This window comes from Prionailurus bengalensis, chromosome A1 (genome assembly GCF_016509475.1).
Source record: "Prionailurus bengalensis isolate Pbe53 chromosome A1, Fcat_Pben_1.1_paternal_pri, whole genome shotgun sequence".
In the NCBI taxonomy this organism is placed as follows: Eukaryota; Metazoa; Chordata; class Mammalia; order Carnivora; family Felidae; genus Prionailurus; species Prionailurus bengalensis.
Genome location: NC_057343.1, coordinates 55,892,694 through 56,181,051, shown reverse-complemented (window position 1 = coordinate 56,181,051; position 288,358 = coordinate 55,892,694).

Genomic DNA, 288,358 nt, shown 5'->3' with positions numbered 1-288,358 from the left:
AAATTTGAATTAAAGGACAAGCATTAGAGGACACTGAATTAGAGAGCAAGTATTTCAGACAGAGAGAAAAGCAATGTAAAGGCATGAGGCAAAATGATCTTGACATTGTCAAAAAGAAGTAAGAAAGTAGTGATGCATCCCTTATTTAAATCAAGTGTTGTTCAAGTATAATTGCAGTCCTTATGGTTTCTAAAGAGGCTTACAATAGCAATGGGACATGATACTGGATATTAGAGGGAAATCACATGTGTCTGCACTTGACAGACTTTAGATTGTGCTTGTTGGAGTAGGAGAAGACAGGTTTTCTGTCTTGTTTCTGAGTCAAAGAAGACAGAACTGAAACAAACAGTCAGCACAAGACCAAATTTGACCTCATCAAGATAGGAATCGTGCTAGAACATCTAAAAAAAGTACAGAATATATTTTATTTTATACATAATCCAGTTATTTTATTCATTTGTTCTTGTCTGCCCTCTGTATCTACATGACTGCTTTTCTATATGAGTGGAATTTCTTTTTTTCCCTTGCTTATATTATAAATTTATCTTATCCAATGAGAAATATGCAATTACCCTTCAGAGTTCACAATTTGGTAGTTTATGAATATATCAAAATTCTTTTTGAAATCTTTTAGACATACTCTGGTGTATGAATGCACTTCCTAAAATTATTACACTGCGAACTGAGAAGAATACATGTATAGATTGATCTAAACAGAGAACCGTGAGACTAACTTCTCTGCTCCTGAAATTATAATTCAACTAATATAGCAGCCTAAAATGTAACTACATTTTATTTTTTAAGTTTTGGTGAATCATGTAAGTTTTTTTTTTTTTTTAGCAAATTAAGAGTATATGGAAGAAAATTAATCTCTGTCATATAATGTACCATTTAAAATCATACAACGAATTATAAAATTACTATAGCAAATATATTTAGATACCTCTCTCTAAACTTCATGGCATGACATCTTAGCCTCACTTCCCAAATGTATTTTATGGACATCTAACCTACAGCTTCTCACCTTTTCCAACTGACTATGATAGATCAGTCAATTAGCTAGATAGGAACAGGGAACAGAAATGTCCAACCGCTGAAAAAGATAGAAACCACAAACCATCTCTGTAGCTTAAATAGCAGGGAAAACCCCATGGAACATGCATGTAATCTTCCTGATAAGTACTGCTCTAAAGCAACCTATAGTTTCACAATAATACATTTACACTGATGTTCTGACCTCCCTTTGTGGTGGATGATTGCCATGACAGTTCCCACAAAGGGTATATAGAGCCAAAAACTCCTCCTCCCAACTAGTCCGTTAGATGACTGGAGCCAAACTTAGTCAGAAAGCACCCTAGCAATGACCCATAACCCATACAAATATAAAAAACAAGACAACCCTGACCCCAGGCACAGTTGCCACCTCTGGGCCTGCTTGCTCTTCCCCTTGAGAGTGTACTTTCACTTTGACCATCATTAAATGCTTGCTGGCTTGCTTAAGAATTTGGCTCTGAATTCTTTGTTGGCTGAACCCCAGAACTGGGGCCAGGCAAAAGGACCCATCACTACCAGAAGCCCAGTATTTCTCACATCCTGCAAATGTTCAGTTCATGGTACAAGCAGCCCATTTATCAAGTGGCCAGCAACAAGAGAAACATTCAGTCCTCCTTCCACAAGCAGAAAAATGGAAGCACTGAACAACTCCTGAGTGTAATTTTATGTTACTAGAGAACATACTGAACAGAATTCTTGAAAGGAAGGTGTTAGCTATGTTGAGTCTTAAAAGGTAGACCAAAAGAAAGGTGGGTTTTCTCTGATTATCTCACATGTTAACAAGAGTGAGAACTCTGTTCACTGCCCATGCAAATCACACTCCTAAACCAGACCAAAGAGAAAGTTTCAAAGGAAAAATGGGAGTTCTATCAAACCCCCATCAGCCTGCCTTATTATTGTTATTGTTAGTACTTTCTATAGTTTGTGACATGAAATTTTTTCAAACTCCACATTAAGATTTTAACTTTCATGGTGGAATGTATAGAAGAAGAGTGACCACTTTAGGTCTTAGTGTCATAAAATTCTTGACCAACACCAGCAGCAATAACAGGCAGCATGCTGGGACATATGGGATAATGGGCCTACGTGTAGGTATCTAATGTTCCCTAGATATCTTGTGGAGAAATATATTTTTTTCCTAGGGACAGCTACAGCACTCTGGGTTGTGCCATCAGTGGAGGAAACACACACAACATTACAGATGATCATATCATCTCCATAAAAGATATTATAAAGTAAAGAAATTATAACTTTTAGCACTTTTATTTTTTTTTTATCTTTTTTTTCAACGTTTACTTATTTTTGGGACAGAGAGAGACAGAGCATGAACGGGGGAGGGGCAGAGAGAGAAGAAGACACAGACTCGGAAACAGGCTCCAGGCTCTGAGCCATCAGCCCAGAGCCTGATGCGGGGCTCGAACTCACGGACCATCAGATCGTGACCTGGCTGAAGTCCGGCGCTTAACCGACTGTGCCACCCAGGCGCCCCAACTTTTAGCACTTTTAATATAGACATGTCTCTTGAATTGATAAGTTTAAAATGGCCACGAATCAATACTTGGGAAAGTAAACGCAGATGGTTTTATTTATAAATACTCTTTTATCTCCAACTTCTTATCTTTTCAGTTCAAATTAATAGAAGTAAGAAAATAAACTCATTTTATCGGCTGCCAAATAGTCATTGCTACTTAGTGTTTCATTACCTAACAGAAGAAAGTTTTTGTATCAAAGTTTTCTTAAAAATAAAGTACTCCCAGATATCCAAATATTTATGAATTAGAATGGGATAATTTCTGATAACATTCATTTATTTTGCTCCTTAAAGTTAAAATATTCAGTTAAATCTATTTTCCATAAAATGTAAAAATATCCCTGATTTATAATTTCATTGATTTAGTGCAAAATTTGAAACTTCACAGACTGAACATTAGTTTTAAAGAGTTTATTTAATAAAACGGACAGCTAATATTCTATTATGAGAAAGTACTTTATCAGTAGAAATTTCAAATTCAAATAACTTCTCTCAGTTCATTAAAATACATTCTATATTTTGACAATAAATTGAGGTTTTCATAGTACAAGGCAAGCATGGTCATTAATTCAGCTGGATTTTGCTAAGTAGTCTGCATTTCATAATCTCTCTTATAAATTGCAATAAATATGAAAACCCTTGACTGTCACGTACAAGTTTTGCTCTTGGTGAGTCAACAATGGATGGTTAACAGAAACAAAACTGCAGAGAAAAATTTATAATAGGAACAGTTTTCCCACATTTAGTATTCCATAGTTTTACCCATTTTGTAATATTAGGGGCAGTTTAAGTACCATGCAACTGCAAAGGCTCACCAACCCAAGCTTACTTGCCAAGTAGGATGCCATTTTCTAAATTAATCTCCTCAAGGAAGATGTCATTTTGTCTTTTTGTTTTTTCCCTATTTTTACATCCAGAAGTTGTTACTTTTGCTACTTCACCAAGAGGAATTCTATACATTAATATAACAATGCTTTATTACTGTAACAAATTTTTAAGTCTATATACTATATATACAGTGTGTATAAATATATATATATACATATATATACACACACATATATATATATATCATAGTAAGATTCACATACTGTTTTCCTTCTCAGCATTTTCTTTTGAGTGTTGCGTGAATATTGACATTCATTGCTCAATATATCACAGTGGCATTTTATGTGCTGGGGAGGCCTGAGAAATAATAGTGACAAAAAAAGCAAGACATCACCGTGGGGAATATAATTTGTATTAACATACTTCAAGCTTGATTTGTCCAGAGTTATATCAATATGTCAAGAATGTCACTCCAATTGCCTCTGGATCCTATTTAATGGCTCCTAAATTTAGATGAGGCATGGCCACAAAGGGAAGGAATTTTACAGTTACTTTCCATAATGCTGTTAACATATTAACAGCATTCCATTACTACTAAATGCCTTTAGAGCTTTGTTGAGCATTTATTTTTAAAAATACAATAGCACCAAGAACAATGAAAAACTTCAGAAATTTTACTGTTTAAGTGAAAAGACAATGTTGGCTATATAGCAGGCAAAGAATCTGGAAAACTAAATTATTTTAGTGTATATGGTGTGTTTTTGATCCAAGCAGAAAGTTTCTTCTCCTGGTGCACAATGATAGCATTTTTCCTAAGCTCTTTATTATCAGCACTTGAACAACTATAAGGTCACAGAAAATATTACTTGATACAGCAAGTTCTGTTTAAAATTAACATAAGGTAACTATACTTAGAGATGATTCTTGTCTTCTGTTGAGGGAGTTCAAGGTTTCCTTCCTATTGCTTCCTAGATTCTTCACTATTGAGAAAGAACAGAGACCAAATAAAGACAATTCATCCAAATTTCTGGCAGGTGATTTAACTGGATTGGTATGTGACAAAGGTGTGTTGGGGCAACTATTATCTTTTCTTTGAGGACTCATTTGTTTAATTTTTTTTGGTTGTTTTCTCTTTCTAATGCTAATTTTAGAGGAAGGTTTACACTGTGGAATTGGAGAAAGAGTCCAAAAAAGTCACACAGCTAGCTTGTCTTATAAGAAATAGAGCAGAGGTGTTAAATCCTTGAGTGTCACCTATAGCAGTGCATATCTGTTAGGACTAAGTGCCCGGTGAAAGAATTTTGGGCTAAAGCTTTACATCCTCATCAACATGCCTCAGTATGCAAGTCTCTGTGTTCTGTACAACTTCTTTAGAAATATCCCAGTTTGGGTTACAGCTTCTCAACAAATTCAGGATTCAATATCTCTATAATGCAAAACAAAATGGCAAAAACTATACACACACACACACACACACACACACACACACACACACACACACTTTTAATGTTTATCCCAAAGCAGGATAAGGTCTTACACATAATTGTTGTGTGCCTGCTCTTTAATACCTTCAACACTCAGACTCCTTTTGACATAACCAACAGCATATAAAGGATTTCTGAATCTAGCTTGTAATATGCTCACTAAGCAGCAAGTGACACAACTGGCTGTGGTTTCCTTTCTGAACCATTCTTTTCTTGGAGTCTTTCATACCATATTCTTCTTGTTTACCCCTGCCCCCAACTTTCTGGTCCACAGCATAACTCATCAACTGCCACTGCTTTCGGTGCCTCTCCAATGTTTCCATTTAACAATGGACTCCAAGATCAGCCATCAAATTCCACCAGCCCTAAATAGAGAAGGCTCTCCTTCTCTCACACAGACAATATACAGGTCTGTCTCGCTGATTTTATCTTTTATGATAACCTAATCCAAGCTACCATCATGTCATACCTGGGAAACTGAAATAATTTCGTAACTAATCTTCCTCATCCATACTTTATTTAATCCAGTAAGTGTTAAAATTGAAGAAGGTAAATTCATTTTAAAGAACAAATTAGATGATGTTGATCCCCTATTTATTATTCCTAAATGAACAGAAAACATAGCAAACTGTGACCCTTGGAAAATACTGCATCCTTATTTATCATCATTCCATGTCTTAGACACAGAGGACTTTTTAGATGTCTCTAATATTCCATGTTCCTTGATGCTTTAGTAACTCTGTCCACACTGTCAGTACCAGATTTCGGCCTCTTTTTCACCCATCACTTTCATTCTTCCTTTATAGCTCAAGATGTATTTACTTGGTAAGGTTGTCTATGCATCTTTGAAAAATTGTATTTCCTTGCTTGTATGACTATGTAAGATGTTGACATTCATACTTTTTGGAAGAATTTGGCCCATATGTGGAAAAGGAAATAAAACGTAAAGAACTCCATAACATAATGATAAAATATAACAAAAAGCTAAACTTAAAAGTGCGCAAGATATCTGAACACACTTCTCACCAAATAAGACAAACAGTTGGCAAATAAGCATAAGAAAGGGTGCTCAGCTCATTTGTGACTAGGAAACTGTCGATTAAAGCATAAGAGACTCTTAAAAACTGAGAACAAACTGAGGGTTGATGGGGGGTGGGAGGGAGGGGAGAGTTGGTGATGGGTATCGAGGAGGGCAGCTTTTGGGATGTGCACTGGGGGTTGTATGGAAAGCAATTTGACAATACATTTCATATATTGAAAAAAAACACAAAAACAACATATTCATGAAATTAGAATGAGATAATACTACAAAAGAAATAAAAAATAAATAAAACAGCTATGAGATGCAACTACACACATATTAGAATGGCTAAAATTTTTTTTTTATTTTTTTTTCAACGTTTATTTATTTTGGGGACAGAGAGAGACAGAGCATGAATGGGGGAGGGGCAGAGAGAGAGGGAGACACAGACTCGGAAACAGGCTCCAGGCTCTGAGCCATCAGCCCAGAGCCTGACGCGGGGCTCGAACTCCCGGACCGCGAGATCGTGACCTGGCTGAAGTCGGACGCTTAACCGACTGCGCCACCCAGGCGCCCAAGAATGGCTAAAATTTTAAAACAAACAAGATAAAACCTCTGAGACTCTAACTTCTGGAGACCATGTAGAGCAAGAGGAACTCTCAACAATTGCTAGTGGGAATATAAAAAGTTCAAAAACTTTGGAAGACAGTTTGAAAGTTTCTAACAAAGCTAAACATAGTCTTGCCATGTGATCTGACAATCACACTCCTAGTGGCCTGGCAGGCATCTTTCCCTACACTCCCAATTGTATGTTTTAATTTAATTGTTCTTTAAATATTTAAATTATTCCTCTAAATGAATACAGATCCTATTTCCTGATATATTTTTTCAAGTCTCCAATATATTCAATCCAACTTTTTTATTTTCCGATTTAATAAAACAGCGTATTATTTTATGCACATGCACACCAAGAAATCACCATAAATATTAATAAACAGATTTTAACCATGTGTTGGAATAAAATTATTTACTAGAGTGTTTCAATCTTGGAATGTAATTAGCACCCATTATCAATGAACACTCGATGTGAATTAATATGCTTAATAAATTTTAAATGATCAGGAAGTTTTGTGAGGAGGAAAAGGAAGAGGAGGAGAGGTAAGAGAAGCAAAACCTGGTAGGGCTGAAAGGAGAAATAAATAAATCTACAATTATAAATTGATTAACATGCATCTCTCAATAATTGCTAGCACAATTAATTATAACCAGTTGATTACATAACATAATCAACAAGAATGTATCAGAACTCAACAAAAGTATCAACCAACAGGATCTAATTGACATGTATAGCATACTCCATCCAACACCAACAAAATATACACTTTTTTAAGCCTCCCCATAATATGCACCAAGATAGACGCCCTAAACCATAAAACAAACCTGAACAAATGTAAAGGAACCAAAAACATAAAATGTATTCTCCAAGCAACTGAATCATAGTAGGAATCAGTAACAGATGATATGATAATCTCCAAAGACTTGAAAACTAAATAGCACAATTATAAATAATCCATGGATCAGAATGAAAATAAGAACACAAGATACTAAAATCTGGGGAACACACTGCACAATTAAAGCAATGATGATATGGACATTTATAGCATTTAATACATACATTAAATCAAAGTTAAAAAACAAACCTCAAACAAATTATTTAAGCTGCCAAATCAAGAAAGAGCAATATAAAAGCAATGTAAGCAAAAGAAAGAAAATGGTAAATTGTTTAAGAGTTGTGGAGGTTAGGAATGCCATAAATCCTAAGGGAGAGACTGTACAAGAGAAGGCAGGCAGAGCCTCCAAACCACAATTTTGCGCTGATATATGTGAAAGGAGAGGTAGGAGGAAGGAGGATTGGACAGAGTCTCAGGTTGAAAGGCAGTTATGAGAAAATCCCAGCCAGGACTATGGGAGGCCAGGAGAAAATAACCTCTTAGAAGATTCCCACATCATAGTATATACTGAGTCATCCACGTGATCAGCCTAGGGAGATATGGCCAAGGCACAAACACTAAAGTAGATGCTGAGAGGAGAGATACTAGCTATTGTCAGCTAACTGCAGTCCTTCTCAGCAGATTCTCTCCTTAAGAGATAAAAGGTCAGTACATCTCCATGGCTCTTGGGTATGCGTGTGTGTGTGTGTGTTGTATATATATGTATACACACATGCACACTTGGGACTACTGTTATTTCTTGATTTAAAAGTAGGTTATATTTTATATATTTCTCTTTATTTTGATTCAGTTTCTTAAAAATACATCATGGGAAAATAAGTGTGCCCAAAATATACATAGTAGCAAATCACCAAATGCCTGATTGTTAAATTTCAGCAGAGGCTGAGGCATAAATCAGAGAACTGCTGAGAGAGATGACTAAATCTGAATTTCATAAAAAATATTAATTATGTTTAAATGTTTTTTTAATTTGGGGCATTATGTCACAGGAATATTAATTTCTTAGCACTGTTACTTCCTACACTGATGCAGAAGTCATCAGTACTTGGTAGATAAGTATCAGTTTATGGTGGATTGGAAAGATATTTTTGGATAATTTTGCTATAAGGGGATCCTGCAGCTGCGGTTGATAGTACTTTAAGTTAAAGACACATTTCATACAACTTCTGAATTAAAAATTATGTTGAAAAATTCCATATAATTTTGATCATGAAATTTCAAAAATGAAGTTTATTTTACTGTGTACATTAAAAAGATTTAAAATTTTTACCCTCCTGTGTATTTATGTTTCTAATGTTATATTTAAATATGTATAATTTTTCACTTGAGTGAAAATTTTCCTTTAATTTCAGTTGAAAGAGAGAGACAGAGAGACAGAGTGTGAGTGTGGGAAGGGTAGAGAGAGAGAGGGAGCACAAGAATCTGAAGCAGGCTCCAGGCTCTGAGCCCGATGCAGGGACTGAACCCGTGAACCACATGATCATGACCTGAGTCAGGATGCTTAACCAACTGAGCCACCCACGGGCCCTGAAAATTTCCCTTTAAACCTGAGAGTTAGAAATGTAGCAATATCAATATAACTGGATTTCAGGATAAAATAATTTCTTTTGTAGTCCTGGGTTTGCAAAATTAATGTTCAAGTTGGAAATTTGTTGACTATTCCATTTTCAAAACAACGAAAATACTTTTTGCCTTAAGTTGAAAATCCTCCATTTTCCCTAACTTCAGAGTTCATACCCACAATTCCTCAAGAACCAATAACCAATATGATTTAGCACTATGGCCCTGTCATTATTGGGGCCATTTCTGCATGTAATATTAAATACTTTTAATATCACAACTGAATAGCTGCATACCAGTTACAGCATTCTATCCAGAGTAGAATGATGAGAGGGCCTTATAGCAAATATAACTCAGGAATTATTGTATTTTCAAGGTAATGTGCTTGGTTAATTTTCTGCAGCTACCGGACAGCAGACTCTTGTTGAAAGCGACCACTGGTTGTTAGTAAGTCTCACTATATTGGTATTGTTAATCAAGGAACTCAGTATTAAAGTTTTTGTTGTTGTTGAAGACTTTTGAAATGTATACCGGTTGTTCTCTTACCTTGCTGGAACATCTTGTAAAATCATTATGTAGTCTGAAAATGTGTGTATCTTATGTCCTAATTTTGGCTAAAGAAAATCAATTCCAAAAATCAATTTCTTTATTCTTAATACCAAGAATTCCACTACATTCCTTTGTAGTAAACTTACTTTCGAATGTAAATAATAGGGTAAATGAGTAACGATAAAATGTTCAGATTCCCAAATCACATTTAACTTCAACTGTGCTCCTGGAATTGTTGTTTACTAACTTTGCATTCTATAAATATTTCTTTAGGTAGATTCACTACACTGTGTGAGAGACTCAAACTACATAGCAACAAATAGAGTCAAGTTTTAATACATTATTTTGTCCACCGTGAGGTAAATATTTAAATGTTTGGATGTCTTAATATCTGACTTATTTATTTAGAAGTAGCATTTATCAATATAACTAATCATTATAATATAAAATATATTCTTGAAAAATAATTTTTCCATACAGTCTTTTATTCCCAATATTCATGGATTGGGCATAAAACTCTTCTATAACTATTAAAAAATTAGCAGTTTACAGTAATCCTTTTGGGAAGCTTTTTGTGTAAATTTTTAGATTAACTCTATAAAAAATACATTATGGGCCACATTTTAAACAGTTCTTTCTTGGCTTTGGATTTTCTTTTATAATGTTTATTTATTTTTGAGAGAGAGACAGAGAGTGAGCAATGGATGAGCAGAGAGGGAGGGAGACACAGAATCCCAAGCAGGCTCTAGGCTCTGAGCTGTCAGCACAGAGCCCAACACAGGGCTCAAACTCAAGAACTGTGAGGTCATGACCTAAGCCAAAGTCGGACACTTAACCAGTGAGCCACTCAGGCGCCCCATCTTCGGATTTTTTTTAGCTTCACGTTTAGACTGTTATTTTTAGGGACAAAATTTCTTTTGGGCAGCTTAATTTTCCCAATATTTTCTTGTTTCTTTACACTCTAAATAATGATTTTAGGTTACAGGTGTCTTACAAGGGATGCTGTAACACATGATTTTAGTTTTTCCCCTTATGACATTTTAACATGACAAATTTGAAATTTTCGTTTCAAATCATCCTCAGAGAACGTGCAGAATTCCAAAACATGTCTTCTTTAAGTATTCATGTGCTACATGTAGTCAAATAATTAATACCTAATGAGATTATGCAAATTTGATAGAATAGTTTACACTAAATACACTTATATACAAATGTTTTTATAATTAAGAAATAAAATACAAGACAAAGATGCCAAATTATATGTTTTAATAGTCATTTCCAGATGATTTTCTAAAAAGCTTATTACTATTCTTATTTCTAGTAGGAGTCTATAAGAATACATTTTCAAAAAAAAAAAAAGAATACATTTTCCACTTCTCCATATTCATTAGCATTAGAGACTGCCTAAAAATTGGGCGGATGGACAGGCAGATACGAGACAGAAAGAGAGATTTTTTTAACTACCAATATCTTATGTAAAATGTGTTGTCTTTACTGCCACTACTGAGAACAACTTTTCATATATGTATTAATCATGTTTTTTACATTACTCATTTTTCTTTAGTTTGTCTTTTTCTTAATGATCATAGACTTTTCATGTTAAAGGCAGTGTATTACAGAGAATTTAATTAATGCATGCACAAATGTATTCTGTCAATCTTTGTTTATAGTATAAATTTACAATACATTTTAATATTTATATAAATAACCTTAAAATAATATTCTATATATTTAGTGTTTTCTTGTAAATAAGTGTTTTATTAATGGCTAGCTTCTATATTGTTTTACATGATCAATTATAAAATGTATAATATTGGAAATTGCCTCTTCACTAAAAACTGAGAGTTTTTAATACTACTGAGGGCTGTTAAGCAATCATGCAAAATATACTCTTTTTTTAAGGATATATTTTGAGGATATTTAATTTTCTCACTTTGTTTTGTATTTTGTATTAAAATACATCAATTAACTTTACTCTGTTTGGTTTTCTTAGAAAGACTTTATTGGGGCATATATGTGACTCAGCTATTCTTCATAATTACCAAGCAGCTCTACTAACTATATCAAGTACAGTGGAGAATTGTTCAACTTTTTTTCTTTTCTTTAAAAAGGCTCTCTTCATTCAAATCAAGGAAATTATAAGTTAAAATATGTGTGGTTTAGGAACAGGGTATCCACCTGTTATTGAGTGTTTTCTCTAAGTAATGAAAGTCATCTTGTCACATGGCATATTATAAACTCAAAGTGAATATCATGTTATTTACTTAATAATGAACTATAATATAAAGGATTTAAAATATATTAATCAATCTAGGGGCACCTAGGTGGCTCAATGGGTTGAGTACCTGACTTTGGATCAGGTCATGATCCTGTGGCTTGTGAGCTTGAGCCCCGCATTGGGCTCTGTGCTGACAGTTTGGAGCCTGAAGCCTGGAGCCTGCTGTGGATTCTGTGTCTCCCTCTCTCTCTCTGCCCCTCCCCTTCTCTCTCTCTCTCTCTCTCTCTCTCTCTCTCTCTCTCTCTCTCTGTCTCTCCTTCAAAAATAAGTAAACATTAAAAATTGTTTAAAAGGTATTAATCATCTGTATGAGTCAATTTTACTTGTTCACTGAATTTCACTAAATGCATTTTTAGAATCAGTTTTTCTTAAACCTAGTAGTTTTTGGTGTGTAATTGTACACTTTGTAAAACCTTTCAAGGTGACCACTGTTTTTCAAAAGCTCAGTTTTATTTTGCTCATTATAGATATTAGATAGTGGATTCTACTGAGAAAAGGAAATATTTCTTTCATAAAAACTTGCTCAAAATCTGTATCAGTAAAGAGAGCAGAAGTAATGGCTTATCTTTTTAAAAATTTGACCACAGTTGCTTTTTACTGTATATTAATAGTGATAGAAAACATCTATTCTAATAAGAACCAAAAATAACAAGTTATTGATTGTTCCCATTATTCCAAGCTCCAGATTTGAGAATATTCACCATGAAGACCTCAACCAATCTGCCAATGAACTCCTAAATTACAGGTTCAAGGAAGTTAAATTTAAGGCCCAAATCCTAGCTCCTAGTAAAAGAGTTAAAAGCCACTGAATTGTGATGAGCTTCTCCATTCTGGCTGGTTTCCTCTATATTATTAAAAATGACTTGCTTTTTTTATTTTGAACTTCATTTGTCCTACTGAAATAGAGTCTCAATTGATGTAATTTTATTACTAGACCTCCTTATGTAAATAGCATTTTCATTTACTATATTTTCTAAAATATTCATTTTAGAATATGTAAAATCCCATCTTCTAACTCCAAATACCAATTCTTTTGAGAATTTGGGGCAAGTTAATTCCAATTTAAACTTTAACTTAGTAGTATTTTGTGTAACTCATAGCTGATGCTAAGCTAAGTAATATATTATATTATAATAAAATAATATCTCTTCTAACTTCCATTAATATTAGTAAAATTGCTGTTACCCATAACAATACATAACATTTTTGACAAGAATACTTATTTTTAGTTATTTTATATGTCCTTTATTTTATTTATTTATAAGCCACTCTTTTAAAATTCTCTTTAAAACCATAATTAAGGGGCGCCTGGGTGGCGCAGTCGGTTGAGCGTCCGACTTCAGCCAGGTCACGATCTCGAGGTCCGTGAGTTCGAGCCCCGCGTCGGGCTCTGGGCTGATGGCTCGGAGCCTGGAGCCTGTTTCCGATTCTGTGTCTCCCTCTCTCTCTGCCCCTCCCCCATTCATGCTCTGTCTCTCTCTGTCCCACAAATAATTAAACGTTGAAAAAAAAAAAAAAGAAAAAAAAACCATAATTAAAAGTTTCAACATATTACCTATTTTATTTACACATTTATTTTTAGACAACAAATTGGGCAAATAAATTATGATACAAGTCTTTATTTTAATATAACTTCATAAAAATAGAATTCACTACTCATGATTTGTGGCCAATAGCTTGCAAACTTTCCTCTGCTAGTTCAGAAACCAGGGATGGTACTTTTCCCATTAATAAAAGATCATGTGTTCCTCATGCATGTACATGCAAGCACAGATATTTATTTATGCATAGCAATTAATTATTGGAATAATTCTAACTACAATGAAAAATTTTGTTAGGAAAATGGTAACATAAAAAGTAAAGAACGTTTAAAGTATATCTAGCAATGCCATAAGCCAAAGAAGGACTGACTATAAGTAAGTGCACTGATATTGCCAAAGTATTAACTAGTTATGTTTAAAAAAAGGATTATTGAGATATGATAAGCCTATATAAAAAGCTAATAAAATATGCCACCCATAAAAGGCTCATTCTTTCTAGGAGAACAATTTTTTGTAACTTTAAAATATAAACATTACCTTAAATAACGTATTTTAATAAAGGAATTTATCTGATTTTATTCTAGCAGTGTCTCCAGACTATGTATTACTGTGTATTTCTAATACTATTTCAGATCAATTTTGTGATGAGACTTTTAGCAATGCAGAGAATCTTCTCTGTCTTATTTGCCAAGTCATCTAACTTGAGTGAAGATGGAAGAATTAAAAATTTGCAGCATCGTTTTTATTTTTTTTCTTTGCATGTTAGATGTCCTGCTGGAGAGTCAGTCTGCTTTATTAGTTATTAACCTGTCCACTACAATGGTGGAATATTGGGTATTTATGAAGCTAGGCTACTGATTATTTCCACAGTCTTCAACAGAAAATAAACTAGTTTGCACATGCTACAAGGCATCTACCTCTCAGCCTCACCCAAGGGCATCAGCCCTTGAATGGTCTCCAGAATGTCCTCATCTGTCAACTATAGCTGTCAAACAAGAACACCAATATGTGTCATGCTGAAAGCATAATGCATTCATAGATGTAAGTGACCAGGATATTGGAACAGAAAGCATAATGAGGAAAAAATTTATAGTCAACACCTTTTGCTTAGGGAACTGTAAATTTTATACGCTATGGGTGAAGATTTCATTCTCAATCTCCACTAAGGAAAAAAAAAGTAGACGAATTAAATTCCACAAGGTGAAAATAGTTCATGTCAGCAATCCTTCCACTACACTCAGCATTAAGCATTAGTCAAGCTTTTATAAAGTATGGCTACTGGCAGCATATTTGTTCTTTCTATCTCAAATTTGTTCAAATTGAATGCATTGCTCATGCAGGATGACAGGATGACAGGCTTCTTAGATAAGAGGAAAGAGAAAAAATCTAACAAATCTGTATTTTACTAAGAACTTTTGGCACCATCTCACATAGTATTCTCATCAATATGCTTGATAAATTGTAGAATGTGTAGAGGAGGGTCACACCCAAAGAGTGGTGATCAATGACCCTATCAACCTCAAGCAATATATTTAAAGGTATCAAAATAGTTGGACTGAGAAATGTTATTGATATATTTTACCAGAAGTCTGATGGAAAAAAATAATATTAGCTTATTCATTAAATGAGCAGATTATATTAAGCCAAGTGAAGTGGCTACTACTTAAGAAATCAACAATATAATTTTGATGATTGTAATTAACTGGATAAATTCTATTGTAACTTCATGGAAATATGCTTTATTACTTAGTAAATAGTACAATCACACAATTGAACTCACCATGGTAGAAACTGTTTAGTTTACTTCAAACACATAGAATTCAATTAGTAGTTTACCCATGCATTTCCTCCTGGCTTTATTTCTAGTATATAATAGGCCTATCTAAACAGAATTTGGCCAGTAATCACTAATGTAAGCTCTACTTACTTCTCTATAAAATACCAATGAATATACATAAATATACATGAAATTAATGATTTTGCAACTGTGAGGCTTCCCAATGTCAAAATATTTGATGGATTTCTTTATCCTATAAATTTTCTATATTTTGCAATTGATAAATAGTGACATAATTTTACTTGATTAACTAAACAAAGAATAAATTTGTTTTGTATATATAATAGCTAAACAAATACTGTTTCTCTTTCGCTGACTCCTGATGTAAGAAGTATCTGTATGATCTGAAATTTCTTTTTGTTATAAGCAGCTTCTAAAATAGCCCCCAGTGATTTCTATCTACTGATATTCACAACATCATTTAATCCTGTCCCCTTGAGTACTGACTGGATTTAGTGACTTGCTTCTAATGAATATAATATGGCAGGAGTAATGGGGTGTTACTACCAAGATTAGGTTATAAAAGGCTGCAGTTTTGTTTTGATTGTGCTCACTCTCTCCATCTCTCTTCAATTACCCACCCTGAGGGATACTGTGTTGTAAACTAGCACTTTGGAGAGAGTCACTTGGCAAAGGAACAAAGTGTGTCAATGACTATGTGAATGAGCTTGTTTATCTCTCAACAATCAAACTTTCCGATAAACCTGCAGTTGACAGCTTGATTTCTACTTCACGGTAGCTCTTGAATCAGAGACACCCAACTAAGTCACTTCTGTATCTTTGATCCAAAGAAACTGTGAGATAATATTTGTTGTTAAAAATCACTGTGCATACGGGTGCCTGGGTGGTTCAGCTGGTTGAGCATCCAACTTTGGCTCCTGTCATGATCTTGCAGTTTGTGAGTTTGAGTCCTGCAATGGGCTCTGTGCTGACAGCTCAGAGCCTGGAGCCTACTTCCTATTCTGTCTCCTTCTCTCTCTGCCCCTCCCCACTTGTGCTCTGTCTCTCTGAACTCTCAAAAATAAATGTTAAAAAAAAGTTAAATCACTGGGCATCAATACGTAACAATGCAGGTAACAGATGCAAATTTTATTACCATGAAGCAGGTTGCTGCCCAAAATAAGGGAGTGGCTTTGGTAAAAGGCAGTGAGTGGGGGCTGAACTTTGAGAGGAAGCAGTGGTAAAGCTGTACTTGCCTTAAACAGACTGTCAGTAGAACTGTAGACACTGGAACACTGCAGTTGAGAGCTTACGTGAAACTGAAGAAAATATTATATTAAATGGGATTATGGGAAATGCTTGTTATGTACTGGCATAAATTTTAGCAATGCTCCTACCTGCAAATATATAGAAATTAGAAAATCTGTGTCATGAACTAGATAATCAACCTAGAGAGACACAGAGACAGAGGACATATCACTTGCATCCAAATAAGAATTATATATTGCATTAAGGTAGAATAGCAAGTAAGTAGAATTGAGATAGAACTCGATGAAAGAAAATCTCAAAATAATAAATACTCAAAATTCAATGAAAATTAACATAAAATAAGCATATTGTAAAAGAAATGGCTTTTAAATTAGAAGATGTAAATCCTAAAATTAGATACCAAATATCAATATGATTTATGAAGAAATAAACATAATTTTTGCCTCAAAATTTACTAAAAAAAGAAGGCAACACTTTAATAAAGGGCTTTTGATATAAAAAACAGTTGGTCCCTAAATTTATATTGAATCAGGTTGTCAATCATGTTAAAAGCAACAAAAATGCATGCTCAAATAGTCACTCTCAAACTTTAAATATAAAGATATATACAAATATAAATGCATATATATATACACACACACATATGAGACAACAATATATAATTATAATAAGTGTAGCTCTTGAGTAAAATAATTATTAATACAGTCAACTAATATGTGAAAAACATTCAAAAATAAAGATCAAAAAATAAGGATCTCTTCTTTCATCTCTTCTTTCTCTTCCTACTTTATAGAACCATAAAGTTCTCATGAGTTAGTATAAAGAACAGAGTAAATTAAGCTTCCAAACATTTTGAGAAGACCATATAGATAGATAGATATAGATAGACAGACAGAGAGGGATATATACAATTACTCTTTAAAGTGGTATTAAAGATTATATAAGAGATTGTTTACCAAGCAGTGTGATGAATTACCTAAAAGCTATATTTTTCATCTTATATATGTCAAAACAAATGGATTTAGTTATGATATTGATAATCACAAGTATGTAAGAAATGTAAAATATAAGAATAAATCAATAATAAGTAAAATAAAGTATAATTTAAAAATCATTGCAAAAGGTATAGGAAACCACTCATCAATGCAAACTACAGTTCATAAATTTTTCATAAAGCAAAGCAAAAAAAGCAGAAAGAAAAGACAGAAAGACAAAAAAAATAAAATAAATGACAGCTATAAACTTAAACATAAATTACTGGAACAAAATCATGATTACTTTTCAAAAAAGTAGTGTAATTTTCCAACTCTACTACTTTTTACTTGGGCAAAGTAATTTGGGCAAAGAAATTCAAATCTCGAGGTATGTGTACAAAGAATATAGGAAGATACGCAATTACAAAAAAATTCACTCAATAATTTTCTTATGCAAGTAAGTTTACATGTATACACATATATATAACATGTAAGTTCATGTGTACACATGTAAATACATATACATGTGTGTCGATGTGTGTAAATTCACACACACAAGTGTGATATAAATATAATGCACATATACACAGAAATATAAATATACATATATATTCACTAGTGTCTAATATATGTAATGACAGAGAGTGATAAAAAATTGAATTTCTCACCTTCTTTTTCTTACTTCATTTTGCTTATTCCTTTATCTCTGAAACTATTTTCTTTAAGGTAACTAATGCCCTCTATTTTATAAAATTCAAGCGATATATTTAATCATTACTCTTTTGACATTTTCAGTAAAATGTAAAGTTGGTGGCTTCTCCCCCTTCCTAAAATAGTCTCTGTTCTCAACGTCTAGACCAACAAAATATACTCTAATCTTCATTATCTTCTTACTGGATACCTTTTGCCTTTATCTCTTGGTTCTTAAATATTTGAAGATCCTGCCTGTTGTCTTTCTAAACTTTAATTAGGCAACATCCATTATTCCCATGGTATTAAATATCTTCTACATGTGGATGGATGATTCTCTAATTTATTTCCAACTCATGCCTCCACTCTAATCTTTGCCTTCAGTTATCCAACTGCAAGATAGATATTTCTGTAACTCAAAGTTACAATGTTCAAATCTAAACTATTGACTTTTCCCCTTGACAAGTCACCATAGATTAGGTTATGCTATTACAGGGGGAAACATCATTAATCTCAGTAGCTTAAAATGACAACCTCTGATTTCTTTCTCACAGTACTTGTACACTGAGGGCCAGTAGACAGTGCTGTAAATCACAGTTATTCTGGAATCTACATTCAGAGAGCAGCCACAATCTTAAACTTGACTAACAGCAAATCCAATGAAAAGAGAGGTCTGAGTGTTTCCCATTGGCAATTAAATACCTGGTCTAGAAGTATCACCTCTAATTGGCTTTAACCATCCACAAGATTAGAAAAATCAATTTTGGCATGCCTGGGAGGCTCAGTCGGTTAAGCATCCCACTTCAGCTCAGGTCATGACCTCATGATTTTGTGGGTCTGAGCCCTGAATCAGGCTCTATGCTGACAGCTCAGAGCCTGGAGCCTGTTTCAGATTCTGTGTCTCCCTCTCTCTCTGCCCCTCCTCTGCTGACACGCTGTCTCTCTTTCTCTCAAAAATAAATAGAAGTATTTTAAAAAAAGAAAAATAGAATTATATATTCTGTTTGGGATCAATTTACCCAAAATATTTAGTTAAAAAAGCTAATTATATCTTATATCCCCAAACTAATTCTCCAGTGTTACTATCTTAGCAGATACTACCATTTTAGGCACAGAAAACTGTGAGAACTCTTTATCATCCCATTCTCCTTCCCCGTCCATTGGCAATCTACCAGAAATGTTTTTTAATTATGTTCCCAAAATATATCACAAATCTTTTCAATACACACTTACTACTCCAAGAATACTCTTTTCACTATTATTCCCTATACCACCACTAACATCTCTTAACCTGACTATTGTAATTCTTATATAAACTTTTGAAGTCTATAATTGACGCACTCAAATACCTTTACATGCCGCATCTAGAGACATGTTTGAAAAACACAAACATGATCATCATGACACTAAGTTGATAAAAGATTTTTGGGAACCTCTAATTGGTCTTTTTTGATAAAGTCATTAATTCTTCATTGAGTAAAAAGTCTAACTTCTGGTTTCAACCTGAAGAAATAGAAAGCTAGAAAGATGTTTCTCTTATTCTAAACACCAAAAGAAAAAAAAAAAACAATTGGTTAATTAATAAATCAGTGATTTGCTTCGACCCATAAAAAAAAATGATGTCACAGAAAGTACTGCCCTCCCAGAATTTAGACATATGTACATGCAGGCAAAAATAGGGCCCAAGCATTCCCTCACTGAGAGATACCCAACCAAAAGCCCTGGAAGCCAGCAAAGGAGATTAAACTAGATTTTTTTTTAATTTTTTGGTGTGAATTGCTTATAGGTGATTATGAGTGTTAGCTATTGTAAGAGTGTGAAGCTCTTGGGACCAGAGTCATAGGACAGTTGTTATCATCTTGTAAACTTTTCCCCCAGAAACAGGTTGTCAAAGGGGAGGCTCAGAAGGAATCCAGAGAAAGCCACTCCTATGATGATGTCTGGGAGAGCAGAAAAAAGGTCACATATGAATGTGGTCTATTTTCTCTATCTCTCATAAAAGAAAAGATTTAATATACAGGGGATATTCACCAAAGCCTGTATCTAGAGAAAACTGGTTGCGAGGAACAACTGAATTTCAGCCTAGACCACATACCTCAATCTCCTAAGTAACAAATACCCTTAATTATTTGGGTAAATGAGGGAGGTATACAAAACCTTAGCACAACACTGATGAATACACGAAGCAGCAAGGAGAAAAATCAGGCAAGGGATAAAGGAAGTCTACCAACGGAGTAGGAGAATTCTTTTGAAAGCAACAATGTTAAAACATGTTGCACTACATGTCTGTGAAAGCTAAGGAGAAAATCAGAGAAGCTTCTCCTCTGCTACTCCAGTTTAATGATACTAACAAGTCTTGTTTAAAAATAGCAGGGGACACAGTAGGAGGTGTTCAAGGGATTGATTCTCATGGAGAAGAAACACAAAGGGAAGATACAGAGCCAAGTGGGAGATGAAAACAACGTTTTACTAAAGAAACTTCAATCCTCTGGTGCCCATTTTAACAATAAACTTTACCTCTGATAACCATATCAATGATAATATTTAAACACATACAATATCCTGAATAGATTAACAAGAATCCTAACACTAAAAGTCAAGAAAAATACCCATGAGGAAAACTCATGCTCTTCTCTTAGCAGTCCATATGTTGACCTCAATATTTCCTGTGTCATAAACATTCACAGCTTTCTAAAAATAATAATAATAAAGTAAAATATGAGGCTTATCATATGGCAAAGCAAAAAACAAAACAAAAAAAGTCTAAAGGCAGGAATTATTCATCAGAACCAGAATAAAAAATGACTCACATGTTGGAATTATCAGGGAAAAAAGTGAAGGTTTGCCTGGGTCACTGAAGTTGGTTAAGTGCCTGGCTACTGATTTCAATTCAGGTAATGATTTCATGGTCATGAGAGTAAGCTCCATGTCAGGCTCTATGCTCGGCATGGAGCCTGCTTAACATTCTCTCTCTCCCTTTTTCTCTGCCTCTCCCCCATTCATCTGCACATGTGTGCTCCCTCTCTCAAAAATATTAATTAAAAAAAGAAACTAAAAATAACAATGGATTATATTTTAATGGATTTAATAGAAAACGAACATTAAATATAAGATCAGATGGATATCAGGTGAAAATGGATATTTTAAGAAAGAATCAAATGGAATGTTACAAATCAAAGTAACATAAATGAAAAGTGTGTTTTATGGGTCTATTAGTAGACCAGACACAATCAAGAAAAAAATCAGTGAACTTAGTGATACATGAAGAGAAATTACTCTTCCAAAACAGAAAACACACACACACACACACACACACACACACACACACACACACACAAACATAACCTAACAGAGCAGTCAAAAGCTATGAGAAAATATCAAACACTGCAGAATGCATATAACTGGAATTCAAGAAAGAGAAGACAGAAAGAATGGTGCAAAAGACTTTTGTGAAGTGATAACAATTGATACCTTCCAAATTTCATGGCAAAGACCAAGCCACAAATCCAAGAAAGGTCAGAAAACACAAAGGATGAAGTCCAACACACACACACACACACACACACACACACACACACTTAGGCATATCATACCCAAACTGCTAAAATCACAGATAAAAAGAAAAATCTCAAAGATAAAAATCCTACTTACGGAAAAACAAAGATTAGAATTACAGTCAACTTCTCGTCAGAAATCACATAAACAAGTATAGAGGAAAGTGGCATCTTCAAAGTGTTAAGAGGAAAAACTATGCCTACTTGGAATTCCATCGCCAGTGAAAATATTCTTCAAAAGTAAAGGAAAAATAAATACTTTCTTAGATGAACAAAATGCAGGAGTTAAATGCCAGGATACCTGCTCGGCAAATGTTAAAAAGTTCTGCAGACAACAGGATTATTTTAAAGGTCAGAAACTGGAATCTAAAGAAAGAAATGCACAGAATTAGAACAAACAATCCTAAAATTTGTATGGAAACACAGAACACCAGAATAGCCAAACCAACCTTGAAAAATAAAAGCAAAGCTGGAGGCATCACAATTCCAGACTTCAAGATATATTACCAAGCTGTAGTGATCAAGTGATCAAAACAGTATGCTACTGGCACAAAAATAGACACATGGATTAATAGAACAGGGTAGAAAGTCCAGAAATGAACCTACAACTATATGGTCAATTAATCTTCGACAACACAGGAAAGAATATTCAATGGAAACAAAGAAAGTTTCTTCAACAAATGGTGTTGGGAAAACTGGCCAGCAACATGAAGAAGGATGAAATTGGGCCACATTCTTATAGCATAAACAAAATAAATTCAAAGTGGTTGAAAGACCTAAATTTGATACAGGAAACCATCAAAATCCTAGAGGAGATCACAGGCAACAATTTCTATGACATTGGCTGGAGCAACTTCTTACTACACATGTTTCCAGAGGCAAGGGAAACAAAAGCAAAAATAAATTATTGGGATTTCATCAAAATAAAAAGCTTCTGTCCAGCAAAGGAAACAACAAAACTAAAAGGCAACCCAAAAAATGGGAGAAGATATTTACAAACGACATGTCTGATAAGGGTTAGTATCTAAAATACATAAATTTATAAAACTAAACACCCCAAAAATGAATAATCCAAATAAAAGTGGTCAGAAGCTATGAACTGACATTTTTCCAAAGAAGACATCCAGATGGCCAACAGACACATGAAGACATGCTCAGCATCACTCATCATCAGGGAAATACAAATCAAAACTACAATGAGATATCACCTCACAAGAGTCAGAAAGGCTAAAATCAATAATACAAGAAACAACAGGTGTTGGCAAGGATTAAAGACAGGGGAACACTCTTGCACTGTTGGTGGGAATACAAACTGGTGCAGCAACTGTGGAAAACAGCAAAAAGTTAGAATAGAACTATCCTACCAACAAGCAATTGCATTACTAGGAATTTACTCAAAGAATACAAAAATAATAATTCAAAGGGACACATGCACTCCAATTTATACCAGCATTATCTGCAATAGCCAAACTATGGAAACAGCCAAAGTATCCACTGACTGATGAATAAACAAACACACACACACATACACATATAATGCACACACAGCCAATGGAATATTGTCAGCCATTTGCAACGACATGGATGGAGCTATGAGTATTATGCTAAGTGCAATAAGTCAGTCAGAGAAAGACAAATACCATATGATTTCATTCAGATATGGAATTTAAGAAACAAAACAAACAAGCAAAGGGAAAAAGAAGAGAGAGAGAGAGGCAAACCAAGAAACGGACTCTTAACTACAGAGAACAAATTGATGATACCAGAGGGAAGGTGGGTTGAGGAATGGGTTAAATAGGTGATGGGAATTAAGGAGTGAATTTGCTGTGATGAGCACCAGGTATTGTATGGCAATGTTGAATCACTATATTGTATACGTGAAACTGATATTACACATATGCTAACTGAAACTTAAAATAAAAGCTTAAAAAAAAGAATGAAATGAACAAAATAGAAATGGCATAAAAGAAGGGGATATTCTTCTTACTTTCTTGTTCTAAAAGATAACTGGATATTTAAAACAATAATAGTACAAATGTATTGGGTGTTTATGGTGTATGGAAAAGCAAAAATGACATGGGATTATAGGGAAAAATAGGAATATACTATTATAAGGACCTTAAGTATGAAGTAGGAAGAAATCAATTTAAACTGATTATTTTTACTCAGTATTGTAAAAATTCTTTAAAAGGCAATGATGATAAATAGACAAGAAAATGTAGAATCCTAAAAAAAATTCAATTAAAATGAGAAAAGGCAGAATAAGAAGAAAAATGTCACCAAAAACAAATGGAAAAGAAAACTGATAACAACGTGGCAGATTACAATCTAACCATACCTGTAATTATTTTAAATGTAAGCAATCTAAATATACCATATAAAAGACAATAATTGTCCCAATGGATAAAAATGCAGGACCTTCCTTAAAGCAACCCATTTAAATAGCAGGACATAAGGTGAGTGACAACAAAGATATGAAAAGAGATATAGCATGCAAACTCTTAACTAAAAACTAGGATGACTATACCAATTTGAGACAAAACAGACCTCAAAACAAGGAAGATCATTGGCCTAAAGAGGGACATCCCATTATAAGTAAGCAGCCAATTCTCCAAAAAGACAAAGTAATCCCAAAAGAATACAAATTTAGCAACATAGCTTCAAAGCATAGGAGGCAAAAACTGATATCTGAGAGGAAACTTAAACAAATACACAATTATAGTTGGAAATTTTAATACTCTCAATTGATGTTGAACATCTTTTCATGTGTCTATTAGCCATCTGTTTGTCTTCTTTGGAAAAATTTTCATGTCTTCCGCCCATTTCTTTTAAATGTTTTTAATGTTTATTCATTTTTGAGAGAGAGAGGGAGAGAGAGAACAAGCGAGCATGAGTGGGGTGGGGGTGGGGGGGCAGAGAGAGAGACAGGAGACACAGAATCTGAAGAGACTCCAGGCTCTGAGCTATCAGCACAAAGTCTGATGCAGGGCTCAAACCCACAAATGGTGAGATCATGACCTGAGCAGAAAGCAAACATTTAATCGACTGAGCCACTCAGGCACCCTGTCTTCTGCCAATTTCTTCACTGGATTATTTTTTGGGTACTGAATTTGCTAAGTGCTTTATACATTTTGGATATTAACCCTTTATCAGATATATCATTTGCAAATATCTTCTCTCATTCCATTGGTTGTCTTTTAGTTTTTTTTTATTGTTTCCTTCCTGCACAGAAGCTTTTTATCTTGATAAAGTCCCAATAGCTCATGTTTGCTTTTGTTTCCCTTGCCTCAGGAGACATGTCTAGTAAGAATTTGCTCTGGCCAAGGTCAAAGAGGTTGCTGCCTGTATTCTCTAGGATTTTGATGGTTTCCTATCTCACATTTAGGTTTTTCATCCATTTTGAATTTATTTCTGTGATTAGTAAAGAAAATGGTCCAATTTCATTCTTCTGCATGTTGCTGTCCAGTTTTCCCAAAACCATTTGTTGAAGAGACTGTCTTTCACACTGGATGTTCTTTCCTGCGTTGCTGAAGATTTGATGTCCATATACGTGTGGGTCCATTTCTGGGTTTTCTACTCTGTTCCATTGATCTGTGGATCTGTTTTTGTGCCAGGACCATACTGTCTTGAAGACTACAGCTTTGTCATATAACTTGGAAGTCTGGAACTGTGATGCCTCCAGGTTTGCTTTTCTTTTTCAAGGCTGGTATGGCTATTCTGGTCTTTTGTGGTTCCATACAAATTTTAGGATCTTTTGTTGTATCTCTGTGAAGAACGCTGGTGTTATTTTGATGGGGGTTGCATTAAATGCATAGATTGATTTGGGCAGTATAGACATTTGAAAAATATCTGTTCTTCCAACTGATGAGCATGGAATGTTTTTCCATTTCTTTGTGCCCTCTTCAATTTCTTTCATAAGTGATCTATAGATCTTTTACCTCTTTGGTTAAGTTTATTCCTAGGTATCTTATGGTTTTTGGTGCAATTGTAAATGGGATTGACTCCTTGATTTCTATTTCTTCTTCTTCATTATTGGTGTATAGAAATGCAACAGATTTCTGTACATTGATTTTAAATCCTGTAACCTTGCTGAATTTGTGTACCAGTTCTAGTAATTTTTGGAGTATGTATGTTTACATAACATATGTTTATGCCTGTATGTATATGTTATATATGCCTATGTAAAATATATATGATTGACTGATTTCATAATCAATGAAAACAAGCTGGTTCTTGAAAAAGTTCAATAAAAATTAATAAATCTCTAAGGTAAACCAAGAAAAAAGAGATAAGGAAAAATATCAACATCAAAAATGGACATCACTACTGTCTTACAAAACTAAAAGTATAATAAATGAATATTACAAAGGTCTATGTCCATAACTGGTAGCTTAGAAGAAAATGACTCTTTGAAAGACACAAACTAAAAGAGCACACTCAAAGAGAAATAGATAACCTGAATATCTCTATGTGTAATAAACAAATGATATTTGTAGTTTAAAATATTCCAAGAAACTTTTGACCCAAATTAGTTTCACTGATACATTTTGCCAAATATTTAAGGAATAAATAGTAATGATTCTACCCAATTTTTTCTAAATATTAAGAGGAGAAAATACTTTCCAAAAGTTTATGAAGCCACCTTTATGCTAATACCAAAACTAGAAAAAAATGATAAGCAAATAAATTATACATCCATATTTTTTGTAAATGTGAACATACAAATCCTTTCAAATCTATTTCAAAGAGAAATATATTATTTTATATTAAATTATCATAGGCATACAAAGCTATTTCAACATTTGGAAATCAGTGTAATTTACCACTTAACAGATTAAAAGAAAAAATATGAGTAAATTAATATGTGAAGAAAAATAATTAGACAAAGTTCAATATCCTTTCATGATAAAAACTTCAACAAATTAGGGAATAAAATATAAATTTATTAATTCTAATAAATCTATAGGAAAAATCTACACTCTAATATCATACTTAAGAGTAAGAGATTAAATCTTTTCTCACTATGACTAGAAACATGGCAAATATTTCACCTCAAATTATTTCTATTTGATGTCATACTGGAATTACTAGGAAATGCCACAAAGCAAAGAACAGAATAAAGACATGTACATACATTGGAAAGAAAAAAAATAGAATAGTCTTAATTTGCAGAAACATGATTGCCAATGGAGAAAATTTCAGAGAATCAATAACAACAACAAAACCCAAAAAGCTAGAATAACACGTGAGCTTAACTTGCCACAGTGTATAAATCTAAATTGCTTTCCCATATAAAAGTAATAAATAATTGGAATCTGAATATTAAATAATATATTTTAGAATCCCTCACTGGAAGATTTATTATACATAACTCTAATATATTCAGAACATCCATGTGGAAAACTATACAAAAGTTATAAAATAAAGGAGGATCTATATTAATGGGTACAAATAGTCCTTCCAATGAATATCTTAGATGTTTTGTATTTTTAAAAATTACATACTTAATTCCAATTCAAGCTGATTCCTAAGTTGCTGCTGCTTCTGCTGCTGCTGCTTCTCATTCTCTTTCTGATAATCCTTTATTCTATCTTTTCTGTTTTAAGTCACCTTTGGTTCAAAGTCTGTGCTGACGTACAGCAGGTTGGAGACATTTTGGAGAAGCAGTGGGACTGCTTCAGAATTCAGACACCATGACCTCTCTGCATCTGTGTCTAGGCTTCTACTTTAAACAAAACCTGCCTTTCCTAGACATCTGTCCTAAAGAAGCCGCCAAGGCTTATGGCATCTCAGCTACACATACGTGAGCTGAAATGGCAATGACAGGAAAGGAAATGTAAATCTGCCATGACAGTCGAGTCTTGAACAGTGGCTGATTTATAGAAGTGAAGGCATCTTTAGGACCCTTGCCTTACAAATATGACGTAGGTCTTACTTGGAACTCCAAATATTGCAAACACTTTCTTTCCAACTATACCATGTATAATATTTAGGATTGTACTTCTTTTGTGGAATTCATGATTTCACTCTTTCCCTCTCCAAATTAGAGTGACTTACATTTAAGAAGTAATGATAAAAGAACTGAATGTGTTTAAATAAAACCACCTCATCCTGGAAGGCATTCAAATCAGCCTCAATTTACTGGCCAGAGTCGTTATACATGATGGAAGCACCCTACACTTACTCTCTGTGGTCAAGGTGAAGTCTGTGTAATTACTAATACTTAACACCATACCTGGATCATAGGCTTGTGGCAAATGGAAAAATTCATACAGAAACTTAAGGAGAAACCACCTAGCCTATTAAGGTAGGTCTTTATCATTTATGGGATTTTTTTCATCTGGGATTCTAAGGAGCACAGCTAAGATCAAAACTGGACTCCATCTGCTGTGTTTAGACTTACTGACAATTGACTTAATTAAATTGTGCATAACACAAATCAAAAGGTTTTGTTTTGTTTTGTTTTGTTTTAATTAAAGCTCAGATCATGTTGGTCAGGTTAACTGGAATGGTTGATAAGTGGTATGGGCACATATATTAGATTAGATTGGATTAGATTGGATTAGATAGATGTAGATATAGATATATTCAATACAGTGAAGAACCAAGGATTAAGTATTATAAAGAGTCAATCTTCCTTGGGTCTCTCCCATTTCTGCATACTTTCTAAGCAAAACTATTGGTGATGCTTTGTTCTATACTATCTTTTCTAAGATATTTGCATAGCAAACAGTCTTGGACAACAGAGATAATATCTCTCTCCAGAGAAGGGAGTAGATTTGTTTTCTGTCCAGCATAATAACAAACTATCTGTGGCACACACTGGCAAAACTTTACTAGCAGTCCCTTCAAAGTCTGAGGTTTCCTTAGTTTAGGGTTTCTCTCATTGTGTGGGCAAGAGTCACCTAGCCTTCAATGTCCTTCCACTTGGGAATTTGTGTTCAGGGAACAAGTGCAAATAATGTTACTCTGGATATTGGTATTACTCTGAGTAATAAACAGTTATTTTTTTCTAAATAACGAGTTTCATGTTTTTTACTAGCATCTGCTAAACCCGTGGTCCTGAAACTAGGATAAAATATGAGACCTTTGACAGGCTTTGACACATAGGTACATGCATTAGTCAAAGCACAGTACATTTAATTACATACAAATATTACAATGAACATCAAAACCTAAGTTTTAGCAAACTGTATCTATAATGAAAAATTTGTTAAAAATGTACTTATGAATGCAATTCACTTTTGAATGTATCAAAAAGTAAGTTATGTTGATAGAAAGATGATAAAACAAATCATTGATAAATAGATGATTGATAAACACTAAAACAAGTGTTGTAACATGCTAATAATAGAATCTAGGTGGTTACAAAGTGGTGTTCACTGTAAAATTTCTTTCCATTTTGGAATATTTACTGTGATAAGGAATTTAAAATGTATTTATATTTATGTAAATAAGAATTTATCATAATTTTGGCCTTCTTTCTAAATGTTTCATAGAAACATAGCAGGGATTATGGATTACACAGCTATTTAATGCTACATCTTGGTGATGGAGGGAGACTGGGGAACTACATTTGAGTTACACAAAATTTCCAATGTATGCCTTTATTGCCTTTGGGGAAATAATCAAAAGTGGGAAAGGAATCTGGAAAATAATTACATTAGCTTAGAGAAAAGACCACCTATACATGTTGACACAGTAATATTTCAGCTGAAATAGTCAAGATAGTAGTGAATAAATATCTTGATCATGACTATTCAGACTGTGAAAAAGAGTAAAAAAATTAAAAAATCCCTCAATGCTCCCAAAAACAATCTGCATACTTATTCCCTTGGAGGCAAAATTATTTTTATTGCATCAAATTTGTGAGTTGCTCATTTCTGAGTGGCAAATTAAAAAAAATTGTATTTTAGTCTCTATGAATATAATTTCATATGTCTTCCCTTCAGTGTTCTGATGGACCTGGTTGATGTAACTTCCCTTTTCTTGCACTAATATCCAGCAGTGCCAGGTTGCCTCTCTGGCACTAAAAGAATCTTACTCCATCATATACTAATAGCTGGACCAGTTTAAGATGTATAGAGCCACTGAATACCAACAACCACACTTGCTTTTAAATTTATAACTCTCTGAGGCTATTTTTTTATTGCTAATAGGATAGATCTTCTTATCTCCAGAGTTATTCATCCTATATGAGCAGTGCTTTCAAGGTGAATTGATTTCAGCCTGTGAAAACAAATACACTGCTCCACCGCATGCGTTATTAATGCTTCTGAGTGTGCTGCCTTAAGAACCTGGTAATAAATAAAATGACACATGTTAAGTGAAAGCACTTCTATGCCATTAAGTCGGCCCAATCAGAAGACACCACATGTACAAAGAATTTTAAGACTAAAAACTTACATTATTTTTATAAATGGTTAAGATTTAAATTTAATTATATAAACTTACTAATTTATTTTCAAGTTAAAAACAATACATATAACAAGCAAAAATGATGCTATATACACAGTATTGAACAGTCTTGAAAAAAATTAGATAACAGATTCTAAAGCAATTAAAATCAGTAATGAAATAGCACAAGCTCAGTTATTTATCAGGTGGTATCTGCATATATATGCATTAAAATTAATTAAACACAGTGTTTTAACATCACTTGAAATCAAATGTATTATTTTTGAGGAACAAAAATTGCATTTATCAATTTAGCATTTAGTAACAATATTCTAAGGATAGATATATTTTGGAAAACAAGGTACTTTAAATTAATTCTCATCAATTCGTAGGGGAACATAAATTGATGCTTTCAAAAATACCACCTACACAAATATTTCCCAAGTCATATTACTGACATACTATGCAAGGCAAATGATTTATTCCCATTCAGGCGTTTTTTCTTATGGATAAATATCAAATACTAGTAATAAATAAGAGGAACTGAATTGGTCAAAGTAACATATGGGAGATATTACGAATACACCTAAGAAAATAAATTTGACAATTTAGATAAGTAGACATTTTCTTATAAAAACATAACATGATAACATAAGCACAAAAAAGACTATCTGTGTACCAATTTGAAACTCTACTGTTTCCTTTGTCTTCTCATTTAATGAAAGTACACTTACTTTTCATAATGACTTTTTTCTTTCTATTCTGAAGACTTTAGTCAATAACCAAAGCTTCTCAGCTCTGTATTTTTCTAGCATCAAATGCCAGTCTTTCTTGTTCCCCAAATCCAAAAGACACATGTCAAGTACTGTGGACTTTTCTTAAAAATAATAAGTTCTTGACACACAGTTGTAATGCACTAGTCAAATCAGTGTTTTTTAAAGCACTTTGACAATTATCTCCAGAGAAACTCCCTAGTGACTTCTTCCAGCTCAATACTTCTATTCTTGTCATGTGGGTTTTAAGCTAAGGTTCAAGTGGCAGAAACATGTACTGTTCATATAATGTATATTTGTTCCTCTGCATTTCTCCTTATCTTGAAATGGTTGGCCATACAACTAATTGTACCCAAAAAACTCAGTGCAAGTGGAGTGTATGATTTCCTGCAAATGCATTTCAGAACTTGTTCCAGAAACAATTATGTAGCTTGTTCAATTGTCATAGTGATGGTAGAGAAATTATTTTCAATGTGATATAGCTACATAATTTTAGAGGCCCTATTAGCCAGAGTACTTAAGCAACTATATAAGCAAAAGGCTGTTTGAAATATGAAGCACATAAGAAATGAGTTAAAAATAAACCCTGCAGTAAATCATTTAGAGTTCACCCCCCAAATTCTCTACTAAATCCTAAATAATGCAGGAAGATATCACTGGTGAGTACTTTTATAGGAAATACTTAAAATATTGGTCAATAGTCAGATGATAGGGAAAAACTGAATACTTTTTAAAAAATGAATACTTTAAGCTAGAAAGTAAGTTTTTAATTGTATACACTGGCAAAACTCTTGGTAAACAATCAACTGTAATGATTTTGGAAGCACACCACACAGATACTAAGCAATCCTAGAAGAAAACGTTTATAGTGGCTATTGGTTTGCATTGGTTGTAGTTTGTGGGGGATAAGCTTAGGAATCCCCTGGGCCTACACCAATGGGTTAACAAGGTATAAAGAAATACAGAATCATAAAATGCTCACACCCGAGTTTGGGTAACCAGATTGGCAATCCAAGAATAGGGAGGCACAAAGGTGCCAAGAATAGGGAGGTGCAAAGGCACCCCAAAATAGAGAGGGTGTGCTGAAACCCCAAACAGAGAGAGAGAGGCAAAGGCCTGAAATAGAATTGGCACAAAGGTGCCCAATACTTAGGAATAACAAGATTAGTTATTCAGGGTGAAAGCACCACAAATTTAATACTATAGCAGAAAGCTGCTTTCATAGGAGAATAGAGCCAGGTCAGGTAAAAAAAAAAAAAAAAAAATTGGTGAATTGGACTTTGGACCTCTGCACTGCAGACAGAAGCAGCCCTGAGCTGAGATGGTTAACAAAAGAAAAGGTGTCTTGTTCACCCCGAGGGTATTCCTCCTATCTGTCTCACCCTCTAGGCTGGCAAAGATAAACAGGCACGGCTCCTCCTGTCTGCCATTAACAACCATCTACCCATCTGCCTGGCGCCTGGATTTTGTTTTATATTGACCCAAACCCCAAACACTGTATATCTTCTAAATACCCTTTTCCCCCTCACATCCACAAGTTAATGTTCCTAGTTTCTTTGTCTCTTTGTACACACCCATCACGTTTGCAAGCCTTCTGATCGGAATAAGCATGGGGCAAGGACCCTTATTTGGGGCTCTTGTCTTTTTCCCTGGACATTAGCCATCTCTCCTTTTAATCCTGTGTTCACTCTTTTGCTAGATAAAAGAGAATTTTAGACTTAGAGTCTACGACAGTAGTTAGCAAAGTGCTAAAAAAGAATGCAGTAAAAACAAAAATAAGCAGGTTTTTAAGCAAATATGTGAAAGAAGAATTAGAAAATTAGGTAAAACTTGGAGTAAAAGCTGATTCCTGACACAATCCAAACAGCAAGTATACAGGATAATGCATATCCAATTATCTCATTCTTTTATCAGATCTCTAACATATTTCTTTGCATCATCCAAAATTCCATACAAGAAACTCCAAACAAAACTCCCTACAAGAAAAATAATTAATATTGATAAAGTGACTAAAATCTTCCCTAGGAATAGAAAAAGCTAGTGAATCTATGCTATAGTTTCATGACCAATAAGGTAAGGTAAAATGGCAATGAACAGGAATAATGGATATTTTAATATTAAATAATTTCACATTCTTGAGGCCATAAGATAGTATGCAGAAATGCATAAATCATATCATCCCGCATGAGATTACATATATATATATGGTCTTATTTAGCAAGTGATAGGCATAGTTTCATTTCACAAGAATAGTATTTATTGATGTTTCATTTCTAGGCATTTTTTTCAAAAGTATTTATAACTTAAAGTAATGCATTTCACACTTAAATTGAAACTACAACAGATTGGAATTGTAGATTTCACCTTTAACTGATTTTATTTAAGTCAAATTCTAGAAACTTTCTAGAAACATTATTAACAGATATTTTAAGGCAACTTATATTCTTTCTGATATTTGGCACATTAAAATGCTTAAAAAATGTAAATCATAATGAGAAATCAAAACTAGTTGTCTTTATAAATGACACAGAATAACAACTTCATGCATTAGAAGTTACTTGCACTTAACAAATGCAGTATTTGGTAATTTAATTAACTTATTAATTAACAGATTTAAACCAAGTCTTTAACGTAAAATAACATTATATGGATATCTGTTGCTACTATTATTATGAAAAAAATGCAAAATATTACTTGTCCTGCACAGTTGTTTGAACAAAAGAAAGTGACTAAATAGCAATTCTTTTCAAGTAAACTAAAGTTGGGTGAAGAAAACAGTTGTTCCCTGAATTTTTATTGTTATATTGTACATCATTATGCTAACTGCTAATTTAGATTTTGTTTTAATATTCATTAAATTTTAATAAATGTAATGAACTTGACCTTTTAACCTAAAGAATGTCATACACTTGATAGTTTACTATCAATTTAATGTTGATAATTAATAAAATGAATTGTTAATAACATTGGTGACTTTAGGACAATATTTAATTTTCATTTGTCTTTTCATATTTAAACATTTTGAAATATTGTTTAAAATACCCACATTATGCAAATGGAAGGTTTAGGTGAACTTTTCTATAAAATATAAAATGTAATATTTTAGCACATAATTTGAAATTTAAAAATTGGCATTTTAAAAACTGGCATCTCTACATTCAAATGGGTAGGTAGGTAGTTGAGAGAGATAAATAGATTAGATATGCTTTTTTTAGAGAAAATATTCTTCAGAATTTCTGAAAGAGCTTTCATGTTTATGGTGGTAATGCATTTTTTGCATTATCTACGTATTTAAGATATTTGTATATCTAAATATTTAAGAAAGAAAGTATTGTTAATAACATTTGAATATTGCCAAAATTAAAATAAAATGCAAGGGGTGCCTGGGTGGCTCAGTTGGTTAAATATCCAACTCATGGTTTCAGCTCAGGTCATGAGTTCTCACAGTTGGTGAGTTTGAGCCCCTCATGGGGCTCTGTGGTGACAGTGTGAATCCTGCTTGAGATTCTCTCTCTCTTTCCTTAACATAAAAAAAAAATGCAATTGTTCCTTCCTTATCACTTTTGTTCTACTCCACAAAGATATATTTTTTTAAGTTCCTAATGTAATCTTTTAGAAAATATTACAAGTGTCTTCTACCTCCTATTTTGTATTTTGGTTGTAGCTTAGTAATTGAGACTATAGATTTTCTGTATCTTACACATAAATCTACCTGTGTTTTTTTTTAACATCATTTTATTTATGACACATACTATATTTATTCCACTCCTTCTTAAAAACTACCTTAGGATACTTTCAATTAATATAAGGGCTATATTAAATTATTTGTGCATTTTTATTTTGAAAGTTATTATGAAGACTTTTTACCAAATAGGTATCCTAACAATGCGATATTTGTGTCCTTAATCTTACATTTCACTCAAGTCATATATACAAACATTTCACTTAATATATTTTTAAATGTTTACTCATTTATTTTTGACAGAGAGAGAGAGAGAGAGAGAGACTGAATCACAAGCAGGCTCCATACTGTCAGCACAGAGCCCGATGCAGGGCTAGAAACCACAAACCGTGAGATCATGACCCTAGCTGAAACCAAGAGTCAGATGCTCAACCGACTAAGCCACCAGGTGCCCTGTACATATTTTTATTATAGTCCTTTAAGTGTCAGTGATGTCGAAGCAACTTTCAATTATTTAATTGCCAAGTGTGTCTTTTGAATAACTACTTGCTTGTATATTGTACGTAATATTTTACTGGGTTGTCATTCTTTCCCTTGTCATATTTTTGTAATCATATACTTATTTTCTCTTTTGACTTTGGATTTTGATTATGGTATATTAGATATATGATATTTTAATTTTGAGGTCAATTTTTAAAGCATTTTTCTCTCATGGTATCTGAATTTTACGTAATAATGGGAAATACATTCTGGTATTAAGAATATAATCATAAAAATTATCCATGCATTTTATATTTATTTATTTATTTATTTGTTTATTATTTTAGAGAGAGAATGTGTGCAATCAAGAGAGAGTAGGAGGGGGAGAGAGAGAGAGAGAGAGAGAGAGAGAGAGAGAATCTTAAGCAGACTCCATGCTCAGCGCAGAACCTGACACAGGGCTTGATCCCATGACCCTGGGATCATGACCTGAGCTGAAATCAAGAATTGGACACTGACTGAGCCACCCAAGCACCCCTATCTATGCATTTTAAAGATGATATTAACGTCATACGTAGATATCTAAATCTAGATTCATCAGGATTTTACTCTAATAAACGTTAGTTATGTTCCAGTTTTTTTCTTTTATTTTTGCCTCCTGCCAAAGCCTAACTTTTAGCTTCCCAGTTACATATTCTATCTTTACTTTGGATATACCACATATGTAATGTAGTAAAACAATTATATCACTCATTTATTTTTTTTAATAAATTTATTCCTTTAGTGCTTTAAAAATACATGATCAAAAAATCTATACCTGATTTATTATATACCTGTGGGATAAAACCCACATTATTTAATCTCATAGCTGCATTTGTTACATAACAACAATAAAATGTCCTGCCTCATGGAGAAATTATAATAATGATATACTATTTTATAAAATTGTGTGTATACATACATATATACTCAAAATTTCAAAAAGGCTTATATCAACTTTCTTCAAATAAGATGCATACACAAGAAGCACATAAAGACACATTCTCCACTTTCGTGAGCACAGTTTAGGGATATATAGTGAAGTCAAGCAAGTAACTTTCAGTGACATTTCTTTATACCCACCCTAACATATGCTGCTACAGTGTCATTTGTTTCATGTTTGCACTTATCATAGCTATTTGTATCAGAACCAACCACAGACAAAAAAAAAAAAAACTTTTTGAGAATTGATTGAAGAAGACTCTTGAAATTAACAAAAACAGGGAATAAAAGATAATGTCAAAAGACAGAACAATAGCATTTCTCTCTTGGTGGGTTATGGGTATATATTTCGATTTTTGTAAAGGACAAAGGAAGCATCCTGGATTCAGCTGAAAGCTGTAGCAGAGCCTGGGACTTCCAAGAGATGAACACTTGAATCCTTAGGTGACATGAGTTAAAATTTGTCACCTAGTGAGCAGCAAGAAAAGGTAGAAATTCAAATTCCTGAAACTACCTCAGCTATCTATAATGAAGAAAAGCACATCTTCATGTGGAGAGAAGCAAGAAATCTTCACTATTTTTACATCCAGTCCTTGATAGAAACCCAAGTCCAGATTAAATGTGTTGAAAATTTTAACTCTATGAAAGCTTTTAAGAATGGTGTTATGTGCAAACTAACAAGGGATTTATCAGTGTCTAAGAAAAATTAAATATTATTAATATTATTAATGCCATAGTTAACTGTTTGAGTATTCACTGTGTATTAAGCTTTGGATATACACAAACTGCATTAGACACAGCATGTATAAAGTACTAGAGAGAACAATGAAAATGACTTGACTGCATTGTGTACTCATCAACTTAATGACAGTGGTGAGTGTATCTTTATATGATTTTTGGTCTTTATGCATCTTATTTAAAGAAAGGTACACATAAGTTTTTTAAAAATTTGAGCGTAGTTTACTTCCTTAGGCAGTCAGTACCTAGTCTGACACATATATACTGATACATTTACCTACCTGACTTTTAATTTTATAATTTTCAGTGGAAAGTATTGTTTAAGTTTTATGAAGACAACTCTAGAGCTCTATTCCACTGGCATGGCTTTATCTACTGTAATCTAAATATGACTTCTTTCCTAATATTAAAAAGAACAACTTTGATTTTCTTCAAGGTGTTTATTAATCTTATGTGTTTTAAGTTTTTAATTCCATTTGCATTTATAAACATGATATTACCTCCCATCTAAGTTCCTTAGGCAACATCTGAGAACCTCATGGGTCAAAATATAGTTAGGAGGAGATCAACCTGGGCATAGCAGAGGAAGGAGCTCCACTGACCCACTGCTAGTGATCTAGTGATATTGGTAAAAGGTTTTTTTTTTCTTTTTAAACTCTGGAAATGTCCTAAGCATGAACAGAAAGTGAAAAAACCTTTAAACAAAAACATCTCCAAAAATCAACAAGGATGAGAGATTGTGGCACGTATTTGCCAAGCAAAGCCATTGTAATTACCAATGGTTGGGCCCAAAAGAGAACTCCCCAGTTGGTGACAGTTTTTATAAAGAACAAGTATTGAGTATGACAAAAATTTTCTTTCTTTTATTTTATTACTTTTAGACATTCATTTTAGAGCAGTTTTAAATTCACAGAAAAAATGACAGGATGGTACAGAACTTTCTCATACATACTCTGTCTCCACACATGTGTAGCCTCCCCTGTATTCAACATCCCCCACCAGAAAAGTACATTTATTGCATTGTAAAACCAACATTAACACACCATAATCACCCAAAGTTCATGGTTTACCTGAGAGTTCCCCTTTGGTTGCACATTTAATGGGTATAAATAAACTTATAATGTCATGTATCCATCATTAGAGTATTCTCATAGCCCTAAAATCCTCAAGTCCCCTGACTATTCAGCCAATCCTGGCCCCCACAATGGTTGGCAACCACTGTTTATTTTAGATTTCCACAGTTTGCCTTTTCTAAAATTCCACAGAGTTGGGATCATATAGTATTTGGCTTTTTTATATGAGCTTCTTTCACTTACAAATATGCTTATGTCTTTTCATAGCTTGATAGCTCATTTCTATTTAGTTCTCTAAGCCTGAAGTCAGACAGAGTCATTCTTTCAACTTCACCTTCCATAAAAGTGAGTTATTCAGTTTCTTTTGCCCTTCCATATAAACTTAAGAATTTATAAGAAATGGTAAAAAAAATGGTTGATATCTATATAATAACCTATTGAAATTTTTATTGGGGCTGTGTGGAATCTATAGATCAAGTTCAGAACAACTGAATCTTGACAATATTGAGTCTTATTTTCCATGAACATTTATTTAGTTCTCTGATATCCTTAACCAGAGTTGTGTAGCTTTTCTCATATAGGTCATATACATACTCTATTAGATTTAAACCTAAGTATTTAACTTTGGGGTGATGATATAAATGGTAATATGTTTTTAATTTAAAATTCCATTCATTCATTGCTAATACATAGAAAAGCAATTAACTTCTGTATATTAACCTTGCACCCTGAAATCATGCTATAATCACTTGTTAGTTATAAGAGAAGTCTTTTTTGGTGTTGATTTTTTTTTAATTTTCTACATGATGATAATGTGCTCTGCTGACAAAGTTTTATTTCTTCCTTTGTAATCTGTATAACTTGGTTTCTTTTCTTGTCTTATTGCACTAGCAAGGACTTATAATACAATGCAGAAACATAGTAATGAGAGGGTAAATCTTTCCCCCAACTCCCCCAGTCTTATCCAGAAAGAAGAGTTTTTCACCATTATATATAAAGTTAACTGTAGGGTTTTGTACATGTTCTTTTTGAGTTGAATTAGTTCCCCTCTATTCCTACTTTGCTGAGAGTTTCTAATCATGAATGGGTACTGGATTTTGACAAATGCTTTTTCGATCTATTTATATAATTATGGGAGTTTTCATGATGTGATATATTATATTAATTGATTTTCAAATACTGAATGAGCTTTGCATATCTCAAATAGATGCCACTTGGTCATGGTACATAATTCTTTTTACACATTGTTGAATTTGGTAATATTTTATGAGAATTTTTGCATTTACATTCATGAGATACATTAGTCTTTATTTTCTTTTATTGTAGTGTCTTTGTTTTTGGTATCGAAGTAATGCTGACTTTATTAGGAATATGAATTATGAGGGTTCCCTTCTGCGTCAATCCTCCTGAAAGAAACTGTAGAGAGTTAGTATAATTTCTTTCTTAAATGTTTAGCAGCATGCACTAGTGAACCTACCTGGGCCTGGTGCATTCTGTTTTGAAAGGTTATTATTATTTTATTCAATATATTTAATGGATATAAGCCTATTCAGATGATTCCTCCTCTTTTGGAGAATTTTGATAGTTTGTGTCTTTCAAGGTTTTGGTCCATTTCATGTAAGTTTTTAAATTTGTGAACATAAAGTTGTTCAAATTATTCCTTTACTATACTTCAAAGTCATGGATATCCATAACAATGACTTCTTTCATATTGGTAATATGTGTCCCTCTATTTTTCATGATTAACCTAGTCAGGGGTTATTTTTATTGATATTTTTCAAATAAGCATTTTAGATTTGGATGATTTTCTTTACTGTTTCCTGTTTTCTATTCCATTCTGTGTGAAATTTTATTATTTCATTTTATTGCTTGTTTTAGAGCTAGATTGTTCTTCTATCCCTTGCTTCTTGAGATGGTAGCTTGGTTTAGATTTAGTCTTTCTTATTTTCCCAAATATTTATTAAATACTATAAATATTCCCCTAAATATGTTTTACTGCATTCCACAATATTTGATTAGTGTATTTTCTTTTTGTTTAGTTTAAAATATCTTAATTCCTCTTGATACTCCTTCTTTGATCCATGTATTATTCTCAAAGGTTTTGTGTAATCCCCAAATACTTTGGAATTCTCCTAGAATCTTTCTATTATTGACTTCTAGTTTAAATATGTTGGGTCTGAGAACATATTTTGTATGATTTTTATCATGTTAAATTTGTGAAGGTGCATTTTTTGATCCAGAACATGGTCATTCTTGGTGAACACTTCAATGAAACCTTGAGATAAATGTGGATTCTACTGTTGTTAGATGCTGTATTCTAGAATTATAAATAAAATGAGGTTGATTGATGGTGCTGTTTAGGTCAATTATATCCTAATGATTTCCTGGCTGATTGATGTATCTGTTATTGAAATAGGAGTAATAAAGTCTCCATATAGAATAGTATATTTTTGCATTAATTGTTGCAGAACTATCAGGTTGACCTTATGTATATTAATGGTTTGTTGCTGGGCATATAAGGTTAATGATCACTATGTCTTGCTGATGAATTGACTCCTTTATTGTTAGCAATGACCCTTTATATTGCTGATAAATTTTTCTTGTCCTGAAGTCTGTTTTGTCTGAAGTTAAAATAGTCATACCATCTTTCTCTTAATTAGTGTAAAATTGTATACTTTGCTGCATTCTATTATTTTTAATCTATGTGTGACTTTACATTTAAAGTGGATTTGCTGTAGGCAGTATGTAGTAGGGCCATTTCCTTTTTTTTCACACTGGTAATCTCTCTTTTATTTCATGTACTTATACCATTTACATTTAATACAATTATTAATATGTTTAGATTGGTTTTTACTATAATTGTAAATGCTTTCCATTATTTGCACTTTTTCTTTGGTTATACTCTTTTTCTTCAACTGTTTTAATTGATTTCAACAGCTTAATTTCTATGATTATGTTATTTCTACTTTCTTAACATATTATATTTATTCCAAATGTTTTAGTGGTTGCCAGAGATCTTGCAATATATAATTATGACTAATCTATATCCATTTTCAAAGAAGACTATACCATTTCACATGTAACACAGACAGTTTATGAAAGACTATTCCCAATATTACCATGACCTCCAGCATTGGTATTATTCACTTCATTTATCCATATGCTGCAGTCACCAAACATGTTGTTACTATTATTACTTTGAACAATTGCTTATTAGATTAATTAAGAATAATAAAGTAAATGCTTTATTTTACTTTCATTTATTCACGTGTTAAAACTTTCTTTTTCTACGTGGATCAAGTTTCTGATGTATATTATTTTCCTTCACTTTGTAGGTGAATTTTAGCATTTCCTTGGAGTAGATGTGCCAGCAATAAATGTCCTCAGTTTTGACTAAGGGAGTCTTTATATTTCCTTTGCCATTAAAGAATCAATTAATTGGATACATAATTCTACATTTTTTTTTATTCTTTGATATATTTTATTCCACTTCTTGACTGCATTGGTTTCTAACAAGAATTCTGATGTAACTCTCATTATTTTTATTTTAGGCTAGTTTTTCCTCTCTGGCTTTTTTCCCCCAAGATTTTCTACATCCATTCATGACTAAAGCTCTCCATAAAATACGTATATAAAGAATTTTTGTGAAGATGGCAGCGTAGGAGGACGCTGGGCTCACCGCATCCTGTGGATCACTTAGATTCCACCCACACCTGCCTAAATAACCCAGAACATTGCCAGAAGACTAGCAGAACAGATTCTCCAGAGACAAGTGTAGACAAGAGGTCCACGGAAGAGGGTAGGAAGGGCAGCGAGGCTGTGCGCGCTCCAGGGACTGGTGGGAGGGAGCTGGGGCGGAGGGGCAGCCCCCCGGCAAAGCAGAGCCCCCGAGTCTGGCTTACAAAAACGGAGGGACTGGACGGAGTGTGTTCTGACAGCAAGCGGGACTTAACATCTGGAAGGTTATAAGTTAACAGATCTGCTCAGAGAACGGGAGGGCTGGAGGACAACAGAAAGGAAAGTTGTTGAGCCCCGGACAACAGAGCGCAGCTTGGTGGGGAACAAAGGTGCTCACCAGAGCCATCTCCCTCGCCTATCCCCCAGCCAAAATCCCAAAGGGAACCAGTTCCTGTCAGGGAACTTGCTTGCACGGGGCAAACACCCAACACTGTGCTTCTGTGGATCCATCCCTCTGGCGGGTATGACTCCCTCCCAGTGCGGCAGGGCCCCTCCGAAGCAGACCTCTGAAGGAAAAGCAAGCTAGGCCTGCCCCTCCCGCCCCTGTGCAAATTGCTGATCCACCTGAGCTAATACGCCAGATCCCCAGCACCACAAGCCTGGCAGTGTGCAAGTAACCCAGACAAGCCACGCCATCCCACAGTGAATCCTGCCCCTAGGAGAGGGGAAGAGAAGGTACACACCAGTCTGACTGTGGCCCTGACCACCAACGCAAGTTATTCAAGACAGCACAGGGGAAGTGCACTGCAGTTCCACAACACTCCAGGGACTATCCAAAATGACCAAACAGAAGAATTCCTCTCAAAAATACCTCCAGGAAATAACGACAGCTAATAAACTGATCAAAAATGATTGAAACAATTTAACAGGAAGTGAATTTAGAATAATAGTCATAAAATTAATCGCTGGGCTTGAAACAGTATAAAGGACAACAGAGAATCTATTGCTACAGAGATCAAGGGACTAATGAACAGGCAGGAGGAGCTAAAAAATGCTATCAATGAGCTGCAAAATAAAATGGAGATGACCACAGCTTGGATTGAAGAGACAGAGGAGAGAATAGGTAAACTACAAGATAAAATTATGGAAAAAGAAGAAGCTGAGAAAAAGAGAGATAAAAAATCCAGGAGTATGAGGGGAAAATTAGAGAACTAAGTGAAGCACTAAAGAGAAATAATCTACACTTAATTGGTATTCCAGAGGAGGAAGAGAGAGGGAAAGGTGCTGAGGTGTACTTGAAATCATAGCTGAGAACTTCCCTGATCTGGGGAAGGAAAAAGGCATTGAAATCCAAGAGGCACAGAGAACTCCCTTCAGACATAACTTGAATCCATCTTCTGCACAATATATCATAGTGAAACTGGCAAAATACAAGGATAAAGAGAAAATTCTGAAAGCACTAGGGATAAACATGCTCTAACATATAAAGGGAGACCCATAAGACTAGTGATGGATCTCTCTACTGAAACTTGGCAGGTCAGAAAGGAATGGCAGGGAATCTTCAACGTAATGAACAGAAAAAATATGCAGCCGAGAATCCTCTATCCAGCAAATCTGTCATTTAGAATGGGGGGGGGGGGGGGGGGTAAAGGTCTCCCAAACAAACAAAAACTGAAGGAATTCATCACCACTAAAACAGCCCTACAAGAGATCCTAAGGGGATCCTGTGAGACAAAGTACCAGAGACATCACTACAAGCATAAAACCGAAAGACATCACAATGACTCTAAATCCATATCTTTCCATAATAACACTGAATGTAAATGGACTAAATGTGCCAGCCAAAAGACATAGGGTATCAGAATGGATAAAAAAACAAGACCCATCTATTTGCTGTCTACAAGAGACTCATTTTAGACCTGAGGACACTTTCAGACTGAAAGTGAAGGGAGGGAGAACTATTTATCATGCTACTGGAAGTCAAAAGAAAGCTGGAGTAGCCATACTTATATCAGACAAACTAGACTTTCAATTAAAGGCTGTAACAAGAGATAAAGAAGGGCATTATATAATAATTACAGGGTCTATCCATCAAGAAGAACTAACAATTATAAATGTCTATGTGCCGAATATGGGAGCCCCCAAATATATAAAACAATTACTCACAAACATAAGCAACTTTATTGACAAGAATGTAGTAACTGCAGGGGATTTTAATACCCCACTTACAACAATGGATAGAACATCTAGACACATGGTCAATAAAGAAACAAGGGCCCTGAATGATACATTGGATCAGATGGACTTGACAGATATATTTAGAACTCTGCATCCCAAAGCAACAGAAGACACTTTCTTCTCGAGTGCACATGGAACATTCTCCAAGATAGATCACATACTGGGTCACAAAACATCCCTTCATAAGTATACAAGAATTGAGATCATACCATGCATACTTTCAGACCACAGTGCTATGAAGCTTGAAATCAACCACAGGAAAAAGTCTGGAAAACCTCCAAAAGCATGGAGGTTAAAGAACACCCTACTAAAGAATGAATGGGTCAACCAGGCAATTAGAGAAGAAATTTAAAAATATATGGAAACAAATGAAAATGAAAATACAACAATCCAAAGGCTTTGGGATGCAGCGAAGGCAGTCCTGAGAGGAAAATACATTGCAATCCAGGCCTATCTCAAGAAACAAGAAAAATCCCAAATACAAAATCTAACAGCACACCGAAAGGAAATAGAAGCAGAACAGCAAAGACCCCAAACCCAGCAGAAGAAGAGAAATAATAAAGATCAGAGCAGAAATAAACAATATAGAATCTAAAAAAACTGTCGAGCAGATCAATGAAACCAAGAGTTGGTTTTTTGAAAAAATAAACAAAATTGATAAACCTCTAGCCAGGCTTCTCAAAAAGAAAAGGGATATCACCCAAAGAGATAAAATCATGAATGAAAATGGAATTATTACAACCAATCCCTGAGATACAAGCAATTATCAGGGAATACTATGAAAAATTACATGGTAACAAACTGGACAACCTGGAAGAAGTGGACAAATTCCTAAACACCCACACACTTCCAAAACTCAAACAGGAAGAAATAGAAAGGTTGAATAGACCCATAACCAGTGAAGAAATTGAATCAGTTATCAAAAATCTCCCAACAAATAAGAGTCCAGGACCAGATGGCTTCCCAGAGGAGTTCTACCAGACTTTTAAAGCAGAGATAGTACCTATCCTTCTCAAGCTATTCCAAAAAATAGACAGGGAGGGAAAACTTTGAGATTCATTCTATGAAGCCAGTATTACTTTGATTCCTAAACCAGACAGAGACCCAGTAAAAAAAGAGAACTACAGGCCAATATCCCTGATGAATATGGATGCAAAAATTCTCAACAAGATACTAGCAAATCAAATTCAACAGCATATAAAAAGAATTATTCATCATGATCAAGTGGGATTCATTCCTGGGATGCAGGGCTGGTTCAACATTTGCAAATCAATCAACGTGATACGTCACATTAATTCAAGAAAAGATAAGAACCATATGATCCTGTCAATCGATGCAGAAAAGGCCTTTGACAAAATTCAGCATCCTTTCTTAATAAAAACCCTCCAGAAAGTCGGGATAGAAGGAACATACTTAAAGATCATAAAAGCCATTTATGAAAAGCCCACAGCTAATATCATCCTCAATGGGGAAAACCTGAGACTTTCCAGCTGAGATCAGGAACATGACAGGGATGTCCACTCTCACTGCCGTTGTTTAACATAGTGTTGGAAGTTCTAGCATCAGCAATCAGACAACAAAAGGAAATCAAAGGCATCAAAATTGGCAAAGATGAAGTCAAGCTTTCACTTTTTGCAGATGACATATTATACATGGAAAATCCGACAGACTCCACCAAAAGTCTGCTAGAACTGATACGTTTATTCAGCAAAGTTGCAGGATACAAAATCAATGTACAGAAATCAGTTGCATTCTTATACACTAATAATGAAGCAACAGAAAGACAAATAAAGAAACTGATCCCATTCACAATTGCACCAAGAAGCATAAAATACCTAGGAATAAATCTAACCAAAAATGTACAAGATCTGTATGCTGAAAACTATAGAAAAGCTTATGAAGGAAATTGAACAAGATATAAAGAAATGGAAAAACATTCCGTGCTCATGGGTTGGAAGAATAAATATTGTTAAAATGTCAATACTACCCAAAGCTATCTACACATTCAATGCAATCCCAATCAAAATTGCACCAGGATTCTTCTTGACTCTAGAACAAGCAATCCTAAAATTCATATGGAACCACAAAAGGCCCCGAATAGCCAAAGTAATTTTGAAGAAGACCAAAGAAGGCAGCATCACAATCCCAGACTTTAGCCTCTACTACAAAGCTGTCATCATCAAGACAGCATGGTATTGGCACAAAAACAGACACATAGACCAATGGAATAGAATAGAAACCCCAGAACTAGACCCACAAACGTATGGCCAACTCATCTTTGACAAAGCAGGAAAGAATATCCAATGGAAAAAAGACAGTCTCTTTAACAAATGGTGCTGGGAGAATTGGACAGCAACATGCAGAAGTATGAAACTAGACCACTTTCTCACACCATTCACAAAAATAAACTCAAAATGGATAAAGGACCCGAATGTGAGACAGGAAACCATCAAAACCCTAGAGGAGAAAGCAGGAAAAGACCTCTCTGACCTCAGCCGTAGCAATTTCTTACTTGACACATCTCCAAAGGCAAGGGAATTAAAAGCAAAAATGAACTACTGGGACCTCATGAAGATAAAAAGCTTCTGCACAGCAAAGGAAACAACCAACAAAACTAAAAGGCAACCAATGGAATGGGAAAAGATATTTGCAAATGACATATCGGACAAAGGGCTAGTATCCAAAATCTGTAAAGAGCTCACCAAACTCCACACCCAAAAAACAAATAATCCAGTGAAGAAATGGGCAGAAAACATGAATAGACACTTCTCTAAAGAAGACATCCAGATGGCCAACAGGCACATGAAAAGATGCTCAACATCGCTCCTCATCAGGGAAATACAAATCAAAACCACACTCAGATATCACCTCACGCCGGTCAGAGTGGCCAAAATGAACAAATCAGGAGACTATAGATGCTGGACAGGATGTGGAGAAACGGGAACCCTCTTGCACTGTTGGTGGGAATGCAAACTGGTGCAGCCACTCTGGAAAACAGTGTGGAGGTTCCTCAAAAAATTAAAAATAGACCTACTCTATGACCCAGCAGTAGCACTGCTAGGAATTTACCCAAAGGATACAGGAGTACTGATGCATAGGGGCACTTGTACCCCAATGTTTGTAGCAGCACTCTCAACAATAGCCAAATTGTGGAAAAAGCCTAAATGTCCATCAACTGATGAATGTATAAAGAAATTGTGGTTTATATACACAATGGAGTACTACGTGGCAATGAGAAATAATGAAATATGGCCCTTTGTAGCAACGTGGATGGAACTGGAGAGTGTGATGCTAAGTGAAATAAGCCATACAGAGAAAGACAGATACCATATGGTTTCACTCTTATGTGGATCCTGAGAAACTTAACAGAAACCCATGGGGGAGGGGAAGGAAAAAAAAAAGAGGTTAGAGTGGGAGAGAGCCAAAGCATAAGAGACTCTTAAAAACTGAGAACAAACTGAAGGTTGATGGGGGGTGGAAGGGAGGGGAGGGAGGGTAGATGATGGGCATTGAAGAGGACATCTTTTGGGATGAGCACTGGGTGTTGTATGGAAACCAATTTGACAATAAATTTCATATATTAAAAAAAATAAAAATTTTTAAAAAAATTTTTAAAAAAGAAATTTTTGTAACACAATAAAGGCCATTTATACCTACTCTGACCACTTTTATTCTATATAGTAGTGGAAATCTTAGCCAGAGCAATTAGGAAAGAAAGAAATAAAAGTTATCCTAATTGTATAGGAAGAAGTGTAATCATGTCTATTTGCAGATGATATCATTATATGCATACAACCCTAAAGATTTGACAATAAAATACTACTAGAACTAATAGAATAATTCAGTACTGTTTCAGGATACAAAATCAATGTACAAAGAATCAATGATATATCTATACACTAACAATTAATTATACAAAAAGGAAATTAGAAAGACAATCCCATTTATAATAGCATTAAGAATAGTAAAGTAGTTAGGGATAAACTTAACCAAAGTGGAAAGCTGAACACTAAAAATCATAAAACACTGATGAAGGAAATTAAAGACAACATAGGCTAATGGAAAGATACATAATGTTCATGGAATGGAAGAATTAATATTGTTAAAATGGCCATTGTACTTAATCTACAGTTTCAATGAAATCCTTATCAAAATCTAAAAGTCATTCTTTACCAAAATAGAAAAAAAAATCTTAAAATTCATATGGAACAAAAGACCAGAGAGAGCCAAAACAATCTTGACAAGAATAAAGCTGGAAGCATCACACTTCATGATTTCAAATATTATGAAGCTATAATAATTAAAACAGTGTGGTACTAGCATAAGGATTGTCACATATACCAATAGAAAAGAATAGAGAGCCCAGAAATAAACCTATGCATATAAATTCCACCTATTTTTTGACAAGGGTGTCAAGAATATGCTATAGGGAAAGGACAGTCGCTTCAAAAAATGGTGTAAGAAGGCAAGCTGGATATACACATGCAAAAGAGTGAACCTGGACCCTTATCTTAAACTCTATACAAAAAAATCAACTAAAAATGGAGTAGATACTTAAATATAAGGTCTAAAACCATAAAACTACTGAAATAGAACATAAAAAAAATTATTGACATTGCTTTGCCAATGATTTCAAGGATATGACACCAAAAACACAGGAAACAAAATTGTAAATATATAACTTGAACTATAACAAACTAAAAAGCTTCTGCAAAGGAAACAATCAACAAAAAGATAAGACAACTACAGAAAAAGAGAAAATATTTGCAAACTATCTGTTTGATTAAAGGTTAATATCCAAAATATATAAGGAACCCATACAACTCAATTGCCAACAAAACAACCCAATTTAAAGATGGGAAGAGGACCTGAATAGACATTTCTCCAAAGAATGCATACATTGTACAATGTGTATATGAAAAGTTGCTCAACATCAGTAATCATCAGACAATTGAAAATCTTAAGGATAATGAGGTATCACTTCATGACTCTTAGGATGGCTATTATCAAAAAGAAAAAGAGATAACAATTGTTTGTGAGGATATGAAGAAAAAGGAACCCTGGTGAACTGTGGATGGGAGTGCAAATTGGTGGAGTCACTGGGAAAACAGTATGGAGGTTCCTCAAAAAATTAGAAATAGAACCAGCATATGATCCAGCAATCCCACTTTGGGTATTTATCCAAAGGAAATGAAATCAGAATCTTGAAAGCATATCCGGACTTCCATTTTTATTGCTGCAATCATTAGCCATGATATGGTAAAAATGTTTTTCACCAGAAAACTGAATAAAGAAAATGTGGTGTCTGTCTGGAATATTATTCAGCTATAAAAATGGAGAAAATGTTGTCATTTGCTACAATGTAGATGAACCTAAAGGACATTATGCTGAGTGAAATAAGCCAAACATGCAAAGACAAACATTGCATGATCTCACATTACGTGGAATCTAAAACAGTCTTAAAGAATAAGAAAGTAGAATGCTATTTGCCAGGGACTGAGGGAAGAAAAAATGGTGAGATATTGGTCAAAGTGTACAAAGTTTGAGTTATACAAGATGCATAAATTCCGAAGATCTAATGTACTGCATTGAAATTTGCCACAAGGGTAGTTTGTGCGCATTCTCACCACAGAAGGAAGGAAGGGAGGAAGGAAGGAAGGAAGGAAGGAAGGAAGGAAGGAAGGAAGGAAGTTTGGAAGGAGGAAGGAAGGAAGGAAGGAAGGAAGGAAGGAAGGAAGGAAGGAAGGAAGGAAAAGGAAAAAAGAGAGGAAGAGAGAGAGAAAGAAGAAAGAGAACAAAAGAGGGAGAAAAAAAGAAAGAAAATGTAATTATGTGAGGTGATGGATATGTTAATTAACTTGACTTTGGTGGTCATTACATAATGTATACATATTTGACAACATCAGGTTGGGGCGCCTGGGTTAGCATCCGACTTCAGCTCAGGTCATGATCTCATGGCTCATGAGTTCGAGCCCCATGTTGGCTCTGTGCAGACAGCTGGAGCTGGAGCCTACTTCAGATTCTCCCTCTCTTTCCACCCCTCCCTGGCTCGCTCGCTCTCTCTCTCTCTCTCTCTCTCAAAAATAAACATTAAAGAAAATTTAAAACCAAAATAAAATACCAGTTTATACACTTTAAATATACACATTTTGGGGGGTCAATTTTAAGTAAAGCTGAAGAAAATGATGCTTCCTCATTTGAAATGAAATTACAAACTTACCCCACCTATTACATCTAAATGTGAAAAAGGTATAGAAAATTATAGAGTATTTCTATGGTTGTAAAGTAAAAAAATAAGGTAACACATCTTTCCTATAAAAGAAAAGATTGTTAAATTGGATCCATTCAAATTTAAAATGGTTTTACTTTTAAGAAAATGAGATTGTAAACCATCTTAACATTATTTCACATAATGGCAAATTAATTCAAGATTTTCCTGGAGAAGAAGGCAAGTTCAAAATATTCAGGGATTAACTAATACATCTGCTTATGCATTGTGACAATGGAAAAAAAATAGCTGTGTAAAAATAACTGCAGCTTTTGGCATGTATTTATTCATTTATTTATTTATTGATCTACCTATTTATCCATTTATTTTTATAATTGTCTAAAGTAATTGATTTGATATAGTGCCAGCAGTCTTGGTAATAACACCAGGTAGTTTTCAAATCTCTTGACTGTGGAATTTGTTCCTGTATACTAATCTCTGCATTTCTAAAACTATGGCATTCTTTCTTTAAACATTTTTTAAGTTTACTTATTTATTTTAGAGAGACAGAAACAGCACAAGTGGCAGAGGACAGAGAAAGGGAGAGAGAAAGAGTCCCAAGCAAGCTCCACGCTGCTAGCACCAGAGCCCTATGTGGGGCTCAAACTCATGAAGCTGTGAGATCATGACCTGTGTTGAAACCAATAGTCGGAGGCTTAATTGATGAAGTCACCCAGGTACCCTAAAACTATGGCATTCTGAAGGAATTTTTATATAAAGCATTCTAGATAAGTAATGTTTACCCAATTCCATAAGCCAAATGAAATTTGTACTTAGATTTTAAGCTAAAGTATATTCCCATTCCCCAAAATTGATCATATTAATAGTGGTCTGGGGCGCCTGGGTGGTGCAGTCGGTTAAGCGTCCGACTTCAGCCAGGTCACGATCTCGCGGTCAGTGAGTTCGAGCCCCGCGTCAGGCTCTGGGCTGATGGCTCGGAGCCTGGAGCCTGTTTCCGATTCTGTGTCTCCCTCTCTCTCTGCCCCTCCCCCGTTCATGCTCTGTCTCTCTCTGTCCCAAAAATAAATTAAAAAACGTTGAAAAAAAAAATAGTGGTCTAACTTTTCCTTTTGACTACTTCCAAACATTCCTTTAGATTTTCTAAAGAAAAATATACTACATTTTCAAAATCAAGAAAATCATGTTTTTATTCAATGTATTTATATTTTCTTAGCACTTACAGTATACCATGCTACTGTTATTTTATGATTTTTCTGTCGTTTGGGACTCATTATGAAAATTCTTATGTACCTATATGGATACCAAACAATATTAAACATGTGGGTTACTATACAACATATACCCAAAGTGTTTCCTTGAATTTTTTCCCAAGCCTTTCCCTTTGATTCTCCTGCTGATCTGATCTTCCAGACCCTATTAATGTTTGAGCTTCCCACTCAGGAAAGTGCCCTATCTTTATGAAGAGAAACTCCTGCTGAAATTTTATAGCTTATTCCAAATGCTGTGAAACCCCTGTAATCTCTGTTCATATATTTGACTCTTGCTGGACTCCTGAGTTTAGAATGGAGTACATGTGAATTGTGATTTTTAGTGTGTCAACCATACTTAAAAAAAAATAAAATAAAATTTTGATTTTTAGTTTTCCTGACATCTATTGATGTTTTTACTTGTCCTCATATCTCTATATCTTGTTAGGAAGAGAAAAGAAGAGATTTGGACCTAGGAAGCCATTATGCTCTAGAATTGATTTCACACCTGAACCCTGGAAAGGATCCATTCCTAGACAAGTCAAATGGTGTGAGGGAGGCTGCGAGCAGCTAAGCTGGTGTGCTGGTGATGACAAATAGAACAGAAGATGGTACTTAAAATAAGTTTTGCTAGCCTGTTACTCACCCTTTTGAGTTGAAGGAATGCTAGCGGTAAGGGGGAAGGAGGCAGCTGAACATAAGGGTCTATTACTGAGCTACTTCTTGCTCATCAAGTGTCTACACGGGCCTTACATTGCTCACTCCCTGTGAAAGTAGAACCCTGTAACTAACTCTAAGGAGAAGTGAACATACATGAACATTTAAGAAAACAGTGACAGAGGTGAGCATTTAAGAGGAAATGGTAATTAAATAGCATAGAACATTTTTTAAAGAAATCTTTTACCTATGTACTCATAGCTCAATTCTTAATTACTATAATACAGGTCTTCATAAATGCTGGGATATGGTCTCTGTATCAGTGGGATTTATCCCAAAAATGTAGGCATTATTTAATATTGGAAATCATATGTGTTATACAGTTGACCTTTGGACAACACAGGTTTCAACTGCATTTTCCATGTATTTATTTATTTTCAATAAATGTAGTACTGTACTATAAAGGTATTTTCTCTTCCTTATGATTTTTATTAGTACCATTTTGTTTTCTTTAGCTTACCTAGTTGTAAGGATACAGTATAGAATACATATTATATGCAAAATATGTATTAATTGACTATGCTATCATTAAACCTCCCCATTGACAGTAGGCCATTAGTAGTTAAGTTCTGGGGGAGGAAGAAGTTATATGTGGATTTTTGACTGCACAGGGTTGGGTGTCCCTGTTGTTCAAGAGTCAACTGTACAAACAGAGCCAAAGAAAAGTGGCATATTCCTATTAATAAATCCTCAATAAAGCCTTTGGCCATATTCAAATCTATTTCGGAGGAAACTTGTCAATGAATTAAATTGAATGATTATTTAAAATTCTCCAAAGCAAAATCTCACTAAATTGGATAATATTTTTTCCACTGTTTAAAAAACAAAAACAAAACATCTGTAAGTTATGATTCCTATTATTAAACATTATATTGGAAGCATTAGCCAATGCAATGAGATAAAATCAGCTATTGGAGGTGTATGTATTAACAAAGCAAACAAGGAAGCAAAGCGATCTGTATTTGTAGATGACAAAATAGTATAAAGAATCACTTGAAGAGTAAATAAGAAGCAATATAATTTTATGCATTTGGGGAAGGCTTGGGAAGTTGGGTAGAGGAGACAGAACAACTAGAAAAGTCTTCTAAAGTATAGATAGCTTCTTACATGAATTTTAATGTAGATTATGTAAATTGTTTCCTATTATCATTTAAATATATTAAATAAAAGAGTTATCATGCAAATTTCAAATAAACTGAAACAAATGACATTCACTGTGCATTAACTTGGTTCCATAACCATAATGAGGAAAGAGAATAATTTCAAGTGGCTTAATACACTAAATTTTGATTATGTCAAAAGTGGGAAACATCTGAAGATGTGGAGAGGTGCAGACCTCTGACACTGCAGATTGATCTTGTTGGTCATACCCTTCCAGAAGCTGTTCTAGGGCAACAGAGCTGTCACTTCCATGGAACTCTGGTGTGCTAGAGTTCTCCTTAACACAGCTTTCTGGAGCCATCGAGTCATTTCTGTATAGGTGGACTAAAACTTGAGCAACTCTCTCTTACAACCAGCTAGATAATTCTCAATTTCCTTACATATATGTATTTTTTCTTTTTTTCTTTCTGAATTGACATTTGAAATGCTCCATGCTCCATGGAGAAATTACTGAATCTAGATTTGGGGCAAAAAACACATCAAGTGAGTTTGGGATGTCTTATGCCAGGAAGCAAAACCAATGAGCAGCTGTCAGTATGATAAAAGGAGCAAGTTTAAATATCTTCCACAGTTTAATTAGTGGAAATGTTATGTTAAAAAATGATACATGAGGGTGAGGGTGGTTCAGTTGGTTGAGTGGCCAGCTCTTAGTTTCAGCTCAGGTCATGATCTCATGGTTTGTGAATTTGAGCCCCACCTTGGGCTATGTGCTCAAAGTGTGAAGTCTGCTTGGAATTCTTTCTCTCCCTCTCTCCCACACATGACCCCCCCACACACACACACAATAAATAAACTTTAAAAAATGATATGTGTTTGAAATGCAATGAATATTAAAAAAGTCCATGAGTCTGCAAAAATACTACAAAGAAGGAAGAAAGTTGAAAATCTCATTTTCCAATATTGAAGTCATTGTTACATCAACTTCTTATTCTGAACGTTGGGAAATAATAAGAATGTGGTAGGTCTTTATCTTGCCTTTTGTTAGATGGCAATCAAATACCCACACATAAAGAATGAAAAGTATTTTTTTAAGAGGAATGATATCTATACACATAGAAAAAAAGCATAGAATTTAAGCATAGTTTCATCATAAAAACTTCTGAAAGGCAAAGCAGAATTAAAAACAAACAAGCAAATAAAAACCTATGTTGATATATTATTTATTAAGACTCTGAATACATTTTCCAATTTCCTTTCAGCTACCTCAAATTTGTAACACAGAAATGATTTGCTAAATATGTTCACTGTTTATTTTTTAATCATTCATCTGTGGCTCTCAAACGGATTTAATCTGGGATAAGGATGTAAGCCAAAACAAGCAAAGCACCACTTGACTCACAGAGATAAACAAAAGGATCTGCAGTTATCAGAATATGCATATAGTTTAATAAACTCACAGAGAATGAAAGTTTAAAATTTAATATTGCTGCATAAAGCTGAACATAGTGTGAATATTTTCCAGCTTGCTACATTAAAACAGAAATAATATATATTAAGTAATACTCATTCCTATTTAACTGAAATTATGCTGACTAGAAAGCATACCTCATGTTAAAATAAATAACAGTGTTAATCCAATAGTTCATTTAACCCCCACCTATTTGAGATTTGAAACATTAATTTTTTTCACATTTATTCATTTTTGACAGAGAGAGAGAGCACAAGCGGGGTAGGGGCAGAGAGAGAGGGAGACACAGAATCTGAGGCAGACTCCAAGCTCCAAGCTATCAGCACAGAGCCCAGCGCGGGGCTCGAACTCACAAACCACGATTATCATGACCTGAGCCAAAGTCCGATACACAACCGACTGAGCCATCCAGGTGCCCCTGAGATTTGAAACATTTAAACAAAAACGTACAAATATCAAGGGAAGCCAAACTCGCATATCGTCCTACTTTGGAAAATATTCTTGGTAATTTAGGAAGGCTAAAAGTAAGAGTTATCAGAAGTTATCAGAATAGAATGTACACCATAAAAGATAATGGGGTTGTATGCCTTTTCCTAGATGAGAAACTATGGCTAACAAAGGTGGAAATTATTTTATCTTAAGAGCATATTAGGAATTACTAAATATGTTTGGCGATGTTTTTCCTTATTAGAAATACAGTCAACATGATCATATATTAAATATCTTATTACACTGAATAGGCTTTATGTGAACTTTTACATTACTATTAATTATATTTGCAAATCACAATAAAATATCCTTTCATTTGTATTAAATCCGTATGTAACGCCAATGCTATTATCTTTTTAGAAATTACTACTGATTTTAAAAATCTCACTAAATGTTCAGATGACAAAAAAGTTGATGAAATTTCCTATGAACATTTATGAGGGATTCCATGTCAATAATTAAGCAATGCCTGCAAGGCACTAGTCTGTCAATTAAAGATAATTGTAGAATCAGAGTAAAAGACGTAGATAAATAAAATAAACTTTGGAATACAGGCTCAAATATTTTTAAATGAAAATATAATTGAAAGATATTTTATCTTAAGCACCTTTATCTAGTTAAGATCATTATACACTGACATAAAATAAATTTAGTTAAAAGTTGTTTGCTCTTAAATAAAAATTAAGAAATAAAAAAGAAACAAAACAGCTTTATTTACCAATCTGATACAAAAAATGACAAAGCTTCACATGAAATTTCACAATGAAACTAAGTTGCCAAAGGCATCTGGTGCAAAATTTCTCCCACAACTTTACCAGATGTCTAACAGTTGAAATACAATCATTTTAAGGCTTCAATACATCTGCCATTTCATGTTTCTGCAATTGAAGGCAGCAATACACAGCCCAAGTAAATGCATTTCATAGGAATTGTATAATGGCAAAGGGAAGCAACTATGTATACAACTTATGCCAAGTAAGTTTTTATTAGGGAAAAAGAGAGCGATTTGATCTTAAAGTAAAATGACTGATTGACCTAGAATGAGACAGAGTAATATATAGGACAAAATCTAAATAGATATGAAAAGCCGTAGAAGGTTTGTGAAATAGATTTTTCTTTCTTTTGGTCAAAACTAGTAGTTTTGGGATAAAAATCATATTAATTTATTTGTAATATTTAAAAAGGTTTTTTAAAAAGAAAGTTTAAAAGTAATAGCACACTGATATAAAACTATAACATGATTTTCTTTATGTTAAAATGGAAGGTTTTTTTTCTTGGATTATTGGTCTGCTCTTAATACATGGTTGTAAATGGCTTTTCTTTTCCTTTTGGAGTTAACTTCCTAAAAGTTAAAGATGGTGTGTCTTATCAGAAACATTTTCTGTGCTTTATTTTGGCTTTATCACACTCTTGATTAAGAGAATCAAGTCTCACTTTTATTTTATTTATTTATTTTTTTCAACGCTTATTTATTTTGGGGACAGAGAGAGACAGAGCATGAACGGGGGAGGGGCAGAGAGAGAGGGAGACACAGAATTGGAAACAGGCTCCAGGCTCTGAGCCATCAGCCCAGAGCCCGATGTGGGGCTCGAACTCACGGACCGCGAGATCGTGACCTGGCTGAAGTCGGACGCTTAATCGACGGCGCCACCCAGGCTCCCCAAGTCTCACTTTTAAAAGAGCTAAGGTTTTTATAATATTTCCTCCTACATCTAGCTTTTAAAAATATTATCATTTTAGTCTAGTATTGTTTTTCAACCACCCATAATCCAAGTTAGCCAAGTGTTCAAATCCACTGACAACTTTTGACATTTTGTCTTCCACAAGGAGGAATTGGCCTTACCCAAAGAAAAGAGTAAACTTTTTTTTTCTTTTTTTTAACTATTGTGTTTTATTAGTTTCAGATATATAGTGATTCAACAATTCTATACATTAGTCAGTGCTCATCACAGTAAATGTACTTTTTAATGCCCATTACCTATTTCACCCATCTCCCACCATCAGTTTGTTCTAGTTAAGAGTCTGTTTTTGGTTTGCCTTTTATTTCCTTTGCTTGTTTGTTTTGTTTCCTAAATCCCACATGAGTGAAATCATATGGTATTTGTCTTTTTCTGACTGACTTACTTCACTGAACATCACACTCTCTATCTCTATCAATGTCCTTGAAACGTCAAAATTTCATTTTATGGCCAAGTAACATCCCATTGTGTATGTATACCACTTCTTCTTTATCTATTCATCTATCAATGGACATTTGGGCTGTTTCCATAATTTGGCTATTGTAAATAACGCTACAATAAACAAAGGGGGTTATGTATCCTTTTGAATTAGTGTTTTACACACACACATATAAACATTAATATAAATATAAATATAAATATAAAATATGCATACATATATATGTATGTATGTGTTTTGGGTTTTTTTTTTTTTTTGGTAAATGCTCAGTAGTGTGATTACTGCATCATAGGGTAGTTCTAATTTTAACTTTTTGAGGAACCTCCATACTGTTTTCCAGAGTGACTGCACCAGTTTGTGTTCCTACCAACAGTGTAAGAAGGTTGACTTTTCTCTACATCCTCGCCAGAATCTGTCATTTCCTGTGTTGTTCATTTTAGCCATTCTGACAGGTGTGTGGTGATATTTCATTGTAATTTTGATTTTTATTTTTTCTAATGATGAGTGATTTTGAGCATCTCTTTCTGTGTCTGTTGGCCATCTAAATGTCTTCTTTGGAAAAAAAAGTCTATTCATGTCATCTGTCCATTTCTTACCTGCATTATTTGTTTCTGGGTGTTGAAGTTGATACATTCTTTATAGATTTTGGATACTAACCATTTATTAGATATGTCCTTTGCAAATATCTTCTCCCATTCAGTTGTTGCCTTTCAGTTTTGCTGATTGTTTCCTTTGCAGTGTAAAAGTAAATGATTTTTTTTCAATGTAGTCCCAATAATTTATTTTTGCTTTTATCGCTATTGCTTCAGGAGACATATCTAGAAAAATGTTGCTATGACCAATATCAGAGAAATTACTCACTGTGCTCTCTTCTAGGATTTTTATGGTTCAGTTCTCACATTTATGTCTTTAATTCATTTCGAGTTTATTTTTGTGTATGGTGAAAAAAAAAACTGATGCAGAGTCATCCTTTTGCATGTTGCTGTCCAGTTTTCCCAACACCATTTGTTGAAAAGACTATCTTTTTCCCTTTGGAATATTTTTTCCTGCTTTGCCAAAGATTAATTGACCATATAATCATGGGTTTATTTCTGGGTTTTCTATTCTGTTCTATTGCTCTATGTGTCTCTTTTTAGGCCAGTAGCATACTCTTTTGATTAGTACAGCTTTGTAATATAACTTGAAGTCTGGAATTGTGATATCTCCAGTTTGGTTTTTCTTTTTCAAGGTTTCTTTGGCTATTCATGAAAAATGCTGCTGGTATTTTGATAGGGATTTCATTAAATGTGTAGATTGCTTTAGGGTAGTAGAGACATTTTCACAATATTTGTTTTTCCAACCCATGGAATGTCTTTGCATTTCTCTGCATTATCTTCAATTTCTTTCAATAATTTTTTATAGTTTTTTGAGCCCAGGTATTCACCTGTTGGTTGAATTTATTCTCAGATTTTTTATTGAGAACAAACTTTCTTGTATCTTCACAATAAGAGGTATCTTTACAATTTGAAGCAAGGTTCCTATCTAAATTAGATTCTTACCCTCCCATAGAGATGGAGAGATTGTCTCTGCTTTCCTTGATTATTTAATTTGAAAGGACAGCTCCCTGCTCCTTGAGAAAGCCAGTGTGGATTCTCAGGAATCCTTAGAACAAGAAGCTAAGCAGTTGGGAAGAAACCTAAAATATTTGACTGTTTCAGCAGATCACAAAGGGTAACATTCATGCCCGGTGTTGCTGCTAGATGGGCCACTCAAGCAGTATGCCAAAAGTTCTGCATGTTCCATACTCTGCTTCCCAAAAAAACCAGGATCATGGACAGTCTTAACCAAAACCACCAACATCACGGCCAGAGAATTATACAAACTGAAGCAAGAGGTTCTCTACAATCATTGGTCATGATTATTCCTTCTCAAAGAGGTACTTGTGCAGTGGATGAAAGCTTCTGCTGTACATATGTTTCACAAAATGTCTCTAATGTCTATGTCATCACCAAATATATTTAGACTACAACCTGGGAAATTCATCAGATTGCACTGTTACTCAACCATTTAAAGGCATTTTGAGTACTATATCTTGGAAACGTCTGAACTGGCTCCCTCCAAACCACAATTCTTGGTTTTATTCCCTTAAACTTTAATAATTATTATCTTTTTATATTCCTAGACACACCTCTTATTAAATACTTGATCTCTAAGGTCTTCCAATAGCTGTCAGTTCAACAACATCCTCAATTAATAATATAACTAATCTTTCAGAGCCAACAACAATTTGAAGGGCAGCCCATAACCGAAAATTACTTGGATCAACCTTAATATTGAAATGTTAGCCATCTCTAATTGTTGATTCTGTCTGTCTTTAAACAACAGGGGGAAGTGACAAATGTTTCAGTTACCCATTTCTCATTCTTTACTTTGTCTTCACCAAACTTTGACCAGGCTTCTACTCTTTCTATGTATCAACTTGCCCCCAAGCCTGAACAAGCACTTAAAAGTGGTATCATTATCAGCCCATTCTGAGAACGGGCTGACCGCAGTGAGACATTTTTTAAAATGTTTATTTATTTTTTCAGAGAGAGGGAGACAGACAGAGTGGGAAGGGACATAGAGAGAGAGAAACAGGTGATTTGAAGTGGACTGTGAGCTGATAGCAGAGAGCCCAATGTGGGGCTCGAACTCACAAACTGCAAAATCATGACCTGAGCCGAAGTTGGACGCTTAACTGCCTGAGCCACCCAGATGCCCTCACAGTGAGACATTTTTATAGTCGACTCCACTGGTCATTTTCTCTTGCTTACTACCCAACTTGAGCTTAGGAGTTTCTGCTAAAACTTTTGCTTACCTATTCCCTATATTATAAAAGGAAAGTTGTTATCTATTTGCTGAGATTCCTGCAGATTGCTGAAATGGGAGCACTTTCCCCACTGCAATAATATTTGCAGTTAAAATTTCCTTTTAATTTAAGTTCTGATTTGCTCTTTAAAAAATTTTAATGGCTTTATTGAGGTATAGCTGATTTATAAAAACTGCACATATTTAATGCATACAATTTGGTAAGTATGGACATATGCAGACACTCATGACAGCATCATCACAATCAGGGTTATATAGATATACTCATCACTTCTAAAAGTTTCCTTGTATTTTGTTTTTGTTTTTGTTTTGGTAGTAAGAACACAACATGAGATCTATCCTCTGAGTAAAATTTTAGGTGTACAATACAGTACTGTTAACTGTAAACACTATGTCCTACAGCAGATCTCCAGAGCTTATTCATCTAGGATAACTGAAACTTCATACCCATTGAACAACATCTTCTCATTTCCTCCCTTCCGCCCCCATCCCCAAGTCTCTGACAAGTGTTGATGAAGAGAAATTGGAAGACTTGTACACAGTTGGCGGGAATATAAAATGGTACAGCTGCTGTGAAAAACATTCTGGAGGTTTCTCAAAAAGATTAAAAATAGAACTACCATATGATCCAGCAATCCCACTTCTGGGAATCCAAAATAACTGAAATCAGGATCTTGAAGATATCCACACCCTCATGTTAATTGTAGTATTATTCACAATTGCCAAAATATGGAAACAACACAAGTTTCCATCCATAGATAAATGGGTAAAGAAAAATGTGGTATAGGGGAACCTGGGTGGCTCAGTCTGTTAGGTGTCGGCTTAGGCTCTGGTCATGATCTCACAGTTCATGGGTTCAAGCCCCACATCGGGCTCTGTGCTGATAGCTCAGAGCCTGGAGCCTGCTTCAGATTCTGTGTCTCCCTCTCTCTCTGCTCCTCCCATGCTCAAGCTCTGTCTCTGTCTCTCAAGAATACATAAAAGTTAAAAAAAAAAGTTTTTAAAAAGAAAAATGTGGTATATACATACAATGAAATATTTAGTATTAAAAAAAGCAGGAAATCTTGCCAAATGCAATAACATAGATGAACCTGAAGACCAGTATATAGTAGATGAAATAATCCTGTCTGGAAGCACAAAGACTACATGATTCCACTGACAAGAGGTATCGAAAATAGTAAAACTCATAGAAGCAAAGAATAAAATAGTGGTTGCCAGTATGTTTTTATTTGACACAAGTTACAGACTGCTTTGATTTTTCAGTATGGATAATTAATAAAGGATATAACCACTATAAGAAGGATTTGAAAAAAATATACCCTCTTATATTTATTTCACTGATACAACCTTTATATAAATAGGATCGACAAGCTGTTTAAGAAACAAAACTTATCTAGAAGGATTTTTAGTGACCATCAGACACAACTGTCTTTATCCAACAATTTAAAAATACTGTGCAGATGTAAATTTCTCTCATTTTTTGTTCTACTTCCCCCATTAAAATCTAGATCTAATTTTACCTTAATGCTAAGTAAGGCACAGAGATGTGACTAAATTCCCACAAGCAATATCACTCAAAAGATAATTAAATAATGAGGAAATGAGACTAAGAAGTAGTTGCTTAGAGTTTTCTTTTTTAACTAGTGTCATTTTTCTTTGTAGGGTCCTAGGAATGACCAGTTAGCAGACTCTTCATGCTATCTAGTGTTCGTTCTGAGTAGTGGTGACAAAGGCACATGTCTGGGAGACTCTTTGGTTTGGTCAGAGAGTATTCTGAGCTTTTAAGCCTGGAGCAATTTTTTCCTGGAATTTTTGTGAACTAACATCTTTTAATAAATTTTATATTCTGTTACAACCAGGCAAAAGATCTGTTAGTTGCAACTAGAACTCTAATTACACAGGGTTATAGTTCTGTATCACATGGATAGGAAAAAATAAGTGAGATGATCTTCAAAAATGTAGCTAAACAAACTTCATAAAGAAATAGTAGAATTTAATGGATGAGACACAATACAAATTCAAATAGAGAAAATGGAAAAATCTAGGAACGGGAAGACCAAATATATAATTCTATGCCAGTGGGGGAACAAGATAGACATTGATCAACAAAATTAAACTAAGTACTCTGAATTGAAAAATAAAGGAGTAGAAATTATTCCTTACTAAAAAGAGATGCATACAATAAGAATGGGAGTGAACTGATAGGTTTAGTATAGTGCTTTTTCAGATTAGTCATTAAGATGGTGCTTTCTGATATCATTAAAATTTATTTTGCTTATAGTATTAATGGTGTTATGTGAATAAATAAAAATGTTTAGAATGGGTATGATCATTTTTCTTTTAAAAATAACCAGTTGGTTCAAAATTACATATGTAATATTACTTGAAGATCAAAAAGAATGAAATCTTGCCATTTGTAGCAATGTGATGGCACTAAAATGCACTATGCTAGGCAAAATCAGTCAGAGAAAGATAAATATCATATGATTTTACTCATATGCGGAATTTAAGAAACAAAACAGATGAACATAGGGCAAGGGAAGGAAAAATAAGGTAAAAACAGAGAGGGAGGCAAACCATAAGAGACTCTTAAAAAACAGAGAATAAAGTGAAGGTCGCTGGAGGGGTGTTGGGGGGGCATGGACTAAATGGGTGACAGGCATTAAGGAGGGCACTTGGGATAAGCACTGGTTGCTATGTGTAAGTGATGAATCACTAAATTCTACTCCTGAAATCATTATTACACTATATGTTAACTAAACTGGATTTAAATACAAATTAAAAATGTAAAAAAATAAATTACATATGTATACATATATGAATGTAACCTCATTAATATGTGTTAGTTTTGTTATGTGGAATAAGGAAAGGACGTGTCCCTCTACAAAAGAGTAGTTTTAGTTTTTTCATGTTTAAATAAATAGAAAAGTAGAAAAAGTATTCTAAATTACTATGGATTAGCCTAATGGTATTTTATTTCCTTTCTTCTTTTACCCTTTCTTTCTTGACTTATTTTATGTACAAATACTCCCTTGGGCTATTTATGCTAATCTTAAGAGCACTAATTATTCAGAATTCTTATCTGACAAATGCATACTCACATACCATTTGTCTCTAGGCTTAGCAACATTTTAATGATGATAAACAGAAATACTTCCAAGAGTAATTGACTTGCTATTTTCTAATTATGTTTTATTCTATTGCTTTGCTGAAAAGATTTTTACTGATGCATGAAAAATATTCCAAAAGCAGGAGGCATATTTTTAATTATTTTATTGTCTTCTGCCAGAAGTTTGGTTTTTGCTTTAAATCTAGACACTGGGATCATTTGGTGTTTGAGCATACACAGCCTTTGTTTCTTAGTAGTTGTAAAAGTTGATCAACACATATTTTTAAAAAATATTTATAGAGAATGACTGTGATGGTGAAGTTTATCTAAGATGACTATTTTAAAACTCCATTATGTACACAGATGTTTTATGATGCTCATTTTTCTTGACAAGTATAAAGAATCTAAGAAAACATCTAAGCAATGCAAAATAAATTTCAAGTGTTTGAAAGCATGCCCCCTTTTTTTTTAAGATTATAACCAAAATAAATTGAAACATGAAATATTTAATGCTATTATGGTGTTTCGGGTGCTTCAATTAAAATAGTTTTTGCTTATTTGTTTTTTCAAGAGAATAAAATTAAACTTAGTTGGGGAAACTTTCCTTAGTGATATCCACTTTGAATCTGAAGCAAATTTAATAGAAAAGAATAGATCATATAGATAATATATTTATTTACCAAAATTTTGACAACACAAGATAATTTCTCTCTTCATATGCATATTCCACTCTATGTGAAAACACTAGTAGTAAATCTTCTAATGACCTGTAACATAAATATGCATTATATTATATTATATTATATTATATTATATTATATTATATTATTATTATATCATATTATATAAAAAATACCATTGATTCTATGTTAAGAATTTATAATGAATATCAACATATTAGAAATTATGGACATTATTAATACTGAATTTCTACTTTAATATTAAGCTTGGTCTTCCTTTTGTACATTCTTTCAACATACAAAAATGTGTACTCAGTATCAGTTGTGTTTCATGAAACGAGAATATTTTAGAGAAAAAGACAAAGACTGCCTTCTGGTTTATTTTAACATGGTCAGAGACCGACGAACATGTAAACAAATAAATACGACCAAAAGAATTACTTCAGTTAGTGATAAATTTTATGATAAAAATGGAACAATGATGAAGTAGCTGTAAGTAATAAATATTATTGTCTCAGTTATCTGATAAATTATTTCTAAAGAGGTAGCATTTGAGTTGAGACTGAATGAAGATATATTCACAATTAGGAGAAGAAGGTCCCAAGTGGAAGAAATATCAGATGCAAATAACCTTAGAAAAAATACAGAGATCCTGGGGCAAAGGTAAACACAATAAGATGATTCAACATTGATTATTCTTCTCCTTTAGACACTTCGTAACTGGGAAGCATAACACTCAGATGCCAAGTAGAAAATAAGATGCTAGAGCTTCTGGGAATCTCACTGACTATGGCAGACAGAATTTGCATTTCAAAGCTAACAAAGTAGCCATGACATGCAAGTATAAGATCCTAAAGGAAAAGGGAACTACCAAGAAGTTAGTCCAAAATTATATCCACAAGTCATCTTTAAGGCATTTTCCCTTTACTAAACCACAGATACGTGCATAGACCAAGTAGCAGAAAGAAGCTTCTAGGAAATTTAAAGAAATATAGAGATTTTGGTAAGAAATGCAAGTAAATACCAATATGGAAGTTTCAGGTTCTATGAGAAACTCGGATTCTAGAAAATAATTCAGACCTACAGTTAAGATCTATAAACAATTATATTCTAAGTAAGGGTAAACAAGGAATAGATAAAACCTCAAGCCTATTCCAGATTCACAAAGGATTAACTTGAAAATAAGTATTGTTTGTTCAAGTGCTCTGTCTATATTTAAATCCTTTCTTAATAGGATAACATATTCATATTAGCCAGAATTTTTCCAAATGAAATATTTAATATCATTCAAAATTACCATTAATGTTCAGAAACAGGATGGAATGACAAAAAAAAAAAGAAAAGAAAATATACACAGACCATGAAAAGAATCACAGTGGTCTCGTTACTAATGTGAGAGGGAAAAAAAGACTTTAATAACTTTTAATAATTTAGTCAATAGGAAGATAGATTTCTATCTTTATATTTAATTTGAGAATTGTATCCTATCTTTATATATAGTATTTTATTCTCAAATTTGAGAATACAGTTAAAAATTAACTAGAAATCCCAAAAATAAAAAAATACATTAACATAAGTGTATTCTTTAAATAAGCAAAAATCCTGGAAGATAATAAAAAAATAGAATGATATTGACTATAGATATCAAAGTATTTTTGAAGTAGTTAAAAGTGTTGATGTAAAACTATTATACACAAAAATAAATAGAAGAGAAAGATCAGAAACAAACACATGCAAATTATGTCTGCTTATCTTTGACAAAGGAGACACTGAAATATAATAAAGCATATTAAATTGGATATTCATGTGGGGGGAGAAATGAACCTAAAATCATCTCTCACACCATATTCTGAAAGCCCATTTGGAATATATCATGAACAAAAACAAAGAGTAAATCAATGAAGTTTCTAAAATACAATGAAGTTTCTAATATACAAGAGGAGACTCTTCAGGATGTTGGAATTTGACATAATTATTTTAAATGGGAGGAATAACTTTAGCAAAGAAGAATGCTTCATCAGACTTCATTAAAATTAATATCTTTGTTCACAAAAACCCCCCACAAAACTGAATAAGACAAACAAACAAAACTAAAGAAAACACACTACTAAATGAGTGAAAATGCAAACCTGGAGTGACAGTGAATAATTATGAAATGAAATGTTTGTATTAAAAATATATAAGGTATTGTTACTATTGCAGTCAACATGAAGGTAGATAACCTAGATTTTAAAAAGGACACCACAATGAATAGACAATACACAGAAAAGAACCACATGGCAAATAAACAAATAAAAAACTACTCAAAAGAGAAATAAACATTTTAATTACAATGGGATTTCTTGCTTCAGTTTGGAGATAAAGAGAATAGCAAAAAAAGTGTTGCTCCTGCAGTTACAAAATGCTGGAAAAACTTGAATGACTTTTCTTTAACCATAACCCATCAGAGAAATGGGATGATAGGGTCAAGTAAGTGTCCTGTAGAGCTGCAGATATAAAGAAGTTTGCACCCTCTCTGGAGATGTTTCCTTCGTGACATCCACTAGGTGCTCACAGGGAGGACCAGAGAGGATCCCAAATAAGCTTCCTTCCTAGTGCGGACTGGGGAAAGGGAGCAATAGGCACTGCTGAAGTTCCACATAGACTCACATCTAACTCTACGATGGAATAAACACTTTAATCTACAAAAGGAAGAGGAAGAAAAAAAAAAGACAAAGAAATAACAAAACAAAAAAAGACTGCTTAAGGTACTGGTAGAAATCCACTCCAAGTAGGGGGAGAAAAAGAATTTCTACCCTTGGAGAGGGGTAGGAATATATGTTAGCATTAGCATTACAGCAAGCTGGAAAGCAAGAACACTTGGAAAGTCACATAATATAACACCCAGGTTCCATGTGCTAACACCAGCAGAAGCTTATTAGCATAACAGATAACACACCGTTTCCTTCCTCAGGTCCCACCACCATGTCAAATGGAATTAAAATAACAGTGCAGCATTGCTAAGAAAGTGGAAAGAAAGAAATTTTCTCAGTGAGCAGACACTGGAAAAAAACAAACTCTGACAAACTAGCCTACAAATTGAACACTAGGTATCCCTAGAGGAATTTAATTCTGTGACACACTGAGGGTAAACCCGACAACAACAAACTTCAAAGCCAGCCCAAATTGTAACTAGATTAACCCAAATCCATCCCATGCCTGGCAGAAGGAAAGGAATGATGTTCAAACATTCAAAATACTTGGATCATTATGTATTCCCTATTAACATATCTAGCTTTCAAGAAAATATTATGAGATGCATGAAAAGATAATATGAAACCCAATCTAAAAGAGGGGGAAACAAAAGAACTAGATTTCAATAAGACATAGATTTGCAATGAACCAAAGTTGAAATAACTATGATTAATATGTTACAGACACTAACTGAAAAACAATGTGCAAGATCTGATAATTCAGTGATTCATCACCTACGTACAACACCCAAGTGCTCCTCATAACAAGTGTCCTCCTTAATACCCATCATCCATCTAGCCCATCCCCCACTTACCTCTCTCCATCAACCTTCAGTTTGTTCTCTATAGCAAAGTCTCTGGTGGGTTGTTTCCCTCTTTCCCTTTTGTCCCCCCCCCTTCACCTGTTTTGTTTCTTAAATTTCACATATGAGTGAAATCATATGGTATTTGTCTTTATCTGACTGGCTACCCCAAGGTTTTTCATCCACTTCAAATTTATTTTTGTGCATGGTATAAGAAAATGGTCCAGTTTCATCCTTTTGAATGCTTCTGTCCAGTTTTCCCAACAACATTGGATATTATTTCCTGCTTTGTTGAAGATCTGTTGACCATATAGTGTCAGAATAGTCAATTTCAATGATAATCAATTCAAGATAATATAGATACAATAGAGACATACATATATACATAAAATTGGGAAACATTCTTTTTAAATTCTTATAAAATTAACAGTACTAAAAAGAAAAAGAAAAAGAAAAAGAACTTACACAGAGTTCAATGTTAAATGCATAACTACTAAATTATTACCATATTAACGCTTCCTCAGAATAGAAATCATTTCAAGAATAGCTTTCACAATATTAATAAAATTCACTATATTAACATGTAAAAGTAACAAATTACACTATGCCCTTCCATAGATGAAAAAAGGAATTGAATGGCTTTCAACACTGATTCTTGTCAAAACAATGATCTTATGATAAATTAGGAATGGATTATGGTCTCCTTACTATGGTTACATCAGTTTGTGTTATTTGGTTAGAGAAACCAGAATTTGCATCTAAGGAATTTAAATAAAAAATAAATATGCTGAAGGTAAACCATAGATGGTAAAAGTAGAGAGAGCAGAGAATAAGACTTGGAAGCAAAACAAAAACATTGGAGGAGTTAAGGCAATTTAGGACAATGCAGTCTGCAATAACAATTTACACTCCATTTCCTTTTCTTTCCATCACTCTAGTTGAGGTTCAGCACCTTATAAAAGATAGAGTGATTATCTTAGCTTCGGTCATGGGCATCTCATTTGAAGAGAGAAAAAGAGAAAAACTTGGTTGTACTGTTAACAAGAATACACTCTGGTAAAAAAGTAGTTTCTCAAGTGGAAATTTGTATGGCCTTAAGAAGATTAAAAAAAAAATAACTTCAAATATCCCATGGTCCAGATTTTTTTTCCCTTTCAGTATACACAAACACACACGTATCTTTCTATCCAATTCTGATACATCTTTAAGTGATCCCTTCCACTTAAGTAAGTTCCCTCATAAAAAGTTCCAAAATATTAACCAACCCTAAAAAGATGCTGCAACACCAGTTCCAACATCAGGTAAGCCATCATCTAGTTTCATGTTTCAGATAACTGGATCTGATGTCCATTCCTTCTCTTCTTTATATTTTGCCCATAAATATACTTCACAATACTTGAAATAAGTTGTAATTTTTCAGCTATTTTATGCATAATGGCAGGAAATGGAAGAATAAAGGAAAAATAAGTTGAGTTTTTAAAATATATATGGCAAAAAAGAATGGAATATAATTTAATATCTCAATATTGCTATTTCTGAAATAATCACAAGGGCATTATTGACATTTATGATTATCTTTCTCTCCCATCCATTCTGTGCATTCCTTGCTATAAATGAGTCGCCTCAAAAGTGTGACTCAAATCTTAGTCCCAAAGGAACAGAGAAGTGTTTTTTGTTTGTTGTGATGTGTGGGCAGAACTCTAGCAAAGCTTTATCATTGTAAACCTTGTGAACGAATTCCAGAAGTCCTACAGAAAACCCTCAGGTTCCATATATACATGGAACCCTTGGTTCCCTGTACACTTTTGTCCCACAGTGACCGTATTTTTCCTCTATAGTCAAGATCAATCACCCTAGTAACACAGTAAGTTATCGCTGACTTTGTTCATTTGCACAAGGATCCCCAGATAAACACTAATCATTCTAGTTTATAAACAAGTGGTGGTAGCTAAACCCTTCAATTCAGCAGAACCCAGAATCACAAGGAAGAAACACTCTCTCCCTTAAGTTGTAATTCAGTTTATTATAAGTAGTATCTTAAATTCCACCCCTTTATTTTTTTAAATTAGCTGCTCTAGGAGATTCACGGGCAATCCTGCTGAAAAATCCTATGGCCTATCAGCTCAATTGACTTATGATGTTTTTGAACATAAGAGAATATTGTATGTGAGGATTTATGCTTTCAACAACCACAAGATAATTTAAATAAGTTGTAAAAAGTGAATTAATGTGATAGAAAGTATTAGTATTTACTTTGCTTACATTAACAAGTGGTTCTTTAATGTGTACATATTTGTGTGAGAAAATAGAAGAAAGCTATCTCTCATGCCTCAAATAAGAGAAAAATATACATAATTTTCTCTGTGATGGCTTTAGGTATAAAAGATGGAGACATTCTTTTTTTATATATATTTCTATGAGACAACAGAGGAAGCCTCTACTTGATGCCTCAAATATAAAAGGAAAAATGTAACTTGATACTATCACCTTATTTTGATTACTTAAGATGGAGGCAGTTCAACTGTATGAGAAGTTAGGATGAGATAACCACCATTTACATCTTTTTCTTTCAAGACAAAGGGCTCAAAGAGAGATTACAGAGAGATTTTACTCTCCACAGTTTGTGGAGAGTAATGCTTCACCAAGAAAGGAAATAAAATCATAACAGTAACATATGTTTAAAACACAACTAATACTATCTTAATATTACTAAAGAGATGCCAAGTAAAAGAGCCTTTAACAAATTTTGTCTCCAATATTTTAACTCACTCCCTTAGTAGCTAATAGAAAGAATCCATTGTTTTAGGTCTTCATAAAGTGAAGGGAGACTAACTGAATTTGAACAACAACAACAAAAATATTAGCTGTATATTATGCTATTGGAGACATTTTACATTCTCATTCATGGTACAGAAAACATGAAATTTGACAGGAAAACACCCCAAGTTTGTAAGATACTATCTAATACTTTCATCATAAATTAATTTTCAATAATGCATCCAACTAACTTTAACACTAATTGTTTTCCATGTTGGTGTATATAGAAAGATGCAAAATTCTTACAAAGTAGCCCATTGCTTTCGTGTCTACTCTGTAAAGTAAGGTATTAAAAAGCAATAATGTATATCATTATGTAAGACTTAGTAAGTCTATGGGGGCTGGCATTGGAAGAACTATTACAAATAGCTGAAGAAAATGAAAATCTCCTATTTCAGTGAGGTCAATAACTGCTTCCATCATTCTGGAATCAATCTGTCTCTAGTTAACTAGTGTGTTCATTTGAGAACTTATATCTTATTGGGTGAATCTGAGCAAGTTTGATTTATACAGTCTGCTGAACTTTAGTGAGGTCAAATCATCATTGACCCAATGTAAAGCCTCCATCCTAAAGCCAGGGCCATATTTTTTTAAGTTTATTTTTTTTATTTTGAGAGAGAAGGAGAGAGAGAGCGCGCTTGAAAGCATGAGTGAGGGGAGAGAGAGAGGAAGGGGGAAAGGGAAAGACAGAGAGAGAGAAAGAATCCCAAGCAGGGACTTGGAATGATGCAGGGCTCTATCCCAGGAACCCGCTAAATCATGACCTGAGCCAAAATCAAGAGTCAGATGCTTAACTGAATGAGCCACACAGGCACCCCATATTTGTACAACAGCACATTAAAGAGAATTAGTAAACAGACTGACTGATCTCTGCTGGGTTGTTGGCAATCCCTTGCAATTATGAAGTACCTGTTTTCCAGTGTGGACATTTTAATGAACATTCATAAGATATGCGGTCAGTAGTACACATATATTGTATCTCCTGCTGGGGTTGCCAGTTAAAATATAGAATGTCCATATTTGTGTCCCCTGAAAAGATGTATGTTGACTCTCCATTGTGATGGTATTTCTTTATTTAAATTTTTAATGTTTATTCATTTTTGAAAGAGAGACAGAGTGTGAGAGGGGGAGGAGCAGAGAGAGAGAGAGGGAGACACAGAATCTAAAGCAGGCCCCAGGCTCTGAGCTGTCAGGACAGAGCCTGATGTGGGGCTCAAACCCATGGACCGGACCATGAGATCATGACCTGAGCCAAAGTCTGACGCTTAAATGACTGAGCTACCCAGGCACTCCAATGTGTGATGGTATTTAGACGTGGGGTTTTAGTGAGATTATTAAGTCATGGGCGTGGAGCCTTCAAGAACAAAATCAGTGCACTTATAAATGAGACCCCAGAGAACTCTCTTGCCCCTTATGCCATGTAAGGAAATAGCTAAGAGAATGCCATCTGTGAACCAGGAAACGCGACTTCAACTCATAATGAATCTGCAAAGTGCCTTGATCTTGCACTTGCCAGGTTTTGGAACTGTGAGAAATAAATGTTTGTTGTTTAAGCCACTCAGTCTATGGTATTTTGTTACAGTAGCCTAACAGACTAAGACACCCAAGTACCCAAGAATTTCAGGTAAGCAGTAACATTTGATGGAACATATTTTACTAAAAAAGCATTTGTTGTATCTAGAATTTAAATTTAATTGTGTGTAACCATTTGTATTTGTTAAATATATCAACCTTACCCTGGACCCAACCACATGTCATCTAATGATGTCAACCATATATCTGATGTTGCTTATTCCATTCCCCCAAATATGTAGAAAATTTTGACCTGGTATTTCATTTTGATGATTTACACATTTTAATATTTTCTGTTCATTTTTTTCTGACATATTTTATTCACCAATTTATAGGCAATCTTTGAGTATAATTTATTTCCAGTGATAGCTATGGAATAAAACACTGAGTATCTTCACTTAACCAAACATGGGTTTGACTTGTGACTTTGCCTACTTGATATGACTGATTATTCACCTACTGCCTTAGACAGGATGCTCACATGAAAGAGGTGGTACCTTCAAACTGAGTACTCGAGGAAAGTTTAATGATTGTAAGAGCACTTATTTCAAAGATATGGTAGAATGTGGAGAAATGGCAAGTGATAGTGCATTATCCTGGAACTAGTAACAAGTGAGGTGCTCCACTATTCTGGACTTAACTGAAGGAAACGTTTGTGGGGAGAGGGCCTTTTGACAGGAGAGAAACTGCCTGACCATTGCAATATTGCAGGTAGTTAGCCAGGACAATAATTATCTGAACCCCATTTTTCTCTTTCCCCTCCTTTCTATACACTTGGAACTAGAGTATAAGAAACCTGAAGCAAAGGTCAGGTTCCTTGTGCTCACAGACGAGGCGAAGGATGGAGAAAGACAGTGAATATAGAGGAGTACCCTGAGGATATCCAAAACACTTCTGTGACCTTATTATTATTATTATTATTTGCTATGTTTTTCTGTCATTTTCTTAGTTTATCCCTTTCCTGGATCTCTCTGCATTCAACACCTTTAGTTGGTTGTTCTACTTTTCTCCGCAGTAATTTATTCCAGTTTGCATTTTTATTTAAATAGTAGATTAATACTTAAAAATTTATTTTAAAAACATATTTAACATTTTATTTTTTAATGCTCAGTCATACTTCCTTTCCAGTAAACTAAGCAATGATAAAGAGCAGATAAATTAGCATTCACTAGTCCACCTCCAATGGTCTCAAATTATCTTGTTTACGTGAAACATCTGGCAATAGAATTCCTTTGAGGGAACATATTAAAAAAATAATAAGTAGTTTGATCTGATTGAAATTGAAGTGGTGAAGGCAAGGGTTACCAGAGATGAAATAATGAAATAAATAGCTGAAATACTTTGGGGGGTGGAGAGGGTGGCTAAAAATTGCTGGTGAAGCTTAGAATAGAGAACAATATAGAGAAAAATAAATGACAGTTTCATAACCAAAAGGAAGTTTATAGATATGTCAAATATTTAAATTTAACTTTTATTTAGACTGCTCTTCCACCTTGACACCTAGCTCATTCACCAATGTTCTGAATGACATTAAGCAATATTAGTTCAATGATGATTCAACACAAGTGAAATTACCTCAACTGAAAAATGAATATAACTTCACAATTTCAAATATTTACAAATTTGGTATTTGTAACATAATCTCTGGATTTCAGGCAAAGGTGCAGATATTATATCCATTTTAAAGAAAAATAAAGTTACTCTTGAAGATTGTCTTAGCTTGGTCTATTATAACAAAATGACATAGTCTGAGTGGCTTAACACAAAAGTTTATTTTTCACACTTCTGGAAACTGGAAACCTAAGATTAGGGTGCTAGCATGGTCATGTTCTGGTCAGGGTTTTCTTCTTCACTTGCAAAAGGCTGGTTCTCTCTGTGTCCTCAGATGGCAGACACGAGAGAGAGAGAGAGAGAGAGCCCACGCTCTGGTGTCTTCTCCTTTTCTTATAAGAACACTAATCCCATTATGAGGACACTACTCTTCATGATCTCATCTAAATTTAATTACCTCCCAAAGGCTCTACAACAAGAACCATCACATTAGGGTGATAACAATAAGACAGTAATAGACCCCAAATAGAGTCAGTTATGCTAAGTCCCAAACTAAGACACCAAACCAAGGCCCGATTACAGTTTTTGCACACCCAGAAATAGAAGATTAAATCAATCAGGAGGAATTGCCTAATGAGCACGGCCTAACAGACCCCTACCATCCCCCAAAGGAAAGTGACTGTGCAATAGCCAACTGCCCACTTTATTTTCCTAGTGCAATTTTCTTACTTCTCCCTTCTGCCTATAAAAGTTTTAATTTTATACAGCTCTTTTCTATCCACTAGATTGGATGCTGCCTGATTCAAATAAGTTTTTCTCAAATAAATTCTTAAAAGTTTTTAAATGCCTCAGTTTGTCTTTTAACAAAATTTGAGGACTTCAACATATGAATTGGGGATGAGACACAGAAATTCAGTCCATAATAGAGATGTTAAATCACCAATATTATTTAGTTGAGTTTTGCTTGCTAGGTTGAAGTAAGTATAGTTTTATATTCCTTAGAAACAGTTAACTATACTATACACTGATCTTTCATAAAGTGTTCATATTACCAGTTTTAATATCCTAGAAATTAAGCCTGTCAAATGGAATTCACTATCAATATTTCTACCCATTCTCTATAGAATACCTTGTATCAATAATAAGGATTCTTTAATATTTCCAATTTCCAGCAGAGTTTTCTTTTCTCTTTCAGTGTATTTGTGAGTTTTTAGAAATTAGTAATTGAATGGATAAAATGGTTTATTAAATGGAATGTTTTATTGAACATAACCCATGTATCTCACTAGCAATTTATTGTGATATAATCTTATTTCCAATAAAAAAAATAGATGGCCAGAAATATAAATGATAGGTACATGATAGGTAGATACAAGATAAACACAAGATATTAAGAGAATGTGATTAAAATTGTGCCCAAATATCTACCCATTCAACAATGAAGCATTAGGTTTTAAGCAGAATGCCATTTAGGATAGTAAAGTGAAATGTTCTGTTGGGTCAGCTCCTTATATATCTAAATAAATATATCAAGTTAAATTTAAAAAATTCTAAATTCATTAAGTGAAGAAAAAAAAGGATACTGCTACCGGTCATCATATGTGTTTGAATATATGGGAATGTCGAACTGAAATTAAACATAGAATATAGAACATAGAAATTAAAGTCACACATTATTTTCCCAAAAAATTCTCATAAAATCCAATGGAATAAGTAAAAATGTGGATAGGTTGCTATCATGGAATATGTGGGCAAGTTAATATTATGGATAACAGGTAGCATTACTTTTGTTTTCTAAAATGAGTATTATTGAAATCACATATAGTAAAATAAGTCACATCTTTTAAGAAGCCTCAAGTATGACTAAATGGAGTTTGAAATAAAAATTATGGAGATTATATTGAGAGATGTGGGCTTTTAAAAATGTTTTTTCATGTTTAATTATTTTGAGAGACAGTGAGCACGTACATGCACACATGAGTGGAGGAGGGGCAGAGAGAGAGGGAGAGAAAGAATCCCAAGTAGGTTCTGTGCTGTTAGTGCAAGTCCAACATGGTGCTCGATCTCACAAACCACAAGATCATAACATTACCTGAAATCAAGAGTCAGAAACTTAAACAACTGATCTACCCAAGTGCCTTTAAAATTGTGGTTTAGAGAGGAACTCCAACATGCTATTCTATTGTAGCCTGAATGTAGCAATAAATGCAAGACCAATTCTGAATACATGTAGCTGATTTTGTATAAGATGTGGCATCTTCTGTTTTTCAGGTAACATAACTAAATTTTATTTTCATGACATTTTAGAATAAAAGCAGCCACTAAAATCCAGTTATTGGTGAACAGAAATAATAGGGACTGTTCTCTAAGGAAAAAAAATCACACACTAACAAGTAAAAATTTCCAAAGACTTCAGAGAGTTGAGAAGACAAGACTTGCTGGAGCGTCCTTTTATAATTGAAGAATCGCTATATTAAATAGAACCCACTACATACACTGAAGAATGAGTTCCTCGTAATGTTAAATTGGACCTGACAGGAGTACAAGTATCATTATACATGAATCGTTTTCTTTCAAAGAGGGATCTTAAGGGGGGAAAATCAATTTCTATGGTATTCTTGGGAATTTTAAAATTATTAACCTCAAAATAATGACCTATTCAGAGAAGTGAGAAAATACTGTTCATGTTCACATAGAATTAGCCTAATTTTACATGATAGATCACTGCAGTTTTTCTTAGATTTGATGGCTCTGAAGTATCGCCCGTTTTAAAAGGAACTGAATTATTTTACTCTCAATCCCAAGGCTTTCATTCTCTTAACACAACATTTCTTAGCAATTCAGTCTTGAGATATTGCTCAGCTTTGATGGGGAGAAATTAGAAAAAGGGACAGAAAAAGCAAGTGGAAATTATTCCTTTAAATCAGTTATGTAAAGTTTGGTTCTTAAACTGAAATTGCTAACATCCATTAATATATCGCTTTGTTAAATTGAAGAATAGTAAATTAACAAATTCATCAAAAACATCCATCAAGTTTTAGCCTAAAGAAATTTTTACAAAGCTGCAATAAGCTGGGAAGACAGTCTTTAAGCGAGATTCTCACATTACGCTTAACTAGACAATTTTAAATTGAGTTGTCAAAATAAACTATTTTTTTTTCCTAACCAATAAAACCAGTCAATTCAGATTCAATTACTAAGGCTCTTTCACTGGAATTCATTCACTCTTCAAAAACATGTTATTTAAAGCCTTTAAATGTTACTTGATAGTGTTAAGTTGCTATACACGTTTTGATTTTAAAATAGGATAAGGTCAGCAGAGTCCATTTCTACCTCAAAATCACAAAAGCATATTCATATTAGGCATGCTGCATTTAATGAAGGTGTTAAACCTAATAGTAAAATGTGGGATAATTTTAGTCATAGCTGATAATTTTGATACATGGCTGGCAACAGTCGACAAATGATAATTTAACTTATTTAAAGAAATGCACCTTCACATTTTCATAAAACAGTTCAAAGTTTAAACTTTATTCACATTACTACGTATTGACAATAATGACTCCTATGACCTGAATGGTTTGTGGCCCTCTGCCCTACTAGGCAAAGCAATTAAACAACAAGGAGTAAAATAATATGCCAAACTCTCTTTGATACAGTTTTTTCCCTCAACTGTCCAGTAAATATTACTTTATAAACTAAAGACTAGACTGTTTAGGGATGGAATAATTTTAGAGAAATTGTCTGGATTTTTACAAAAGTTAACATTAGTTTCCTAATGAAATACAGAGAGAAGTTAGTCTAACATCTATGCAACTTTAGATACTGCTGTGGTTATCACTCTTTTCTGCTTGAAATACCCTTTTCTCTATGAGTACATTTTAAGTAGAAATTAAGATTACAGCACAATCTGATGTTAAGAAAAAATAGTTATAAGCATTCCAAGAAACTATTTTCTCATGACCAATTACTTGAGATGCTAATGCAAAGATGAAATGGAAATACCACTCAAGATAAATTTCAAAATCATATATGTCGTAAGACTTCAATAAGTATAATATATTGGAATACATGTTAATGAGGATATTCTGTTAGCTTTCAGGCCAATGAAAAAAAAAGGACAGTAGAAAATAATGGTATTATGACTGCAATTCACAAAATGCATTTTTCCAGTATTGTAATTGGTATATTTTGGTCTGCCTCATAAGCATGCTTCATTAACTCTGAAACAGCACACTATCCAAAAGTTGTTCCTAAGGCTCTGATTGTTGATGATTCCTTTCCAAAATTGTTATGACTCATTTGAAAGAGAGTGTTTTTGTTCATACTGAATATTAAGTTTTAAAAAACCCTGCAATATGTTAATAAAGGACTTTGATGAGTATGGCAATATGTCAGTGAATGTGACAATATCAACCTAAATGTTTCATTGGATACACACCTGAAAACTTGTTTACTAAAAAAAGAAGTAAAGTCCCTTGATTTAAAATAAAAATAGAAAGTCTGAGACATTTAGACATCCCTGAATAATTACCATTGGTGTTGCCTCTGTTTATAGGAAGATACTGTGTTGGTCATGTTTTATTAAAGAAAATGAAAGTTCTATATTTGTTAATTTATAGATAAGAAAACATTGTGCTATCCTTTTAAAAGAAAGTGTGTTTTTATTGCAGTGTAGATCACATATTAGAATGTAAAAATATCACTAAATTTACCATAAAATAAATAATGACTTTGAAGTATATCTTAAGATGCTATTTTTAAAAAATTACTAAAATTACTAAAATACTGGGGCGCCTGGGTGGCTCAGTTGGTTAAGCAGCTGACTTCAGCTCAGGTCATGATCTCACAGCTCGTGAGTTCCTGAGTTCGAGTTCCACGTGGGGCTCTGTGCTGACAGCTGGGTGCCTGGAGCCTGCTTTGGATTCCGTCTTCCTCTCTCCCTGCCCCTTCCCCACTTGTACATGCACGTACACGCTCTCTCTCTTTCTTAAACATAAATAAATGGGCTTTGAAAAAAAATATACCAAGACAACTTCTTAGTTAAAAAAGATATGCCATATGACCAAAGGATTCCACTACTACATATCTATCCAAGAAAAATGAAACATATGTCCACACAAAAATTTGTGTAATAATGTTTACAGCAGCATTACTCATAATAGGCCAAAGGGGAAACAATCTAAAGGCTCATCAACTGATGATGAACAAACTGTGGTACATCCATACAGTTGGATAGTATTTGGCAATAGGTAGGAATGAAGAACTGATACATGTGACACCATGCACGAACTTTGAAAATATTTTGCTCAGTAAAAGAAACATGATGCACAAAAAGCATTTATTATTAAATGCCATTGTATGAAATATCCAAAAGCCAGTTCTATAGTAATATAAAATAATGTCTTTCTATTACTGGGGGCAGGAATGGATAGTGACTTTAAATTGCCACAAGTTTTCATTTAAGATTATGGAAATGTTCTAAAATTACATTGTGGAGATGGTCTTATAACTCTGTAAATATACTGAAATTCATTGTGTTATGAACTTGAAAGAGGTTAATATTATAGAATTTGAATGACATCACATAAAAGTATTAACAATTTATTGAGATACTACCTTAGATCAGGCAATTCGCAGGTGTACAAGATATAAGAGCCAAAAAAATTAGCATTTATTCTGTGGGTTTACTGTTTAGTGTGTAGAGACAGACATAAAAGCAAACCAATGTATTTAAATGCTAAAGTGACATCATAAGCATATTTATAATCAAATAGTTAATTTAAAAAAGTGTGGTTGTTTCTGTATTTGGTGACAGATTTGTGCTAATTGTGTACTGAAAATGTCTATATTTGTAATTATAAGTATGTAATTTAATCTTACTACGTTTCTATGTATATAGGGAAGAAAATTAGAAGGTGAAATTTGAGTAATTGTATTAGATTACCAAATGTATACTCTGCAAAGAAGTAGTACAATTTACTTGCTTAATTATAGTAGTGGGTGAAGACCAAGGTCGGTTCAGTCACAGGAGTAAAGTTTTTCAAATATAGCACATCAGTTCATCCAGATACATTAAAGTAAGAACGCATAAACAACTGTCAGAGAATTTCTTATTAAGCACATGACAGAATTCCTTGGTTTAAAATGTGACTTAATTTGTGTTCAGCAGTAAATATTGACTCTGAAAACAAATTCAGCATACTAATTGCTTTGTGTTAGTACTTAGACTCTCCTAAACTCCAAGTGCAAATGTATGTAAATCAGGCAAATTATTCTTTCAAACTAATTGCCTAGTGATACTTGACTAAACCACAACATAATGTGTCTTGTGCTCATCTGTATCACAAAATATTTATATCATGTGAACATACTCTCCAAATCACTCATCAGTTAATCTATTTGTTCATTCACTCACTCATTTGTTCATTCATTCATTTAATCGCTTATTAATTCATTTAGTTGATGTAACTTGTGTTTATTCTGAACATTTTCATTGCCATACATTCAGAATATTTATCTTAAAAAGACTATCAATTATTATACATTTTTTAATATGTATGTGTTTATGTATGTATAATTATATATGGGTTTATATATATAATACATATATATGGATTTGTATATATAATACTATATATGTATTTATGTATTCATATGTTTATATACAGAGAGAGAGAGACAGAGAGAGAGGGACAAAGAGCAAGCAGAAACATTTTTCAAAGTGCATTCAAAATAGCTTTTTTATTTTTAAACATATTATATCATTAATTCCACTGCTCAAAAAGCGCCAATGGGTTCCTTCTGTAGTCAGAGTAAAATCCAAAGTACTAGTTATATGACATGGGTTATCTTGTACCACTCTACCCCTTGCTCATTCTCTTCATATTCACTGATCTACTTGATTCTTCTTAAAACAACACCTATGGTCACAGCCTTTGCACTTGTTGATCTAATATAAATGCTGTCAAAGATAACTACATGGCCCTTTACCAAATTTCCTGAGGATCCTTCATTAAACATGTTAATGAAAATAGATCTAACTTATCTCTCCTTACCTCCTAATATATTCTGTTTTTTCCTTTTATCTATCTCAAAATGTAATAGGAAAATATACCAGTCCACATGGGTAGCACGTACAGCATGGGTAGCAAAGCATTATTTTGCTGTATTATTACAAGAGAGCCAGTTATCAGCTAATAATGGAATCGGTCTTTTAGACTTTGGCCTGGGTGACACTTGAGTCAAAGAAGCCAATGCAGGTGTCTTAGTGTCATATATGACATACGTTTCACATATAGTGAAATGTTGTAAGTATTCTGCAAGACATAATTTGTTGGTGTAACTGAACTATTTTATGGATTAACTATTTTCTTTGAATTTTTGTTGCTTCTGTTGTTAGACTTCTACCTTTGACAACCACCTTGATTTCCATGTTTTTGAAGTTGGTGGGTATGCATTGTATGAAAATTACCCTGTTCAATTTATTCAGACTGGTTAAAAATAAGAGGGATTACTCTGCTTATTTGCATATGCATGGGTGCTATGTTTTATTACAAAAGAATAAAAAGGAAATAGAAATTTAAAAGGATACATATTATTAGTTGTCTAATAGCATATAGCATTTAAGGAGGATTTTTCTTTTATCCTAGGGCTCCTGGTTGGCCTGTGAATCAAAGACTGAGAACCCAGTCTGTAGAGCCTACTGACACAACTTTTATAGAGCAATCTGAATTTTGATTATATTGGTTTAATGTACTTGTATGGATTTATAGGTACAAAGTATTTGATTGATTAAACCATAGTCTTTCTTAAGCTGCTAGCAGATAATAAAGGGCTATTTGACTTTGAGTGGATATTTTCTATTAGACTTTCAATCTCTCTAAAAGGACCTCAAAGTTTCTCTAGTGGAATGAAGGCAATTGCTATATGGTCCTTAAAGCAAATTGGAGTGCTTTCTCCAATTTACTTATCCTTAAAACTGCTATAAAGATTCTCCTGGACTTTTAAACCTTGGTTTCTTATATATATGATAATTTATTTTGTTCAAGAATAAGCTTCACATAGAGGCGCCTGAGTGGCTCAGGAGGTAGAGCACACAAATTTTGATCTCACTGTTATGAGTTCAAGCCGCATGTTGGACATGGAGCCTACTGACTTAAAAAAATAAGAATAAACTTCTTCTAAAATATATAAAGTTACCTAGTATTATAGAATATATTATTTCAAGATTCCTGCTGGATTTATCTACTAAAGGTATATTTTTCAAATTTTAAGGATACTTTAAAAGCCTTATTGTTTGGGGCACCTGGGTGGCTCAGCTCGCTGGTTAAGTGTCCAGACTCTTGATTTTGGCTCAGATCATGGTCTCATAGTCATGAGATAGAGCCTTGAGTCAGGCTCCAGTGTGGTTCTTAAGGTTCTCTCTCACCCTCTCTCTCTGCCTCTCATTCTCTCAAAAAAAAAAAAAAAAAAAAAAAAAAAAAAGCAAGCCTTATTGCCAAGAACACTAATACAATCCCTGCTCCTATAGGTTGGGGTAGATGAAAGGTGAAAGTAGAAAGTTTTTAATAGGTCTTCTTCACTGTAATGATTTTGGTGGCATTGTATATTTACAAAGAGTATAGTAATTACATTAGTGGTACATTGTAAAAAGCCATCAAGTCAATTTTATCAGGTAAATTTGGAAGGATATTATTCCAAAAAAAAAAAAAACAATGCTATTTTCTCTTGCGCAGAAATGTGCTACTATTGTTTTATTCTAATATTCTTTCAAGGGTGCCTTTCCATGTACACACAAAAACAGAGTTTGAGTATGACTTGTGAATCTTTGATCATCTGGTTGAGATTCTATTTATTTTGTTACTTAAATTATTTCTGGCTTTGGCCATTGCAGTTGCTTTCATTTGGCTTCTATGTGTCTTTGACATATACCCATCCTCTTTCTTTGAGCATTGCTTTTCTTTGTGGCATAAGATGTGCCAGGCTTATCTTGTATGTTTCCTGCCCCAGTGCTAGAACCAGCCATTTCTCCAGGGATCCCTGATTTCCTTTATTGGGGAATGGTATTAGGCCATCTTCTGAGTGTTAGTTGTGCTTGTTGCTCTTGGGATAGCATTGCTTCCTTGACTTTTTTCAGCTGACAGACAAAAAAAAATGTGTGTATACTATCCCATATATGTATATAACGTGTAAGTATTTTTATATGTGGTCATCGGTAACTATATTAAGCTATACCTGACTTCAAAATGATGTCATCTACTCTAATTCATTACCATACAGATCACTTTGGCCTCCTTCCCTTGCTTATGTCTAATCCATCCCACTTTAACAGCGAGAATCCTATGGACTATTCGTTTATTTGTTTAATTTAAAAAATCACACACAGTTGATGCAGAACTGTTAACTCATAACCCTGGTGAAGACAACTTTATCAACTAGACTCTAATTGTTATATATGATTCCTTATGCTTTTATTTTTATAGACCCCACTCATTTCCAAAATACCACATAAGTACCTTTTGCCTTGATTCTCTTCAGTGCCAATACTAAATAATGACAGCACTAAATGAAGTAATAATGAGGAGAAAACAGATCACTTGTGCATCGCTGAGAATGTAAAATGTACTGCTACTCCAGAAAACAATTCAGAAGTTTCTTATAAAAATAAAGATAGTTACTTCATGACTCAATGATTGCACACTTAAGTATTTATCCCAGAGAATAAAAAATACACAAAACCTGTCCATGGATGTCCATAGCAGTTTTATTTATAATAGGCAAAAACTGGTAACAACGTAGTTGTCTTTTAATGAAAGAATGGTTATACAACCTATGGTAAAAATCATATATACTATGAAATTCTCTTCAGCAAAAAATAGAAGAGAGAGAAAGAGAGATACAAAGATGGAGATGCAGATGGAGATGCGAGAAACAGAGGGAAAGAAAGAAAGAAAAGAAAGAAAGAAAGAGAAAATGCAATGGACATTCAAAAACTTAAATGAATCACACAATTATTTTGTGTGGTTATAAAAACAATATAGGAGGGATCTTTGTAGTGATAGAAGTTTGCAGTATCTTTTTTTAAATTTTTAAAAATGTTTTACTTATTTTAGAGAGACAGAGTGGGAGTCAGAAAGGGGCAGAGAGAGAGGGAGACACAGAATCCGAAGCAGGCTCCAGGCTCCAAGCTGTCAGCACAGAGCCGGATGTGGGGCTCAAACTCACAAACCGTGAGATCATGACGTGAGCCGAAGTCAGACGCTTATTCGACTGAGCCACCCAGGCACACCTGCAGTATCTTGACTGTAGTGGTACATACCTGAATCTAGAAATGTGATAAAATTGCATAAAACAAGACAGACAGACAGACAGACACACACACACACACACACACACACAAACACACACACACACATACACAAAGTATATGTTAAACTAAGGAAATCTAAATAAAGTATGTGGATATATCAAAGTAAATATTCTGGTTATGATATTGTATTTAGTTTTGCAAGATGTTACCATTAGGGAAACAGGATAAAGGGTATATGAGAGCATCTTGTATTATAATTTATAACTACATGAAAATTTATACTTGTCTATAAAATTTAATTTAAAAATTCAATTACAAAAACTGCAAGGATAAAAAAACATTTCTCTAAGGACTAATATCATGGCAAAAGGTTTTGTGCCCTTGATAAAGATATTTTACAAAAACTTAAAGAGAGAGTCTCAAATGCACATTGAAAGTGAGGGCATGGAGACCCATCTGTCATGATAATGGACCTCAAAAAGAAGACAGAGTATCCATACTTATACCATAAAAACTAGATTTTAAACCAAAGACTGTAACAAGAAATGAAGAAGGGCATGATAACATAATAAAGGGGTCTATCCATCATGAAAATCTAATAATTGTAAATATTTATGGCCCTAACTTGAAGAACCGAAATATATAAATCAATTAATAATGAACATAAAGAAATTCACTGATAATAATATAATAATAGCAAGGGACTTTAACACCCCACTCACGGTAATAGAAAGATCATTTAAGCAGAAAATCAACAAGGAAACAATGACTATGAATGATACACTGGATCAGATGGACATAACAGATATATACAGAACATTTCATCCTAAAGCAGCAGAATACACATTCTTTCAAATTATTTTTAATGTTTATTTATTTTTGAGAGAAAGAGAGAGAGCATGAGCAGGGGAGAGGTGGAAAGAGAGGGGGGAAGAGGAACCAAATCAGGTTCTGTGCTGACAGCAGTGAGCCCGATGTGGGGCTTGAACTCAAGAACTGTGAGACCAAGACCTGAGTCGAAGTCAGACACTTAAATGACTGAGCCACTTAAGCACTCCCACATTCTATTTGAGTGCAAATGGAACATTCTCCAGAAGACATCACATACTGGGTCATAATTCAGCCCTCAACCATTACAAAAAGATTGAGATCATACCATGCATATCATACCACAACACTATGAAATGAAGTCAACCACAAGAAAAAATTTAGAAAGAACGCAAATACATGGAGCTTAAAGAACTTCATACTAAAAATGAATGATTAACCAGGAAATTGAAGAAGAAATGAAAAATACATGGGAACAAGTGATAATGAAAACATGATAGTCCAAAACCTTTGGAATGCATCAAAGCAGTCCTAAAGGGAAGTACAGATCTACATCAAGAAGCAAAAAAAAATCTCAAATACACAAACTAATAACATTACACCTATGGGAATTAGAAAACAAAATGAAACAAAAACAAAAAACAGCAAATAAAGCCAAAGCCAGAAGAAGAAGGGAAATAATACAGATTAGAGAAGAAATAAAAGATACAGAAACAAACAAACAAACAAACAAAAAAACCACAGTAGAACATATCAAAGAAACTAAAAGCTGGTTCTCTGAAAGAACTAATAAAATTTATAAGCCCCAGCCAGACTTATCAAAAAGAAAAGAGAAATGACCCAAATAAATAAATCATGAATGAAAAGAAGGGATCACAGCCAACACCACAGAAATACAAACAATTGTAAGAGAATATTATAAAGCATTTTATGCCAACAAATTGGGCAATCTGGAAGAAATTGATAAATTCCTAGAAACATACAAACTACCAAAACTGAAACAAGAACAAATAGAAAATTTGAACAGACCCATAACCAGCAAAGAAATTCGATCAGTAATCAAAAATCTCCCAACAAAAGACCAAGGTCAGATAGCTTCCAAAAGAAATTCTACCAGGAAGTTAAAGAAGAGTTAATACCTATTTTTCTCAAACTGTTCCAAAACATAGAAGTGGAAGGAAAACTTCCAAACTTATTCTACAAGGCCAGCATTGCCTTGACTCCAAAAACAAAGACCCCAGTAAAAAAAAAGAAATACAGGCCAATATCCCTGACGAACATACATGCAAACATTCTCAACAAGATAGTAGTAAATTGAATCCAACATTACATTAAAAGAATATTTCACCATGATCAACTAGGTTTTATTCCTGAGCTCCAGGGGTGGTTCAATGTTCACAAATCAATCAACATAATAAGCACATTAATAAAAGAAGTGATAACTATCATACAATCCTGTCAATGTATTTAAAAAAAAAAGCATTTGACAAAATAGAGCATCAATTCTTGAGAAAAATCCTCAACATAGTAGGGCTAGAGGGAACATACTTGAACATCGTAAAGGCCATATATGAAAGACAAATATCTTCTATTATCTTCAATGAGGAAAAACTGAAAGTTTTTCCTTTATGATCAGGAACAAGACAGGGATGTCCACTCACACACACATGTCCACTCACACTGTTATTTAACAGAGTACTGGAAGTCCTAGCCTCAGCAATCAGACATCAAAAAGAAAAAAAAGGTATCCAAATCATCAAGGAAGAAGTCAAACTTTCACTATTTGCAGATGACATGATTCAACTCTATGTAGAAAACACAAAAGACTCAACCGAAAAGATTGCTAGAATACATAAATTCAGCAAGGTTTCAAGATGCAAAATCAATTATAGAAATCTGTTGCATTTCTATAAACCAATAATGAAGCAGCAGAAAATAAAAACAACGAATCGATCCCATTTACAACTGCACCCAAAACAATATGATACCTAGGAATAAATCTAACCAACAAGATAAATATCTGTTCCTGAAAACTATAGAACACTTATGAAAGAAACTGAAGAGGACACAAAGAAATGGGAAAACATTCTGTGCTCATGGATGGAAGAACAAACATTGTTAAAATGTCTATGCTACCCCCAAAAAACTACACATTTAATGCAGTCCCTATCAAAACACCAAGAGCATTTTTCACAGAGCTAGAACAAACTATCCTAAAATTTGTATGGAACCACAAAAGACTTCCAATAGCCAAAGCAATCTTGAAAAGGAAAAGTAAAGCTGAAGGCATCAGGATTCCAGACTTAAAATTATGTTACAGAGATACAGTCATCAGGAAAGTATGTTACTAGCACAAAAACAGACACATAGATCAACGGAACAGAATAGAAAACCCAGAAATTGACCCACATCTATTTGGTCAACTAATCTTCAAGATAGCAGGAATGAATAGCAATGGGAAAAAGTGTCTTCAACAAATGGTGTTGGGAAAACTGGACAGCAACATGCAGAAGAATGAAATTGGACCACTTTCTTACACCAACCACAAAAATAAATTCAAAATGGATGAAAGACTTGAATGTTAGACAGGAAACCACCAAAATCCTAGAGGGGAACAGAGGCAGCAATCCCTTTCACTTGGAGCAACTTCTTTACTAGACTGTCTCCTGAGGCAAGGGAAACAAAAGCAAACATGAAGTATTGGGACTTTATCAAAATAAAGTCCTTCTGTGCAGGGAAGGAAACAATAAACAAACTAAAAGACAAGCAATGAGAGAAGATATATCTGATAAAAGGTTGGTATCCAAAATCTATGAAGAACTCAAACTCAACACCCCAAAAATAAATGAGCCTGTTAAGAAATGAGCAGAAAACATGAATAGACCTTTTTCCAAAGAATATATTCAGATGGTTAGCAGACACATGAAAAGATGCTCAACATCAATCATTGTTGTCAGGGAAATGCAAATCAAAACAATGAGATACCACTGCACACCCCTGTCAGAATGGCTAAGATTAACAACACAAGAGACACCAGGTGCTAGCAATGATGCAGGGAAAGGGGAATCCTCTCCTCTTACACTGTTGGTGGGAATGCAAACTGGTACAGCAATTCCGCAGAATGGAGGTTCCTCAGAAAGTTAAAAATAGAACTACCCTACTATCTAGCAATTGCACTATGAGGTATCCACCCAAAGGATACAAAAATACTGATTTAAAAAGGCATATGGATCCCGATGTTTATAGCAGCATTATCAAAAACAGCCAAACTATGCAAAGAGCCCATATTATATATATAATATGTATATATAATACATATACAGTGGAATATTACTCACCCACCAAAAAGAATGATATAGATGGAGCTAGAGTATATTATGTTAAGTGAAATAATCCAGTCAGAGAAGGGAAAATACTGTATGATTTCACTCATATGTGGAACTTAAGTAACAAAATGGATGAACATATGGGAAGTAAAAAAAAAAAGGAGGAATGAAACCATAGGAGACTTAACTACACAGAACAAAGTAAAGGCTAATGGAGGGAGTGGGTGGGGGATGGGCTAAATGAGTGATGGGTATTAGGGAGGGCACTTGTGATGAGCATAAGTTATATGTAAGTGATGTTATATGTCAGCTACATGTAGTGATGGATCACTAAATTCTACACGTGAAACCAATTTTACCATATATGTTAGCTAAAAATAGTTTAAATAAAACTTGAGAAAGAAAAGAAATAGTCTACAAGTTAACCCCAAAATGGCTGAAGGATATGAACAGTTCACACATAAAAAAAAAGGGTGAATATCGTAAACCTATGAAAATATTGTTAAGCCCATTCCTAGTCAAATTAATAAAATATTCCAGGGCACACATTAAAATAATTACATTCAATGTACACAGAAAAAAATGAGAATTAAAATATAATAATAGAAATAAATATTATTACTATGAAGCAAATAGGAAAAGAACAATAAAATAACAAAAATCATATTGGAAATTTAGGAAGCAAACAGCAAGATAATAAATTTAAATATAAATCTATCAGAAGATATATTAAATGCAAATTTTCTAAACTCTTCCTAGAGTGCATACATTTTCAGACTATAGTAATGAGAAACTAAACTACATTTACTGCTCTTTATAAACACACATAGAATTTATAGAACACACCCACATACATTAGGATGCAGAAAGCCTGAAAATAAATATTCAGAAGAAGATTTTTTATGCAAACATTAAAAGGTGGCAAAGATGGCTATCTAAATATTAGATAAAATTTAAGGCCAAAAAATACAGGTGGTAAAGAGATGTATTATTTTGATTCAAATATTACTTGTATAAGAAGATGTAATAATCCTAAAGATTATATACCTAATAAGAGTATTTTTCAAAAAAAAAAAAAAAGGAAGGCTTGACAGAACAAATGCTCGGGAAAAAAAAATCCAGAGTAAGTATTTTAACATACCTCTTTTAAAAACTGATAAAACACGCAAACAAAAAGATCAATAAAAACATAGAAATTTACATAACATGGTTAAATGCTGGTGTATTTGAGACATGTGGAATACCATATCCAACATCTGCAAAATATATTCTTTTCAAATTCATGTTGAAATTAACATGTTCGAATATAAAACCTGTAGTAACCAATATCAAAACCTTGAAATCACTTCTGTGTATGTTTTCTTAATATGTACAATCACACTAGAATGCAAATTAGAAAGCTAACTGGAAAATCTGCAATGGTTTAGAAACTGAGCTACACAAATCTACATAACCTACGGGTCAAAGAAGAAATCAAATATGAGTGAGCAAATGTTTTCAATGTAATGGTTATGAAAATCAACAATATTAAATATTGTGGGGTCTACATAGATAAAGCATGTCTAGGAGATTGTTTTTTAAAAGCAAAGAATGGGAACTGTTTCAAGCATTATTTATTCATTAACTAGATAAATAAACTGTGACATGTTCATGCAATGGGATACCACAGTATTGAAAATAAATGAAAAGTTTGTATACACAATTCTATGAATAAATATCACAGACATAATACTGAGGGTAACAGCCAGATGTATCACAACACTAACCTTATTATATTCGATTTATATTAAATGCAAAATGGTAGAAGTCAGAACAGTGGCTGTCCTTAAAGCTGTACAGCTGGAAAGTAGCCTCAAGGAGCCTTCCAGGATGCTGGGACTATATTGTATCTTGACAAGGGTGGTGTTCATATGGTGAACATATGTGAAAATTCATACATATGTATATATATAAACTCTACAAGCTGTACACTTAAGATTTATGCATTTTACTACGTGTAAATTCAACTTCAATAAAAAATAATGCTAACTACTCTATCACACAATAGCTCATTCATCGACCTGAAAAATTCAATGGTGATAACATCCTCTTTTTGTGAGACTACAAAATAGTATATCTCATATATTACTGCTGAGAGTGTAAATTGGCACAAACTTCCTGGAGGGGAATTGGCAGTATATATAAAATTACACAGGTATATACAACTTCTCCCAGCAACTTTATGTCTGGGGATTCATCTTACGGAATTTCTTATACATGTGAAATGATATATGTACTAGTTTATTCATTTTAACCTTGTCTGAAACAGCAAAATATTCTCAGAACCCAAATATGTAGTAATAGAGAATTGATTAAGTAAATTGTGGTACATCCACAAAAGTAGTAACATGCACTCAAAAGAAAAGTATGAGGACACACTATAGAAGATACTGAATTTTCTCCAAGATAGACTGTTAAACAACTATGTGGGAAACAGTGTCAGGTGTCCTACCTCCTTTACTAAAAACAAGTGATGGGGATTATGGCGTACACTTATTGTGATGACCACCGTATGTTTTAAGTATTGAATCACTAAATTATACACCTGAAATTAATATTACACTGCATGTTAACTAACAGGAATTTAAATAAAAAATTTTTTTAAATGTTTATTTATTTTTTAGAGAGAGAGAGAGAGACAGACAGACAGACAGACAGACAATGAGCACAAGCAGGGAAAGGGCAGAGACGGAGGGAGACACAGAATCTGAAGCAGACTCCAGGCTCTAAGCTGTCAGCACAGTACTGGACACAGGGCTCAACCCCACAAACTTTGAGATCATGACCTGAGACAAAGTCAGACGCTTAACCGACTAAGCCACCCAGGCGTCCCTAAATAAAAACTTTTTTTTTTAACTTTTTAATGTTTATTTTTGAGAGAGAGAGACCAAGTGTGAGACGAGAGAGGGGGGAGACACAGAATCCGAAGCAGGCTTCAGGCTCTGGGCTGTCAGCACAGAGCCCAATGTAGGGCTCATACCCACAAACCGTGAGATCATGACCTGAGCCGAAGTTGGATGCTTAACTGACTGAGCCACCCGGACAACCCCCCTAAATAAAAAGTTTTAAAAAAGGAAAGATAAGGAGTTTTTTCTATGCTTCCAGAAACATTAATACTGCAAGAATACAAAAAAAAAAAATGATTATCAGTGAAAGGGGGCATTTAAATTTATAGATTATTTTGTTAGTCATGTGAATATATTCTCCCTTCAAAGGTATTTTAAATGAAAATAGAGGACACTTCCCAGGGCACAGATACCAGGTTTAAGTACATTGAAACAGGTAAAAAGCCTGTCTATAGTATATGTCAGCAACTATAGGCCACAGGGAGACATCTCCACCTACCTTGAATATAATAGTACATAGTATTTCCCCTTTTGAATATCCAAACAGAGCTTCAGATTCCTTTAATCATAAGAATAATAATTTATAATAAAGGAAATACGAAAATATTTGACATTACTGATGTATTAATAGAGAAGGGCTCTACAGACTGGGTGTAGCACGTACTAGTTTGCTATCTTGTCTATTCATTTTTTAAATGTTTACTTATTTATTTTGAGAGAAAGAGAGAGTGCCCACATGCGCACACACGAGTTGGGGAGGGGCAGAGAGAGAGAGGGAGAGACAGAGAATCCCAAGCAGGCGCCATGCTCACTACAGAGTGTGCCATGTGGGTCTGGATCTCTAGACCGTGAGACCACGACCTGAGCCAAAATCAAGTGCAGGACACTTAAGCGACTGAATCACCCAGGCACTCCCAATTGTCTAGTATTCTTTTTCTTTTTTTCTTTTTTTTTTAATATTTATTTATTTGTTTTGAGAGAGGGAGGGAGGGACAGAGAGGGAGAGAATCCCAAGTAGGCTCTGTGCTATCAGCCCACAGTGGGGCTGGAACTCAGGAACTGTAAGATCATGATCAGAGCTGAATCAAGAGTCAGATCTTTAACTGACTGAGCCACCCAGGCACCCTGTGTTCTTAATGTTAGATTTTATGTTACCCTCCTTCTCCTCCTCATTAATCAGGGCAGCTGCATGCATTCACAGGTTGTGTCCTGCCCTAATAGGTAGCAGGAGAAGAAAACAATCCATGTTTTGCTCTCCCAGCTTAATACCTCTGATTTAGGGTGACAGAATGAGAGACAATGCCATTTCCTTCACAAAAAGTTGCTATCTAATAATCATGACTTACTTTCATAAGGCTGCTTCTGCATAATTTAGCATAGTGGAGATGCAGTATTTGAAGAGAGACACAGAATAACTAATGATTAAGAAATAAAATTAGTTCTATATTTGGTTTAAAATTACTTTTATCGAGGCATAGTTTATAAAAAGTATACAAAGCTTGAGGGTACGTGAAAACAGCCACATTCTGTGTTAATACCACCCAAATCAAGACATTGAAAATTTTTATCACTCCGAAAGATCTTTCATGTCCTTTCCAGACCAAGCCCTGCTACATGAGTAAGCATATTCTGATTTTTATCAGACCACTTAATTTATCATCCCTCTTCTTGACAGAAGGCTAATCTTTAAGGGTTCTATCTGTAATCATTGCAGAGAGGCAGTTAGATATAATCAAAGAGTAAAAAGGCTTCTGGTTTCTGCATAAGCATGTAGAAAAAGGAAAAGAAAAAAAACAAAACAAGCCCCCATCCTTACATGGAAAACAAACAAACAAACAAAAACACAACAGGCATCTAAGTATTGGCCTTTTTTAGTGAAACCTAAGAGAATGTGTTCACAGGACAGTCTTCCAAATATGGAAAGACAGACACTGGCAGGCAGACACAGAAATTAAAAATTTGAGTCCCAGGACAGAACTGTCAGACTGGTAAGGTCATTAAACTAGAAATTATAAGAAATTGCTGGAGGCTAAGTATAGGCTAAAGTGAGAGTGGGAAGCTCCCGGGAGATGCAGACATAAGGAGACTGCCACCCTTTTATAGAAGCAAGGCAAGGTACAGTTATGAAAACAGACCCTTACTGGGAATGTTCAAAGACTGAGCAACACAAGTCTGCTGGTTAGTATGTTCCTGCATATATGCTTACCAAACAACTCAGCTATCTTGCTGTTATTCATCAAAATGATTTTTAAAATTATGTACACACAAAAACCTAACTGCAAATGCATACAGCAGGTTTATTCTTAATCATCAAAACCTGGAAGCAACTAAGATATCCTTATATAGATGTCCTTGAGTGGATAATAAAACTATAACAATTAGAAATGGTGGGTGACAATGGAGCTGACTTACTGGTATCAATAGAATGTTTATGTCCACCCCAAATTCTTATATTGAAGCCCTGGTGTCCAGCGTGGAGATATTTGGAGCTGCGGCCCTGAGGACGGAATTAAGTTTATCTGAGGTCAAGAGAGTTGAGACCCTATAATGGGATTAGAGCCATTAGAAGAAAAGATTAAAGAGCTTGTGCACATGCTCTCTCTTTCTCTGTCATGTGAGTATTCCATAAGGTCCCCTTCTGTCAACCAGGAAAGAGACTCTCACAGAAAAACCAGGCGCCCTGACATCCTGATCTTGGACTACCAGCCTCTAGAATTGGTTGACATTTAAAATATGAGGAGTCTGAGAGGAGGAAAAAAAATTGCATAAAAACAGCTAAAGTCATATTCCTAAATCTATGAATCTTCAGCAACTAGTCACAGACATGTTCCTTTTCTTGATGAAGTATGATATTGCTTCTGTAGGCAAACAAGTTTTTTATCTTCTAATACGGCTACAACATTTAAATTATCAACATGCTAAAACACAGTTTCTTAAGGAAGATCATTATATAAAGACAAAAAAACAATTAGTACTTTACTATAGAATCTATTCTGAGTGCTCCTTTGGATCTTTCTGATGTTTGGAAACCTGTGTTTTCCCCTAGTATGGAAATCTTGTAATAGTCCCCCCTCAAGCTTTTAAGCAATACATACTGAAGTGAATGGTAAATGTAATCATTTAAATTACCTAACTCAAAATTTTATTTTTATAAGGTTTAATATAGAAGTTGGAAAATTCAAGAAATAAGCTATATTCAAGAAAAGGGATATATAAGGAAATAATAGTATCCAAATTAAACAATTTTTGCAAAATATTCCTTTGCTTATTTTATTTTGTAGTATTCTAAAATAATTTCAACTCCTTTAATGGCCCCCTTGGAATTTTTTTTGAATAAAAATAATTCCTGTCAATTATTTCCCTAAATTTTTATGTTTTTCATACTTATGTGATGATTACAAAAACAGTAATAGGAAAATAGGGCAGAACAGCTATTTGCTGGGGAAAATACTGCAAAAAATCGAAAAACAATTTTAAGCTATAAATGGAGTTCTATTAAGAGAAGTGCAAAGAAAGGTAGATATGAAATGTTCACAGCCTATAAATTTTCAAAATTAATATGCCCTTATGATTCCTATTAACCCATCAGTGTCACCATTCCCAATGGAATATGCAATAATATTTCCTACTCTGTGCACATAAAGATTTTGGAAAGTTTCATCTAATCTAATTCTACAGAAACTTCCAAAATATTATGACTGAAAAGTTTTGTGTTAAGGTAGTAAGTGTTCGTTATAAATGCAATTTTATTGCAATATCTTGTAGATTCATTTCTCTCCCTAAAAGAAGGGAATGGGTATAATTTCTATAGGTAACAATATCTAGAGACAAATAATATCTAGGGAAATTATTATTACTTTTTTCTGTGCATTCTTAACATCTAACTAGATACATTCCCTTACATACATGTTAATACATGCACACACACAATGCAGGTTATGAGGGTTTTTTTAAGTGTATTTATGTATTTTGAAAGAGACAGCATGAGTGGGGGAGGAGTAGAGAGAGAGAGAGAGAGAAAATCCTAAGCAGGCTCCACGCTGTGCCAGATGCAGGGCTCAAACTTTCAAAACCACGAGATCATGACCTGAGCCAGAACCAAGAGTAGGAAACTCACCTGACTGAGCCACTCAGGCACCCCGTAACATGAATTCTTTTAAAACATACTTGCTAAGATTCTCTTACTAGCACTAGTAGAGAATTTCTTCCAGCACTGGAGAATACAACAATGAACAAGATGGATAAAACCCCTCCCTCCTCCATTCAGTGAGTGGATAATGCACAAAACAAATAAGTGACACAAGCTAATAAGAAAAATAAAGCAGGAAATGAACTTAAGGAATGAATTAAGGTCAGAAAGTGTTTAATTTTTTTTTTCCCAGAGCTTTTCTAACAAAGAGGGGATGAATTTCATACCATGGTTTAGATTAAAAAATATATATATTAATGATTGGTTTTGTTTTGCCTTGTTTGGGTCACTTGCTTAAACTTTGGACCAATTTACACTTGTCATATGCCTAGGAAACAAAGGAAAACTGGGTATCAGTTTTCTCTACCTCAAGTGGACAGTATATGTTCTTTTAACTTTATAATTTCCTTTAGTAAAATGTATTCATTTTGTCATATATTTTAGTTTTTTATTTAATTTTATTGCAAAATATTTTATTTATAATTTTTTTACGTTTATTTTTGAGAGACAGAGCACAAACAGGGGAGGGGCAGAGAGAGAGGGAGACACAGAATCCGAAGCAGGCTCCAGGCTCTGAGCTATCAGCACAGAGCCCAATGCAGGGCTCGAACTCCAGAACTATGAAATCATGACCTAAGCTGAAGTCGGATCCTTAACCAACTTGAGCCACCCAGGCACCTCAAATGAAAAATATTTTATAATGCCTTTTAATTTGCAGATTTAATATTTTTCCTTTTATACAGTTTTTTTTCTTAAATTTTCTAGTCCTCTTTCATTTTATCACATTTAATAACTGAAACACTGAAATTTAGAGACCAGCTTATGGCTTTTTTTTTAGTACAGTGTTATTTTTCCCCTAATATTGATCATTTTTTAATTACAAAGTAACCTTTCGGTTATTAGAGAAACTGATTGAATTAGTGCTCTCAATTCATCAGCCCTCTCTGTATCCTTTGCCACCTGACCTGTACTCTTCTTTCTGCTGGAATGTTTATGACTTGCCCCTTGCCCTTGATGTTTCCTTATTTTGTAATTATCTTCTTCTACTGTATTGGTTTCCTTCCCAGCGTTGCCATAACAAAGTACCACAAACTGGGTGACTTAACACCACAGCAATTTATTGTCTCACAAGCTAGAGTCTAGAAGTCCAAAATCACAGCATCAGCAGGTCCCGGCTCTCTGAAACTCTCGGGGAGCATACTTTGTTGTCTTTTCTACGATTCTAGTGGTTTGTGAGCAATTGTTGTGGTTCCTTGGTGTGCAGCTGCATCACTTCAATCTCTGCCTCTATCGTCATGTGGCATTCTTGCCTTTGTGCCACAGTCTTGTTCTTCTAAGGACACTGGCCAGATTGGCTCAGGGCTTATCCTAATGACTTCACATTCATTTGATCATGTCTACAAAGATTATTTCCAAATAAGATCACATTCAGAGGGTCAGAACTTCAGCCTAAGTTTTTGGGGACAAAATTCAACCTATAACACCCAAATATGGACATGACTTCCATTTTTGTATCCTTCATTCTCTACTCAAATTTTACTTCATCAGAGTGATTATTACTAATAAAGTAATAATCCCTTATAAAATAAACTTTTACATTCTGTACTTTCAGCCTTGTTTTTTTTTTTTCAGGGTATTTATACTTAACTGACAAAAGATTTATTTCTCATTTTGCTTATAAACTATTTTGTGTCTGTCCCCATTAAATGGTGAGTATCATGAGAGGAGATATATCACCAATTTTATTGATTGTTCTGTCCCCAGAAACTTGAACAGGGCCTGGAAAACAGTAGGTGTTCAAGAAATATTTATGAAATTAATGAATGAGTGAATTTAGTTACTAATTTATTCAAATGGCTCAAGGCACAGGTGACTCTTGAACATGCAGGGGTTAGGGGCACTGACTTTTCAAACAAACATTCTCGTATAACTTTTTACTCTCCAGGTGCCTGGGTGGCTCAGTCAGTTAAGCGTCCGACTTCAGCTCAAGTCATGATCTCACGGTCTGTGAGTTCGAGCCCCGCGTTGGGCTCTGTGCTGACAGCTCAGAGCCTGGAGCCTGTTTCAGATTCTCTGTCTCCCTCTCTCTCTGCCCCTCCCCTGTTCACGCTCTGTCTCTGTCTCAAAAATAAATAAATGTTAAAAAAAAAAATTCCAGTAACTTTTTACTCTCCAGATCTTTACTACTAATAGTCTACAGTTAACTGGAAGGCTTACCAAAAACATAAAATTGATTAACACGTATTTTATATTTTACATGTATTATGTAATATATTCTTACAATACAATAAACTAAAAATATTAATAAGAAAAACCTAAAGAAGTGAAAACACAACAGTATTGTACTGTAAAAAAAATCTGTATAAGTGGATCTGCACAGTTCAAACTTGTGATGCTCAAGGGTCAACTGTAATTTCGTTCTTGTCTTCATAATAAAGGTATATGACTCAAGGCATCAATACAGTAATAATAGTTTAAAAGAATGAAAAAAATGCACAATTTTAGTAATTTACTCTGCTGAATAATATTTAAACCATTTCCTTCGGTCTCTCTGACTAGGACAAAATTTTAGTTACTGTTTTTTTTTTCTCAAAGTTCTTTTGTAGATGAAATAACTTAGCATTCCAACTATTTGATACGCTCATGGGATTGCTTTATATAATGCCAACTTTTTTTTTATCCTTTCTTAACTTCAATTTGTTCTTTTGAATTTGTATTTGTATTTCTGACAGACTGGCTTCTTCTCTTTGGGCCACTGGGTACAATTCTACTTTAATCATGTTTCCTTTTTGCATAATACCCAGATTTGATGATGAAAAACAATTTCTTTGAAAAATATAGAGCAGATACTCTTCACTTAGCATGCGGCGTATTTTATTTGCTACTGCTAAATGGCTTTCTTTTTAAAATAAAATTAAAATGTTAGACTACAACAGGTAGAAATCTGCTTTTGATGTTAATTAAAAATAAAGCAGGACATTTGCAGTGCATTTAAGTAATTTATAAGTTAGGCATAATTATAAATTGTGGACATTACGGGAAATTATTTCTCAGTGAGTAGGATAATAAGTGAGTAAATATGTTAGATTCATGTGGTTTTTATATGTTATTTACACCTTTTGTAAATATTGAACTCCTTGAAAATGAGTGGCTTTCTGCTATTTTTTTTTTTTTTGCTATATGCTGTTTCACAGTGTACAATGTAATACCAGTTCTTTCCAAAAGAAGGGATTAATCAAGTTTAATAGAGATGTTCCTTGTTCATCATTAAATTCATATGCACTCTAAAATATGTTCCTAAGTGAAAATGACTCTGTAATTTATTAGGAAATATATATATATTTGAATCCTTACTATGTGCGGGATTGACTTCATTAATTGTTAATTACTATGTGCACAATAAGATTTCATGAACATTAAGAGGTATAAAAGTTTTCATATACACACACATATAATATATATACATATTCCAAATCAATCAAGGTATTCTATTTTATTCTATCTGTCATTTTGAGACAACAGCAAATGAAGTGTGCAGAATGGGATTAGTGTCTTCTTGCCAGAATGATGATAGCATATGGCATTAGTGCTTATAACTCATATTTTTGGGATCATCTAGAAGTCTGTGAGGCAGCTTTGCTGACCTTGGCTGGGTCAGTTTACACATAGGGATTTAGCCAGCTGTCTGCTGATTTACGATGGCCTCAGTTGGGCCTACTGAAGTAAATAATCGGTAGCCCACATATCTACACTGCTAGTGGGACTAACCTAGGCATGTATTTATGACAACAGCAGAAGTGCAAAAAAGGAGCAAATTCAATTGTACCTGTGCTTTCATAAGCCTTTATTTGTATCACATCTGCTAAAAACCCTTTGACCAAAGCAAGTCACAAGCTCACGGCAATGATTAGAGTAGGTAGAGACTTCAAAACCATATGGCAAGGGGGGCTGATGAAGAATTAGAGTCATTTTTGCAACTTTCTGTAACACATTTGTCCCATGTAATTTAATTATGACCACTAGTTGACAAATAGTACCAATAAGTTCATGTATTTCTGGTAAAACTGAATTTCCTAGATGAAATAAACAAGAGTTGTTGTTGTTGTTTCTTTTTTCTTTTGTTTGCTTTTCGTGTGGTTTTGTTTGTTTTGTTTTGTGCTTTGTCTTTCCATCATGAAGGGCACAATTTGTAGATATGTCAAAATATCATTTATACTAATTGGTATTTTGAAAGTATAATTATTAGGCCAGCTATAAGAACTTGTTATTTAATAAATTAACAAAGACAAATTCATAATAAAACATAACCAGCTTACTTGACAAATGTATCACCATATTACAAAATAATTTGCTTCCTTTGTAATCCTATGTATTGTATACAATTCAAACATTACTCTAAGAATGGATCTACAACCTTTAATTAGTTTGAAAAGTGGATTTATGGACCAACGAGAGTTAAGAAACTATACACTACATATGGTTTGAGTGCAGTCAGTTGCTCATACTATCTTCATTCCCTTCTTGTAAAATTTAGAAGAGTACTTTATAACACACTGTGTTATCCAGATACTTTTTATCTAACTAAAATAATTGAATCCTGATTCCATAAATGTTTCTCTCTCCCTCTCAGATCTCTTACCTTAATAATTAAATGTAAAATTTTAATATAGTAATTATACCAACTAGGGATCTTAAATGTGTCAGTCACCATTGTTAATTCTTTCACTTATTAAACAAGCATTTCTTGAGCACCACTGCTATAGCTAAGCACTAAAGTATAAGTTAGAGGTTAAATGATAACTAAGATGTAGAACCTGGTATCTAGTATTTAATAATTTAATAGTTGAAAATGAAAGAGGAATGCACAATTAAATATTGCTTTACATATGCTATCACAAAAATGACCTCAGAATGTTAGTCAGTATACTCTAATAATGATGCAAAGAGGCAAAGGTGTGGGGTCAATAAAATATGTCATGCTTCTATGACTTTGTACATGTTATGTCTTCTATGAAAACATTTCTACTTGTTGAAAGGATACTAATTATTAAAACTTAGTTCCATCCATGTTGCTACAAAAGGCCGTGAGTCATACAGAGAAAGACAGATACCATATGGTTTCACTCTTATGTGGATCCTGAGAAACTTAACAGAATTCCATGGGGGAGGGGAAGAAAAAAAAAGAGGTTAGAGAGGGAGAGAGCCAAAGCATAAGAGACTCTTAAAAACTGAGAAAAAAATGAGGGCAGATGGGGGGGGTGGGTGATGGGTATTGAGGAGGGCACCTTTTGGGATTAGCACTGGGTGGTGTATGGAAACCAATTTGACAATAAATTTCATATTTAAAAAAAAGAATAAAAAGAGAAATAAACCAGGGAAGCAGATAAGTCACAAACCAAATAAATGAGAAAAAGTTATTAGTATTAAAAAAAAACAAACTTAGTTCAAATGTCATATAGGTGATTCCTTTTCTCTTTGCAATCTCATAAGGTTTTGTTCATTATTCAATTTATCATGTTTATTCACTAATGTTATCTCTAATGTTACCTAGACAATGAAAGAAGTTTGCGAGTTCAAGGACTTAGTTCTTCTTGTTTGTTTTCTTAATACTAATTCAGTATTTGATAATTCTTAATAGCAAGGAAGAGCCAAAGATTTGGAACCAAATTGAACAAATTCAAGTACTAGCCTCATAGCTTGCTAAATGTACAAGTTGGATAAGACTTCATTTCTCTTTCTGCAGTAAAGACTTTGTAATAAAATCCATATTATACAGATATTCTAATGGCATATAAATTGTTTAGCATATTACCTATACAGAATAATGGTAATTAGCTATTATTGTCACATAGTATAAGAGCAGTAACAGTGTCTTATGAATGTGTATGGAGCATAATCTGTAAATGGCCAAAAAGAGATAAAAAAATGAAAATCTTGACTACAAATTCTGTATTTTACAGAATTAAGAAAATTATAATTTAAAATTATAGGTATCTAGAAAATTAATCTGTGTTAGAGTTTAATAATATTTCTGAAGGATATATTGCTAATATGCACTTGTTGAGTAATTGATACTGACACTAGAATCTTTACTTTTGTACTTATAGAGATATATGAATCAAGTGACATAATAGAAGCACACAATGTAGATGATTATGTATTATTTGAAGATAATCAATCATTTTCCATACAGTTAAGTTGCCTTGAGGAATCAAAATGATAATCACATACATCTGTATCTTAGCATTTTCTTTTTTCTATTGTTAATCAATATCAGCTACCAGTTATAAATTATAATGCCCCAAGTTATATTCTTACTATATTCATGTTCAGCACATAGGGTGCATATTTAAAACTGGGCATGAATTATTTAAAATTTTTACTATTAATCATGATGTAGCAATGCATCAAGTTCTGTATTATTTCAATATTTAATCTGTTTTATGTGCTTGTTTTTATTAAACAATATTAAAGTGAGATCATTTCATATCCTTAATATGAATATTTATCTTAGATACACACTGTTCAGAGTTTATATGAAGATAAAAAACAATGAAGAAGCATCTGAGTTAAGTCAAAGCATTAAACATGCATATGGAAACAATATTGTTATGTGATTTAAAATGTTATGACTTAACATCTTCACTGGTTTTATAAATCAACTAAATTATCTTACAGTTACTTTATCATTATCTGCCATTCAACATATTGTTGGTTTATTAAGACCTAAATTTGACTGAAGAGGGTTTAAATTTATACATATTACTTTAGAGAAATATAAAAAAAGAAACATTATTCTGAATTAACCCAAGCTAAATTTTTTAGTACGTTAAGATGTGACTAGTGTTCCTTAAATAGGCAAACTTGAATTGTCAGGACCTATATTAGTGAAAACTTGACATTTTCACTAAGTCTGTGGATGCATCTCTCTCTTCTCTACTTTTAAAGCAAAATTGCCTGGGAAGTGAATTTAAGATAAGGCTTTATTTAAAAAGCAATACTATATATTTTTTATTATCTATGAATTATATAAGAAACATTTCTAATCTACACATCTTCAAATTTTTATGGTGGAAAACTTTCAAATAGAAATCACTTTTCTTGGGGTGCCTGTCTGGCTCAGTTGGTAAAGCACGTGACTCGTGATCTCAGGATTGTGAGTTAGAACTCCACATTGGGAGTAAATATTTCTTAAAAATAAAATCTTAAAAAAAAAAGAATTACTTTTCTTGTTTGTGAAATGTTCCCATTTGTTTTCAGAGTGCTGTCTTAAGAAAACAAGTCACAATCCAGTAAGTAGAAGTTTGTATTTTCCAAGATGGCTGCAAAAATATCTACTGTCAGGTCTTTCTGGACACTTCCCTTTCCCTTTTGCAAACTGAGTTTAATTCCTCTCACCTTAGTCTTGGCAGCTATGACTATGCCAGAAGTGAGCTATGAGACCTCCCAAGTTTAGTTATGAAAGCAGATATAGCTTTGACCTTTCTTACTGGAAAGCTGCTTTACAAGGCTGAGACTGGCAAACCTTGTTCTATAAAAGGTCAGATAGTAAATATTTTAGACTTTGCCACGGATGTGGTCTCTGCTGCAACTATTCAACTCTGCCCTTACAGCATGAAAGCTTCCACAGACAATACTGAAATGATTTGGTTTGGCTGTGTCCCACATAAACTTTATTTATAAAAACAGAAAACCATCCAGATTTGGTCAATGGTTACCAGAAGTAGTAAATAAAAATATAGCGTGTCTAGTGCACTTTGAATTTCAGATAAATAATAAATACTTTTTTCTTTAAAGTGTAATTTGGTCCCAAATAATGTCCAGGACATATTTATACAAAAAAAAAAGCTATTCATGTTTATCTGAAATTCAAATTTAACTGTATCCTGTATTATCATTTTATCAGGCAACCCTCTTTATGCTGTAATTTGCAGACATTTGGTGTAAGTAATCTCACTCATGAAAAGTGGTTATGCTGTAAGAAAATACAAAACAAGGGCACTTGGGTGGCTTGGCTGGTTAAGCATCGGACTTCAATTCAGGTCATGACTTCGCAGTTTGTGAGTTTGAGCCCCCGCATCAGGCTCTGTGCTGAGAGCTCAGAGACTGCTTCGGATCCTCTGTCTCCTTTTCTCTCTGCCCTTCCCCTGCTCATGTTCACGCTCAAATTCTCTCTGTCTCTCTCAAAAATAAATTACACTAAAAAAATTCAAAACAGAAGAGAGGACAGAATCCATGGAGAAGAACTAAGACAACATGTATCTATTTCACCCAAACCTCTGCCATTTCAGCTCCAAATACCATCTGAATTCATGAGCATTCATAGGCCAGAAATCTAGATGAATCCTTGCTCAAATCCTCATATGCAAAATCATGAGAAATAATAAAATGAGATTTGTGGTTACAAGTTATTGATTATTATGTGAACTACTATGCAGTGTTATTAACTGGAATACCCTTTATGAACTTTTTTAAACAATATTTTCACCGTTTTCCATCTGCATCTGGAGTCCCAAAATGCATAAACATGAGAATTTTTGACAACTCCACCTGAAACCACACCCTAGAAAGTTTGATCATAACAGAGATATTTTTGTGTCACCGAAGTCATTATATTTTATTTTCTGGCCTATTGCCAATACAATAAAACAATAAGAGTATTACATATAAACCTATGAATTCCACATATTTTGTTTCTCAAAAAATTCAAATGCCAGTGACTCTTCCTTCTGAGAAAAGTTTGACATTAAATCATCACATATAATGATCTCTACTCAAACTTTAATAATGAGCTGAGGGGCGTCTGGGTGGCTCAGTCAGTTGAGTGGCAGACTCTTGATTTCAGCTCATTTCATAATCTCACATTTGTGAGACAGAGCCCCGCATCAGGCTCTGTGCTAACAGTGTGTAGCCCACTTGGGATTTTCGTGCTCTCTCTCTCTCTCTCTCTCTCTCTCTCTCTCTCCCCCTCTCTTTCTCTCTCTCCCTCTGACCCTCCCGTACTCACACTCTCTCCTCTTTCTCTCAAATAAACATTTAAAAAAATGTTGAGGGGCGCCTGGGTGGCTCAGTCTATTAAGCTTCCGACTTCAGCTCAGGTCATGATCTCACGGATTCGAACCCACATCAGGCTCTTTATGCTGACAGCTGGGAGTCTGCAGCCTGCTTCAGAGTCTGTCTCCCCTTCTCTTCCTGCCCCTCCCCCACTCACACACTGTCTCTCTCAAAAAATAAACATTAAAAATTAAAAAAATAATAAAATTAAAAAAATTTAAAAACATTAAGCTGAAAATGATACTTTCCAATGGGATAAATGCTTTGATGTCCATTTCAGCTGTTGACCATTAAAAATTCCTCTCAGAAACAGAAGTTTTCTATTATCAAAAAGAAAGGTAGCTTTCAAACTATATTGTGAAAAACTATCACTTGGAGGCTTATTAAAGATGCAGAAATTATTACTCCCAAATGCCCCCATGGTTTGCAAATGAATCTGGACAGGAAGGTGTGCAGAATATAAATTTCTAATGTTGTCTTGCTAACCAAACTTTGGAAAACATGGAAGTAAAGCTAAAACACAGAGTTGTCTTAGTGTCATTTTTAAAAGTTTCTCCTTGGGGTGCACGGGTGGCTCAGTCAGTTAAGCATCCAACTCATGATTTCATCTCAGGTCATGCACAGCTCATAATTCGTGGGATCAAGCCCCACATCAGGCTCTATGCTAACAGTGTGGAGCCTGCTTGGGATTCTCTGTCACTCTCTGCCCCTCCCCTGCTCTCTCTCTTTCTCTCGCTCTCTCTCAAAATAAACAAACTTAAAAAAAAATAAAAATGAAAAATAAAGGGCGCCTGGGTGGCTCAGTTGGTTAAGCATCCAACTTCAGTTCAGGTCATATCTCACAGTTTGTGAGTTCAAGCCCTGTGTCACGGGCCCTATGCTGACAGCTCAGAGCTTGGAGCCTGCTTCAGATTCTGTGTCTCCCTCTCTCTCTGCCCTCCCCTGCTTTCTGTCTCTCTCTCTCTCTCTTGAAAATAAATAAACATTAAAAAATAGAAAATAATAAAAATAAAAAATCAAAAGCTTCTCCTTTTTTTTTTTTTAATTTTTTTTCTCAACGTTTATTTTTTTTGGGACAGAGAGAGACAGAGCATGAACGGGGGAGGGGCAGAGAGAGAGGGAGACACAGAATCGGAAACAGGCTCCAGGCTCTGAGCCATCAGCCCAGAGCCTGACGCGGGGCTCGAACTCCCGGACCGCGAGATCATGACCTGGCTGAAGTCGGACGCTTAACCGACTGTGCCACCCAGGCGCCCCGCTTCTCCTTTTTTTAAAATGTTTATTTATTTTGAGAGAGAGAGCACGAGTGAGAGAAGGGCAGAGAGAGAGGGATAGAGAGTCTTAAGCAGGTTCCAAACCCAGTGCAGAGCCTGACTTGGGGCTCAACCCCACGACCCATGAACTCATGACCTGAGATGAAATCAGGAGTTGGATGCTTATCAAAGAGAATGAAATCTTGCCATTTGCAATTACATGGATGGAACTGGAGGGTATTATGCTAAGTGAAATTACTCAGAAAAAGACAAAAATCATATGACTTCACTCATATGAGGACTTTAAGAGACAAAACAGATGAACATAAGGGAAGGGAAACAAAAATCATATAAAAACAGGGAGGGGGACAAAACAGAAGAGACTCATAAATATGGAGAACAAACTGAGGGTTACTGAAGGGGTTGTGGGAGGGGGGATGGGCTAAACGGATAAGGGGCATTAAGGAATCTACTCTTGAAATCATTGTTGCACTATATGCTAACTAATTTGGATGTAAATTTTGAAAAATAAAAAATAAAAAATAAAATTAAAAAAAAGTAACACACACACACACACACACACGCACGCACAAAGTGTGATGCTTAACTGACTGAGCTACCTAGGCACCCCCTCCTTTTTGATTTATCTTTCAGGTTCCTAGAACTCTTAATTATTGGCTTGACTCCCTTTCTAGCTATACACATATACATTCAGAAAATTAAATAGAAATGCCATGAAAGTCCTTCATTATTTTTTGAGGATGCAGTGTCAGCAGCAAGATCTGCTTCTCTAAAGAAGACTATGATATCTGAAGAGTAGTTTCTGTTTCTTTTATCTTTATATGAAAGTGTTTTATGAGGTATAACTAGTGGAGAAAACCAAAAGTAATTGCTTTTGGGACCTGATCTGCATTACTGATAACTCATTTCTATACTTTATTATGTAACTGCAAAATAAAGTTCCTGAAGGTTGGTAATGTCTGAATGCTGTTTATGTATATGTATTTCCACTAATACATGCAATTGGTTACATTGTAAGTCAGATAATTGATGGTTGGTGTCAATGTGACTATGTGAACAAATATCATTATATTATTCCAATAATAATAAAACTAACAAGTCTGACTTCACACAGTTAATGAATATGCGTATATCACAGGGTAAGGTTACCTTAACCCCACCACAAAACTACCAGGAATTATTAACACTGTATATATTTTTTTCACAATGGAGTTTGTAAATTGATATAGTACATTTGAGTTACTTATTTTCAGAACTAAACTAGTCTAGGCAGCATTTGTCAGTCTACATAATCAATACATTTGTCAAATAAAATTAATCATAAACAAATTTTATATCCCTTATAAATCAAATTCATTTGTACCTATGGCCATTACTCTGCTTAATAGATATTTGTCTGTTGTGTGAGTATCCTCATCATCCAGGTCAAGGTCCAGCTAGACCAAATTTTATTAATTTTTGAATATGAAACCAATGTTACATTCCTGAAATAAACGTTAATTGGTAATAATTTTTCTTTCATGTATTCAATCTGATAATAATCTATTAGAGATTTTTATATTTTTCATGATCTTTGGAATACTGGCTTAGATTAAGGCTTATGTTCCCATTCAACCATATCTAATTTTGTTACTAGTTGATAGCCTCTTATATTTTTTCCCCAGGTCCAGCTGCCATGCAATTCATATTAGGTGCTGGCCTTGGCACAATTTTCCCAGATCTTATACATTTGCCTGATCTGTAACATGGAACTTTAACTTTGTTTTTTTTCATTTTCTTCTACTTCTATTTTTTTCTCTAAAATACAAGAGGCATAAGCTCCTAGAAACCAATCATCTGCTGCATTATGTAGATGGTTATTGGCCCAGTGCTGCTTAATAGTTAATACCATAATTAACACCACCTTATAACTGTTTATAGTTCTTGTAATGTCCATACTATTTACTTTGGCCCTTTTTTTCTGATTCTATTTTTTTTCAAAACTTCTGATTTTATGACATTTCTTCCCCCCAATATTTATTTTTATCTAACATTTTTAGTGAGTTTTTTACAGGTTACTGAGGGATGATATCCAAGAAATTCTTTCATCTTTCTCTTCATTAAAAGTTAAGCATTTCTCACAGAGCCTGTATTTCTCCACTTATTCTTAAGTATTCCTGCACATCCAGCAGCAGAAATAACTAATATTCAAAGCCACATTTCTGCCAAGGTGGGGATCAGTTTATCATGATCTTCCTCTTAAGAATATCCCATCTCATTGCCAATTAAATGATTCTGAGAAAGAGCAAATCAAGATCAACCAAAGCCTGAATTTGAGATCTGTGAGCAGGAAGCAAATCACTTAGCTGGCAAAACTTTCATTGTACTCTTTTCAACAAGGGATTCATCTGTCTCTCTGCTTTGCCTGATGTCCACCCCCAGCTGGTAGGATTAGTAACATTTGTTTGTGGATATCTTCCCAAACAATTGGAATCACCTAGTGATCAACTTGTGTTGGTCTACAACCAGCTCAGCTCCAGAGAGACAAACAGAGTTGAGGCTCCTTATCAATTTGGTTGCGCTGGCTTATATGCTAAGGAAAATAGTAGTGAGAGCTTTGTGTTAACCTTACATTTTATTAGTCCACAGTTGAATTTGTAATATTTTGATTGGTTGTTGCCACTATTATATGATGTATTACATATGTTATTACAATTTGTTTAGTGAAACTTGCTTATGTTCTAAAAATGTTTATTAATACACACTAGAACCTCCTGGTACTTTCCATTCATATTTATTATGTCTTGTCTACAACTCTATTATACTTGTCTACAACTCTGAGGTGAACACTTTCAAGAGAAAATATTTTTTACCAGTAAAAGAACATTTCTGGTAGTCAAGCTAGTTTTAAATATAGCAAAACCATTAATATTCACACATTAAGATAAAAATGAGGCAATATTTGTGAACTTCACATTGTAGATACAGATAAATACATAGACATAAATAAATACAAGATCATGCTGTTTATATAATTCTCTAAATATCCAGAATATTAGATAATGAAATTGTGAAGTTAATGAACGAAAACATTCTTAATATTATCAATAATTAGACAAATGAAATAAGGATGACTATAAGATATGCAACTAATTTGTAAAAATAAACCAGTAGACAATATAAACAATATAGTAATAAACATAACTTATTTATTGTTTGTGTTATTATAAGTTGCAGCTTCATCATAAAAGAAAATTGTCATTTCCTTTAATGTTGAAAATTATAGGTTATAAAGCCTTCCACATGTAAATGATGACAATTTGTAAATTGCTTATAACAATACTTAATGCTTCTGAAGTATGGCATATAAAGAGAAATGTGCACAATTCACAACTGTATACAGTTCAATAGATTACCACAACACAATCATATATTTGTAACTACAACTGTCAAAGGTCAAGAAATAGAAAAAGTAAGAGCAACTAAGAAGACACCTCCTGCTCTCTTCTAATCACTACCCTTCTCTCCTCCATAAAGGCAACCATTATCCTGATTACTAATAGTCATTTCATTTTGCTTCCTTTTGAACTTTGAATAAATGGCATCACTGCACAAGTACTTTTGTGTTTGCCTAATGTCTTTCATTAATTTTTTAATGTTTTTATTTAGTTTTGAGACAGAAAGATAGAATATGAGTGGGGGAGGGGCAGAGAGAGAGAGGGAAACACAGAATCTGAAGCAGGCTCACAGAATCTGAAACACAGAATCTGAGCTGTCACCACAGAGCCCAACATGGGGCTCGAACTCGTGAACCCCAAAATCATGATGCAAAGTCTGATGTTTAACCAACTAAGCCACCCAGGTGCCTCCCTAAAGTCTTTCATTATTATTTGTTAGATTCATCCCGCTTTTTTGCATAACTCTAACATGTTTTATTTTTTTTCAATTTTTAATTTTAAATAATTTTTATTGCTACATAGATCATTGTATGAGTATATCCATTTTATATATGTTTACACTGATATGTATTTGGGTTGTAGTAACTATTATGTAAAATGACCCTATTACTTTTTGTGCATGTCTAACATGGCACATATATACACATTTCTATTAAATATATGACCAGGAAGGAGTTCTTGCTAATACATATTATGCTGATCTTTAGTTGACACTTTCAGAAGGGACATCTAGAGTCATATTCCATTAAAAGAATATGTAATTACGAATTACACTCTTGAAAACCCTTGGTAATTGAAAAAACTGCATTTAGCCATTCTGGTGAGCACTAATGGTATCTCGTTATAGGTTAGATATAAATTTGAATTGATTACTTGTAATTGGACATGTTTTTGTGTTTTTGTTAACGATCTGAATACTTCTAGTGACATGTCCAAGTATGTTGACCATTTTTTTTAATTTTATGCATATCTTTGTATAATTAATTGATAACATTTATGGGTTTTATATAGAACTATTTCAGGTGTATGTATCACAAAATTTTTCTCAGTATTTCAACCTTCTTAACTGTCCTAAATATTTGTTGGAAGAGATCTTAATTTTAATGAAATCTAATTCATTAAAGGTTTCCTTTTTGGAAAAGTGCTTTTGTATCCAATTTAAGAAATGTCTGGCTAACCTAGAATTGTCCTTTGCACTCTTGCAGCTATTCTAATTTGTTTTATACTTAGAATAATAGTTCTTTGCTTAAAGTAGCTAGTGATGTTATATTTCTTAATCCATATTGACATTGATATAAACCTAAAAGTAAAGAAATACTGATCAATGTAAACAATAGTAAAAAAGTGAAGAAAAACACAATATTTCTGAATTATTCTTACAATAATATGTGAATCCATAATTATCTTAAGAAAATTTTTAATTTAAAAATATTGAAACTAGTATCAGAAAAATTTACTTCATAAAAAAAGGAGATATTGGGAGATATTTAACAGCATCACTTCTCATAATAGGAAAACCTTAAAAGCCATACAACATCCACTTTTAGAAAATGAATAAACTGTAGTATAGTCAAGGAATGAAATAGTGTATGGCAGGAAAAATAAAACACTGTAGTAATATGCAATAGCACAGTTGGACTTTAAGAACAAAACGCTGGTTGAATAAAACAATTCTAACTAGATTATATACTGTTTCATATTCCTTATTTCTAAAAATATATATAACCTAAATATTGCATAAGTATGCATAAATGTCTGATGGTTGTTAGAGAAACAACCAAGAGGAATGATAAACATTTAAACAAGATAGTGCTTACCATGGTGGGAGGGGAGGTGCCCTTGGCAGCTTGGGAGAGGAGTATTTATAGATACTTATAAATACTGGCAGTGTTCTAATTCTTATATTGGATAGTGGATTAATAAATGTTTATTATTTTGAAAATACGTGCATGAATGATTTATGAGTAATAAATAAACAAAACAAAAAGTTATATATGAATACATTTATACACTGTTAATAACACAGATTAAGATTAGTCAATATTTTTGTATTTTATATTCTACACTGAAATTAAATTGACTATGGATACTTTTAAGTAAATAATCATTTACAAAGATACATTTAGTAAATATAAAGTCTTCTGTCTGTTCTTTTATTCAGGTTTTAAACACTGGGAGTTCCTCCACTGATTTTGCATATTGATTATTCTCAGGACTAAGTCCTAAAGCAGGGAAAAAAATATTGAACCACCAGTACAAGATTACTTTTCCATTAAGTTACTAAGATAGCCTCTCAGTTTGCAATCTTTTCTAAGGCTCTTAGACTTTAAATAACTTAATGAAAATTCACACATCTACATATAAATACCATTTTTAGGCTTTGCAATCACTCATGTATATTAGGCACACATATTTAAAAAGTGTACAAATCGAATTTATAGACAGATGTATTTCTATGCTTACTTCAGTGAAAATTTTATTGAGAATTCTAAAATTTTTAGTTTTATTTTCTCTTTTAGAATTCTATAAAAATGCATATACATATTGCTTCAGAAATTATATGCATTAAGAGTAATGTATTGAAGAGTGTAGGTTTTGTACTCCACTTATGATTATGTCTTCATTTTTCTTGTTTAAGTAGATATAATTATTTTCAGTCAACATTCAACTTATTTCAATAATTTCCAAATAACACAAATAGTAACAAAATTATTGGGCAACCTGGGTGGCTCAGTCGGTTAGGTATCCGGCTTTTGATTTTGGTTCAGGTCATAATCTCAGGGTTCCTGAGATGGAGCCCCACAATGGACTCTGTTTGGGATTCTCAATCTCTCCTTCTCTCTGCCCTTGCTCTGCTCATGCTTGTGGGCTCTCTCTCTCCTTCTCTCTCTCAAAATAAACATTGAAAAAATGAAAAATTTTGTTTTTACATGGTCTCTATTTAATCTAGAAACAAAAAAATATTCAAAATACAATTTAATAAACTGGTAAATGTTTTAAGCCTTGGGACTAATGCTGACCTGAAATTTACAATACATTATCAGAGTGTGAGATAAATCCTCTATTTCAAATAAATCCTCTATTTCAAAGAGTTTGCAATAAAATGCAATGTTTCAGCCAAATCCTTATGCTTTGGTAAGAAAAATATGCTTAATTGGTATATATTTCTTCTATAGTATGAATTGTACATATAGATGAAAAATACATATAATATTATCAAATTATAAAACTGGATTTTCTCTAAAATAACAGATTTAACACTTTACAGTCAAGAGTGATTTATAATAAAAATTTTTGTATCTTAGATTTTAAGACTTTTTTGTTACCAAAATATTGTGGGCTTTTAGCAGCTCTGAAAGGTATCACAAACCCTAAAACTGACTTGTAAAATGCATTAAAACCATATTTCTAATAAAGGGGCTTTCTGTAGACCTCCAGGATAGAGGAATGTACTAATACAAGATGAAATGTAGAAATCATACATAAAGGAATAATGAATCATGAAAAAGGACATTTTAAAACAGGCAATATAAGCCAACATTTAAGGAAAGATAGTTGGTATATAAAACTGAAAAAAGATAGTATACAAAATAGAAACAAGACTTTTACAAATCCATACAAAATCAATCTAAACCTCAATATGACAAAGAGCAAAAGATGTGTGAACAAGTAATTTACAGAGAAGAAAAAATTACCAGAAAATTACTAAAAACATACTTTACCTCACTATGGATTAAAGAGTAAAAATTAAAACTGCAATGAGATACACTTTCAAATTCACAAGGACAGTATAATTTAATAAAGGAAGAACAAGGCAGAAAGAAAAATTCTGTACTGCTAACTGGGCTATTAATTGATACACCCAATTAGGAGGGTAATTTGGTAACAGGCAGTGTGGGGAATAAGCTTAGAAATTCCCTGGGCTTACACCAATGGTTTAAAAATGCATAAAGAATTACAGAGCCATAGGGTACTCTCACCCAAGCTTGGGTAAACAAGATAAGACTCCCAGAATAACGTAGGGAGGGGCAAAGGCCCCAGAATAGAGATGGGTGCAAAGGCCCACAATACAAAGGTATATGAGGTCAGCAAGATTAGGCATTCAGGGCAAAAACACCCCCCAATTTAGTACTATAGCAGAAAGCTGCTTTCACCAGAGGGAAGGACCAAATTAGGTAAACAGGTAAATATAGCTGTAGACTGCTACTCTGCAGGTGAAGCTGTCCAGAGTGGAGCTGATTAGCAAAAGAAAAAGGTGCTTTGTTAACCCTGAGGTTATCTGCTCTAACTGTCTCATCTTATCTGGCTAAGATAAACAGAGGTGGTGCCTCATGTCCGCTGTAAACAACCTTCTGCCTGGCTGCCCAGTGCCAGGGTTTTGTTTTGTATTAACCCAAACCCCTAACAACCCTGAATATCTTCAAGATCTCGCTTCCCTCACATCCATGAGTTAATGTTCACAGATTCCTTGTCTGTTTGTGCACGTCCATCACCATGTTTGTAAGCCTTCTGATCCCAATAAAAACAGGGCAAGGACCCTTATTGGGGGCTCTTGTCTTTTCCCAACATTAGCCATCTCTTGCATTTTAATCCTGCATCCCACTTTCTTGCTAGTCAAGAAAGAACTTTAGATTTAGAGTATACAACAAGGTAGGAAGATCTTTGATTCCAAGAATTCCATTTCTGAACATATATCTCAGAAATATTCACATAGGTTTTGCACAAATGATGGATAAGAATGTTGACTACAGTATTGGTTTTAATAGCAAAATATTAAAAAAAGCATACATGTCCAGCAAAAGTACAATGAACATGCTTTGAGATATAATTATAATGATATAACACATAGAGTTAAAATGAATAAAACTGGTGTTACACAGATGAACTCAAACAAATATGACAAACAACTGAGTCAAACCATAAAGTGAAGATAGTTATATACTTAGAGAAATAAAATACAATTCATATACTTTTAAATATACAAAAATATATGTGTATACATGTATTTTTTATACATATATACAAATATGCATACATATATATCCACATAAACACATATATAACTGTAACATGATATTGTTATATTTTAAATGCTGAACATTATTTTTATGACTTTAATCACACCCCATAGGTATAAATCAAAATACTAAAAATTGATACGATGTTCTACCAAATTTTTGAGTACTTCATGTGAAATTTAGCAGAAGATATTTAGATGTAATAGATGTTTCATCCATTACATTTGGTTCAATAATTTTGAAAGCAAGGGAATGTTATGAAATGGTGTAATGATTATTTATTTTGCAGAAAGAAATATGTGGATCTAACACTAAATCTAAAAAAGATTTTTAAAAGGTAGTAAACATTCACATGTTTCCACACCTGAGTTTAATTTGAATACAGGCTAATGTTTTGTTATATTAGTCATTTAGCACAATACTGGAAAGTCATTAAAGAATCCTATTCATAGTTTTTGATTTCTACAATTGAGTTAAATCCTGTTAAGCAACTTAATATTTGCCACCTGCTAAATCATTTACAATGTCATATTAATCATCATCTATGTTAATGGTCTCTCTAAAATACATGCACTTGTTAGAACAGATGTTCTCTGGGTAAGTACATAGTTTTAACTAAAGCTCACCATTTAGATATGCACTAGAGTCTTTCTTAGTATCACATAGAAGTAACAGAATAATAACCTAAGGTTTCAAATCTAACTTAATATTTGTAATCTAGAAGGCTATTTGTAAGTTCCTACTATATATTATATGTATTATATTCAAATGATTATAACTTGAAGTATAGAAACAAAATCTTATCATTAGCGCAAAAACTCATGAATATGTGAGCTTTGTTTCCCTGCATCTTATTTTAGTATCTGAGAAGCTGAAATCAATGCTTAGAAAAAAGCCTCATTCCCAATAATCAAAGAAGATATAGACATACAAGAAGCTTGCATACGTGTCAGTGCGTTGTTTAGAGTTAGGAAACAGTGAAATAAATTTTGGCTATTTTCCCAGTGTAGCATACAGAAAATCTATTAATGCACATTTACTAAACGCTGAATATTTGCAATTTAAAATATTAAAATAGGTACTGTCATAATGACACTGATAATAAAAAGAGAAATAACATTTTTAAAAGTTGTTTTATGGTTCATCACAACCAACCGTAAATCACAAAGTTCAAAGATAGGGACTTGAAAGTATTCAAAAGCAGCACATGTCATTAATCATTTATCACAATGCTTATATGATAATTGAGCCCTTTCCCAAGACACAACTTTTCACAAAGGTGTTTGTGATTTATATCTCTCCCTACTCCTCCATATCCCCATCCCTATAGATGTATAAAGCTAAATAAACTCAAAGGAATTATGTTTGACTAAGAAGGATTCTAAGGATCTTTTCTTATAGTAAAAGCTCTTAAAAAGAGAATTCTGATCAGTACCTTTCTTCAGAAATATCACCCAAGTCAATGCTCATGTCCATATCTCTTGTTGGTATTGCTATAAATAACGGAACCATGACTCGTTTCACTTACAGGGTGGGTGTTGCTACTATCATAATCTTAAGATGCCACCTGTAACACTACATGAATAATCAACTAACATTTCTTCTTTTCTGCCATACCTAGTTTTAAGAAATGAAAAATCTCATCTTGCATGTCCAGAAAATACTAACAACTTCCACTAGGAAGTTGGTAGAAGAATTTCTATTATCTCTGCAGGAATAGGATTTAGTCTAATTCCGAGTCAACTGGGAAGAGGATATATTAAAGAGTAGACATAAGAATCATGCTTCTACTTCCAAAATCAACTCAATACCAGTCACTGATTTATTCCTGAGAAACATACTATTTTCCCATTTTTTCTATTTAAAATAAATTTAAGATGAAATAAATATATTTAAAATAAATTTAAAATATATGTTTGGATTTTGAGGTAAAACACATTTTTTCAGCTAATATTGATCATAGAGGAATTAGTTTATGAAAGAGAAATATTCCATTTTTCCCCCTTACCTTAGTTGCATAAAAACATCACACTGTCCATTTCTTCAGTGTATATTCTCATGGTAAGCGCTGAATGTTACACAAGCATAATTCTGGTAACCTAGAAAATAGTCATAAAATATGCTGTCATTTATGTCCAAAATAAGAAAATATGCACTCTGGTTAGTCAAGATCATGTCTAAATAAGATCTTCTTATTTTACGTTAAATCAAAAAATAATTCTCCAAAGAAGCAGTATAACATATATGAAAAAAATCCATAAATTAAAAATGTGAATATTTACATTGCCTACTCAACAAACATTTCCACCATGATATATAATAAGCATAACAAAATTAATATTTCCAAAGACTATTTCTTGTTACTTACATATCATTTTCATACCTTTTGCTTCCTTCCCTATTTCCCATCTAATTAACAATAATAGTAATAATAATTGTTATTGTTATTATTATTATTATTATTATTATTATTATTTTAGTTACTCAGGTCAGAAACTTTGGTAGTAACATTTTGACTTCTTTCTGCCATACACCAATTCTAATCCCCTAATAAATTAGCTCTTCTTTATAATGTATCAAAAAGCAAATTACTGGGGCGCCTGGGTGGCGCAGTCGGTTAAGCGTCCGACTTCAGCCAGGTCACGATCTCGCGGTCCGTGAGTTCGAGCCCCGCGTCAGGCTCTGGGCTGATGGCTCGGAGCCTGGAGCCTGTTTCCGATTCTGTGTCTCCCTCTCTCTCTGTCCCTCCCCCGTTCATGCTCTGTCTCTCTCTGTCCCAAAAATAAATAAAAAACGTTGAAAAAAAAAAAAAAAAAAAAAAAGCAAATTACTTTCACCTCCCTCACCTATATTCTGACTTCATAATACTTTCCATATATTGTTCAACAATCTCATAAGTGATCACTTTGCACTTATACTTTTTCCATACTACAACCAGAGACATCCTGTATTTTTATTTTTTAATATTTATTTGTTTATTAAAGTTTATTTACTTATTTTGAGAGAGAGAGAGACAGTACAAGTTGGGGGAGAGGCAGAGAGAGGGAGAAAGAGAATCCCAAGCAAGCTCTATTCCACCAACTGTGATATCATGACCTGAGCTAAAATCAAGAGTCAGAGGTTTAATCAACTGAGCCACTGAGGGACCCCGAAACATCCTTTAAAACTGCAACTCAAAGCAGCTGCATAGAGACTCTGACTATACTCCTCATCTCAAGTAGTAGAACCTCAAAGAAATTATTATGGCCTATATTGTCACTTCTGATACAGTCCTTGGCTATGGTTACAGTATCAACACTTCCCTCTCTCCATTTTGTTTTGCTATGTTCAATTTTATTGGCCTCCTCTTTATTCCTTGGACATGTCTAGCGCACCCTTGCCTTAAGAACTAAAAAATTGCTATTCACTCTGTGATGCTCTTTTCCCCAGATACTCACAAGTTCAAAAGTTAGTTAAAAATTTATTTTTTTTAATTTTTTTTAAGTTTTATTTATTTATTTTTGAGAGACAGAGAGACAGAGTGAGTGGGGGAGGGGAAGAGAGAGGGGGAGAGAGACAGAATCCCAAGCAGGTTCTGCACTGTCAGCACAGAGCCCGATGCAGGGCTTGAACTCACACACCATGAGATCATGACCTGAGCCAAAATCAAGAGTCAGACTCTTAACCGACTGAACCACCCAGGCGCCCCTGAATAGTTAAAAGTTTAAATAGTTCCAGTAACTGAGGTCCTTCCATGACTACCCTATATAAAATACACTGCCTTTTTCACATTTTTCATAATTATTTGTATCATTCTTTGTAAAACTTAACATTGGCTGATGTTGTTAAGTTTTATACAGTTATTTGTTTAAAGTCTTTCTCTCCTTTGAACATTGGTATATTTACTGATGGAGAGTAGGATTTTTTTTCTTTTTTTCATTGCTATATTTCCATCACCTAACACAGTCCCTGGCACATAATAGGTAGTAAATTATTAGTCGAATCTGGTTCTTAAATGAAAGCAATTGGTACTATACTTCATATGAGCTTATAATATGTTCATTATTATCAGCAAATACCTCAAGTATTTCTCAAGCGGTTGATATATTTTCTAGAGAGGCAATATTGAGTATTCCAATCCATAAACATGGAAAATTTATCCTTTTATTTAGTGCTCCTTTGATTTTGTTCATCAGAATTTTGTCATTTTTTTTCTCAAATACAAGTTGTATACATTTTGTTAGATATATTAATTTTTGAGGTGCTAATGTAAATGGTGCTAAATGTAATTTTGAGGTGCTAAAATGTAAATTATGTTTTTAATTTCTAATTCCACCTATTCATTGCTAGTATATAGAAGAGTGGTTGATTTTTTACATTAACCTTCTATCCTGGAAATTTAGTAAAATCCCTTATTAGTTCCGGGGTGGTTTTTTGTGGGGTTTTTTTTGTTTGTTTTGTTTTTTCCAAATCTTTCAGAATATCTTCATAGACAATTAGGTTATTTGTAAACAACAGCAGTTTTATTTCTTTCTTTCTAATCTGCATAACTTTTATTTCCTCTTGGTAAAAAGAATTTCCAGTATGATTTTGGATTTTTTTATGTTTATTCATTTTTGAAAGACAGAGAGAGACAGAGCACAAGCAGGGGTGGTGCAGAGAGAGAGGGGGACACAGAATCTGAAGCAGGCTCCAGGCTCTGAGCTGTCAGCACAGAGCCCAATGCAGGGCTTGAACTCAGGAACAGTGAGATCATGACCTGAGCCGAAGTCGGAGGCTCAACCGACCGAGCCACCCAGGCACCCTATCCAGTATGATTTTGAAATGAAGTTGTGGAAGCGAATATCCTTGTGTAATGCCTGATCTTAGAGGGAATGCTTCCATTTTCTCACCATTGAGTATGCTTTTATCTGTGTTTTTTTGAAGATATTAATTATCAAGTTGAAAAAGTTCCCCTCTGTTTCCAGTTTACCTGGAGTTTTTATCATGAACTGAGTTTTAGGTTTTGTCAAAACTTCAGATTTTTCTCTTTTAGTTTGTTAATATAATGGATTAAATTAATTGATTTTCTAATGTTGAACCAGTCTTGTACACTTGGGGCTAAACCCCTCTTGGTAATAGTGTTCTTTTCATACATTGCTGGATTCAATTTTCTATAATTTTGGTGAAAAAATCCATCTATGTACATAGACATATTGGTCTATAGTTTTCTTATAAAATTGTTGTCTGGTTTTAGTATGCAGGTGATGCTGGCATCATAGAATGAGTTAAAATGTATTCCCTTTGCTTTTTATACTTTGAAAGAGATCGTAGAAAATTGCTATAATTTCTTCTTAAATATTTGGTAGATTATTTTCTGGGGATGCAAGGATAGTCCCATACACAAATCAATATACGTGATACATCATATTAACAAAATAAACGATGAAAATCATATGATAATATTGATAGATGTAGAAAAAGCATTTGAGAAAATTCAACATTCTCTTATGATTAAAACTCTCAACAAATTGGGTACAGAATGAATGTACCTCAACATAATAAACACCTACATACGACAAGCCCACATCTAACATGGTGAACGGCTGAAAAAATTTCCTCAAAGATCAAAAACAAGACAAAGAAGCTTAGACTTGCTACTTTTATTAAATAAACATGGTACTGGAAGTTTTAACCAGAGCAATTATGCAAGAGAAAGGAATAAAAGCCATGCCATGGGAAAGAAAAAGGTAAAATCGTCTCTGTTTGGAGATGTTGTGATTTTTATAGACAGAAAATCTTAAAGATTTCATCAAAAGCCTGTTAGAACTTATAAATTCAGTAAAATTGCAGGATACACAAGCAGTTGCATTTTTATACACTAACAATAAACTATCAGAAAGAGAAATTAAGAAAATAATCCCATTCACAATAGCATCAAAAAATAAAAAATAAAACACTAAGAAATAAATTTTACCAAAGAGGTGAAAGATCTGTGCACTGAAAAGTATAAAACATTGATAAAAGAAACTGAAAAAGACAAAAAATTTTAAAAAGTTATTCCATGCTCATGGATTTGAAAAATTTATATTGTTAAAATATCCATACTACCCAAAGCAATCCATACATTCAATGTAATTCCTATAAAAATTCCAATGGCATTTTTCACAGAAAGCAAAATAATCCTAAAATTTGTATGGAAACTCAAAAGACTCCAACTAGCCAAAACAACCTGGAGGAAAAAAAAAAAACAAACAAACCCAGAGACATCACACTTTCTTACTTTAAACTGTATCACAAAGCTTTAGTTCTGGCATAAAAGCAAACACATAGATTAATGCAACAGAACTCAGAGTCTACAAATAAACAAATAGGTAAATAAGACTAATACAACAGAATTAAGAGACTAGAAATTTCTAGAGGCTAGAATTACAAATATGGTCAATTAATTTGCAAAAAATAAACCAAAAATATTCAATGATGAAAAAAAGTCTGTTCAATAATTGGTGCTGGGAAACTGGATATCAACATGCAAAAAGACTCCTGTTTTATACCATACACAAAAATCAACTCAAAATATTAAAGACTTGAACATAAGACCTGAGACTACAAAACGCCTAGAAGAAAACATAGGAGGTTATAAGCTCCTTGCTGTTGGTCTTGGCAATGATTTTTTGCTCTAGAAAACAAAATCCAAAGCAACATAAGCAAAAATAAACAAATGGGATTACATCAAACTATAAAGCTTCTACAGAGCAAAGGAAATCATCAACAAGATGAAATGGCAATTTATGGAACAGCAGAACATATTTGCAAACCATGTATCATCTAATAAGGGATTAATATGGGCAAAAGCCTAAACATTTTTCCAACAAAGATATACAAATAACTAACAGGTACATTAAAAGGTGCTCAGCATCAGTAATCATCAGAGAAATGCAAATCAAAACCACAATGAGATACCACTTCACGCATGTTAGAATGTCTATTGTCAAAGAGACAAGAGATAAAACATGTTGGCAAGGATATGGAGAAAAGGGAACACTTTCATCCTGTTGGTGGGAATGTAAACTGTACCTCCACTTGGAAAACAGTAGGGAGGCTCCTCATAAATAGAACTACAATACAATCCAGAAATTAATTATATATATGGAGGAACCTCCATATATACTAATAGTATTACATATATATATATATATATATATATAAAATTATATATATAATTATATATATATATATATATATTTACATATAATACTACGCAGCCATTAGAAACAAGGAAATCTTGCCTTTGCAACATGGATGGGCCTTGAAGGCATTATGCTAAGTGAAACTAATCAGACAAAGACAAACACTGTATGACTTCACCTATTTGTGGAATCTAAATAAGCCAAACTCACAGAAACAGAGTATAATGCTGTTTACGAGGGTCGAGAGTTGGGAGAAATGAGGAGGTGTTGGGCAAAAGAAACAGAACTTCAGTTTTAAGATGAATAAGTGAAAATTCTGAGGAAAAATTGTATAACTAATGACTATAGTTGACAATAGTGCATTGCTGAAGATCATGTTATATTTGGAGGTAATATAATGTATAAATATAAGGTTGTTAGAAAAAATATTTGATTTAGATTTTTTTAATGTTTATTTTTGAGAGAGAGAGACAGAGAGAGAGACAGAGAGAGAGAGACAGAGAGAGAGACAGAGTGTGAGTGGGAGGAACAGAGAAAGAGGGAGACACAGAATTTGAAGTGGGCTCCAGGCTCTGAGCTGTCAGCACAGAGTCTGACACACGCTCAAACTCACGAGGCATTAGATCATGACCTGAGCCATCCAGCTTCAGCCTCTAGATTTTTTTTAATCATAAAATTAGATCAGTATATTCCCCAACAAAGGATTTAGTAAATGATAGGGAATCTACAGATAGTACCCAAATGGAGTCAGAGAAATCTTGCAAAAAAGAAGAGCATAAGAGAGGCACTTGGGTGGCTCAGTCAGTGTCTGACTCTTATTTAAGCTCAGGTCATGATCTTACAGTTGAGCGTCACATCAGGACTTGAGCTGACAGTGCAGAGTCGGCTAGGGATTTTTCTCTCTCTGCCCCTCCCCACCTCATACATGTGCTCTTCCCCTCTTTCAAAAAAAAAAAAAAGAAGAAAAAAAAGAGCATAAGAACAAAAGTAATCTTAGTAGTAATGGAGACAGAGTAAGCTGGTTTCCCATCTTAGACGAGCAGAAAAAGCAAGAATCAAATATATGATTCAAACATTAACTTTTACAAAACATTCTGTTTATCAGATCTGGGATATAATCTGGAAACTAGGTCTGAGACACTGAGTAAAGAGTATATATTGGAAATTGACCACAAGATCAAGATGAGATAAGTAACAAGGGTGATAACACAACATCCAAAACCATGCAACTAAGTACTTCATATTTTCTCTTCATAAATTATTTTTCCATAGAATAGCGATTCTCAAAATTCACTGTGCCTAAGAAGCATCTGTGATACTTCATAAAAATGCAAATTTCTGGGCATCCTCTATAGAAATTCTAATTCAGTAGGTCTGGAGTAGACTCCACGATTTATTCTAAAATAACATTAAAGGATTTTTTTCATACAGGTTGTTCCTGAAGTTTCCTTTGAGAAACATTTAGAAACTGGGGCATGCCTAAGCCTTAAATTATTTAGTCTCAGAGTTGGGCAGAAGAATGGAGCTTAAAAAGAAAGTGACAGAAACCAGGAGGAATTTGAAGAAAAGGAAACACTACCAACAAATCATCTTTAGTTCTCAGTATTGCTCAAAGACAAAAACACACATGTGACAACAGTTGGTCTCATAAAGTTAAACTTTTACATTTTTGTCACTGAACATTTGAAAGAGATTGCCATATATTAGTGTACTTCTATCTGAAAATACTCTTGAAAAACAAATAATTAATATTTCACTATTTAGAGAAAACTTGTAGCTGACACAATGTTCAGCTCTTCTATTTAGCTTATTACTATTAACTATTGTTATTATCTTCATTGAATAGAAGAAAGAGAGGTAGAGAAGTTTTAAGTCACTTGGCCAAGATTACATAGCTATTAAACATTAATACCTGAATGTCTACTAAACACTCTGTTTCCAAAGCACAAGCTTTTATATTACAAAAAAACAACAGAAAAAGAGAATGAATTAAACTTAAAAAGCTTCATGAACATTTTGTATTTAAAGAGCAAAAAAATGGATGAATGAACTAACACATGAAACGTACTTGTTGAAGGGTACCTGGGTGGCTCGATCGGTTAAGCATCTGACCCTTGATTTCCACTCAGGTCATGATCTCATGGTTCATGAGATCTAGCCCTGCATCAGAATCTGTGTTGACAGTATGGAGCCTGCTTGGGATTTCCTTTCTCCCTCTTTCTCTGCCCCTGCTCCACTCATTCATTCTCTCTCTCTCTCTCTCAAAATAAATAAATAAACATTAAAAAAAGTACTCGTCGAGTATAAGTAAATGTTATGTTTTACTTTAAGGATAATGCTGTAATTATTTACTTTAAAAGTCAGTGAAAAGATAACAGAAAAATAATGGAACATATTAATTTAAAACTAAGAATGAACAGTGTTAACAGTTGTTTATCAGTAACAATACAAAAAAAAAGAGAGAGAGAGACACATAGTTCTAAACTACTTATTGACACTACACAGATTATTTTCCTCTTCTCTAAGCATCATTACCTAAAATTATACATACACCAAATTACATAGAAGAAAAACGTCAAAGGACAAAACAATTTTGTTATGAAAACATGTATCTTTTGCAACTTTTATACAAAATCTACATGCAAAATGAGCTCTCTAGGTTAACCATATTTGTCAAGTATTTTTCCTGATATGAGAGGCAGGTGTTGCCAGTTTTTCATTCAGTACAATAATCAAATATAATATAAAGGAAATTAACATAATCAATAGAAAAATATAAAATTGCTATATAATCACCAATCAGGCAGCATCCTACGAGGCTTAGTAATCACAACCAAATGCATAATTCACTGAGATAATTAGGAAACACAGTTTAAATATTGTAAAGACAGAGTTTTTATTCTAAGAATTCATGAGACTCAGAGGCTCAAATGAAGTGAGAGAAATTTGCGACTGTCCATATTTGTACTAGTGGACAGAGTAGCCACAGGTGGTAAACCAGATGATTACACATAAACACTGTCTGACATTTTGAAAAAAAAGGGAAAATGCATCAATAATTAGAAGCACTGTAGGTGAGTAGCTCCATGCCAAACTAACAGTAGGGTTGGTTAGTACAAAGTTAATTGCTGCTAGTAGTATACACCATCATGCTAGACTGGGGATTGCACAGCAGCAAATTGAAGATTGGAAAAGATGCCAATTTTGCAGTTCTTTCTTACTTTACTTCCTAAACATAACAAATATAAAACGAAGAAAAGTCATTCACTTGTGAATGACTGATAGAGAGCCAAGTATTGAAATTACTTAATTTTTACAACAAAAGAAGCTAGGTAACAATCTAATTCTTTCTGCCCATTTTCAGATTGTGAAAAGTTCCAGTATTGTCTCTCACTATGGGTTAGAAAGTCTGGAAACCACACTTCTGAGATCTGATCTCAGTTTTCCTGACAGTCTCAAATTTCCTGACAGTAAGTTCAATGTTTCTTTGTTTCCATGTAATGTTATTGTCATTGATGTTCTTATCTAAATTTTACCCCAGATTTATTCATCTAACAAATATGTTTGAGCTTGACTCCTGGTATAGTTTAGCTCAAAATGTATCATATCTTTATTTACCTGAGTCACCATTAGGACTCAAGTGTGTCAGATTATCCATCACCATGCACTATGGGGTTACTTACTTTTTTGCTTCTCTGCACAAACTCTAATCAGAACCTATCTCTCAACCTGTTCCTGTTTACATAGATTTGCTCACATTTTCGTCCATTTGAAACTGAGGTTCATGTATTGGAACATCCACTCTTTATCCTTAACCACTTCTCTCAATGTTTTCTTCCTACTTTTGGCCTGAGGAAAATCTAGTTCTTTCGACAATATTGTTTCTCTTGATGTATTCTTAATGTGAGCCTTTTAATTTTCTGCTTTAAGTCATGTGCTCTACATAGGAGGTTAGTTGGCTTTCTCATTCCCCAGTTCTGTATAAAATTAATCTCTTATGATTATAGCATGTTGAGGAGGGATTCACAGAAATAAAACTGGAAAACAAAGTTACTAATAAATATGTTACTACAAAGGAATCTTTCTTTTGACTTTGAAAATCTATATTTTCAAGATACTACTTCTGAGTGACAGATGTTGAAGAAACAGATTTGGAAGGGTAGAAGAACATTTAAATAGGTGGTAGAGAAACATCAAATAAACTTTTGTGTGATTTCTTGGAAGTCAGTTCGTATGTCTAATGAAATTGTATCTCTACAAAGAAGTTTAAAAATAGAATATTAGTAAATATGTTGGTTATTATGGTTTATGGTTATTATTATTATTATTATTATTATTATTCAGTCATCACACAAAAAAGGAAAAGCAAGAAATTGCTGATTTACAAATAGAAGAGAAGGAAAGTTGAGAAAAATGTCCAGGAATTTGGGAACTTACAGCATTGGAAGAGGTAACTACATCTTCATCACCAAAGGAAAAGATGAAACTGAAAAGCCATTTGAGCAATCACTTAGGATTATAACTCACTGTAGAAAAATGTAAATGAACATAATTCCTACTGTGAAAGTATCTGAATTAAATAAGGTGTTCCTAAATAGGTGTCTGCAAAGTCAAAACTTTCAATTGAACAACATTGCTCAGGAAAGGGAAACTCCAGAGATGGTTGTCTCACCAAGTCCTGATCATCTCCATGTACCCACAATTAAATTGAGAAAGTTATGGGATAATAAAGCAAAAACAGAGTAAAACAATAATAAAAAAACATATATATATATATATATATATATATATGTGTGTGTGTGTGTGTGTGTGTGTATAGGTACGTATATATATGTATATATATGTACATATATATGTATATATATGTACATATATATATGTATACATATATATACATACATATATATACATAGTAGAGGGTGGGATCAAATTCCTCACTGTTCAAAGAGGAGGTTATAAAAACAAGCAAATGGAAACAGCTAGAATAAGACATGTCATGCTACATAAAATTTGGAAACCTCAGCATGAACTCATACTTAGCTCAAAGTATAGATATATGGATAGATAAGTTAGAATACACAAATCTTTCCCAACTCTACCCACTAAAGAATCTAAAAACACTGACACCTCAAAAACAATAATACGCTGAATTCCAAGATTTGGGTCTCTAATGACATTCTTCAATAAAAGAAATATAGACTCCTTGGAAAAATGGCTGAATCTTGTGCTAAGGTAAGAGGTATAAAAGATGAGCTTGGAGCATCTCATAGTGCCAGAAAGTAAGGAACAGTAACAAAACAAAGACAATATAACAACAATGGAGTTATAACAAAGAGATACAAGAACTGAAAGTGCCAAGCTATAACAATCACAGCAACAAAGAAAATTATATAATATTGAATTACGCTCTTTAGTCCATACTGACATGAATGAATAATTGAATAGATGAATAAATAAGGAACAGGGGCACCTGGGTGGCGCAGTCGGTTAAGTGTCTGACTTCAGCCAAGTCGCGATCTCGCGGTCCATGAGTTCGAGCCCCGCGTCGGGCTCTGGGCTGATGGCTCAGAGCCTGGAGCCTGTTTCCGATTCTGTGTCTCCCTCTCTCTCTGCCCCTCCCCCGTTCATGCTCTGTCTCTCTCTGTCCCAAAAATAAATTTAAAAAAATAATTAAAAAAATAATAAATAAATAAGGAACAGATGATAAATTTCCTGCATAGAAGAATTCCAAAACCTTTTTGAAGATACTACCCTTCCAGGAGGTGACATATAACTCTTATCCCTTAACTATCAAATGAGCAAAGTGACTTTCTTCTAAAAGAGTAATAGTTTTATAGTTGAGTAACCTGACAAACACTACCACAGTGAGGTAATAAAGGTCAATACAGCTGTGATAAGTAATGCTGATAGCATATCCTATACCCTTGATACAAATTGATGAGAATGGCACTTAACCTATGGGGTCTTCATCTACAAAATCCATAGCCACTACATAATCATGAGGAAAAAAATTCAGATCAGCCCAAACTTAAAGACATTCTACAAAATACATAACAGTATTCCTGAAAATGGTCAAGATTATCAAAAGTAAGGGGAAGTCTGAGAAGCTTCCACAGTCTAAAGAATCCTCAGGAAAAATAACCATTAAATGCAATGTGGTACCCTGGATCATATTCTCAAACATTAAGTAAAAACTTAGATCCAAATAAAATTTGAACTGTAGATAACAATAACACATCGTTATTGGTTCACCATTTATGATAAATGTACCAGAGTAATAATAGGGAAATCTGACCATGTGTATATAGGAACTCTCTGTAATACTTCAACTTGTCTGTAAACCTAAAACTATTTTAAAATTAAAATTTTATTACATTTCAGGAGGAAGAAAGCAAAGCTGGAGGCATCACAATTCTGGATTTCAAGCTATATTATAAAGCTGTAGTCATCAAGATAGTGTGGTACTGGTGCAAAAACAGACAAGTAGAAAATAAAACAGAATATAAAACACAGAAATGGACTCACAACCACATGGCCAACTAATCCTCAACAAAGGATGAAAGAATTTTCAATGGAAAAAAGATAGTCTCTTCAACAAATGGTGTTGGAAGACTGGACAGCAACATGAAAAAGAATGAAACTGGACCACTTTCTTACACTATATACAAAAATAAATTCAAAATGGATGAAGGATCTAAATGTGAGAAAGGAAACCATCAAAATCCTAGAGGAGAACATAGGCAGCACCCTCTTAGACAACAGCTGTCTCAACGTCTTACTAGATATATATGTCTCCTGAGGCAAGGGAAACAAAAACAAAAATAAACTGTTCTGAATTCCTCAAGATAAAAATCTTCTGCACAGTGAAGGAAACAATCAATAATTAACTAAAATATAACCAATGGAATGGGAGATGATATTTGCAAATGACATACCTGATGCAGGGTTAGTATTCAAAATCTATAAAGGTTTTATCAAACTCAACACCCAAAAACAAATAATCTAGTTAAGAAATGGGCAGAAGCCATGAACAGTCATCTTTCCAAAGAAGACATCCAAATGGATAACAGACACAGGAAAAGATGCTCAACATCACTCATCACCAGGGAAATGCAAATCAAAACCAGGATGAAATATCACCTCACACCTATCAGAATGGCTAGAATTAACAACTCAGGAAACAACACATGTTGGTGAGTATGTGAGTACCCTGTTGGTGGGAATGCAAACTTATGCAGCCACTCTGGAAAACAGTATGGACATTCCTTAAAAAGTTAAAATAGAACTACCTTAAAACTCAGCAATTGCACTACTAGGTATTTATCCAAAGGATGCAAAAATGCTGATTTGAAGAGACACATGCACCTTGATGTTTATAGCAGCACTATAAAAAACAGCCATATTATGGAAAGAGCCCATATGTCTATTGACTGATGAATGAATAAAGAAGAACTGGTGTGTGTGTGTGTGTGTGTGTGTGTGTGTGATGGAGTATTACTCAGCCATCAAAAAGAATGAAATCTTGCCATTTGCAATGATATAGATGGAGCTTGAGTGTGTTATGCTAAGTGAAATAAGTCAGAGAAAGACAAATACCATGTGATTTCACTCATATAAGGAATTTAAAAATGAAACAGATAAAAACAGGAGTAAGGAAAGACACAGACAAACCCTAGGACAGACTGTTAACTATAGAGAACAAATTGACAGTTGCTGGAGGGGAGTGGTAGGGGATGGGTTAAATGGTTGATGGATATGAAGGAGGGCACTGGTGATGAGCAATGGGCATTATATTTAAGTGATGAATCACTAAATTCTACTCCTGTAAAAATGAAGACAGAAGTGTTTGCTAACATGTGTGGAAGCATAAGTTACCATATACTTAACTCTTTGAAACTACACTGTGCATAAACCTTCTTTCAACTAACGTCTTCTTTCATTAAGATAGAAGTATTGGTTAAACTTATGAGTAGAAGCCTATGGAAAGAGCCATATGCTTAACTCATTGCAAATATAGTGCCTATAAACCTTTAAAAAAAGTTTTCAAGAAGGAAAACTAGGGGCGCCTGGGTGGCGCAGTCGGTTAAGCGTCCGACTTCAGCCAGGTCACGATCTCACGGTCCGTGAGTTCGAGCCCCGCGTCAGGCTCTGGGCTGATGGCTGGGAGCCTGGAGCCTGTTTCCGAGTCTGTGTCACCCTCTCTCTCTGCCCCTCCCCCGTTCATGCTCTGTCTCTCTCTGTCCCAAAAATAAATAAAAACGTTGAAAAAAAAATTAAAAAAAAAAAAAAGAAGGAAAACTATATAGTCTGAAAATAACAAAAACATTTTGTACCAGATTCCTATAAGTTGTTTATGGAATGGATTTGGCTGACAAGAATATTTTTCTCTCTCCTTAAAATTATATCCTGCTGGGTAGACTTTAATAGGAACTCAAAAACACTAATTCAGATTTATAAAAGACACTATTCAGAAATGACACTCTGTGAAGTGACTCAATGAAGTAAAGTTATCAAATACAATGAATGGTTTTAAGGGCTCTTCCTTTTCTTCTCCAGAAAACATTTACAGTCCTGATTAGAAGTTAACAGAGAAGGTTAAATAACTGCCTTTACAATAACAGCTTCGAAAAAATCAATTGTATAGTAAGGACAACTATCTTGATATTGTACATAAATAATATACTTCTTTTAATGTTATGTACATATTTATGATAAAGCTATTTGTTTTACTCTTGCTTTAAATTAGTCTACTTAAAAAAATGTTATTACACGTAAAAAAAAAAAGCAAAACAAAAATAACCACTTAAATAGAAAAACATAGAACTTACAGAAATTCCAGTTTCCATTCTACAACAAATAGGTAAATAAACAGGATTTTTAAAATAGCTATTTTTTACCAACCCAAACTAAATTGAGTAAAATTGAAAACAAAAAGAAGCAGGTTTGCTCTCTGTATTGTTATTCATCTCTTAAAACTCTACTAGTTTGCATTCAGCATGTGAAAACCCCACAGTAGTAAAGAGATCTCATATCAGTAACAAATCAATACATTTTAAATTATGCTGTAGTTGCCAAACTTAGAGGGCAATGAGATAGTCTGCATTTTTAAAATTATAGTTAGTCTGCAATAACTATAATACTTTGGGGGTGTCTTTGTTTCCAATGGAATGTTTTAATGATGAATAAATATTAATAGAAAACAAATCTAGAAAACAGAGATGTCAATATAACCTTCAACATAGGAGAAGCTTTTCCAACTCTTACTATTTATCTGAAATCTTCTAGGGGAAAGATTTTCAGGTAGATCAATAAAATATAGGCTATCATTATTTATAATGTCTCAATGCTAACCTCTAAAATTATTCACAAAATTGTGAAAATAACTACTAGATACCTACTGTGCTCCTGGTTAGTGAGGAGGTTAAGGAGCTGTCCATTGAAGAAATGCAGAGAATAGAAAACATGAATCAACACCTTTGTATGATGATTTTTAGAAAAGAGTGATCCATAATTAACTGTAGTAGGTATTATATAACGTATTCACACAACTTACCATATCTCCTGACCCTGGACAAACATTTTTGGGGTCATTTAAAACTCAAAAGACAGATGAAGGTAAAGATTATGTATTTTCTATTTATTTTAATTCGTATACATCTCATTAGCCACATACCATACCAAAACAAACAAACAAACCAACATCTGGCTATGCAGTGTTCAGAATAATGAGATTCCTGGAGAGAAGAATACCTTGTATATTTTTGCTGAGCCTACTAATTCAGGCCAGCCTCCAATAGCTGCTAGTTCAGCACTATTCCACTCTTTATAATAAGAAACATGTAAAGCAGCCTTCACTATACATCTTTTCCTTGGGCAAAAGAAAACAAATGGTTAGAATGTCCTTGAGAATTATACTCTTCCCTGTACACCAGGATTGTTTCTTAGTCATGGGGTACTGATTTTGTAACAATAGCATTGACAATATTAACAATAAACAATATATATTGCATAATATGTCTCAGGCTCATTTAATGCTCACAACAACTTGATAAGGCACATGTGATTTTTATTTTTCTATTTACAAAGAGGAAACTGATGCATAGAGTTTAAAGTAACTTATCCACAGTTGCTCACTATAAAGTAGTTGGCCAAGGGGCACCTAGGTGGCTCAGTCGGTTAAGTGTCCAACTTTAACTCGGGTCATGATCTCATGGTTTATGGGTTCAAGCCCTGTGTCAGGCTCTGTGCTACCATGTATCTCTCTACCCCTCTCCCACTCATACTCTGTCTCTGTCTCTGTCTCTCAAAAATAAACAAACATTAAAAAAAAATTATAGAAAGTGGTTGGCCAAGTATTCAAATTCAGTTGGCCTGATTCAAGAATGCATGCTCTTAGCCCTCATAACATAATCTCTCCCCACATTAACAAAATCCTAAATACTTTATTTTGTTATTTATGGATAGTGTGGTTGTATTTCTGGCAAATAAAAGACTTCTAGTGCCTGTGGAGTTCAAACAAATTGAGCCAAACAATAAACCCAAGTGTTAATACTCTGAGATCAATTTAGTGTAAAATTTTTATCATCTTCAAGACTAATGCAGCACCAGGAAGACAGAACATCTGGAAAATGAAGGTGAGAGTAGGTCAGGCACAAGAGATTGAATTTTGCTAACTCTAAAAGAAATTCAGATGATTTCAAACCAATATCATATGATTTAGAATGGACATATTTCAAAGCTCTGCCATACAATAGTGAAACACTATATCATGTAAATGGGACACACGAAAAATTTAACATAATGTAAACATCATCATTTGTGTTTTGTGCCCTTTTCTGGTCCTCCACCTTGTACACACTAGTACTTCTTTTAATTCTTTCTTCAGTGACAAAGTACTTTGTGTATGCTCTATTTTTCCTATACTTTTTAAATATTTAGATCAAGTACACAATATACAACAAAGGCTTGAAAGTGGAATTTTAGTTATCAACTATTCAGAGAGGAGAGAGTTTCAGCTGTCTTTCCGTTAAAATACAATTTTATTCCCTAGGTTTGCTGGAAATCACAAATGACTGGCCAGGCTGAAATATCTATACTTTATCTCTGGTAAGAAGCATATACTGGTCATGATTAAATGAAGTCCTCTTAGTCTTCTCTCATCCCCATTTCATCTACAGTGTAGTAGCAGATGACCAAATTGTGAGCTATCTCCAACTCATAAACTGAGTTGAATTTAAGCTAGACAGCTTCAAGGCTCCCTTTAGTTTGATGAGCCTTTAGAAAAGTGTTTTCTGTTTGTTTTTGTTCTTAAGGATTCTAGTCCCCAGATCATGTTTCCTTAAAGCATTTACCTTAGAAAATTTGCAATTGTAAATTATTTCCCTGCCCCTTTATGAGGTAAATCTCTCAACCACAGAAACACCTTTGTCAAGGACCTAGAAGCTATCTGTTTTCAGTGCAATCACTGAGGAAAAAAGTGGATTAATCTTCCAGTCTCTATGCAAATTAGCAAACACGTGTCTAATATTCTTTATCACTGCAGCCCTTAAAAATTCTATTCCCTTTTGTTTCACTGGAGTTTAATTCAGTTTCTCTCCACTCTTGCAGTTGGCTTCAGTAAAATCTTCCTTGCCTGTGCAACTTGTCTGGTGCAATTTTTCTTTGACAGATTTTGTTACCAATGCATAGTATTTGGATAATTGATTTATAGATAACTTAATCTGAACAGAAGTCCCATAAGATTACTCTACCTTTCTTGGCAAATAATTCTTTAAAATCTTTAATGAGCGTTGCCTAATTCTAAACCATTTAAAATCTATTTTTAAAGTTTATTTATTTTGAGAAAGAGCACTGAGTAGAGAGGCAAGCAGACTCCACACTCTCAGCACAGAGGCTGACACTGGGCTTGATTTCAGGAACCGTGCGATAATGATTTGAGCCAAAATCAAGAGTCGGACACTTAACCAACTGAGCCACACAGGTGCCCCTAAAATCTATTTTTAACGACCATTTTGAACATGACTGTGTTTTTATTGTTGCTATTGTTTTTCTCTTTACATACATATTCACCATATAGCTATCATACATACACAAAAGGAGAATATAGAAAAGCTCTTAAAAGCTCATTATTATTTCTTTCCTTATATTAGTTGTCAGGGGTAAGATTGGGAGGTACAGACTACATTCCTCATATAGGAAGTTACACATTCAGCCCCGAACAATACAAAACAAAACAAAACAAAAAAACAACTGTGTTGAATTCTTTTAACCAGTAGAATCTTTTGTTAGTTATGTTAAGTCCAGAGATAAGCCTTGTAAGACTACTGACTACTCAAAGATGTGATTAAACACGTCCTCCTCCTGTTTTCCTTCCCCACTGATCTGGCATATGTTTTTTTGTTCTCTTGGCCATGACAGACTGCTGCCAATTCAGTCATTATATCTCATTCAAAAGGCAGAAGTGGAAGGGCCGCAGCATTAAATGTTGAAGGGTTGAAGAAGTCTTTCCTGTAAGTTTCTACTTTTAATAAACTTTCCTGGAAATTGATAGTGACTTCAGCTTACATCTTATTAGTGAGAATTGGGTCATGAGATAAGCCCCAACTAGAAGAAATTCTAAGTGAGTCTATGTATTCAAGATCTATGGTAGATGAAGTCAAGAGAGAAACAGACTATGAATAATTTTAGCATAGTCAATCCACAAAATCTGCTTTATGCTTTTATTTATATTTTATCAACATTTTGCAATATAATTTACATTAAAATTGCACCACTGTAAATATATATTTTGAGTCATTTTCACAAATTTATGTACTCTTGGAACCACTACCCAGTAAAGATAGAGAATATTTCCAACATCACAGAAGGTTTCCTCATGCTCCAATGCAGAAAATTCCTCCAATTTTTAACTCCCGTCTACAAAACTGATTTGACTTCTGTAATTATAGATTATTTTTTTCTTGTTCTAGAAACTCAAATGCATAGAATCACAGAATACACACTCCTTTGTGTCTCACTATTTTACTATGATTATTTTGAGAGTCCTCCAGGAAGCTAGCTATATCAGTAGTTCATTACTTTTTATTGCTAAGCAGTACCCTTTTGAAATAAACATCACAATCTGTTTATTATTCACTCATAGAAGGATACATTTTCAGCATTGAGGAATCATGGGTCATTTTCAGCATTGAGGAATCATGAGTAAATTTGCTATATTCATATACAAGTTTCTTTGGTAAATTCCTGGTAACTGAAATTTCTACATTATAAGTTAAGGGCATGTTTAATTTTATAAATAATTCCAGCCTGTTTCCACACTGGTTGCACCATTTATTCTCTCATACACAGTGCACATAAAGTACAATTGTTCCACATGATGTGGGAAACAAAGGCAGAAGAAAAAAATTAAATTTCCTTACAGTTTACAGCCCATTGACAAGTCCTTGATACAACAAGAGTGATATTCCTCTAGGAACTCTGTTGCCTCAATGATGACACTTTGCTAAGGGCAAAAGGCAATCTTAGCTTAACATTATCCTGACCTCCAGGATCCTGGAAGTCTACTTTAACACATAAAAAAGTTCCTTTGGAAACTTCCTCTACCTCAATCCCCCAAATGTATGTTAGCAATCATCCTCCAAGCATATGGACTACTGACTTACATCTGAAGAGTCTCATGACTGAGTTTTTACTAAAAAAGTAATACATGCCCTTTTCCTAACAATAGCTGGCCCCCTCAGGATCCTGTAAACCTTTTTTTCCAAAAAACGGTGGAGGCTTGTGCTATTCCTAACCCCTTCCCAACTTGAAAGTATATAATTAGCCACTCCTCAAAACCCCAGTGAAGCTCTTTCTGCTCAGAGGTCCTGTCCTCATGCTTTAATAAAGCCACCTTTCTTCACCAAAAAGGTTTCAAGAATTCTTTCTTGGCCATTGCCTCTGAACACCACACTTTCTACGTCACACACCCTAGTCAGTTGTTGCTATTTCAAGCTTTGAAATTGCAGCCATTATTTTTTAAACTTTTTTTTTAATGTTTATCTATCTTAGAGAGACAGCGCTTGAGCAGGGGAGGGGCAGAGAGAGACAGAGAGAGAAAGAGAGAGAGAGACAGACAGACAGACAGACAGACAGAGAGAGACAGAGACAGAATCCGAAGAGGCTCCTGGCTCCAGGCTCTGATTTGGACACAGCACAGAGCCTGATGCAGGGCTCAAATCCATGAACCGTAGATCATGACCTGAGCCAAAGTCAGATGCTTAACTGAATGAACCACCCAGGCACCCCAAATGTAGCCATTTTAGAACCTATGTGATGGTATCTCATGATTTTAAAGTTTGTTTCTCTAATGACTAATGTTATTGAACATCTTTTTCTGAAGAATATGTTCAAATCCTTTGCCCACTTTTTTTGGAGGGGGAGTGGGGGGGTAGGCTTGTTTATTTATTATTGAATTATATAACTTTCTTATATACTTTGGGTACAATTTATTTGCCACATATGTGTAGTGTAAATACTTTCAGTCTGTAGCTTTTAATTTTTAATACAGTATTATGAAGAATAGAAGTTTTAATTTTGGTAAGTCCAGTTTATCATTTTCCTCTTACATTTAATGTTCTTTTTAAACAGATTAAGAAATATTTGCCTACTTAAGTGTTGTAAAGATATTCTCCTAACTTCCTTTTCAAGGATTTGGAATTTCTTTTACCTTTAGGCCTATGATTCATTTATAACTAATCTTCCTGTATGGTGTGAAGTAGGGGTTGAAATTCAATATTTTTTTCTGTACATATCTGAATTTTATTCAACACCTCTATTTTATTTATTTTTATTTTACTATACATTCTTTATTCAATTATGTTGGAGCATATATTCAAAATCAACTGAATATATTTGGGCCCATTTCTGGCTTCTCAATTCTATTCCATTTCTATATGTCTCTCTGTACCAGACTGTATTCTAATTATTTTAGTTTTAGAAATAATTTTAACATCATTTAGTCTAAGGCCTCACACTTTGCTATTTTTTATTGAAAAATAAAAAGTCTTGACTATTCAAGCTTGTTGATTTCTCCTTCCCCCCAAATTCAGCTGAGATTCTGAATGAGACAGTGTTGTATCTATACATCAATATCTAATAGACTTCTAAATATTTTTTGATATTTATTTTGATATATATCATATATATATATATATATTTCTCCATTTATTTAAATACTTTTAAATTTTCTTCAGCAATATTAAAATATTTTTATTGAAAGGGGTTTAAACTGATTCTGCTAAATTTATTCTCGAGTATTTTAGTGTGAATTGTGAATTCTAATTTTTTAATCTATGTTTCCAACTGTTTGTTTCCAGTTTATAGCAACATATTTTCTTTATATGAACCTTACATCTCTCACTTGACTGAATTTCATTGTTTTGCTAATAATTTATTCTTTACCATCTTTATGGCATTTATTTTATTTTATTACCTTGTTTTGCTGGCCAAATATACTGTATAATATGAACATAAGTGCTAAGAAAAGATCTTCTTTCTTTCTTTGAATCTTAGAAAGAAAACATTTAGACTTTCAATATTTTATATGTCACTAGCTATAACATTTTTGTTGATACACTCTGTCAGATTATGTAAAAGACCTTCTAGGGGCTCCTGGATGGCTCAGTTGGTTAAGAGTCTGACTCTTGATTTTGGCCCAGGTCATGATCTTGTGGTTTGGTTCGTGAGATTGAGCCCCAAGTCACAGAGACTGTTGGGATCCTCTCTCCCTCTCTCTCTCTCTGCCCCTCCCCTGCAAGCACATACACAAGCATGTGCTCGCTCTAAATAAATAAATAAATAAATAAATAAATAAATAAATAAATGTATGTATTTTGTTAAGAGAAAAAGCCATCTGTTTCTAATTAATACAGAAATTTTATCACAAATGCTTATAGAATTATATCAAATGCTTTCCCTTTTGATTGAGATGATCGTATGATTCTTTCCTTCATCTTATCAATGTGAACTCTTTCGTATATCTTGTAAGTGTGAATTCTATCATTTCTTTAAAAGGCTAACACAAATTTTCATTCCTGAAACTCCACCTTTTCATGATGCATTATTCCTTTTGCAACATATTATTTGTTATGATAATATTTTGTGCAGAATTTTTGTGTCTGTATCTTTAGTCTTCTGCTGTCATCATGCTCTGGCATGAATATTACACTAACCTTATGTTGTTATATATATTTTTTCTTACATTGTTATCTTAAGTGTGTTCTGTCATCCTTTGCTTCTGGTCTGCCCTGTTTTGAAATAGTTTAAAATTAGTGTCAATGCTTTATTTTTTAAATAAGAAGAAAACATTTTGCAGATTTTCAAAATTTTGATATTACATTAGTCATGTTTTGCTTGAGCAAAAAAAAATTAAAAATTGAGAAGCACTGTTTTTTTTTTCCAAAATAAGTCTAGAACACTGGAATGTATGTCGTTTTCCAAGATTTTAACATTACATTTATTTATTTATTTACTTAAGTTTTTATTTAAAGACACTAATTTTGGAAAGCTGCTTCAAGACAAGAATTTAGGAGCAGAGGATCTTTTACCTTTCTTTTTAAAGCTGGAGACAGTGTTATAAGATAAAGATGTTTCTAGAACTCAATTAAATCATATAATGCATAACCAAACTAAACATAAGAGATTCACAATGGGAGTCAGCATCATCTTTGCCAAGGACAAGACTTTCCTCAACTGACTAATTACTAGCATGGACTGGTTATTTCCTCTTCCAAGGTACTTAAATTGGCATGGTTCAGTCATGACTGTAGGACACTAAGGAGCTATACTTCCCTTCCCTGATAACCTTAGGATATCCTTCAAAACTTTATAAATAATAATTTGTATTTTTTTTCTTTTTGTCATAATTTGTCCATAACTCTGAATAGTTTTAGCTCATATTTTTTAGAGGCAATATTTCCAAGGGTGTGTGTATGTGTGTGTGTGATGTGTTCCTTTTGTTCATTTTTTTAACGTCAGTTTTAGTCCACCTGAGGCCAACAGAAGGCTCTGTATTTGAGCTGTGCTGGGGACACTGACTAATTAGCCATCAGGAAGCCTTTTGGATGGTGAGCAGTCTAAGGACAGGAACAGTGAACCTGCATTCTTGTAGCTGCTCCATGTGAGTTCGTTAAGGCTCATGCTGTCAGAATCTGGCACTATGAGAGGTCATTCTGTCAGAAGTGATACCTAGAAGACTTGAGGGTCAGACACCAGGCTCCAGAAGTGACCTGGTTCAAGGTGCACCCTACCAGTTGATTAACTTTCAGATTGCTATCAGGATACTGGGATATCAGTTATGATGATCACTAGGGCTGGTTCCTGGGTCACTATGACAGAAAACTGTCAAAATCAGTGAAGATAAGAAAATAATTTCATTCTGTTGAAAAAGAAAAAAAGACCATAAAAATATGTCAGATTTTACCTTCAAATAATCCAGATTGGGGGTGAGTAGATAAACAACTCAAATAAGAATGATTTAAAATTTAAAGTTAATTAAATCTCTGCATTAAAAATAATCAGAAACTTTCATTACCACTGGATGGAACATTTTATTTTCAAACTCTTTCCCAATGTTGTGAGGTTAAAATTAGCCACAGAGCTAAAATATCTGACAAGCAAATGGCTAATCTTCTTAAATTGGTATTATAAATGTGTTAAAGAAAACTGGGAAAAATCCCAGAGAAAATTCTAAAATCTTCCAACAGTTAGCTGTATACTGAATAATGTTTAATTGTGTCTAGTTGTTTTTATATTATTATTTTAATTATTCAGATGTCTTTGTCATTGGTAACTCCTAGAGATGTGACCTCTAATGAAAAGTAGCTCTTAACAAATAAAATTAAATCAATAAAAAAAGGTCCAATGCTATTGAAATAAATCTACTAATGGTGTTTCTGATATTCCTTCCAGTTAGACAACAGTCCCTAAGACCAATTTTGTTCATAAGCACACCCAGTGACATTCACAAACAAAAATCAATGTAGCCCATTTAGTAAAAACAGTAAGATGTGTTTCATAAAATTAAATAAAAAGACTAATGAATATATAGTGACATCAAGATCTAATTGATTTACTCATACAGAGTTCATTTAATATGCTATAATTATTCTAAATAGATATTAGGACTATCAAATTGCATGGCTGTACAACAATAGCTCAATATGAGCAAACCTACAAAGACTTTAGGCAGTAATAGTATGCCACTTACTGGTACTTTGAGTCAGCTTTTAGAATTAATTCTAGCTCACATGTACAGTTTTAGAAGAAGTATTGTGTAGCAATACTATGTTTAAAAACACTAGAAACTACCATAACAATTTCAACATTAAAGATACTTAGTTGTAGGGGTGCCTGAATGGCTCAGTTGGTTAAGCGTCTGACTTTGGCTCAGGTCATGATCTCACAGTTTGTGAGTTCCAGCCCTGCATCGTGGGCCCTGTGCTGACAGCTCAGAGCCTGGAGCCTGCTTGGGATTCTGTGTTTCCCTCTCTATCTAAAGATACTTAGTTGTCGCAAGGGCAAGATGGTAGGCTGCAAAAATGTGAGCTGGGTCAAAATGCACATGCCACCTGGTTGTTCAGACTGTTATCAGGGCAGTTGGGTATTTATTTTTAATGACTCAGAAAAGTTACATTCTTCCACCTATCAATTAATAAAGAGCATACATACTTAAGAAAACTAAGCTGATATGGGGTTTCACTAAACTGTTTAATCATAACAAGAAAGAGCTCATAAAATCAAAATTATATATATAAATTTGATAACTAACACTTTATAATTTCCTAAAATAAAAAAAATACAAGAATGTTCACTTGTTTTGTGAAATAAAAAATGCAAAACATGTTTCCTTGCTGTTACAATATTAAACGTGTCATAAATAGTTTTACACACATTTTCAAATAAGAAACTCAATTAAAATATACAACTATCTGAAGTGATAGAAGTAGTAGTAAAAATCTAACTTCAAATAAAGAGACCTAAAGTTACCATACAAAACATTCTAGCTGTCACTAAAAATCAAGTGCAACATACCTCAAAGACTTAGAAAATAATGTGTCTAAGATTTCCAATCCAAGAAGTACCTCTGTTCCTATCTCAAACTTTTTTGACTCCTCATTTGATCATTCCTATCATTGCATATAATTGAAAAAAACTCTAACATTTTCCTCAGACTTTTATCATCAAAGCTGATATTATAACTTAAATTTACTCTATATTAAAAATATTAAAATATTACCACAGGTCCTGAAAATAATTATTCCATCCCCGTGTTCAAAAAACATCAATTGCCACTTTTCAAAATCTATTTGTTGTTACATACAAGTGTGTTATTAAATCTTTACACACTTGGAAATAACCCAGCTATTTCGCCATTATTTATTCTCTAATTTTCTTGTGGTCAGAATAGATACACTGTATGTTCTAAATTATTTTAAATTCATGGTAACGTCTTTGATTAGCATATGTTCTGTCTTGGTATGTCTCATGCACATATGATTGGGATGGGTATTCTGTTGCTGTTGAACAGCATGTTCTAAAAATGTCAGTTCCACTAAGTTGATAATTTGTGCTTTGCTCGGTTTTGTTAATAAAATAAATTTTTGTTAGTAGATTGATAATTTGCTCTGTACTCTTATTGATTTTTAATCTATTTTTAATAAAAACTGAAAATGAAGAGATCTTCCACCATCATTGAACATTTATCTACTGCTTCTTTCAATTATACCATATTTCGTTTGGTGTATATTGATACTGCAGTCTGGTGTATATACGATGAAAACTGTAATGTTCTTGATAAACTCACCATTTATTAGTATTCAGTGTCCCTCTTTATTCCTTATTCTTGGTTTGATTTCTACTTTATCTGATATTAATAGTGTTACTAAGACTGTCTTTGTGTCAGTGCTATGTAGGGGATAGTTTCCCATTCCTTAAATATTAACCTATCTATACCTGTATATTTAAAGTGTGTTTCTGTAGACACTATATATTGGTTTAGGCTGCCTTTTCTATCCAGTTGGACAATCTCTGTTTTTTATTTGAACTACTTTATCATTCATATTAACTTTAACTTATGATGCGTTTAAGTTGAGAACCCATCATCTTTGTATGTTCTCATGTTTTCTCCATTCTCTGCTTTCTTTTGGATTATTACTTTTTTAGTAACTTAGTATTCCATTATGTATACAAAACTGACTTCTTAGGTGTCTTTCATTGTTTGATTTATTTTCCCTGTGGTTATACTAGATTTTACATATCTTTAACTTATCACAATGTACCTTCAAGCAATATTATACTGTATCTTTGCATAAAATCTAAAAAAAATTAAGAGTCTAAATATTTTACCTTTCATTCATTTTTTTGTACTTTCTTTATTCCATATTAGTTACAAAATCAATACTAATTTCACTAAAAGCACAGGCAATAAGAGCAAAACGAGGCAAATGGATTATATCAAACTTAACTTCTGAGTATCAAAGGAAACAACAGAATGAAAAGGCAACCTACAGAATAGGAGAAGATCCTTGAAAATTAAACATTTGATAATGGGCTGATATCTAAAGCACATAAGAAATTCCCACAAATCAGGACACCTGGGTGGCTCAGTTGGTTAAGCATCTGACTTCAGCTCAGGTCATGATCTCAGGGTTTGTGGATTCAAGCCCCATGTCAGGCTCTGTGCTGACAGTTCAGAGCCTGGAGCCTGCTTCAGACTGTGTGTGTCTCTCTCTTTAACCCTGCCCCACTCATGGTCTGTCTCTGTGTGTCTCTCAAAAAAGGAATAAACATTAAAAAAAATTTTTTTAACTCCTACAAATCAACAGCAATCATCATCATCATCAACAATAACAACATCAACTCAAAAACGGGCAGAGGACTTAAATAGAAATTTCTCCAAAGACATACAAATGGCCAACTGGTGTATGAAAAGATGCTCAACACCACAATCATGAGGGAAATGTAAATCAAAAACACACTGAGCTAACACTTCACATCTGTTAATATTATTTTAAGAAAAAAAAAAAACCTAGTGTCAGCTACAGAAATTGGAATCCAAGTACGCTATCAGTAGGAATGGAAAACAATGGAGCGACCAAGAAAACAGTAAGGAGTTTCCTCAAAAACAGAACTACCATACATAATCTAGCAATTTCACTTCTGGATATATATACAAAGGAACTGAAATCATGAACTTGAAAAGATATTTGCACTCCCATGTTCATTGCAGCATTATTCACAAAATCCAAGATAGGTAAAACAATATAAACATCAATCCACAGATGAATGGATAAAGAGAAGGTGATATACAGAAACAATGGATTGTTATTCAGTCTTAAAAAATAAGGAAATCCTGCTGTATTCAACAACATGGATGAAACTGGAGACATACTAACGGAAATAAGCCAGTCACAGAAAGACAAATAGTGTATAATTCCATTCATTATGAGGGATCTAAAGTAGTCAAACAAACAGACACGAAAAGTATTATGCTGGTTACCAGGACCTGGAGAGGATGGAGAAATCAGGAGTTATTATTCAGTGGTTATAGGATTTTGATATTGCAAAGTAAGAAAAAAAGTTCTGGAGATCTATTATATAGCAATGTGAAGTGTTAACACTGCCAAACTAATACAGAAGACAATATTAAAATGGTAAATACATTTTTACCACAATGAAAAATAATAGAAAATAATGGGATATATACATACATACACACACACACACACACACACACACACACATATATATGTATAGTGGAATATACTTGGTGATAAAAAAGAATGGAGTTTTGTCATTTGCAACAACATGGATGGAACTAGACTGTATTATTCTAAGCAAAAAAGTCAGTCAGAGAAAGGCAAATACTGTATTATTTCACTCATGTGTGAAATTTAGAAACAGATAAACAGGGGAAGGGAAAGAAAAATAAGAGCAAAACCGAGAAGGAGGCAAACCATAAGAGATATGTAAGTTACATAAGAATATGTAAGTTATATGAATAGTGTAATACACTATATTTTAACCAACCTAGATTTAAGTAAAATTTAAAAAATAAGAATAATAGGGAAAATTCTATATTGTGGAATTTCTTTGTACTATCTCACGTTGTCTCTTAATTGAAATATATTCAAAATAAAAATTTTACTTAAGGTTAAAAAAATAAAAATAAAATCTAGATTTGAAGTATAAAAAAAGCAACTTTTCCTAACAAATGTGGAAAAGCATTTTTAAAATTACTTCTTGTTGTGATCATCTAATCATTCTCTATGACCATGGCAATAAAGACATCAATATATTTTTCTAGAAACTTTCTAGAGACCTCTACACCCAATGTGGGGGTCAAATTTTCAACCCCAAGGTCAAGAGTCACATGCTCCACTAACTGAGCTAGATAGGTGTCACAGAATTAATATATTTTTAAAGATTTAATTAGGTATCAGACATGAAACAACATCTAAAGAAGGCACAGGGAACCTATATTGCTCAGCATAGAAAAACACAATTTCTCTGCATGGTAAATTCATATGACAACAATAGAAGTGAACTGTGTGGAAGAAAAAGGAGAAAATAGCTGAGATGAAGGAGGTAAAGCTGAAGTGCCAAACAGGGGTCATGTGATGTGTAGTTATGAATGATGTGTTAATTGTATGGACTTTATCTTGTACATATGTGGCATTTCTAAGGAATATTTGCAAGGGACATTATTTATAAACCCCTAAGTCTACTTCACCCTCCCCCATGGTGTGGCAATAAATAAGTCTGGGGTACTGGTCACTAGCTCCAGAAGGGAGTACTGCTGAGCCTTTAGCAATCATGATCATTCCATCTGCCTAGCTCTTTTGATGCAGAGATGGAAACACCTATGCAAATTTGTTTCAATAAAAGGAAGAAGAGGTTTATCACTGGCTTCAGGATGGGAAGCCTCTATAGATCATTAAAATAGAACACTTTGGATGAATCAGAAATCTTGAGACACCAGATGCTGCTACAGCATTGAAAACAACAAGGGGAAGGATCCAGGCTAAAAAGGTAGAACAAGCAGAGCTACGCTGATCAAACTGTGCATGAATTCCAACCCAGCCCTGCACTTCCAGTTCTGTGGGCCAATGAAATCTCTTATTGATCAATCCAATAGGAATCACATTTCTATTCTTTGGAGCTCAGGCACACTACATAATAAACGTTTTAACAAGGAAAAAAACAATAAATAATTATTTTAATAGTCAATAATTTTTAAATAAAATTTTAATTAGAAAATGAAAGTATATTATGATATTAGAATTCTAGGCTATGTAAAAGATTACCGTAACCAGAGTAGTTTAGGCATATACTTTTATTATTTTACAGTTCTGAAGATCAGAAGTATAGGCAAAGCTTGACTGAGTTCTCTGCTTTAGGGTCTCAGAAATACAGCAACATAGATGGCTTCCAAAACACAGTGCTGAGTAAAAGACACAAAAATGCTACATGCAGTATAATTACATTAATATGAATTTCAAGAATAGTCAAAATTAATTGGGAGTTCTAGAAATCAGAAGGCAACTATCTAGCATAAAGACTACGGGGAAAGTGGAGGCACAAAGGAAATTTTCTAGGCAATGGGATTGTGGATTTTAAATTTTTATTTATCAACAAAACTAAAAGGCAACCAACGGAATGGGAAAAGATATTTGCAAATGACATATCGGACAAAGGGCTAGTATCCAAAATCTGTAAAGAGCTCACCAAACTCCACACCCAAAAAACAAATAATCCAGTGAAGAAATGGGCAGAAAACATGAATAGACACTTCTCTAAACAAGACATCCGGATGGCCAACAGGCACATGAAAAGATGCTCAACGTCGCTCCTCATCAGGGAAATACAAATCAAAACCACACTCAGATATCACCTCACGCCGGTCAGAGTGGCCAAAATGAACAAATCAGGAGACTATAGATGCTGGACAGGATGTGGAGAAACGGGAACCCTCTTGCACTGTTGGTGGGAATGCAAACTGGTGCAGCCACTCTGGAAAACAGTGTGGAGGTTCCTCAAAAAATTAAAAATAGACCTACCCTATGACCCAGCAGTAGCACTGCTAGGAATTTACCCAAGGGATACAGGAGTACTGATGCATAGGAGCACTTGTACCACAATGTTTATAGCAGCACTCTCAACAATAGCCAAATTATGGAAAGAGCCTAAATGTCCATCAACTGACGAATGGATAAAGAAATTGTGGTTTATGGGGGCGCCTGGGTGGCGCAGTCGGTTAGGCGTCCAACTTCAGCCAGGTCACGATCTCGCCGTCTGTGAGTTCGAGCCCCGCGTCAGGCTCTGGGCTGATGGCTCGGAGCCTGGAGCCTGTTTCCGATTCTGTGTCTCCCTCTCTCTCTGCCCCTCCCCCGTTCATGCTCTGTCTCTCTCTGTCCCAAAAATAAAAAAAAATAAAAAACATTGAAAAAAAAAATTAAAAAAAAAAAAAAGAAATTGTGGTTTATGTACACAATGGAGTACTACGTGGCAATGAGAAAGAATGAAATATGGCCCTTTGTAGCAATGTGGATGGAACTGGAGAGTGTGATGCTAAGTGAAATAAGCCATACAGAGAAAGACAGATACCATATGGTTTCACTCTTATGTGGATCCTGAGAAACTTAACAGAAACCCATGGGGGAGGGGAAGGAAAAAAAAAAAAAAGAGGTTAGAGTGGGAGAGAGCCAAAGCATAAGAGACTCTTAAAAACTGAGAACAAACTGAGGGTTGATGGTGGGGTGGGAGGGAGGGGAGGAAGCGTAGGTGATGGGCATTGAAGAGAGCATCTTTTGAGATGAGTACTGGGTGTTGTATAGAAACCAATTTGACAATAAATTTCATATATTAAAATAAAATAAAATAAATTTTTATTTGATATTTTGATAATAATAACCATCTATTACATACAAATTTGTGTCAAAAATATTCAACAGTTCAAATTCAACACATACACACACACACACACACACACACACAGGAAATTTGAGTAGCTTGCTATCTGTTAAAGATACCAAATTTGTTATTTTAAAGCTTTCCATAAGAGTGTATGAGTACTTTTTCCTTCTCCAGTATTTAATAGACTTTACCAATAAAGCCAATAGGGCCGGGGTTTTCTTGTGGGAAGTTTTTAAAATATCAAAATTGGTATCAATAACAGATAACAAGCTATTCAAAGTTACCATCTGTGTGTGTGTATGTGTGTGTTGAATTTGAACTGTTGAATATTTTTGACACAAAGTTATATGTAATATTTTCTTATTAACCTTACTAGGGATTAATAAACATGACTAACCTTTCAAAGAACATATTTAGGGGTTTGCTGATTTTGCCTCACTGATTTCTGATTTAATTTTTACTGTTTCCCCTCCTTCCACTTACTTGGTGTTTAATTTACTCTTAATTGATTTCTTAAGGTAGAAGCTAAAATTGTTGATTCAATCATTTTTCAAGTATATAGTTATAATACTATAAATTTATCTCTAGTGATGTTTTAGGTTATAACATATGTTTACATAATATAATTTTATTATGATTCAGTTTCGATGTTTTTGTTTTAATTTCTCTTGTGATATCTTTTTTATCTCATGGTTTGTGTATAAACGGAATTCCAAAGACCCAAGGTATTTGGGGTTTTCTAGGTATCTTCTTGCTATTAAATGTTAAAGTACACTTTATGCATGCTTTTATCCCTTTGCAATTTATGTAGTTTTGCTGTGTGGATCAGCATATAGGATATCTTTGTGCATTATATCTTAAACTAGTAACTTCATAGTATTAAAGTCACAATTCAGGTATAATCTTTAATCTCTGCTAACATCTTAATAACACAATATTGCTTTCTAGTTATTACCATTTTAATAACTTCATTGAAATCTAAACATAGGATACCAATGAAATTTATTTATCACTATTATTTTATATTTGGCTTTTGTTCATAAAGTATTTTAATATAATTGGATTAAATAACTTGAAGTTTAATAATTAAAATTCATACATTATAATTTCTTCTATTAAATTAAATTTGTATACCAAGAAGAATATCCAATGACATAAATTGGATATTACTTTAATTGGGGTATTATTTTTGCAAGAAATATTGGGTTTTTTTCCATGTCTAAGGTTAACAAGCAAATCTTAATAATTTTTATTCATTTAACTCCAAACAGAATTTTACAAATATAATACAATTTATATGATTGACTTACACTTGTATTATTTTATCTACAGCCAAAATCAGTATATAAAAACTGTATTTTAGATATAACACTACTACGTCATAATCGTTTGTAAAAAATTATTTAAGAAATGAAACAGTGAGGTGCACCTGAGTGGCTCAGTCAGCTGAGCATCCGACTTCAGCTCAGGTCATGATCTCACGGTTCGTGGGATCAGCCCTGCATCACGCTCTGTCTGTGCTGACAGCTCGGAGCCTGGAGCCTGCTTTGGATTCTGTGTCTCCCTCTCTCTTTGCCCCTCCCCAGCTTGTACTCTGTCTCTGTCTCTCTCAAAAATAGCTAAGCATTAAAAAAAATTTTTTTTAAGAAATGAAAGAGTGAGACATTTGAAAAATTTGGGGGCTTTTTCCACACTCTCATCTAAAAGAAACATTAGGTGGTCACTACTGAATTTTATGAAATTCACAGTACTATTACAAATTTCTTTTAGAGAAAAGTGAAAAAAATATATGACTTTGTCAAAAATAGCCATGCTTTTTGGCAATGTAGAAGATGTTTACACAAATGAAATGTGTCTCCTTATTAGGAGAAATTTAGTTTATAATAGACAAATTACTGTAAGAAACTTCTTAAATAAGATTCTAATTATTAGATAAAGTAATTTGTACAATTTCAGTAATTTACAGAATGAGTGATATATTAAAACCCACATTTCGACTATTTTATACGTAAATGTGTATCACATCACCGCATTTTGGCGCTCTCTCTCTCTCTCTCTCTCTCTCTCTCTCTATATATATATATATATATATATATATATGCCAGATTCTACTAATGCAGCCTTGGGCTAAATTTAGTGCTACCATTCATACAGAATGGCTCAGAATTTGTGGAAAATGTTAGTCCTGAAATAAAAACAACAAAAATGCATTATGAAACATAACTTATTTCTGTGTTTGTTGCTTTAACATGGATTTAATTCTTAAAGAAACTGTTAATCTATTCTAACAAGTATCGTTATTGTCTTTGCAAAAGACAAATGCAGCCTCCCTTCCCTTGGCTCTTTTATTTTCACTCAAAATTAAGATTCTATCCTAAAAACAAGAACTGTTAGTTATTACTCATTGTTAGCTGAACAGTCCAGCAATTTCAGAATCATAGACTTCTAAGAAATAATTCTTTGGTATAATAATGAGTAGACATGAATGGAAAATAATTTATCTTGTCCAAGTGGATATCATATTTTTGCATATCAACTCCTTTATAGGTTTGTCACAATTACAGTTTTTTGGCTTATAATCCAAAAACTAAAAATTGCTGAAATTGGCCTTGACAGGCCCAACTAATTGGCTCCCAAGGAGCCGTTATGTTCTACCTGGTGAACAGTCCGTGAAGTACACAGCCACTTGTCCAAACCACACATGCAGCTAATTATAAAGCAGCAGGAGATATCACATGGTAATAGGCCATACACTGTTATTAGTACATAATAATTCCATACCCAAATCATCAATTATACTGCTCTCACTGCCTTGAAGAAAACTGTATTGTGCAAGAATGATTACTTAGGGACACTCTCTGAGTAAAGACCATACTATTGTTACTGTCTTAAATGACTAATTCTTCTAATTTTTCCTAGGAGATTAAAAACTCTGTCTAGTCATCAAACACAAACAAAATTAATTTAAATAAAATAAAAAAACTCTTTGCTCTCTGCAGTCAGAAAAAGAAATATGATTCAAATGATATTATTTGAAAAGTAGAGGGTTATCGCTTATTCTTTGCAATGTATCATATTCCAATGTTTCACTTGGATCCTCCAATTTGTAACTAATCTTAGGAAAGATTAAAATATCATGAATTATAAATTTATTTCAATAAATATTTATATACTTACAATACGACTAATACACACATACTGAAGGTGGCATTGCTCTCACCCTTTTAGGATGATCAATTACATTCACACAGAAGTGCTCTGCTGGAGCTTCATGAATCATTTGAAAGTAACAAAAAAAGAAAAATGAAGCTCAAGTTATTCCAGACTTACTCTGAGAAATTTCTCTGCTTACTTAATTATCTTCTTTTGACAATTTGTTTTATAAGCAGGTTCATGCTTGTCTCAGACTTGTTTGATCTTGGTTTGGGGTCATTAACTCTGATCTGTTCTTGTCTTTAGACAAAAATGTAAAAATTTCTTGTAACCAGGCACTCTTAATTTTTTTCTTTCTGAGTTTTCCCTAAAAAAGTGAATTTTAATTTCTTTCATTTAATTATAATTCAAACCTCATATAATTCAGGACACAGTTTTCATCTTTGTCCACTAAAATGGAATATAGCTCTTCAATTCCTAGCTAATTTATTGATAGTGGAACTTTCTTTAACTCAGCACCTGGAACTCAGTGGAAAATAAAAATTAAGACAAAGTGAGATTACAAAAGCCCATCTCACAGATTTTGCTTATAGTGAAACCAATGGTCTATGCTAAAAATGGGATGAATCAAAACTTCTGGTCATCTGTATCTGTTCAGAAAATTCAAAATGAATCCGATCTAAGCAAGCCAGTTATACACCAGTTTGCTTTATGAATCATTTTGCTGTACAAATGTGATTTCTGTTTAAAATATCTTACCTATTTATTATTATATAACTTAAACAATTCAGAATTTGCCAACATAAAATGAGTCCATGACATGAGATTTGAAGTTATACATCTCCTTGTTTGATAAAAAGGTCAAAAGGCTTTTAAAGAGATTAAAATTTTTAAAATTGTTTCTATGATTGGGTTTTGAATTCCTGAAACTCTCATATCCTAAACATAGTTTCTATGACTTTTTCATTATCATGAATATTCTTGTGGCAGCAAGACTATTCAACTTGAAGCCACAAATCATAGACCATAAGCCATAATTCATAATTATTCATTACATTAGTTTAAGTATTGAGAAAATTTCACCAGAGAATCAGGGAGATTTATGATTTATTGTTCAATCCCTATTCCCATCACTCATTCAAATGATAGTTGGAAGCTATCCAAACTCTCTAAATTTGATTCTCTACAACTGTACCTAAGGATGAGATGTGTTTTGGACCTGGAAATAATTGGGTCCTATATACTTAAACCAATAACAAGTTCCTAGTTCTTCATGCAAATCTCATTTTGATAGAGGACTTTTATATGAGCTGACTACACCTAACTGTTGTATCTTTAAAGCCCCTTAAGTACAACATCTTAATAGCAAAAAGTAAACTCACGGAAAAGGAGTAAATGTTTGCACAACATATCTGATAAGGAGCTAATATGCAAAATATATTTTAAAAATACTTCTCACTAAGCAGAAAGAAAAAATACATGATTATAAAATGGACAATGGACTTTAGCAGATATTTCTCCAAAGAAACATAAAAATGGCCAAAAGGTATATAAAAACTTGTTGAAAATTATTAATCATCAGGGAAATGCAAATCCTAACCACTAATGGCACAGATGCTATAGAAAACAGTATGAAGGCTCCTCAAAAATTAAAAATAGAACCATCATATGATCTAACAATCCAACTTCTGGATATATACCCAAAGAAACTGAAATCCAGGATCCCCAAGAGATATCTGCACTACCATGTTCATTGTAGCATTAATCACAATAGCGAAAATATGGAAACAGATAAATGGGTAGAGAAAATGGGTTTATTCATGTAATACTTACATAATTGCCTTAAAAAAAGAAGGAAATCCTGCCGTTTGTGACCACATGGATGGACCTTGAGGACATTATGCTAAGTGACAGTAACCAGTCACAAAAAAGACAACTACATGATTCCACTTATATGAGGTAACAAATAATCCACTCATAGAATCAGGAAATAAAAGGGTAGTTGCCAGGGTTAGGGGAAGGTGAAAATGGTGAGTTGTTCAATGGATATAAATTTCAGTTATGCAAGATGAGAAAGTTCTAGAGATCTACTGCAAACACAGTGGTAATAGTTTATTGATGCTGCATTGTACACCTACAAAATTGTTAAGTTTATAGAACACATAAGCCTTCTTACAAAACAAAAACAACAAAAAGGAAAAAGGCACAAGGAAACTTTTAACAGTGACAAATGTATCTGTTACCCTGATTATGGTGATGGTTTCACTGGCACGTGCATATGTTTAAAGTCATCAAGTTGTATATATTAAATATGTGAAGGGTCTTTTTTATATAAATTGCACTTCAATAAAGCTGTTTAAAACAAGAAGAGTAAGTGACAAACATTGTTTAGCTAGTAGGCTACTGGAAATATATTTTAAAAAATCCGAGAAGTCCTTTATTATGCCCTTTATGATTTATGTAGATATGTTTATTACTGCAAAGATCAAAGCAGCATTAATACATACCTACTAATTTAGGAATTCATTTGCCCCAAAATACATCCCAAACTAAATCTGAATGAAACTTATTTACTATCCTGTTTAAATGACCTGCCTTGCTTTTGATTGATTTCATGTTCCCCTCCTACATATTTGGATTTTTATTTGCTCTAAGATTTATGGGATAAAATTGTCATCATGTCATCGTTTCCTTAAGAATCTCAAATCTATGTATGGACCATAAATACTTGTTATAATTACAAATCAGTAATTACTTTATTAAATAATATTAATGTTGAAGAATATTTAAGGATTCCCAAATTATTAAATTTTTATATAATTACCTTAAAAATAGTAACAGTAATGCTATTTTGTTATAAATAATGGGGATATGATTTTTTTCGGCTTCTTTCAGCTTCACTAAACCCAAGATCATACCTGAAGGCACAGGTATGTATGTATGTAATTTTAACATAAATGAAAAGTATGTATTTTTAACAAAAAACTTGTTTAAAAAAATGGAAAAAGATACTGATTATAGATTTCTCCAAAGATAACATACAAATGGCCAAGAAGTACATGAAAAATTGCTCAACATCACTAATAATCAGAGAATGAAAATGAAAATCAAAATCACAATGAGATAGCACTTAACAAATGTTCAAACAGCTATTATCAAACAAAAAACAATCAAGCAAAATAACAAGTGTTGATGAGTATGTTGTATAAAGGGAAGTCTAAAAAAAAAAAGGAACTCTTACACTATTGCTGCATTTATAAATTGGTATAACCATATGTAAAACAGTATGAAGGTTCGTCTAGAAATTAAAATTAGAACTACTGTGCGATCCAGAAATCCCACTTCTGAGTATTATCCAAAAAACCTGAAACCAGTATCTTGAAGCAGTATCTGTGATTTCATTTTTATTTTTTATTTTTTTTATTTTTTATGAAATTTATTGACAAATTGGTTTCCATACAACACCCAGTGCTCATCCCAAAAGGTGCCCTCCTCAATACCCATCACCCACCCTCTCCTCCCTCCCACCCCCCATCAACCCTCAGTTTGTTCTCAGTTTTTAACAGTCTCTTATGCTTTGGCTCTCTCCCATTCTAACCTCTTTTTTTTTTTTCCTTCCCCTCCCCCATGGGTTCCTGTTAAGTTTCTCAGGATCCACATAAGAGTGAAACCATATGGTATCTGTCTTTCTCTGTATGGCTTATTTCACTTAGCATCACACTCTCCAGTTCCATCCATGTTGCTACAAAAGGCCACATTTCATTTTTTCTCATTGCCACGTAATATTCCATTGTGTATATAAACCACAATTCTTTATCCATTCATCAGTTGATGGACATTTAGGCTCTTTCCATAATTTGGCTATTGTTGAGAGTGCTGCTATGAACATTGGGGTACAAGTGGCCCTATGCATCAGTGCTCCTGTATCCCTTGGATAAATTCCTAGCAGTGCTATTGCTGGGTCATAGGGTAGGTCTATTGTTAATTTTCTGAGGAACCTCCACACTGCTTTCCAGAGCGGCTGCACCAATTTGCATTCCCACCAACAGTGCAAGACGGTTCCCGTTTCTCCACATCCTCGCCAGCATCTATAGTCTCCTGGTTTGTTCATTTTGGCCACTCTGACTGGCGTGAGGTGATATCTGAGTGTGGTTTTGATTTGTATTTCCCTGATAAGGAGCGACGCTGAACATCTTTTCATGTGCCTGTTGGCCATCCGGATGTCTTCTTTAGAGAAGTGTCTATTCATGTTTTCTGCCCATTTCTTCACTGGGTTATTTGTTTTTCGGGTGTGGAGTTTGGTGAGCTCTTTATAGATTTTGGATACTAGCCCTTTGTCCGATATGTCATTTGCGAATATCTTTTCCCATTCCGTTGGTTGCCTTTTAGTTTTGTTGGTTGTTTCCTTTGCTGTGCAGAAGCTTTTTATCTTCATAAGGTCCCAGTAATTCACTTTTGCTTTTAATTCCCTTGCCTTTGGGGATGTGTCGAGTAAGAGATTGCTACGGCTGAGGTCAGAGAGGTCTTTTCCTGCTTTCTCCTCTAAGGTTTTGATGGTTTCCTGTCTCACATTTAGGTCCTTTATCCATTTTGAGTTTATTTTTGTGAATGGTGTGAGAAAGTGGTCTAGTTTCAACCTTCTGCATGTTGCTGTCCAGTTCTCCCAGCACCATTTGTTAAAGAGGCTGTCTTTTTTCCATTGGATGTTCTTTCCTGCTTTGTCAAAGATGAGTTGGCCATACGTTTGTGGGTCTAGTTCTGGGGTTTCTATTCTATTCCATTGGTCTATGTGTCTGTTTTTGTGCCATGTGATTTCATTTTTAATTCACTGTGCTAGTATCTGTGATTTAATTTTTAATTCATTGTGCTAAACATCCAGAGGGCATATTTTTTTTTTTCAACGTTTATTTATTTTTGGGACAGAGAGAGACAGAGCATGAACGGGGGAGGGGCACAGAGAGAGGGAGACACAGAACCGGAAACAGGCTCCAGGCTCCGAGCCATCAGCCCAGAGCCTGACGCGGGGCTCGAACTCACGGACCGCGAGATCGTGACCTGGCTGAAGTCGGACGCTTAACCGACTGCGCCACCCAGGCGCCCCCCAGAGGGCATATTAATACAGACCACAGTTCTTCAAAATTCCCCTCTATATTGTATTTTCTTGGATAATTTCTGCCCCCATGATTTTCCCTAATTTACTATCTTATATTTGTTCTTAGGTTAACAGTTGACCATGTGGATTTACTCTTTAATATCCTATAATTTCTCTTCTTTTCCAGATCTGTATGTTTTTGTTGTATTTTTTGGAATGTTTTTAAAATGTATCTTCCAAAATGGTTATTTAAAAAAGAACAACATTTTTGTGTTTATTTCTAGGAGCTATGTTTTGTATTTCTTATTTTTCTGCATATACCTTGTTATCCATTTCATAAATGAAATTTGTTCTATTACCTCTTGGAAAATGAAGAGATATGAACCTTTTTTCCAGATTTTTCACTTCGGTACTTCCAATGAATTACTTTTTGTGTGTGCTTTTGTAGGTTTGCCAGTTGTGGATTTCATTCTTTCACTTTAGAAGATTTCCTCAAATTTTGGGTGATTTTGATCACCTATTTTATATTTAATAAAAGATTTGTTGGAAATGTGGCATATATGATACTTTGAAAGACTCAGTTTACTGAAAGGAAAACCAGTAGATTTTTGGGAATAACTTCTGATATTTAGCTCCTTTATCTATATGATTCAGTTTCTCTTAAGTAGACTCTTTGCCAAAATCTCATCAGAAAATTCTGTTTGGCAATTCTAAGGATCTGGAAAAATAAAGGGAGTTTGAGAGTCCTTAACAATTAGTATGCCAGGTTCCATATTTCATTCCTTTGTGAATAATATTCCTAATCTAGAGTTTTTGGTTCAATGTCTATAGATGGAATTCCTGAAAATTCTAGGCTTCTAAAAGGAGGAGGTCAATGGGTAAGATGGGGGACATGGCATCAGGTAGCCTTTTAAACATGCTTTTATCCAATTTCTCTATGTTCATATTTTTTGCTTAATCTTTCCTACCATTCTACAAGCGGCATCAATCACAAATTGTTTCTGTGATAATCCTGACGTATTTTCCCACTTTTCATTGTTTTCTGCAAGTTTGGGAACCTGCATTTTTCTGTTGCTGTTCTATTTTTGTTTGTTTTTTAAATAAGTAGGTGACTTTAAAAATGTTTCAACTACATAAATTTTTCTTTGCAATGATAGGTTTTATCTAAAAGATTTTTTTTGTTTTTCTTTCCATTTCTGATTGATTTTTAGAGAAGATGCAGAAAATTATTTCATCATGTTCAAACCAAAAGTACCCCTAAATTATCTTCAAAGTCAAATCAGTAATTTTACCATGTAGATTAGTTAGGAACCAAAAATGCTTCACTGAACCAATTTTGAGACTAAAATAATTATTTCATATTTCTTTTTCCTATTTAATATTGTACATAATCCTTAGAGGAAAAATTCCTTGATGAATTAAGAAATAATTAAAATATATATTGGCCAAGATTACAGAAACAACCTTTCTGTACTTTCAACTTGCTAAGAATTAAATTTGGTTCAAAATGTGAAATTTAAATTATCATAATAAAGCTATTGCAATAGAATTCCATAATACTATCCATTTTCAGTAACATAAGAAAATTATTATTTTCCACTGTTTGGTCTTGATTTGCAAGGGTTTTCCAAGAGTTTAAGAGCTAAAAATATGCAAATAATATCCTTTAAAAGCAGAAGAGCTGTACTTTTCCATTTAAGAGACAACATACATTTTTATAAGTTATAAAACAAGTTAACCCAAATCAGTTTAATTATGAAATTGTAAGAGAAGTAAATAGGAAATACAGAAAATAATCCAAGTAGGTTTCTTCTTCTTCTCTTCCTCCTTTTCCTCCTGTTCCTCCTCTCTCCTTTTTCTTCTCATTATTTTGCTTTCATACATTTGAAATTAGTATTTTCTGAACGTTAACTTGTATTTAAGTAGAAATTATGCATCTAAACTGTCATTAGGGAAATTAAAATCCTACCTATTAAGTAGGATTCTTAAATATTAATTAAAATATTATTTTTTCTGTTACTATAAAGATTAGAAATTACATATACAAAATAGCTCTTTTTATACCCTGGGCACTAATCTTAAAAAATAGGGACTTGGGGCGTCTGGGTGGCTCAGTTAAGCGGCCGACTGCGGCTCAGGTCATGATTTCGTGGTCTGTGAGTTCGAGCCCCGCGTCGGGCTCTGTGCTGGAGCCTGCTTCAGATTCTGTCTCTCCCTCTCTCTGACCCTCCCCCGTTCATGCTCTGTCTCTCTCCATCTCAAAAATAAATAAACGTTAAAAAAAATAAAAAAAATAGGGACTTATTAGTTATAATTAAAACAAACTCTCCCGAGTCTTATGTTTTGAAATATCTATAGTTTGAAAGATCAAACAATTATTTAAATAATAACTGATCAATTAAATTGACTGAGCTGCATTCCAAATCTAGCCATATCTTAACAGTAGAAATTTAGATACCCAGGAAACATTCAGTACCTAAACACTTCTTATTAACCAGATAACTGTGGAGACCACATTAAAAACTTTCTTAGGTAACTGAGTAGTTTTCATGTATATAATAAGAAACAAATGTTATGTGTAAGTTTAATACATACAGTATTATAGATAATATATATGTGTACTAAATATATGCATATAATTTTATGTGTTTTATATTTCTGTTGGTATACACTGTATACTACTACTACTACTAATACTATTATAAAGCACTATCATTTATATTTCCCTTACTATGGACCGGGCAGTGTACTAAGCATTTTCTATTAGTGTATTTTAATATAGTTAGTACAGTCTCTCATTCTCAAATCAACCCTAAAAGGTAGGTAGTATTTTATTATCACTCTTTTACATATGAATCACAGCAAGTTTCAACAACTGCCCCTAAGTGACAAAGCCAGAACTCTTGTGCAGAGTAGTGCTCTTGGCCATTATACAATATTGTCTCTCATATACCTAGGAGTGTTCCTGCTTAGGCAAACTAGGGAAAAATCCAAAGTAGCTATTTGTTATAACCATTTATGAATACACTTTTAGTTTGTTATAACTGTCCATCTATGAATTGACTTCACCATTGCTTAAGTATATTTCCACACATAAGTTAGCAGCTCAGGCATCATTTCTCCTTTTAAGAAAAATTTCATCTACTTCAGGTAAATTTTCCCCATGTTCAACAACCAAAGAAATATTTTATTTGCATTCTTCTACTGGTATTGCCTCTTCCCAAATAGTTTGTGCCAAGAAAATACTCATTATTAAAACTCTATGAATTCTCCATATTCCAGAGCAACATCTTCAAACTGTGAATAACTATAAACGTACTCTAAGACTTTGCCGGGTGTCTGCAGTATGGATAATGTGATGGAATATATTTTAAGAATCTCATAGTTTTCCTAAAACTAAAGTACCTAAAATGTACTTATGATGGAGGTATTATATTGGATCTGTTGTTACAATTCCACTTTTACAATCATTCTCGATTACTTTATGATAAAATTGTGCATCTATTACCTATTCCAAATCTTAATCTCTTGCATTTCCCTTTGAATAGATAACATTAAAACAGCTTTGAAACTTCTAGCATCAAAATATCTTGTTAATATTTAAAATGTCAACAATTATATTTTTGTGACCATTTATGTTACAAAATTGTAGGTACCATAGGTTTCCACAGTATCTCAGGGGCAGGCAAGCAAAATACTGTAATACTTTTTCTATAGTTTCTAGTACCTCCATGAAGTAGAAAGCAAAGTGCGTAGTTGTGAGTAGTAAGGAAGTAAGAGATTCTGAATGTTTGAAAAGAAGTGAAATTGTTGTCTCAGAGAACGGGAGAATAAAATAATTCAGAAAATAAATAGGTAATGGGGATTAAGGAGCACACTTGCTTTGATGAGTACCGAGTGTTACATGGAAGTGTTGAATCAGTATATTGTACTCCTGAAACTACTGTTACACTGTTTGTTAACTAACTGGAATTCAAATTTTAAATTATAAATAAATAAATAAATAAATAAATAAATAAATAAATAAAACAAAAGGAAAAGAGAAGAAAAAGAAAAAATAAAAGGAAAAGAGAAGGGAAGAGAAGAAAAACAAAAGAAAGAAAAGAAAAGAAAAAAAGAAAAAAAGAAATGAAAAAATTTCACCATCTCAACTGGTTCTAAGTGTCTACTTGAGGTTGTTCCCAGAAATTCATAAATAGAGAACTGGCTTTATGCAGAATGGGGGTTTCACTACTAAAATGAATGGAAATAGCACTACAAAAGCTTTAAGTTGAAAGCAAACATCATATGATGATTCTAATGATACTGAAATGTAATATAAAATATATATTAAAATGTGATGATTACTTCATTCTGATGGAAGTACTCTCAAAAATATCATTATGTAAAATTAAGATACTAGTTTTACTAGTAAGTTTTATTTATTATGGTTAATAATAAATTTCAAATGAAAACTACAAAATATAAAGTTCTTCCAATAAATTTATAAACTCTGCATCTGGTTATTTTTAAGAAAAACAGTAAGAAATAACAGACTTGTTCCTTCATGTAAGCTATTATATACTTTTGTTGTGGATATCTATACAATTATGAAGATAAAGTGAATTTCAGTACTGTCAACAGTAGGAGAGGTTGAGACAGAGGTTTTACGGGAGTCTAATAGAAACTCAAAACTAAAGTTGGTTGGAGAGAGACACCTGAAAGACACAGAAGAATTTTTTTTAAAACACACAACAAACAAAAGATAATCAAATACAACCCACCTCAACCTCCCCCCAAAAAACTAGTGAAAATATTTGAGAGGATTAACTATATATAAAAGTATATTGAGTACTTTTTTAAACAAATGCTGATGACTAATGTTAAAATGAAACATAAAATATGAAAAAAATTAGGCAATTTTAACAGCCCGTGTTGTATAATAAAGAAAATACAAATGAAGTACCACTCACTGAATGACAATATTAAAACAAGTGATTTTCTTTCCAAACACAATGTTGACATTTCATGAAAGGGAAGGGCTAAGAATATAAGAAAGCTATAACCCCCATCTTCTATGACAGGAAGCCAAATAATAATGTATAACATGGTAAATAAAATGCAGCAGTGTATGGCAAGAGTTAAAATAATGAAAAGTACAGCCTCTAGACATTGGGATGATGTTTTGAGAAAAAGAGGCCAGCGAACATCTACTGAAATTTTATAAGCTCATTACACTATATGACTTCAAAATTGTGTACATTTATTACTCAGATATGAAAAAAAGAAAAAGTACAACTGAGAAAAAAGGCCCTTAAACTAAAAAACCAATAATTGTAGAACAGATAAGTGAAATAAACTTCACATATAAAGGTAGTAAAAACACAAACTTAGGTGTATGTCTATGTATACATAGTGAAAATACCCATGCCCACATAGAAAAGAGATTTTAATGGCACTTCCGATGTTTCATAGGTCACATGAAAAGGCTAACAATGAAGAATGGATTGGGTAATAGAAATTATAACATTTGTCTCCTTGAAATCTTTAAAAATATAGATACAATGCATTCTTATCACAGGAGGTGTAAAAATAAGTGTTTTAACTTGCCATCATTTGAAAATTATTTTTATGAACATGATTTGCATCAAGTTTAAATTGTGATGAAAAGGAATAAATGTGTTCAACTTCCTCTCCCCCAAGCAATTGAGGAAGATTATGACTACTTTTTTGGAAGTGATTAAGAAAAGCAGAATGAGTCACAAACGCTAGATGTTAAACAGAGCTGAAATGGTAAATTATTTCAGAGCAGATGTTAAAGGAAATGAAGCCAACATTTGAGAAGAAAGAATGGGTATTAGAGAACTGAAGTAATCTTTTTAGTGACTTTTCCTATAGTCTACTTTTGACAGACACAACCTGCCAAATCACTAACTTCATGAAAAAAGTCACTTTACAAAGTGGTCCTGTTTCATTTTTCTGCATGTCAGCTGTCCAGTTTTCCCAACACCATTTGTTGAAGAGACTGTCTTTTTTTACTAGATATTCTTTCCTGCTTGGTTGAAGATTAGTTGACCATACAGTTGTTGGTTCCTGAAACTTTCAGTACTTATTGACACCCACCCTCTGTAAAGTATTTCCCAAATAGGACTGAAGTATTATAAATGATAATATCCCTATTTCTTATGTTAAAAAAATCAGAAATAGAAAGGCTTTATGAATTAGCCACGATTTTACAAATCACTTGAATAATTTTGGGGAACATTTCAACCTCAGCTCTGTTTTTCCTCAGGACCCAAACCTGCGCACAGCATTATGTTGCTTTATATGCTAAAAATAATTCTGTTTTTGTTTATTTGGGGGAAGAATACTGTCAAATAAAGAATGTGTACATAAAAATAAAATTTTATTAATTCTGAATATTTGCTTAGAAGGAATGTAATGTCACCTAACTCACTTATTCAAACATTCATAATAGTGAGTTAACAGGTATTTAAAAGAAAATTTATTACTTCTTCACTTATTGAAAAACAAAACAAAACGGACTTATGATTACCGACTGTGGTAAGCAGAATAATGGTCCCCCAATATATACATGTCCTGCTTCCCAATACATGTGAATGTGTAAAGTTACATGACACTGGAGAAACAAGGGTGCAGATAAAATTAAGGTTGCTAATTAGTTGGCCCTGTGATGGGGAGATTATTCTGGATTATCCAGCTGGGCCTAACAGAATCACAAGGGTCCTTATAAGTGGAAGGGGATGGCAAAAGAAAAAGCACCTGAGAGATGGTACCATGATGAACACTCAGCTCAGTGCTGATGCAGATGAAGTTTGGGCCATGAACCAAGGAATGGGGCAGCTTCTTGAAGATGGAAAAGTCTAGGAAATGGACTCTTCTTTCAACCTCTAGAAGAAATTCAGTCCTGTTTGCTAACAGGCTATCAGTTTTAGCCCACTTATACTAATTTTGGACTTTCAACCTCCAGAAGAATGCAAATAAAATATTTCTTTGGTTGTTGAACATGGGGAAAATTAACTGAAGTAGATGAATTTTTTCTTAAAAGGAGAAATATTTGATGCCTGAGCTGCTAACTTATGTGTGAAAATAAGCAATGGTAAAGTCAATTCATAGATGGACAGTTATAACAAACTAAAAGTGTATTCATAAACGGTTATAACAAATAGCTACTTTGGCTTTTTCCCTAGTTTGCCTAAGCAGGAACACTCCTAGGTATATGAGAGACAATATTGTATAATGGCCAAGAGCACTACTCTGCACAAGAGTTCTGGCTTTGTCACTTAGGGGCAGTTGTTGAAACTTGCTGTGATTCATATGTAAAAGAGTGATAATAAAATACTACCTACCTTTTAGGGTTGATTTGAGAATGAGAGACTGTACTAACTATATTAAAATACACTAATAGAAAATGCTTAGTACACTGCCCGGTCCATAGTAAGGGAAATATAAATGATAGTGACATTTATTTATTTTTGAGAGACAGAGCATGAGCAGGGGACAGGGAGACAGAGAGAGAGGGAGACACAGAATCCAAAGCAGGCTCCAGGCTCTGAGCTGTTTAACACGGGGCTCAAACTCACGAACCGTGATATCATGATCTGAGCTGAAGTCAGATGCTCAACTGATTGAGCCACCCAGGCGTCCCACATTTGTGTTATTTTAAAAGCCACTAAATTTGTGGTAGTTTTCTTACAGCAGAGATAGGAAACAATTACATCTATTGTAGGACAAACAAAACTTTACTATTCTTAGATTTTTGCCTGATACTGTGACAAAAGGATTAATAAAAGAAAAACAGTTCATTAACAAGTGCAGTAGCCATCATGCAGGAGAAACCTAAACAAAAAGTAACTCAAAACAGGGAGTCAAAACTCCAGCTTATATAACATCTTCAACAAAGAACAAGGCATTTATAGAGAAATGGCAGGACAAAAGAAAGTAGTTTTAGGCTTCCAAATGCAGCAAACTGTGGTAAGTATATGATAAGGAACAAATGGAGTAAACGTATGTTTGCAGATTCCTCTGGTGCCATCTCTGGGATGATGAGTCTTGTCTCCAGTAGAGGGAAAATCTACACCCTTCCTTAGGCAGAAAAGGAGAAAGTAGACAGAGCTTCTCTTGTATTTGCTGCTTCTTATTTGCCTTCAGTTCAAAAGAATTTTTAATGTCAATAATTTTAGGGTGACACATTCTGGTTTCCTTCACTACTATATACTAGTATCTTTGCTAAGTGTTAGCAATAGATGATGAAACAAGCCAGAAAAGCATCCTTGTCCTGTAAGAGCCTAGCTTTTAGGTGTTGCTACAAGAAATTAAAAAAAAAAAAGGTTACAAGCAAGCAAAATTAGATTGAAAGACTATCAAGGAAAGGAAAAGCAGGGTGTTGAGTCTGCAAAAAAAGAAACAGTTACTTAAGTAGGTCTGCAGTTTGCAGTGGGCTAGAATCTTTCAGAAGACAACACAGACACTGGTAACTATAAAGCTGGAGTCAACTATGCTCAGAATACTGTAAAACAGCATTTCCAAAACAGAACAGTGAGCTCACAAACTGTAAAGAGTAGAGGAGCCTGATGCTCAAAGAACAGAATTCTGGCATTTTGACAAGAAAGAGCTTACCAAGTAAAAGAGTATAAGTGTTGATTTGGGAAAAGCAGTTGAAGGTAGATTCTCATAAGTCAGCATAGGTAGTTTAGACTTTAAAAAGTAAAATGAAAACCATCAAATGATTTAAGAAAGGGAGTAACACTATCACATCACATATATTTTTTAATGCTTATTTATTTTTGAGAGAGAGAGCATGAACGAGGGAAAGGTAGAGAGGGAGAGAGAGAACCCCAAAGCAGGCTCTGTGCTGACAGCACAGAGACCTATGCGGGGCTTGATCTCACAAATCCTAAGATCATGACCTCAGCCAAAATCAAGAGTCAGATGCTTAATCAACTGAGCCACCCAGGGGCCCCCACATATATTTTTAAGATGACTTCCTGCAGATGGGTAATGCTGAATGGAACATGAATAAAAGGAAGAAAGTATGGTGGCTTTGATTATTTTAATTGCAATAAAATGCAGACAGTTCAATAAAAATAGGACAAGAATTGCTAATGTAATGGATGGGGGAGGTGAAAGAGGGAAAAAGTATGAGTTATTATTAGGTTTCTAATTAACTGGATAGATGCCAATGCAATTTGCTAGAAGGGGATAGATCTGCTAAGGAACAGTTTTGGGAGCAAAATATGGAGTTTAATTTTGATAGGTTAACCATGAGAGGATTAGGAAAAATCTAGATTAAAATATTAAGTTATTCAACAAATGTATTTATATATACATACCTATAAGTATGTATCTGTAGAGACTCATACACACATCAATCAAACACATACATGAAATATATATATATGAAAAATAATGAGTAGGCCTGTGTTTTATTTGGATTTAAAAAGATAAATGTACAATGTCACTAATATTAATTATTAACATAATCTATTGAGTTTATTAGTAATAGATTCTTGAGGCTATAGTTAATGAGCTGTTATCATGTCAGTGACAAAAAATGGTAAAATCAGATACAACTCTAAGTGAACTCTAAGCTTACATTTATTATTATAAGATTATAAACCAACAGTTATTGGAACCAGTTAAAAGAGCAAAAAAATAACACTGGTGTTACTGGAACATTTTTGTTATTTTTAAATAGGTTATATATTTTAGCTATCAAGGCAGATAACATATTGGACTTAAGTAAAATTGTATGATAACTGGTCTGTAAATATTCATTAATATGCTTACCTTCTTTCCAAACACTAATTGTTAAGTGCTTTGAATCCTCAAAAGCATTTGTGTCCTGTCAAGTTTTCTGCTATTGGCATGTGGCATATGGTGTTAATCAAATTTCATCAAGGATAAATTAAAGATATTTACGGTTTATGATTATAATTTTACAAGTGTGAAACATCTGCCAAAGCCAAGGAGAAGATCAGTGCAGGATTTGTGTGTAACAGCACAGGAATAGATGAGATAACTCAGGAAGTGTAAAGTAAAAACGAAAGAAAACAAGAAAGCAAGAAAGCAAGCAAGCAAGAAAGAAAGAAAGAAGGAAAGAAGTTAGGAAGGGAAGAAATAAAGGAGGGAGGGAGGAAGAAAGGAAGAAAGAGAAAGAAAAGAGGACTCAGGACTAGACCCCAAGGATCGTCTTCACGGCAAAACACTGAGTAAACTACAAATGGCAAATGAAGTAGGAAGAAAACCTACAGAGTCCACTTCTGCATTAAACAAGCAGTTGAGAAAGATGAGGAAAGAAGTCTATACCAAAATGTAAACAGTGGTCTCTAAAATATCATTCTCTGAGATGAAACATCCATGGAATTCCCCATAAGGAACAATGGGTAAAAATCGGATTGCTGATTAAATGCAGGGCCTGGACTTCCCCAGTTTCGTTCAGTAGGTGAGGACATTTTTTATCCTGTCTGCACAGTACAGGCACAATTAGCAGTTTGCCTACAATGAAGAGAGGATGTGGATACACCTGTGCAAATGAAAACTAGGCCTGATAATTGACTTTTGACATAATCACTAATATATCTAATTTCATTTCTGAATTATATAACCGTCTTCTCTAGGAGGGAATAATTTGTACCTTGGGATAATTTCTTAACTGAGCAAAATGGAATAAAGATTTCAATAATTCTTTATTATGTGTAAGCTAAAATTTATACCCCTAATTTAGGATTCAGTATTCTTCACAGCCCCATCCTAGCTTTCACTGAAAACAACCTTCTATTATCCTTTACATGGATTTTGTAGCTACCAACTAATTACAAAACATGTGTATTCTTAATCAAATCTGACATCCTTATTCCGCTTGCTAACTACCTAAACACCGTCATTTTAATAAACCTTTTAAGTTGAAGTGTAACCTTCATACATAAAAAACATACTAATGATAAATGAACTCAATGGATTATTTCAAAATGAAGATATCATTGTAAACACCATGTGGGTCAATAAAGAGAACATTGCCTGCATACCACAAAAGCTTCCTTATGTCCCTTTCCTATCACTATCTTTTGTCTCCTCCCGGATAGAAACAATATTAAATTATAATGAATTTTTACCAGTTTTCAGGTTTATATAAGTGGATTCATAGAATATGTTATTATTTTGTGAGTGCCTTCTTTAACCAATGTTAAGTTTCATCTATGTTATACCTGACTGGCAATGTTTACTTTTTATTACTGCATAGTTTTTATCCAATGATTGTACTTCATTTTATCTATTCAAATTTGATGGGCAATTGCAATTAATACTTCTATTAATATCTGTATATATGATGAGACTGTCTGTATACACTTAAACTAAGATACAAACTTTCTAAATGACCTGACATCATTCACAGATTCAGGGGAAGGAATCCACTGCTAAAAACCATAAAATCAGCAGTGTGAATACAAGAAAGAGTGATTATCATCACAAAACAAAATGCATACACACACACACACACACACACACACACACACCTAATAACAATGAGGAGACTAGTAAGAAACAAAGTCATAAAGTAGACGGGACCCACATCTTGTGGGTCTTGTTGTCTAAGGTAACTGAGTTTGCATTTGAATGAGAGATGCTGAAAGATTTTTTAAATCTTTCTGAGGTATGATTAACATATAAAATGCTAGTTATAACATACGTTACGGTGCAAGCTAAGGATGCTGATGATGTGTTCTGTGTAGTTACAGTGAAGATGAAGAGTAAAATGGATCCATGAGTGAGGTATTGTTGATAAATCAGTTGGCAGGGGGAACATCTGAAGAATAAAAGAGGCATCAGCCATTACTCTGAAGTTCTAAATTGAGCAACTAAGCACAAATAGCCACTATTTTCCAAAGACTGGAGAGAGGAGGTTCAGAATTGATGATGGACAAAGTAAGGGGGAAAAAAACAAAACTTAGGTGACTTCAATATAAGGAAAATTTTCAAATTACCCATCTAGGAGATAACTTTGTATTTCAATCAATAGAAGAAAAAGTATATGGAAGAAAGCTATATATATTGCCCACATATTAAATATTAGTTCCTGTTACTGTGTAGGTTTAAAACTTTATAAATACATAGTTTATTTTAAAACAGTTCTTGGGGAGCCTGGGTGGCCCAGTGGACTGATCAACTTCAGCTCAGGTCACGATTTCATGATTCGTGAGCTCCAGCCCTGCATCGTACTCGCTGCTGTGAATATGGAGCCTGCTTCGGAATTTGTTCCCCTCTATCTCTGCCCCTCCACCACTCATTCTCTCTCTCCCTCTCTCTTTGTCTCTCTCAAAAATAAATTTTAAAAATATTTAAAATATTTCTGTAGTGTAGCTAATAAGAGGGCTAGTAATATGGTGATGTAAAAGAGCTTAAGAAATTCTCCATGACATGTTTTTCTCATAAAATGTGATGAGTCAGGATCACATATAGTTTTTTGGAATTTGTATTATATTTTTCTTGTCTCTCCAAGTGTCTTCTCCCTAGGATATCATAGCACTCTTTCACAGTAATGTTCCAGTGTGATTACTCTGACAAAGAGATGACTGTATCGCAAATTAAGAGCCAAGGAAAAAAGAGTTTGGTGCCAAGACAATCATGGATATTGGTAACAAGGGTGAAGCACAATCTTTGCAGTAAACATAGTATCTATTATGTTCTGTTTTTTTATCAAAGAAAGGTAGACTCACAAATCAAATAATCTGATTTTTTTTTTCCTTAGAAATGAATGAATTGTCAGAATGTAAAAGAGTAGATTTCTAGGACATTTTCCAGTTTCCATTAAAAAATGAGGTACTTGAAAAACCTTTATATATAGATTTTTAAATGGTCAGCAATAATGTGAAAATTTCCTTTACATAAATATACATCCACAGTTTAATAAAATGGTAACTTTGTGGCACTCCCCATATTAAGAAGTGAAATGATAGTGTCATAAACACTCTGAAATGCAATTAACATGAAATTACATTAAATTACTGTGTCTTTGTTTTTGCTTTTACTTCTTCACATGAGTATAATATTTTTTATTGACTTAACACGTTTAGTTCAGTTTTTGTTCAGTTTTTTTAAACTTTCAGAGGCCTCTCCAATGACCTCTTTTTTTCTTAAGTTTTCATTACAATTCCAGTTAGTTGACATAGAGTCTTTTTTCAGGTGTACAATATAGTGATTCAACACTTCCATAAAATACCTGGTACTCATATTTTTCTTGGGTAAATCATCTTTTTCATCATTTACTCTACAATTCATACATTTGAATAAAGTAAAATTATTGTCAAGTACTAGCAGTAATTATGAATACAATGACTTGTAAACCTCATCTTTGTTCTCTGAAATAGGTTTTTAATGTAATTTTCTCTCTCTAATTTGTGTATGTGCTTAAATATAATTAGTTAATTATGGTGATAACATAATAAAATCAATAAATTTGATGTTATAGTATTTTTTTAAAAAAAATAGTTTTACCCTGAATAAAAAACACATTTTACAAACTTGTTTTAAACTATAGGACCACTGAGAAGCATTTCCGATATAAATACTGTTAATGATTATGTTCTTTATGTTTAAAAAATAGTAAATAATCCTATTAATAGTGCAACTATATTTGTGTGTGTGGTACATCTATAATGTGCTTTTGTGTGTGTCAGTGTGGGTGTAGCTTCAGAGTTTACAAATTACTCTCATATACTGATAGAATGAGATTTTGATCTGTTAACTAATGAGCTTTGATTCTCATTCATTCCTTGCTCTATGCTACTCCCTGCCCCTAGGCCCTCTGGACCTTTTTAGACTTTGTTTGTTTGTTTGTTTGTTTGTTTGTTTTCTTGGCTTAGGAAAGTAACTTGAGAATGAAACAAGCTCTTAACTTTAAAAATTTTTTAACATTTATTTATTTTTGAGAGATGGAGAGAGACAGAGCATGAGTCGGGGTGAGGGGGCAGAGAGAGACACACAGAATCTGAAGCAGGCACCAGGCTCTGACCTGTCAATATAGAGCCCGATGCAGACCACGAGATCATGACCTAAAGAAGCTCTTAACTTTTAATATTATATACAGTTATAATCAGAAAAGCTAAGAATCTGTACATGATAGATAGATATACAGAGAGAGAGAGATTTCCTAAATCTGACACAGTTTTTGTCTCCCTCCTTCTCACTAAGAGCTTTTAAAATGAGAACTTGTCTTAGTGAAATAAAGTAGTCAAGTAGGACATCAGAACACACTGAAGCTGGAATAGGTCTCAAGAGAACTGCTCTCTGCTTCTCTGACTTGAAGCTAAGCTTTCAAATGATAGTTTATAGGTAGAACAAATAAAAGGCCAGCTATTTTGGAAACCTGCTGAACAAGGTTATGGCAGCCTCATTTTCTGGTTAAGATTCAGGAAAGTAGGTAAACCTTACAGAGAAGAAACAATACCCAGGCTAAAATACAAATAGTAAGGGTTATGTAAGATAGTTATGTACAAAATATAAGCAGATGGAATGAAAGCAAAGTCCCTCTACAGCTCAGCAAGGAAAAAGCAGCAAGATGATCTTTCCTTTTAATTAAGAGAATATGGCACTGAAGCCAGGAAAAAAAGAAAGGACTTGTAATCAGAACAGAATGTGGTAGTGCATGCAGGAATAAAAGAAATGTGGAGACAAGGTGAGAAGGCAAACATCTAAGCTGATGCCAGCATGAAGGACCAGATATGAAAATGGGCGACTTGGTGGATACTAATTGCAAGTACAACAACCAAGGACAGGAGACTAGATGTTCTTTCCATATAGGTGCTTCTTCCAAGACAAAGTCAAAAGAGACAAAAAAATAACAACAAAAAATATGTTGAATAGAACTGATTTATCCTAAATTGTATAGGTTTTATTTTATTCTATAACCAGAGAGAAGTATAGTTTGTTATTAAAATAAAGCCCATTCCCATGACTCTGAGCTAGTTGTTACAAAAATGTGACCCTTTGATTTACATTAAGCATTTAATTGAAAAATGGAGAAGTTAAATGACTTTAAAAAGTTAAAAATCTATATATTAACAAAGGTAATGTTTAAATACAGGTGTTCACAAAGTGTGAGTATTAAGTGTCAATATTAATAAGAAACGCTGAAAGCCATTTTAGAAGGCCAACTAGTATATACTATATATAGCATAGTATATATATAGTATATCAGATACAGTATATCTGACCTCCTAATAGTCAAACCTTATGTAATACCCTCTATTTGTGTATGGACTGGACCTACTGACTTGGTTCTAATGAATTAAAATATGACTCAAGCAATGAGATGTCATTTCTGAGATTAATTATAGAAGACTCAGACTTCCATCCTCCTAACATTCCTTCTCTACCTCTTCTTACATAATTCCATGATAAAGAGGACTTCATGGGAGTGAGGGACTGAGGATGACCACTAGTTCACTAGTCAGTGAGAGACAAAGACTAACAGTCCAACAGCTATATGAGTGAGCTTAAAAGCAAATGCTTCTGCAGACAAGCCCTTGGATGATACCACAGACTCAGAAAATACTTTGATTGCAGCCTATAGGAGAGTGAAGCAGAGGACCCAAGGAAGCCAAGTAATTCCTAACCCACAAAAAACTGTGAAATAATACATTTTGTTTTAAGCTAAATAATAAATAAATAAATAAATAAATAGGCCAGGCTAGTTGGAGAAGCCAGACCAAAACCAGAAGGGTGGGGCAGAGACATGGTCACAGTTCAGGGGGTAGAGCAGAGGCATGTTCAAATCCAGAGGGTAGGACAGGGGCAGGGAAGAGGATGATGGGACAAGACCCAGGGGGCAGAGCAGGGCCTTAAAAAAATATTAAATCTAGATCTTCTTCTAACTATATATCTAGAGCAAGGTTCACTAGTGCAGTGAATTCTCCCAGTGATGGAGACATAATGACCCAGAATGATCAAGTACAACATGGAGAGAAACTATATAAGAGTTTGAGATTTTAACTGTGCAAAGAAGGACCAATCCCTGTGTTTGAATTTATTTATGCTAACAATAAATTATAACTAATAATTTTTATCCCTTCCCATTCATCTGAAGTTATCATTTACTATGCATTCTTAACTATGCTATATATTATGAAACTGAATTGCTTAATTTTATTTTGAGCATAGAAAATGAAATATCATATCAAGGGAAAAGTTTACCAGGTATGTGGAATTTATATCCATATTCTGATTTATGTACAATGACTAAGACAATTTAAAAATCAAGATATCTAGCTTCTCATGATTTTTTTCTATGTAATTGAGCATCATTTTTTTTCAATAACTACAAATTTAAGGAGGAAAAGCATTAAGATCCCACATTTTCCTGGTAATTATATGAACATCAGGGACTATGAGTTTATTAAAGCACAGAGAAAAGAGTTTCAGTGTCATGGGATGGTTTTAGTTATTTGTACTCCATGGAGAGATCTGGACTCTAAAAACCAAATATTAAACAATAAAAACAAAAAAATAAAATGTGCAAATTTCTGTATGGTAATTGAGTTTTAAATGCCTAAGTTACATGACTTTAATCAAGACTAGTGGGTTTTACCCAAAAGCTATTTCCAAACCAAGGAGAGAACCGAGTAAAGGCTCATCATTTCTCTATAGAGATAATTTATTGTTCTTTGGGCTACCAGCATGATACAACCATATCCAAGGGATTCTTGAATAGAATGTGAAGATTTCATGAATTGGAATGAGAAAAATTATACTATACTTTTATTACTCTTTATTATTCTCTCATTGAAATTTAACATTTCTTCCAATTACATATCTGTCATAAACTACATTAGTAAGATCAATACCATGACATTTTTTAGAAATAGATGTCACAGATATTTATATGCCATATTACATTTGTTGCATATATCTCTTAAAAATCATTTATGCTTGTCACTATTTCGAAATTACAGTATTTATTAACATGACACTGCATCATATTATTAAATGCATTAATATAGAAGCATATAAACTTCCATATTACAAAAATTTTAATAGCTACATGTTAACAGAATTGTTTCCCCCTTACAATCCATGTGTCTTTGTAGTTTTTAAACACTATTCTGAAAAGTAGCCCATAAGCCTTACCATATTGCAAAAAAAAGGCCATTGCAAAAGAAAAGAAAAGTTAGAAAGGAGATATGAGGAAGAGGACGGGAATGGGTAAGGAGAAGACTGGAATTGGGGAAGGAGAGAGGAGAGAAAGAAATGAGGATAGGGAAAGCAGTGACAATGGAGAAGAAGATGATATCACTGATTCTTGCGATTTTACTTTCCCTTACCTCACTTAGAACTGGCAGAAGGAATAGGGGTGGAAAATAGAACAGCTCTGAACTTTTTGCGTTTGTTATGAAAATCCCTCACTGCTGAACCTCACACAAAAGCTTTTCAAGGACCCACTCTACAGAGAGAAGCTCACCATTTTTTTTGAGAGAGAGAAAAAGAGAATGCATGAGTGGTAGAGGTGCAGAGAGAGGGAGAGAGAGAATTCCAAGCAGGCTCCACACTGTCACAATGCAGAGTCTAACCTGGGGCGCATTCTCACCACAAGATCATGACTGCAAGATCATGACCTGAGCTAAAGTCAAGAGTCTAATGCTCAACAGACTGAGCCACCCAGAAGGCCCAGAGAAGTTCACTTTATGTTTCTACAGTCTAAATGTGTTTCTCACATGAGTAATGGTAAGTGAAATTCTGAAATGTTTATTTCAGCTCTCAAATTCTTATGCCCAAGGAAGGAATCCTAATCTACTCATCAATATTTATAGATATGTGTATGTACTCTTGGAATTGGGGGCTCTGTCTGCCCTGAGAACTGTTTTGATTTGTTCTTTCCTCTTTCTTCTCTCTTCCTTCATATTTCACTCCTTAAGTCCTCCTTCCCACTTCCTATTTCCAGCCTGAGCACTGTCTCTCCCTGCCTCTCTCCCTCTCTCTCTCTCTTTCTCTCCCACACTCCCTCTCTCTCTTCCTCCCTCCTTCCCTTCCTTCCTTCCTTCCTTCCTTCCTCTAAATACTATAGTCAAATTACTCTCAAAATAACCTAGGCTAATATACTTATCTAGAGAAACAGTTTCACAAATTAATAGTTTTTAAGTTTTATGTGTCATAAACTTTATGCTTTATAATTTACTGAAAAATCTCTTTTTTATCTGACAAGGCTTGTTATAAATAGGTGTAGATATTAAAAACAAGGCCTCCAAATGTAGAGTTGTTTTCTTTTTTCTGAAAACTGTCTCTACAACAAATGCTATATGCATGCTACAAATACAATCACACACATAAAGTCTTCAAATGTTTATGTAGATTCTTTAAACATAATCTGAATATGGTGCTTGCAATAAAACCTAATGTTTTTGTTCTAACAAAGTACATTTAATGTAAATATAGAAGAAATTTTATTTATGTCTCTTGTTAACTACCTACAGTCTGAAACATTTGCACCATAATTATTTTCATTGTACATGTGTTTCACTGACCTGCCACTATTAAATTCTTAAATCATGTGTTAGCAAGGCATCCCCAGTGTTTATGATAAAAAATACAATAAATAGAAACATTACCATAAAATGGTTGAGGAATTTATTACAGCCATGATCTTAAAAAAATCCAGTCTCCTGATTTTCAAACTCAGGCTTTTATAACATATGTTTAATACATAACATTTTCAGACTTCATAACTTTTATTAAAACTTTGTCAATTTTTCACCTCATTGTGAAGTTTGAAATATGTCCACATATTTTTCCACAGGTTAATAAGATGTGTTTGATTTTTGCCTGATTTCCCATATCATCATCTTGGAAAAATTTCACCTCTCTTAAAATATTTAATATAGTCATTTTACTTCATTTTTTTCCAAAAGGATACTTATTTGGTGAACATATTAAGTATGAAATCATACACATTTGTATGAATGTGCATTCTGAGTGTGAATCAGCAAAACATGTGATGTCTATAAGTAGTATCCATTATATCCCTCCATTATCAAAATATGACACTCACCAACAGCTGAAGCTTCCTCGTGTATGTCTTTTTCTCTTGCTAGGAACTATTATTTGTTTCTATTCCTTCCTTCTCTCTCCCTGGTATTTACCATTTACCATATTTTCCTTATGTGGTCATTTTCTCTGGATTGTGAATGAACATAATATTTTTTGTGACTCTTCTGTGCCAGAAAATAATTTCAAATATTGAACTTGATTACTCTGTGAATGCAGATTTTCTTGAATCATATTCAATGGATTTTATTTGGGTACTTATTAGGTCCTAGGTCCTATATTTGACACATTTTTTATTAAAAAGCTTATGCATAATGAGGCATATGTTTAGAAGGGAAGCAAATACATACATTACAGAAATATCACAAGTACATTTATAGAGGAATGTACATGAAAGTCGACATGGAGATATATCAAACCTCACTGATACCCTCCCCAAAAATTCTTTAAAATGAGGAACAGAGGAGCACCTGGGTGACTCAGTTGGTTAAGCTTTCAACTCTTAATTTGAGCTCAGGTAGTGATCTCACAGTTCAAGCATGGTTCGAGCCCCATGCCAAGTCCTGCACTAGCAGCACAGAGCCTGCTTGGGCTTTTCTCCTTCCCTCTCTTTCTGCCCCTCCCCTGCTCACACTTGTTCTCTCTTTCTCAAAATAAATAAACTTTAAAAAAATAAAATGAGAAACAGAAATTCATTACAAATAATGAAAAATATATGTTAACATTCAGGTGAACAGTATAATTTACAATTGTTGCAAAAATTGAGTTTATCCTGCATTTAACAAAATATAGGTTATATTTATATACTTATTTGTATATTTGATTCTGTATCAAAGTCTGAATCTAGTGATTATCTGTTTTATTTATTTCAACATTACAATGTAAAGTAATGTTATTATTTTGAATTTCATGTTTGATCTTTATATGAAAACCATAAAGAGAACTGTTTTTTTCCAAAAATAATCAAGAGATGCTCAATTGTCTAAAGAACTTTTCAACCCATTTTTTCATGCATCTACCTGTTATTTTCTCCAACTTTTTCTCTTAACTGTGATTTTTAGCACTTCTCTAGGACCATTTTCATATAATTGATAAAACTATTTTGGGGCTGCATTGGTAATTTTACTTTGCAATTGATTTACACTGCATATTTACTATAAATCCTACAATCAGTAAGCAATGGATTCACAAACAGATTGATGCTATACGTAAGGAACACAATCCATATTTGGAAAAAAAAGTTGTTTCAGAGAGGTCTAATTTAACAAGTTGCCATTTAATATTTAATTACCATGACCTTTTTTTTTCAATGTACAGTGGTAACTCAAGTAAAGAATCCTTGTAAAATGTGGATTAGAGAGAATAGGAAAGTAGTGGGAGAGGCCAAAGGAGGCCAGAACATTCGAGACAGGTGAGGTGAAATAACAAAAAGCATGGAGAGTAAAATGTGTTTATAAAGCAAATTATAGAAATGCTGTTACATAATGGTTATGTATGTAGTAGTAGAAATATATGTATGAGGTAATATAGATAAAAGTAGAGGCAACTCTAACATACTAAAAAAGAATGTATTCTATCATAAAAGGAATGAAAAATCATTGAAAAGGTTCCAACCAGGAATGACGTGGCCAGATTGTGTTTAAGATAGAGACTTGTCTGGCAGGAAGATGAATCGACCTAGTGGGGAAAAACTGGAGGAAAAAAGACAAGTTAGGAAGTTACAGCAATCATTAGGAGGAGTGGTGTATTAAGGTTCCATGATACAGAAAATTAACCATCACAGGCAGTCAGGACAAAGATAAAGGGATTAATTTACTGTGTAACAAAGAAGCAAAACAAGCAAACTTACTGACTATATGTCAAAAGTTTTAAAAACGGAAGAGTTAAAGGCAAATTTCTGACTGGGGAGAGTAAAAGATGATGAAGTCAGAGAAAGAAAAGTGAAGATGAACAGAAGAAACAGATTTGGGGTAGGCATTTGTAGAATATAAAATGCCTGTGGCAAATGCACAGGGTTATACAGCAGGAAAATGGGTCTATGAGTAGAAGCACATTTGTGAAAAGTGTGCTAAGAAATTGTATGTTTGTCAGTCCTTGTCTGATATGTATTATTGTAAATAAAGAAAAGGAAAGGGAATGCTAAAAGTGATTTTAAAAAAGTGGGTTGAAGTGGATACATATATACAAAACTTAATAAAGTAAAATTAATACTTCAGAGAAAGATAATGGGATTGTTTTTATATAAGACATCCAGATAATCTGAAAAAAATGGTGATGATCCAAAATGATTGCCTGCAGAGAGTGGCTAGGGAAGTGCAGGGCTGTATCTGGAAAGGAGAAAGACCTCAGACTGATACTGAGAGGGATCGGATCTCTAACTGTGGGGCTTTCTTCAGACTGGAGCCTGCTCCCTGTTCTCACACCCTGGGAGGAGGGGAGCCAGGCCTTGGCGCGGTTGCAGGTCAGGGGTTCAGTACACAGCTGGAGAAAGTGGTTCCCTCCCTGGAGGGCTGCGCAATAGCACAGAACCTGCCTGCATTCACCACACGCCACAGTGGCTAGGCCGAGGGCTAAGTCTGCAGGAAGATAAGGCCACCGTTTCCCTGGAGTGCCATGGGGAAAGACAAAGCCTGCCTGCGATGGCCACCCAGGTGGCTCCCATGGAGGGCAGCGGCTCAGTCCACAGTAGGAGAAGGTGGTCCTCCCTGAAGCGAAGGTACACAAAGCCAGCTGGGACCACATATCACAGCACTGAGAGGCGCTTCCCCAGTGCGAGAGCGCACTGAGCGGGACTTTGAATCCTAGCCAAGTGCTGGGTCAGGGGAGTTGGCAGAGCGAGAAGGACTGCCTCATCTGTGCCAGCGGTGCGCACAGTGAGGACGACTCAAACAGAGTCCACCGGGTCCGGCTTGGTGGAGAAAAGACTGGGGGATCACCATCCCCCCCCACACCTTCCCTGACCATCACCACCAAAGCAAGGCCTCGGGAATCACTCCTGGATTCTCAGGGATCCACTCCAGAGGAGGTGGATTCAGATTACATCATACCACGCCCCTTTGCGCTGGGTTAACTGCGTATCCACCAGAGTGGCACAGACCCTGTGGACAGGTACTCCCAACAAGTGATGCAGCATTGCCTGGATTAACTCTAGGTCAATTCTGGATATATAGATATATTCTCCCTCCCCGCCCCCATTTCTCCTCCTTATCTCTTCCCTCCCCTAGGCTGGTTACTCTAGTTATTGGTCTCTCTAAACAGATATATTTAATCTATTGTCTTGATACATGTTCTACACCTCCTTTTTTTACACTCCTCTCTCTCTCTCTCTCTGGAATAATAAAGCCATACAGTTTCTCTCTGTCTGGGTATTTTATCTTCCTTTCGTTTTCCCCGCCTCCTTCTTTATTATCCTTTCTCTCTCTCTGGATTAAGCCTTTTAGTCTCTCTGCCTAATCAATGTTTATTTTTTCTCTCCCCCCCCCACCCCCACATTTCTCTCTTTGTATGTGCTTTTCCATCAGCACCACCTCCACCCTCTTCTTTACTTGTAGTCAGTGTTTTGGGGTTTTTTGTTTTTAGTCTTTAGTTTTTTGTTTTTATTATTTGTTTGTTGGTGTTGTTTGTGTGTTTGTGTGTTTTTGTCTCCTGTTTGTCTGTTTTCCTTTACAGGGCTACTCCAAGGAACAAATTGAAGCATATCTGGTGAGGGTCCAAAATATTACTACAAGTAGGGTAATAAAATAACCAAAGCCACAACAACAGGAAGCAAGTAACAATCCCTGAAAAAACACCTCTTGAAGAGCCAGGCCCTGGACACTATATGACCCTCCATTAATATAGTGCTCGCAGGTGAAGAGCTCACAAGCTTTTAAAACACATAAGGGACAGAAAACTAGCCAAAATGGTGAAACGGAAGAATTCTCCTCAAAAGAAATTCCAGAACTAACAGCAGCTAATGAATTCATCAAAACCGATTTAACTAATATAACAGAACAAGAATTAAGAGTAATAGTCATAAAATTAATCGCTGGGCTTGAAAAAAAGCATAGAGGACAGCAGAGAACCTTTTGCTATAGAGATCAAGGGACTGAAAAATACTCATGATGAATTAAAAAATGCTATAAATGAGGTGCAAAATAAAATGGAGGCGGCCACTGCATGGATTAAAGGGGCAGAGGAGACAATAGGTGAATTAGAAGATAAAATTATGGAAAAAAGAGGAAGCTGAGAAAAAGATAAAAAATTCCAGGAGTACAAGGGGAGAATTAGAGAACTAAGTGATGCAATCAAATAGAACAATATCTGTATCATAGGAATTCCAGAAGAAGAGTGAGAGAAAGGGTCTGAAGGTATATTTAAACAAATCATAGCTGAGAACTTCCCTGACCTGGGGAAGGAAACAGGCATTGAAATCCAAGAAGCACAGAGAACTCCCTTCAAACGTAACTTGAATCGATCTTCTGCATGACATATTATAGTGAAACTGGCAAAATACGAGGATAAAGAGAATTCTGAAAGCAGCTAGGGATAAATGGGCCCCAACATACAAAGGTAGACACATAAGGGTAGTAGCAGGCCTATCTACTGAAAGTTGGCATGCCAGAAAGGAATGATAGGAAATCTTCAATGTGATGAACAAGAAAAATATGCAGCCAGGAATCCTTTACCCAGCAAGTCTGTCATTCAGAATAGTAGGAGAGATAAAGGTTTTCCCAAACAAACAAAAACTGAAGGAATTCATCACCACTAAACCAGCCTACAAGAGATGCTAAGGGGGACTCTGTGAGTTAAATGTTGCAAGGACCACAAAGTACCAGAGACACCACTACAAGCATGAAACCTACAGATATCACACTGACTCTAAACCCATATATTTCAATAATAACACTGAATGTAAATGGACTAAATGTTCCACCCAAAAGACACAGGGTATCAGAATGGATAAAAAAAATAAGACCCATCTATTTGCTGTCTACAAAAGACTCATTTTAGACCTGAGGACACCTTCAGATTCAAAGTGAGGGGATGGAAACTATCTATCATGCTACTGGAAGTCAAAAGAAAGCTGGAGTAGCCATACTTATATCAGACAAACTAGACTTTCAATTAAAGGCTGTACCAAGAGATGAAGAAGGGCATTATATAATAATTACAGGGTCTATCCATCAGGAAGAGTTAACAATTATAAATGTCTATGCACTGAAAACAGGAGCCCCCAAATATGTAAAACAATTAATCACAAACATAAGCAACCTTATTAATAAGAATGTGGTAATTGCAGGAGACTTCAATACTCCACTTACAACAATGGATAGAACACCCAGACAGAGAATAAATAAAGAAACAAGGGCCCTGAATGATATATTGGATCAGAGGGACATGAAAGATATGTTTAGAACTCTGCATCCCAAAGCAACAGAATATACTTTCTTCTCGAGTGGACATGGAATATTCTCCAAGACAGATCATACACTGGGTCAAAAAACAGCCCTTCATAAATATACAAGAATTGAAGTCATACCATGCACACTTTCATATCACAATGCTATGAAACGTGAAATCAACCACAGAAAAAAGTCTGGAAAACCTCCAAAAGTGTGGAGGTTAAAGAACACCCTACTAAAGGATGAATGGGTCAACCAGACAATTAGAGAAGAAATTTAAAAATAAATGGAAACAAATGAAAATGAAAATACAATAATCCAAATGCTTTGGGATACAGCAAAGGCAGTCCTGAGAGGAAAATACATTGCAATCCAGGCCTATCTCAAGAAACAAGAAAAATCCCAAATACAAAAATCTAACAGAACATCTAAAGAAACTAGAAGCAGAACAGCAAAGATACCCCAAACCCAGCAGCAGAAGAAAAATAATAAAGATCAGAGAAGAAATAAATAATACAGAATCAAAAAAAACTGTAGAACAGATCTATGAAACCAAGAGTTGGTTTTTGAAAAAATAAACAAAATTAATAACCTCTAGCCAGGCTTCTCAAAAAGAAAAGGGAGAAGACCCAAAGAGATAAAATCATGAATGAAAATGGAATTATTACAACCATCTCTCAGAAATATAAGCAATTATCAGGGAATACTATGAAAAATTATATGCCAAAAAACTGGACAACCTGGAAGAAATGGACAAATTCCTAAGCACTCACACACTTCCAAACTCAAACAGAAAGAAATAGAAAATCTGAACAGACCCATAACCAGTGAAGATATTGAATCAGTTATTAAAAATCTCCCAACAAATAACAGTCCTGGATCAGATGGCTCCCCTGGGGGGAATTCTACCAGATTTTTAAAGCTTAGATAATACCAATCCTTCTCAAGCTATTCCAAAAAATAGAAAGGAAAGGAAAACTTCCAGACTCATTCTACGAAGCCAGCATTACTTTGATTCCAAAACCAGAGACCCAGCAAAAAAAGAGAACTACAGGCCAATATCCCTGATGAATATGGATGCAAAAATCATCAACAAGATACTAGCAAATCGAATTCAACAGCATATTAAAAAATTATTCATCATGATCAAGTGGGATTCATTCCTTGGCTGCAGGGCTCATTCAATATTCAGAAATCAATCAACGTGATACATCACATTAACAAAAGAAAATATAAGAACCATATGATCCTCTCAATCAATGCAGAAAAAGCAATTGGCAAAATTCAGAATCCTTTCTTAATAAAAACCCTCGAGAGAATTGGGATAGAAGGAACATACTTAAACATCATAAAAGCCATTTATGAAAAGCCCACAGCTAATATCATCCTCAATGGGGAAACCTGAGACTTTCCAGCTGAGATCAGGAACATGACAGGGATGTCCACTCTCACCGCTGTTGTTTAGCATAGTGTTGGAAGTTCTAGCATCAGCAATCAGACAACAAAAGGGAATCAAAGGCATCAAAATTGGCAAAGGCATCAAAATTGGCAAAGATGAAGTCAAACTTTCACTTTTTGCAGATGACATGATACTATACATGGAAAACCTGATAGACGCCACCAAAAGTCTGCTAGAACTGATACATGAATTCAGCAAAGTCGCAGTATACAAAATCAATGTACAGAAATCAGTTGCATTCTTAGACACTAATAATGAAGCAACAGAAAGACAAAAAAAAGAAACTTATCCCATTCACAATTGCACCAAGAAGCATAAAATACCTAGGAAGAAACCTAACTAAAGATGTAAAAGATCTGTATGCTGAAAACTATAGAAAGCTGATGAAGGAAATTGAAGAAGATACAAAGAAATGGAAAAACATTATGTGCTCATGGATTGGAAGAATAAATATTGCTAAAGTGTCAATACTACCCAAAGCTATCTACACATTCAATGCAATCCCAATCAAAATTGCACCAGCATTCTTCTCAAAGCTAGAACAAGCAATCCTAAAATTTGTATGGAACCACAAAAGACCCCGAATAGCCAAAGTAATTTTGAAGAAGAAAACCAAAGCAGGAGGCATCACAATCCCAGACTTTAGCCTCTACTACAAAGCTGTCATCATCAAGACAGCATGGTATTGACACAAAAACAGACACATAGACCAATGGAATTGAATAGAGACTCCAGAATTGGACCCAAAATGTATGGTCAACTAATCTTTGACAAAGCAGGAATTTTTTCCAATTGAAAAAAGGCAGTCTCTTTAACAAATGTTGCTGGGAGAACTGGACAGTACCATGTAGAAGAATGAAACCAGACCACCTTCTTACACCATTCACAAAAATAAACTCAAAATGGATGAAGGACCTGAACGTGAGACAGGAAACCATCAAAACCCTAGAGGAAAAACCAGGAAAAAAAACCTCTCTGACCTCAGCCACAGAAATTTCTTACTTGACACATCTCCAAAGGCAAGGAAATTAAAAGCAAAAATGAACTACTGGGACCTCATGAAGATAAAAAGCTTCTGTACTGCAAAGGAAACAATCAACAAAACTAAAAGGCAACTGATAGAATGGGAAAAGATATTTGCAAATGACATATCAGACAAAGGCCTAGTATCCAAAATCTATAGAGAACTCACCAAACTCCACACCCGAAAAACAAATAATCCAGTGAAGAAATGGGCAGAAATCATGAATAGACACTTCTCTAAAGAAGACATCCAGATGGCCAACAGGCACATGAAGAGATGAACAACGTCACTCCTCATCAGGGAAATACAAATCAAAACCACACTGAGATATAACCCCACACTGGTCAGAGTGGCTAATATGAACAAATTAGGAGACTATAGATGTTGGAGAGGATGTGGAGAAACGGGAACCCTCTTGCACTGTTGGTGGGAATGCAAACTGGTGCAGCCTCTCTGGAAAACAGTGTGGAGGTTCCTCAGAAAATTAAAAATAGATCTACCCTATGACCCAGCAATAGCACTGCTAGGAATTGACCCAAGGGATACAGGAGTGCTGATGCATAGGGGCACTTGTACCACAATGTTTATAGCAGCACTTTCAACAATAGCCAAATTATGGAAAGAGCCTAAATGTCCATTAACTGATGAATGGATAAGGTAGTTGTGGTTTATATATACATTGGAATACTACTTGGAAATGAGAAAGAATTAAATCTGGCCTTTTGTAGCAATTTGGATGGAACTGGAGAGTGTTATGCTAAGTGAAATAAGTCAGGCAAAGAGTGACAGATACCATATGTTTTCACTCATATGTGGATCCTGAGAAACTTAACAGAAGACCATGGGGGAGGAGAAGGGGGAGAAAAAGTTACAGAGAGGGAAGGAGGTAAACCATAAGAGACTCTTAAATATTGAAAATAAACTGAGGGTTGATGGGGGTCAGGGGGGAGGGGAAAGTGGGTGATGGGCATTGAGGAGGGCACCATTTGGGATGAGCACTGGGTGTTGTATGGAAACCAATTTGACAATAAATTTCATATTTTAAAAAAATTAAAACAATAAATTAATTTAAACAAATAAAAAAATAGGTTATACAGATCAACACACACACACACAAAAACAAAAAACAAACCAAAAAAAACCCAAAATACTTGCCTGCAAAAAATGTCAGTCTAAACCCATACTTCAGATTAGCTAACATTTGAAATACAAGTAGTAGTTGGAGCAATGACAATAAATAAATTTCTTAGGAAAATTATTTTCCTAAGGGTACAATTTTAAAGAGAAAAATAGAGATCAATAATGACTTTGCAAAGATATTATGTAAGAGATGAAGGAAGACCTCAGATTGAAGTATGTTAAGAAGTAAGCACAGATTAAAAATAATAATGCCTTCTGGGGCACCTAGGTACTCAGAGGGTTAAGAATCCAACTCTCAGATTCGGCACAGATCATGACCTCACTCACGATTTTGTGGGTCTGAGACCTTCATCGGGCTCTGCGCTTGGTGTAGAGCCTGCTTGGGATTTTTTCTCTTTCTCTCTCTGCCCCTCCCCTACTCCTGCTGTCTCTGTCTCTCTCAAAATAAATGAACTTAAAAAAAAATTTTTAAATGATGCATTCTGTTTCATGGTAAGCTATCATAGGGTGCAGAGATATGGGAAGATTCTTTTGTTTTGGTGGGGTGGGGAAGGCCTGAGCATCTTTCTCAATTGGCTTCAATAGCAAAATATCAATAGATCTAAGGTACTGAAAACGGTTTTAAATGGGATAGGTATGGATTGGACCAGAAAAACCAGTGAAAGAACTGAAAGAAGAAAGACCTCTGAGAAGGATGCATGTGCATGTACGTGTGTGTGAGTTTGTGTCTTTACAGAATTTACTTTCAGCGCAAAAATACTGAAATGATGCAGTTTCTGCCCAATGACTAATTTTCTTGGAGGAAGTAGGAGATGGTTACACAGGGAAGTGCTAATATCAGCAGAAGAGTGCAGATGTGCAAATATCACTGAAATATATGAAGGGACAAAATCATTGAAGAATAGTACCAATTGCCCTACACCAATTAGAAATCATTGATCTGGAGTCATCCAGCAGTACAGGAGTCTCTAAGAATTACTAACTATTGGACAAAGAGCTGAAGGGAAAACTGTAAAATTGATTAAGCCTTAGAATTTTTCAAGCATATTTCCCCCTTTTTGTTAAGCAAACATATATGATATATACCTAATTTCTGCATGTATCAGTTGTAAATGAATCCAGTAAATGCAATCTCTATACAGGGATGCGCTGAATGGTAAATCAATTCTTGGTTTCATTTTTCTTAGACTCACTTTGCCTTCAGAGAAAGTGCAGGGACTAGGCACTGACACTAGTAGTAAAGACCAGAAAAGAGAAGTAAATCCAAGATAATAGGTAAAACTGTATTTGCTATGCTCTCAGTGGGTAACTGTCTCTGAGAAAGGCTGCTTCAAATTTGCTTTCTAAAAACAGTGGAATTATATATAGAGTTCAGGAATCATTGTTGAAAATTCCTGCTGTTTTTGTAGGAAACATGATAGAGACACAGATTTGTACAGAAACACTTTTCCAAAAATAGTGCTTTCTTCTGAGGAGTTGGCCTTTAAGTGAATGTCATTTTCTGTACAGAGGAGTAAAAATGACCAGAAGGTTTTCATATATGACTCCAAAGGTGCAAAGTCATGACATGATAATACAGAATCAATGTAGATAAACACAAAGCTAAAAAAAAAAAACCAGATCATTCAATTCATGCCCCCAATTTCTCTCTCTCTCATTTTCTCTCTCAAACACACACACACACACACACACACACACACACACACACACACACACACTCTCTCTCTCTCTCTCTCTCTCTCTCTCTCTCTCTCTCACACACACACACACACACACACACAAGGTACAGTTGGAAAGAATAACCAATATTTAGATAATTTCTCTTCTATTTTAATCAGGGAAGCAGCTATGAATCCTCATCAATCAATAGGCCTTTAAAATTTTCCTATCACCATAGGAGTAGCTTTACCAGTAGTTCTCTAGGTGGTTTTATTTAAAATTACTGCTAGATGCTTCTAAAGAGAGAAAAACTTTCTGATTCTACTGTGTTTGCACACTGCTGACACAAATGGCAACAATCACTGTAGCTATCCATGAGATTATGGTTAATACCATCTTGGGTTCATCAACCTAAGCCTGTGTGTTCCCTTCTCCACTACAATATGCATGCCTGTCTTTCCATTTTTTTTTATGACACTGTCTTAAGTGCAAGTTTTCTATCATTTCTAGAACAGAACTCTAACGCCAATGTTCAGCTTCTAAAAATGAGTATGACTCTACTGGCTATTTTATTCAGTATCTGTCCTGGTTGTTTGGTGCCTGTACCATATTCGTTATCATGTATTTAATTTAAATTGCCTATTGCATGATCTGTACATTTAGATGTATTTAATAGCTCCTTTCCCTCCAATTGACTAACTTTTCCAGAAGGTACTTTGAAAATTCTATTTATGTTCAACAAGTATTCCCCTGAATGTTACTCCTTGATTTTATTAAACTATCACTTGGTTCTTATTTCCCTTAACACCTGAAAGTATTAGTTTTTTGCATGCTACATATAACTCAGAGTACAGAAGTGGCACTAGTATCACCCTTGCTTCCGAACATTATTTTCAAAATATTGCTTTTCCATCCTGTGTTAAAAATTCTGGTTCCACTGAGTAACATGTTATGTTTCTATGATGTTCCCATGACCTTTATATAAGGATTACTGATTTAATTTCTGCTAAACCTATATCCTCCTTGGATAGCTCAAGCTCTGTATCACATCCTTCTACTATATTAAAACTCCTCTCATTAACATACGTTATTTAAGCATACATGAAAATAGACCTTCCATCACAATTTTTCTCTTCCATTCTTCTTCAACAACCCATTTCCAGTTTTGAGGTTAAATTTTTCATCTCTCAAACAATCATCTAAATCACAAACTCAAAAACAAGCTATCTTCTAATTCTACCTCTTAACTTGCAGTATGCTTATTCAAGTATGTTCTCTCCAAATGTTTGTTTGCTTCATCAGGTTTTCCATCCTCTAACACACTCACCCCCAGCCCATCATTAATTTCATTTATTTGATCTTTTTTTAAGAGCTCATGTCATTGATATATTCTGAATATGCTTGGTTCTCTGACAAAATATTACACTTTTATCATCTAAGTTTATATCAACACTATTTAAAGGCAACCATCTGTCTTATCCATATGCAAGAAGTAAGGTGCTTCTAATGAAAACAAAATCACATAAATTGGAATAAAACTATGACTTAAATTGTTCATTATCAGTCTCAATTAGGCTCCAAACTTTCTGAAAATATTACTATGATCAGATCCAGGAATCCTACGGTAAAATTGTAGATGGCATCTCACAAGAGTTTTGGTCAAAGCAAGGTCAGAGGTGCTCGTGAAAGACGGCATTCACACTTTGGGAGAGCCAAGAGACTTCACACCCCTGCACTAAGGAGAAAATACACAGATCTAAAAACGCTGAGGCTTCTTGCATTGTAGTGAAGAACTTTCTGAGACCACTGTTCCTATTCATATTACGTACTCATTTTATCACCTTAACTGACACCATATGTTAAAGGTAGATAAAATCTCCCCTAAAATGTCCACAACCTAACCTCTGGAACCAGAAAAAAATGTTGCCTCACACAGCAAAAATGTCTCTGTAGATGGTATTAAGTTATGAACACAGAGGTGGGGAAATTATTTTGGATTATTCAAAGAGTTAAATCTAGTCACATGGGTCATTATAATTGGAGGCCATTCTCTGGCTGAGTTCAGAGTCATAAACAGATGTGACTATTGAAGAATGGTCACAGAGAGACATTGTTACTGCCTTTGACAATGTAAGAAAGAGTGTAGGTAGCCTCTAGAATCTGGAAAGACCCTGCACTTAGACCCTCCAAAAAGGAACCTAGGTCTGCCAACACTTCGATTTTAGCCCACTGAGACCCATGCCAGATTTCTACAGAAATGTAAACCAATAAACTTATGGTTTTTTAAGCTACTAAATTTTTGGTAGTTTCATACAGCAGCATGGAAAACTACTAAATGTAAAAAATGAATTAAACCAAAAATACTGATTTTAGAACTGATTAGCAACATTACATTGGCTTAATCACTACTACATATCTCACTACATTTCTGTGAAGACACAAATTAGGCAAGCCTCATGTGATACCCGTGAGATACAGTGTCTACATAATTTCCATTTAAACTCACAATTTATACAGCCAAACCTTGACTGTGATCCTGAAATGAGGATATGCTTTCATTGCTATGGTTTTTTGAAGTGTCTTAATATTTGGTAGAGAATTTTACCTGTTTATACATATTATGTTTATAACTGTCCTAGCTATTTGTGATTTTTTTCTTCCACATATTTAGGAACAGTTTATCAAGTTTCTTAATATATAACCAAATGAGGGGCGCCTGGGTGGCTCAGTCGGTTAAGCGTCTGACTTCGGCTCAGGTCATGATCTTACAGTCTGTGGGTTCGAGCCCCGCCTCAGGCTCTGTGCTGACAGCTCAGAGCCTGGAGCCTGTTTCAGATTCTGTGTCTCCCTCTTTCTCTGACCCTCCCCTGTTCATGCTCTCTCTCTCTCTCTCTGTCTCTCTCTGTCTCAAAAATAAATAAATGTTAAAAAAAATTTAAAAAAATAAAAATAAAAAAACATATATAACCAAATGAAATGTTTATTAAAATTTAATTTGAAAATTAATTGTAAAAAATAATGCTTATAGGTCATCTCATTCATCTCATTCAACAGTATGTTTCCTTTATCTAAGATTCTTTTTATCCATTACTTAAAAATGTTTTAGTGTTTTCCAAATGGAGATCATATGAATGTTTAGGTTCTAGATTCTTATGTTTTTATTGAGATAATAAATAGTATATTTATCTGTCAAAACTTATCAGAGAAGTATAACGAATATGAGTGATGTAAGAGATTTGTCTCAGATATGAACTCTTACAAAATAGTGGGGGCTGACTGAAAAGTGTCTGCGTGGCTGTTGCTTCTGTTTATAGCATTGGGTGTGAAGAATCTATAGGTCAGCTGAGACAGCAGCTGAAGGAAGGTTTGAATGTGAAAAAACGGAAGAAGAAAACAAACTAAAACCAATGAAGACAAGGTAGAAGCAAAAAGGATGAGGCAGAACTTACAAGGAAGAGGAAGAACATACTTGAAAGAATGAACCCGCACATGTCTCTCAACAACACAGGAGAAATGCAAGAACCACTAGTATCCTTTGCTACAGAGCCGATGTTGCCCATGCACCTGATCTAAGACTCGTAGAGTCTACAGGAGGATATTCAGCAGTAGCTAATGGGAGAGAGTATAGCGATAGACTGGAAGAGTAAGTGAAAGAAACCAGCATTTTAGTTTGAAAACTGTTTCCTCTCAAATCTGATGCCTTAGTCAGATACAGCCGAGAAGCAGCCTATTACCCTTTGTAAAAGACCAACTGGGGTGCCTGGGTGGCTCAGTTGGTTGGGCGTCCGACTTCAGCTCAGGTCACGATCTCGCGGTCCGTGAGTTCGAGCCCCGCGTCAGGCTCTGGGCTGATGGCTCAGAGCCTGGAGCCTGCTTCTGATTCTGTGTCTCCCTCTCTCTCTGCCCCTCCCCCGTTCATGCTCTGTCTCTCTCTGTCTCAAAAATAAATAATAAACGTTAAAAAAAATTTAAAAAAATAAATAAAAGACCAACTGGAGGCAAACATCTCCTGGTTCCTCACAGATTTCAGACAACTGAATTTAACATATATTTCAAATATATGAAACGTATAATTAGATCATTATACGATGTATATTTAACTATTGAGGGTAATTACTTTTAAAATGAGTTATTTTTAAACAATACTATTACTTTTAAATATTAAGAATTAGAACATTAAACATAATCCATAGTAATGAAAAAATCAATTGAAACACAGTAAAGTAGCATGAATTTTGAGATGAAAAATTTGGAGGCATTGAAGATAGACCTTTAATCTCTAGTCTTCAACTCTGCTCTTTAGTAGATATGTATAAGTTACTCTTCAGGGGAAAAAAATATTTCAATTAATGAGAACTCTATCCAAGGAATGCCTTGGCTGGGCATTTGGAACTTGAAATACATGGACTTCCACGAAGGTCATTAAAACTTGAAATGTGAATGCTACTGATTGTGCCTGTGTGTATGTGTGTGTTTAACTTGAAGACTGTTTTCTTCAGCTTCTCAAAGATGAATGCCTAAAGCCATTTCAATAGCTAGCAAAAACTTCCTACAAGTTTTCTTATAAAAATATTTTAGCTCATGGAATTTTAAGCTATATTTTAAAAATCAAAGTAAGTGTTTAGAATCATGACAATAAATCTTCTGTTTAAACCCATATTTTTTCAAGAATAGAACATAAAACGTACATATATAAAAACACAGATTCACACTAATAAAAGAGCAGTCTGAGTTCGTCTTTAAAATGTATATCAGATACTAGCAAGATATTATTTCAAACTCTAAGAAGATGAGGTAAGAGTGGCTTTTTGTTTTTTGTTTTTTTGTTTTTTGGGTTTTTTTTGGTCTCCACTGAATGACCAAGATGCTCAGTGGGGTTTCTCCTCTCTGGTCGTGTGGGGACTCTGAGAACCCTCAGCAATGCACAGCTTCTCATTTAGTTCTTGTCTCTCTGCAGGAAGCAATCTCTCCTTAGCCATGTGTGAGACTATGATTTTACCTTTTTTTTTTTAAAACATCCCCTAACAGATTGAATTCTTTGATTACAGTCTTCACGTTTTTGTTTCTGATGCTTAGTGCAAGGGCATTTAAAAATCACCTGATTTAAGAGTCTCATTTTATACATGATATAAAATGTAACTTCTCTAAGGAGACAAATCAAATATCTTAGCCTAATGGAATATAATTTCAGAAAAAAAATGAAAAAAAATCACAAGATACTCTTCAAAGGGGAAAATAAAGTACTACAGTTTCCTCTGATAGAAACAGACACCTGGGATTTTTTATTTACTTTAATCAACATAAAATTCTCTGAAAATATCAGTTACTGGTATTTTAATCCTAATTATTCAATCCATAATAATAAATTCAATATAGTAAATTTATAAATAGATTCAAGTTGTCTTTAATATTCCAATGTTGCTTGCAGTTAGTAAAATCTTCAAAGACCTTTTAAATTACAATATGAAGTGTAAAACCTACCATTCAGTTACACATTTTAAATAGAACTACCAAACTGCATTTTCAGAGTCTCTACAACAGTTAATTATCTTAATCATTACGTTTTTATTCCAAATGCAGATATTATCCCTAAACAAAAAGATATCATTAATGTGTATATGATTTACATCATCTCTATATTATATTCTAAACCTTTTCAGGGTTAAAAAACTCTTAACCTTAATGATATAATTACAATATTCCAAGTAAATTAGAATTAACAAAAATGAAATGAGGTTAACAGCTCAGGTTACTAAGGTTATTTATTTGCCAGATAATTTTTATTCAGGGTGGTAACTGTCATACATATTTACACATGCAGGGTATCCCATGTTTTATTGTGTCAGTTAAACTGGAACCACGACTATGGTCTTACTGTTCATGTCTATGTGTTCAAGTTCATATCATGTCTTAGTCTTGTGTTTGAGCTAGGGAGATAAACATGTCTAAATCTCTCCCTTCACATACACACATACTAAAATAATATTTACCAACCTTTACTGTCTGGACAAATTTTATATTTTCTAGTGTTAGAATTTAAAGTTTCCTATTTGGCCCTAGTAACAGTTTGGTACAATTACATTGGATTTTATATCCTTACACAATTCTGCAGCAACCTGTTTCTATTTTATGATTTGATTAAAATAATGTCTCCCACCCCTCACCTCCCCCCCCCTTCTTTTTCACTCTCTAGTATTATAGGCAACAATTCCTACTGATATCAAAATTACATCTAAATAATTTCTGAATGTTTACCAAGGATCTGTCTGGATCTGAAGTTATATATCTGTGTCACTATAATAAAATATTTCAGAAAGCCACACCCTACATATGAATTTAGTTTCTTATTTTGGTAAGATTTATTGTCACCCTATTTTTAATTTCATTTATGCTAGTTTCGAGGAGAAAAGTGAATATAACTAGTTGAATTGTGTCTATATAAATATATGTTCATATATTCCATTTTAAATAACTTCAAGGTCAAGAGTTAAGTGAATGAAACTATGGAGATTAAAGAATACTTTAAAAATTCTAACATAGGGTATTCTTTCCAAAAATTCCCAAGATATTAATTTATATTAGCACATCAAAAATATTGTATCAGAGAGATGCAATGACTAGCAAGCCTTTATTTTCCTCCGTAGTCACAAAGGGAGGGAAGGTGGGTCATGTAAATAGAAATGAGAATTCCTGGTTTGTACTGATAGATGTAGAGGGGGCAAGATCTTCCCTATATCCTTTTTAATTTTTGGTTGGGCCTGAGAATTAAATTGACATAAGAAAGATTAACAGGAAAACAACATACAAATTTAAGTTTTATGTGACACAAGAGTCCTCATAAGGAAAGGGAGACCCAAAGAAGTGGCAAAATCTAAATCCTTTTATACTAGGTTGAATAGAGACAGGCAGTTTTGAAAAGTAACTGAACTATGTGGGAAGTCTAAAGAAGAAAATAATTATTTTACCCAGGTCTATTTGTACAGAATTTTCTCTGGTCTCTGCTTCCCTGTCAAAGAATGTTTCTTTTCTCTTGGTACAGGGAGAGTATCTTTCACATGGAGTTTTTATCTCCTGTTTTCAGAAAGTAAAAGAAATTAGAATGACCTTGCATCTACTGATTCTCAAGTGCCTATTTCTCAAAAGAATCCTTATGCCAAACTGGCACATTTTGGGGTAGAATATTCTACCACTTTTCATAGGCTATTTGGAGAAAGTGGTTCCAAATCTGAACACCTGAATATACACACCTCTATCCATCCTGAAGCTTGAAACAGCACTTCTTAGGAAAGTATTAGTGTAGAAGACTGAATATATTTTTGCAGTTTTGCTACAAGTAGTGTGGAATAAAGGAAAAACAAGAAAGAAAAATATCTCCATTGTTTGTAACTATTTATTAGATTGGGTCCACCCAGGCAAACATGAAACAATATATGCCACACCTCAATTAGGTCAGGAAGTGGTTTATAAAGTGCAAACAAACAAAAACAAAAAACAAAAACAAAACAAAACCAAAACAAAAAACACAAGGGGCTGGTGGAACAAAACCTTTTCACGTGAAAATGAGGCAAGTGAATAAAAATTTCCCGAAACTGCCATGTACTACAAGATACAGGTTTACTTGAAAGGGTTGTTAAACATATTATCTTATAACTTTTAATAGAGGCGCCTGGGTGGCGCAGTCGGTTAAGCGTCCGACTTCAGCCAGGTCACGATCTCGCGGACCGTGAGTTCGAGCCCCGCGTTGGGCTCTGGGCTGATGGCTCAGAGCCTGGAGCCTGTTTCCGATTCTGTGTCTCCCTCTCTCTCTCTGCCCCTCCCCCGTTCATGCTCTGTCTCTCTCTGTCCCAAAAATAAATAAACGTTGAAAAAAAAAATTATAACTTTTAATAAAAAGTGTCTATATAATGCTAATTGTTCCCTCTCTCTCTGCCCCTCCCCCGTTCATGCTCTGTCTCTCTCTGTGTCTCCCTCTCTCTCTGCCCCTCCCCCGTTCATGCTCTGTCTCTCTCTGTCCCAAAAATAAATAAACGTTGAAAAAAAAATTATAACTTTTAATAAAAAGTGTCTATATAATGCTAATTGTTTATAAGATTCTTATTAACGCAGAACATGATACTGCTATGTTATTAGAAATGTGACATTCACACTAGATGTGTCAGAATTCTCAAGTTTTATGTAGAAAATCAGGCACTTCAACTGAATCCTACAAACACTTTCTCCAAATTTATTAAATTTTCAAAAATGTGTGTGTGTGTTGTCATGCTTTTGAGATTTTCCTTTTTAAGATATGGCAAAACCCCACACAAATTCTTTTTCTATTTTGACATTTGTAACCACCTAACATGTATTTTTCTTTCTCAAATCACCAGCCAATTGCCTTAAGCAATGTCAACTTTGGCCACTTTTCTAACTTTGTACATTGCATTTAATACCTTTAATTACCAGACTATTGCATATCTCTCCAAGCACAGTTCCCACCTCTCCTTTGAGGAGCAAACATCCCCCCCAGTGAACAATCAATAAATAATATTTGTACTTTCTAGCATATGCCTTAATCTTTCAAATCTGAAACGTTAACTTTTGAGCTGTACAAAAACAGTAAGTTGCCTGTCTTTATTGTGTTCCTATGGTAAATGCTTTTACTTTGCAATATGGAACTGTCTGTTTATCTGTTACATAAACATCTGTGTCAATTTGGTGCAGACTTTGTCTTGCCACTTTTTGAAGGTTTATTTATTTTGAAAGAGAGAGAGAGAAAGTGTGAGTGAGGGAGGGGCAGAGAGAGAAAAAGAGAGGGAGAATCCTGCACTGACAGCTTAGAGCAGAATGTGGGGCTCCAGCTCACAAACCCAGATCATGACCTGATCTGAAATCAAGAGTAGGATGCTAAACTGACTGACCCACCTAGGCACTGCCTTACCCACATTTACTGACACTAAATGAGTACATTTTCTTAAAGTCCTAGTTCTCAGTCAATAGGTAATTAGTTGAAGGAATTAAAGGAGAGAGGAAGAATTTTTGAAAAGGGCACAGAAAAATGGTACATACATGACATTATATTTGTCAAAATCCCTAGGATGTATAACACAGTGAACAGTAATGCAAACTATGTGTCATAGTATATAATAATGTATCAATGATTGACTTATCAAATGTAACCAATTTACTACACAAATAAAAGAAGTTAAAAATAGGAGAAATGAGAGGGGGCTAGGGGATTGAGGGGGAATACAAAAACTCGGTATTTTCTGCTCATTTTTCTGTAAACCTAAAACTGCTTTAAATATAAAGTCAATTAATTTTTTAAAAAAATGGAATGGATGGAGGAAAAAAAAAGAGGGAAGAGAAGGCAAAGGGAGAAAAAAGGGAGGGAAGAAGGTGGAGAGAAAGGAGAGGAAGGGAATAATGGAAGGAAGTAAGAAATAGGTAGGTATATTAACAAATTTAAGGATTATTATAATCCAGGAGTTATAAAGAAAATACGTGGTATATGATAAAATAGTTGGAAATGTTTGATTTTGAGAAGAGAGTACCTTGCATGCCATTAGATTTATATTTTTTGGCTAAGAGATTAAAACACAATGAATATAAATTTAAAACACTGATTTAAGTTCAACAAAATAGGATTTTTTTTTAAATTTTTTTTCCAACATTTATTTATTTTTGGGGGGACAGAGAGAGACAGAGCATGAACGGGGGAGGGGCAGAGAGAGAGGGAGACACAGAATCGGAAACAGGCTCCAGGCTCTGAGCCATCAGCCCAGAGCCCGACGCGGGGCTCGAACTCACGGACCGCGAGATCGTGACCTGGCTGAAGTCGGACGCCCAACCGACTGCGCCACCCAGGCGCCCCAAAATAGGATTTTTAAGTAGCATTCCATTTAGGATGTTTTACTTTACTTTTAATACAAGCACTCAGAGACGTATGACTCTATATCAGATTTGTTGCAAGCTCTGTTGGGTAGATGCTGACATGTGAGTCAAAATAAACTTTCCCTTTTAGATGTTTTCAGGCACCTTTATTTATATCTTCCTTTTGGGGGGAGAGGGGTTGTGGTAAATGATAGACATATAGTATTTATTTGTATATCTCACTAAATTATAAATTCCTTCAAATCAAGTGCCCCTATCTTATTCATCTTTGAGATACTTCTCAATGCCCTGTCGACATTTTATGTGAAAAAAATTCAGTATTAACAATTTTAAAATAACTATGGGTTGGTTTAAGAGAACTTTAATTTATTTCAGTATTGAAATGTTTTCTCCTACTTCCACTTTCCATGTTTCACCTAACATGAATGTAAGGAATTAGGTATGCTGGTTGATGTCACCATTTGTATTCATTTAGTTTTACTTTTCTCTTCACAGATATATGCTTTATATCTACAGTTTTTTATGGATATTATTATTTTAAAATTTCTCATATATACCTGTAGTTTGTACTTTAATCCTTCTCTTAATCCCTTTTCCAGCAACATTTCTCATGACTGCTCTTTCTACCTCTCCCAGGCTTTTAATTACAGCCATTTCTGAGTTTTCGTTTTCTTCATGTTTGTATGACTATTACCATCACCGAAAAAGAAGCAATCTTTGTATGTGTTCTGGGAATTAGTTCTTTCAGTAATGCTTCATTCTCTCCGTCTATCCATGTCCCCTAATTTGTGTCAGAAGCTCTTTTCAGGGAGTCAGGGAATCAGGACATTGTCTTAAACCAACATTAGATTGCAATTCACTAAAATATTAAACCATTGGTAAGTAGTTTGACTCCAGGTACACAAGAATGACTTTATCACTCCTCTTTCCATTCTCTTTATGCAATGTCAGCAATCCCAGTGTTGCTCAGACCAACAGCCTATCTATTCTAGTTGATTTCCTTCTTTACTTGCAGAGAAGCATATTTTATCCCAGTAGTTCTCACCAATTTGCAAAGCCTTCCTCCTTGTCCTCATTATCAAAGTTACTATGGACTTTTGCTGATCTTCTGGTTGTGTCTTTGAATGGGAAAAATAAAAACATCAAAAATTTAAAATATCCAGTATTTTATTCATAATTATGTTAAAAAAACATGAATCAAGATCATCTCCAAAGAGGCAATTTTGGAAAAATTAAGTCCATTTCTTAAAAATGTGTTGCTATTATATACATAATATCAGGGCATCTTTGATTGATTAATGAGAGCAGGTGTGCCTCCAGGAGTGTCTGTGCATTCAATCACACCCAGCATGTGCAGGGCACTGATACAGCGGCACAGGCAGAAGTGGCTAGAGAAGAACAGAACTGGATGGGGAAACTCCTGTCTGCCAATGCTGATCAGATCACTAAAAATTTCCTGCAAGCCTGGGTGACTGTTTGAGCATACACACCCCTTTGCATATCTTAGGTCATTTTGGACCAGAAGAGAGTTGCATTGGGAAAAAAAAAAAAGTGGCTTTAGCACTCAGGAGCCTTGAAACTGAGAGCAAATGACCACAATCACAAAATCCCTGAAAGTAGTTAAGATCATTAACTGTAAGCAATTAGCACCCAGTAATACAAATGGATAATTCATATAATATGAATATACCATATGAAATAATATGAATGAATATGAAATGAATGAAGAGTATGAATACAAATAATATGAATGAATATGAAATATGAACACCTCATAATATGAAATATGAATATTTCATAATGTGAAATATGAATATTTCATAATGTGAAATATGAATATTTCATAATATGAAATATACCAAAGTATATTTCAGAGAGGGTGAGAGAATACTGTGCCAATTCAAGCATCCAAACTTCTTCACATTTCCCTACTCTCTCCACCACAAAGTTATCTGAACCTCAACTTCATACTAGATTCTACCCTGACTAGAAACAGGAAGAGGTAATAAGTCTCTGAGGAAACACGTTTTTAGTTCAGGCACCCACGCAGACACTAAGTTACCAGGAAGCCCTACTGGATCACTGGATCAGCAAACATTTCTTAGACTAATTCTTCCTCCCACTACACAGATTTGGACTCATTAGGGAAAAGAAATCAGAAAAAGATACAGTCACTCAGTAGTGCAAGTACTTTTTAAACTCATGTTGCAATCATATTTTGAAAGTTCTGTTTAATTTTGCACTAAAATATAGCATACCTAAAATAAAAGGCTTTAAACCCCCATATGTTTTTTTTTTGTTTTAAGCTTTCTATTAAATATCCATTAATCTAAACATTGATATTATAAAACCATACTTTAAGGAAACTTTAGTTTCATATTATATTTTATAATAAATATCCACATGGGTTAAATATTTTTATATGTGATTACGGCTGAAGATGATTATATTATATGAATTTGTATTTTCATGTATTTTTTAAGATATATGTTTTTTGACATTTTAACATAATGCTAGGCAATTTTTTTGTTTTTTCATGGAATATTTTTTGTGTATGAATACATTTTCACTAATTACATTGTCTAGATGGAGTATTTTTATTTAGTTTTGCTTTTTACATTCCTTCATTATATAGCTTAATATCAATTTGAATTAAGCTATTCTCTGAAGTGCATATTATAAAAATATAGCAACATAAAATGTGATTGTTAACCCACTTATTTAAGTCTCTGTGAGTTTGACATTTTTCTCGAATTTGTTCTTTTATAACCCAACACACCTGTATTAAACTTTATGCAATTAGTGATAACCTACTTTTTTTCTTTGCTCTAATTTCTTTCTCAGCTTTCCCAAAGCTTCATGTTTCCACTCAACTGGGGTCTGAGGCTGGAAAACTTCCATGATCCTGGGTAAGTTAATTTATTTCTATATGCCACCCATTTTTAGCTATAATGGGAAAACTAGTATCGCTCAACTAAAAAAGTTGGAACATGCTTATAACTAAGTTGCTCAACACAAGGTCACCCAGCTCAGGTGACAGAATTTCCTTCCATCCTGGATATAAAAACTCAAGGTCTCTAGATCATTATAGACTATGCTTAATGCTTCCCAGATTAGTGACAAAGTATGTTTATTACCCAGAATATTTAAGTATTTAGTATACTTTTATAGGGACATTCATCAAAGTAAAGCTTACGTGGTAGACAGAATAATGGTCTCTTTAAGATGTCCAAGTCCTTATGTCCAGAAATGGTAATTATATTATATGAGTATATTTCCTTATATGGAAAACAGAACTTTGTAGATGTGACTAAGAATCTTTAATGAGGAAACCACCCTGAATTATCCAGGTGGGCCTGAAGTAATCATTAGGGTAGTTATAAGAGGGAAGCAAGAGCATGAAAGTCAGAGAACAGGTGATTTACCAATGGAATCAGAAAGAAAGAGATTGAGAGATACTACACTGCTGGCTTTGAAGATGGAGGGTGAGAGCACAAGCTATCGAATAGAGCTGGCCTCTTGATGCTAGAAATGACACAAAATGTGATTCTCTGTTAGAGTCTCCAGAAGGAACAGGTCTGACCTCCAGAACTATAAGAGAACAAATCCGTGTGTGTTGTTTCAAACACTCAGTATGTGGTAATTTGTTACAGCTGCAACAGGAAATCTAAATGGTCACCTTAATATAAATTTATATAATCAGCCATAGGCACATTGGGATATTAAATTTGATCCCTTGAATAGCCCACAATGATACAATGACACAGATTTCTGTAAAAAAAATGTATTTAACAATATATCTACAGGTTAGACTAAATGTTCAAATAAAATAATTACTGTTAGTTTGATCCATCCTCCTCATAGATTTACAATTAAAGGAAGCCAAAATAAAACTTTCAAAACTACAAAGGGCCATATTTCATTCTTTCTCATTGCCACTTAGTACTCCATTGTGTATATAAACCACAATTTCTTTATCCATTCATCAGTTGATGGACATTTAGGCTCTTTCCATAATTTGGCTATTGTTGAGAGTGCTGCTATAAACATTGGGGTACAAGTAACCCTATGCATCAGTACTCCTGTATCCCTTGGGTAAATTCCTAGCAGTGCTACTGCTGGGTCATAGGGTAGGTCTATTTTTAATTTTTTGAGGAACCTCCACACTGTTTTCCAGAGTGGCTGCACCAGTTTGCATTTCCACCAACAGTGCAAGAGTGTTCCCGTTTCTCCACATCCTGTCCAGCATCTATAGTCTCCTGATTTGTTCATTTTGGCCACTCTGACTGGCGTGAGGTGATACCTGAGTGTGGTTTTGATTTGTATTTCCCTGATGAGGAGCGACGCTGAGCATCTTTTCATGTGCCTGTTGGCCATCCGATGTCTTCTTTAGAGAATGGAACTGGAGAGTGTTATGCTAAGTGAAATAAGCCATACAGAGAAAGACAGATACCATATGGTTTCACTCTTATGCGGATCCTGAGAAACTTAACAGAAACCCATGGGGAGGGGAAGAACAAAAAAAGAGATTAGAGTGGAAGAGAGCCAAAGCATAAGAGACTCTTAAAAACTGAGAACAAACTGAGGGTTGATGGGGGGTGGGAGGGAGGGGAGGGTGGGTGATGGGTATTGAGGAGGGTACCTTTTGGGATGAGCACTGGGTGTTGTATGAAAACCATTTTGACAATAAACTTCATATATTGAAAAAAAAACTTTCAAAACTAAAGCCACCATTTCTAGGTTTTAGTACAGAAGTTCCTGAATAAAGGTGAATGAGAGAAGGAGCAACACATTTATTGTCTTTGTTTTTTCTTGTCTTTGTACTCTGAAGGCTCATACTGGAAGGCATGAAATAACTAGGTCTGATAAAATGGCTTAAAATAAATTGTAATGAAAAAGAACTAATCTCCCACAGACTTATATAACCTTAGATGCAAATGATACTTCTTTTATTTATATGCAAATGAGATGTTCTATTTGAGTTTTAAGAATTTCTCAGATATCTAATTGGTATTTCTTATGCTACTGGTGATATCTGAATAAGAAAAGAGAAACATACTCTATTTTAATACTGATCAATATTTACACTTCTAACACAAAATATTGTCAGGATCAAAGCTTTACTGTTTAACAAGCTTTCTCAATTTTTTCTACAACAATTCAAAGTCCTGGCATTTTATAAACTTATTCACCTTAATTTTCCATTAAATAGTCTTTGTATTGTCATATGTTTTTCCCTCTCTACTGTATTTCTCACCTTAATGCTGTTAAAATGAAACAATACATTGATAATGAAGTCACTTATGCTAAGCTCACCAAAACTTAAAAGCTAATTTACTTTCTAAAGGAAGATGTTATTTTGTGGAATTTTTTTTTAATGTTTATTTATTTATTTTGAGAGAGTGAGAGAGAGAGCAGGGTAGGGGCAGAGAGAACGAGAATCCCAAGCAGGCTCCATACTGTCAGTGCAGAGCCCGATTCAGGGCTCAATTGCACAAACAGGAAGATCACGACCTGAGCCAAATTCAAAATCTGGATGTTTAACTGACTGAGCCACCCAGGTGCCCCACCAGTCCTGTTTTTAAAACCTGTTCTCTTTCTGTAGCCTTTTGAAGTTTTTTTGTATTGCTAGATAGGATATTGTCTGATTCATGAATCATTCAATAAAACCAATTAGATCTTTAAAATTCACTTCGTTGAATTTTGGTTAACAAAGTCCTTAACATATGGTGAAACTGTGCATGTTGTACATTTTTTTCTTAGATGTTTATTTTTAGACATTTTCTGAATCAAAACATATCTTTGGCATTCTATGCTCAAGCTGAACTTAAAAAATCATTAAGGTTCTAATAGGAAATAACAGTAGATAATATAAATATTCTTGAAAGAAATGAATAGATTAACAAATACCATAAATATAATAAAAGAAAATCCAAAACTGTTAATGAGAAGCTATAGGTTTCTGGGAAAATAATTTGTTTGAAAATTAATAAATCTTTTTTGGGCTTTGGATTCAGTATAAACTAATTGGTATACAAAAGAAACTAGGAGAATATCCCCATGGAAATGATGGAATCCATATTGTTGCATTTGAAAGTCATACCTTTCATCCATAAATAAATAAATAAATAAATAAATAAATAAATAAATAAATAAATAAATAAATATTTGAAACAAGATTATCTCATCCACATCATCTTCAAAAATCCATACTAAAATAATTACCATTTTCATATTTGTGAAGTGTTGGAGTTTTTCTTTACAACTTTAAGATGCTGCTAATAAAAAAAAATGTGCTTATTCCAGGTCCATCTTATTTGTGACACATACTTTTCCTTTGGCCCACTTTATATGTAAAAATACAATGATATGCCCATGCACTTGAAAATTTATGCAAAGTAATGAATTATATCACTTTTTCTATTAACATCATCTATGTTACTCTCTTCCTGAAATGATTTTCTCACAACTGTAAGCCAGAACTCTGCTTTTTAATACTTATCATTTTCCCCCAATTTTCCAATTGTAGTATAAATCCCTTTTAAAAAGTCAAATAGAATTAATACAATTAATTTTTTAATTATTTTTATTTAATTTTTGTTTTTCAGCACTTAGTTCCAAAAATAACTTTTAAAAATATAATTATAAAATAAAATAAAGTAAAGTAATAAAATAAAATATATTATAAAATAAAATACAGGAAAATAAAACCACACAATTTAAATATATAGCTTAATCATGTATTGTAAGGCAGCTCTAAGTTAAAGAAAAGTACTTTCGCAGCCACTTCTGAAACCCTTCCATATGAGACATGCCAACCACAGGCCCCTTATTCTTCTGGTAACTATTATGTGGACTTTCTAGTTCTCATTTCCTTGCATTTTTAATAACATTATTACACAAAAATGCTCCTCTTGACATTAGAGTTTAGTCTTATTCATTTAAAAAATTAGTACTACTTTACGTCTTTTCTTTTTTTTTAATTTACAGGTTTTCCTTTTAACTTTTCTATTTCCTTAAACTTCACCTTTGGAGAAACGGCCATTTTGTTTGACCTGTATAGTTTTCCAAACTCTGGGTTTTGATGACTGAATAATCTTGGTGTAGGTCCACATGTATCACTGCACTCTGGATTTCCTACAACTTGGCAGCTGTATGAAGAGACTAGGTTACACTCTAGTTCAATCCCTCTGGCAAGACTATAGATGGTGTTGGTAATTATATAAAGATACATGATGCCGGGTTGTCTCTTGTTTGGATTTTAGCAGCCATTGATGCTTAAATCCTATAATCTATTATTAAATGGAGTTTGCAAAAATGGTGATATTCTACTTGTATCATTATTTTTCACTTAGTGTTTGAAATGCCCTTATCTTTCATTTGGCAATCCAAGGTTTGAGCAGACTGAGGGAAATCTGGAAAAAATGCGTGATTCTTTTGCTTTACTTACCACATAACAAATAGTTTTCTATCACTCTCTGAAAATGGCATGATCAATATTACTAGATCGATCATTTTTTCTAGAGCTTTTTCAAATTTTTCTGAAAGATTTTCAGATCTTTCAGGAAAGTTAACAAATATTTATATTAATATTATATATATGATATAGATAATGAAGTACACGTAATTACATTCATAACATAGATGCTAGGAGCTAATAAAATATATATATGTGAAATACTGTATTAATACCATTGCTGAAACAATTGTTAAAATTTTAGATTTTTTTTTTTTGCATCTGCTTTCCCTCTCTCCATTTGATGTAGTTGTACTATAGCTACACTGGCAAAATACAAAACAATTATATACTAGATTGTCTCCCTCTTAATATACTGTTTTGGTTCTACAGAAAACTAATTTTTTTTTTCAACGTTTCATTCATTTTTGGGACAGAGAGAGACAGAGCATGAACGGGGGAGTGGCAGAGAGAGAGGGAGACACAGAATCGGAAACAGGCTCCAGGCTCTGAGCCATCAGCCCAGAGCCCGACGCGGGGCTCGAACTCATGGACCGCGAGATCCTGACCTTTTTAAACTTTCTAAACTTTTTAAAATTTCTTTTACTCAGTGTTATGTGAAATCAGCTTTACTGAAATTTTAGTAGAAGCAAAATTCAGAAAGATTTTTTAAAGAATTTTTTTAAACTTTATTTTTGAGAGAGAGATAGAACAGGTGAGGGGCAGAGAGAAAAGGAGAGAGAGAATCCCAAGCAGGCTCTGCATTGTCAGCACAGAGCCTGACGCAGGGCTTGAACTCACCAACCATGAGATTATAACTTGAACCGAAATCAAGAGTTGGACGCTTAACCAACTGAGCCATCCAGGCACCCTGAATTCAAAAAGATTTTTAGAAATTTTTATAGTATTCTCAATTTCAACTATGAATAATGATAGATTGATGTTTAAAGAATAAGTGAGAATATGAAATATTTTCAAAATTATGAAATATTAGGTAGGTAAATTTATGACCAGAATATACATATTAAGAGCACAGAGACCTTATATCTTTTTTCACTGCTTTATATCCAACATCCAGAATATAATTTATTTTAATGGGCTTATTCACAGAAAAGTTTGTAAATCAAGGGGTAACAGTCTTTATTGATTACTAACCAATTATATGGTTAGTGTAATGGTACCAACCATTATAATGTCTTTTAATATATAAATAGTAATTGACAAAATATATGAATAATTGAATAAATAATTGGCAATTAGAGTTATTTATAATAACGATGTGTAAGTTTTAGAAGAAATATGTTAAGTTTTATGCCCCTCTAATTTTCAGCAATAAATTAGATCATTATCAACCTGGATACCTCAAGCAGGGGTTGTGATTTAACTGTTTGCATAGCATTTGTAAGAACAGCATTATAACATCTGAAAAGTTATATAAAAAAGAAACTATGTCCACATTGTACTGAATTATTTGGAAAAATGTTCACATATAAAATAATTTAAAATGTGTTGAAGAGATGAATTATATAATGCTCAATAAATTTTGCTTTTACTACCTGTCTCCTCTGTACTTAATATTACCTTATAAATCAAATCTATCCACTTCAATGATAGACTATTCTTTAGTGTTTTCATGCATTTAGCAATGTGTCGAATTCTTCTCAGTTATATACCACAAAATAGAAATAAAAAACTTTAAATACAGCAGTTTAAACATGGGTTAAGTAACAGCTTGTAAGGGCAACAAAACATTTATGAAAGAGCAAAGAAAAAGAGAACTACAAGATGAAAAAGCCAGGAGAGGTTCCTTTAGCCAATATCACAGGGAATGTGGTTGTTGAAAAAGATAAATTAATGAAAAGTCCCTCTCTCTGTCACTCTGTCTCTCTTTCTCTACCCCTTTCTCTCCATTTTCCCCTTTGGCTAACCAGCCACATTTAGGTGTAACTGGCACATCTGTAAAGTACAGTTAAGTAAAATTTGATAGGTTTTGACCTTGACATGTGTGAAATCATCAACACAATCCAGATAACAAACCTATTCCTCATGCTGAGAAGTGTGTTGCCACTTTGTAATCTCTCCTCCCTTCTCCTCCCTGTGGCCTGGGCATTGTGAGTTGCTGACAATAAATAAAATACAATAAAAGTAATGTAACTTTTAAAGATTTATCCTCAATAGTTGCATTCCACAAATACAAGTTAGGGCATACTTATCTATGTAAGGTATTCTATATTTACACTACTGGTGATTTTTTTCTATGATCTCACATTTCATCTCTTCATTGGCTGATATCCCTCTTTGGTTACATAATGTTTCCCTGAGGTTAGAAGTGACGTTTCTTGGAAATGCAAAAATAATGATATAGATGCTCTTAGCATATGATTAAAGGGCTGTAATTTCAAGAACATATTTGAGGCCAATACTCAAGCTCATACTCAGCACATGATTTTTAAAAAGATATTAAATGAATATAGAGAATGAAGAATTTCTCATGATAAACTTGAAGTGGAAAAAACTTCTCAGTCTAAATTTTGGTATTAGTATTACTTTAACCTCAATCAAGTTTGAAACACATACATATGTGGGTCATATACATATATAGAGAGAGTTAATATTAAGAACAGTATATATTTTTTATTTATAAACTTTCTAAGCTACAATAAAGAAGTAAACTATGTATTATATATGAATTTGGCTGTTAGAAAAAGAAAGTTATATTAAAGTTAGTGCCTGATTTAGACTGCATTTTCCTTATTGTTTTTCAATAACTCCCAGATTCCATTAAAGACAAGGGGAAGTTTCTTTCATGATACATAAATGTTGACATAAAAATTTTGTTAGTACTCTCAACATTAGGGTTATGTTAATTATGTAAGCCTATACTATTTTCTTTCCATATCAGTCCCATTTATTTTAATTAACACGAAAAATATAGCAAAATTAATCAAATATTTGAAATATACTTGAAGATTGACATTGTTGAAAATACAAGTAGTTCATTCCTATGTGCCTCAAAATGATGTTCCTAATGTCCTTCTTATGGTTATCTTGGCAAAATACTTTTTTACTTGATAATCTGGGATTTTAATGAATAAGAATTTTGAGGTCAAATCTTATTGTAGAACTCAGTCTTTATTTAGCTGTGGCAGATAAAGCAAGCACAGAAATCACATTTCTTGTTTTAACTCCCAATATTTATTATAGAAAAAAAAACTATTTTTGTAGATAGAAAATGTGCAACATGGAGCATGTCATACATTTCCCTGTTACAAAAGTTGGAAAATGTAGGGTGGCCTATTCTGTCATTTTACATAAGTATTACTTCATTGAATTTAACAACAATAAGTACACTCTGTATTTTAAGTAATTTGATAGACAGAAAAGACAGGGCTGGCTAATGGATAATTAAATCACCAAACCTGGAGTAGTGATCAATAGAATAATCTAAATAAGAAGAAAATTTTATTTTGGTATTATCCTGGGCTTTTTCTTTAACTTAGTATAGTTCGATACCTAAAATAAATTCTTCTCTTAAAAATACAAAAGGTATGCATATTAATACAAGTAATTAAGATGATGAATAAGTTAAAAGACTAAAATACAAAATATTTGATTACAGAACAAATATGAATTTAATGTGATATTTACTGTAGATCAGAAGTCCTGTCTTCCAAAAATAATAAGTCATAATTATAACTACAACAATGTAAGAAGAATCAGAAGCAAAGTCTGGCACAAAAGGAAGAAAGTAAATGGAAAACTAAAGTTTGAGTCTTAAAGGGAGCTGGGCTATCATGGCTGACTCTGGGAAGAAGGGACGTGCGTGTTAATCTCTCTATGATTAAGCCTGCAACAGGCATGGCTAAAACTAATATTATGATCTCTTTAAGATGACTTCGTGGTTCCTCATAAAGCATTTACCAATTGAATCACAAACTAAAATTTTTAGTAAGTATGATGGGAAACTAAAATATCTGATTTGACATTTGTGTTCCAGATGTGCTCAATGTGATCATGACAAAGTAGATAAATCTGTTAACCCCCCCAAGGATTAAATGGCCCCAAATCACTGGCAGTCAACCTTAAGGACCTCATGACATAGATCTGGGTTCCATATAAAGGGATAAAAACCTATAAATTTTATGGCAAGTGGAGTTTATAAATAGGAAATCCAAAATAAGTATGGGTATATTTCCAGCTGGATTCATTCATTTATCACTAATTCCTTCAAGTCTGTTACAGAAAAACTGAATTTACAAATGGCCATTATTAGTCCTAGCAGAGACCACTTCTAGAAACTGTAGTTGTGTTTTTTAGTACCTATAACCATAGAACCCCTGATTTTTACCTTGCTGCAAAACCATCCGGAATAGCCTTAACATTTCTTAGTTTTCCTTAAAAAACTAGGAGATTTTTTACTAAGTTCTGGTTAATGGGATGTGAGTATAGTAGGCAAATAAAATGCAGGAATTTCAGATAAGCAACACATTCTTCCAATATTTGAATATAAGTATGTTCAAATAATGCATGAGATATATTTACATTAAAAATGATGTATACAATTTCCATGCTGTTCCCATCAAAGAAATAAAACATCTTTCCTCTCTCTTCCTCTCTCTAATCCAGGTTCCTGGAACATGGTCAACATTGTTCCATTTTGTAAAATTGTAAAATGCAGATGAGGTCATCACACTAAAACCAAAACAGCAAAAAGACAGAAGGTGGCAGAGTGCTAGATAACATTTTGAAACAGAGATCTCTTACAAACCTTAAAAGGGTTATTACAAGTTAAATCCAGATATTACATTGGAGAAAATAAATTCAACTCTGTTTAAGCCACAAATTTTGTTCTCTACTATGTACTAAAATTATATCCTAGTTAATATATCACTGTACTAACAGGAGAAGTCATCCTGGTTGTCATTAATTAGTCTTAGATTATTTTCTTTCCCCCTTCTCTCTTTTTATCCTTCACGTGATAATTTGAGGTAAACTGTACTGTTTGTCACAATTGCTAATAGCCTAATTATGATTAATTACTTTCCTTCTATGTTCATTAATTGGCCTTAATAAATTAAAAGCAATTTAAACGGTCTTGCCCTGAAGACCCTTACCATAATTATCTAAATACAAAAAAGACTGAATATTTAGTAAAGATATTTCAAAAATGAGTAATGAAGTTTTTTAGTTAGCATACTTTTTAAAATAGCATTTATTTTATTAGAGAAGTTTTAGGCTCACAGCAAAATTGAAGGAAAAGTACAAAAATTTCTCATATACCCCATGCTCCCACACATATATATACTTTCCCCTATTTTCTGCATCCATCACTAGAATAGTACATTTGTGACAAATGAACCTAGATTGTCTCATAATTATCACCAAAAGTCCTAGTTTAACACTTTCGTGTTGTACATTTAATGAGTTTGGGAAAATGTATAATATGTATCCATCATTATGGTATTTTCACGGACCCAAAAATCCTGTGGTCCACCTATTGATTTCTCCCTCCCCCCTGTTCCCTGACAACCACTAATCTTTTAACTGCCTCCATAGGTCTGCCTTTTCCAGAATGTCACACAGTAGTTAGAATCATATAAAATGCACCCATTTTATATTGGCTTCTTTTACCAGTATTATGCATTCAAAGTTCCCCCATGTTATTATGTCTTTTTATGGCCTCATGTTTTTTTGTTTTTGTTTTCTAGCACAGAATAATATTCCATTATCTGGATATTCAACAGTTTATCTGTTGGCCCAATGAGGCACATCTTGACTGCTTACAAGCTTGGCCAACTATGAATAGAGCTGAAATAAACACTCATGTGCAGGTTTTTGAATGGACATAAGTTTCAACTCCTTTGAGTAAATGCCAAGAAGTACACCTGCTGGATCATGTGATAAAATATGTTTAGCTTTGTAAGAAACCACCATTCTTTGTAAGAAACTGATTCAATTTCTTTAATAGAAGTAGGCCTATTCAAATTGTCTGTTTTTGTACGAGTTTTGGCATATTGTGCCTTTTAATTGATCTATTTCACCTAGGTTATCAGATCTATAGGCATACAGTTGTTCACACTATGTCTTTATTATATTTTTAATGCTTATAGGATTTATATAATGTGCCTTCTTTCATTTGTGATATTAGTAATAAGTATCTTCTCTATCCTTTTTTTTTCTTCGTTAGCCTGGTTAAAGTGTTACTACTTTATTAATATCTTCAAAGTGCCAACATTTAGTTTTCTCTTTTTCCCTATTTATTTCCTGATTTCTGCTTTAATTTTTATTAAAGTTCTCCTGTTTACTTTGTATTAAATGTTCTCTTTTTTCTAGTTTCCTATGGTGAAATGTTAGATGACTGATTTTAGATTTTCCTGTGTTTCCAATATATTCATCCAATGCTATAAATTTCCCTCTATGGACTGTTTCCTATGAAACTCACAAATTTTTTGTAAGTTGTGTTTTCACTTTCATTTAATTAAAACATACTTTAAAATTTGTCATATTTAGGGAGCACCTGGGTGGCTCAGTCGGTTAAGCGTCCGACTTCAGCTCAGGTCACGATCTCACGGTCTGTGAGTTCGAGCCCCGCGTCGGGCTCTGGGCTGATGGCTCAGAGCCTGGAGCCTGCTTCTGATTCTGTGTCTCCCACTCTCTCTGCCCCTCCCCCATTCATGCTCTGTCTCTCTCTGTTTCAAAAATAAATAAAAACGTTAAAAAATAAAATAAAAATAAAATTTGTCATATTTAGTGTTCTCTGAGCTTCCTTAATTTGTGGCTTGGTATCTGACATTAATTTGCAGAAATTGTTTCAAATAAGTCTTTTGTCCCCATTTTTTTTCCTTTCCTCTGGTCTCATTATTCATTTGTTACACATTTTATAGTTGTCTCAACGTTGCTAGATCTTCTGCTTCATTTTTCTTTTCAGTCTTTGTTTTCTTTGCTTTTTGCATTTGAAGATTCTAGTGATATATCCTATAGATCAGATTTTTTTTCCTCAGCTGTATCCAGTCTACTGAAAGGCATTTTTCATTTCTATTGTAGTGTTTTTTTATCTCTAAAATCTCTTTTTGGTTCTTTCTTATAATTTCCATCTCTCTGCTTATGCTGCTTATCTGTTCTTTCATGCTGGCAGCTTTCTCCATTAGAGCCCACAGCATTTCAATCATATTTGTTTAATGATTGCTGTTTTAAATATCCAGTTTGAAAATTTTAACATCTCTGCTATGTAAAATTCTAATGCTTGATCTGTCACTTCAAATTGTGGATTTTGTTTGTTTGTTTCTTGCCTTTTGGTAAACCTTGCATTTGTTCTTCTTTTTCTGTAGCACAGCATGATGTTTGAGTAAGAGGAATTACTATATATGGACCTTTTGTGTTGTGGTGGTAATGTACCAAGAGGAGGAAAGTATTCCATAGCCCTACAGAATGATCTCACTCTTTTGGTAAGCCTATGCCTCAGGACTCAACTTCACAAATGTTTCTTACTTTTTCTTCCCTCTTAGGTAGGACAGGATGGCTACAGTGGACTGGAGGTGGGTATTTACCTTCCTTTAGATCAGTTAGGCTATGACAATAACCCAGAAAATTAGGCTTTTGTTAACTAATTTCCCCTGAGGAACAGGTATTGTTAAGAACAGTGATTATTATGATCCTTTTTATTGACATTGTTATATGCCTGATATTCTAAAATTATATTTTTCAATCAACAATTTTTATTTATTATTTTGATAGTGTGTTTCCATGATCAAATGAAAATTTTTGATTAAAAAACAAACTAACCCTTCCATTTAGGAGAGCCAGAAGTTTATAAAGTCTAATCATCTTTTTTTCTTTTTTTAAAATATGAGAGATGGATATTAACAGCCAATAGACCTAGAAAACACCATTTGCCTGAAGAGATAAGAGAGATAATACTGGGAAGGGGGATGATAGAAGAGTAGCATGGAGACCCACTCAGCTTGTCTCTTCCCTGAAATGAAGCTAGATCAGTACCAAACCATTATGCACACCTAGGAAAATGATCTGAGGATTAACACAACAACATGCATAACATGAGCCACAGAACTCAGCAGGTACACTGTACAGAGAGGTGAACTGGGGGAGAGAAAAGCTGCAGAGGGTAGGGAAATGTTTTTGTGAAGAGAGGACAGAAGAAGGGGGAGAGTGCAGTGCATCAGGATAGTGCAGGAAAAGCACTCCCCCAAAAGTATCTGGAGAAAAAAAGAAAGAGTGAAAACACCCACAAGGGACTGAACAAGAAATCTATTCCCTAAAACCATTGACAGGGACAAAGAAGAGGGTTTCAATACCACCAGGATTCTATAAATAGCAGAGTACAGAGTCAGAAATTCTGAACATCGTACCTGGTGGTGCTCAGGTGAGGAAAAAGGGCAAATCCCCAGAAGTAGGCAACACTGTCTGAGGGATCCATGTGCCACATGGGGAGAAGCAGTTCCCCTGCTTGGAGAGCATTTGGTAGAGGCCATATGGCCTCTCCACAGGTAAAGGTCCCATCAGATGCTGGAGAGCAGCCATGTTTGCTGGTACTGAGAAAAGATGCTACAGTATGGTGAATCTTGGTGCTAGCTGTGTGTCATAAATTGCCACAATCTCTGAACTTTTGCTGCTGCACAATCGTGTGAATGTTTTCTGGGGCAAGCCGGCACCTGGCCACTACTCAGCAAGACCCTCCCCCAGAGTCTGAACAGATTCAAGCCACAGGGATCTCTGAAGTGAGGGGTTTTGAAACACAGTCTCACCTGCAGGGAGGTGCCAGCTTGCAGGCTGACAGCTTGGACATGGACACAGTAGAGGTAGGGAGTGAATGGAGGCCTGAGACAAAGGAGGGGTGCTTGATTGTGGGTCAATGAGAGCACAAAGTTCATGTGGCAGAGATTAGAGAGCTGGGTGAAGCCATTTCCACCTCTCCAACACACGTGAATGCATGGGCACTGACGCCACAGTGATCCACCCCAGTAAGCTAAACAGCACCCTCTACAGAAGAAGGGAGCTGTTACACCAAACCACGCCCAACTGTGCCCTCCAAGCACCTCCCCTAGAAGACCAGCACAAGTCTCTCCACCTTCTTAGTGCAAGGAATATAGAATTGTTCATAGTTGGAGTTCTAGGGGAAACTAGATGTAACTTCATTCAGGTTTCATTCTATTTTCTGGCTCATTTATTCACTTTTTGTTTGTTCATTTTATTTTGTTTTTCCTTCTGTCTTTGTTTAAATTGGTTTTTTTTTTCTTTCTTTTATTATTCTGGGAAACAGAAAGAAAAAAATTATTATTTTTTTTCATTTTTTAAAATTGTTTATTCTATTTAATTTTCTTTATTTCATTTTATTCTATTTTATTATATCATTTTTTTATTTTTACATTTTTTACCTTTTTTTTCTTTTTCTTATCCCTTTTTCTCTATTTTATCAAGTTTCTTTCAACAAGCAGACCAAAACACACCTAGGATCTACCTTCGTTTGTGTGACTTTTTATTTTGTTTTAAACTTTTTAACTTTTATTTTTTTATGTTATTAATTTTTTTCTTCCTCCAGAATGACAAAACAAAGGAACTCACCCCAAAAGAATGAACAGGAAGAAATGACAGCTGGGGCTTAAGTAAAACAGATATAAGCAAGCTATCTGAACTAGAATTTAGAACCACATTAATAAGAATACTAACTGGGGTTGAAAAAGTATAGGATCCCTTTCTGTGGAGGTAAAAGAAGTAAAATCTACTAAGGGCAAAATTAAAAAGGCTATAAATGAGATGCAATCTCAAATAGTTGCCACAACAGCCAGGATGGATGAAACAAAGCAGCAAATCAGCAATACATGAGATGAAATTATGGAGAATAATGAAGCAGAAAAAGAAAAAAAGAGGAAAACAAAGGCAAAAGAGCACAATACAAGACTTAGATGACTCGGTGACTAATTAAAAAAGAATAACATCCAAATCATAGGAGTCCCAAAGATGAAGAAAGAGAAAAAGGGGCAGAAGTTTTATGTGAGCAACTTAAAGTGGAAACCTTTCCAAATCTGGGGAAGGACACAGACATCAAAATCGAAGAAGCACAGAGAACTCCCATTAGATCCAACAAAATGTGACCATCAACAAGGCATATCATAGTCAAATTCACAGAATACACAGACAAGGAAAGAATTATCAAAGGAGAAAGGGGGAAAAAATCCTTAATCTATAAGGAAAGACAGATCAGGTTCACAGCAGAACCACAGAAACTTGGCAAGCCAAAAAGGAGTGGCAGGATACATTCAACGTGCTGAATCAGAAAATTATACAGCCAAGAATTCTTTATCTAGCAAGGTTGTCACTGAAAATTGAAGGAGAGATACAGAATTTTCCAAACAAAAACTAAAGGAGTTTGTGACCACTAAACCAATCCTGTAAGAAATTTTAAGGGGGGACTCTTTGAGTGGAGAAAAGATGAAACAAAACAAAAAAGCAACATAAACTAGAAAAGACAACAGAACATCACCAAAAACTCCAACTCTACAGGCAACACAATGGCACTAAATTCATATCTTTCAGGACTCGCTCTAAATGTCAATGGACTAAACACTCCAAAAGACACAGGATATCAGAATAGATAAATAAACAAGAACCATCTATACGCTGCTTACAAGAGACCCATTTTAGACCTAAAGACACCTGCAGATTAAAAGTAAGGGAATGCAGAACATGTATCATGCTAATGGCCACCAAAAGAAAGCTGGAGTAGCCATACTTATATCAGAAAAGCTAAATTTTAGGGGCGCCTGGGTGGCGCAGTCGGTTAAGCGTCCGACTTCAGCCAGGTCACGATCTCGCGGTCCATGAGTTCGAGCCCTGCGTCAGGCTCTGGGCTGATGGCTCGGAGCCTGGAGCCTGTTTCCGATTCTGTGTCTCCCTCTCTCTCTGCCCCTCGCCCGTTCATGCTCTGTCTCTCTCTGTCCCAAAAATAAATAAAAACGTTGAAAAAAAAATTAAAAAAAAAAAAAGAAAAGCTAAATTTTAAAATAAAGACTGTAACAAGAGATAAAGAAGGACATTATATCATAATTAAGGGGTCTATCCACCAAGAATATCTAACAATTGTAAACATTTGTTCCCCCAACAGAACACCCAAAGATACAAATCAATCACAAACATAAAGAAACTCACTGAGGGGCGCCTGGGTGGCGCAGTCGGTTAAGCGTCCGACTTCAGCCAGGTCACGATCTCGCGGTCCAGGAGTTCGAGCCCCGCGTCGGGCTCTGGGCTGATGGCTCAGAGCCTGGAGCCTGTTTCCAATTCTGTGTCTCCCTCTCTCTCTGCCCCTCGCCCGTTCATGCTCTGTCTCTCTCTGTCCCAAAAATAAATAAACGTTGGAAAAAAAAAAAAAAGAAACTCACTGATAATAATACCATAATAGTAGGGGACTTGAACACCCCACTTATGGCAATGGACAGATCATCTAAACAGGAAATCAACAAGAAAACATAGGTTTGAATGACACACTGGCCTGGATGGATTTAACAGATATATTCAAAACAATTCATCCTAAAGCAGAAGAATACACTTTCTCTTTGAGTACACATGGAATGTTCTCCAAAAAAGATCACATACTAGGACACAAAACGGCCCTCAACAAGTACAAAAAGATGGAGATCAGACCTTGCATATTTTCTGAACACAATGCTATGAAATTCAAAATCAACCACAAGAAAAATTTTGGAAAGACCACAAATACTTGGAAATTAAAGAAAATCCTACTGAAGAAAGAATTGGTCAACCCAAAAATTAAAGAGGAAATTAAAAAGTACATGGAAGCTGATGAAAATGAAAACACAACAGCCCAAAACCTCTGGGATGCAGCAAAGACAGTTGAAAGAGGGAAGTATATAGCAATCCAGGCCTTCTTAAAGAAGGACGAAAGGTCTCAGATACACAACCTACCCTTACACCTAAAAGAGCTGAAAAAAGAACAGCAAATAAAGCCCCAAACCAGCAGAAGACAGTAAATAATAAAGAGCAGAAATCAATTTATATATATATATATATATATATATATATATATACACACAGAACATCAATAACAATCAATTGATAACACTGAATGAATTAACAAAATTCATAAACCTCTAGCCAGACTGATTAAAAAGAAAACAGAAAGGACTCATAGAAATAAAAATATGAATGAAAGAGGAGAGATCACAACCAATACTGCACAAATACAAACATTAATAAGAGAATACGATGAGCGGTTTTATTTTGGGATATTTATATAACCTATCATATTTTGAAAAAATAACTCAAGCAAATATTTAGCTGGGTCCTAATATAAACCTTTAGGAGTTTCTCCTTTCCAGCATCACTTACAATACATTCTTATAGAATAGCTGTTTTGCATGGGGCACCTGGGTGGATCAATCAGTTAAGTGTCCAACTTCTGCTCTGGTCATGATCTCACAGTTTGTGAGTTTGAGTACTGTATCAGGCTCTGTGCTGACAGCTCAGAGCCTGGAGCCTACTTCAGATTCTGTGTCTCCGTCTCTCTCTCTGCCCCTACCCTGCTTGCACTATGTCTCTCTCTCTCTCTCTCTCTCTCTCTCTCAAAAATAAACATTAAAATTTTTTAAAAATAAATGTTTTGCACATAGATTTTAATTCCAAAGGACTGATAACTGATGTACTGGAAGAGACTTCTATAATAATTCCTCAATGAGTGGTAGTTAGAATACTAAAACATATTTAAATTGTTACTTAATCAACAATATTGCCCATTATTTTATGGGAAATGTGTTGTGATCATAAACTCATTTGAATACACAGCTGTCTGTAAATCAATGCCATACATAACTTTCAAAACTAACACATTTCAAAAGATTGCCTTTTAGCACATTTTCAAATTCATTGGTAATATGAAGTAATGATCATTGTACAAAAGTCAGCATAATGCGTTGGATGAATTAACACAACTGCAAGTTAGTCTCAGCAACTGCAAGTCAGTCATAAATAGGTATACAGGAAATCCAAGAAAAAACAGATTTTTAAAACAAATTTCAAGTCTATGAACCTTGCTCTGTGTGTGTGTGTGTGTGTGTGTGTGTGTGTGTGTGTGTGTGAAGATTCTTAATAAAGTAAATACACAAACCCATATGTATATATAAATTTCTCAAAACCCCCGTAGTTTCTTTTGAGCTTTGCAAATATTTAATCTTCTTGATATACAAGGTACCTGGGCCTCTGGTTTCTCTGCTGTTACTCCAAGAAAAAGGGATTTCACAGCATGCACATCACTGAATAAGTCACCATATAAGCCAATTATCAGGGTCATCTATAAAGTGCACTGCTTTCCTGCGGTTCAAAAAACTGTAAATCCAGCAGGAAGAATATGTATCCTATGTAAATTCTTTCCTTTTATAGAAAGAGTTAGTGGGCTAAATGGAAAAAGGAAGAAATATGCCTCACTGGATTGATGATGCAAGTTTCTCAATGTTATCCATGTTAAAATTAATTTAACCTTCTTTAAGTATCCTTATGTTATCTGAGTGTAGAAGTTAGAATGTTTTATACTGCTTGAATGAACTACTCTAAATTCTTCAGTATTTCAGTCAAAACTTGCTCACCATTTGGTTAAAATACTTAGCATAATCTCACTGGTCATCAAAACATGCACACACACACACAAAATGATATTCAAAATTTATCAAGTATGTAACTTAACATAACTTATATTAAGATACTATGCATTGAGTGCACAAAGTCCTTACTTTAAACATGGATTTGCTCAGAGATTTTATGATAAAATATAAGCTAATCGGCCTATATGTCTTGATGCCCATTAAAGTTAGCTGATTATGCCAGATTTAGGGTTAAAACATTCTGTGAAATTTGATAAAACTATTATGATTGCTTATTTTGTTTCATTTAAATATTCCTCCTCCTGGGGCGCCTGGTTGGCTCAATCAGTTAGGCGGCCGACTTCGGCTCAGGTCATGATCTCACGGTCTGTGAGTTCAAGCCCCGCATTGGGCTCTGTGCTGACAGCTCAGAGCCTGGAGCCTGTTTCGGATTCTGTGTCTCCCTCTCTCTGACCCTCCCCTGTTCATGCTCTGTCTCTCCTGTCTCAAAAATAAATAAAAACGTTAAAAAAAATAAAAAAAAATATTCCTCCTCCCAACACTACCAAGTTATCACAGTATGCTTTCTTATATTTCAAATAGTCCTTAATGACTAGTACATGTATTCTTTTCTGACAGATATCTCAACATACACAGTTCCAACCATCCCAGCATTCTGTTTTAGTTAACCACCTTTGTCCATCAACCAGTACATTGTTATTTGTCCATTTAGTGGTTTTCATAGCCTATTCAGATCGTGATTGTCTCCTTTATCTATGTAATTTAAAGATTGGCATACATGTAATAGCTCATGTAAAAACATAGTCTTCTTTAGTTTCCTAAATTTTGTACAAAGATACAAATTATGAATATTTGAACTATTTAACTTTTCATCCAAAATATCTTTGGGAAGAAATTGGGAAGACAATGATCATTGTATGATTTTGTTTTGGATAAGGAAGAGCTTATCACTTTCACTTTTGAAATAATTTTTCTTTGTGACTCTTACTATAAATATCACAGTCATAAACATTGTTAAACACTTACATTATCTCTATTGCCAGCATCTTAGATGAGGTGTCATCACCTTTCACTATAATAATAGCATTATGTCCTCAGAAGTGACTTATACAGTTCCCACCACTAGAAAACATTTCTTTTAATTTCTTCCTTAAATATTTTCCTTAATTACTATATTTTTAAAAGAAGGGGCCAAGTGTGCTTTGATTTAGATAGCAAAGTTCACACATATTGTGAATACTTACCTAGATAACCACAGATGGAATATTTATGTCTATGAGATATCAGTGTATAGTTTATTATCAATTCACACAATGCACTCAAAATTGTCTTCTTTAATGATATATGCCAAAAAAGTAAAGAACACTTGATATATAATTTACGTGACTGCATCAAACAATGTCTACATGTTACCATATATACTACTGTATGAACAAAGCATTGGCAGATATTTGAATAAGTTTATGAGAGTTGTGGATGATACCATGTTAGGATCTGCATGTAATTTTTTCCTATACATATTTGTGGGGTTTGTTCTAGGATATAATTAATTTAGAGTCTGAGTGTTCAGGTTCATTATGAATTCATGACTTTCTAGGTGTGTCTAGAATAGTGATCTGTATAGGGCATTTTACTCCTGATATCTGAGGCAAGATTATCCTGAGTATTCTATACAATATCATAAATTATTCAATTTGTCTGGTGTAGCTGGTGGGAAAAGGCACTTTCTCAGCCTTGTATGAACACAGGGCATTGTTCTCTAATCTTTTTGGATTTTATTTTTAACTCGGCTTTGGGTAGTTTTCTCAAACACTTGTGCTGATTAGTATTCAGACTCTATTCAGATATGCAGAATTATCTCTCTGTAGTTATCTTCTCTCCAGTAATCTTGGTTGTAATTCTCAGCCCAGTTTTTCTTTCTGAACCTTCAGCTCTGTCTCTTCAACTCAAATCATGGAGTTCTCTGGACTCTTGCCTTGCTTTCCCTTTCCCTGCCTCAGAATGTGAATTCTCTCAAGGAAGTAGTGAAGAAAGTATTTTCTTTGTTTCCCATCTGTCAGAAAACATTACTCATTGTCATCTGGTGTCTTGAAAACCATTGCATATGTTCACATAGATAATGCAGATAAACAAAGAGATAGATGATATAGATGATAAAAATAATATAGACAGATACAGAGATAGAGAGAGACAGAGACAGAGATAGAGATAGAAATAGAGACAGATATTGGATGTTTCAGATAGGAAGGTAAATTTGGTCACTGATATTCCATCTTGGACACAGGTGGCAGCCCCTCAGAATGTGTTTATTTTAAATGTGTCTATTATTCAAGTTTGAGAGACATTGATATGATTGATAAATATTGATATATAAAGCCAAATATTAGATTGTCATATATAATAAGCTCTTCTTTCACATAAGGATGAAGTCTTGATCTTTCAAGGAAGCTTGAGCTGCAATGGCCACAGATTTTGAATTTTTCCATCACAAAATCAGTTGAGGACCTAATAAAAATGCAGATACCTATGCATTCCTCTCAACCAGCTGAAGCTGAGTCTCTGGTTTGGGCCATTTAAGTAAGTCTCGTAATTATTTTTATTTTTACACTTCTAAATTTTGAAAGCCCGTGTTCTAGATTACTCATATCTACCCTCTTCTTAGTAATCCTGTTTTTTTAATCATATAAACTGTTGTTAACTGTTGCAGATTATAGCACCATGAACTGTGAAGACATGGATATAACATTTATTAAGGACCTAGTATGCATTTAGCATGGTACAAGGTATAGTTCGGGCACTGTTTCAGTAGTTAACTATTATACATTATTTTTTAATGAGAAATCAAAGGTTATCTGCATATCTTTTGAACAGAATCTTACAAGTTCAGTTTTCAAACTCCATATTCTGACTTCAAAGGTAATGTTTCTCCTAAAGCCTCTTTACTATGTGACCTAACCATATTCTTTGCTTTTGTATTTTTTTCCCAAGCCATTAGAAAATATACTTGCTTTGTTTCATCAACTTCTTTCCATTTCCCCCATTGAACTGGCTCCATGTTCTGCTTATTTGTTTCTTTTTGTTTGTTTGCTATATTTTCCTGCGGTGATAGACTATCTCAATCCAGCCTCAGAGGGTGGCCATAGGATACAAATAAGAATTTTCAGTATAACATGGAAGCATCTATAACACCAGTAAAGTTCTATATATAAAATATCAACTACATCAATAAGTTATTTTTTAATTATCCATCTATATAATTATTTTTAAAAATGTTTAATGTTTATTGATTTTTGAGAGAGAGAGACAGAGTGCAAGCAGGGGAGAGGCAGAGAGAGAGGGAGACACAGAATCCAAAGCAGGCTCCAGACTCTGAGCTGTCAGCACAGAGCCCTACATAGGGCTCGAACTCGCAAGCTGTGAGATCATGACCTGAGCTGAAGTCGGACGTTTAACCAGCTGACCCACCCAGGCACCCCTATATTTATTTCTTAGAATTAAATATAAGAAATCAGACCCCATAAATAAAGTCATTATCTATTATTTAATGCTTCAGAAATATATTTCTGAGTCAATAATGTAACTTTTATTTCCAAGCAGCTTCTTTTAAAATCAATTAAAATGTAAATGGTTTAATATTTATTAAAAGATCAATGTATATCAAGAAACCCACTTACTTTGCTAGCATAAGTGACCAACCAAATAATAACATCAGATTTTCAGTTATGCATTTAATTCATATTTATTTCAGATTGCAAAACTTATAATCATGAATAGTATTAATTTTTTTCAGAACAATAAAGATGTAAGTATGCATGATCATTCAGAGATAAAACTTATACTGAAGGTCTTAAAAAATAGTAAAAATGAACAGATCAGCTTTTTAAAAGTTAAAACAATTATAGTTGGAGAACACTTGAAAGCTATTTTCAAATCTAACATTTTTAACTTGCTGTGTAGGCATTGTTTGTTCAATTGTTGCTTTGTCTTTATAAATAGAATAGTTAATGTATTCAACAAATGTATGAGGGATTGCATTTTATGAAGAAAGAAAGTAAGTTTATCTTATCTGGCCAACATAAAATTTTCATAAACTCTTTGGGTATTTAGCCAACATGTAATTCTCATAAAAATAAACCTTTTTAGAGTAACTTATAAATGTACCTGTTCCTTGCATTTTATTTTATTTCATATTTTAACAATACTCTATTGCTATCTAATGGAAGCATAGCTAAAAGGTAATATATGTGTAGGGAAATACATAAGTGGCTATGGTTGTTTACAGGCATATGAGTGATTTATAGCTCTGTAATATTATAAAGCTGTTGGCAAACAGGCAAAAACTGCAAAAATTTTTAAGTCCTCCTCTTCCCCACAACTTTGTAACAAAGATATGTAGTCCATCGATGTGTATTTGGTGGGCACAAATGAGTAATGCTATGTTAAGTATTATAAAGGATAACAAAAAAGCTTAAGGCTTTTACTGTCATTCATCCCAATGTATCCTTAGGGACCCCTTTAAAATATCATATACATTATTACTTTACCTGATTTGCCTTCTATACCACCACAGCTCAGCAATAATATTTACTATATTGTATTACACCCATTTGTCTCTCTAAAGGCAGAATTTATACCTCTTTTTAGCCTTGTATCCCTGGCAACTAATGCACAACCTGGTTTAAAGCATGTGTTTAATAAACATTTGTTTTAAGATTATGATGGAGGGATTATCAGATTTTCAGTCTCAAAAAATAGGATTTCATAGAGAAGATAAGTTTTAATTGTTTGAAGCAATTCAAAGCAGTACAGATAAAGTGCTCAATAAGTAGCATATAACATAAGGAAATGGGTAGAAAGAATGGCTTTACAACATTTATAGATATATTTTGTAAATTATGCAGAACTATGTAATTATGCAAAACTGAAGTTTTAGTAGTCTTCCTTCCAAGAGAATCAGATATTAAATCCATTAAAAGTTTAAAATGATTCACTAGAAAGATGAAAATAAGCCAATTAAAAAATGGCAAGCATGTGCTTCGGTTTTCACAGCTTAGCATAGCACTGTTCTATTTTCAAAGCTACATTTATCTTTCTTAATGTGGGATTGACTCCAATTGGCTAAAAATACTGCACCCTTTTTTAGTTCAATATTTGAGGTTCAAAAAATTGTTCATTTTAAATATTGGGTTAAGTTGTGTCTGATTTTAAATTCTATCATTTGTACCACACACAGACATGAATATGCTTCTTTAATAACACAGACTATAAATGGTAATGCTTTGTTTGTTTATCCTATTCTCATGATTATAATCTGGACTGAGTTTTTAAAGTAGGGTTGGTTTAATCCAGTTATCTATATATGAATATGTCCATATGTGTTCTTAAATTGGGAATTACCATGCCACCATGTTCAGAAATATAAACTGGGCCAGTATTTCTATGCATTAATTTAAACAGTACTATACAATAAGATTTTTCAACTTGTAATTCCTGCTCAACATATAAATAGCTCCAATACTAAGTATGAAAAATAATTGTCTTTCCTCTTAGACACTTTGGATTCATGTTCCCCTTGGGTTGAATATTAGTAGTATCAATCATTCTAAGGTGCTAATGTGTATTATTTCTAAGATTGATGGCCCTGTTAACTTTATTGTCTGTGCATACACAAAAGCCTGAAATTCTTTTTGGTGAACAGCCTTAAGTGGTTGATTTTAATCAAGATTTGTCTTTCTCCCAGTGAGTTCTGGGACTGCTTGCTTTATGAATTAATCTAGAAAATAGTTCACTCCCTTTTGAAAATGCAGGCTTATCTCTGCCACAATTAATGTTCCTCAAAAAATTAGCTTTACCTGCCTTTCCAATTGTTGAAAGGTTATCTAAGCTACTCATGCTACCTCAGCATCCATTTTATTTGCCTAAGCTGCCTATAGGGACCTTAAATCAACACCAGCCCCTCATGCATGGACATGTCCTGGAGAGCAGCCCACAGAGCCACAAGCCAATGTAAGTTGCTGATGTGACTTCCACAAAAGCCCTTGTGATCAACAGTCTTTCCTGCCTGCCACAGCCTTCCCCTTGTGCACTTCTTAAATAAGATCCCTGTGAAGCTCACCAAAACCCTGCTCCTTTGGTTTACATTGAGTAATCTTGCCCTACCCTGAGAACCCCAAAGCACTCTACAAATGGGCCCTAATAAATGCATGTGTCTCATGTCCTGTCACTCTGTCTGCCTACATCCTACCTTGACCTTGCTGGGTAGGCCCTCGAGTCAGGCCATGTAACTCCTCCAGTACTTAAAAGTAATAAACTTTTCTGTTTCAATTTTTCTTGTGGTCTTTTGTCGGACTTTGACTCACCATCGGGCACTTTATGCTTCACTTAACAAATGTTCATTTAATAAAATCATAACACCAGTATGTAGAAGATATGACCTCACCCCTAAGGAAAAGGTGTAAAAAGTACCTTGAGAACAAATTTTTTGTTTAAATGTATATTATCTGAATATAAAAAATGACATTCTGAATCATGTTCTTAAATACATTATGTTGATTATGGAAAGATGCTATAATTGTGCTTGTAATACTATACGTAATTTTATAATTATTGTATGAAAAATGTGTATACTTAGACATAAAAATGTTTATTATTAGTTCTGAAAACAAAATCTCTTTTTCTCATCAAAATATGTAGGAACAGTCATCTCAGCTCTGATTTTTCCTTACTGGTATATTGAGACAGTAAAGTAATATGTTTAGAGAAGTGTTTTTAATATTTCTGCTGAAAAGTGAGCAGAGAAATAATGTGGTAGCTGTATAAGGATACGCCATCAAGATAGATGCTTGTGTCCTTTTCTTTTAATGTGATATATTAGGGTACACCTTTAAGCTTAAAAGGATTGATCCAGTAGAGGTAAAGGGAATAATCCGGTAAAATAAAAAAAAACAATTTCACAAATAAAGGATGGAGCCCCAAACTCCCTGATTTGTGTATAGAGAGTGAGAATATTTCACCAATGAAAGGATTAGATACAGATAGGTAAAAAGGAAAATCATATAATTAAGAATACAGGAGATATGTTATAGGTACAGAAGTAGATTATATACATGGCATAGATTTGATAATATGAGTTTGTTCTCACATGATTACAACTATTTTCTTGGTGAAATAAGCACAAATTAATTGGTTGAAATTGAGAAAAGGCAGCAAATACTGCAGAATTTTTTTAAAAAGTGTAAAGTGATAAATGAGAGTAAATTTACTAAAGAAAATAATTAATCGAGAATTAGATATTAGGTAAACTTACTTTGGAAGAAATTGCTTGTGCTTCTATCTTGTTTTCTCCATTCACTGTTATCTGAAACAAGTTACTTAATATTTCTATACCTGTATAGAAACCTTCTCTGTATATTTGTGATAATCATAACTTCATCATAATGCATTTGAGATCAAATTTGTTTATATATTATGCTTAAAACATATGTTTTATTAGTTTCGTTTATTATTAAGAATTCACATTCTGTAGTTACACTGTAAAAATTTTAAAACTCTGAATGTTCTTTGTTGTTGCCATTTTCCACAATTACCTCAGCTTCCCTTTTGCAAAACTAATGTAGGTGGGGTTTTCCTATGAGATATAAGTGAAAAGATTCAGTAGCAAAATACATGAGTGTGTATTCCATAGAGCAATCTTGGTTTGTTTCATGGAATACAAGTTGGGTAAGAAGTCAGAGTGAATAATTTGGATATTCTTTTTTTTTTTTAATTTTTTTTTCAACGTTTATTTATTTTTGGGACAGAGAGAGACAGAGCATGAACGGGGGAGGGGCAGAGAGAGAGGGAGACACAGAATCGGAAACAGGCTCCAGGCTCTGAGCCATCAGCCCAGAGCCCGACGCGGGGCTCGAACTCCCGGACCGCGAGATCGTGACCTGGCTGAAGTCGGACGCTTAACCGACCGCGCCACCCAGGCGCCCCAGGATATTCTGAGAAGATATATGAACGTTGACATGTTTGTACTAGAATATGTAAACTTTAAAGATAGGATGCTGTAATATGAGAAAAGAAAATTTTAAATCAAAGTTCTGGAGGTGATGTAATTATTAGAAATAAAAATAATTTATAGAATTAAGAAAATATAATTAATTAAATTTATGTATTAAACTAGTAGTGATAAAAAGGTCTTGCCTAATTGTCATGGAAGAGAGTGGCTAACCTAGAAAAGATGAAAGATCACTGGAAATTAAAAAAATAAAGAAACTGAGCGATTAGACCCTAGCCTCCTAGGTGTTAAATAGTGTTTTAGTCATTAGGACTATTAAGGAATCAAATGGTTATTATGGCGCTTACATACACAGAATTTCATTTCTCCCTCCTGTTAAGATTTGAGACTCCATGAAAGCTGCTTTGTTCTATGAAGAAAAAGCAAAAAGAACAGACTGCATTTCAAAGTGGAAGCTTTAAGAATCAATGAACAATTGATTGCTGTATCAACCTAATATTACGCAAAACTATTCTCCTTCAATGTGGTCTCTCAAATGATTAAGATGAGAAAAGCCCTTTAACAATCCATTATGGACATGTATAACAAATAAGAAATGTATCCAAATTATTTCAGACATGTACATCTGGGGCTGGTGTATCAGAAGCCATCTTGTCTGACAAGTAGATTGTTAACATAGTTGCTGAAATAACCAAGAACAATGCCTACCTACACCAACAGTGGTGAGAAAGATGCTAAATCTTTAACAATTAGGTGCAAAGAATCTGGACATTAAAGGAGGAAATGAATGCAATGGTTCATTTAGAAAATCCACACGTTAATTCTGAGACACTTTTTCTCCCAGCTGCTGGTTGTTTTGGAAGTTAGGGACTCTCAGGTAAGTCCCTTTCTGGAAATTGCGTTCACCCTAATAAAGTGCTTCTTCCATAAAGTCCAGCTAGGGGTCAGCCCTATCCAATAACTGATAATCCTATGGGCATGCATGCCAGTCTCCTTGCCTTTAAAAGGATGATCTGGATGAGTCATTCCAGGTCCAGAGCTGTCAGAAGGATTTGTTGAAGCCTTTGCTGTAACTGCATTGCAGTTCAACTCTTCATTTTGCCCTGTTCTGCTTTTTACACTCCTATATATGTGTTGACTCTGAGGGCACTCTCCAATAAAATTCCTGTTTAAAAATTCCTATTCCAATATTGATTTCCTAGGAATCTGGTCTATTATAATTCTTTCCAATAGTAGCTCAAAAGAGCAGACCCTCAGTTGGAAATTTGTGACTGGATCACCTATCAGCATATTGGAAATATGGATCCCATTAATTGTAGTAGGTAAATCAATTAAAATTCATAACACAGAAGAACAATGCAATTATGGGAAAAGTTACAGATGGCAAATTGTTATGGAACATTAATGAAAGGTGGAAGAAAATTATGGTAAATGCACTATTATGAGAACAATGGAGTTAGATGTCCTATGCAGAATGCCATTAATGCATTGGAGAAAGACAACATAAAAAATGAAGGATGAAAATTAACCAATTAAAGACAAGTGTGAAAGTCAGGAAGATATTGTGACATATTATAGGGATAGTCATCTCTTGCTGGGCCACAGAAATATTAGAGTATAAGGAATAAGACTTATTCATGAATAAGTATGAATAAATAAGCTTATTCATGAATAAGTATGAATCCTCATACTGAATTCTTGGTCTGTGGGTTATTATAATGACAGATGCCAAGTAGAAGACTTTGGAATTATCCCTCATTCCAGCCTAGGGTGTACTTTAAAATAATTATAATATACTCCAATGGGAATGGAGAGAGTTACATCACCCTTAAAGATGGATGGTGCTTCCTATTATATCTCTGTTTAATTTGTAATTCCCACCCCTACAAAAACTAGGAATATCCTCTAACATCCAATTAACAGTCTACTTGCATCTTTAGTAGATCAACATGGTGTCAGAAATATGCTAAGTGATCATTGAGCAGGGAAACGTGTTATTTCCCATCACTATCAGGAAGGAGTACCAGAAACATGTGGATTCATTTGGAATAAACAAGATTTTCATATCTGCCCTAAGGAAATGTTAATTATTTTGCTTTCTAAAATAGCATAGTCCAAAGGGATCTTCCAAAATATCAAGTTGGTCCATTAAATGGACAACATAACATTAATCTGGATAAGTTAGAAGTATCAAATTTGATGGAAGGGACTAGTAAGACACATGGTTCCAGAAAATAGGACATAACCCCTATGAAGATTCAATAACCACTATAAAATCAGGAGGGGTCTTTAGGAGCACAGTGATTTGGGACATGTAACTTATCCTCTTCAAAGTACTGGAGCAATTATTATAATTTGAACTTGTCCCCCAAAAGAAGTAAGCACATTCTTGGGGCACCTGGGTGGCTCAGTCAGTTAAGTGTCCGACTTCGGCCTAGTTCATGATCTCACAGTTCAAGAGTTTGAGCCCTGCATCAAGATCTGCACTGACAGCTGAGACCATGGAGCCTACTTCAGATTCTGTGTCTTCTTTCCGTCCGCCCCTCTCCCGCTTGCTCACGGGCACGCTCTCTCTCTCAAAATTAAATAATAAACATTAAAAAATAAAAAAATATAAAATAAATTTAATAAAATTGTGTGGTAGTGAGAACAGGACTTATTTAAAAAAAAAGAAGTAAGAACATTCTTCTGTAGACCTCTTTGAATTCTAGGACCATCATATTCAACATTTAGGAAAACTACTCTGATTAACTTACCAAGTGACATGAACAGAAGGCTCTTGGCACTGACTAGGTCCCGGAGGGGAGAAAAAAACTCTCTCCAACAGGACAAGATTATGTTAAAAGTATGCCCACAATTAGGCTCTCATGACCTAATAACCTCCCAAAGGCCCCACTTCCTAATACCATCACCTCAAATATGATTCAACATATGTATTTGGGGAGAACAAAAACACTCAGACCACAGAAGGCCATTATCTAGAATACTTAAAGAAATCCCACAGCTTAACATGTAAAAAATTCAATCAGAATATGGACAGACAATACATGCAGACATTCTGCATGAGAATATTTATGTTTGGCTAACAAGCATATAAAAATATTGCATGGTAACAGAACTTCATTATACTTATTGTGGTTAGCATTGAGTAATGTAATGTCAAATCACTGTATTGTACACCTGAATGTATATAACATTGTGTATCAACTACACTTACACATCAATAATTTTAAAAAAATGCCAAAAACTGTTGAACATTAGCCAGTAGAGAAATGCAAAAAACATAATAATGAGAAATCACTACACACCTTATAGAATGGCTGAAATAAAAAGGAGTGATAATACAAATGCTGGAGAGAAAGCAGAGAAACTGGATCTGTTATTCATGGCTGATTGGAATGTAACACAGTTTGTCACTCTGAAAAACACTTAGGCAGTTCCTTTTAAAACAAAAAGGAGAGTTATCATAACACCCAGTAGTTACTCTCTTGAATATTTATCCCAGATAAATGAAAGCTTATTTTCTATTTTTTTTTTAAGTTACAGATTTTTTTATGTTTATTTACTTATTTTGAAAGAGAGAGAGAGAGAGCATGCAAGCAGGGGAGGGGCAGAGAGAGACGGAGAGAGAGAATCCCAAGCAGGCTCCGAGTTGTCAGCACAGAGGCCAATGCAGGACTCAATCTCACCAGCTGAACATGAGATCACAACTTGAGCTGAGGTCAAGAGTGGAGGCTTCACTGACTGAGCCACCCAGGTGCCCCTGAAGCTTACTTTTATGCAGAAACTTGTGACATGTGCGAAAAAAGCAGCCATCACCTGAAAAGTCTCAAGGAGAGCAGTACGGGCAGCCAAATGAATTAAGGAAGAGCACAACAGAGAAAGGAACTTGACAACAATAATATATGGTATTGGGGGTTCTGTTAAAGATGTGCAATAATATCAAATGGACAAAGAAAAGAGTGCATGGGTTGCTTGTAATTGGGGTGTTCAAGATGTGACTCTGTGATCTCATTCAATCCTATGATTTTCAATGCCATCTAGGGACTAATGACTTTGAAATCTATATAACTAGCTACTGCAATCCTCTTTAATTCTAGCCTATTTAACCAAACATCAATGAGCAACATCTCCATTTGGCTGTTTAACAAGCATCATAAAATTAAAGTATCCAAGATTGAATGCATGATATTTCCAGTCCCAAACCTTTTTCTTTAGTTTCTTCCTTCTTAATCATAATGTTGCCATTAACCTTGACACTCAAACCTAAACACTGAAGTCATCCTTGATTTTTTCACCTCACAGCTCATAATCCATCGACTCATCCCGTCAGTTCTACTAAAAATCATTTCCCCACTTTAACAACATATCACCACCTTCAATACCAAACTCAATCCCAAGGCATCAGCATCCCTGACCTAAACTAGTCTGTTTGCCTTTTATTCCAATTCCCTGTTATCACTCATTTCCCTGGTGCCACTTTATTTTTCTTATAGTCTCTTCTCTAAAACAACTTGTGTGATGTTATTTTGTGCAGAACTTATCATGCTTTTGATCAAAATCCTCTAATGCCTTCATGCCACATTAGATTAACATCTTACAAAAACACACACACAGATACACATGCAGACATAACTTTACAAAGATCCACAAAGTCATTGCTAGAATCCTCCTTAGCTACCTCTTCAAAAGCATCTCTCCTACACACTATAAGCTATAGCCGCACAGCTTCTATTTCTTCCTTGAACACTCCAAACTTATTTCTACCCCAGAGCTTTTATACTTGCTTCCTTCTAGCATGAAATGCTTTCCTTACAGCGTTCACAAGATTAAGTTTTTGTTTAAATGTCACCTCCTCAGAGAAGATATAAGTGATTTCTATCAGAAACACCTGGCCTTCTGCACACATCCCTATCAATTCTGATTTCCCTCACAGCACTGGCCATTACATGAAGTATTATTTCTCCTTTTTATTTTATTCTGTTAGCACAAGAATTTTAAGATCCGTAAGTCAGGTCCATGTAACTCAAGCAATAAAAACAATGACTAGCACATAGTGAGTAATCAGTAATATATTTTCAAAGAATATTAACTGAGTAATAGAGCTTAACAAAAAAGGTAAACAAAATATTCAAATACATGTACATGATTGAAAAAGAAACACATAAAAAACTAAAATGTAAAACCTACAGACATGAAAATTAGAGACATCATGCCAGAAATATTATATATCAGTGTAAAGTAGATTTTTAAAAAGGCAATTTTTTTGCTGGGAAAATAAGTTACAGTGAATGCTTATGCCTATTTTAAACAATGTAATTCACATTTTACTCCCTAACTCATGCCAAAGACTATGCCATATTTAGTATAAAGAAACAAGGTATGCTGCAATAATATCCTTATAATTTAGGATAAAATGGAAACATTTTGTGAAAGCCTTTTTATCTATATAGACAGTAAGTTCTTGGGGTGATATTACTTCAGAGGAGAAATAACTTCTAAGGAGCAGTCAACAATGGAGTCTCCCCTTGATTAAGTTACTATCATCTTAAGTCATTATCTAAAACCCATCCATTTTTCACACTTGGCCAAACTGGTAATTGGAAGGAGATAGAGTAGGAACAACCCACACAAATTTCACTTATTTTTTATGGTAGCACTGGTTGCTGAGATATGTTGAGAAATTCAGTATTACTTTTGAATACTTCAAGCCAATGCAAGCATTAGATTTATTGTTAAATATGTGTGAGGCAAATTTAAAATCAAATTACTGAGAAATAATCTTAGAACATTTCAGAGAGGTATCTGATATAAACTAAAGTGAAATTTGATCAAAATTCATTTCTCATGTAGTTCTATATCTCCTTTAGTCTAAATGAGAGATACTACATATGAAATATCCAAAAATCATTAGTTTGATTGAACTCTCCAATAGTCCATAAAGTTTCCGCATTTCTCTTTAGGCTTACAAATAGTAGCAAGAACATATACTTGCATAGCCCTTTGAAGAATATTAAAGGAATAGTGAAAGAGTATTTATGTATTTTGAGGATATATACTTTTTGCACATGGAAAGGATCACCCACAAGTGTTTCATTTTAATGATCATTTTATACAATTCAAATATCTAATAAGGAAAACGTTGACGATTTCAATGTAGCCTACATTTACTATAATTTCCTTAACTTAAACACTTTCTTTTAATTTTTTTTTAATGTTTATTTATTTTTGAGACAGAGAGAGACAGAGCATGAATGGGGGAGGGGCAGAGAGAGAGGGAGACACAGAATCAGAAGCAGGCTCCAGGCTCTGAGCCATCAGCCCAGAGCCTGACGCGGGGCTCGAACCCACGAACCGTGAGATCGTGACCTGAGCTGAAGTCGGACGCTCAACTGACTGAGCCACCCAGGTGCCCCACTTAAACACTTTTTAATGATTTTTCTAAAGCCTTAGTTTGCAAATTAAACATCAAAGATGTTTAAAATTATTACTATAGTTATACCAAACACAGTATTGCTTTTAATAATTCTACATTTATTTTTATATCCACCTGGGGTTATTGCTTTGCTCCTAGCAGAATTGGTGTAATCCTATGAAATTTTTTTAAAAAAGCGAAAACATTACCATCTCATGGCTAGGAAACATTACATAATCATAGTTATCTTCTAACTAATTCTTGATAATGGCAGAGGTCTTGGTGACTTCCCTCAGGTTATAGAAGTCTTGATCACTGGATATGTTTCAGCATCAACTTAACAAATGAAGGTATTTGTATATCAGAAAGAATTTTTTAAGTCTACATCTGGTGATTTTGTTTTATTTTGCCTTAGTTTTCACGATTCAAGTAAGATACTAACAGGTTGACTATAACTTTAATTTCTTGGAAATGCATCATTACTTATTTGTAGCCAGATAGCTCTGTTTTTTAGTTTACTTCCTAAAATCAGACTACTGAACCTCCGTTGCTGTTTAATGACTTTATGCACTTTGTTTCTTACCATAACTACTGGCACTATTGCTAGTGACCTCTGCCAACCTCACTGAAATTATGGATCTTATTTCAGAATCATTTCTTTTGGCCATAATTACCCATGTACTAAAAACAACTGGTAAACTTATATCAAAATTATTATGCAATTCTCATCCATTTATTCCCTATAACCATGCACTTTGGACCTTGTTAGGTAAAATCTGGAAAAGGTAGGTAGCACTTTTATTTCTTGATGTCTTTGTTTTTAGTTTTTTTTAATGTTTATTCATAGTTGAGAGAAAGAGAGAGCGAGCACATGAGTGGGGGAGGGGCAGAGACAGAGGGAGATACAGAAACCAAAGCAGGCACCAGGCTCTGAGCTGTCAGCACAGAACCCAATGTGCTGCTTGAACTCGCGAACCATGAGTTGAACAGATGCTTAACAGTTGTCAGATGCTTAACCGACTGAGCCAGCCAGGTGCCCCATTTCTTGATGTCTTTGAATTAATGTCTCTACATGTAAAGTATTTCCTACTACTTTTGTGTTTCAGGTCAGGAGTCAACATTTGATTCACAGTTTTGTTAACCACACCATTAAACAATTAGAACTGCAGCTGGCTGTCCAAAGTTGCACAATGAACATACTTTGAATATGGTTCGACAGTATATTACATTTGTCTAGTTTGAAAATCACCCAAAAAGTCAGACCTACCCATTGCTCAAAAATATTAATGGATTTCTTATTTTCATCATTTTATTCCTAGAAAGGTATTTGCTAAATATTTAGTGACTAAGATAAGAAAAAAACAATGTTGGAACATTTTAGTTTTCTCCTTCAAAAGATTCTTACTTTTCTCAAGGATGGAAATTACAATAGGAAGCATTATCATAATTTTAGAGGCCCATATTTTTCAAGTCTGCCAAAACTTTCTAGATATTCCTTTTTTATGTTTATTTATTCATTTTAAGAGAGACAAAGCATGAGACAGAGGCAGAGACAGAGGGAGAGAAAGAATCCCAAGAAGGCTCCATGCTGTCATCACAGAGCCTGAGGTGGGGCTCGATCTCATGAACCATGAGATCATGACATGAACCAAAATCAAGAGTCAGATAGATGCTTAACCGACTGAGCCACCAGGTGCCCCCAAACTTTCCAAATATTCTTGTTTCAAATGTTGAGATTCCCCCTTTACTGGTGACCGTCTTAGCTTTCACATAGAAATTTGTAATTAATAGGGACACCTGGGTGGCCCAGTCAGTTAAGCATCCTACTCTTTTGATTTCAGTTCAGGGCATGATCTCACAGTTCGTGAGTGCAAGTCCCACATCGGGCACAGCCTGCTTGGGATTCTGTTTCCCTCTCTCTGCCCCTTCCCTGCTTGCTCCCTATCTATCTCTCTCAAAACAAATACACATTTTAAAAAATTTAAAAAGAGAAATCTGGAAATAATGATAACCAAAATGGTGTGGCAATTATGTTAGTCAGAATTATCTTGTCAATTTGCTAAGGCTTATTTGTTTTTTTAACAAATGACACATGCAGATTCAATTTTAAATATATGCCTCCAGTAAAGAGTTATAAAACATAAGCCTGTTTATAAATACCAAATTGAGGCATACAAAGCTCAGAATTGCAACACACAAACAACTTTTAAATGAATAACTGGACCATAATTGAAATTGCTACACATAGGGTCAGTTTCAGAGTGTGATACAAGAAGTTGTCTGAAAGAAGGGTTTTAATCATTTGTTTGATAATGTAGAAATATTCTTTGACATTTTACTACTATTTCTATTCTTCTCATTAAGTTCTCATTTTTTGGCATGGTATACTATCTCACAACACTTATGGAAAGAGGGACACATTCATAGGCAGCTACTGCAGTGCTTGAAGCGTCAAATCAATAAAAATTTTTAAAAAGAAATAAAATAAGGCTATAAATTATTATAATAAAACTTTGAGCTTTGGGCTTTAGCATTTGTTAAATCCATGGGGATATTAGTAATTAATATAGTATACGCTATGTAAATACATTATACGTACATTATAGATTAACCTAAGCATGACTTAGTGTGGTAGGGGCTTGACATAGGACCCAGATGATCAAAGGCAATCTAAATAAGTGTCCTGAAAGAAGAGCAGAAATAGATTCATAAATCAGGGCACTTTTACCTGACTGTATCCAGTGATTTTGTGAGAAGATATACTCTAATACAATAAAGCACTATTTTACTTATAATTTTGATTATATATAGTTTCATACATTATGAATATTTAAATAACTGTTGAGTAAATGGAATACTGATTTATTCCTCCACATAGATTTGTTTCTTATTACCTAAATTCATTTGTTAAAATAGCTTTTCCAGTGGTACTGAAGAAACGCACCTGAATACACTGGACCTGAATGTCAGTAATTTTCCAAATATTGATGAAACATACCATCCACCATCACATAAACATTTTCTCTATAAAATTTTATCAAACATCATTTTGTAGTCAGAAACCATTTAAATGTATTTTTCCTTTAACATATTTGAATCATGTAAAATTATTATTTGAATTGCAATAGCAACCTTTCAAAATATACAGGTTATAAATTCCATCTTGATACACATAATTACTTCTCTTGGGAATGTGAGCAATGATTGTTTCTATTGTGGGATATCTTAATATTTCAGTTTTAAGGAATGTGTGAATCAAGACCATCTTTAGTTCAGGGGACAGTGATTTTTAGGTATTAAATAATGATAAGATCTAAAACAAAAGTGAAATTCTTGAGACATAGTAGCATTTAGGGTAAACACTAATTGATTGGTAGGTTAATAAATACATTTTGTTAGGAAAGTTCTCTTTATGGAAAGAAGGGGTTCTTCACTCCAGAATAGCAGGGAAGTTTGTTGTTCAAATGGGTAGAAAGTTGAAGCCTGGGAGAAGAGATCTAGCAATTACAGTGATGATTAATTAGGAAACATGTATTATTTAAAATTCAGAGATGTTAGACATTGTTTTAAAATTCTCTTGAGTAATACTGAAGTGAAGTTATATTTATACAATTGTTACTAGGTTCTTTACACATTTTATGAGTTTTAACAAGTGCTACTAAAACTTGTTTTGTCAAGAGTTACATCAATAATTTTTTAATCAATGCATAACAACTTGACATTTTCTAAAGCTCTCAGAATTCCTACCTATATGTGGATAAAATTTTTATTTAAATTCAAAATCCCTACTCTCTCCTTAGGTTGTTAAACACCAGACTTTGACTTTATACATGCATAGTTTTAATATAACTAAGTAAAAATGTGTGCATTATATAAATTCAAAATTATGACATTAAGAATGTACTGTTAATTGCAATGTTATATATTTAATATTTAATAAAATTTTAAATTATTGATAGCCTTCACTATCTCTGTCCTCCCAGAAGGAAGTACAGATAGTTTCTGTTACAGTTATACATGTATATGTATATATGACAATAGTAACAATTAAACAGCTAACGTGCTCATCAAAGAATTTTAATATAATTCATTTAATCCCATCATGTTGATAATAATCATTCCCATTTTACAGATGAGGCATCTGAGTTGCTGAGACATTATATAATATGTTCATAACAGGTTGAATTATGTCCGAAATTCAAGAAGATATGCCAAAGACCTAAACCCCAGTAGCTCAGAATCAGTGAACTTATTTGGAAATAGAATCATTGCAGATTTAATAAAGTGAAAATGAGGTCACACTGGAGTACAGGTTGCTTTTAATCCAATATGACTGAGGTACTTATAAAGAGAGAGGAATTTAGATGCAGGCACAGTGACACAGGGAGAATGTGATGACAGAATGCCGTGTGATGGCAGAAACCGAAGTGATACAGCTGCAAGCCAAGGAATGTCAAGGATGGACATTCATCATCAAAAGCTAGAAAGAGGCAAGGAAGCATTCTACCTAGACTATAAGAGAAAGCACAGAGTCATGGAGCATGGCCCTACTGACAACTTGACTTTAGACTTCTGCCCTCAAGAACAATGACAGATACATTTCTGTTGTTTTAAGTTATCCATTTTATGATATATTATTACAATGGCCCTAGGAAATGAATGCAGTGTCAAAGTCATAGAGCTAGTAAATGCTAAGAACTGTGAAGGCCATAAAATTTTACCCTACTTAGAATGAGTTAATCTAAAACAATTTTATGGATGCTGGTCAAAGACAGTAGATTCCTAGGTCAGAAACAAAACACTTTCTCATAGCAAACATTTGAAATTCAGCATTTTTTTTTCAGTTTCTCTTGTCTGAAATTTCAGTGAGGACAGCAAATATAGGTCAAGATATATGACTACACATGTATGGTTTCTATTACAAAATGATGGGAAGTAAGTATGGCAGCTTTTGTTCTGTAAAGTGACAATATCTCTAACCTTTTAAGATAGTTAACAAATGCACCCTTTGTTTTGAAGGGAGGTACTTTTTCTGTTTTCTAGGGCTAGTTGCTACACTAAAATCCATGAAAAAAAGTCTTGAAATGCAGTCTATGTCTCAATCATAGCCTGTGAAGAAATGCAATAGCCCTTAAGAATATTTCCTAAAAGCAAGCATCACAGCTGGGATTTTAACCTAGGATACCTGATTTTCAGGTAGGTGCTTTAATTAATACACATTCATATGTTTATAAGGATATACAGAAAAATACAAGCAGTAAGACATATGCACACACATATACCTATTATATATGTGTGATATATAAATTCATTATATAAAAATGTGTTTGGCATATAAGAACATTATATATACATACACACACACACACACACATATATACATGCATACAGATTTTTATGTGTATATGTGTGTGTGTATGGGGGCACCTGGGTGGCTCAGTTGGTTAGGTGTCCAACTTCAGTTCAGGTCATGTCTCTCAGTCCATGAGTTCGAGCCCTGAATCAGGCTCTGTGCTGACAGCTCAGAGCCTGGAGCCTGCTTTAGATTCTGTGTCCCCCTTCTCTCTCTGCCCCTCCCCCACTCATGCTCTGTCTCACTCTGTTCCTCAAAAATAAATAAATGTTAAGAAAAATTTTAAATATACACATGTGTTTATAACCTTCAACTTTGATAACTTAAAAATGAAAGAAAAATGATATTAATTTCCCTGTATCATCTTCAAATGCCTATCTGTGTCAAGGCCTCTCCCTCTCCCTCTCCCTTCTCTCCTATTACACTCTGTGTATGTGTATCAGTATATATACACAGATCAAAAGTGACAATTTTTTAAAATAAATTAAATATAACAAAATACATGTGTGTACATTTGCTTCTCTCTGGCCAAAAATTTTGTACTTTTAAAAGTACAAAATCTCATGGAGAGACTAGCCATTGTTTTCCAAAGTGTTTGCACCATTCACATCCTCACTAGCAATGTACAAGAGTTCCAGCTGCTCCACGTACCCACCAACATTTGGCATTGTCAGTCTTTTTAAGTTCACTCATTTCTAATGAAGTAGTTTCTCACAATAAATAATTACACACTTAAAAATAATTCTTACTTAATGATGTTATTTTCCTATACACAACCACTTTTCAGTACCCATCTCTCTATTTAGAACTTTTCATCATAGCTTAGATGAAAAAGACCTAGAGTATAAATTAAGAAAAAAGTAATTTTCCCATATCTGATGGATAAAAAATTTATGAATTCACCAACTTCTCATTGCAATGAAATCATTCTAAGTTTATATAACAGAGACATATACTTAAAAATTCAGTGGGAAAGAAACAAATTGTATTCAATGTTTATCAAGCTTCCATAGCTGTGACAAATTTCTTGGAAATGAAAGAAGAAATAAACAAAACTAGTAGCTCCTACCAATCTGAACACATCATTACCAAGAATTTTTACATGTCCCTAATCCCATTATCAAACAAAGAATATAGGTTGGGAAATACACTTGAGGTGTATGTGAATGGCAAAAACTAAGACTTTCATTTGATAAACAAGTCAATGAATTCATGACAGTATTAAGACTTCAAAAAATGAAATGCCAAAAGTTAGTAAAAGAAAAATAACAAAAGATATGAATCAATGAATAATTAGAAACTTAATAAAATAAATGCAAAATGAACAATAACTTATTGTCATCCTGTAATTGGTATAGACCTTTTAAATGAAAATATTAATTGCTAATTTTAAAGCAGTATCAGGCTTATTCAAGTTTTGCATAAAATCTATCAAAATACTGGCCACATTTTTTTCAAGATTCTTAAAATATGTAAGTATTTTTTAAAAAGAACAATCATAAATAGTTTTAAGATGTACTTCTCTCACAGTGACAATTCCCTATTTGTCTAAAATATTCAAAGTAAATATAACATTTAGTTTTATAAAAACTGATTTGCCCATTAATACAGTTTGAAATAAGGCAGAGTAAGGTATAATTTCTCTCTCTCTGCCTTTCTCTCTTTTCAGACCTACTATTGTTGTTTTTTCAAATGTTTATTTATTTATTTTGAGAGAGAGAAGAGAGGGTGCAAGCAGGAGAAGGGAAGACAGAGGGAAAGAGAGAATCCCAAGCAGGCTCCCTGCTGTCAGCACAGAGCCTGATTCCAGGCTCGATCTCACAAACCATGAGATCATGACCTGAGCTGAAATGAAGAGTCAGAGGCTTAATCAAGTCAGCCACCCAGGCACCCCTATACCATTTTTTGAAATAAGCATTTTAATGTTGCATTAAAGATGTTTTTAAATCATCTTAAAATTATATAATTTGGTCTGAGACTCTAAGCCAACTCACCTGAAGTTCTCAGTAGTTGTACTGAATGGAATGAAGTTGGAATACCAGACCTTTCTGACTGCAGACTCACACTCTCAGAAAGTGTGATAATCGCTATTATTAAAGATCATACTTTAATGATGAAACAGAGCTACGTTAAAAATTAGCCATAAAAGATAAGTCAGAGCAAAATCATGTATTTTGCAGAATTTATAGGAAGACATAGATCATTGCAGTTATATAAACATAGAGATTGCCTCACATGGACCAGTTGGTCTTTTATAATCAACTCTTGAACATACTTGAAATTGACCAAGTGACTACAATATCTACTACCTGAGACTGATTTGGTTCCATGAAATTTAATCAGGTTTCTGTTCACTTCATAGGTCCCTAAACTCTGGATTGCCCTGGTGTAAATAAGCACTAAAGCGCAAAACAGCCCATCTTAAAATTTCACTCTGTAAATTGGCTGACCACGGAGCGATACATTTCATATAGAAAAATCCTGTTTTTTCCATCTGTTCAGCAGCCCATCTACTTGTCCTATACCCCACAATGTTCCTGCTCGTCCTCCTTTCCTCTATTAAAGAAATCCTTTTCTGTTTGATCTAGACATGCTTACAGACACTGAAGTCCAAGTACTCTCCTTACTGCAATTTCATGAATAAAAATTTTTCTTACATAAATCTGAATTGTCTTGTTTAACAACTGTTTGGAATTTTCAGGAATATCAAGGTATGTTTCATGCAATATCCTGTTTCCTTTTAGACTTTACAGAGTTTACATAACTGAGATGAAGTTACTCTTATTTTATTTATTTTACCTTGCAAAAGCATCTGTGACTTTACTTAAGCTCCACAGCAGTGTAGTGAATAGAATAACATTAGTGCAAAACATATTACTTCAAAACAACTTGACATTTTCCAAAGTTCTCAACACTCAGCTTCATTTTAATTCAACATTCTTATACTTCTTTTAAGTGGATAATGCAATAAGTCATGTAACAGAAATTTTAAAGATGTAGGAGTGCATTTGTTTCATGCTAGTCATGTATATAACTCACACAATTTTATAATAAACAGCAATCTGAAACAAAACTTTCCCAAAATAAATACAGAAAGGAAAGTGACACTTATTCACTGAATACAAATTTCTAAAGCATAAATAGAGATGCAAATGGATAGATAGGAATATGCAAGGAGCAGAAATAGTACAAATACCCACCAACGGATGGATCGGATGGAGGGATAATCAAATTGTGTATATCAATACATTATTATTTAACAGTTAATAGGGTAATGCTGATTATGTAGTTAGTGTACAAGTTTTTGTTTGGACAGGAGTATTAAATTCTCTTGGTTATATAGTTGGTAAGGAATACCATGTCATATTGTAGATTTATGTTCAATATTGTAAGAAACTACCAACTGATTCTTTTTTTTTTATTTTTTTAATGTTTTATTTATTTTTGAGACAGAGAGAGACAGAGCATGAGCAGGGGAGGGTCATAGAGAGAGGGAGACACAGAATCCGAAGCAGGCTCCAGGCTCTGAGCTGTCAGCACAGAGCCCAACATGGGGCTTGAACTCACGAACTGTGAGATCATGACCTGAGCTGAAGTCAGACGCTTAACTGACTGAGCCACCAGGCGCCCCACTACCAAATGATTCTCAAAGTGGCTGTGCCATTTTAAAATCTCACTACCAATGTGTGATGGTTCCAATTTCTCCCTGACATAACTTACTTTTATTAAATTTTATTTTTGGCCTTCCTAGTGAGAATGACATGTTATGTGGGTTTTAATTTCCATTTTCTAATAACTAATGATGTCAAGCATTTTTTTCCTGTGCTTATTGTGCATTTATATATTTCTTTGAAAAAATGTTCATTCAAGCCCTTGACCATTTTTAAAATTGGGTTTTTTTTCTTGTCTTCTGATTTTGAGTTCTGAGAATTCTTTATGCTGGACACCAGTTCTTTATCAGACACATGATATGTACATGAAAAATATACTTGATATCATAAATATTATATCTGATATAATAGGTAACATATCTGGTAATATAAATATATCTGATATTGTATACATGAGAAATGACATGAATTTTCCCATTGTATAGATTATCTTTATTTTTAAGTGTCATTTGAAACAAAAATATTGTTAATTTTGATGATGTCAAATTTATTTTAATAATAATTATGCTTTTGTTGTTATACCAATTGCCTAATCCAAGGTCACAAAGATGGACTCCTACATTTTCTTTTTCTTTTTAAATTTTTGTTAACATTTTTTTTTTATTTTTGAGAGACAGAGAGAGGCAGAGCATGAGCAGGGGAGGGGGAGAGAGAGAGATACAGAATCTGAAGTAGGCTCTAGGCTCTGAGCTGTTTGTTAGCACAGAGCCCAACACGGGGCTTGAACTCATGAACTGCAAGACCATGACCTGAGCTGAAGCTGGATGTGCAACCGACTGAGCCACCCAGGCTCCCCCTTTTCTTTTTCTAATTTTTTCTAACATTTATTTATTTTTGAGAGACAGAGAAAGGCAGAGCATGAACAGGGGAGGGGGAGAGAGAGAGAGAGATATACAGAATCTGAAGCAGGCTCCAGGCTCTGGGCTGTTTGTTAGCACAGAGCCCATGGACTCCTACATTTTCTTCATAGAGTTATAATTTATAGTTTAATTCCTACATCTAAGTATATGATACAATTTTAATTAATTTTATATATGATATGAAGTTCAAATACATAAATATTTAGAAAGATATCCAATTGTCCCAGTTCTGTTTCTTAAAAAGACTGGATATAGACAGTCTTTTTCTTTCACTTTTGAATATTTTTGCCTCCCTGTTTTCTTAAAAGAAATCAGTTAATTTCATTTATTATCACTTGTATATGATAAATAACCTCTCTGTTGTTGCCTTCAAGAATCTGGCTTTCAAGAGTTTGATTGAGTGATCTGTGTTCCTTTAAATGTATCATATCTGATTTGCTGAGCTCCTTGGATATTTAAATTAGGATTCTTAAGCAAATTTGGGAAGTTTTAAGCCATTATTTTTTCAAATATGTCCCTTTATCTCTCTTCTTACTTTCAGGGAATCACAATATGTACATTTTGCTGTTGATAGTGTCCCACAAATCTCAGAGGCTCTGTTAATTTTTATTCCTTTTCTTTCTCTTCCTCTGATTGGATAATTTTAATTGACCTATCTTAAGGATTAATTATGTTTTCTGGTAGCACAAATCTGCTACTGAGCACCTCTAATACATTTTTTCATTTCCATTATTATGCTCTTCAATTCCAAAATTATATTTGGTTATTTTTTATACTTTTAATATTTTTATTGATATCCTCTTTTTATGTGTTCTTATTCTTGTACATTTTAGAGGTCTTTAGAGACATGGATTTCTGTAGTTCTTTGAGTATTTTTTAATAAAGCTACTTTAAAGTCTTTGTGTAATAAGTCTAACATGTGGACTCCTCCAGAAATAGCTCTTAATTTTTTCTATATATGAGCCATTCTTTCCTTTTTCTTTGCATGTCTAGATATTTTTCTTTTGTTTTTTTTTAATTTTTATTTTATTTTGAATATTTCAGTACTTAACTTTTTAATGTAATTTATTGTCAAATTGGTTTCCATACACCTAGTACTCATCCCAACAAGTGCCCTCCTCCCAACCCATCACCCACTTTCCCCTCTCCCCCACCCCCCATCTACCCTTATTTTGTTCTCAGTCCTTAAGAGTCTCATGATTTGTCTCCCTCCCTCTCTGTAACTTTTTTTTCCCTTTTCCCCCCTTCCCCTCCCCCATGGTCTTGTTAAGTTTCTCAAGATCCACATATGAGTGAATACATATAGTATCTGTCTTTCTTTGCCTGGCTCTTTTGTTTCTTTTTAAACTGGACATTTTATTTCTCAAAACTGGTCATTTTATAATATAATGTTGCAAGCTTGTAATCAGATATTCCTCACCCAGGGTACAATATCATAGTTCCTATTTGTTGCGGTTTTTGCCACTGGTTCTGTTTGCTTGTTGATTTTTCGAAACTAAACCAATTCAATAAAGTTTGTATATTTATATCGTGTGACTGATAAAGTTTCTGCTTCAATACTTGTTATCTGGAAATCAGACAGAAATTTCCTTAATTCCTTGAACTAAGAAATAGCTCGGTCTTGACCACAATGTACAACTAGCAGCGTATTTGGGGATGCCTACTACACCCTGGAAATTTACAACTTGGCAGGAGTCTTCACACCATTTGTGCAGAGTCTCATGATCAGCTGTAAATGAGACATAAGGGTTTTTTTCAGATACTTCTTGAGCACATAGAGGACCATGCACACATGTCCTTCTGAATTTGCAGCAGTATGTTGGAGTTTTCTGAAACATCCTGTAGGCATCGCGTTCTCCTGATTTCTCTTTTAAGTTTTTTGGTCAGCCTCTCATTTTCCCCAATTGTTATCCTGCCTCAGGTGCAATGTTAAGTAATTTCTGCGAATTGATTTCAACAAATTCTGCAGGGTAAAGACTGGTCACACTGAATGAGCTCTTCGTTAGTTCAAACACAAATAGTTTGTGGTACAAAATTTTCAAAGAGTGGCCAGACAGGTTAAACAGCGCAATTCTCTAGGATTAGATCTTTTTGCGGACTTTCAAACTCATTTTGCCACCTAGTGGCTACTAAGCTTCCAGTTTTCATGGCTACTGTATTTGTTTATAAGGCTACTGTGGAGCTGAGAGAGGAGTATGGGAATAATGCAAGTTAAAACATCACAAACTTCACTGTCCTGAGATTCAGCCATTGATGTTGAATAAATAACCCACATATTTGCAAGCCTTTTTGGTTATCAGAGTTGTGATATATCTACAAAAAATATTCCATTTTTTTTCAAGCCAGTAATAAATTTGTCTTTTCCCTGAAAATCATGGCTAATGCAGAAACATCTCAAAATTTCAGACTTGTAGTATAAACACAACATAAAATTAATAAATCTTTAAAAAAAATTTTAAGGATTTATTCATTTTTGAGAGACCCACACAGAGTGTGAGTGGAGGAGGGGTAGAGAGAGAAAGAGACACAGAACCTGAAGCAGGCTCCAGGCTCTGAGCTCTCAGCACAAGCCCAATGCAGGGCTCAAACTCACAAGCTGTGAGATCATGACCTAAGGCAAAGTCAAACGCTTAACCCACTGAGCCACCCAGGCACCCCAATAAATCCTTTTAAGTACAGTTAATAATCTGTTGCACAAACTGTTTGTAGAATTGCAATATTTCAAGATCCCAACTCTGAATGATTAAATTATTGCTCATTACATTTGATTACTTATTATAAATGGAAAACTATTTTCCAGATACTATTTATTTCTTTGATTTCTTTTATTGATAGATTGCAATTAACAATGATATTTTGTGCATAAACTACCCCTAAAGAATTGTGTAACTGTGTGATTAAACTGAAGGGAAAAAAATTGTGAAATACTCCCTTGAAAACTTTTAATTCCTTTGTGTTTTCTAAATTTAAAACATTTCATAAGTGTCACACAGATACAAGTGCACATTGTTACATGATGTATAAATATGTTTTTTATAGTATATGTAAGTTAATATATATACACATACAAATATAAACGCATATTGTTAGACAATATGTAAATATGTTGTTAATGTTATATATATATGTAAGTTTATATTGTATACAAATATAATATGTAATATAAATAATTATTAAAAGATAGGAACCTAAGTTTTATTGGCAAGTTCTTGAGGAAGTTTGTATTATTTAACAAATTGTGTTTGATTATCATTCCTTCATTATAAATATAACTAAGTTGAAATTTTAATCACAGGCATAAATGAAAAATGATTCATTTATCAAAAAATATCAGAGTGCTTGAAACAAACATCCAAGAAATTTTACTTTTACATTTCTTGAAATTATGAAATATAAAGATTTTTCGATCTGAGACTTTTCCTCCTGAAGTATATTTTTTCGAAGTTACTTTAGTGAGGATGGTGAAAAGCTTTTTCAAGTTTGTATGAAAATGTCATTATTGGAGCTCCTGGGTGGCTCAGCTGGTTAAGCCAACTCTTGGATGCAGCTCAGGTAATGATTTCACGGTTTATGAGTATGAGCCCCATGTCGGGCACCATGCTGGCAGTGCGGAGCCTGCTTGGGATTCTCTCTCTCCCTCTCTCTGCCCTTCCCCCACCTGCACGTATACACATGCTCTTTCCCTCTCAAAATAAACTTAAAAAAAAAGTCATTATTAAAATCTCATATTTGAAATATATGAATGCAAAAAATATCTAATAGTCACTGAATTAAAGAACATTTTAATAGTGAAATGAAAAACAGAATCGTCTATGGTAACTGGAAGGAAAGTGTTTAATTATATTTATTTTACATTGTACTGATCTGTAGGAATTAAGTATTTTAAATATAAAATCTCTATCTCATGCAATATCTCATATGTTGCAAATATTTTCTCTCATTTTAGGACTCTTTTCTTCTCTAAATGCATACTGTGTTACAAAGAAGTTATCACTAATATAAACAAATTAATTTTTTATATATTATACATTTTGACCTTTATCAAAAAATTTTCCTGCTACAATATCAACCCTCTTTGTCTCTTTCCTCAGATCTCCCAATTAAATTTATGGTTAAATTTCCATTTGGGTTTTTCAGTGATAAAGCTGATACTTGTAATACCCAAGAGTCTAAATAATTTGTCCACCTCTCAATTAATTCTGAACTTGAGTGAGGAGAAGGGTGTTTACTTATTCGATCTTGCATATCTCTACATTATTGTCTATTGCATTTTGACTTTGTTATTATCATTACTTTTTCTTGAAATTATACCATGTAATACATACTGTTATTTCATCTACACTTTCTCAGTTAACAATATAAAACTATTACTTGATGGCAGTGCATTTCATGTTTTCCATGCCAGTGCATATTTAACTATTTCATTATTTTAAAAGTATGTATAAATCCCCTTCTGTGAAAGTTTCATAATTTATTGAATTTGCCTCTCCAAAACATGAGACAAAAATAATCAGGGCTGCTCATTCCAGATACATGTATCAATTCTAGTCAATGAGACACCTAGTCACTAAGATATTTCCCAATTCCGTTGATCCTCAAATATGTTATGAAAAAAAATTTTACTTTTGTACTGTCTGAAAAAGAAACCAACCCACCAATATCCCACAAATGAGATATCTAGCATTAGCCCACAACATTTTTAAAATTCTCATCTTTACTAGAAGATGCTGACTGATAGTAAATGAAGTACACACATAAATATCACAAGAAAATATAATAGGTCAGCTTTCCCAATTAACCCTTAACTTGTAGGTCACCACTGAATTATCTGAAATACATGTATCCAACATCTACCAAGAAATTTCTGAGATTTTGCATATGCAACACTAAACAGAAAATCCTTTGTTTCCTAGACATTTTGCCATTAGGCAAAGTGTTTTGATTTTCTCAGTTATTTACACAGAAAAGAGATAATTATCACTCCTTATATGCTCTTATCTATTACACCCCTGCAATTTTCTTCTTTTTCTTTTTAGCTTGCTTACATTCCAAATATTTGTGATTTTATCATTTATTGTGAGCCTCCTACAATTTGTTGTATTCTTCTACACTTAGAACATATATCCATGCAGGCCAAAAACTTTTCTAAAATGACTTAGCTTCTCTAAACTAATGCAGAATTTAGAGCACTGTTTATGTGAATTGGTACTATCATAAATTCAGAACCACTGACCATTAATGGTCACTGAACAATGCCCTGAATCACTGCAACACTTTTCTATGACACTCATCTTTCTACAATAGTCTTTGAAATCAATTCCAGTCCTCAAAACTTGGCAACCCTAGTTTCTTTCTTATTCTCAATGGAAGAAATTGCCACCTATTACACAATCGAACAAAAATAGAAAGTCTGGATAGACCAACTCTCCTGTTTTATCCACCAAATGGCCATGCAGCTAGGTCCATCATGTTCTTTTTCACTTCTTTTATAGCAGAGAGGCATTCCATTTTCTATGTATTCTCATCTAATTCACTCACAATCTTATTTATTGTTTCCTTTGTTCTGTATTTCCAGGCATTCACTCTACTTGTTTTTTTTTTTCCTATCCAGCTTCTTTCAGTAGACATATGTACAAAAACTCTTCTCACTTTCATCATAGTTTCCAAACATCTTTATATATTGGTTTTCTTTTTTTTTTTTTTTTTTTTTTTTTTTTTTTTGCTTTCCTTCCATGCTATATCAAAAGAGCTGCTTATCTTACTATCTGTATTTCTACATCTACTACTCACACCTCACTGAACACATTTATGACTTCTGAGCATATCACATATTGAAACTACTTCTATTTCTTTGACTAATGTCATACAGTTCTAGATTCTATTTTTTAATCCTGCTATTTTGGAGGAAAATTTTGACACTGATGAGCACACTTGTCCTTGAAATAATCTTACTCCTAGCTTTCTAAAAACACCATTCCCTTATTCACTGGCTGATCCTCCTCATTCTGTACTCTCCTCTTCCTGTACCAAATCCTTAAACAAGGGAGACAGTCAGGTTTGTATGTCTGGTGTTCTTATCATCACATTCCCTGGTTGATTTCATCCATTCTAACACTTTCAATTATATTGATGTTTCCCATACATTATATCTGTGACCATTTGTCCTACATTTCAGAAAGATCCAGATGTCTACAAGATATATGCTTTTATGGCTCTTGGACATAGCAAATCTACAATGCTAACTGAGCTCAGAATTAATCTTCATTACGCCCAAAAAACAAAACAAAACAAAATCTTCTCCTTTTCCACTGTTCCCTATATTGTAAATAACCTTTCAAGTTATTCAAGACAGATACCTGAAGTAAACAATTTACTGCCATCTATCTTTCTTTACTCATATTCAATGAATCATTAAATCTGCAGATAATCTATTTTAATTATCTTCTCTATTGAGTGTGTGTGTGTGTGTGTGTGTGTGTTTTGTGTGTGTGCGTGCGTGTGTTTTGGACATTTATACTATCTACTCCCTATCTTGTTCCTGGACACTTTTGCTTCACCTTAGTCTTCTTTAATCACTTAGTATATTCTGTATATAGTCCCATTCAGGCACTTAGTATATCTGAAGTTCTTATATCCTGGGTCATTTCACCTGATAAACTCTCACCCATTCAGTAGAGTGCAGATCAAACATTATTTCCTAGGAAGCTCTACCAGATTAGATACCCACATCATAATCCCTAGAGTTCCAATATGCTTGCTTTTTTTTTTTAACATTCATTCAACTTGATTTTTTTTCTTTGGGCTAGTATATATCTGTCAAAGAATTTTCCATAAGCACAGACACTGTTTATGCATGGCTTAATTATTATATTATTCATGCAAAAAAGGCTCTCACACACAAAAAAATTAATAAATCAGTTAATAGTTTTGCAATGAATACTTTCCAGGAGTTGGTTCCTACAAACAATGCTGCAATAAGCATCCTGTACATTCATCTTTCCACATGTTTTGAAAAAGCATGTATTTATATTGAACTCAGAAAGTCTTAAATTGTATGTACATTTTCCCATATATCATGCATATTGCAAATAAAATATTTCTACCAATCTATATCTTCTATTAAAAGCTGTATGAGTCCTAAGGGGGACCCTGTGAGACAAAGTCCCAGAGACATCACTATAAGCATAAAACATACAGACATCACAATGACTCTAAACCCGTATCTTTCTATAATAACACTGAATGTAAATGGATTAAATGCGCCAACCAAAAGACATAGGGTATCAGAATGGATAAAAAAACAAGACCCATCTATTTGCTGTCTACAAGAGACTCATTTTAGACCTGAGGACACCTTTAGATTGAGAGTGAGGGGATGGAGAACTATTTATCATGCGACTGGAAGCCAAAAGAAAGCTGGAGTAGCCATACTTATATCAGACGAACTAGACTTTAAATGAAAGGCTGTAACAAGAGATGAAGAAGGACATTATATAATAGTTACAGGGTCTATCCAGCAGGAAGAGCTAACAATTATAAATGTCTATGCGCCGAACACCGGAGCCCCCAAATATATAAAACAATTACTCATAAACATAAGCAACCTTATTGATAAGAATGTGGTAATTGCAGGGGACTTTAACACCCCACTTACAGAAATGGATAGATCATCTAGACACACGGTCAAGAAAGAAACAAGGGCCCTGAATGACACATTGGATCAGATGGACTTGACAGATATATTTAGAACTCTGCATCCCAAAGCAACAGAATATACTTTCTTCTCGAGTGCACATGGAACATTCTCCAAGATAGATCATATACTGGGTCACAAAACAGCCCTTCATAAGTTTACAAGAATTGAAATTATACCATGCTTACTTTCAGACCACAATGCTATGAAGCTTGAAATCAACCACAGAAAAAAGTCTGGAAAACCTCCAAAAGCATGGAGGTTAAAGAACACCCTACTAACGAATGAGTGGGTCAACCAGGCAATTAGAGAAGAAATTAAAAAATATATGGAAACAAACGAAAATGAAAATACAACAATCCAAAGGCTTTGGGACGCAGCAAAGACAGTCCTGAGAGGAAAATACATTGCAATCCAGGCCTATCTCAAGAAACAAGAAAAATCCCAAATACAAAATCTAACAGCACACCTAAAGGAACTAGAAGCAGAACAGCAAAGGCAGCCTAAGCCCAGCAGAAGAAGAGAAATAATAAAAATCAGAGCAGAAATAAACAATATAGAAACTAAAAAAACTGTAGAGCAGATCAACGAAACCAAGAGTTGGTTTTTTGAAAAAATAAACAAAATTGACAAACCTCTAGCCAGGCTTCTCAAAAAGAAAAGGGAGATGACCCAAATAGATAAAATCATTAATGAAAATGGAATGATTACAACCAATCCCTCGGAGATACAAACAATTATCAGGGAATACTATGAAAACTTATATGCCAAGAAATTGGACAACCTGGAAGAAATGGGCAAATTCCTGAACACCCACACTCTTCCAAAACTCAATCAGGAGGAAATAGAAAGCTTGAACAGACCCATAACCAGTGAAGAAATTGAATCGGTTATCAAAAATCTCCCAACAAATAAGAGTCCAGGACCAGATGGCTTCCCAGGGGAGTTCTACCAGACGTTTAAAGCAGAGATAATACCTATCCTTCTCAAGCTATTCCAAGAAATAGAAAGGGAAGGAAAACTTCCAGACTCATTCTATGAAGCCAGTATTACTTTGATTCCTAAACCAGACAGAGACCCAGTAAAAAAAGAGAACTACAGGCCAATATCCCTGATGAATATGGATGCAAAAATTCTCAATAAGGTACTAGCAAATCGAATTCAACGGCATATAAAAAGAATTATTCACCATGATCAAGTGGGATTCATTCCTGGGATGCAGGGCTGGTTCAACATTCGCAAATCAATCAACGTGATACATCACATTAACAAAAAAAAAGAGAAGAACCATATGATCCTGTCAATCGATGCAGAAAAGGCCTTCGACAAAATCCAGCACCCTTTCTTAATAAAAACCCTTGAGAAAGTCGGGATAGAAGGAACATACTTAAAGATCATAAAAGCCATTTATGAAAAGCCCACAGCTAACATCATCCTCAATGGGGAAAAACTGAGAGCTTTTTCCCTGAGATCAGGAACACGACAAGGATGCCCACTCTCACCGCTGCTGTTTAACATAGTGCTGGAAGTTCTAGCATCAGCAATCAGACAACAAAAGGAAATCAAAGGCATCAAAATTGGCAAAGATGAAGTCAAGCTTTCGCTTTTTGCAGATGACATGATATTATACATGGAAAATCCGATAGACTCCACCAAAAGTCTGCTAGAACTGATACAGGAATTCAGCAAAGTTGCAGGATACAAAATCAATGTACAGAAATCAGTTGCATTCTTATACACTAACAATGAAGCAACAGAAAGACAAATACAGAAACTGATCCCATTCACAATTGCACCAAGAAGCATAAAATACCTAGGAATAAATCTAACCAAAGATGTAAAGGATCTGTATGCTGAAAACTATAGAAAGCTTCTGAAGGAAATTGAAGAAGATTTAAAGAAATGGAAAGACATTCCCTGCTCATGGATTGGAAAAATAAATATTGTCAAAATGTCAATACTACCCAAAGCTATCTACACATTCAATGCAATCCCAATCAAAATTGCACCAGCATTCTTCTCGAAACTAGAACAAGCAATCCTAAAATTCATATGGAACCACAAAAGGCCCCGAATAGCCAAAGGAATTTTGAAGAAGAAGACCAAAGCAGGAGGCATCACAATCCCAGACTTTAGCCTCTACTACAAAGCTGTCATCATCAAGACAGCATGGTATTGGCACCAAAACAGACACACAGACCAATGGAATAGAATAGAAACCCCAGAACTAGACCCACAAACGTATGGCCAACTCATCTTTGACAAAGCAGGAAAGAACATCCAATGGAAAAAAGACAGCCTCTTTAACAAATGGTGCTGGGAGAACTGGACAGCAACATGCAGAAGGTTGAAACTAGACCACTTTCTCACACCATTCACAAAAATAAACTCAAAATGGATAAAGGACCTAAATGTGAGACAGGAAACCATCAAAACCTTAGAGGAGAAAGCAGGAAAAGACCTCTCTGACCTCAGCCGTAGCAATCTCTTACTCGACACATCCCCAAAGGCAAGGGAATTAAAAGCAAAAGTGAATCACTGGGACCTTATGAAGATAAAAAGCTTCTGCACAGCAAAGGAAACAACCAACAAAACTAAAAGGCAACCAACGGAATGGGAAAAGATATTCGCAAATGACATATCGGACAAAGGGCTAGTCTCCAAAATCTATAAAGAGCTCACCAAACTCCACACCCGAAAAACAAATAACCCAGTGAAGAAATGGGCAGAAAACATGAATAGACACTTCTCTAAAGAAGACATCCGGATGGCCAACAGGCACATGAAAAGATGTTCAGCGTCGCTCCTTATCAGGGAAATACAACTCAAAACCACACTCAGGTATCGCCTCACGCCAGTCAGAGTGGCCAAAATGAACAAATCAGGAGACTATAGATGCTGGAGAGGATGTGGAGAAACGGGAACCCTCTTGCACTGTTGGGGGGAATGCAAATTGGTGCAGCCGCTCTGGAAAGCAGTGTGGAGGTTCCTCAGAAAATTAAAAATAGACCTACCCTACGACCCAGCAATAGCACTGCTAGGAATTTATCCAAGGGATACAGGAGCACTGATGCATAGGGCCACTTGTACCCCAATGTTCATAGCAGCACTCTCAACAATAGCCAAATTATGGAAAGAGCCTAAATGTCCATCAACTGATGAATGGATAAAGAAATTGTGGTTTATATACACAATGGAATATTACGTGGCAATGAGAAAAAATGAAATATGGCCTTTTGTAGCAACGTGGATGGAACTGGAGAGTGTGATGCTAAGTGAAATAAGCCAAACAGAGAAAGACAGATACCATATGGTTTCACTCTTATGTGGATCCTGAGAAACTTAACAGGAACCCATGGGGGAGGGGAAGGAAAAAAAAAAAAAAAAGAGGTTAGAATGGGAGAGAGCCAAAGCATAAGAGACTTAAAAACTGAGAACAAACTGAGGGTTGATGGGGGGTGGGAGGGAGGAGAGGGTGGGTGATGGGTATTGAGGAGGGCACCTTTTGGGACGAGCACTGGGTGTTGTATGGAAACCAATTTCTCAATAAATTTCATAAAAAAAAAAAAGCTGTATGAGAGTGTCCTTCTAAGCCATGGCTGAATTTGGGCATTATTTTGTAAATCTGATGGGGTAAAATGAGCTTTCATCATTATCTTAGTTGGAATGTCTACTTGTTACTCAGAGGTTTTAAGATATTTTGCTAATTAGACACATATATTTCTTTCTAAATTATTTTTTCTGGACATTTTTCCCATCTTATTTTTGGAATTTTTTAACTCATGGGATTTATTATTTCAAAGATAACTATAACTGCTTATTTGAAAGTGGTGTTGTTGCTAAAAATGCCATGAGTCTCAATTAATTTGAAGAATCATTTCACAAATAATGGACACTGTACAAATAAAAAGTGAAATACATTTTAGCTATAATTATTTCTAAACTGTGCCTGGAAACACATTTAATAATAAATGCAACCATTATGGCTTACAAAGTAATAAATATTGTAAATTCCATTTGCAAATACTAATTATATTGCCAAATAAATAATGAGATTTTAATTGCATAATTATATGAATGGAAACGTATGACATGCTCCAAATCAATGTAAAAATGAACATTTTATTCATGTTAATAAAATTCCAAAGTACTGGATAACTACAGACTGTTTATGACTTCAAAAGGAAAACAAAAAAAAACCGAAATGAAGAAAAAACAAGAGCTTGATTTGTTGTCTCATCCAAGAATATCCTAGAACTGAAATTATATGAAGATTGATTTACCCTTTATTTTTTATGTGTACAGACCTTTCAAGTCTGCATGGCTGTCTCCTTTATGATTAGGATTGAACATTAGCTCTCTTCACACAACATTGGGTAGATTAGGAAGTAAAATTGGAATTTCTGACAGCCATGACTTGGATATAACCTTCCTGTTCAATTTTCCCCATTTACTCTTGTTATATTTCTTATTTGATGTTAGAAAACAAACATAAATTTGTAATTTTCTTTGTATAATAGCCAGCATATTATGTTTTCTTACCACAATAGACTAACTTATCTTCACACTGAGATGAAAACCTGTAAAGATCTAACTAATAACTCTGACATTAAAGTATAATTTGTTTCTCTAACATTAGTTTCTGCTATGCAAGTCATATAAAGAAAATTTATTAATTAAATATGAGAGTGTAATTTAAAAGGTGATTTTATTATTGTAAATACATTCTAGGTCATTACAAATGATTCAGTATATATATCTGTGCCTGTAACTGTTGAATATACTATTATTTTTATATTTTTCCTTGTCAGTTTAAAATATTTTAGGGGCGCCTGGGTGGCGCAGTCGGTTAAGCGTCCGACTTCAGCCAGGTCACGATCTCGCCGTCCGTGAGTTCGAGCCCCGCGTCAGGCTCTGGGCTGATGGCTCAGAGCCTGGAGCCTGTTTCCGATTCTGTGTCTCCCTCTCTCTCTGCCCCTCCCCCGTTCATGCTCTGTCTCTCTCTGTCCCAAAAATAAATAAACGTTGAAAAAAAAATTAAAAAAAAATAAAATAAAATATTTTAGTATTTGTTACAATATAAATAAACTTGCATATGAGACAAACTTTAGAAGTAATAGTCAATGGAAACGGGAATTTAATGGATTGAACAAGTGGTTTCAAGCACAATGAATGGAATACATCAGATTTAGTAACTAATATGCATTGAAATTTTTTATATTTGTATAGGTACTTATTTATAAACAGTGCTCAAAATGTATGAAAATAAATTCAAAACTTAGTGGTGAAAAAGATAAGAGAGTTTGACTTACTTGTTTCACTGTATAACACATTCTTATTTAGTTCTCTCTGTGTGTACACATGAATGCATATGTTTTATGCTAATACATACTGTATTTAGTTACCTTTTATTAGTGAAAGCAATTAGCATAAGATATAATATATAGTATGTACCAAATGTATGTTTTTTTAATGTCTGATGATAATTAATATGAAAATGTTATAGATGCTATCACAATCTGAGTACGCATTCATAACGATCACAATGAATAGTAGATATCTGTTTGCTATTAAGTAATGTCTGACATATCCATATGGAATAATCTATATACATAAATAACCCTGTAATAATTATTTAATGGCATTAATAAATGCTTATTATAAAAGTTTAAGTAAAATTTGATATAAAGCAGATATAACACACAAATAAAAATAAAATGGAAATATATAACACTGTATTAGCATAATGTTTGATTTGAATGTGCTCATTATTCTAGTGAATTTTAAAAGAGAAAATAAAAGAATAAGTCCAGTGACCATAGTGGATCCTACTTTACTTTGTGTAAGTTGAAATATAAATTAAAACTTTATAATATTAATAAACATTAATATATCAACAAAAGCTTAAATATTATTTAGTGATGAAGCACTCCTGTGTACATTCTGACTTGTAGGTCAAAAGTTGGAATATTTGTCATATATAAATCTTGGAGAAAATACAAATATTTATTTCCATTCTTCCATCCATGCATTAATCCATTATTTTTTTTAAGTAGCTATCTAGCCAACAAAATACAATAGAGATCTTATAAAAAAGAGAAACAGGTGCACATATATATTTTTAATGTATCATGCCTTTGTCTTTTTGCATATATTGTTTCTGTGTACAAATCTATTTGTCTATATGACTGTCAGTATGTCAGTCTTTCTCTATTATCTCTCCCACAGAGCCCTTCGAAGCCAGGCAGCAACATTTGCTATATATGGCAGTTTGATATTCAAAGTGAAGCATCCAGAGCCAAATTAAGCTGTATTTTTAATATCTTTGTATATTTGGTTACAGCAAGTGGTGAGGCAAATGCAAAATGATGTTTTAGAATAAAGATTATTGGGGCGCCTGGAAGACTCAGTCAGTTAAGCGTCCAACTCTTGATTTTGGCTCAGGTCACGATCTCATGGTTTGTGAGTTCAAGCCCCACATTGGCCTCAGCGCTGACAGTGCAGAGCCCTCTTGGGATTCTCTCTCACTCCATCTCTCTCTGCCCTTCCCATGCTCAGCCTTTCTCAAAATAAATAAATAAAATGTTTTTAAAAAATTATTAAAGGGGCGCCTGGGTGGCGCAGTTGGTTAAGCGTCCGACTCGCGGTCCGTGAGTTCGATCTCGCGGTCCGTGAGTTCGAGCCCCGCGTCGGGCTCTGGGCTGATGGCTCAGAGCCTGGAGCCTGTTTCCGATTCTGTGTCTCCCTCTCTCTCTGCCCCTCCCCCATTCATGCTCTGTCTCTCTCTGTCCCAAAAATAAATAAACGTTGAAAAAAAAAATTTTTTTTTTTAAATTATTAAAAAAAAAAAACAGGCGCACCTGGGTGGCTCAGTCAAGCATCCAACTTCAGCTCAGGTCATGATCTCACTAAAAGCTCAGATCCTGGAGCCAGCTTCGGATTCTGTGTCTCCCTCCCTCTACCCCTCCCTCACTCGCAATCTATTTCTGTCTTTCTCTCTCAAAAATAAATAAACATTAAAAAAATATTTTTAAAAAATGCTGTCTGTTTTATAGCCATGTGTCTACTGTCTGGTCAAATTTATAGAATGAAGCAAGCATTCAATAAATCTTTGTTGAATTAATTCAATTCACTTAGATTTAATTTTAAAGACATTTATTACCTAATTACTACACAAGTCACTGATAAATCTAAATAGGAGAAGACAGGATTACTGCTTACAAGGATATGTAATTAATTGGTATATGGCATTACCAGTATCAGTGCTCATATCAGGGTGTTTCCCCACTTGATAGTTTACAGGGATCAAAAACTATTTCAGCTGTCATTTATCAATAAACAAAATACATACTTCAAAAATTTTAAGTTAAATCAGAATTGATAACCATCCAGTATAATCAGAATAAGTACAAACAGAAATTAGTAGAGAATTTTAAATACGTTCATTATCATATCTTCAGTTGTTTTATCCTACAGCAAACTACTAACTGCTGTATGGGTTTTAATATTCTTTCATCTATGTGATATTTTACTAAATGTAAAATGTATAAGGAACACCAATTTTAAAATGTCAATATTAAAATAATAATTGTGCTATCCACCTAAACTTTTCTCTGGTTGAATAAATAACTCACAGTAAAATAAAAAACACATGGAACTTCTGACGAGGAAAAGCCAAGATGGCAGAATAGTAGGAGGACCCTAGGCTTGCCTGCTCCCTCAAACTCTGCTAGATAATAAATATCAAATAATTCTGAACATGCAGTAAATAAATCTGAGGACTGACAGAATAAAATGCACAATTAGAGGGAGAGAAGAGGCCACACTCTGGAAGGTAGCAGGTGCAGAGACATGATTTGGGGGAGAAGCACATAGCAAGTGCTGAAAAGGGGAAGAAGTCCTGGTCACAAACAGAGGCGATAGAAAGTGAGAGAGAGAGAAGCGCAAAGGCGATCGCACAAAGAAAACACTTCCTCAAAGCCACTGACAGGAAAATAAGAGGGGGTGATTTTCATGAGTTTTTACAACCACCAGGGATCAAAGACTGGAGTTTTAAAGGTCTGAGGTATATATAGCCTGTGTGGAGCTAGGAGGGCACTGCAGTGCTTCTGTAGAGAAGGAGGGCAGATGGTATGGTCTGAGGATCACCTGGGAGGCACTGGGAGAGGTGATTCTCTCTTCTTGGAGTGCATAGGAGAAAGGTGGCATTGTCTCTCCAGGGGCAAATGAGGCAGCAGGCACCATTTCTCTCCCCCACCATTTAGCATAAACTAACTTCAGTAAACAGCACAGTGTCAACAGTGGAGGGATAATATGCTTACACCCAGGCCCAGATCCACTGCACTCTGCAGGTGCTGCTTTTCCTGGGCAAGTGTGCCTGAGAACCAGTGCAGAGAACCGCTCCCTAAGAAGACCAGCACAAACTACCACCTACCCCCTGTCCCCTTGCATGCACCACATCGACTGACAGTAGTGTTGCAAAACTACAGCTCCAGTGGAAATAGCATGAGGTCACTTTTCACAAGCAGACTGGAGCATACCTAGTTAAAACTTGCCCCATTCTGGCCAAGGTCCAAACACTCCCTACTGCAGGCAAGGAGAAATTCTTCAGAAGACTGACAGGAGGAAAAGGGCAGCCAAAAATAGCAGCAGAGCTCACACAGCACAAACCAGAGATACTTCCTTAAGTTCCAGGCCATGAACAAAATATGACCTCTTTTTTATAAAGCCATTACTCTCAGGAGCAGGAAATGTAATAGGCTTTCGTAACATAGAGAGGAAGGCAGAGAACTAGACAAAATGCCAAGATGGAGGATTTCATCCCAAAAGAAAAAAACAAGAAAAGGTCACAGCAAGTGGTCTACTCAAACAGATTAAGTAATATTCTTGATCCACACTTTAAAGCAACAGTCATAAGGATAGTAGCTGGGCTTGATAAAAGCATTGAAGATACCAGTGAGTCCCTTACTGCAGAGATAAAAGATCTAAAAAATGGTCAGGCTGAAATTTAGAAAAATGCTATACCCAAGATGCAACACCTACTAGAGTAGTGACCACATGGATGGAAGAATCAGGGAAACAAATAAGTGACATAGAAGATAAAATTATGGAAAATAAGTTGAAAAGAAATATATTGAAACATAAAGGTAGACTTAAGAAACTCAGCAACTCCATAAAGCATAGTAACATTCCTATTATAGGAGTTGCAGAAGAACAAGAAAGGGAACAGGAGGCAAAAGGTTTATTTGGAGAAATTATAGCTGATAATTTCCATAATCTGGGGAAGGAAACAGACACAGAGATCTCCCATCAAAATTAACAAAAGCAGGCCAATGTTGAGACATACTGGAGTTAAATTTGTAAAATTTAGAGAAAAAGAAAAAAATCCTAAAAGCAGTAAGAGAAAAAGAAATCACTGACTTACAAATGAAAACAAGTAAGATTAGCAGTAGAACTCTCCACAGAAACTTGGCAAGCCAAAAGGAAGTGGAATGATATACTCAACAAGCTGAATGGGAAAAATATGAAGCCAAGAATACTGTATTCAGCAAGGCTGTCATGTAAAATAGGATAGAGAAAGAGTTTCCCAAAGTAAAGGAGTTTGTGATCACTAAAACACCCCTGCAAGAAATATTAAAGGGGACTCGAGTGGGTGAGAAAGACCAAAAGCAAAAAAAAAAAAAAAACCAGACTAGAAAGGAACAGAGAAGATCTCCAGAAATGACCTAACAGGTAATACAATGGCACCAACTTCATATCCACCAATAATCACTCTGAAGATAAATAGACTAATTGCTCCAATCAAAAGACATAAGGTATCAAAATGGATAAAAAACAAGATCCATCTATATGCTGTCTACAAAAGACTCATTTTAGACCTAAAGACACCTGCAGATTCAAAGTGAGGAGAGGAAGAACCATTTATCATGCAATGGATGTCAAAGGAAATCCAGAGTACCCATACTTACATCAGACAAAACAATTTTAAACCAAAGACTGTAACAAGAAATGAAGAAGGGCAGCATATCATAATTAAGGGATCCAACCAACAAGAATATCTAACAATGGTAAATATTTATGCCACCAATTTGGAAGCACCAAAATATATAAAATAATAACACACATTAATAAAGTCATTTAAAATAATACAATAATAGTAGGGGACTTTAACATCCCACTTATAGCAATATACACATCATCTCGGCAGAAAATCAACAAGGAAAAAAAAGGCTATGAATGGCACACTGGATCAAATGGACTAAACAGATATATTCAGAACATTTCAGCTGAAAACAGAAGAATTCATATTACTTTCAAGTGCATTTGGGACATTCTCCAGAAGAGATCACATACTGGGTCACCAATCAGCCCTCAACAAGTACAAAAAGACTGAGATCATACAATGCATGTTTTCAGACCACAATACTATGAAAGTTGAAACCAACTATAAGAAAAAATTTGAAAATAACACAAATACATGGAAGTTAAAGAACATCCAACTAAAGAATGAATGAGTCAACCAGGAAATTAAAGAAATAAAAACTAAATGGGAAAAAATGAAAATAAAAACATGATGATCCAAAACTTCTGGGATACAGCAAAAGCAGTCATTAACAAGGTAGAATATAGCAATACAGGTCTACCTGAAGAAGCAAGAAAAATCTCAAATACACAACCTGACCTAACACATAAAGGAGCTAGAAAAAGAACAAATGAAGCCTAAAGCCAGAAGAAGGGAAATTAGATTAGGACATAAGCAAATGATATAGAAACAAAGAAAAAGAAAAGTAGAACAGAGCAGTGAAACCAGGAGCTGTTTCCTTTAAAAATTAATAAAATTCATAACCCCCATCCAGAATTACCAAAAAGAAAAATGACCCATATAAATAAAATCATAAATGAGAGAGGAAAGAGCACAATGAACACCACAGAAATACAATTACAAGAGAATACTATGAAAAATTATATGCCAACAAACTACGCAATCTGAAAGAAAAGGACAAATTCCTAGAAACACACAAACTACCAAAACTAAAACAGGAAGAAATAGAAAACTTGGGCAGAATGATAACCAGCAAGGAAACTGAATCAAAAATCAAAAATCTCCCAAAAAACAAAAGTCCAAGGCCAGGCGGCATCCTAAGGGAATTCTACCAAACATTTAAAGAAGAGATAATAACTATTTTCTCTAACTATTCCAAAAAACAGAAATGGAAGGAGAACTTCCAAACCTACTTCTATGAGGCCAGCAATACCATGACTCCAAAAACAGATAAAGACACCACTAAAAAGAGAATACAGGCCACTATCCCTGATGAACATGGATGCAAAAAGTCTCAAGACAATACTAGCATAGCAAATAGAGTCCAAGAGCACATTAAAATAATAGCTCACCATGATCAACTTGGATTTATTCCTGGGCTACAAGCATGGTTCAATATTTGTAAATCAATCAATGTGATATACCACATTAATAAAAGAAAGGATAAGAACCATATGATTCTCCAATAGATGCAGAAAAAATACTTGACAAAGTACAACAGTCAATACTGATAAAAACCCTCAACAAAGTAGGGATAGAGGGAACATACTTCAACATCATTAAGGCCATATACAAAAGACCAACAGCCAATATCAACCCTCAATAGGGAAAAACAGAGCATTTCTTCTATGGTCAGAAACAAGACAAGGACATCTACTCCTACCATTGTTATTTAACATACTGGAAGTCCTAGCCTCAGCAATCAGACAACAAAAAGAAGTAAAAGGCATCCAAATCACCATGGAAATAGTTAAACTTTCACTATTCACAGATGACATGATAGCCTATGTAGAAAACCCAAAATACTCTATCAGAAAGTTGCTAGAACTGATACATGAATTCAGTAAAGTCACAGGATACAAAATCAACATGCAAAAATCTGTGGCATTTCTACACACCAACAATGAATCAGCAGAAAGAGAAATCAAGGAATCAATCCCATTTACAATTTTACCCAAAACCATAAGATACTGAGGATTAAGCCTAACCAAAGAGATAAAAGATCTGTATTCTGAAAACTATAGAACACTTATGAAAGAAAGTGAAGATGACACAAAGAAATGGAAAAATATCCCATGCTCACGGATTTGAAGAACAAATATTGTTAAAATATCTACACTACTCAAAGGAATCTACACCTTTAATGCAACCCCTATCAAAATACCACCAATATTTTCACAGCGATAGAACAAAGAATCCTAAAATTTGTATGGAACCACAATGGAACCCAAATAGCCAAAGCCATCTTGAAAAAGACAAGTAAAGCTGGAGACATTACAATTTCAGACTTCATGTTATATTACAAAATGTCAGTCATCAAGACAGTATGGTATTGGCACAAAAACAGACACATAGATCAGTGGAACAGAACACAAAACCCAGAAATGGACTCACAACTATATGGTCAACTAATCTTCAACAAAGCAGGAAAAGAATATCTAATGGAAAAAATACAGTCTCTTAAACAAATAGTTTTGGGAAAATGACAGCAACATGCAGAAGAATGAAACTGGACCACTTTCTTACACCATATATAAAAATAAATTCAAAATGGATTGAAGACCTAAATATGGGATAGGAAACCATCAAAATCCTAGAGAAGAACGCAGGCACAAACCTCTTTGACATTGGCCATGGCAACTTCTTTCTAGGTATGAGTCTGGAGGCCAGAGAAACAAAAGCAAAAATGAACTATTGCAACTTCATCAAGATATAAAGCTTCTGCACAGCAAAGAAAACAATCAACAAAACAATAAAGTAAATTATGGAATGAGAAAAGATATTTGCAAATGACATATCAAAGGGTTAGTATCCAAAATCTATAAAGAACTTAGCAAATCCAACATGCAAAAAACAAATAACCCAGTTAAGAAATGGGCAGAAGACATGAACAGACATTTTTCCAAAGAAGACATCCAGATGGCTAATACACATATGAGAAGATGCTCGGAGTGCCTGGGTGGCTTAGTCAATTAAGCATCCAACTTCAGTTCAGGTCATGGTTTCGCTGTCTGTGGGTTCAAGCCCCTCATCAGGCTCTGTGCTGACAGCTCAGAGCCTGGAGCCTGCTTTGGACTCTGTGTCTCCCTCTCTCTCTGCCCCTCCCCTGCTCGTTCTCTCCCTCCCTCCTTCCCTCCCTCTCTCTCTCTCTCAAAAATAAACATAAAAAAAAGATGTTCAACATCACTTATCAGCAGGGAAATACAAATCAAAACAACAAGGTATCACTTCACACCTGTCAGAATGGATAGAATTAACAACAAAGGAAACAACAGATGTTGGCAAGGATCTGGACAAAGAAGAACCCTCTTATACTGTTGGTGGGAATAAAACCACTGTGAAAAACAGTATGGAAGTTCCTCAAAAAGTTAAAAATAGGACTCCCCTAGGATCCAGTACCTGCACTACTAGGTATTTACCCAAAATAATACTGATTCAAAGGGACACATGCACCCTTATGTTTATAGCAGCATTATCAATGACAGGAAAATTATGGAAAGAACTCGAATGTCCATGGACTAATGAATGGATAAAGAAGAATTGGTATATATACACAACGGACTATTACTTGGCCATAATAAAGAATGAAATCTTGTCATTTGTAGTGATGTGGATGGAATTAGGATCTCTTATGCTAAGTCAAAGAAAGACAAATAACATATAATTTCACTCATATGGGGAATTTAAAAAACAAACAGATGAGAATGGAGAAAAAAGAGATAGGCAAACCATAAAACAGACTCTTAACTATAGACAAAAACCTGAGGTCTGGAGGGGAATTGTACAAGGGGTGGATTAAATGGGGGAGGGGTATTAAGGAGGGTACTTGCGATGAGCACTGGGTGTTGTATGTCAGTGATGAATCATAAAATTCTACTACTGGAAATAATATTATACTATATGTTAACTAATTGGAATTTAAATAACAACTTAAAATAGAAAAAAAACAGAAAAACATACGTTTTAAAAAATAAAATAAAATAAAATATAACTTTTAAAATAAATAAGATTTTTTAAGAGTAAAATTTAAAATATCATAAGAACACAATAGTACATATTCTTGATGACTTAACATATACATAAATTTTACTTTATTTTCATATTTAGATTCAGTCCTTAAAACAAGTGAAATATTTTATTTTCACTTTTTTCGGGGCAAACTTTTCACTTGGTAAATTTACCAAGTAAATTATGTTTTTCACTGCATTTTATACTTTCATAAACTTCATGCTTATATTTATGTATATGCTTTAAATATATGTTATAACATTATTATATTGTAAAATGAACATATTATTAAAATGTACTATCTAAAATGTATTTGTTACATCAAATCACTAATAAAAACTGAGGAAAAAGTATTAAAAATTGTTAAGGAAATGTGATATATACTGGTGTGTGTTGCAAATACTAAGGGGTGTGTATTTGTGTGTCTACGTTTAATTAAGAAATGACAAAAATGTTTATGTTCACAGTACTGCTATGGTGATGGAAACAAATGAAATGTTATTGAGGCATTGTTGTTTCCACATCAAAACTTATATAAGATATCAGTACTGGTCATATTTATTACTGAAGATGATTAGCTTCATCCTTTATTTTATTTTATTTTTACTGAAGCATAATTAACATACAGTGTTTTATTAGTTTCAGGTGAACATCATCCTTTTAAATCTCCTTTGTTATCCGTTATATCCTCGACTGGATCAACATGTTAAAATGTGAACATGTATCCAGCTGCAAAACAGTCATTTTTTGTTATTACACAAATGTCCACAATGATTCAATACATGCTGAATCATATATTTAATCTTCTAATAGATAAAAGGAAATATCCTTACACAAATATCTATATATATCTATATATATCTATATATATCTATATATATATATATATTCTGTGTGTATGACACTGCTTCAAGAAGTAGAGGTCAATTTAGCATACACAGTCCTGATTATCTGCTATTAGCATTTTCACTATGGCTTTATTTTTAACATCGCCATTTGTTGCCACTAGTAAAATATAACTGAGAGTAAAAACTTGAAACTTTGCAGGATTAAAGTGAAATTATTTTTTACTTCTATAAATTCTAATTTATATCATAGCTTCCCAACAGGTCACTATGCTTCTACCTTAGTTCTCCTACAGTGGGCTCATAATAAAGAAGTCAGAGTGATCTTTTAAACACTTAAGTCAATTCATACTACTCACTGGTTGAAACCCTACATATCTCTAATTATCTTCAGAGTAAAAACCAAATTTGTAAAAATGGCATCCATAGTTGTAAATAATATGACTTCCTATCACCTCTCTAACTTCCAAACACCATTGGTCCTCCAGTTTTCCATCACCACTCCCAGATCAGGACCCTTTCACTAACTGTTCACTGTGCCTGAAATAGTCTTTCACAAGCAAGATAGCCAAAAAACTAACTCCCTCATCTTTCTCATATTTTTGCATATAAACCATTCTATCAAAGAGACTTATCTCAACTACTTATTTAAATCTGTAGCCTGGCCCCAGAACTCTATTAGCTTTAACTTTCTGTACTTTTTCATTCTTTTTTTTTCCATAGTACTTACTTCCTCCATTTTAGAATTAATCAGGACCCTAAACACAAAAAACATGTCATATTATTGGATTATATTATTGGAGAGGGATTTCATGCAAGTACTATTTACAAAGGTATTTGAGATGAGTAGAACTATAAGGTATGGCACAGAGCCACATTGTTGCAATCAATAATAGTTCCAGAAGCACAGGATAAGAGAATAGTTATAAAAAATGGAAAGAACAGAAAGAAGTAGTAGAAGAAGTGTTGGTAGATGTAGTGACCATTGGTCAAGGGACACAGCCCACACTAAAGAGCTTGATCTAGAGGGAAGATCTGAAGGAATGAACACCCTTATCTATTTCCCATTTTTCCTACTTTCTTCAGGAGCTGCCCACTGGTTGAACTGAATCAGAAGCTCACAAGGCTGAAGGGGACAGTGGAATCAGTTCATAAATGTCTGCCACCAAGGAACTAATACATGTAAAAATCAATGTATCGTGTCATTGTATTACACTGACTATTAGGTATCTATCTTCCCTTACCAGTATATAAGCAACACGATGGCTCAGATCACTGATATATTTCAAGCACTGAGATAAGCAGCACCAAGCCCATAATAATCATTCAGTAGTCGCTGAATGCTGAATAAATTAATATATATCTAAAAGCTATAATATTAGTAATAATGACATGAGAGTACCTCTACCACTGATTTATTTTTCCCGAGCAAGATATTTAATGGATATGCAATGTCTTCTTCTATAAAGAAAAAGATTAAATACAATCTATTATCTATACTACAAATACATACTTATATGTAAATATATAAATACATTATATATATCATAATGTAAAGAAAGTACTTACCTTGAGACCTGTTACATAGTAACAATGATAATACATGACACACAGTACAAGATTCTCTTTATGTATTCTCTATTCAATCCTCAAAACAATCCAAAGGGATGATGCTTAGTACTGCCATCACTTTCAGATTAAAATACATAGATAATGCTATATTACTTGCATAAGGTCACATTTTAGCAATACAAACTATGTTACTTATGCAACATATATTACCCACTTTAAAATTTTCATCTGTATTTGTATCTTACATTTTAATTCTTGTAAATATCCCAAAGGCTTTCACCACACAGCAACTAAAGCCATGAATATGAACTGGCAATTTTGTTATATTTAAATGGTTAAGTGTAAACTTGGTATGTTAATTTTAATCTTGATTTTTTTTTAAAGTCTAACTAGTTTGACATAATAAAACAAATGAAATGGGTTGACACTGCTCCACACGACATAGATGGAGAATTCTTGTGGCAGTTTCACAAGGTAAATACTCTCTGGTCTTAAGTATTATCCTTTCATGACTTCTTTTTCCTGATACACTCACCTCATTTTAGGCATAGCATCTAAAATGATGACAAGCATTAATATCTAATCCAGTGGGTCATAAAAGCTTTTCAGTATTCAAACAATCCTTATTTCCAAGCATGTTTACTTAGGACTCTATATAATCATTATCTGCTCATACTTCAGTATTAATTTCTTAAAAGCTGAAAGTAAGATAGAAGATTTAGCAATGAATGTGACTCTTAAGAAAGGAGCATGCTTTTAAAGTGTAATTAAATAGTATCACTCAGGGGCGCTTGGGTGGCTCAGTTGGTTAAGCATCCGACTTCAGCTCAGGTTATGATCTCACAGTCTGTGAGTTCGAGCCCCGCGTCAGGCTCTGTGCTGACAACTCGGAACCTGGAGCCTGCTTCAGATTCTGTGTCTACCTCTCTCTGGCCCTCCCCGTTCTCTGTCTCAAAAATAAAGTAAACATTAAAAAATTATTAAAAAAAATAGTGACACTCAGGCAAAAATCATTTCCTTCAAAACTTGCCTAACCATATGCACATCATACAATCAGTAAGGGGAAGCAGTTAATAGTTATAAAAAGAGAAACCAGTGGATTCATTTATTTTAGAAATGCAAAATGTAGAAATGATCATTTTGCAGTCATATGCTAACCTAGAGTATTGCAATCAACATTTAGGAAAACTCATTGATTTACAAAATTGAACAGTGGACATCCTAAATGGGACAGCTGAGACTCCCAAATTACACTGTAACATAGTCTCTGAAGCATGAATGCAAGTTAAATATAAAAAGAACGTACTATGCTCACAAGCCATTTTTATTTGCAACAAGTAATTTTAATGACCTTGGTCTCATTGCTGTCTTTGATGTTCAACTATCCTACAAAAAACTCTCTTGGGAAATAAGATATCTGAGCACTGGAAAAAATATCCCCTCCGTCAGCAACAACTGCTTGTGTGATTACTGATTTGAAACAGATTCCAGTTTAACACATTACCTAGGGCTATGTGGTTTACTTGTATCAGACACCTCTCCTCCGAAAAAAACCTATTTTTTAAAAAAAAATTTGGTCATGTGTTGAGCAATGTGTGTTTTTAAAAAATCCATATAAATCTAAGGTTGAATTTTGGTCACAAAATATCGACATATCAGAAGTAAAATATATTATTTTATAAATATATACTTTGTAAATAAATATTCAGTAAGAATATAACATATTTGGCTGAGTTACTAGGAAATAAATTCCTTTCTAGTTTCCTTATCTTTTTTTTTCTTTAACGATTTATTTTATTTTTGGGACAGAGAGAGACAGAGCATGAACGGGGGAGGGGCAGAGAGAGAGGGAGACACAGAATCGAAAGCAGGCTCCAGGCTCTGAGCCATCAGCCCCAGAGCCTGAGGCGGGGCTCGAACTCATGGACCGTGAGATCGTGACCCCGGCTGAAGTCGGACGCTTAACCGACTGAGCCACCCAGGCGCCCCTGGTTTCCTTATCTTTTTTTTTTTTTTAATTTATTTTTTCCAACGTTTATTTATTTTTGGGACAGAGAGAGACAGAGCATGAACGGGGGAGGGGCAGAGAGAGAGGGAGACACAGAATCGGAAACAGGCTCCAGGCTCTGAGCCATCAGCCCAGAGCCCGACGCGGGGCTCGAACTCACGGACCTCGAGATCGTGACCTGGCTGAAGTCGGACGCTTAACCGACTGCGCCACCCAGGCGCCCCAGGTTTCCTTATCTTTAAACAAACAGATATTCCTTTAGTCATTTAGTAGCTTACCTTTTATTTTTTTTATTTCAAATTTTTTATTTAAATTCCAATTAGTTAGCATATAGTTAATATTAGTTTCAGGAGTAGAGCAGCTTACATTTTAAAACTGGGAAATGAATATAAAGTTTTATTAATTCTGGATGAATTAGTATTTTGCTACTCTAAGTGTAATCCATGAGCCAAGCAACATTGGTATCAAGTTGTAGCTTGTAGGAAATGCAGAGTCTTATTACTTCCCCAGAGCTATTGAATCACAGTCTGCATTTTAGCAAAATTTTTAGGTAATTTATGTGGTCACTGACATTTTAGAAGCACTCCTTGAGTAGCCAAATTAGAATTGAAGATTACTGCTAATATTATTTGTGATTGGTGAGGCTCAAGTGTCTTAAAAAACAAACACACAACCACTCCTCTACAAAGAACAAAAATGAAACAAAGCAAGCACAAAAGGCAATCTTGCAACTTTGGACCTGTATTCTTGGCTGGAACTGAACAATATCAGCTTCTTTTGACAGACTGACTGCTAAATTATCTTTCCTGCCTTGTTTTGTTACCTGCATTTGAGTTTGAGACCCCTGATTTATGGGAAAACAGTTAATTTTGTGATTCTACTTTATGCCAAAATTTTAGAATTCTCTTTAAGTCACAATGTGATTGATACAGCTCTGATTTTAGCCCTGGCCAGATATATTTTGCATATCCTCCTAACTAGTTAGGGAGGAATCAGAGTCAGGGGTTTCTGACCACCGTCATGCAGAACCAAATTAGGCATCCTGCGAATGTTAGAAGCTCAGTTAGATATTTATGTTGGATTAGAGAACATGCAACCAATACCAATGAAAGCTTGAAGAATTCTCAAGTTTATTACACACAGCCATGTATCTTCCTTGGCACCAGCATGCCAGGGTAGGGAATATAGAAAAAGTAACCTACAGTTGCAGCATAAGATAATAGATAAAACATTTTTATTGATCCTGGGATATCATAATTGCACTAAACTCCTGAGTTGACTCTTGTAGGCTTCTTGTTGGCTCTTGTAGCAATGAATTGCTCAGTCACAGATCGGAATGTTTCCTTTGTTAGGCTTAGGTCTGGGATATGCTAATGCCCTGAAACTCAAGTCTTGACTTCTAATTCTTCTTGAAATTCAAATTTAACTATTAAACTCTATATTTTCTCAATTAAAAAAAACACTTTTGTACTGAAGGATGACTGACATACAAAAACGCTGTTCATATTTAATATATACAACTTGACGAGTTTGGAGATAAGTATCTCAGGAATACTTTACCACAATCACCACAATCTATGCTACAAACATTTTCATCACTTCCAAAAGTTCCCTTCTGCACTCTTTATTATTATTATTGATAAAAAATACTTAAAATTAAATCTATCCACTTAGCAAAAATTTTAAGTATACAATATGATTAACTACAGGTACTATCCTGCACACTAGATCTCTAGGACTAATTCATATTATATAATTTGTACACTTAAACTAATTCCCCTCTTCTCAGCCCCTGATAATCACTACTATACTCTGCTTCTATGAGTGACTACTTTATATGAACAAAATATTACATATACATATAATAGATTGTGAGTCAGCCTTTAAAGAGAAGAAAAGCTTTCCATTTATAGCAACATGGATGAATCTAGGAGATAGCTTATTGTGAAATAAGCCAGACATGGAAGGACAAATACTACATGATACCTTTCATGTAAGAAAGCTACGATACATTTTCCATTTCTGATATAATGAACAACCAGTAAGTTGATTCTATCCCACTTAAGGACAATGCTTCTCCCACTCTTCCTTATATGCATAACTCTGATGAGTACATGTTTCATTATTCAGCATATGTTTCTTTATTGGTAATGATTTAACAAAATGTAAAGCTTTACACTTTAAATGTAGCTTAAAGAAACATTTAAAGAAAATCTAAATGCAAATAGCCAGTTATATTCCCATATTTTTTCACATTTAATCATTAATCATAAGTTGCCACCAAGATATGGACTATTTTATTAAAATTGTGTTCTCTGAGTTTCCTTTTTTATTGCATATTTGTAGTGTGCACATTTTCAAGATAAGTTCACATAACCACTTAGTTAAAAATAAGTACACTGTAACAGTGTATACAATATTTTATTTCTCATTTATTCTCCTCTGGTACCTAGTCATCTCAGCTTCCTCCTCAGAGTTACAAACTATGTAACTGATTATATATCCTTCTAGAGAAAGTACACACCCAACACACACACACACACACACACACACACACACACACATACACACACACTCCATTTTTAAACAGAGGTTGTATACCTTGCTCTGTGTGCATGTGATTAACTCAGGAGTCTATTACTTTTAGTGATGAATATTAGTATATTGTTTTTGATGTACCTTAAGGGGCAATAAAATATAATAAAAGGGAGCAGGAAATCAGGAACCAGATTGTATGAGTTTTCTTACCAGTTTCACTATTTCTTTTTTTTTTTAACATTTATTTTATTTTTGAGACATAGAGAGACAGAGCATGAACGGGGGAGGGTCAGAGAGAGAGGGAGACACAGAATCCGAAACAGGCTCCAGGCTCTGAGCTGTCAGCACAGAGCCCGACGTGGGGCTCGAACTCACTGACCGCGAGATCATGACCTGAGCCTAGGTCGGACGCTCAACCGACTGAGTCACCCAGGCGCCCCCCAGTTTCACTATTTCTTAGCTTAGTTCTTGAGCAAGCTATTTAATCTCTAGGTGACTTGGTTCTCTACTCTGTAATTTTTTGGAATACTGCTAAGTTCAGTCAGAATAGTTGTTGTGAAAATAAGTGAAATAATATTAAGCTTAGGTAAACATAAGCATCTATAAATTGCTAAAACTATTTTTTATATTTAATTAGTTCCCATTCATGCACAAATAGACACACACACATATCCAGAAATTGTAAGTCTGTATACATTTTCCTTATAAAGTTAACAGTTCTAAATACTGTATACATTTTCCTTATAATGTTAACAGTTCTAAATACTGCTCAATTTTTTTTTGTCAATTAATGGGCTAAATATATTCTAATATGCTTTGGTTATCTTCAGATTGAATATGCCCAATCCAATTTAATTGTTTATGCTGTATTATCTGTCATAACAAAAAAAAGGAATTTACTCTTTTAGCATGCATTTTAAATATGCTGTCACTGCTTATAATTATTTCTGATTTTATGGTATTTTCCCCATGAAATGTTTGTTGAGTGTGTATGTGTTATACACATGTTTTCTTTTCTTCAATTACAGACTATGTGGCTTGCTTAAAAAAGACTTTTTTCTTCTATTTAAAAGTATTATTCATCTGGAATTTATTTTATGATAAAAAATTTTATGACTTTAATTTTTTAGCAGTGGTTTTCTATAGGTCTCAAATACTAACTCAACAATCCATTTAATATTAATTGGCCAGAAATACACCTTTGTTATACACAAATATTTCATTCATAGAGGCACATTATACAATATACACATCTATATGCTCATTTCTATTAATTGATCTAGTGAATAATATACTGATTTTAAGAATTTTAAATGCCATTTAGCATTTTAAATGATTGTGCTTTATAAATATTTTCACATATCTGGTAGGACTAATCCATTGCCTTCAATTGTTTATATGCATATTTGCCATTTTTGAAATGATTATTACCTTATAAAAATCACTGACCTTGTTCTTTCTAGATACAATTCTAAATAAAAGTGTTGCTTTTAAATGGATTCATACAAAGTTTGGAGGATAATATTGCTAAATTTATACTGTTTATATTCTAGCTTCCCACAAATCTTGTTTCTCTACATATACGATTCATGGGAACTGAAGATTCTTTACATTAACTTGCAAGTAGAACACTTATTTCCAGTGTTATTCTAGGTGGAAGAAAGAACATACTTTGGAGTGGAACACAGCTTCATTAGAGTTGTCACCATGGATTTTTTACAATACTACTATGTGCAACATAATGTCTAGTATAAATATATGACATATAGGGTCACCTGGGTGGCTCAGTCAGTTAAGCATGAGACTCTTTATTTTGGCTCTGGTCATGATCTCACAGTTCATTGAATGGAGCATCGCAAGGGGCTCTGCACTGACAGTGCAGGGCCTGCTTGGGATTCTCTCTCTCCCTCAATCTCTGCCTCTCGTCCACTTGCACTCTCTCTCAAACATTTTTAAAAAAGATATGACACATATTTATAATTCAAAAAGGAATGATATATCCCTAAGAGATGCTCATCTACCAATTCTAGAGAAGTTAGAATGAAGAAAATTTACTTCTAACTAAGCCTTGAAGAGTACTGAGCCTGTTGGGAGACAGAAGGGCTCATTTGTTTAGTAAAGAATCCTGAATCAGGCCACAGAAGCAGGATATTATATCAGTAATGCATGTACTCCAGTTTGATTATTAGAGAAAATTATGGAAGGCAAGTCTATAAGGATAGGTTAAGGTCAGACTGTCAAGAGCTCTGTTCCCTGAGCTGAGGAGATATGGTTTAGTTATTTGTAATACTTGTATGCTCCCTCTCGTTCTTGAAAGTCAGGAAATGAATTGATGATATCTTCTTGTCATTAGAATTCAATGCACTCAACCAGCTACCAATCCCTTTCACAAACCACTTTGTTCAGAACTAAAAAAGCCACAGGATGTACAACTTATGTGCTCTCAGAACTGCATGGCCTTTTGCTGTTTCTAAATTCAAGTTTGTTCATATTCACAACTTTCATTGTAACAAGTTAAATTCATTTGTATTTATTTTTATTGCCAAAATAGAACTGGTTCTAGACAAAGGGAGTCAGGCTACTTTACCATGAGGACTCTGAAGTTACTATATTCCTACTCCTCATTTTGACTAGATAAAATTGCATTTACTCATTTAATAACATTGGTCACTTACTTTAAAATATTGTGTTCTACCTCTTGCACTGTTGGTGGGAATGCAAACTGGTGCAGCTGCTCTGGAAAACAGTGTGGAGGTTCCTCAAAAAATTAAAAATAGACCTACCCTATGACCCAGCAGTAGCACTGCTAGGAATTTACCCAAGGGATACAGGAGTACTGATGCATAGGGGCACTTGTACCACAATGTTTATAGCCAAACTATGGACAAATAGCCAAATTATGGAAAGAGCCTAAATGTCCATCAACTGATGAATGGATAAAGAAATTGTGGTTTATATATACAATGGAGTACTACGTGGCAATGAGAAAGAATGAAATATGGCCCTTTGTAGCAACGTGGATGGAACTGGAAAGTGTGATGTTAAGTGAAATAAGCCATACAGAGAAAGACAGATACCATATGTTTTCACTCTTATGTGGATCCTGAGAAACTTAACAGAAGCCCATGGGGGAGGGGAAGGAAAAAAAAAAGAGGTTAGAGTGGGAGAGAGCCAAAGCATAAGAGACTCCTAAAAACTGAGAACAAACTGAGGGTTGATGGGGGGTGAGAGGGAGGGGAGGGGAGGTGATGGGTATTGAAGAGGCATTTTTTGGGATGAGCACTGGGTGTTGTATGGAAACCAATTTGACAATAAATTTCATTAAAAAAAAGAAAAATAAAAAAATAAATTAAAATAAAATATTGTGTTCTAAATGCTCAGGATTAGAATCAATAAATAGACAACTATTAGTATTAAGAAGAAACAACAGTTACAGTATGAGATAATTTATGCTATGATAGCATAGAAAACATGCATACTGTTCAAAGACTGGTCTCATTGGGTATCTTATGTTTCTTCAAGTCATGTAAGCAAGGCACTAACCACTGTTCTTTTCCAGACTTTCTGTCTTTCAAGAATTTGTACAGTGAATACCCATGCGACTGAATAGGCCGTTTCCTCTGGAGCGGAAGAATTATTTATTCTCCAGTATAATGAAGACAATGCCTCCCTCTGGGGCAAATGTCAGGCAGGTTTGTTTACAGGCCATCACAAAAGATTTGGAATCTTTAGTTTGAGGTTCCTCAACTATGATGCAAACCAACTGCATGCACAGTATTGACCTTGGCCATTCTGGACTCCTGATCACCACCCTCTAGCCCAAGGACTTGAGGTCCAATGGAACTGGTACAGTAATATTCTAAATTTATTCTAATTACTATACAATGAGTAATAAAGTCCTTTATCTCTGACCCAGTAGTCTTGTGTCTTCTGTTCTCACTTATGAGATTGCTGGCTAGTACTAAGCATAAAATCTCAGACTCTTTACAATTTGCAACATACATAATATAATCCTGGTCTTTATTTAAAGTCAATATGTGAATATCATCCTAGCTTTAAGTTATTCCATATAGATAATCTGGGACTCTATTTAGGAAACGGAGTTTTGCTCATCTTCAAAGACTGATTGCAGAGAACAATGAGCTGTTACTAAGAACCGAATATCTTGTTGGTATATGTAAAATAAGTGATAAATTGTACACAAAGTTTCAATTATGCAAGATAAATAAGTTATATAGAACTGTTGTGCAACATAGTGCCTATAGTTGATAATACTGTATCGTCCATTTAGAAAGTAGTTAAGAGGGTAGAACTCATATTAAGTATTCTTACCACGATAAAAAGGCCTTTTAATGGCTAAATAAGAATACATTCCATAACCAGGTAATATTACAGTAAAATGTGTTCGGATTAAGGCAGTCACCTTGTTAATGAGGAAAAATCAGGTCATAGATTCAATTTGCAAGAGATTTTACTTTCAGAGAAATACTTTGCATGTGTTATTTTAAAAGAAAAGATAAAAAACAGTTTAGATAAGCGAGATCAAGTTAATTATCACTAAAGAAAGTCATCGTCTTTGGCTGAAAGTTAAGAGCAGCATTAGGCTGAAAAAAAGAAAAATCCCCAGATACAGAAGAAGGTGTTTTGAATGGAATTTATTCATGTAATTGTTTGTAATGTGCTTAATTAACAGAAAGCTTATGAAAATCTCACTAGTAATTCTTATTTCAAGGAACACAATATTATAAATACATCTCATTATAAAAGCTCATAATTGTTATACGTATAGAATATAATGTACTCTGTAATGTACATGTATACATGTGACATGTATCCTGTTACCATGAAGTTTTCCATGACTTACATGATATTTGGAAAGCATTAGAATATTTAATAGGTATATTTTTTCCCTCTTGGATACCATTTGATATTTAGAGCATATGTCATGAGACTGAATAAGCAAGGATATATACTAGAAGAGGTTTTTCTATAATTTGTAAATCCATGGTGTAAAGCAGGACTGTATAACACAGAGACTTAGTTACTGATAACGAAGCTAGAACTTGTACATCAAGTATTCACTCTTCATATATGAAGTTTAGTATTATAATTGATCAAACAGTAAGACTCAGCTAAACTGAGCTGCTAATTTGTTTCATGAAAACTAATACAACTATATTTGGGAAGAGATTGTGTTGATCTGATTTTAGGTTTGGGATTAAATTACAAGAAGAATAAAACATAGAAAAGACTACAAATTATTGAGAATTTAACTATACCATTATATTTATGAAAACAAAATAGATAACCCAAAAGTGCATAAGAAGCTATCATCAGAAATACATGCTATATATCATTCCTTTTACCTCACAATATATTTTGTCTTTTTAAACGTATGTACTTGGTATTGGAACAAGACAATCCATTGTTCACATTTGGCCATTTCTCTGCCCATGCTTTTATGCCCTAAACTGTAACAAAATGTATTTTGAATTTAATAACTCCATAAAAGTCCAACAGAAAAAAAAAAGACTAATATCAACACACTGGTAATTTCAAAGAACATCTTGAGATCAAATGGAATTTGGCATAAGAAAAAATTTAAATAACGAGAAAATTTCTTTCCAATATATGCTCAGAAAAAAGATGCTATTCAGGTAGGTAAAACAGCAGGAGTTCTAACTCAGTGGCAACAGACTAAAAACACAGGGAACTTACTGTATTCATTAGTGTAAATAATTGAAGAAAAATATTCATGGGAGCTGAAGTTTTGGCCAAAACTCTTTCTCCCGCTTGAATTGAGACATAGTCCAAATGTATATATTTAAAGCACATTAGTGAATGTGACCATAAGTGTGTTAGGCAGGTAAGGATTCCAAAGTATTACTGATTCACACTGAAGAAAGGAAAGAGGACCCTCTTCCATATCGTATGTACATATGTAATCCTATATTTTTCTTCTATCATTTTACTGTATATTTGATCTGATTTCCTGTAGTCTGGGAAATTAAATTTCCTAGTTAGTAATTGATATTTTTCCTGTTACCTACCATTAATATTATTTGATTACATTAGGTATGAGAGTAAAATAAAATTTGTATGGTCATTTCATTGTTTTGATTGAAATCCTTCAATGACTATTACAATTTGTTTAATAGGTTTGAAACAGGTAGCTTTATAGCTAGATTCAAAACATTTATAAAAATAAAACAAGGCCCTAAGGAATTTTATGTTATGAAAACACTGGAAACAATGAAAATTTATAATTTGTGGCTTGATTCAGAAAGATGAAATATTACACAAAAACATGCATGTATTCAAGGAAGGCACTTTCATTACATTCTTCTAGAGAAATGTGATTATTTTTATGGTATGTAAATCCTCTACACACTCCCCTCACATTATTCTTTCTCTTGGATCATAATTTCAGTTATGATATGGCTGCAATTCTTTTGAGAACTTCAGGAGTTTTACCTCTTTGACTAAGATGGAAAAAAAAAAAGAAACCAATGGCACAGGTATTTATTAATTCATCAAAATATCATTTTATGGTGAAATTTAACCTATCTTGTACATTATATTGTTACCATTTTTTATTATTTGGAAAACTAGAGCATTTACTAATAATCCAAGAAGATGAGTATTTAACTGATCTATGCCTTTATTTACTTACCGATTCCATTATTTATAAACTTTATATATCCTGAAGATTTATCTATCGACACACACACACACACACACACACACACACACACACACCCCAGGGCTAAATTATATATAAATTATATATACCAGGGTTGTAATATATATTATGGCAATCTTATTTTAACAGATTATATCCCTCATCTTTCCTCAATGAAAAAATACATTGAAGAAATCATGCATATATTTATTTTACTTCATAAAATAGATTTACATATGCATTGTTGTGCTGAGATAAAAACTTTACTTAAAAGGTACAGACCTACCATACAGATAGCTGAAAATAATTAGCAACTACAAATTACATGACGAAGAATTGATTTGGGAAGCAGTTTACAAATCTATTCATCTGAAGAGTTACATATTCAACATGTATGTTATCATGCACTCTCTCTGCTTTGTATTCTAAAAGAAATAAATTGATCCTTTATAATCATTGCAAAATGAGCCTCACATTCTCTGGTTATATTCTTTCTTGACTCTTATTTTCTGCTGTCAATAGAGATTCACAAGCTGTCTTATGCCTAATGTTTGTATGTTACATCTTTTTTTATCTTTTTACTTTCAACGGTTCTGTATCCTGATATATTTAAATCTTGTTTTTTTTTTATAATTCAATGTAAAAATCATCTAACAATGTTGCCTTATATAATTGGAACATTGCATCCATTATAATTTAATGTTTTCCATTTTTTCCTATTTTTAATGTTTTATTTCCTATCTTTTCCCTCTGCTCATGATTTCTTTTTGAAAATTTTTTAAATATTTATTTCTGAGAGAGAGTGTTAGAGCACATGCGTGCTTGGGAGAGGGAGGGGAAGAGTGCAATATGGGGTTTGAACTCAGGGACTGCAGATCATGACCTGAGCTAAAGTCAGACACTTAAAGGACTGAACCACTCAGGTACCTCCCCCCTCCATTTTTTTTATGTTTGTTTTTTGTTTTTTGTTTTTTTAGTTCATAATGGTTACTCTAAGGATTACAGCACAAATCCTTAAATTAGCACAATATGTACTGAATTAATATTATGTCACGTCACATGTAATGTGACAACCTTACATGACAGCTAATTCTATCCATTCCCAATATTCTTTGTGCTATTTTGTCATATATTTATTTTTATAATTATATATTCCCAAATACATATTTACCATTTTCCTTAACAGTACACTGAATTTAAATAATGTATTGTTTTTAATTAACAGTCAATTGACATCAAAGAATATTTTTAAAAATAGTCTTTATTCATATAAACTGCTTACCACAGGTTCAAAAAAAGTCTACCTGATGGTGTGTAATGAAGTTAAATATATAAAAGATAAATTATTTAGAAATCCATTTAAAAAAATTTTTTTAGTGTTTATTCTTGAGACAGAGACAGAGTGTGAACAAGGGAGGGGCAGAGAGAGAGGGAGACACAGAATCTGAAACAGGCTCCAGGCTCTGAGCTGTCAGCACAGAGCCTGACATGGGGCTCAAACTCACAAACCGCAAGATCATGACCTGAGCTGAAGTCGGACACTTAACCAACTGAGCCACCCAGGCGCCCCAGATATCCATTTTTTTATATAAGCAGTTCTCAAAGACCACTATTACCAATATATTCCTCATTTATCCACAAGAATTAACCTGCACTAAAATGTTACCTAGTTCCAGGTCACCTGAGTGGCTCAGTCGGTTAAGTGTGGGGCTCTTGATTTTGGCCCAGGTCACAATCTCCCAGTTCACGAGTTCTAGCCCCACATAGGGCTCCACAGTGATGGTGTGGAGCCTGCTTGGGATTCTCTTTCTCTCTCCCTCTCTCTCTCTGCCCCTCCCCCACTCTCTTTATAAAAATAAATAAAACTTAAAAGAAAATTTTACCTAGTTCCTGCAAAGATAATTGCAAGCACTATGTCCAGAATTATCTCTTGCTAGGATTTGGGATTTATCTAGCTTACCAATTGTAGCCAAAAATAGACTACCATGTACTTTCTGAAAAAAATATTTATTTTCCCATCACAATACCTTTGATCCACATTCCCTATTAATTAGCACCCTCTTCTCTCTTCACTGTATTTGTACATTTTCCCTTCTAAACTAATGTGTATCTACTATATGCCTAATTATTCCCATTACCCATTAGAGTAAATTTTCTCATTCAGGTGGGCTCCATTTTTATCACTTGAAGTAAAATTCAAGAAAGATCTCTAAAGAAGCTGTGCTATCAAGATCCCTTCAGAAAATTCCTTAATAAATGGTTTGAAAAGGTTGAAGTAGGTTTCATTTCTCTGAGCTTTTATTTCAGAGACAGGAAATACTCTCTTATGACTCAGTTTTTTGTTCAGATTTATCTAAAGATATTCATTGATCATGATGATCAATTTTGTTCTTTTAGTTGTTTATTTTCAAATTTTCCTAAATGCTGTATTTTGGCTTATACAGACCTCTGAACCTGATCTTATACAGTAGGAAATCATCAAATGAATTATCTATTAAAAGTAATTTTTATTAAAAAAATTTTTAATGTTTATTCATTTTTGAGAGAGACAGAGCATGAATGAGAGAGAGAGGGAGACAGAATCTGAGGCAGGATCCAGGCTCTGAGCTGTCAGCACAGAGCCCAATGTGGGGTTCGAACTAATGAACCATGAGATCATGACCTGAGCTGAAGTCAGATGCTTAACCAAATGAGCCACCCAGGTGCCCCAAAAGTATTTTATATATATGTGCTTTGAATATATAAAGATTAATTAAATGTTTACTACCACTTGGTATTATATGCAGGATAGCTTAATAATTCAATTTTATAGAAATTTGTCAATATAAAACATATATGATACAGAAAAACACCTGAAAAGACCTTTTCACTTGTGACAGGATTTTTAGTGTGTGTGTGTGTGTGTGTGTGTGTGTGTGTGTGTGTGAGAGAGAGAGAGAGAGAGAGAGAGAGAAAGAGAGACAGGATTTTTTAAAAAGTTTAATCAGTATAAGAATAGGATTTACTGTTCAAATATGCTAACATTTAAACAATATAAAAAGACCTACTAAGTGTTCTAATTACTAATACACTTACAGATAATATAAATTTTAAGCCTCAAGTGCCAGTGTTCATGAACAATTTGGTAGTATGGATATGAACAGGGTGGTGGTAGATAGAGATCAATTTACAGAACACAACTTCATAATTCTGAGCAAAGTGACTGAGCAAAAACTGACCTAAGAGAATGGAAGGATAGGCAAGGACCTCCGTGTATATGAACTGCCAAAACATCAAAACATACACTAAATATATACAACCCAAGATGAACTTAGACGCTGAAGGTAGGAAGATTAAGAACATCCACTGGCTCAAGAAGTTTAGAGTCTAGGGGGAAAATGAACACAAGTAAAAGAATAATCACAATTCCTGAAGAGTGATGGCAGGCTTCGTTTTTGCCATCTCCTAAGCAAACAGTTAAAGGTCAGTTAAAGATTTGTCAATGATATAATTGGCATTATAAAATTGAGCCTTGGTCTTTGCCATCAGTGGCTCTTGTCCTGTGTTGTTTGAATCCTTTTCTCCTCAGTCAATTTCTGCAAGACCCACTTCCTCTTTTTCAAGTCTTGGGCAAATTCTACGCCCTCAGGGATGCCTTTTCTTGCCTACATAAAATTACAGCTCATAAACTAACCTTCAGATTTCTCTCTCCTCATCTCCTACTTTACTTTTCTACAATGCAACTATAACCATAAGCCTTAGTAGATATTTGCCTTATTTTTTTTATCATGTCTCCACTTGTTAGTTCCATAAATACAGGGACATTTCTTTCCATTTTTTTTTTCTGCAACCCTTGGAAAAGTAGCTGTTACAGAATAGGTGCTCAATAAAATATTTACTGCTGTTTAATGAATATGCATGATTAGTAATTTAGAATAGTTTATTCTACAGTTTGAATTCTAAGATGTAATACATGGTCTTGACAGGATGATAAGTATTTTGATTGTCTTTACAGCCTGAAATTATCTGAATATTACCTCTTTTTCTTTTATTTTATCTTTTGTGAAATCATTGGACAGGATTTTTAAAAATAAGCATAAAAGACTTAATTTGTTGCTTTTAGTTTTCAGAATAGCCAATTTCTCTTATAGCACAGTCAGTCCCATTAATTTGGGGGAAATAAGTTCAGCCCTTTTAGAATGCTTTGTGGAAACTGACAGGGCCTGTCTTATAATTCAAAGTATTGTAAAGCCTGAAAAACACACCAACCATAAAAATTCAGTCACGCTGAATATATACAAAGTTTAGAAGACATTAGAGAAAATATACAAATGTTCTCTAGTGACGAAATAAGCTCTTAAAGATAATCCAACAGTCACACAGAATAATGATCAATCTTACATAGCCTCTTGCAACCTCAGGTAAATGGTCAGGCTCTCCCATCTCATTCTCTTTGATATAATAACTATTAAAGAAAAAATCTTTTCAAAAATGATTCACTGCCAGGAGCAGATCTAAGATCTATATCTCATTTTGCATTCAAAATTTCAGTATTCTTGTTAGGAATAAAAAAATTGGCTTCAGAACTGACAAAAACTTGATTCATTCCAGAAAGTCACGGTATTATTAAAGTCTTCTCCCAAACCCAAAGAGCACATTAATGTTAATGAGGTTTCATTAGGCCTACTGTAGAGCATCCCATCAAACTTGACTAGTGACTATCCTCCTGCAATTTACAGAATCTCTTCAGGCTCCACATCTCAAGTGAGCTTGCTTTTTACCTTCTCTTTCTCACCTGCTTGCTTTTTTTTTTTGCTGCCTTGATATTTCATGTGTGCTTTTTATCTATTGCATAACTGCTTAGTCCATTAATATCAGTGTTTGGATTAAACTATGTGTTTGATTACTGATCTCAGATTTGTTCCTGAAAACCTTCTTTGAGGTGTTTTCTATAATTTTTCACGTTTATTGAGATATAATTGAAATATAAGTTTAAGGTGTACAATATGCTAATATACTACCATAACGTAAATGATGACTACCATAATATTAGCCAACACCTCTACCACCTCACATAATTTCCTATGTGTGTGGTACAAACATGTAAGATCTACTCTCTTAACAACTAGCAAGAATATAAAGTCATCATTTCTGGCGCCTGGGTGGCTCAGTCGGTTGGGCGTCCGACCTCGGCTCAGGTCATGATCTCGCGGTCCGTGTGTTCGAGCCCCACTTCAGGCTCTGTGCTGACAGCTCAGAGCCTGGAGCCTGTTTCAAATTCTCTGTCTCCCTCTCTCTCTGACTTTCCCCCGTTCATGCTCTCTCTCTGTCTCAAAAATGAATAAACGTTAAAAAAAAATTTTTTTTTAGAAAGTCATCATGATGTACATTCGATCTCAAGAACTTATTCACCTAATCACTGGAAGTGTGTACACGTTCACCAACACTTACCCATGTCCTCTACTACCTAGCCCCTGGTAACTACCATACTATTCTCTGTTTGTATTAATTTGACATTTAAAAAAAAATTATTTTTATTTGTGAGAGACAGAGTGTGAGCAGGGGAGGAGTAGAGAGAGAGGGAGACATAGAATCCAAAGCAGGCCCCAGGCTCTAAGCTGTCAGCACACAGTCTGACGTGGGGCTCAAAGTCCCAAACCACAAGATCATGACCTGATTTCACATGGGACGCTCAACCGAGCCACCCAGGCACCCCTAATTTGACATTTTTTAGATTCCACTACCATGCAGTATTGTCTTTATCTGTTTAATCACTTAGCATAACACCCTAAAAGTCCATCCATCCATGTTGTCACAAATGACAAGATTTCCTTCTTTCTCATGGAAAATAGTATTTCCTGCACAGATACCGGATAATATGGATAATAATAGATAAATAAGATTCTTTCTCCATTCATCCACTGATGAACTCAGGTTGTTTCCTTACTGTAAAAAATGCTGCATGAATGAGGAGGTACTGATAGATCATTAAGGTCTTGTTCTTATTTCCTTTGAATATATAACCTAGAAGTGAGATTGCTGGATTGGATGGTTTCTATTTTTGACTTTTTTGAGAAACATGTGTAGTATTTTCCACAGTGGCTATACACATTACACAAGGGTTGCTTTTCCACATCCTTGTCAATACTTTTGTATCTTGTGATTCTGATAGCTATTCTAAAATTTTTTTTAATGTTTATTTATTTTTTTTTTAATTTTTTTTTTCAACGTTTATTTATTTTTGGGACAGAGAGAGACAGAGCATGAACGGGGGAGGGGCAGAGAGAGAGGGAGGCACAGAGTCGGAAACAGGCTCCAGGCTCTTGAGCCATCAGCCCACAGCCCGACGCGGGGCTCGAACTCCCGGACCGCGAGATCGTGACCTGGCTGAAGTCGGACGCTTAACCGACTGCGCCACCCAGGCGCCCCAATGTTTATTTATTTTTGAGAGAGACAGAGACAGAATACAAGTGGGTTAGGGGCAGAGAGAGAGGGAGACACAGAATCCAAAGCAGGCTCCAGGATCTGAGCTGTCAGCACAGAGCCCAACGCGGGACTCGAACTCACGAACCGCGAGATCATGACCTGATCCGAAGTCAGAGGCTCAATCAACTGAGCCACTCAGGTGCCCTACTGATGATAGCTATTCTAACAGGTGTGAAGTGATATCTCATTTTGATTTTGACTTGCACTCTCCTAATGATTAGTGATGTCAAATATCTATCTGTTGGCCATCTGGATGTCTCCTTTGGAGAAATGTTTATTCAGCTTCTCTGACCATCTTTTAATCAGTTTATTACTAGAGTTGTATTAGTTCTTTATATATTTTGGATACTAATCAATAACCAGATATATGATTCACAAATATTTAATAATATTCCTAAAGTTACCTTTTCATTCTGTCAACTGTTTCTTTTGCTGTGCAAAAGCTTTTTAGCATGATGTACTGTTTCCTACCCCACTTTATCAACTTCAGCTTTGAGAAATAACAACCATGTTTATGTTTTCACTTGTCCAAAATGGAATTCCAAATATTAGCTATGCATTCATTTCATTTTCCCTGTATTCTCTAAAGTACATTAAAGGCCTTAATTTCCAGACACAGTATATTTACCATAATCTTGTAAATAAATAAATCAGATATTCTAAGTATATCATTTCCTATTTAACTGACTTTGAAAACTTATGTTTATTTCTTATTCTAATTATTATCTAATATTCAGATGCATTCTTTTTATCTGTTATATACTTATATTTAAAGAATATTTTTAAAGTTTATTTATTTTGAGGCAGGGGAGGGGCAGAAGCAGAGGGAGAAATAGAGAATCCCAAGCAGACTCCACACTGTCAGTGCAAAGCCCAATGTGGGGCTTCAACTCATGAGCCATGAGATTATGACCTGACCCAAAGTCAGATGCCCAAATGACTGAGCCACCCAAGCACCCCAGGTTTAGAGAAATGTTTTAAGAACATATATTTAGTTTCAACCTGTCAATAGGCCTTTGAGACAACATAATCTCCACTTCATGAAAAAAATAATATCCCAGCTTTTTTACATAAAATACCTAGCAATTAACGGAATGTAGGGGTCACAAGTCTCTTTTGCAACAGTAATGCCACCTTTTTTATTGTTTGTTCTGTAATTTCTCCAGGATTGATTTCAAGGATTTGATTTTTCCATGAAGTAATTAAAGCAAATAAATTATGTTTATCTTTTAATTTCCAAGCAACGTCCTGATTTTTCATTCAGGTTCTTAATATAGTACAATAATCTCAGTTTCATATTTTCTCAGGATTTTTAACTCAATGATTTATTCAAGAGAAATTCTTTTAACTAATTTAAAGCGGTGTGATATATTCTTTTTTTTAATGTTTATTTATTTTTGAGAGAGAGACTGAGTGTGAGCAGGGGGATAGGTGCTCAGAGAGAGAGGGAGACACAGAATCCAAATCAGGCTTCAGACTCTGAGCTGTCAGCAAGAGCCCAATGTGGGGCTCAAACCCACAGAAGGACCGTTAGATCAATGACCTGAAGCCAGATGCCGAACCAACTGAGCCACCCAGGCACCCACAGTGTGATATATTCTTAAATCTTCACATCACATTTTGCCTTTGATTGTCTCTTACTAATGATAGCTTTATCCTTTGAAAACTGAAGTTTTCTTTTTTCTTTTCAGAGAAAAGAGAACAACAAAAAATTATTATAATGGATTCCCCCTATGCTACATACCAAATATTGATAATAATTCTTTTGGGGATTCACTTGGATTTTTAATTTCCTTCTTAATCTGTGCAAGCCAATAAAGTAAACATCTTTTACTTTGTGACTCTTAGAAGATTATGCAAAATAATTACTATGGTCTAAAATCACAAGATTTATTTGTTCAAGCAGTTATTCTTTGGCTGTATAACAAATTACCAAATCTTACCAGCTTATGGCACCTTTTTTGTTGTTAAATCTTACAGTTGTATAAATTACAAGTCAAAACAAACTCAAATCGATTCTCTGAAGACAGTGAATCAAGTCCAAAATCAAGGACTTGGTCGGGTGAGGCTCTTATAGAGGTTCTGGGAATGTTCTTCAAAGCTCATTTGCTGACACAGTCATTGTCAGCTGTATCAGACTAAGGTGGTTTGACTCAGTCCCCATCTCTTTGCTGGCTGACAGGGCTCATTCTTTGCTCCTAAAGGCCACTTACATTCATTCTCATGTGCCATCTTCCAGCCAGTGGTCTGTCAGTTGTCTGTCAAATCTTCCTCATGCTACATGTCTCTGATTTCCTCTTCTGCCACTAGCCAGAGAAATGGATCCCCAGTTTTTGAAGTAACAGTTTATTAAGATGTAATTTCACACGTCATACAATTGACGTATTTAAGCTACAAAATTAGATGATTTTTAATATATGCAGAGCTATGCAACCATCACCATGATAGATTTCAGAATATTATATCACTCCAACATTGATTGGTAAACTTCCTCACTGAATCTTTGGATATATTTCTTTGGCTAAAAGAATTTCCCCCCCCCCCAAAAAAAAAGAAAATTAAGGGATTCTTTAATGTTAAAATTATATTTCCTCCTTCACGTATTTTATTATGTACAACTAAAAGAAACCAATTGGCACTTTTGACATTCCGACTTAAATTTCCTTTGCATCTTCTACCATCTTAATAGATACATCTTTATTTCTAGGTTACAGCTAACAACGTTTGCTAAGTTTTCCAGTACTATATAGTATGGATCATCTTTTTTCCAATTTCTCATATATTTATTCAGCATCCTTTAAGCCTTCATCAAGAGTGTCTGTGAGACCTTTCCACTTTTAATAGTCTTTTAGAAATACTTCCAGATTCAACTTACAGCAATGTCACAATTTTTTTTCTTTTTGTTAGAGCAATATCCTGCCTTCAGATACCAAATTATGTTCTGGTTATGTTGTACTGTGTGGAGATCCCTACAGTCCCTAAACTGCTATGATTTAAAACATTTTATTTACTTGCAAATCTCCAGACTAGGTATGGCTTAGTAGGAAAGTCTCAGATCTCATCTACATGATGTCAACTAAAGCAGCTCCACTGTGGATCAACTCCCAAGTTGGTCTACTCATATGGGTGACAAGATAGTGCCTGCTCTTGGCCAAGGGCTACACGAGATATCTTCGAGAAATGCTTTTGCTCTCCCTTTAAGCCTCTCCACAGTTCTTTTTGTACTTCTCATAGCATGGAAACTCAGTTCCAAAAGTACTTATTAAAAACAGAGAGAAAGTAGAAGTCTCTTTTAAGACCTGGGACAGAAACCTGTCACGGCATCACTTTTGCCATATTTTATTGGTCAAAGTCATCACATTACCACCCAGATTTCAAGGTGGAAGGTCACAGATTCACATCTTGATGGGAAAAATGTGAACTAATTTGTAGTTGTCCTTAATCTAACAGGATATCATCACATAAAATTTTCCAAACAGCAAAATTTTAGTCTTAATATAGCTTATTTTTAACATATTTTTCTTTTAAGTATTAGTTTTTATATAAATAAAACTAAACTAGTATTATTTTTAGTGAAATAAGACTACAGAAGTAAAAATGTATTTATTTTTGGCAAATGTTCTAAGTAGTTTATGTGATACTAAGTACTTAATAAGACATTCTTAAACAATATCTCTTATTAACTAATTTTTCAGAGCAGTATTTAGAAGGCGGATACATGGTTGGACATTGAAAATGACTCTTGTTGACTATAGCAAAATCTTTTTACATATTCTTACATAAAGGGAAAAGATTGATTCCCTATGACTTAATTTGTTGTTCTCAGTGGAGATGTGGGGATATTGCTCTAAGAGGTAAATTTTTATGTTGTTTTTAATTTCAATTTATTAATATTTTATTTCATTTTGTGTGAGCATATTGTTTCCTCAGGTCAGATATTAACTATATGCCAATTTCTTGATAGTTAGAAACCAATAAAGATTTAATAGGAGGAGCCTGAGGGAAAGTATGCATTCAAATCAGGTGGTGGTGTTTTAATATTCTAATAACTTTCATCTATGTGACAATAAAATTAAATTTCAAAAGTTTTAATGAAAGGAACACATGATTTATTCTGCTGGATGTTCATGAATTACTTAAGTGCTTTTTTCATAAAATAAACTGCCTAATGTTGCCTTTCTCATAGTGTATTTCTGAAACACTGATTCTAGAGAATGTTCATAACAGAACATGATATGACTTGGAGAATTAACAAAAAGTTATGTTTTTAAAATTACAGGTATTCTCAAAGCTGTAAATCTTGTAATTTTCATTCTATATTGCCTAACAAATGTATGACATACATTTAATATAAATCTATTGAGGAAGCATTGCTGAGAATTGCTCAATCTAGTTACACTCTTAGGAAAACAATACTTTCTATTTAAATTTGAAAGAAATTTATTTTTTGGGTGCTGAGTTTGCTTCTTTATAGACTTTGGATACTAACCCTTTACTGATATGTAATTTGCAAATATCTTCCTCCATTCTCTTGGTTGCCTTTTAGTTTTGTTGACTGTTTCCTTTGCAGTGCCAAAGCTTTTTATCTTGATGAGATTCAAAAAGTTCATTTTTGCTTTTATTTCCCTTGCCTTTGGAGACATGTCAAGGAAGAAGTTGCTGCAGCTGACGTCAAAGAGGTTGCCTGTTTTCTCCTCTACAGTTTGATGGTTTCCTATCTCACATTTAGGTCTTTCATCCATTTTGAGTTTATTTTTATATATGGTATAATAAAGTGGTCCAGTTTCATTCTTCTGCATGTTGCTGTCCAGTGTTCCCAGCACCATTTGCTAAAGAGACTGTCTTTTAGCATGGGATATTATTCCATGGGATACTCTTTTCTGCTTTGTCGAAGATTAGTTGGCCATACATTTGTGGGTCCAATACTGGCTTGTCTTTCCTACTCCATTGGTCAGTGCATCTGTTTTTGTGTCAATACCAAATTGTCTTGGTGATTACAGCTTTGTAGTAAAACTCAACACCCAAAAATCAAACAACCCAGTGAAGAAATGGGAAGATATGAATAGACACTTCCAAAGACATCCAGATGGCTAACAGATACATGAGAAGATGCTCAACATCTCTCATCATCAGGGAAATACAAATCAAAACTACACTGAGATACCACCTCACACCAATCAGAATGGCTAAAATGAACAATTCAGGAAACAACAGATGTCGGTGTGGATGTGGAGAAAGGGGAACCCTCTTGCACTGTTGGTGAGAATGCAAACTGTTGCAGCTACTCTGGAAAACAGTGTGAAGGTTCCTCAAAAAATTAAATATAGAACTACCCTAGGACCCAGCAACAGCACTACTAGAAATTTATCTAAAGGATACAGGAGTGCAGATTCATAGGGGCACTTGTACCCCAATGTTTACAGCAGTACTTTCAACATAGCCAAATTATGGAAAGAGCCCAAATGTCCATCAGCTGATGAGTGGATAAAGAAGATGTGGTTTATATATATAATGGAATATTACATGGCAATGAGAAAGAATGAAATCCTGCCATTTGCAACAACATGAATGGAATTGGAGCATATTATGCTAAGTGAAATAAGTCAGAGAAAGACAGATATCATATGCTTTAACTCATATGTGGAACTTGAGGAACTTAACAGAAGACCATGGGGGAACGTAAGGGGAAAAAATAAGTTTCAAACAGAGAGGGAGGCAAATCCATAAGGGACTCTTAAATACAGAGAACAAACAGGGTTGATGGGCGGGGGGAGGTAGGGAAGTGGGGAAAATGGGTAATGGGCATTGAGGAGCGAACTTGCTGAGATAAGCACTGGGTGCTGTATGCAAGTGGTTGAATCATGAGAATTTAACCCCGAAACCAAGAGCACACTGTATACACTGTACATTAGCTAACTTGACAATAACTTATATTAAAAAATAAATAAATTTGAAAGAAATTTAATAAAGAGAGTTAAATTCTTATCTAATGGAGACAACTGGAGGAGCAGTTTCTTGGACCACTTCTGAGAATGATTTCCTGCATAATCAAAAAGTAAGAATTTACAGAACTAAGACTCATGCCGCACTCAGACTATAGTGCTGGGACCTTGAATCAGTAAGAAAGGCTAAGAAGCTGGCATCACTAGTAGGATGTCTCTAAATGGTAAATAGAGACTAATTCTGAAGCCCCTTCTTCCATACTTGCTTTTTGTTGTTGCTGCCTGCAAAGCTGAAGACTTGTGCTGGTAGATAAAGTTTTGTTTCCTTTTTTGTGTCTAACTGAATGCATTCCAGGACAACAGCCATGAGTTTTTAGGTAATGTAAATTAATTTCCTAAACTCCTCTGTATGTAAAGAGGCAGAAAGAGATACTGAAGGGTACAGCTTCAAAATCATTTAACTTACTTCACTACAGCTAAGTTCTGTGGTCTTATATATGAATATTCTATTACTGTTGTAACTACTGGCAACTACCACTGCCACAGAAGTTTTTTGTATTTACTCTTCAAAGTTGATGTTCTGAAATGCAGAAAATAGAAATTATTTTTTTCATTATCCCTGCTCCAAATTTCACTGGCCTTTTTAATTTAACTCACATTGCAGTGAAATTGGTAAACTGGTAATCAGCATCTGCTTCAAATTTCTTCTAGTGTACCTTCTTCTAAATCAGAGCCTCAATAGCTAACACAGTAGACACACACCTCTTTTGTTTGTTTTTTGCTTGCAGAAGAGTGCTATGTACACTCTTCTGGACAAAAAAAGAAATTTCAAGCTGTGGTTTGGTCCCCTTTATGTTCCCTTCTGAATATTTAACTGGAAAAACATTTTTGCTTTAAATTATTCATGCAGTGATTAAATAATTATTTCTTCCTGCACTTCTTTAAGACCACTACAGTGCCAACCTTTGTGGTTTTGAAGATGAGGTCCTTAAGAAAAGCCAGAAAGGAATCTCCTACTGCTTTTCAATTTAAGTCTGTCCTTATCAGTTCACATAATTCTGAGGTAATCGGGTTTGCATCTTTAGAATAAGTTTAGGGGGTTGCTAAAAAACAAAGTGAACAATGAACAAGATTCTCCCCCTACATTTCCACTTAAATATTAGAAAATAACACCATTCAAGTAATATAGGAAATATGACATACAGAACTTGTACTAATGTAATAGCATCTTTCATATTGTAGGTTCATTTCCATACCTCTTTATGAAATTTGAATTTTATTCACAATTTTCTTTTAAAAGCAATAAATTATTGTGCTTTCAAAGATACCAACATTATTTATTTATTATGGACATGGAAAGCTGATTATTTCACATAAAATTTAGCCACTTTCTATAGATAGTATCTTATTAGTAAATATGCTTTTCAAAATAATGGATAAGATATTTAAAAAAATGTTTGGGATGCTGGGGTGGTCAGTTGTCGAAGTTTCTAACTGATTCTTGATTTCAGTGCAGGTCATGATCTCACAGTTGTGAGTTCGAGCCCTGTGTCAGGCTCCATTCTCTCCCTCCCTCTCTCTGCTCCTCCCCTGCTTACATTCTCTCTCTCTCTCAAAATGAAAATAAATAAAATATATTTAAAATGTTAAGAAATAAATGATAATTTTTTTAAATATGTGCAATGAGATAGACATGGATGTTTAATTTAGGGGCACGAAATCAAATGTCTCACTTCT